This window comes from Chiroxiphia lanceolata, chromosome 2 (assembly GCF_009829145.1).
Source record: "Chiroxiphia lanceolata isolate bChiLan1 chromosome 2, bChiLan1.pri, whole genome shotgun sequence".
Classification (NCBI taxonomy): Eukaryota; Metazoa; Chordata; class Aves; order Passeriformes; family Pipridae; genus Chiroxiphia; species Chiroxiphia lanceolata.
Window position 1 is genome coordinate 97,991,497 of NC_045638.1, and position 264,132 is coordinate 98,255,628.

Genomic DNA, 264,132 nt, shown 5'->3' on the forward strand with positions numbered 1-264,132 from the left:
TTACAGGTGCTGCATGCAGCAAAGATGTGGGTGAAATTTTGGTTGTACTGAATCTGAAAGTTATGCACAAGGAATGGGTTGTGATGCAAAGGGGATAACCTCACAGAAGTGTAAAATAATAAACATCACAGGCTCTATGGTCAAACTTCAGATACCTAGTCCTCAATTTACATGAAATGCTTTTAAAATACCAAAAAATACTTGCTCATGATAAAAAACAAGTGTAGAAGAGAAAAAACAACAAAGCAGTAAATTCCAAGCAGTATGTGGGAAGTTCAGTCCTGTATTTAGTCTTCTAAAAGTCTAATCGAAGTCTAAGCTATAAATAATGGAGGGTGGAAATACTGTTTAAACAAACAGAGTAATTTCAACTTTGTCCTTCTGGGGCTGCATTTTTACATATGGGAAAATGGAGCTTGTTTAACCAGCTTGTTTATCAAACATCCTGAGCCACTGCTGGAGAACTAGACTGCCCTGAATTTGTCTGTGTGGTGAAGTCTGTAGGGACGGATACAATTTACTGTCTTATGCTAAAAACTTACTGATTTCATGTTTCAGAAAGAAACACACCTATCTGCTTTTCTATTGGAAAATAACTTTCTCTGCTACTAACTTCTTAGCAGTGTTTGAAGTCTACTATTTGAAAAAAAAAACCAACCCAAACCTGGATGTGGAAAATTCAGCCATATGAAAGAAGAAAAATTTATTAGTCCAGAATATTGTACCTATTGTTGGAAGTAGGTATGTATACCACTTGATAAGAGGCTCTCTTTTTGGTTTTGATAATCCAGTTTCATTTGCATTAAGGTTTTATGATAAAAAGATGCAAATCTTCCTAGTTGCAAACTGTTGCACTGATACCCTTACTGTTATTATTCTCTACAGAAAGAAATCCAAGTTGAATATGCTGCTAGACTGACTTAGCATGAGGGCAGCTGCTCCCGTGTTGCATATCAGTTGTAAGCCTGGGCAAATACAGAAATCTCTTAGTAAAGAAGACAAACTGGAACAGAGAGAACACAAACATTGAGTAGGAGCAAAATTCTTTCTCGAGCCAAACTGGAAATTTTCTGATGAAAATTAAACACACAGAGGGGAAAAAAAAATATTTTATTTGGGTCAGTCCAAAATTTTGAACAACACATCATTAATGCTGTTTTTGAAGACAGGAAGCTAGTGTATCCTCTTCTCTTTTTGTCCATTAAAAGGATTTTTTTTTTTCAGACCATGAGTCAATGGTCTTAACAAATTTGTTAAAGCACTGAAATTACATTTTATAATACCTAGAAAATAAACATATTTCTTTTTCTCTGAAACTGCGTTGAATTCAGCATTTCTATGCAAATAGTTTTGAGTCCTGCTAAATAATTGGTTTTGGCAAACATTGACTGGAGAAACACTCAGTACTAACAAAGGACATGTACTTTTCTCCTAGGGAAAAATACAGGTTTAAAACTTGTGAATGTATTTAGGTTTAATTCAACATGATTATCTGTTTTCTCGAACCCTTTAGTGCCAGGGAAATATGAAACACCCTTCTGAGTTCTTACTACCTTGTAGTGTGTTTATGAACACGGAAGTCACACAGCCTGCCTTCCCTTAACAGAATGTGTTCTTGTGAGGGCTGTCACCAAAACACATACACATCTTCCTTTTGTATAAGTTGCTATCTGAAAGAAAACCGAAGTTTCTCTGCCATCTTTTCTTTTTGCCTGCTCATGTAGTTTTTGGCGTGGCACACCTACTTTAAACTTCTAAAATGAGCTGTTTCACAGATTAACCTTTCTTGGCTTTAGGGCCTACTTGCAGAAGTGAAGATGGTTTCTGTTCCCAGTTCTGCCTGGAAGATTTGGTAAGTGCCCCCTCTGTCTTTTACCTACTTCAGAAGCACGTGTTCACTGCTGATCAATAATTAACTCCTTGTTTGCCCATGAAATCCGTCCACTCTGCACTAAACAAAGTGTGCTCGCTGGACCACTGTGCATTGACTCGTGTGTTTGGATGAGAGAGAGAGATAGATCTCTGCTGGGGCATTATTAGCAACCAATTCCAGAATTGTTTTACAACCTTTTCTTCCCTCTATATGATCTCTGTCTCCCTCTTCATCACTGTAATACAATTGTGAAAACTGATGGCAGCCATCAGGATATGAGTGTCCGCTGGCACTTAGGACAGTGTTTGTGATGAAGTAGATCCAAGTTTGTTGTGGGTCATAATGTATAATTTGCAGAAAGTTGCATATCGCTACTCTTCCACTCTTTGGAAAGATCTATTCTTAATTGCTCAGGCTCAACCTAGGCTGTTCTGGGTGAAAAACTGGCAATGCCTGTTAATTTTACAGGTCAGCTGTAGAGCAGGACTGGGAGCATCCTCTTCTAGTATGTTTTCACATGTAGCATAACAAGAATCAAGATTATAATTACTAGGTGTCAGAACAGACAGTAATCTCACCCAGTTAGAAGATGCAGACCCACTTTTAGTGTTAAAAGGTATTGCTTATGCTTCTCTTTCCATGCTTTGTTTTCATTTGGCATCCCAAAGGTACTGCTTTGTTTTGGGAACAGCATTGCTCATTGTGCTGCAGAGATTGTCTTGCCAACCTGGACTAGACCCACACTCCTCTGTGCATGGCTTTTGATGACATGATCTTTTGATGTTGCTGGTGAAATGTAATTTACATTTGAACATGTGGGTAGGCAGTGAGGGTAAAATATGAAGTTTGCAACATGTGCAATGTCGTGAAGTAGAAAAAAAGATAACAACTAAATATATGAGTAGCCAATAAAATTGCATTATCTTGGAAAACTTCAGCCTGACTAACATCTTCTGTAGTCACTTGTCTTGTGACTAATAGTATTAGCTTGCAGGTGTCCAATGCTAACTAAAAAAATTATATGTATGTGTTAGACTTTCACCACATCAGACAAGAGGATATAATTGCAGATATTAGAAATTAATGGTCAGGTGGAAGGGAACAAAGTCTTTGGATTATTAATAATGATTTTCAGAACACTGTGAAACTTCCTAAAGCCTAGAGACAATGTGATGTAGTAGCTTAAATAAAAGAAAAAAAAACAAACAAGACTGAACCAGATGATTTCAGTCAGCTCAATTTCATATTGATACTAGGAGCATGGGAAGAGGAGAAAATAAGGAAGTAGCCGTTGTTGGACTTCTTGTTCTTAAAGCGTTAAAAAAGGGTAATACATGGTAATCAATGTAGCTTAATGGAAAGTATATCTAATCTAATTTTATACTGTTCTTTAAAATTGTCAATATTATCAGCCACCCATAAAAAAGTAATTCCTTTTACCTTTAGATTGGTACTGCATTATTCATGGACTAAGAAATTTAAAAATACAACTCCCAAATTCACAAAAATTGATAAAAGAGAAATAACATTGATGTCAGCTTTAATGATGCTCATCTCACAGACACAAAGCAAGAGGGATTAAACAGGTATTCTGGGTATTAATTTCTAACCTGCAATATTTTAGCTTTTTATTACAGGGAAGAATTATTAGAAATCTACTTATAGTGGAAATTTCAAATGCAAACACTTAGTTCATTAAACAGAATCACAGGAAGACTTGCTTAAAGTGAAAAATATACCACCATGTCTGTAGTCTTTTGCTGTCTAAGTGATCATAATTGCTTTCAGGTTTAAGTATGAAATGACCCTGAAGTTTGGTAGGGAGCATTTAGCTATTTCTCTTCATAATCTTTTTTTCCCCAACCATCTTCCCCATTTAGCTATTTCTCTTCATAATTTTTTTTTCCCCAACCATCTTCCCTATTTCTTCTAAGGCCATATGGTATCATACAGTTTGGATAGAGTTAACCAAGCTGCTAACTAGGCCATTCTGCTTTTAAACAATATATCAAGAATTGGTCGGGTTTTCTTTAGAAGTACTCTGAGAAAATGTTGTCCTTTTTGTCTAGTTCTGGAGTAGAATTATTTTGATTTGAGGGTTTAGGTAATTTTTTCATTAAAATATTAGCAAAACATTATTGAAAAAGTTGTTTTCATCTTCTCTCCATTAAAAAAATAGATACAGATTTTTATTTTTTTGAGTAATTGAGTAGGCAGGAAACACGATCAACAATTTTCTTGTTCTGACAAACTTCTTAGCACTGGCAAAAGCAGGGAAACATTTTTTGTGACATCAGTGATGAGCTTATCGAAAGGTATTTTCCTAATGATTTCTCATTAGATAAATGTCAACAGACCGTAGTCAAGACTAGATGAAAAGTCTCCAGGCTGACCTGTTAGCTGCCACTGAGAAGCCCATTCGTTACCCATTACCTGAGGTATTTGGGAGTGTAGTGGGAACTAGACTGAAGCTGACAACATGTTTGGAAAGGTTATTGGCTTGCTGCTATGAGTATGCAGTACATGGTGATCTGAACTAGATTTAGCTCTGCACCCACTTCTAGTTCCCACACCTAATGCCCCTCAGCATTTTGCTTTTAAACTGGGAATTATTTCTTAGGAAGCGTAGCATCTACCTGGGAAATTTCCATCAGTGCCAGCCATGTGCTGGGTTTCTGTTTTCTGGGAAGACAGAAAATATGCCCCCCCTTCTTCCTAACCGTGCAAGTCAAACATCCTGTAATTGAAGTAATCCAAATAATTGTCTTCTGCCTCTGATATCCTGCTGCTTCAGTACACAGTGACCCAACCACAGTCTGTAGTGGGGCTTTGGCTGCTCCTCCTTGGTGCTTGTCCCTTGCTGAAGGTGATGTGGAGGAGGGGAAGGAAGGTAGTTTAAACAGTTTTTTATCTCTGTTGGATCCCTGTCAGTAAGGGGAGGAGGAGGTGAAGAGCAATGACCTGAGCGTAGCAAATGCTGTTACCCTCTTGCATCATAATTATTTCATTTCTGAGGGGAAGTTAGAAGCAGCAACAGCAATAAAAGCAGCAGTTTCTGCCTTGTCCTCCAGAGCAGCATCAACAGGCATCTGTACCATGACACTGCACTGCATGGGTCTGTTTCTCTTGCTTGTGCTGGGTTCGTGGTGGCCAGACTCAGAGAAACGTATGGCGGGAGCTGTGAAGGTCAGGGAGCACTATATAGCTGCTCAGATCACTAGCTGGACCTACAAACTGGAATCTGAGGAAAAGTCCAGGTAACAAAGTACAGAATAAGAAGGATAAAACTAGTCCTCCCTTGTGACTGAAAAGTGGTTTGTGTCTCCCGTCTCCTGCGGAATTCTAGAGCCCAGGAGGACTTTAGAGCCTGTTGAATTCAGAGGAGCTTGATTTACTTTAAACAGCATGATCTGAACTAGAACCAGTGAAGTATTAAAAGCTCCTTTTTATTTGCTTCATTAGTGGATAGAATTATTTTTATATTTTCAGAGTGCTTTTGTTAAATATGTTCCAGGTCTTGCTTTTGTCATCTTCTGTGTAGGTCAATGCTTGTTGTTCATGGTTTTCTAAGGTATTTATTTTAGGTATATGGATTTTGAGCAATGTTAAGTTGAGCCATGGTTTGTAAGATTTCAAAAATGTTCATGTTTTAGAATTTGCTGAAGGAATAAATATGTTCCAGTTTCGATACTGTCACTTTCACTTAAAACCTGATGAACTTTGGAACTAGCTATGTTATTTCTGAGTTGTTCAGTAGTTTTGTGAAATGTATGTCCTGAGTTCTGCCGAGTAAAGGATCAAGCATTGCTAGACTTTGTTAAGTGAAACTACTAATTTCATTTTTTTCAGAGGGCATTGCAGAATGGCCAGCCTACTTGCATACACCAATCAAGCATATAAAATATGTTATTTGTTTTACCACTATTATCCTTAGGATTGTAAACACTGCAAGTACAGTGCTACAGAGTACAGAATGTGGATGTAATTTAGAATTCTGCTTAAATTAGGCAAAAAAATTACTAAAAATTAAATATTAAAATTAATTAAAAATTACTTGTTCTCCTACATTGAAAGTATATTTGGATGCTGCTGCTTTTTTATATATATTGGTGAATTACTTGTTTTCCCTATTTTTTGCATTTGTCATTTTTTTTCTTCTAAACATATATTGCGTTTTGGGATAATATGGAAAAGATATTTCCAGTTCAGACTGTGACTTTATAACTGTTCTTTTTCTCAAGACTGAATTAAAACAAAGTTTCTGTGATTTCTAAAACCCCACTTGGAAATTAAATACAGCTGGTATAAGCATAATGTCAAACTGGCAAGACAGAAGAAAATGGGATTTAAATGTAGGAACATGAAGCCAGATGTCATTTAATTATTGACCTGGGCATGTGAACTTACTAGTTAGAACTTCATTCCCTTCTGCACTGGGTGCATCAATATAAGCATCAACTGCTGTTTCGTTAAATGTCACGTTGTGGATAGACTGTTTTATGCAGTACAGACTCACAAGACTGTCTCAAACCTCAGTTGAAGTACTCTGGGATAACTCAGGAATATTTCATACACAAAACCTATTGAGTTATCTGTCATAAATATTTAGAGCAAGTCCCATCCCAAATGACCAATGAATTTTGTAGAGCTTATAGAAATTTAACCTAAAAACAAAGCAAACAAACAAACAAAAAAGCCCCCAGCAACGTCCCCCCAAAAAACCCAATACCAAGACACTCACTGAGAAAAAGCTAATGGCTTGGATTCCAAAGGCATTGTGATTGTAACTTGTGCTAGTTTCAGTACAAACTGAATGTCTAAATACAGTGTAAGAATCTGATACTTTGCTGCTTTTAGTTCTAAATAACTGAAGAGAGGCCGAAAAGAAAATGGATTCTTCCTGAACTATTTTCTTAATTTTCTGATCGTACAGACTATAAAAGGATACCTAACTTCTCTGAGTGTTGGTCTTACCTTCGTAGAGGTTTGTTACTATGTACAAGTGATATTTATAAGGCACTTCAGAGCAAAGTGAAAATGTATTATTCTGTGCATGCAGTGTTGCTGCCGCAGTTCCTGAAAGTTATGTAACTATGCCTGCAGTCTGAGATTTCTGAAGTGTTAGTGAGCTATGTATTTTGTTCCTTCTAACTGTACAATTAGCACTGATAAATTTCCTCTTTCACTCCTTGGTCTTACATGCATAACCTATTGAACATTGCCACATTAGGGCAGCACTTGTCAATGTAGGTTATGGATCAGGTCCTTCTCTTTAAACAGTTAAACAAAATTTTATCAGTCACTAACAAGTGGGGAATGGATTGAAACACGACCTGCTTCTGCCTGATTCTGCTGTTGCGAGTGAGTGTCACAGAGGAATTTACAGAAGATCTCTCAAAAGGAGATCTCCCCCTTATGGACCCTGGATGTCACTGAAGTGAACTCCCTGTGATATCTCTGCTTGAGCAGACCATCAGCTCCCTACTGTCAAATGTGACTGAAAGGGCATTGCAAAGAAAGCAAGTGGAATTACTGTTGGATTCAGTCATCATACATACTAAAATAAATCAACCAATAAATGTGAAAGGCTATTATCCCTCCAACCCTCTTCTCATCATTATTTCCATTACAAAAGTTTGGTGTGCTGGTTTCCTTCTGTTTGCCTAGATATTTTCTAAGAAAACATTGCATGGTCTACTGGGTGCCAAATTATTTATGTAAGAAGACTAAAGGCACTTGCAGTGTTTCTCATTTTCTAACTTGCTGTGAGATCCTTACTTGTTCTCAGAGGAGAATTTTGTGCTTGCCTCCAAGGTCATTGCTGTGACAGGAGCTTGTAGAATCCTTCTGGTGTGTCTTGAAGTTCAAGCATGGGGCTGAGTAAAAAGAAAGTCAGGTTTCTTTCACCGTGTTTTGTCAGATGCTTTCTAGTTTAAGCATGGTCGAGACATCTTCATCTGTGTCTTGGACAAAACAAAGACATCTTCATCCCAGAATCAAGAAGACCTACAGAAACCACCAGCAAAATCAGGGGTGAATTGTGCTAGGTACTGTAATTGAATGTCCCATATGATCTAGCTCAGGAACATCATTGTTTCAATAGAGTAAGAAGGAAGAAGACACTACAAAGAGTTGGACTGTGTGATTTGCCTTCAGCAAAATGTGCAAGTGATTAACTGTAATTCCAGGCTTCATTTTCTGAGAATATCCATTAAGCAGCAATGGCATCTCTTAGAATCTTTGTCCTTTCAAAGTTTTTTTTTGTAACTCTTTTGGTTTCAGATTGGAACACCCACATCCTGTGTTTAAGAAAATTTCTTACAGAGAATATGAAGGGGATTTTAAAAAAGAAAAACCAGCAAATACATTTGCAGGTAAACAGGAAGGAAATATTGTGAGTATTTTTGTTTGTTGCTTGTTTTAAATCCAGTGACAAGCTAAGCAAGGTTGTATTTCTGTGTCCATTGTTTGCACGTAAACCAAATAAGCACAGAGGATGAAGTCTCCACAGTGCACGAGGCTTTCAAAGGCCACAGAGAGGCTGGACTCTCAGAGGCTGTGACTGTCTGCAAATTAATTGCAGTGTACAAAGTTGCTCCCTTTGTTTTCAGCATCTGATGAGACTTCCCATATGCATTTAGATTTGTATGGCACTGTCACAATGGTGTCACTATAAATGCACATGGAAAGAGCCCAAGGCCTGAGGCTAAGTATGTTTCTGATAGATCAGTGAAAAGGAAAAACTGTAAGGATGAGTGTGAAAGATGTCCCCTTGCCTTTGTGTCTGTTACTGCTTGCGGATGCTTTAAGTGGACGGAAGCAAGTTCTCATGCTCATGCCGTACATAAGTATGGTACTTGTGTTCTGGTACTTAGGCAGAATGCTTATGTAATCTGTCTAGGTTTCATGTTAATAGGTAAAATAATTTCAGATGTTGTATGTTCAGATTTAGATTTAAAAGTAAATGTGTATGAGGTTGCTGATATGAAATTATGACAAGTTGCCCTGAAAGACCCAGCCTGTGATCTGATTCCTTTCAGTTTTGTTTGTTCTCTTGTGTTTTCCAAATCTGCTTCTTTCTAATTTACAAAATAGTTTACAAGAAAAGAGCCTAATAAGCCAAAAGTTGTCATAGCAGTTTCATCCATTGCTTATTTTTGCCACATGGGGAGTAAGGATAAAAGATCCTCTTGAAACCTTTTGTAGGAAATGCCTCAAGAAATTTGCAACATGGATCTGATTATTTATTTGGATAACATTTTGGGATGGAAAGATCTTTTTGTTCTGTGACTTCTGGCATTGAGAGTGCTACTCAGAGAATGTACTTGAATGCCTTTCTCTAAAGTCTTAAACTGTAAAATGTCTGTCTTCCTAAAATTTAATTAAATTGTATATGAAGAAGAGCTATAAATTTCTAATGAACCTCAACATTAATCTTTTTGATCTTTTTTGTATCTGGAAATAACTTCCCTCCCCCCCCCCGGTCTATTATTTCCTGTGATTTTTAACTGCAAGTTACAAGATATACAATTTATAACATTCCCGGCTAAGAACTGCAGGATTTAAATCCCCATATGCCTTCTTATGGGACATCTTCATTGCAGTGATATTACATTCTTTGTATCAATTTTGCAACTTGTACTTTGAGAGCTGATATTTCTTAATGGGGGAGAGAATTCTTTGTTACACCAACCATACTGCTTTGCTCATATTTTCCTCTATCTTAAATAACTACAGGACTTCTGGGACCAACTCTGCGTGCTGAAGTGGGAGATACTCTAGTAGTTCACCTTAAAAATATGGCTGACAAGCCAGTCAGTATTCATCCCCAAGGCCTAGTTTACAGCAAACATGAAGAAGGTAAATTTTGTAAAAACTCTGTGTTTTGTTCATTTACATGTAAAGTACTGCATGAAATATTGAGAGAGGTCCAGACGGATGTTTGAGGATACATGTAGCACAAATATGTGTTGATCCTGGATTGAAACGTCACATCCATTGTTAGCTCCTTTCTTGTTCATCAGTGTATTATTAGAATCTAATAATACACTGTCCAGGAATATTAGTGTCACCTGACATGTGCAGTCTCCTGACCAGCTGCCTGTGTGTGACACTGTTCCACAGAATCGCAGAATGGTTAAGGTTGGAAGGTACTTCTGGAGGTCATCTGGTGCACCCCCATGTAATTGCAAAATATCTTATTTCGGGACATGTAAACTCTTAAATACAGGTGTTAAAACCTTTTCAAATCCCTTTCAATAGCATACATCAAGGCATTATTGGTAAAGGCATTTAACAATGCTGATCATGCTGCTGTGATACTCAGCATTTAGTGCTCAGCTTTGTGGTGTTTTGCTCCTGGAACCCTCGTGAGACGAGCAAAAAGAGATCATAAACTATGACTAAATTAACAGTAAAATGTCTGCACCAGCACAAAGCGAGTTTGATTGCTCATGCTTCTTGGATTGCCCTGCCCTGGGTACTGAGGCAGAGCTCTGACCTGCAGTTTACAAATTTATTCAAGGGTTTGTTTGCTGTGTGGGTACAAAAAGAGTTTTGCAACCCCATCTCATAGAGTTGAACAAAACATCTCATGGGAAGTGATAGGTGGTTCAGTTTGACTTATTAATGTGCCTTTTGCACCTAGGATTTTGATTCTCTGGCTCCCCTTTGTCATATTGCAAATCTCTTGGATATGGCAGGAACAGATATGAGCCATTACCGCTCATTATCTGGAAATGCAGTGTACAAAAGGCCTAAGGCAGCAAGGCAATGCCAGCCCAAACAGTGGCTTTGTGACAGTTAGGAAGGTGACAAAGTGAGCAGCATTCCTCTGCAGAGCATCAGTGGGCAGAGGCTGAAGTTTCATGCCATCCTAAACCTAGTCAGACTAATGAAGAACCCAACCTTTTGACAGTGGTGATGGTTCTAGGACATCTTTTATCTGTCAGGATGGTGGGGTAGCTACTCTCCCCATGCTACTCTCCCCAGTGTGAGTGGAATCATGAGTTATCTGTTTGAAGCTGAAGTATCATATAGGCAAGACACAAAGCTTTTGGAACTGATTGTAGGAGGATATTCCAGCTGTTTTAGTTGCTCTTTGTCTTCATGCCACCCTACTGACTCTTTTCTTGGCAGGCTCCCTGTATGATGACAGAACATCATCTGCAGAAAAACGAGATGATGCTGTACTTCCAGGCCAGGTCTATACATATGTGTGGGATATATCAGAAGAAGTTGGTCCAAGAGAAGCTGACCTTCCTTGTCTTACTTATGCTTATTATTCTCATGTGAACATGACAATGGATTTTAACTCTGGTTTGATTGGAGCACTGCTTATCTGTAAAAAAGGTAATGAAATGCTTTAAGACTACCATGAGGTAATACAGTTTCATTTCTTAACAAAGTCGAGGCTGTATGATATTGAGGGAAGATACATTATTTTCTTTTTCACATCTTTACATTCAGTGTAAAATAAATGGGTTTTAACATCATTCTTTTAGATATTAAAATTTTTAAATGCCAGCTTTCATGCATCCTATAATTATAGGATGTGCAGAGAGCATTATTAAATAGATACATTTGCCTGTATTGATTGCATTTTCAGTTGCTTAACTGCTAAATATATGACCTCAAATTGCTTGTCTTAGAATATATACTTTTTAAAACTTCATTCGAAATGATTCAGCCACTTCAGAGAATAAGGCAAGAAATAATAGTTTTACTCATGTCTTTTAAAGGCTATCTGATCAAGAGCCTGGAGCATTCTCTCTTCTGTAAGAGCTTAAAATTGCAGAGCAATGTGTCTTTTGCTAGTCATTTGAAAATATGGACAAATTTGAACAGATTATAAGTCTTAAAATTGTTTTTGCATGCAGTCAGAGACTTTAGATTTTAGCAGTCTCAACCATTGAATTCCATCTCCACTAATCTGGTATCTTGTAGGATTTGTAAATAGCTGCTAGATACATACCACTGGTTTGAGGGACATTTGAAACAGTATACCATCCTGTAAGCTACTTAAACTTCTTGCTGGTCCCTTAAATTATAAGTTTTTCCAAGTTGTATATCCTTGTTATAGTGAAAGCACTGTGAGTTATTTGGCTCAATCCTCTTCTTGCAGTTTGAGTCAAAAATTTTGTATAGACTGTAGACGGCATGGACTTGGACCTCAGAGCTTTCCTGAAAGTAAACATAAAGTTAGTTTGGTGTGGGGTTACACAAGAACACTCTCTTGACTGACAGATACCCATTATATCACCTTAAAGGAGTGGCATTACTATTAATTATCTTCCTTCTGGTTTGGTTTTTTTTTTTGAGAATTGGTGCTTTTAGTATTATCTAGGACTTGTTATTTTCCTAATTTCTTAGGGTTTCATTTCTTTCTCTGTGTTTCTGTGATTATATGCATTTCATGGTATACTGGTGGAGCTAATATGGACAACTACTTTGAAATTAATTCCTTTTCAGGCTTCTCGAATTCATGCATATATTGTGGGCTTCTGCTGGATATGAATTTGAATATGTTTGGGTGACCAGTACCTTAAAGCAAATTTGACCATATGTTTCTAGCTAGAGCAAAGACAAACAGCTCACTATGCACATTTTTGAGATTTCTGAACACAGTTGCTTTAACTGGGCCCTCTATATGGCAGGTGTGCAATATATCTGTGTGTTTGTTCTGCCTGGTATGGAGGTAATTTTCTTCACAGCAGCTCATATGGTGCTGTGTTTTGGATTTGTGGCTAAATAGCATTGATAATATACCCACCCATGCTAGAGCTATTGCTGAGCAGAGCTTGCACAGTGTCAAGGCTTTCTCTTTTTCCTGCTCAGACCTCCCCAGTTAGTTGGCTGGGAGTGGACAAGAGGTTGAGAGGGGACTCGTCTGGACAAGTGAACCAAATAGGCCAAAGGGATATTTTCTACCATACAACATCATTATCCAATAAAAAATGGAGATGGAGGAAGAAGCAGCAATGTGGGGACAGTGGGGGCGTGTTGACTTGTTGACTTCCAGGGTGGCTGTTCCTGAGTGACTGGCTGGGCGTCGGTCAGCTTGTGGGAGATAATGAGTGATTTCTTCTGTGTTGCTTGTTTTTTATCCATCTTTCCTTCACCTTTGAACTATCTTTATTGACCCATGAGCTTACTAATTTTTGTTCTTCCTGTTTTTTCTCCTGTCCTATTGAGGATGGGAAGGCATTGAAGTGGCTGTGTGTGTGTTTGGCTGCTCGTTGCGGTCAACTCATCACATCCGGACACATTAAGAGCAGCATAGGTGGTGAAGGTTGTAAGAACTGGACTTTTGAGTTAAAGCACTGCCTGAATGCTCTTTGCATGACAAGTAAATAAATTTCTCTGTTGATTTGAGACTTCTTTTGTGAAAGAAAACAGGACTTTGTAGCCTCTCATAAATAAAAGGGATCGTATTAAAGATAATTGCTTCCACAGCCTCTTTTCATAAGTAGAATTATCAACAAGTTCCCAAATTTTTAGTCCCTGCAGTCCAGAGGGACCAGATTATGTACTGAAAGTAGCAAATGGAAGTTTTTGATGTGAGCAATCCACAGAAAGATCAATAAAATAACACCAGTTCTGTGTGACATGTCCAGAATGAATTCTGCTTCTTGATAGAATTTGCACCTTTATCACAAAATCATCTGGACAATTTATTGTACCTGATCCATTTCAGCAGTATCTGTTGAAGTCTTTTGTATGTAAATGTTGTTTGCTGAGTTTTAAGTTTTTTAAAGGTGCCGATTACCTCAGTGTAGTTCTTGAAAAGGTACTGTTCACACTGGTGGTGGCTCTGCCATCGTTCTTCTCTGTGCCTCACAGTCTCAAAAGGGAGGGTGGCACCTGATTGTGAACAGAAGGTGTTTGGCACTCCCACTCATTAAGGCAATCCCTACAACACATTGCCAGAATTGTCTGACACAATTCATTGCATGGTGTTTATCTCTTCTGGGATATTACAGACTTTTGATTTTGTGGTTACACAACCCAAAAGTACTTTCAGAAATAAAATCATGTAATGAGTGTTCTCAAGGTCTTATTTTGGTCAGGCTCTGCCATTACATGGTAACAAGGGAACAAGCTGTTAAATATACGTGAATGCAACTGCATGGATGTGAAAACTGCTTTACTTCTGCTTCAAACTGAAACCTGTTGTTTCTCCTTCATAGGAAGCCTAAATGAGGATGGGTCACAGAAACTTTTTGACAGGGAGTATGTACTGATGTTTGGTGTGTTTGATGAAAACAAGAGTTGGCAAAGATCAGCATCAGTCAAGTACACAATTAATGGCTATACTGATGGAACATTACCAGGTACTGTTCAGACTTGTGTGAAATGAAATTAGCATTGATGAACATTGAATATTACCTTTATTTGCTTTTCATGCATGTAAATAGGAATGTGGAGAAATGGTAGAAAAAGGCTGTAACCTTTTTTTAGAATGTATCTGTGAGCATCTAAATTCTAGAATAAAAGCTGTATTGCTGGAAGGAAGTCATGACAAATTGCTGATAGGAACAATAAGATTACTTCTTAGAAGTATTCTGCTTGAAGAACAGGATTAGTAGCTCTAAAAAGAAATTAAATTCCCTCAATTTTTTACTCAGCTGATGGGGGGAGAGTAATGTGATTAAGTGAACTGTTTGTTTTACAGCATATAGAACATACTAGGTGAAGAACTTCCTGGAAGTAGAAAGTCAATTACCAGTAAGTGAGAAGACTAGGAAGGTGGTAATGGGGCTGTTTTATTACTAGTGTTTTTCCCTTGTTCTCCTAAGGAACTACTTTCTTATCTCTCTCCCGTCCATTGAGCAAATACAAAAGGGTGTCTTAAGTGGTTTTTTTTTAAGCAAACATTGGTTAGGGTAGTTACTGTCACTAGATTCCATGTCATTCTTTAGCTTGGATCCTTGCTTTGTTCGTCTCTTTCCCTGCCCCGGTCCTCCTCTCACCCCCCAAGCAAGGACAGATCAGCTTTCCAAAAGAGGGCACTCCTTTTGTGTCACCTCGCTGTAAATCAGGTTGTCACTTCCAGATAAGATGTAAACACCTATCTTTCACTAACATACATCATTTTGGTATCTGTTCCATTTACAACCTTCTGAAACGTCATCTTGTTGCAAACAGTGATCCCAGGAGTCAGATTCCTTTTTTTTTTTTCAGTGTTTTGAGTGAAGATTCACTTCAAACTTAGTGTGCATAGGGAACTTGAATGATTTTCCTGTATTCTGAACCCTGTTCTTGTGTCTCTTTCAGATTTAGAGGCTTGTGCTTATGACAACATTAGCTGGCACTTGATAGGAATGAGTTCCAAGCCAGAAATTTTCTCCATTCATGTCAATGGCCAGTCCATGGAGCAAAGACATCACCGAGTTTCTACCATTAACCTGGTGGGAGGAGCATCAACCACAGTAAACATGACAGTGACTGAGGAAGGAAGGTGGCTCATATCTTCTCTTGTCCAAAAGCACCTGCAAGGCAAGGAAACATCTATTTATTAGGCACCTGTAGAGTTGTCCTTCTCTTGTTCATGTCCCAAATAGCTTCTACTGTTTTGCAACAGTACAGGGGTTTTTGTAGTTTCACTAAGAAAGCACTGGAGAACAGGGCATTTTGTTGAAATTAAAAATGCATGATGAACTAAAAGACTTACCTGCTGTGTGCAGGTCACAGAGCAACAGTGAATCAATACTCCAGCATCTAAGTCTCTGTGAGCTGTTCAGATAAGCACCATTATCAAATGAGTAAGGAACCACCTGTTTCCTGAGAAGCTGAGTGATTTCAGCTAAGGGTAGCTCAATCTGATGAAAATATTTGCTGTTATCATCTGAAAGTGGTATCTTTCAGCAATAGTGTTTTAAAATATGAGAGAAATGTCTGTCTTCTAAGAGCTGAAGATATGTTTGGGGTAGGGGGGGAAACAGGAAAATGTAGCTTTCAGGCCCAAAAAGATGGCAGTCAGATGAACAAAGGCTTACTGGCAGCCTTAGCTAAAGGAATGAGAAACACAGTTGGAGTGGTAAGAGCTCATCAAATGGGAAATCACTGTGGTACTGTTTCTTCTCAATTAGCTGGAATGCATGGTTACCTCACTGTAAGAGACTGTGGGGACAAAGAGGTGAAGAGGAGTCAACTCTCCTATAAAGAACGTCTTATGGTGAAAAACTGGGAATATTTCATTGCTGCAGAAGAAGTTACTTGGGATTATGCCCCAACTATTCCAGACAGCCTTGATAGGTAAAGTAATACTTTGTGAACATAATATGGAATATTAACATGAAATCACAGGATAATTGAGGTTGGAGAGGGCCTCTGAGGATCCAACGGCAAAGTTGGATCCAGTTGCACAGGACCTTATCCAGTTGCATTTTCATTGTCTCCAAAGACAGGGACCCCTCAGCTTTTCTTGGCACCTTTGCAACCTCACAGTGAAAGAGTTTTTCCTTATATCTAATCAGCCTTTCTCATGTTGCACCTTGTGTCCATTGTGTCTCATCTCTTAGCTATGCAATTCTGAGAAGAGTCTGGTCCTGCTTTCTCTATAATACTCAATTTGATAGTTGAAGATAAAAATAAGATGCTCCCTTAACTATGTCTTCACACAACTGAATAAATCTGGATTTTGCTTGTATATCAAGTGCTCTCTCTCTCTGATCACCATGGTGGCCCTCCACTAGACTGTCACCAGTGTCAATGACTTTCTTATCTGAGGAGCCCAAAAGTGGACACCTCCTTTTGTCTCTCAAAGGGAACCCAAAATAGGAATATGACTCTAGGAATTGCCCAAAGTAGCATATAAACCTATTTTCTAAAATACTTTTTAACATGAATTCTGCTGAAATAAATAATCCTTAAGAGGAAGGGAAAGGGAGGGAGGGAGGGAGGGAATATTTCTGGAGTTTAAAAGTTTTTAGAAGTTCAGTGCAATAAAGTGTTTAGGGACCGGGAAAAAGAGGTATCTCTCTATAAATGACCTTTGCATGGCATCAATGTAGATGTAGTAGAAGTCATAATAATAACCCAATATATTGGGCTATTTTGTTCAGCTTCAGATAAATAGAAGGAATTCTGTAACATACATGATGTTTTAGTATACAGTGCTACCAGTGCACTGTAAGGTTAAATTTGCAGTCTGTCAATTCCCCAGTGCCATTCGTGTCTTTACAAGCCTTTACAAGCTGATATTCATAAGAACCTTTAAGGATCAAGCAGAACAAGACAAATCCCTTATTCTGTAAGGGTTATAGTCTCATATACCTCCTTAGAAATATAGAGTTCACATAATTCCTCCTCCTTTGGCATGATTTTCTTCCCTTATTTGCTCTTGGACTGTATGGAACAAAGTTTTATATCTTTCTTGGTAGTCACACAGTTACTTAACCACCTCAGTGCTCTGATTTTCCCCCCTTTGTTCAAAACTACAGAATTTATCCCTGTTTAGTAACCTTTTTTGGAGTGCAAGTGATGATGAACATGTCACTCTGTGTAACTTCCCAGTATTTATCCTAGTTTTGCTCTCAACATTAAAAATTTTAATGTTTTAAACCTCAGTGTAACACTATTTACTGTATAGTGCTTGAGTGGCATTAAGATTATCTGTTCCTATTTCACCTGGAGACTTTGTTACCGTAAGCAAATTGTTTATTTTTTTCTATGCTCAACTATACTTTTGTAAAAGGAGAACAGTAATTTCTGTTGTCTTACCTTGAAAATGTATCCACTGCTTCAGTTTGTTTCTTTCTTGCATGTGTACCCTGTTAAATTAAATGTAAACTCTGATACTAATTGGTCATATGTGATACTGAAACACAAGTAATGGTCCAAGATTCTTCTTACCTAATTTAGGTTAGAATTTGGGGTGAAGAGCGTTAGGTCAGTTTGGGGTTTGGATTTTTTTTCAAGCAGTGAAGCTTCTACCAGTTGCTTGAGTACTAATTTTGTATTCTAAAAGATGTTACTAATCAAGTTTTGTTAATCATTTGTCTTTTCCTTTATTTTTAAGACACTATAAAACACAACACTTGGACAACTTCTCAAATCTCATAGGTAAAAGGTATAAAAAAGCTATTTTTAGGCAATACACTGATGCCACCTTCACAAAACGTCTGGAAAATCCCCGCCCAAAGGAAACTGGGATCTTGGGCCCTGTTATCAGAGCTCAACTTAATGATAAAGTCAAAGTAAGTAACATAAATGCAGAGATTATTTATACTATAGCATAATTTTCATTGGGGCAGAGATACAAAAGAACCAGTTAGATTTGTATTGTTTGTCAAAACCAGCTAATGTTATAAATATTTGCCCTATTAAAAGGTATGACAGTGAAAGTGTTTAGCTTGCATTTTTTGGCATTCCCTCTATATTTTCCATGTTTGTGCTTTATTTTACAACATAAACATGCTTCATTCACGCTCTTTGCAAAATATATGTTGACATTGGTCCAAAATGGGAAAAAAGCTAAACTTGGATAGACTTCTGGGGGGGATTTGTATGTAAGACCAAACTTCATGAGTCCCTCCTGTATTATGTTGATTTTTTTTTTTTCCTGGCTGCTTTAGACAATGGTACTCAATTTCCATATATTCTTTCATGAAGTTATGCTATGAAACTACAAAGCATTTGCTTGACAGGCTTGTGCTGCTGTCACATCTGCTTGTCTTTCTGTTGTCACTTAATGATGCATCACAAATTTCTGTGACCTTTAATTTCCATAATTTCCACCATGACTATGTGACTCTGAATTTGAGTTTATCATGTTTTGTGTTTGGGATTTTCCTTCTTTCTTTTTTTCCCCCCTCCTGTTTTCATCAAGAATAGACAGGACATTTTACCTTTTCCTTGCATATCCACATTGGATCTTGGAACTGGGGACAAGATTTGGTTTTAAATTTGTTTTCTCCCATATTGAAGGTTACAAAGAAGTGTAGTCAATAACTTCATATTTCCAGAGATAGTGTATGCCTAGTAAGTGGAAGAACAGGTGTTCATTTTAGACTTTCCAGAGACCAGGTGTAAGGAGCTGAACTTCACTCAGTGGGCTCTACAAAGTCTAGAAGCAGGGTACTAGCATCATTTAGACTGTGGGTTTATATTATCAGACAATATTTATTACATCCCTTTGCCTTTCTGGCACTTCCTGGGCTGAAACCAGGCAAATTCTACCATAGTGGAAACTTTGTTATGTATTCAGACAAGGATTTATTGAATACTAATTTTTTTATTATTATTTTTGCCTATCAATATAGGTTGTATTCAAAAATAAGGCCAGTCGACCCTACAGCATTTACTTCCATGGAGTGACACTTTCAAAGAATGCAGAAGGAGCTGATTATCCTCTGGACCACACAAGTAAAACATTTGTGAAATATATTTTGCCTATCACTGACTGTTGTGGATGGTTTTGTTGCTTTGAAGGAGGTGCTGTGTCTAGGAATGTGCATGACTGGGAGACCTCAGTTCTGTTCTCTGCCTCTGCTCACCTGTTGTGTTGCCTTATAGAGACACCAAGGTATTTTCTGCAAAGCAGAGACAAATACCCTTTTATGGTGTCTTAGTTTTCTGTTCTTGTTCACGATCTTAGAGAGAGAAAAAATTCATTCAGTTATCTCAAAGCAGCTTGAAATGACCTAACTGCACCTAGAAAGGTGCAGCTTGATATTAAGACCTGGCTCTCAGTTTGTGTTATTATTGTTCTTCTTCTTTGTTTCTCCTTAGGCAATGGCACCCAGAGTAGAGGAGTTGAACCAGGGAAGACATACACTTACGAGTGGAAAATCTCTAAAACAGACCAACCCACTCGACAGGATGCTCAATGTATTACAAGGCTATATCATAGTGCTGTAAATATTGAGAGAGATATAGCCTCTGGGCTGATTGGCCCACTGCTGATTTGCAAAAGTGAAGCACTGACACAGAAGGGTGTGCAGGTAACATGTTTGGAAACTTCTGAGAGACAGATTTGGCTCAAATAATGGTATTTGATCTGCAGTGAATTTGGTTTTGCTTCCCTCAGAGAATTGTTCTGTAGAGAACAATTAAACCAATAGGTTCCTGAAGAATTCACTCAAAGAAACAGTCCTCTGACTGTCCGCAGCAGTAGAGGAATTATATTTTTCTTAGCAAGAGCAGCATATCAGCAAAAGGTCAACCTGACTTGAAAGTCTATCTCTAGACCTGATAATAAATTTTCCTGCTGCTATTATATCTTCATACTCTAAAGACATTCAGATCAGACCTGGTCCCTTTCTGTAACAGATATAACTCAACAGCATCTGACAGTCTCAGACATCAATTAATCCAGAACAACTGAAACAGCATGGGAGAGTTCTAGGAGAGTGGTTCTCATTGCCATTCATCAAAATGTTACTTGGCAAAGGCATCAGCATCACTTGGGAGAAAAAAATGTCAAAAGCATATGCTCGGGTCAGGTCAGAAGTCTGGTACTTTTATAGAGAGCCCAGTCTTAAACTATCTGTGTACAACCAGTGCAAGTGGCTTGCTCAGTGCTCCACCACAAATTAAAACTTGGACCCCCTGCTCCCTTTCCCTCAGCCCTTGGATCATGCTTACCACGACTCTGGTGAAGCTTATGTTTCTCCCATAGTAAGTAAGGAAGATTGTAGGACTGAGTCTGCTCATAAAATCTGACTGCTGTATTGATTGTCTTTCAGAAAAAGGCAGATGGAGAGCAGCAGGCAATGTTTGCTGTGTTCGATGAAAACAAGAGCTGGTACCTAGAGGATAACATCAAGGAGTACTGCAGCAACCCAGCCAGTGTTAAAAGGGATGATCCCAAGTTCTATAACTCAAACGTAATGCACAGTGAGTGGGATATCAAGATGAATAATATGAAAGATTATATTAATCTGAGCATTCAGTGATTGCTTGTATTTAGAAGTATGTGTAATCAGGGAATTCTCTAGAGGGTCGGGGAACTTCTAACCATACCAGGTGACACTGTACAGAAATATGCAATATTGTAGAATTATTAAGGTTGGAAAAGATCTCCCAGATCAGGTCAAGTCCAACCTTTGACCTAATACCACCTTTGACCTAATACCGCCATGCCCACTAAACCATACTACAAAGTGCAATGTCCACTTGTTTTTTGAACGCTTCTAGGGATGACAATTCCACCACTTCCCTGGGGAGCCTGTTCCAATGCTTAACCACTCTTTCAGCGAAGAAATTTTTCTGAATATCCAATCTGAACCTCTCCTGGTCTAACTTGAGACCATTTCCCCTTGTCCTATCACTAGCTGTCTGTGAGAAGAGGCCAACTCCCACCTTGCCACTAGGGACTAGGCTTGCTCTGGACCCTGAAGCAAAGGCAGGGGTTAATTAAACTTCAATGCAACACCCTGTTGCCTTAGAGTTACTATTTCCAGAGATGGAATCTCCATCAAGGCTACTGCAATTTCATCCCTGTGCCAGCCTCTTTCCAGTGAGTCCAGTTCAGTGGACTCACATCAAAGAACAGGAGGTTTTAAAAGTCTTACTCTGAAAATATTGAGATCACCTTTACTTTGTTTTCCTTTTAGCAATAAATGGCTATGTGTCTGACAGCAGTGAAATTCTTGGATTTTGCCGAGATACTGTGGTTCAGTGGCACTTTTCCAGTGTTGGCACTCATGATGAGATTGTCTCTGTTCGCCTTTCTGGACACTCTTTTCTGTATCGAGGGAAATATGAAGATACATTGAACCTTTTCCCGATGAGTGGAGAATCAGTCACAGTGGAAATGGACAATGGTGGTAAGTGGTAGAACTATAGTGTTTGACAGCTCTTCTAAGATATTATTTAATCTCCAATCTATAATGACTTACCTAAATAGGAAAGAAAACTTTTCAGATGAACACAGTGCTGGAAACCGTTGAATCATTGCCCCAGTACAATTGATGTATAGGGAGTTTTGTTGGCTACACAGACTTAGCACTCAGCATAATTGTATGCTATACTGAGGCTCTTTTTGTTGGTCGTCTTGTAGTTTGGGTTTTTTTCCACTGCACAATTAGAATTGGGCTTAGTAATGATCATTTTAAGGCAATTCTAAGATTCTTCTTCAAAGTGATCCAGTATCAACTGCACTGTATGATTTCCAATTTTGCCACATACTTTTCCATCCTTAGCAGGCTAAAATGGGCCAAAACTGTCAAATTATGCTAGTCATTACCGGACAAAATAGCTACACCTTACCTTAGGCTTGTGGTCATTTAACAGCAGTAAAGTCTGCCTGGTTGCACAAGGTCACTGGTCTGTTGGATACATCTCAACATCTAACTAGGATTAACACCATATCTTGAAAAATGGTTGCTAGAACACACTTTAGGAATTACCTCCAAAAGGACAGAGATTCTTCATCATTGAAGTTTATGAGATTTTAGTGATCATCTAAAATCCCACAAGGTTTAGGTATCCTTATCCCATTTAAAATACCATTTTTTGGGGGTATATTTTATTTATTTAAATAATAAATTCTCCATGTTCTCAAAGCTTGTTTTCGGTGATCACACAGCATCAAGACCTTATAACCTAAAAATGTATGGTATGCTAAGTGCTTTTTATTGTTCAAGACTCGAGAATCATAAAAACTCCATTAGACTTCATGGAAACCTCCCCAGTAGTAAGTTGTACTTTGCTTGATTTTGTTATGTGATCTATTCTTTCCATCTAGGACATGTTTTCTTTGATAAATTTGCTGTTGTTAGAAATCAGGAAAATTATGCAGGCCACTTTAAACTCCGATAAATAGAGGAAAAATTTTATGTGATCTCTTGAATAAAAAAGACTCTTTTACTCAGGGTCTCTTATTTCTGTTTATTCTGTCAATTCCAAAAGCAAATAGTATCAAGCAAAGAACTCTATTTGATGTTGTTTAGGGAAAGAGATTGTATTTTCTTCTCTGCAGATCCTAGGTTCAAATAGAGAACTTAACTTCTGACTAGGTTTTGGAAGAATTATAAAACCTTTAAGTTAATCTAAGATGCCTCAGCTTGGTAGCTTAATGTTTTGTGTCAGATTGGAAATTCAAATTACTTTTTCTTTTTATGCTTATTAAAGATTATCCTTTATGCATTCAAAAGCTTTTAAGACGCTATATCAGATCCTTGTCAGCATTGCCTCAGAATATATTTTTTTTACCTAGAATGTTCTATCTGTGTGGCAGTGCATACAACACTAAGGACAGGATAAAACTGAAACTTTATCTCAAGAGGTCCCAATCTCAGATGCTGATCTAAACATAGGATCCCTTATTTTATTTCTTTCTTTCCTTTCCATATCCATCTCTTTCACGGGTTATGTTTGGACTCAAGTCCTATATACAGCTTAATCTGTGGAGAACAGTTCCATCTCTTAGGCGTATGTATTTATTTATATGCGCTCTTATTTATTTACATTTATTAATTATTTTTCATTGCAATGAGAGGTCATGAAAATCCCAGACGAAAATTAGCATTCTGCTATAACAGGTGCTGTAGAAACAAACACAACCACTTGCCTTGGCCACTTACATGATAGACAATGTCCACTCTCATAACACTTTTATTTCCATTGCAGGTACTTGGCTTTTAGCGTCCTGGGGTACCTCAGAGATGAGTTACGGCATGCGGCTGAGGTTCAGAGATGCCAGATGTGAATATGAGGAAGATTACACGTTTGATGTTGTGGATTTCACTCACATCAAGACTGAAAAAAAGGCTGTTTCCGCCTCAGTTGAGGAAGATGTGGAAGAAGAAGAGGAAGATCCAGAGGACTTAGATTATCAGGCCTACCTGGCTTCTCTTTACTCCATCCGAAGCTCAAGGAAGACAGCAGATGATGAAGAAAAAGAAAACCTTACAGCACTAGCGTGGGATCAGTATGAAGGCACTGATGCCACGAGTTCTGAGGTGGCAGCCAGCTCTGGTCTGACAGCTATAAATGGTAGTGAATCAGCAAACAACTCTAAATTCTTAGAAACCCATATCACTCCTCTTCCCCTAATCGAGGCCGAAACATTCCAGTCAAATCACACATCAATTGCAGCAGAAGAGGCTTTATTTTTAGCTACCACAAGTGATGAAACGGCTGACTTGGTATTTGAGAATAGAAGCCAAAGCAATTATGACATAGCTCATGGTAACATGTCTGCAGGTGAACACTTGCTGAGCAATGGGGAAGGCCCAATGAATGTTCCAGAAGAGCTTCCAGCTGGTGGAAAGGACAGTAAATTTTTTTCAGAAGAACATCAAGTGGAAACCCCAGAAGGAGGAAATTATAACATTAACAGGAAAAGACGAAGCTCATTGGCTATGAAGTTTTACTCTGTCCAAAAAATGAATGCCCTTCTAAATCACGTACGAAATAAAAATGTCTCATTTTCTGACAAGACTAGTGCACCTCCTTCTGTGAATCACACAGAGAACACCTCCAATATAGCCATGGTGGGATCTGCCCAGTTTCTGAATGATTATGGTGATGAACTGGTAGAGGAGGAAATTAAGATGGAAAATGCTGTGCGTGCAGTTAACGTGACACTTGCTTTGGACCTCATAGCAGGAGATGAGTCTAATGCATCCAGCCTTTATGAACCCAGGATATCTAAAGATCAACTAGCAGATGCTTTATCTTTAGATCATATTTTAGGTGATACAAGCCCTAATTCCAGCCCTGCAGTAGTGAAGAACTTAGAAGCATCACTGCCCAGAGTAGGGAAATATTCATCTAAAATGACTAGTGAGGAATGGAATTTGGTGTCTGCAAAGAGTAATCTGGGAGAAGAGGCAAATTTAGATAAATCTGTTGGCAGTAAGTTAAATCATCATGGCAGAAATGGTACAGCATTCATAAATAAGGAGGATATGAAGAAGTATCAAGGGTTCTCACATCTAGTGGGGGAAAACCAGAAAGGGAGCCACATGCACCCAACTCAGAAAGGAAAGGAAGAAAACAAGAATGATACTTTAAGTACATCTGGAACCTCCATCAAGATCCGAAGGAAAAAGAAGGAAGATCCAAAAATGATCCAGTCGCTGGACCCAAGGAGTAAAAACTCCCAAACGGTCACCAATTCTTTGGCAGGGATGTTTCCGGGTGAGACCAACCACACAGCACTGCCATGCTGCACTAACACCACAGGGGCACCCAGTGAGGCCAACCATGCAATGGATCTGAGCAGAGCCAGGCACAGAGAGCTGCAAAATTACGCACTCACCCCGCGGCAGCTGAGGCCATCGATCACAATTGGGCTTCCCAAAGAAAATGGAGACTACGAGATTCTCACAGGAGAATCTGACAGGGAGGAAACATCAGGTGTTGAATACGAGTACCATTATGTGAACGTGGATGACCCATACATGACAGACCCCAAGCTGAATATCAACGAGCAGCGTAACCCAGAGAACATTGCTGAACATTACCTGCGCAGCAGAGGGAACGAGAGGAGATACTATATTGCAGCTGAAGAGGTCTGCTGGAACTATGCAGGATATAAAAAAAGGTTTGGCTAAATCGCTTGTTTTCATTTTGCACACCATCCTGACACACATGGGCAGAATGTTGATTCACATGCTGATAAACTTAAAAGCATCTGTAATGTGCCATGTGATTTCCAGTGTTTCAGTGGCAGTATCATAAGAATTTTCCATGGGAGGCTTGGGCCCCCTAGAAATGTGATAGATACTATTATAATCAAGAGCATAGCTAAGAACATAGCTAAGAACTCTTCTTCTATTGTTTATTTGTTTATTTTGGGGTTTTGTTTTTTGTTTTCTTAACCCCCTTTTATAGACTCATTAGAATCACTCTTTAATACAGAAGTTAAAAAATTCACTGTAAGAGGGAAACTTGCAGTTAGTTTTGTTATACTTGAATGACCTGTTTTAGTTGCAGCTCAAATTCTTGGTACCTGTGCTAGAGACAGGACAGAGACCTCCTTGAGCAAAGTCTTTCCAGGAATTCAACAGACTAACTGATGTGATATATACAGGATGAACTTATAGGCAGGATGAATCACAGTTTCTTGCACTAGCAGGAAATGGTTGTAGTGTCTCAGTTCTCTGTTGTAAAATGGATAAAGCACTTTCCAGCTTCACAAGACTGCAATATTGAAAAGTATATGAAATCTGCAAAGTGATTAACCACCCGGCTGTAAAATAAAAACAAAGCTGCATGAATTATTGCATTGTTTAGAGAAATCAGAAGGTGACTGAATCACAAAACCTATTGTTGAGGGGTCTTCTTATATTTTGACAGGGAAGACTGACCACTATGCCACAGTGAAGAATATACGTGACTTGAGAAAAACACTGTACTAAAAATTTACTGTCTTAATTCATACAAGTTAGGATCAGTGCTCACCCTACAAGGCATAGAATTCCTTGTCACTTTTCAACAAAATCCTAAATCTTGTGGCCCTTGAAATAAACAAGACCAAAACTGCCACAACTTTGGATTTTTATCAAAAGTGGATAAAACAGGAGCAAGAAAATTTTCATTATACAAAATTAATCTCCAAACATATATTATTTCTCAAATTGAATTTCCATTTTATTTGATGGATATTTTCCCTCCACTTTCCTGCCTCACCTCAGTCTGTATAAATGGCACTTGCGAAAGTACTACAGACAGTTTCTTTGGGCATTTGCAAAATAAGGAAAATGTTATGCTTAGAGCTCTGTATAGATCTCTCCAGTAAGGTTCATCTTCAGCTGGTGTGAATTTAGTAGTTCCAGTAGTTCCTGGTAGTTCCAGTGAATTTAACAGAGCCCATGGCATATATTTTCTCAGTATGTTGAAGAGAAGGTGCATCTGTGAGACAGTAGGATATAGGTGGTGTGCTCACTACACTGAGCTAAGCTCTCATTCACATTAAGGCTCTTGGTATAAAAGGAAAATAGAGCTCAGGTGGATTTTCAGAGACTAGTTGGAGTCTTTCAGTGGTAGCTGACCAAATTTTTGAAGGATCTCATACAACTGTAGAGCTAGAATTGCTTAAACATTGCAAGTTATGATTTGCAGAATCATCTGACACTTATTTCATGGAATCATAGAGTCATTTACGTTGGAAAGAAACCTCTAAGATCATAATAGAGTCCAACCTTTAACCCAGCATTGCCAAGGCCACCACTGAACTATGTCCAATAAGTGTCACATCTGCACGTGTTTTAAATACCTCCAGGGCTAGTGACTCAACCACTTTCCTGGGCAGGAAAGTGTTCCAGGGCTCGACAATTTTACCTTTTGGTAAAGAAATTTTTCCTAATATCCAATCTAAACCTCCCTTGGCACAACGTGAGGCCATTTGAGTGTTTATTCTTTATATTCTAAAATGTTCCTACATATTGGTTCTCGGGTTTCATCAAAGCTATTATTTCTATTTCACTGTGTGGGTTTTTAACTGAGGATTTCCTTTCAGTCCAATGATGAGTGACAAAACCTGTAAAGATGGCACCAGATATAAGGTGATTTTCCAGAGCTATACAGACAGTACCTTTACGACTCTTCAGGATGAAGATGAATACGCAGAACACCTTGGCATCCTGGGGCCAGTTATCCGAGCTGAAGTGGACGACGTTATCCTAGTAAGTCGATGTTTTGAATGTGTGTGCAGGATAAGATTCTTATGGTAGTCTTAGAATGTGACATGGAATAGACCTAAAAAAACAACAGATTTTTAAAAGATAATGATAGGGAAACAGTTTTCAAAGCTAGAAATTGCACTGTGGACTTGCAAGCACTCTGACGTGTTTCTTTAAATACATCCTTTTTCTCTTCTATCCACAGTAAATTAAATTCTGTTTTTCTTTCTTATGTTTCCCAACATTAAATACTGGCTTATCAGTCAAATGTAAAATGAGATTTAGGTTTAATGTTAATGAAAAATGAGTTTTCTAAACTCAGATTGCACTGGAAATGCTACTTTTTATATGTAAAGAGAGCTTCTTAATTTTTTTAAAGAACTTAGTAATTTTGTGTTCAAGATTAATATAAAGTTTTTTGAAAAATATATAATTTCCTGTAAAACCTTTGCTGTAAATGGGTTGGATAGTTCTAGTACAATCAACAAGGATGCGAGATACTGTATCCCTGGTGATACAGTGCATTAGGAAGCACATTGCTATAAAAAGTCCCTTCTCTGCTTCTTCATCCAGTCTTCCAACACATAGGGATGGACTTAGATAGGGAGAGTAGATCTCACTGCTTTCTGCTTATTTCAGTAGGAGTAGTGTGCAACAGGAGCACACTGAGCTACATTTAAAACATGAGTAAGAACAGAAAAAGGCTTTTATAGCTTGGGAGTGTCATTCTCTAGGGAGAGGTAAATATATAATCTGCCTACCCTGATGCTTCTATGGGACAAGTGTGAAGCACTGATTTCAGTGAGAATGATACATACAGAGCCTAGAGTTACCAATTTGTGCCTTTCTTTAGCACAACTGCAGCAAAGCATAAGAGGTAGGAACTCCCTGCCTCCCTACTTGCAGTAACTAAACCGTTCCAGGTATGAGGGGCAGCAGTAAAAGTCCTAGGAGCCTAGACTCAGTGGAAGACAGGGAGCTAGACTTGTGCTTTCTGATTTTTCATTATCTACCTACATCAAGATGGTGATTCAGCATGGAAATGTCAGAAGCTATCTCTGCCAGCTTTTCCATGTACAACATAGCCTGTAATCATTATACAAATCTTGACCTTGGTTTGAGGATATGGGAATGTATTTTGTGGGGACTTTGGTTTAGGCCTGAATTTGCTGAATAGTATCTATTTTATTTTTTTTTAGGTTCATTTTAAGAATCTGGCATCCAGACCATATTCCCTCCATGCTCATGGACTTCTCTATGAAAAGTCCTCTGAGGGAAGCATTTATGATGACGAATCTACTGCTTGGTTTAAGGAAGATGATGAAGTCCAGCCAAATAACAGCTACATATATGTATGGTATGCAAACAGGAGATCGGGACCTGTGCGGTCAGGAGCAGCTTGTCGGTCATGGATCTACTACTCGGATTTAAATATGGTAAGGAAATCAAAATAGAAGTGGTAGTGTTGCTGGGGTTGATCACAGAATAACAGAAGCATTTATGTTGGAAGAGATCACTAGAGATCATCTAGTCCACTCCCACAATTCAAGCAGAGTCAGTTACACTAGGTTGTCCGTGATTTTGTCCAGTTGGGTTTTGAATATCTCCAGATGATGTTACTTTATGGCTGTAGAAATGCAAGATGCAGAACAAGTCTTTGGATAGCTGTCCTTTCTTTTGGGCTTGATGTTCCCATCTGACATTTAATCTCTTACACTCAGCTAAAGCAGGACATAAGCTGTTGAGGAATTCAAATTGGGGAACTCTGGTAGACTGAGCAGGGGACAGTAAAAATACAAGGCAACAGCAATTCTGGAGTCTGCTTTAGATTTTTAGGGTCTGATGCAATCCTGCAGAATGCTATGGGATTTTTTACATCTTTTGGGAAATCCAATTCTACATCTAATGTGGATGTATTACCTTTTAGGAGAAAGATATTCACTCTGGTTTGATTGGACCGATACTGATCTGTCAAAAAGGAACCTTCAGCAAATCAAACAGCAGCGGGACATCTACCCGAGACTTTTTCTTGCTTTTTATGGTCTTCGATGAAGAGAAAAGCTGGTACTTCGACAAACATTCTAGAAGGCCTTGTAGTGAGAAGACACAAGGAATGCAGCAGTGCCACAAATTTTATGGTACTTATTTCATTTTTCCAGTTATTCAGTTTATTGGGGTAGAGAGAAAGATGCTGGGGGAGATGTCTCAGCTCTCAATCGTCTTCAATGTGCCTAAATCCTACACATTAATTATGTGAATGGTTTTTTGTCATTATCCATTGTACCCGTAATCGTCAGGCTTAGCAATGTAAAGGTTAGCAATGACTGGAAATTTTCTATTAAAATGAAGAAAGGACATATTAGACTGAAACTTTCAATACGAAGCTTCTCTCTTCCACTTACATACATCTACCCCTCATGTTAAAATTAAAAAAAAAAAAAGAAAAAAAGAAACAAAAAAGCCTCCTCTTTTCAGAAGCTAATACCCTGACAACATTTTGCAAGAAATTTAAAAATATTGTAATAATTTGACAAATTGGCTAGTTCTATTGAGGAATTCGAAGCAGCTGTAGAACAGCCCTTAATATACCTCTCTGTGGCTATAGAGATTTTAGTGCTGTAGAGTTAAGTGAGTGGCTGAATGTTCAAAGGTAACACTTTTTCCTCTGTGAAATAATGGTCAGTAGTGAAACTCTATGTTTACGTCTTTGGAAAGCTGATGCCTGTGTGCTGTGAGTGACCACGTTTGAAAAGGACATGTTGAGAAATGGAATCTGCCTTTTGAAAATGTGGTCCGTAAAATCAATTATTAACCAAAGATGTCAGTTGTATCTGTATGCCTGTATGCAAGCTGGAGAACGTGTTTTGGAAAGTTGTCCTTTCTTTTGGACCTGGTATTCCCATTTGACATTTAATTCTCTTTGTTCTCCTGGCTGCCATGTGTTGCTAGCAAACTTAGCTCAAATCCTCTGATGAGGTCACTGGATTTTCTGAATTTATATACGTAGACTGTAAAGTGTGTTGCACTTTGAATGGGAGAAAAGGTGCCGTTTTTCCCAAATGCATTACTTCATTAAATATTTCACTAATTTTAATAATTCCATTCTAGCACTTTGAGACCTGTTTTGTGAGCAGTTTTTCTTACTAACAATATTTTTTTTCAGCCATTAATGGGATTACCCACAATTTGCAAGGCTTGAGGATGTATGAAGGTGAACGGGTCCGATGGCATTTGCTGAACATGGGTGGTCCAAAAGACATTCATGTTGTTCATTTTCATGGTCAGACCTTCATAGAACACGGAGAGCCAGAGCATCAGCTTGGTACATACACACTCCTTCCAGGTAAGTGTCAGAGCAGAGCAAGTTCTGTGGAGTGACCAGGGCAGTCTGTGTCCTCATCACACCAATGTCAAGGTCTCCTTATGGTGAGAGCTTTTTTTGGAATGTCAAGGTGTGTGATACAGAACAGAAAGAACAAATGTGAGCCGTAGGAGAATTCTTATGTCCAGGGAGAAAAGAAATAGGCTAAAAGTATTCATTAGGCTACAGGATATATTCCTTTGCCCCATCGCTGTCAGCAGTGCAAGTCTGCAATAACAGCACTTATGAAGCCTGTATTGCCAGCTACAAGAAATTTAAAAGAAAAAAGAAGACAACAAGGAAATTAAAAAAAAACAAGATTGGAATAATAGGACTTTGGCTTAGTGAACATTTGGTAGTTTATTCACTATTTTATTTAATTATTTTTTAAGGTGGTGCTTTTCACTATGAAATCTACATATTTTTGTTTAAATGGGAACCAGAACTGTCATGTCTGCAGTAACTAGGAATATAGGAAAAACAATGAAGGCATGTACTGTGCTTTCTAAAGAGTGCAGCAAGCAGCCAAAACAGTATCTGCTTCCTGCTCAATCCTTGGCACTCCTGGGTCATGCAGAAAGTGAGGGGAAGGCCTATAGATCTGGTTCTCCCCCATCTACTTTTGGCTTCTTTTCATCTATCCTTTATGTCACTTGAACAACCCACTGGGGCAGCAGGAATGAGAACTATAACCAACACCACAGAATTAACATCTCTGCATTATGTAATAAACTTGATAGCATTGTTCATTACACAGCTCAGCACTTTAGTGTCAGATATATACAGATATATCTGACAGGCATCCAAGGTTTTGTACTTTGCACCAGCAGCAAAGGTTGGGTTTTGATCTGATCATTCAATTCTAATCTCATTCTCCAGCTAGAACTTCCTCACTAAGAAAAGAAATCACTGAGATGGTGGTAGTTTTTGCTCTCTCTGCGATGTGTGTTTAAATTTCTGAATTAAGTCATAGGATGGTCTTTGGTTTAACATTCAGCCTCAATTACATCAACCTTGTAATATAATGTTTCTGATACATTTCTCTTCCTTTTTTTTAAGGTTCATTTAGAACAATTGAAATGAAGCCACAGAGGCCTGGCTGGTGGCTTTTAGACACTGAAGTGGGGGAATATCAGCAAGCAGGAATGCAGACATCCTATTTGGTTATAGAGAAAGGTACTGAACTAAGGTGGTTTTTGGCTGGAGGAGTCAAGCTATGAAGTCTTCTCTACCCTTTCAGGATCACTGAAAATAAATTTGGTAGATTGTTCTGCAAAAAACCTAGGAGACTATCTGTGCATTCAGAGAGAGGGTGGAGTGGTTACTGTAAATTTCTTCTCAAAGAAAAAATTTTTAGCTTCTAGCAATACTAGCTTTGAATTATTTAGCATGCTAGCTTTACTCCTTTAGCGTACTGGCTTTGAATTCGAGATTTCCCCACGGTGACCAGTGGATTAATCTGTTGAGAGAAATTGCAGACCTTACCTTGGACTTCTATGGGAAGGGAGTGGTGTCATAGTATTACTAAGAATTGTTCTGAGTGATGTTGTCTTTGATTTCACCAGAATATATACTGGTATATCACTCATTTTCTTTAACAACAAACTTACTGTGCTCTCTTTAGAGTGCAGGATTCCAATGGGTCTGGCAAGTGGAGTTATACTCGATTCACAGATTGAAGCTTCAGATCACATAGGTGAGTTAATACTTGAAAAGGTCCTTCCACACTCCTAAATATCTCCAGAAAAGTGTAGTTCCATATTTTTTCAGCATCTCATGATATTTCTTACAAGAACTGTTCAGCAGTGAATCAGCTGTCAGGTTAAAAATCTCTCCAGTGCTAGAAGCAGAGACTGTGAGGTGTATTGGGTAGCCATCGTTGTTGTGTTTTAACAATGTCACAAGTCTGCCATCAGTACCACAAACTTGAGAGTCCTGTGGGTTCCCTGCTTGAAAATGAACACCAAGCATACAAAAAGCTTTTGAGATTTGTATGTGAGATGAGATGTGAAGAGACAAGTACATCTGTTATGAAAGATTTGGGAACCCTGGCATCCAGAGCAATCACAGAGTCTTTAATTTATCAAGTTCACCCATGGTATAAAAGTGGGATCATTTGCTGGAGAAGTTGTTATAATTTTACACAGACAGTGTCAAATCAGGATGTACAGGTTACACATACATGCAGGAACACACATCCTTTCCCTTGAAATAACAAATAAACTATTTACTTTGTAAAACTTAATTTTCTGTGGGTTTGGTTTTCTTTCTTTGTTTCCTGACAAAGTCTTATGAAGGCTTGAAAGCTGTTTTGTTCTATGTATTCTATACCAGTTGTTAACATGGAAACCTTGTTATGCAGAGGGGAACTGTCTTCCATGAATGTAGAGCACATTTTGTGTCTGATCCTGCTGGCAGCCAAAACTTGTTTAGGAAACTCTAGACCCTGATTCCAAATCAGCAGACAGTATATTGCATAAAAAGCTGCTATTTTAAAAGTCATTCTGCCAACTATAAAACTTTGCATGGTAACAGCTGATTTTCAGTGGCTGACCGTGTCCAAATTATCCTAGATTACCATTTGAATCTCTCGATGCTGGGTTGGTGGGTTTTTTTCCCCAAGACAGATTGGGGGTTAAAAATGAAGCACTCAAGATCAGTAGCTAGTTACAGCCTTCTTTTTTTTTTCAGTGCCTCTCTTAAATTTCTTGCTTTGTTCATATTTTCTGTCTAGACTATTGGGAACCTAAGTTAGCCCGATTAGACAATTCTGGGACATACAATGCTTGGAGTACTATAATGAAAGAAGAAAAACTCTCTTGGATCCAGGTATGGTTGGTACAACATGTGCTTGACCATCATTGAGCTTTGATTTTCCAAGAGTTTATTTTAGAAGGTCATGCTGCTCTTGTTGTCACTGAGAAAACTGCTGGGGAAAACTGAGAAGGTGTTACAAGTGGTGCTGTGGTGATGTCATAACTGTCCATCTCTCTGCAGTAACACAGTCTCTACTGCTGTAGAGGCCCATTGACTGGACAGTTACCCTCACAATTCATATTGTAACCATTTTGTAGGCAGTCATTCTTTCTAGTCCTTTTTTTTTCCCCTCTGTCTATCTAGCGGTACATATTTATATGTATGTGTTTGTTGAGTGATCATTTAAAGTGTAATATTCTCAAGCATTGCTTCAAATAATTTTTTTGGTTGGTTTGTGTGCTTCTATGTCCTTGGCTTCACAGGGAAATAAGTTTATAATTATGACTTCAAGCAATATATCATTCAATCACCTCACTTCTATGTTTTTCTTCCAACCCAGTGACTTTTGCACCAGATAGCCAATTTGCACCCAAATTTAGGGAGAATAGTTGATTTCTTACGAGTCTCATTAAAATTGACAGTTGGGAGAAAAGGAAAACTCAAGCTAGTGTTTCAGTGTAAGTTCAGCAGATGGCTGTTGTGTTTGTCTTGCTACTAAATTATGTGAGTTAAGTAGGGGGAGAAGGTTGGGAGGTCTGATGTAGAACTGGAAATAACATTGGGAGGAGAAAGAATTAGATAGCGGGCCATGGTAATTAGCAGCTGAGGTTACTGCAGACATGTGGAGACTTATCCCAAAGAATGAGTTTCATTGCTGATAGGAACATCTTGCTGATTTGTTTTTATGTGCTAAGTGCTTGGATATGATATGAGCTGGAATGGTGGCTTTTCAGCACTTCAGAACGTCATGTGCCTTTTCATAGCCTACATATCCAAAAAGTAGAAGTGGCTTATGAAAGTGTGAACCTTTAATTCTTTTTGCCTATCTGTAAAACCGGGTTAGTGGAATTCTGCCTACCCAGACACGCAGATAATTTTGAGATGCCTTTGCAGTGCTGTGCTGAACCCTGTAAAATGGCCTCTGAAATTAAATGCACACATGAATAAATACACAAATGAAATGAGAGTGAGACAGCATTAACTTGGACTCTGGCATCTGGTTGTTGCTCCTTTTGAGAATGTTAGTGTTGTGGGTGTTAAAAGGCAGGGGTCAAAGCTATTGTGTAAATGTCGAAGAATGATATGGATTTTGCTGTGCATTATTGACTTTATAACTGCTGTTTGCTGTTCCTAGGTGGACTTCCAAAGACAAGTTTTGTTAACTGGGATACAGACACAGGGAGCCAAGCAGTTTTTAAGGTCCTTGTACATCCAGAAGTTTTTTCTTGTTTACAGCAAAGACAAACGGACGTGGAACACCTTCAAAGGAGACAGCTCACCAGTACAAAAGGTCTGTCTGTGCCACAGGGGTTGCAACAACCTTGCAGCATCACTGGATGATGCAGTGAGATGACAGTTTTGTTTTATGTTAAGAGAGAGTGGAAAAAATTATGGCCTTCAGAGACTTACTACTACAGCTTGGGGCCCCAAAGGGCATTTACCAAACTAATAAAATTCAGACCAGAAGACAAACTGTAACCTGAGGAACCACCTAGACTGGGGTTTGGATTGGCCCTGAGACCTGGACTGTATAGAGTGTGGCTTTCTCACAAGCATCTCTCCCTCCTTTTTTTTCCTAAGCCTGAACTAAAAATCAGGCCCTACCTCATTTGGGATTAGATCCTCCTTCTTGTCCCTCCCTTTCTGCTGTCCCAACAGTTGAATGCTGAGCTATCTGAATTGCCTGCAGAAGGCCAAGCATGGTTGTACCCTGAAAGAGGTTCGTCTTATGCCCAGCTGCTCCTGCCCTACCTATCACCAGCTCCCTTCAGTTTACCCTGAGGTTTCTATGGTATAACTCCCAAACTGAAAACCTCTTGTCTTTTACCTCTCCTTTTGTCTCTTCGCTCATGTCTTCTTACAGACTTATATAAAAATGGGTTGTTTATTTAAACTGAGGCCTTCAGATGCTTGCAAATATGCTAAGATGGGACCATGAGATATTTCAAGTTGCCCTGCAGCACAGTGTGGTCCATTGCTGTGGGGGGGGCTAATGGCATAAAAGAGACTATATTTGTAACAGAGCAAGCTTTCAGCATCCAAGCTTCTGTCTGCATTAAATTAACTATATGTGGATTGGGTTTTTTTTACAGATTTTTGAAGGTAATTCCAATGCCTATGAGGTAAAAGAGAACACCATTGATCCCCCTATTATTGCCAGGTACATCAGACTCTACCCCACTCAGGTCTACAACAGGCCTACTCTTCGCATGGAGCTTCTGGGCTGTGAAGTAGATGGTAAGAAGGAGTCATGTGCTGGTGCTTTCATTCTGACAAATTTTTTACCTAATAGTTTAAAGGAAACTAAAACTGTGGATGTTCTCAATTCCAACATTGTTGCTTAGGTTGTGGTTACTTGGATGTACTGGGGATAACATGGTGCTTCTCTCAACAGGTTGCTCTTTGCCACTTGGAATGGAAAATGGAGAGATCAAGAATACCCAGATAACAGCCTCATCTGCTAAGACATCCTGGTTTAACACATGGGACCCTTCACTTGCTCGTCTCAATCAGAAAGGAAAGATGAATGCCTGGCGAGCCAAGGTAACAAGTGAAAAGCAGGGATGGCAACAGAACAGATAGTTAATAAATTTGTTCTGCTGTGTGACCATTGCACCTACTGCTCACTGTGTCCAGTGCCAAGCATGACAGGGTTACTTCACAGCCATCCTTTGGGAAGAAGCCCATTCACCTCTTCCAGTAGAAAACTTGTTGAACTTCTGGCAGCAACATTGAAATCATATTTTGAGAGATGGATGGTGTGCTCTGGGCCACAGGCTTCAGCATTTCCTAGTGGGAATAGCCTGTTTAATATCAGGAGATGAGTGCAACTTGAATATTCATTTCAAAGGGGTTAAAAAAACCTTTCCTGGGGTTGGCTTATAAGCAGTGCAGCTCAGTGGATCTGGGGGTGGATGACCTTCGGCAAGGCATGTGAGCTTCTGTGTCTTTGAAATGGAGCCGCATTTCTTCACGAAACACCTTGAAATTTGCTGGAAGTTGCTGTTCTGTATAAGCATTTGGTATTAGTGTTATGTGTAACATTTTAATACTGGAGGTAAATCTGTGTTGGTTTTGTTATGTATTCGAAATTAATGTGGAAATCTTAAGACTGCAAGTATACCTCCTGCAGAGATGAAGTAAATTGTATGGTTCACCAAGAATGCTTGTGACTTGCCTCAGCTTTAGTCTTCTGCACTTCTTTGGTACAGTTTTGATGCACTTTGATGCAGTTTCAACTATTTTTAAACAAGATTTTTCACTTAAGCAAATACAGACAGAGACATGTTTGCTAATATACAAACTTCTTTATCAACTATAGTTGAACAACAACCAACAGTGGCTGCAAATTGATCTCCTCACAGTTAAGAAGATAACTGCTATTGCCACCCAGGGGGTCACGTCCATGTCTACTGAAAACTTTGTGAAAACCTATGTTATCCTATACAGCAATGAAGGCTCAGAGTGGAAATCCTACACAGAAGGTTCAAGCTCAGTCGCAAAGGTATCATTCTCAGCTCAGGCCATTGTATCATTGCTTGGGTTTAGATGCTGAACAATGTCAAGGCTCAAAGCCAGAATGCTCAGACAAACTGATATTCTCACAGGACTTTATCTGTAGTAACCCCAGCTCCCCAGCATTTTAATGTCACAATATCCATCTGATTTTAGTCATTGTAATTAACAATAATAGAAGGAAAGAATGCCATATCTGTAGAGAAGGCAGTCAATATGATAAAAGGAGCTGACACTGTTTGTAAAGGAGGACATTTAATTTGAATGCACAAGGGCATTTAATTTGAATGAATAATGCAGGGCCTCTTTTCTATTTCTGCTTGATTTTATAAGGTCAAGTAATGTTAGTGAGCAGTATTCCTGTAACAGAGCTGGGGAACTTCAGGTACCCACAGGGCAGACACAGTACTTTATATTTTTGCCTATGTCACCTCACACCAACCTAACCCACAAGGGCTATTGGCAGAGGTAAAATAAGGGAAGTTTGGGTTTTTAGGTCCATTAGAAATTAGAATGGCAAATTTTGTGGTGTAGATGGAAATGAGGCTATTTTTGTTCATTCAGACTCAAATCTTGCTGACCTGAACTACTTTTGACCCAGCATGTTAGGAAGGGACTGGATGTGTCTTCTGTAAAATCAGAAATGAGCCAGTCCATCTGTCCTCAATGGGTAATACAACAGCTTGGAAACATTTGAAAAAACAAACCACAGAGTTTTTTCAAGCACTGCCTTTCAACTAATTGTGTGTTTATGTATTTGCAGGTTTTCTTGGGTAATGAAAACAGCAACGGGCACGTCAAGCATTTCTTTAACCCACCCATCCTGTCCAGGTTTATCCGCATTGTTCCAAGAACATGGTATCGTGGCATTGCCCTTCGGGTAGAACTCTATGGCTGTGATTTTGGTGGGGGTCTGGCTGTGAAAAGGACTGGCGAGTCTGGGAGCTCTTAACCTTTCAGCAGTTGTCACGCAGAACATGTTTTTTGAAAAACCCTTAAAACAGTCATGCACAGTAGTTTGAATGTTACATCATCAAAGAACCTTGATGTTTTGCCAGTGGGAATTGGAAGAGATTTCTCTGGTAGACGTTTCATTCCTACAAATACACACTTTAGAAAACAGCTTCTTTTCTCTGGGAAGAAATAAAGGTCCCTTCTGATTTGTATTATCACTTCTTCATTCTGACCAGTACTCTATCTTACTTTTTACTTAATATTAAGTTCTAGATCTAGGAATGGAGACTTTGACCTTAATCTTGAGCCCTGATTATGTCCATTTGATAATGTTTTTGCAGCACAGAGGAGGAATAGAAAGCTATATCAGGTGGATGTTCTCCATACATAGGGCTGAGAGGGAAAACCTGTACTCATCTGGAGCTGTAGTGCTGCATTCCAGCAATGCCTTGGTAAGAAATGATTGTAGGGGTGTTCTCACCTCCACATGTCTGTAATCTACACTGTGACAACAGTAGAGCGCATCTCAGCATTTGAGTCATGTCTAAACCCCTTCTCAGAGAATGTGGATTCACGTTATTGATTTGGTTCTTGCATACCCAGCACACCTGAAATGCTGTGGATTTCACATAATTCATCTTCAGTGCCCTGGCAAGGGAAGGGAGAATCAGCAATATCTTTCCATCCCAGAAATGAAAACAGAAGTGATTTAACCTTGCGGGTCATGGAACAGCAATGATAGAACCAAAGTGAGAATCCAGAGCTCCTGACACTCAGTCCCAGACACACAGATCATGGGGAGGAGGAGCTCCCTTGATTAGGAAAGCTTTGAGAACTGTAGCTGTTCAGTGACAGTACAACCTGGGGATGGCAGAGGAGGATCGGATGAAACTGGGTAATAGAAACATCTGCACCTTCTCTTACACTTTAACAGTGTTTTCACTCTTGTGCATAGAGCTTACATGGATTTTTCCCAGGATGGCTAAATGTGATGAAAGTAGATACACAGTCCATGAACTCATTATTCCAGAGTTCTAGCTCAGCTTTCAGTCATGTTTTGGGATTCTGTCCTGTAAATTGTTTAATTGCAGCATTTCACTTATCACACACTAGGTAGCATTCGGCAGGGTGGATTTTTCAAAGTAGTTTGTCTTGGTGTTATCCAAGTTATTTCAGTAGTTTTTCAATTCTTTGTCTCATAGACCAGGCATTTCAAAGAGAAGATTTAGAATGTGAGTGAAAAGAGTGTAAAAACTAAACAAATATTATCTTTTTTTTTTTATACTATGTTACAAACTGTTGTCATTTTCCACTGGAAAATAAAGATAATATTGTAGCATGAAAAGCATCAACATTTTATTTTGTATAGTAGCCTTGACAGTAGTATCTCTTTGGCAATATTTAGTGAAATATTGCATCATGGAAGTAAAATTTTCAGCTTGATGGGAATTTTCAGTGCTAATTAGAATTAATTTCAAACAGAAAAAAATGTATGAATAATTACTTCTTCTTAAAAGATCAGTTTCTAAATATTTTGTAATAGTGCTTAATTTATATTTGTTGCCATGAAATTGCAATACCAAGACATGGCCACTAAAAAAAAAAAAATGTAAACTTTGGGATGAGAATTTACCCTAGAAAACAGTTAATAAATGCTTTCTAACCTCAGCAGAACCAAGTTTTTATGTGAAAACTGTGAAACCACTTATGTTTAAGAAGGCCATGATCATAAATATTCTAAATAATTAATTAGTTCTTATATATATATGTATGAGTCTATGTAAAGTCACACAAATGCAAAACTGATTGCAGGAGCATGACTCAATATATCTGCATCAATTTTACAAGTTGAAGATTCTGCTTCTGCTTACTAATGGATAGGACTTTGGTTAGCTGGGGTCAGCTGTCCTGGTTGCATCTCCTCCCCATGCTCTTGTCCACCCCCACCCTCCACACTGGCAGGGCAAAGAGGGGAAAAAGCAAAGGCCTTGACTCTGTGCAAACACTGTTCGGTACCAGCTAAAACACCCCTGTGTTGTTAATACTGTTCTAGTCACAAATCTAAACCACAACACCCTGTGAGTTGCTATGCTGAGAATCAACCCCATAGCACTGATATTCCAGCCTGTCCAGTGCAGCAGCACAGGTACAGCAGTGATGCCTGGGCCCTGTGCCAAACCAGGCACGTGGCCATCGCTGATAGCAAAATGTTCTCCGGCACAGCAGAGTAAGATTTTAAGTGCTACAATAAACATCAAAAGTCCAAACCAGTTACTAACAAGCACCAGACTCTAATATACAGTAAGGCAAACAAGCACAGAACCCTGCCAAATAACAACTTAACAGCTATAAATTCTACCTCTACACTCTGGTCAGGGGTCTTATCTCAAAGTCCTCTTGTTCCACGTTGGACACCAAAAAGGACTGCAGTGAGTTGACCCCAGCTGCCAACTAAGCCCCCACTCAGTCACTTGATATCTTTCCTCTGACGGGATGGTGGAGGATTGGAAGGGCAAAAGAAAGAAAACTTGTGGTTTGGCAGTTTAGTAGGTGAATCAAAGCTGCAAAGCAAAATAACAAATTCATTTGCCACTTTCCATCAGCAGAGAGGTGTTCAGCTACTTTCTGGCAAGCATGGCCTTGGCACACTAGCACTTGCTTGGGAAGACAAACACCTTAACTCTGAACATCCTCCCTTCCCCCTCCTCCCTTCCCCCAGCATTTTTTGCTGAGCACAATGTCACGCCATCTGGGATATTATATCCCAGCAGTGTCCTCTCCCAGCCTCTTGTGCAGCCCCAGCCTACCCACTTGGTGGGGTAGGGTGGGAAAAAGAAAAGGCCTTGCTGCTGTGCAAACTGTTCAGCAATTGCTAAAACATGGTATGTTATCAATGCTTGTTTAGTCACAAATGCAAAGCAAGGCACTATGCAGGCTGCTGTGAAGAAAATTAACTCTATCCTGGCCAGATCATGTACAGAAACTATTTCCAAATGCAAATGTTGGAGCAAATTCTTGGTCCGTGTTTACAGCAAGGAAGATGTGAAAATATATCTGCAGTGGATCTGCCAAACCACAGTGATGTTTAGTGAGCCCATAGATGACTGGAAAACAAAGAACTTCTACTGATTTTATGAAGCAAACAGCTTAGATTGAATCTGTCAAGGCATTTGGAAATTCGTAGTTAAAACAGTCAGTCTTACACAACCTTTTACACGTTGTGGCATGAAATCCTTTGTAGGTTGGGATTATTTGCAAGATATGTGAGGAGAGTAAGAATTCCTGCAGTTTTCTCAAAGATATGTATGGCGGCGTGAAGGTTAGCAAACACAAGCTTTTTCGGACTGAGGGAGAAATGTGGTGACAAAGTTCAGAGTAATACAGCCAATAATTTCTTCACTCACAAATCTGGATGGATGCCTTCACAATGGCCCTTTGATCAAAGGGTCAAAGTCAACAGCTTTTGGCCTCCAACAGCATTACAATGGAGTTGCTGCCCTCTAATGCTTGTTCCAACTTCCAGGAGGACGCAGGATGCCCAAAGCTGACCAACTGTAGGTGATGAAAGCACAGAGATCGCTGTGATTGAAGTCTTGTGCTTTACTCATGAGGTGCCACCAAGTGTGTCCTTTTGCTTTCCAGAGGTGATGACTGTACTCCTTCACACAGATGTTGTGAAACTGGTTGTGTCTGCACTTGGATTGGAAAGGAGTTGGAAGTATGTGTAAAGACAGTTGAGCAGCTCTAAAGTAGTTACTGACAGCAGCACCACCGTAGTTTCTTCAGATCCTGATGCGTTAGTCCAGTATCCAGACAGGTTTTTACAGACTGCCCTGTAAACACTAAAGCTGATACAGGCAGCCTCATGTGAATTGTAAGCACAACTTCTCCTTATAGAATAGATGTCACTTCCATTTTTGCAGTTTTTCTGTGAATGGTTCTGACCATGACACCTGCACTGCAGGAATAGCTGGACTGAAGCTGAGCCCAGCTCACCTTCACCAAGGTTCCCAGGAGTCTGCAAACTGGATGGTTCCCTCCACACCGCTGGCATAGTAGAACATAACAGAGACATAAAGCCGCATATTACCCATGGATTAAAGCCAATGCAGATCATGTTTCTGTGTTCACTCTCTCAGAAACCTCTTGAGCTGTGCATCAACGCAGGTGCAAATGTGAATCTGGGCATTTGGGCACTTCCCATATTAGAAACGTCAGCAAACATGCACGGAAAAAGAATGCCTATGTGAAGTGTCAGGAGAACTCTGCAAAAAAAGCATCAAGGAGGAATCTGGTTGGGACTCCAGACAAATAACCAACCATTTGAGCATCCTCCAGCACCCCTGAAATGGCCATGAGTGCCGGTGGGTGATCAGAATTTTAGGATACTGCTAAGGGGAAAAAAGAGGGCTTGCAACTTCACAAGCACTGATGCTCATGAGGTGTCTTCCATGATGGGAAAAGAATTTTTTGATACATACCTAAGGAAGGAAGGCAGAGGCTATGCCCATACCCACATATGTGCTAGGGAAGACTGTTTATCAATATGTTACTCTTAAATACCATAGAAATGAGATGCAACACTGTTCTATGGTGACCAATTGCCGGTTTGTATGAGTCAGTTACTCCACTTAATCAGCATAAAATAATCCTCTTCTTGCTATGTTTATTCATGCTAGCTGTGCATCATAACCAGTTTATCCACCTACACTTTCCTATCATTACTGTGCCCCATTCTCCATTTGTTTGCTACACCCAGTGCTTGCATCATGCATTAATTACAATAATCTTCTCCAGGTAGCGACTCCATCTTCTTGAATGTTTGTACAGCACTCTCCAAAACAGGCCATGGGATCATTCTCAGGGTTCCTCGGCACATCTGTAACACCATTCCTACTGGGAGCAACAGTCTGTTAAGCCCACTTGTGACCTAGATACACTAAGCACCAAGTCATTCAGACCAACCTATGTGCTTCTACATTTAATAAAAGTAAAGGGTATGTTTCTTCTAGGTGTTTGTTTTTCTTTGTAACACCACTATTGTAATCTCTTTTAAGCACTTCCCACAAAAATTTGTCCACTGTTTTTAGCAGACTTAAGTGGCTTTTCCATTTTATTTCCCCATGTAGCTGACTGCAAAATATTTTAAAATGTCATGTCTATAATGGAAGTGTATAGTGCTGTACATGATCCATATTAGCTCAGGAGTTATTCTGATGTCCTGTGGCAAGCAATTCCACAAACTCAGCCATAAATGCCTTTCTTCTAACAGCTTTTTGCTTCAGTCTGCATTGTGTTCAATGCAGAGCCTGTTATGGAGTGTGGGGCAGAAGGGAAGTTCTCTGCCAGAGACTTTTGATAGCAAACTGCCTCCTAATGAGTCCTATACTGATGGCTGCTGTTTGTCCTAATGCTTCTGCAGGTCTTGGTAAGCTTGAATTTTATGCTATCTTCTCTATCAGCTGTGTTCCAGTAAACTGCAGTGCTGCTTTCCCCCCAGCCCTCCACACCTTTACGCAGTTTAAGGACATACTTGGCCTACCAGTCTTGTTAAATGCAAGATCTTGCGTGTATGGAACTATAGGTGATGAAGGCAGAGCTGGAGGAGTTACAGGGTGGAATGCGTGGACATCAAGGCATGAACTACTGAAGTCTGAGAAAAATTAAAAGCATGGATTTGTGTTGAACTACAGTACAAAAATATCTTGGACTTCCAGATAGTGTATAGTAAAATAGAAGCAGAAAATATGTTCTGCCCATACTACAGAGATCTGTTGCATTCTCTTAGCAAGGGACATTTTCTTACAGGGCGTGGATAATTGATCTAGTTATAGCAATATATTTATGACAATGACTGCTGACCCTCCCTTCACTTCTCTACAATACAAAATTAGAACAGAGATTTTTCTTGCTCTCAAAAAGATGGAATGGCTCCAGGATTGCTCCAAAACAGCTGTGGCATTCAAAGAATATCCTAGTAGGATTTATACATCTTTATTTTTTGAAGAGGGGAAGGAATTTTAAAAGAATTAAGATGAAGGGATCAAGAAGCTGAGTCAATTCTGTTGCCTTTTTTAAAAACAGTAATTTACTAGCTAAGGTCCTGTGAAATAGCCTTGTTCCACTGGTACTGATATCAGAGAAATACATGTTCTGTGCTGGTAGCCTTGAATGTGGGCTCATGTTTACTCAACATGTGACATCTTAGGAGTTCTGGAACTAACAGACCTTTGCAGAATAGGAAGTAACAGAAATGAAGTCATGCTATCAGAATAAAGTAATGAATGCCAAAGCTTTTAAGCTGACCTTTCATGGCTGCATAATATTTGTAAGTCTCCTGTTCAAAGCCTCCGTATTATCAAAGGATCAACTGGCAGGGAGAAGTAGAAGGCACAGGCCTCCAAGGTTATAGCCAATCTACTGTTCTTACAGATAACTGTAATCTATAGGCTTTTTCTAAACTAATCATGCTGCATTTCATAAATAATTGGGCCTTTTTTTGTTCTTGCTAATTCTGTTTCATTCCAATATGAATACTAGTTAAGTATCCTTCCTCAGATTAATTACAACAGCCAAAATAATAAAAACAAAGAAAGCAGTTGCTGCTGTTTGTCGCATTTATGGGCCTTTGTTCTTTCCATGCTCAGCAAAAGACAAATCTGTTTTACTCCCTCCTTCTGGATAGTTCCTGAAATATTTGTACCATCTTAGTGCTCTCACCAACTGAGAAAGCATTCTGAACAACAGGTTCACAAGAGTGCAGGTTTTAACTTACAGAAGCATTTCTCCAAACAACTTGATAAAACTTCAGGAGAACTTTTCATGCACATATATTTTGTAAATTCCTCCACAGTACACTGCGGGCCAGAAGCTGAGAGATGAAGGAAATAGGTAAGATTAAGGAAAGAAAGTATAAGAAACCCTACTTTTCACAACTTATGTCTTCCATCTTAGAAAAAAATTATTGGAAGTGTTGAGGTTGTTACTATCAAACTTCTTTAACCTTTCCTTATTTTTTCTAGTAGACTGGGGAGATGAAAAGAGAAAATGTGGAGGAAGGCTAGGGAAGATAGAAGTAAAAATTCAGGGAATCAAATTTTATATTGTTTCCAAAGGCTGAAAGTATTCCATGAAAACAAAATAAGGTGAGTTCTTTTGAGAACAAAAGAAACCCTGAGAAAACCTGGAGTACTTAAACGAAAATTTTTGCAGTTTCTTTTTCTCATGCAGTTTTCGGAGGAGAAATCTAGGTTGCCTGGCAGACCGACTGTGTATCTCCTCAAGGAAAGGGGCTGAGCAAATGTAACAACTCCTGCCAATCCCCTGGAAACAGCAGTTGAGCTCCAGTGGCACAACACTAGGGATTATTGTTTTGGAAGGGACCAAGGTCACCCATTAGATCCTGTGAGGAGCCTGGAAATTGTGGGAACTGCTGTCTCTAGGCGAGGCACACCATGGGAATTCCAAGGTTTTATTCTTTCCTCCTGCATCTGCTCAGCATGAAATGATGACCCAGATCGGTAGCAATGCTCTACACCTCCTGCTAACAGCCCATATACCCTTTATCACCTGCTACTGAGTCACATGCCAGCAGAACAGAGGTGCTGCTAAGAGCTAAGTGAGAGGGAACTGTGGGTTTCTGTTCATTTCCCCACGGCAACATGTTTATCAGTCATCGTTTTGGCTCATTTCACTCTAACCATGCCACATTAAAAGACCAGTAGTTCCTTGCACATGGCTGAGATGGATTCAATATTAACAGGAGCTGATTCTTTCTATGTAGATTTTTGCTTCAAGCTAAAGTGTAGTGAAATGGCCATTGACTTTTTTTTTCTTCCTCTTTATTTTTTTTTTCTAATAAGCCTTGCAGGTTTATTACAAAAGAGAACATACAGAACAATGGAAACTTTGCTAGACCCAGAAGATAGCCAGAAAGCAGCAAACTACCGATGCCAAATGATACAGGACTAAAATGTTTATCTGTGTTTTACAGACAGCTGAGTAATCTTATGGCCCCAAACCTTTTCCTAGCTATGTTTATTACTCTATGATGATGGAGATAGTAATAATATTCTGCAATTCAAGAAATTCTGTCCTGGGACTGATAGGAACCTATTCTTGCCCACCCAGCCAGGTGCCCTCTGAAAAGATTTCATTTTGCTTCCTTGATTACTGACTCCAGGTAGGAGGCAAGATATGCAATTGCACAGATGGGAGGCCTGACCCCTGGTGCGAATTTTCCACGGCATCAGCCAATTTGTAGAACAAACTGTAGGTATAGAGTGGGAAGCCCTAGCAGTGGTAGCAATGTGGTGGAGATCAAGGGAGTGGAGCACAGGGAAAGGCAAAACAAGTAGATAAAAAGAAAATGTGGGATAGACTGAGGAGCAAAACAGCAAATTGTTTAAAAGATTGACAAAACTTTAAGAATAGTAGTCCTGGGCAAAACTTTAGATAATGACTTTGAATGTAATAGTTTTATTTTCCCCTCTTGTCTAATATTCCTCCTGGATGAATAGGGTGCTGCTTCATTAAACCACAGAAGCCGTTCCAGCTCTTATAATGCTAAAGGACAGAATGCGGCAGGGGTCAGCAGGTGAACGTGCTTGGGCCAGGAAAGGAAGAATGAGCACAACACAGCAGGAAAAGCACCTCTTTGTTGAGGTGGTTTTCAGGAAAGGGTTGTACCCGTCCCTCGGGGGAACGGGGAGATCAGGAATTCTGGGGGGAGAGTGACCTATAGGGGTACCTAGCCCTGCCCTTCGGAATGGGGAGATGAGGAATTTTGGGGGATGAGTGACCCACGGCTGTCCCGAGCCCTGCCCCTCGGGGGAACGGGGCGATGAGGAATTTTGGGGGTACAGTGACCCACGCGGACCCCCAGCCGTGCCCCGCCGCCCCCCCCGCGCACGTGTGCTGCCGGCCCCGCCCACAGGGGTGGCCGTGCCCAATCAGAGGGCGGTGCGCCGCCCCGCCCCGCGCGCGCCGGCCAATGGGGTTGGGGCGCCGCTCCACCGGACGGCGGCGGGAGGCGCCTCTCGGGAGGTGACCCGGGACGGGCCCGCGGCCACCACCGGGAGCGCGTCCGGCCCCGGCAGCGCCTCCACCCCGGCCCCGGCCTCGGCCCCGGCCCCGGCCCCGGCCCCCGCCCCCGGCCCCCGCCCCCGGCCCGCCCCTGCCCCTGTCCGGCATGGCGGGACCCCGCGGGGGGCGGCCGGCGCGGCGCTCCGCCCGGGCTGCCGGCGGCGGCGGCGTGTGCTGCTGGGCGCTGCCCACGGGGCTGCTCTGCGCCTACGGCTTCTTCTGCAGCGTGCGGCCGTCCGAGCCTTTCCTCACCCGCTACCTGCTGGGGCCGTACAAGAATCTCTCTGAGACCCAGGTGCGGCGTCCCCGGGCGCCTCGCACCCCCGCGGGGTGTGTCTGTGTGTCTGTCGGTGTGTCTGTGTTTAGTTTGTGGGTGCTGGGGGTCACCGCCGCCTTCTCCTTCCCGCAGGTGTTCAACGAGATTTACCCGGTGTGGACTTACTCCTACCTGGCGCTGCTGTTCCCGGTGTTCCTGGCCACAGACTACCTGCGGTACAAGCCCGTGGTGCTGCTGCAGGGCCTGAGCCTCATCGTCACCTGGTTCATGCTGCTGTACGCCCAGGGGCTGCGGGCCGTCCAGTTCCTCGAGTTCTTCTATGGGATGGGGACGGCCACCGACATCGCCTATTACTCCTACATCTACAGCGTCGTCGATGTCAACCTGTACCAGAAGGTCACCAGCTACTGCCGGAGCGCCACCCTGGTGGGCTACACGGTGGGCTCGGTGTCCGGGCAGGTCCTTGTGTCGGTGGCAGGATGGTCCCTCTTCAGCTTGAACGTTATCTCCTTAACCAGCATATCCATTGCCTTTGGCACAGCATGGTTTCTGCCGATGCCACAAAAAAGCCTTTTCTTTCACCACGTCTCAAGTCAACAACTCAGCTGTGAAATGAAGGTGATGGACTGTAAAAATGGAGCGGCTGTCCAAGATCATCCTGATGTGCAGAGCGCACCTGGCTGGGAGGATGAGACAAAAGTTCCCTTAAATGGGCAGGGTCATTCAGCAGAGAAACAGGTGAGTGGTGCCCTGGGTTTTCATGAGGAGAAGATGCCATACTGATGTGGTTGTCACACATGCATATGTGCATATATGTACGTAGCAGTAGAGATGTAATATCTGACATCAAAAAACTATCTGTTTGCTTAGCCCACTTCCTTATTTATGGCACAGGGAAAATTATTACTGGCATTCTTTTGCTGTTTGAGCATGGTAGGCTGCTCCTTAGTTTTCTGAAATTGCTCTCCGTGTCTTCCGATGCTATAATTAAAATGCTCTGGGCATCAAATTGCCACTCAATGGTACAAAGCAAGGGATGTCTCTGGGGCACTAAAAATTCAGTATATATACAAATTCTGTGTGTGCTTCTGGATGCATCAGTGACTTGCAGAAAAGAGACAATTCTTCCTGCACTCTCATTTTGACATTTGTTTCTTCGACTGTTGTGCAAGTTGTGCAGTAATAAGCTGTGTATTAATTGGGTTTTATCATATGATCCTGGAAGGAAACTGGTCTAGGAAGGGAACTGCAGTAGTTCTTGAGAGCACTTGGAGACAGACATTGATGTTTTATAGATGGTCAGAATACAGATAAATTACAGGAAACACCTTTGCATAATAGCAGCTTAATGCAGCCCATGAGAGCTCTGAGGTAGTGCCCTGACTTGTGGCTTTTGTAGGCTGCCTAACCTCTAGCAAAGTCACTTGTATGGAAACAAGTGTGCAGACACCCTTGTTGGGTGGTGGGATGTGTGGAGTCCCACAAGGTGATAAGTGAGCAGCCTCCGGTTTGGAGGCCCAATGTGTGTGTGTAGTTGCCTGCTGGGCAGGTCACTGCCCCACTGCTCCAGGGAAACACCTGTAGGGGGATTCTCAACAGGGGGATTTGAGGGCCTGGGGAAAGGTCAGCCTTGCTCCTTGGACTCCTTTGCAGTTCTGAGAACAAGCCAGAAGGTAAGCACAGCTGTTGGATTAGTCAGCAGTGGGTATTTCACTTAGCAAGTAAGCCACAGTTAGCTGGTTTGGGGGAGGCAGCATCCAGGGCTGCTTTCAGCTTCTCCAGCTACAGCTGAGAATTAAAAGTATTAACATTCCAGGGACTTAATCCTGCCCCATCCAGCACGATCTTGTGTGAGCAAAAGTGTTTTAAACTGTGTTATGCTTGTGTGCTGAAGGACATTTGTGAAGACAAGCTCTGTGCCAGTAATGACTAACATATAACTTATCCATCCCTTTTGTTTATCCTACTCCCACCCTGTAAGAGTACATGTGGTTCCAAAGTAATGGTGAATAGTTTAAAGAAGGAGCAAGTACACCTGCATAACTCCCCAGAGTTCAGTTATACTTGGTGCTAAAAGTTGAGAAGCACTGGCGTGTGACGATAGTCTTCCTTCCTGAGGTAACAACAACCATATCTCACAAACATGAATGGCTGTAGGAATAATTATACTGAAGAAGCACTGCCAGGTGGTAGGAGGGCAGATGGGCCTTTCTGCTTTATCAGGCACATGCTTGGGCTGAACATGCCAAATCAGTTTTTGCAGTGTATCTGACAGTTTCCTTCCCTTGTTTTCCTGTGCCTAAACTTAAGCTTCGTGTGAAATCTTCTCTGTGGGCATTATGTGCTAAGGTCACATTGTCACAAGCTGACCTCTTCCCAAGTTGTTCTCTTGGGCTTTGGAGGAATGGTCTCTGTATGCAGAACAAGAGTTCTGCATTGGGCAAAGCACCAATGGAACTTCATGTGTTTAATGAAGATGCTTAGAAATTAGTGACACTTTAAGGGGTGGAAGAAAGCAAGTTCAGGACAGGGTTCAGGCTGTGGTCTTTGGGAGTGTTAGTAGAAACACTGTAAAATGAGTTTTATTGCTCATGGAAAATAGTCTTTCCCAGGCATGCTGCACAATTCCCCCAGGCAAAGGGCATACCGCCAAGAGCCCAAAGTTGCTGCTGCTGTCTGGAAACCATGCTGAAACTGGACCTGTGACAGCACAATGCGCAATAGCTCAGTCCTGTGACACTGCTGTGTGTTTCCCTGCAGGGAATCCAGGTTCACAGGGGCCAGAGATGCTGGGTGGGCCTTGGGGCTCTGCCCAGTCTCACATAAGTAGTCTAACTGCTCCTCTGACTCACCCAAGAAGGGTCTTGCTCGTTTGCACACACTCTGTACATGTGTGCATGCAGCAAATGTTATCAGGAACTCTTGTCTACAAAGTAAAGACATGCTCTTTTCCTCTGCTGCTGTTGACATAAATTGGTAAAGAACAGGGCTGTAACAGTGTGCATGTAAAAAGCGATTTTGATTGTTGTCATCCCCTGTTGCTAGAATTGATCTATTTTCAATTATATTTCTTAAGGGTCTGCCCCCTAGTGTGCTCTTTCTGGAGTGGAAAGATTCATTTTTTACCTCATGCCATTTGTCAGGGCACTTAATTTCATGCCATTTGTCAGGACACTTGTATGTACAGGAGCTGCCATTTGTGACAGCAGTGTCTGATGGAAGTAGCTTCTGTTTCTCTTCAGATCCCCAGATGATATCTCTCACCTTCTTGAAGCCTTGGTGAGCTTTAACAGGGGTAGAGTGTGTTGTAATGAGATTGCTTCTTTGAATATTAATAAACTCGAAATGTTAGTACTAATGAAAAACTACTTTTTTTGTGGAGAGATATACTCCTCTTTCATGTTCTTTGTGCTACAAAATTTGGATCACGACTTAAAAGTGGCAGTGATGGTTTTTGCCTTTATGATTTAAATGGCTGACTTCTGATCCTGTCTTGTCCAAGTGGATATCTTGTCTTGTTCATCTCTGTCTCTTCTCTGGTACCTTTCTGTTGCTCGTATAACATCAGCAGTTCTTGCTCCCCGACTGGGAGAGCCAGAGATGGTGGGATGCTTGGGACTGAACCCTTCCTCTGCACTTAAGGGGATGGCCCTGCTTAGTGCAGAGACCAGTTCCTGAGACTGTGGGATGGGGAAGCTTTTTATTCATTACTCTGTGGAGGTTTGTGTCCAAGAGTGGTATTGTCACTCATCAGTGATCAGACCACCTGAAACGGGCAGTTTTGTGGGCCAGCGTGAAGTATTTATAAACAAAAACTTTACATTTCTGTCCCCTTCCTTCTCCAATCTATGCAGGAGCAGAAAGTAGACATCGTAAAGGTGCTCAAGGATCTCTGGCGGGACTTCCTGCAGTGCTACTCCTCCCGGACCATGCTCTGCTGGTCCGTGTGGTGGGCACTGTCCACCTGTGGATACTTCCAGGTCATCAACTACGCTCAGGGGCTGTGGGAGATGGTGCTGCCTTCTCATAGCACAGAGATCTACAACGGTGCCGTGGAGGCAGCCTCGACGCTCCTAGGTAAGCTTCCCTGACAGACACAGGTAGGGTGCTCAGTGTTGAGTTAGTCACTGCACACAGCTCTGATTCCTGTAATCCAGGACGTAGGTGTTTAAAGGAGCCTCCCAAGTCAGTCTTCATTCTGAAGTATTTGGCAGAAGGCTTCAGGCCTGTGGCTGGCTGTGTGTTCTTGGCTGTCACTATGGCAGTGGAGTTATGCTTGGTTTAACCACTCAGAGTCAGACTAAAGGTCCTGTGCTTTTGGTTTTCCTTCGGCAGTGTAGGGAACATATGAAGGTTTCCTGTACACATACAGCATGCAGTGAGCCATGTTTAGTCATTTCAGCACTGTTAAGAGGAGAAGCTATTAAGATGAAAGAAGTTGGTTGACTTGAAAGGGACAGGTAGGTCAGTCAACACAAACATTTGTTTATTAAGTTGTTCAATACTGTTTCATTACCAGAACTAGGACAATAATTTTTTCATATAGCTATCCTACCCTTAGAGAGGCTTTCTAGATATTGCTGCAGTATGTTCCTTTTCTTTGATGGACTCATTGTTCCATCATCTGCTGTGGACATCCCATACTTGGGGGCAAAAGAAACCAAGGTATACAAATAAATTATTAATACTTTCTTGAGCATACTCACCCGCCTCTTGAAGTTTGGTAGGATGTTGTAGCTGGTTTATAGTTCTAAAAGCTGGTCTACAACCTATTGTTAGTTGGCTTTGAAACTGTTAGCAAGTTGATTTTGAAGACTTTGGCTATTCAGTAATCCTTAGTGTGCTAAATCTGCACTTAAATAGCACACAGTCATACACTGTTCCTCCACCCTAGCATGATGCTGTGGCTCTGCTTTCTTGTTTGAATTGGCTTCCTCTACCACCCTGCCTTGTTCCCAGGAAGGAAAAGAATCAGTATCAAGGGAAGGAAGACCCATAATGTGGTCAAATGCCAGCAGATTTACAAAAATAGAAAAAAAAAAAAAACCAAAAAAGAAAGGAGGGGTATTTTTCAAACCTTACCACAAACATCTTTACTATAAAGGTCCTTTTTTAAAAGGCCTATGAGCAATGGACCTGTTAGAAAAAAAGGTGGATGGCACTAAACTCTTGTAAAACTGGAGTTTTTAGTTTCCCATTTTGATTTTTTTTTCTCTACTATCTTTTTTATAAATGGTTGAATCATTTTGGGTGACATTTTTCTAAAAGCAAATTAGCCTCTGGCCCTGAACTGCTCTAAAGACAGAACCAGAAGATCCTTTCAGTTGACACAGATTAATTGCTTGAAAGAAGTAAAGTTTAGTGAAGTAATAGTCACAACTAAAAGCTTGAAGTGTATATCAGGACTGGAAGGGACCTGTTAAGGATGAGCATGCAGTGACCTGACTCCCCCAGGCACTAGAGCAAGTGCTCTAGCTTCTGATTCCCAGTTAAAATTTATTAATGAGCAGTTTATTTATCTCTGATGTCATGCCATGGTTGTATTTTAGCGCAAAATCTTTGCTCTGAGCCAAAGAAATCAAGTTTTTCTAGTGTTCTTGGGTAAGGTTAAGCTTTTTGTTCTCTTCATCATCTTATTAGGTCCTCTTTGCACCAAACCTTGAGTTTGAGCTGCATTGTCTTTGAAGGTGGGTGACCGGAGCTGCAGTCGGCTTTATTCAGTGAAGCCTCAGACTTACAGAAGAACATACTGTTTACTCCTCTCCCTTTAGTAGATGTACCTCTCCTGGTGCATCTCAGATCTGATTTTTCATCATTTTCATCACTTTCATCGCTCTTAGTCATTCTGTGCTCAGTTATGAGCAGTGTTTGGCAACCTTTGTGTCAGATGGTGTTGCCATCCTTGCCTGTGTGGCCCTGCAGAAGGGTTTAAGTTGAGCATGGTGACTCACGTCCCTGTCGGCTTCCTGTCCTGGGCAAGAGAAATAGTATTCCTTCTAGGGAGGTCAGCTGACTGTTAAGCTGCGTTCGTGCACTTTCTTGGGAATGTGTCAGTCCTTTATCAGGTTGGCTTGTGAAACAACTGGATCAGCTGCAGGTGTCTCATGGCAGGACACAGATTGAATATCTTAATTAGGCGTCAGGCTGATACAACCCTTACACATAGGGAGAGCACAACTTCAGGAGTTGCCATGAGATCCCAGAGAGTCATGTCTGTTCCCAAATTTCAGAATTGCTAAGACAAGTAGGAAGAAGGCCCTAGGACTTTACCTTCTTTTTGCATCTCAGGGTTTTGCTACAGGGGAGCCAGACTTTCAAATGTCAGTCACATAGTGTCACAACAAGCACTGGGAAGAAGAGTTTAGTGGGGGTAGTAAATTCCTTTCCCTTGGCATAGCTCCCTTCTTCTGTAGTCTGCAAGATTGATGTGAGGCCTGACAGGATCACAGGCCTGTGCACACTGATGGAGCACAAGGAGTCTTGGTGTGCTTGAAGGTTTTCAAAGATAATAGGGCATCTAAGGGCTACAAAGAGCTTAGATGCTGCACTGTAGCACTTCTGTACTTATAATGCTGAATACAATCCTGTTTTTCACGGATCCCCAGTAAACCTCCCTTTGTCAGTAGGCTGTTTGTCTAGTTTGCTCTGTACAGCGGTGCTGTTATGCTGTTGGTTGCTATTTGGCTTGTTTGCAGAACAAGGCCTACCCCAGATGGGAATTTTCTATTAATGTAATATGTATTTAGGCTTCTCAGTAGCTACAGAAGTGGTTCTGCATGAACACCTTGTCTGCTCATTGATTTGCATGAAATATCACATATTTTCCATCTTGTGATCTGTCTTCTCTCCCCATCTCCCCTTCATAAAATCCAGTCAGAGTTACAAACCTGTTCTGATTTCAAAGGATTGCTCTTGCACAATCAGTAGCGCATGATTGTACCTTGTGATTAGGCTGCATCCCAGGAGATGTGGATTTGGACTCCTCTTCTTACTTACTCTTACAGCCCAACGTGCTGATGACAGTAAATGTAGGTTTTTGTGCCTCCTGTGAGAGAGCTCTAACAACTGTGCATCAAAGTAGGTAATGTCTTCCTACCCTCCTAAAGCAGCACAAAATAATTAGCTGAGTGCTTTTGAGAACCAGGGTTTGCATTTCTCAACAGAAATTACCCAATTGGAGCACTACCACAATCAAGTGCAGAGAACTAAGCAGCAGTGGCCTGAGTCCTGGGGCTGTGGAGAGGAGACTTCAGAGGCCATCAGCATTGACCTATGTATTTTTTTTGTTTTTCTGTGAAAGCGAGTGGGAGTTTACAGGGTTCCAGGCAAGGGAGGGGTCAGGAAGGAGAGCCTCTAAGGTGGTCACATTCATGTCCTCCACTTCAATCATGTTTGGCTGTCAGGGGCTGTACAGCTCCTAATACACGGTCTCCAAATTGCCCCAACTGCAATTACTAATGGTTATGCTTTCCTTCCTCTCACAGGAGCTGTTGCAGTCGTTGTTGTGGGTCACATAAAAACATCCTGGGCAATGTGGGGTGAAGTGGCACTTGCCCTGTTCTCCTTTCTCATTGCTGCTGCTGTATATGTCATGGACACTGTTCATAACATTTGGGTGTGCTATGGGTCCTATGTTGTCTTCAGAATTATCTACATGATGCTAATCACGATAGCAACGTGAGTATCTTTTTAATGTAAACTGCTCTCAGTGTTACAGCTGTTGTTAAAGCGGGGTATTTTCTGTGTAACAAGAGTCTGTTGCAAGGGTTTGTGTTGTGATTCTGGTTGGAAACTGAGGCCTGGAGATATATTTAGCTGGCAGCATGCCCAAGCTTAAAACTCTTATGACACTAAACTGACTACTTTTAAATATTATATAGTACTGTTTGCCAGGGGGATGTTTTTTACAGACATGGCTGGAGTGAAGTGGTAACAGATGAGGAGAGGATGATGCTTTGTCTGTGTTAAAGCATCAACTCTCCCTAACCTGTAAGGAGGAAAACTTCTTCAGTGTTATTTGTCACTTTGGGGAGGAAAACTGTTGTTGAACCACACATGCATAATCACTACGAGACAGCTCAGTATGAAGAGTGATGCTGAAACTGGAAACTGCAAAGGGAATTCTGGTTAGGAGTATCACTGCCAGAGGTTATGGACCACACTGCAATGGATTGACACTTGGAGACTGCCAACATCTCTCTGAGATCAGAGTGTGTTGTGTCTTCTCTGCATGATGAGACCCTTTACATCAAACTGGAGGGCTACTTCAGTAACAGAAACCCAGAGAGCTCCCGAAGTGCTGTTTTAAGGTTTTTTTGGTTTTGTTTTTTTTAATAAATTTGCATGTATCTAAGGTTCTCTTTTAGTTTCTAGTCCATCATGAACCTGTTTAGAAAAGTACACTATCAGTGCAAGGTAATTGAGCTGTGAAAAATAATGGACCGGTCGATGTAACTCCTAAGGCTGCATAGTCGTCTTGTCCAGAAACATTCCTCCCATTTGTGCAGTCCTGTGTTTTTTCCCTGTCCTTATGTTTCTCGTCATCCCTTTCTTTCCAGGTTCCAGATCGCTACAAATCTCAGCGTGGAGCGGTATGCCCTGGTGTTTGGGGTCAATACTTTCATTGCCTTAGCACTTCAGACTGTGCTCACTTTGATTGTTGTGGATGCCAGTGGGCTTGGGTTGGACATCTTCACTCAGGTATGATAGATGCTCTTACCTCAATTGATGGGAGGCAGGGAGGGAGGGAGGGAGCAAGGTAAACCAAGCTGTAAAGCTTCTCAGCTGCCTGTTTCTGGATCAAGGGTATATAGAGAAATAATCACTGATTTCTGATATTTTAGAGGAGGAAGGGAGCTTATTTATTAACCTTCTTATAAATTTGGTAACCACTTGATTTAACCACTTCTTTTTATTTTCTTTTCCTCTTCTCTGCAGTTCATGATTTACGCCTCTTACTTTGCGGTCATCTCACTGGTGTTCTTGGTCAGTGGCATATGCAGTATTGTGAGAGCTTACAGAAGACAAGAGCAGATGCAAAGCAGATCTCCTGAAAGCCAGTAGCGCACCAAGCGAAGACTCTTGGTGACTACATATGAAGATATAGATCTATTTTTAATCTCTGCCTTTTCTTCCCAAAGCAGTCACCTTAACGGTATTTGATCTGTATTTATACTATATTAGTAGCACATTTTAGAAGGCAAATGTATTAGCTCTTACATAAGTAAGAACAAATATCTTCTTTCTAAAATGCCTTTCGTTCTTCTGTTGCATATATGGATGTGCAGCAAAGAACAGTAAAGCTTTCTCAAAGAATGAGAACCCTGGGAGGTTTTAGTCTAAGGCTGTCCGTCTGCAGGCAGCTTTGTGATTGTCTAGTCACAACTGCTGCTCTCTCTGTCACTGAGGTGCTGCTGCAGGGCAGAAGTGAGGGCACACTAATAGACCTCTCTGTGGAGAGCCCCAGGCCTGGGACAGGAGGTGGCCTTAGGGCTGTGCTCTGCAGTGTGGCTCTCACTGGGGCTACCCTGTGATGCTGGATGCTCCGTTTTGAGGACTGGTACACTAATGTTTCTGCATACGCACATGCTTCCTTGAGGAGCTTGTACTGTTTGTTTCTCCTGCTCCCGTCTTCTGTCACCACTGCTGCCAGCCCATGGCTGATCATGGTGCTTCCCCAAAAACATAACTGTGTCCTGGGGCAATTTGTAATGCTGCTGGACTGGTTATCAGCAAAACTACTTGTGCCAGTACCCAAAGGATTGTAAAGCTGGAGGGGAAGTTAAGAGGGAGTTTAAATAGAGAAGATGCTAATCCAAGGGACCCTTAGAAAACTTTGCATTTGTCCTTTAGGGCTGCAGGTTTCTGTGATTACAGGAGTCACTGCTTCACAACCCTGGGGGCTGAACTTTTTCAGTGGGGTGGTGGATGTTAGCACTAAGAAGTAAGGTGACTTGCAGGATTTTAAGCTATCCTTTGTGGCCTTAGAGAACTGTGACTCTGGTGACTAAACAGACACCTTCAGTTATGGTAGTTAGCACACTGACTGTCTGAGGCTTTGAAAAATGATGACTTATGGTCTATCAGTTTTTTCCCCCTTATTATAAAATGCCTTTATGCTTCTGATGGGTCTCTGTCCACTAATGCTACCTCTTCTTTCCACGTGAGCAGAACAATGAATGTTTGGAGTGGGCAGTCCTTTTGTTTTGTCCAGTTTAAGCAATTTGGGACTTGCATCATGTCTCTTTTTAAAAAATAATTTATTTTTTCTAAATTGCTTCAGCACTGGGAAGGAGTTGCACAGAGTTGTCCTGGGCTTGGGCACCTGGATATTCAGGTGCCATGATCAGCACAGCAACAGATATCTGCAGTATACTGTGGAAATGGCATGTGGACTGTCCCTGTTGCTGTGAAGGTTTTGGTGATTTTAAGTGTACAGGAGAGCTGGCAAGGGAGAAGGTGCAACATGTTGTGCTTCCCTCCATGCCTTCTCTTTGTGTGTTGGTTAGAGGTTCTTCCTTCTTTCAGCTGAAGAAGCAGCTTTGGTTCATCACTTGCTTTTAGTGCCATGGAAACTTCACAGCATTGGGGTTGGGAAGGTGTTTTCCCTCTGACTGGGACATTTCTCTTTTTTTTCTGTGAGCCTAAGCCTTTATCACTCAAGGTGAATAATTAATGTGTTTGGGATCTGGGGCCTGGGGACCCTTTCCAGGCTGGCTGCTTAGGGGAACCCACTCCCCAAAGCTTCTCTGTGTTTGCAGGCTGCCTCCTAAAACAGTCCCCTAAAGAGGGCTCAGCTGCACTGGCATTTACAGACGTAAACTTCAGCCTTATCCTGAAATGGAAACTTGAACCCACCCATGTATATATTCCTTTCTCTGCTGTTTTTTGTTTTAAAAAAAAAAATCTGAAGCCATGAAATGCTAGCTGATGAGCTGTCCTGGTGCAGGGGTAGTCTGTCCTTTGAGTTCCTTGGTCTGATGGCAGTTGCAGCAAGGCCAGAGGAGTGGGTGTATGGCACTCTTGTCAAGTGACCCAAAGGAGCAGCTCAATTTTAATCATGTTTTTCATACAGAGAACAAATCTTTGATGGGGAACAGCCCAGTTATTTTAAAAGCAAGTCAAAAATTAACTAACAAATTACAGCAATAGCAATGATTTGTCTGCCAAAGTAATGAAACTGTGGCAACTGCAATAGAGAGGTATACTACACTGTGTACATCTTCAGGTCTGCTAATGTGTGGGAGCCATACCTGGATGTTGTTCAGGTTCCCAGCTATGCTGTTGCTGTGGTGATGAGGTGACTATGGAGCCTGACTGGAGCTGTATGCAGAGTTAATGATGCCTATGAAATTCTGTAACCATGTTGACATTGTTGGTTTCTAATTGAATAGATATTTTTGTTAAATAAAACTACTCGGAGATATCCTGTGTGACCAGTGTTTGTTTTCTATCTTGATACCTTGCTAATCCACAGCACTGCTGCTTCAGGTTTTTCTGAGCATCTTTGTAACAAAGAGGAAAACTATGTAGGACAAAACACGCAAAAAGAAGCTAGTCTTCAAGAAGCTGGTGATAGCTGGCTAGCTTCTGTAGGTTTGCAGAACTCTGTGCAAGTGTCTTATATTAAAGATTCTTAATTGCTGAACTCTAGTTCCAGTGCAGACTGGTCCAGTGAGGGAAGTCCTCACTCGCTGATGTAGGGTAACCCTGGTCAGGATGCATCAGTCTCACTGAGGGTGACAGCAGGGGAGAGCAGGTGTAGGTTTGCCATGCAGGAGGACCTTTCTATTTACATTGACCTAATTACAAAATTGAGGCCTTAAGGAAGAAATGCTGTCCATACCTGCACTTGTCTGCCTTGGAGAGCTGTCCCTGCACTGTGCTTCTAGATGTCTTGCACCTCATAGTACAGGGTGGGCTGTAGGGCAAAGTGATCTCTGAGTACCTGCTGCCAGTTTGATGTAGGTTGGTGTGGGTAGTAGTCCAGCAAGCCCTCTGCACAACCCGAAAGGCAAGAGAAGAGGGGTGTTCTGGGGAGGAAAGGGGGAGGGGAGGCTTTTTTACAATTCTTTCCTTCAGAGCTTTATTGCGAGGCAGGAAGGATAGGACTGTCAGCATGTCAAGTTTGCTCTGACTTTCATTCATCTGCCATCTCTGGGTGAATGCAGGAGTAAGCTGTGCAGGGATGAGTTTGACAGTGTGAGGGATTAAAATCTCTGCTTGTATATGTCAGGAAGGCAGCTAGTAGCTCATACAGGCATATAGCATTACCCTCTCAGGTGGATTCAAATGTTTCACATGCGGTGCTGGTGCAAGGTGCTGTGACAAGAACCCTGAGGCTGCTCCTGACTTCAAGAGAAGCAAGTCCACATCAACTGTGGCAATCCTCCTTGCTCCTCCCATCGCATTCTGCCACATCGTGTACAGCTGAGAGAGCTGGAAAGGGACACACAGCTGCTGTGAAGGAGCTGAATTTCTGCATTGGAGATACAGCATGCAGTGCAGTTTGATGGAGATGAGATAAATACTACACACGGCTCTGCCTGGGAAGCTGTGGCTGTTTCTTTGTTCCAGTTGATTCTCTGGGCTGCTGGAGGTGAGTGTTACTACTGAATCTGTGTGTCCTGCATCAGATTTTACCTGCTGGTGAGATCAAGACAGTATAGTTCCTAGACTAAAGCTAAAGAGGGGGTTTAGTTCCTGGGATGACTGTTACATTGAGACGTGCTGGGCTTGTTCTGTTTAAAAAAGCAAGGAATAGTAAGAGCTGCCAAAGGCTGCTGTTTCGGGAGCAGCACCCACTGCTGTCCCTCTGGGCTAGCACTGGCTGTGAGAGCCCACAAGGGCATGGCAGGGCTACACTCAACCCTTTCGTCACTGTGTGCTTGTGTGACACAGCTGGCTGCTCTGGTGGTACTCTCAGGGAAAGGGAAGGGCTCCGTGTGGAAGGGGTTGCGTTTTCCTCTCTGTCGGTGTGATCGCAGCCAAGTACTGGGAAAGAAAGAGGGACTTTGGCTATGGAACTGGGAGCTCTGGACCCTGTTCCCAGTGGCTTCTAATAGTGTCAACTGTTTCCTACATAACATACAAAGGTGGTAAAGTGCTTGTTCACCATTACTCTGGAGGTGTTATGCAGCCTTTCTCTGTGAAATGTACTCTCTCTGCATGAAACAATGTTCCCTGAACAGTGTCTGATGCATTAGTGACATGGAAAAGAGCAGTCAGCATGTCAGGGCTGGTCCTTGGAGCCCTGCACTGCTTAGCTGCTGTTTTCATAGCATTTTTCGTAACCATTCTCTGTAGCTTCCTCACAGATGGGAACATCTGAAAACCTACATTTAATGACATGTGGGTTAATGAATGCACGCATGAATTTAGGTTGACCTCATATCATTAAGTTATCATTACCAAGCATCACAGCTTGATATTCAGACAATGGGGTCTAATCCTTGTCTTAATCATGCTGATTTGTTATTAGTCAAATAAAGCATCTCTTGTGAATGAAATTGTTAGCACTGGCTTTTAAGCTGAAGGATAGTCTTATGAAAAAAGCAGAGTGGAAAGCTTTGGTATTGTGCCAAGTTCTCTGAATTTTATTGTGCTATAAATTTGTCAATGACACCTATCTATAAAATGTAGAAAATCAGAAACTCAGTGCATTGTCTGCAAGGGTGGGATAACTGCATGCCCTAGGTGAGGTCAGTGGTTGAAGTTATTCCAGGTACAGCAAGAACTACTGCCAAGCAAGAACCATACCCGAGTGTTATCTCCAGTAAATATTAGGGAGTCCTTCCAGCCCACTGGAAACAAAACCTGTTTCTCTTTCTCACTATATGGTGTAGGATAAGCAGAAATCCTGAGGTAGTGGAGTCCAGCCTCCTCCCGTGGCATGTGGCCTGTGATGACAGATGCCTTCAGAGATCTCCTGAACCCCACCTTGAAGGGGTTTAGCTTTTCTATCCCCTGTGACTGAGTGAAAGGGTAACTCTACTCAAGTTACTCTGAGAGTTATCAAAGCCCTGGTTTCGTGGCTGTTTTCTGCATGTATTTTCTTCCATTAACATTAACCCTTTAGTACAGCAGGGATGCTGCCTTCTGAGGTCGGTGGCCTTGTAGGCTGTCATCCTTCACTTTGCTGTGCCAGTGTACTCATTTCCAACCGGGGGCCACGGCTGTGTGAAGGACAGTGTGGTAGGCACCATGTCAGTACTGCCAATGAGGACAACTCCCTCCCTCCACTCCCCAGGGGGTCATGCTGCCACGTTCTGGCAGGAGGGTTGAGGAGAGTCATCCCCCAAAATATGGTGCTGGGAAGCATCTTGTGATGCTGCATGAACCTTGGTCACCCTGGAGAGCTGCCAGCAGCTGCTTCCCCTTGCAGGGAGCCCTATGTGTGCTCCATGGTGAGTCTGATGGTCACACAGCTTGTTGGGGACCTGCTGACCACAGGGATGTGGCATCCGCTACCCGTGAGGGCTGTTCAGTCCCCCATAGAGGAGGCTGTGATGTGCCACCTCCCCCTCAGCTCTACTGAGGAGCCTGACACCTCTGCCAGCTCCCTGGCCCTGAAGGTAAATCGGGGTGGGGTTTTTTGGTATTTTTTTTCCAGATGGGAATTAATTCAGGGTGTTTTCCTGATTTTCTTTGTTTCTTTTTTTCTTCCCGTTTCCAAGTTCTAGGAGCAAAGTGTGGTTAACACAGAGAGGTGTTTCTCTGGAGATTCACTGCTTGTCTGTCATTAGTGGTGAGGCACTGGAACAGCTTGCCCAGGAAATTGTGGATGTCCCATCCATAGAATCACTCAAGGCCAGGATGGGGCTCTGAGAAAAACTGGTCTAGTTGAAGGTGTCCTGCCCACGGCAGAGGGGTTGGAACTAGATGATCTTTAAGGTCCCCTTCCAACCCAAACCATTCTGTGATTCTATGATTCCGTGATTAACAAAAGCCCGAATTCTGACACTGCTGGCTCTTGCGGTGATCGGATTGCTCATCATGAATAATACAACACAGAAACTGAGGCTCTTCCCTGGCAAGTGCATAATTTAACAGCATCCAAGGGCTTTCATCCGGACAGGGAGAGCCGCCGGCCGCTGTCCTGGGGAGGGAGGGATGTCCCCCGGCGCCCTTCAGTGTTCTGCTTCCCGTTAATTCCCAGGCGTTAAATGGAATTGTGTCACACGGAAGCGGGGGACAAGGAGGGGGGTCGCGGCGCGGAGCCCCGTCTCCATGGCAACGGGGCGGTGGCGCCTCTCCAGCGCCGTGCCCGGCGGCGGCGGCGGGAGCGGAGCGGGAGGAGGCGTTTGTCCCTCGGGAGCCGCCGTGCGGTGACCGGCGCCGCAGGGAGGTGAGGGGGGGGCGGCCCCGCTGCTGCCACGGCAACGCTGCGGGCGGGCGGCGGCGCCTCCTGTGCCCCGGGCCGGGCAGCGGCGGGACCCGGCGGGACCCGGGCAGCGGGCGGGGCGGCGCGTCCGAGCGGAGCAGGTGGTGCTGGTGAGGACCTTCCACACCGCAACAGCGCTGGGCTCGGGTTTGCGGGTCTGTGTGCCTGTATGTGTGTGTGTGTGTGTGTGTGTGTGTGTATGGTTTAGCGCGAAGGGACAAAGCAACAGAAATCCATCGCTATATCCCGCCTTTTGTTGTGGCGGTGCCTGAGTGTAAGCACGTAGAGGTGTCACTAAGGTGTGCGGAACAGTCCCCCCACAGACACACCCCGGTTAGAACAGAAGCAGGTGGAAATGAAGGTCTGAGATTTTCTGAATACTTTTGGTCCCTCTTAAAGCTGAATCACTTTAGTTCATGAGACCCTAAATAGAATAGCAGCTGAATCCGGATTTTCTGGTGCCATCAGCATAAGACAGACATGTTGGAGCAAGTCCAGAGGTGTCCGGAAAGTTGTTCAGGAGACTGGAGCACCTCCCCTACAAAGACAGACTGAGAAAGTTGGGCGTGTTCAGCCTGGAGAAGAGAAGGTTGTGTGGAGACCTCATAGCACCTTCCAGTATCTGAAGGGGGACTACAGGGATGCTGGAGAGGGACTCTCCATCAGGAACTGTAGTGACAGGACAAGGAGCAATGGGTACAAATTGAAAGAGGAGAAATTTAGGATAGAGGAAATTCTTTACTGTGAGAGTAGTGAGGCACTGGAACAGGTTGCCCAGGGAGGTTGTGGATGTCCCATCCCTGGAAGTGTTCAAGGCCAGGTTGGGTGTGGCTTTGAGCAACCTGGTCTAGTGGGAGATGTCCCAGCCCATGGCACAGGGGGTTGGAACAAAGTGATCTTTATGGTCCCTTCCAATCCTTAACTTCTGTGATTCTATGAAACAAGGACATAGAACTGGAAATTCGCTCTTCAGCCATGACTACTTTATCTTACAATAGGAGAAGTTGATTTTTATGCTGCTCCCCATCATTATACTCTAACTAAATGAATTGAACAGTTTTCAGTGTTTGTGTTGAGTGCCACAGGCTAATGTGAATATGTTGTGTTAAAGGCACAGTTCAGCTGTGCAGTTTTTTTGTCCTCTTACCATAATGATGAAGTCATAGAGAAATAGTTCTTTTGTGCTCAATATGTACGAGAGCAAAGTAACCTCTATTAAGAACCCAGGTACACGTCACCACCCAAACCAACGATATTTGTGAAGGAAAGAGCATTTTCCAGCAAAAATCATTACATGTCATATGAGGTGGTGCAGGAAAATAATCGAAATAGACATGGTGTGGAAAGCCAAGGCAACAGTCTGAAAGAGCTGTAAAAATTTAAATTCTGAGAAATCTAGCGTGAACGAGTGACTCTGGTGGCAAGTGATAGCTTAAAAGAAGTGAAAAAGAAAAAATGCCAGATTTTCTTGAACAACACATGGATCAAAGAAAAGAAAGACCTTTTAAAAGTTTCTGTACAAGTTTGCAGCAAAAAATGCCCAGCTCTATTACCACTTTTTCTCTTAGACAAATCTTGACTAAATTTTGAAGTCTAAAAGAGCAGCACTCTTCCTTGGATGAAAGGGTTTTCACAAAATGCATTGCAAAATGCATAGACAGATTGGAAACTCCAGGTGCAGCTCTTTTTGATTCTGTGGTTCTGTGATTCTGTGATTCTTGTCTGGAAGGGCAGGATGGTCATATGGCAAGAGCTGTCTTGCTGTTCCAGGGCCATCCAGAGCCAGAGCTAACTCTTACCCCCATATTGCGCTGCCATAAGCTAATGCTCATATCATAGAATGTTAAGGTTTGGAAGGAGCTTTAAAGATCATCAAGTTCCAAACCCTCTGCCATGGGCAGGGACACCTCCCACTAGACCAGGTTGCTTAAGTTCCCATCCACCCTGGCCTTGAACACTGCCGGTGTTGGGGCATCCACAACCTCCCTGGGCAACCTGTTCCAGTGCCTCACCACCCTCACAGTGAAGAATTTTTTCCTAATATCTGTCCTAAATTTCTCCTCTTTCAATTTGTACCCTTACTCCTTGTCCTGTCAAAACAATCATGATCTTTAGTATGTTGTAAATGGCATGGATTTGTCCTACTAGAGAGACACTCAGAAGTGGCATCTTCCAGCCATAGCAGAGGGTACAAAGAGGACATGAACTTTCAAATAATCAAGAAGTTTTTTTCCATGTTGCTTTTGTAAACAGTAATAAACAAATTAGGGAGGGAATTATGAGTGGCTAAAGCTGTCCAAGGAGCAGGATCAGCTCTCTAGGCTGGTGAGTGTCTCCACATGTTTTGTGTCTTTAGATGGAGACAGATGCCTCCCACTGAGTGAGCTGAGCCGAGGGGCAGCAGGCAGTCAGCCTGGAGCACCAAGCACCGGCTTTTAAGCAGTCCTTCAGGAGCTGATGGCATCTGTGTGCTATGCAGTCCCAAGATTGTTTAAAAGACTCGGTCCTTATAGTAGCTCACCTTCACTTTTGTCATGAGTATGACTATATCCAGCCTGACTAACAGCTTAATGAGTATTTCCCTTTGTTACCCTACTCAGAAATTCAAACCAAAACTGAATATTTTTCTCAACAGTCTCAGGTGGTGTCTGTGTAACTTTATTTGCCCCCATTACTAGTGGAGGGGATGTGGTTTGAAAGCTGCTGTAAATGCTCAGGCACTCTAGCAGGAGGTTTCTGTCAGGAGTCCAGTCAATGAATGTCTTATTTTAATATGTCGTTATGAGAAGCTTTTTGGTAATTTGATCTAAGGTAAGCTGTGGCTCACATGGTTCTTCTAGGACTTGTAAGTCACCTTGATTTGCTTTAACTCAAATCTTCTCCTAGTAGCAGGAGCTGGAAAGGCCAAAATCATTCACATTTATAAACCATCAGTGATCCTTAGTCCTGAGGTGCTGTGGCACTGTCTGACGTGCTTGTATTGATACTGCTCACAAATTTGATGTGGGTGCCAGAGGAGATACCAATGTTCTATATTTGTGTGCCACTGGAGTTTTAAAACATTTTATTCTCTCTCCTTTTTTGTAGTACTACTCTAACACATCACCAAAATGAGTGAAACGGAAGATCAAGGAGATCCAGCAGATATCAGCGATTTAACAGAAAATGTAGAATATGAGGATGATTTTGAAAAAGACCTGGAATGGCTAACCAATGACGAAGAAAAAGAAAACCTTGTTGAAAGAGAGGTATTTGTTACATTAAATGCTACTTGTCTTATATAGAAGACAAAATTGAGTAGTATTTGGAATCATAAGCAAAAAATTCAGTATCATTTGAAATGTGTAGGTACATTCACTGAACTTTGACAAGGAAGGTTATTTGGGATTGTAGTGAAAAACATTCCAGTGAACTAACTGGTTTGGTTATAATTGCCTTAAAACAGAAAATTCAGTGTTCATTGAAAATAATGTTTGTTTCAAAAGTGCTTTTGGGTTCCTTTGTGCAACACTTGTTCAGGTTTTATGCTGATTTTACCCTTGTTTTTATGCACAAGCCATGGTTAGATGGAGAAAATATGAGAGAGTTGTTAGTGCCAAAAAAAACTGTTAGTATATACACTGTTTGACAGCCTTGTTTAGAATTAGAATAGTTAGTACTGCTGTTCTCTGTTGCTGTTTCTTTTCTCTTTCTTTGATACTGTTCTTTGTTGAGAGAAGAGACTAGTTTATTTTATTTTTTTTAGACTCCTGAAGAAAGTGAAGAGGATATCAAAGCACAAATTCTTAAAGCTGCAGACAGCTTTGAGGAAGTCATTGAGGAAATTGAAGAAAATCTAGATCAGCTTTCAGAGGCAGATGTAAGTGAGAAAGTGAGATACTCCACCAGTGAAGAAAGTTTGGAATCCAGGTCAGATACTGGACAGGAGGACTATGGGTCTGATACCAGTGGAGAAAGCTCTACTCAGGAATCCAAGCTGGAAAGCCAGGATGAACTGAGTGAGATAGCGGATGAAGAAATAAAGCGTTACATCTTAGAAAAGATCGAAGAAGCCAACAAAGAGCTGGAGAATCAGGCTCCTGTGGATCAAAACAGAGAACGGAGGTTAAAATTCAAGGATGAGTTGGTGGATCTTGAAGTTCCTCCTCTAGAAGATTCTGGAGTTTATAAAACTGACTTTGCAGGAGGAGATGATGTTTCAAGTGTGCTATCTCAGTTGCATATTTCTAATGACATGGGACAGGAAAGCACATCCCTTTCACCACGTGCTGGCATAGATGAGGACATGACAGATGGTAAAATCCTAGTGGAAAAAGATGGGAAGTTTGAACTCTTAAGTTTATGTGATATTGAAAGCCAGGGCTTTTTGCCCCCAATAAGTGTTTCTTTTACTGATATTGAAACTCACCATGTGTCTCCAAAATCACACTACAGTTCTTTTCGTGGTCTCTCTCAAATAAAGGAAATACCTCCAGTAAGACCAGGAGCACGTTCTTTTTCTCCTAGCGAAGAAGAGTGTGTGTATTTCCCTAAGCCTCCATCTAACCCTAAGTATCGTCCAAATTCTGCTGTCAGTGCTGCAAGAGGTCTGGGAAAACAGAAGAATCCACAGAGGACTCAGTCTGCAGATGTGTCCGTGAAAAGCTCCACTTACAGTCTGTCTCCCAGACAAAAAGAATTACGGAAGCAGTTAGAAAAAAGGAAAGAAAGACTGAGGAAAGAGGTAAAGATATAGAGACACAGTGACCATCCTGTTCCTCTGCATCACAGAGATCATGTGCCCAGGGCATTACTCCATTTTTCTAAGATAAAAGAGTTAGCAATAGCAATAATAATAATAATTCTCTGGGATTTGTATAGAATCTTTCAAAGCTCCTTTCCCACAGAGTGGCATGGGATCATGCCTTGCTCAGAGGAGAAATTAAGTCTTTATTTAATATGTCCTTCATAGGTAGGCTGCTTTCTGCTATACTGTGCTTACTGCTTTTGCTTATTGCCTCTACCTAGGTTCTGTTACAGTCCCACTATTCCTGGAATTTAGCACTTGGTGTCACATCTCCACAGATTACACTGCAATGCAGGAAATTTATGTTAACCACAAGTTAATGGCAGGTTCACAGCTGGGTGCTCATGAAGTATGAATTAGGCAAATATATGGGAGATTGTTCAGTCATAATATAAAATTTACACAGGAGAATGACTGTGAGAACCCTTTTAATTCTTTCTCAGCTCCTTACTCAGAAAAAATTTAATAGAGAGTCAGCCTCTGACAGCTGTAACAAGGACTTCAGAAATCTTTACCAAGGATTTTAAAAACTTCAATGTTTTTCTTCTCTTTGCATTTTGATGATACAATTACAAAAACATAACTTGCTTTGTATGCTCTATAAAAAGAGCCTGAAGCATCTGCCATTTTTCTGTGGCATGATGTACTAAGTAAGCTGGCTAAAGTAGCTTCCAAGGTTGCTTTCTATCCGTGGAAATAGGTCTAGCCTGCTTTATTTAAAAAGGTTGCTGAGGCTTAGCTCAGTAATGAGGGGTATGAAGTGTGATGAGCGATTGATGTGTTTTCTTTGCACACACAAGACTGGATCTCGACACCATGCTGTGTGTATTTAAAGTAAAAGGTGGTGTGGTGGAGGCAAGGAAGGTTATTTTCATAACAGCATGTGCTAAATTTCTTCCTTTGTTGGCTGACTCACAGAAAGGTAAGAATGTGTTACCTTATTTCTTCATTCTTGAATGGAATTCTTCCATTCTGTGATGGATCTCACAGGCATGAAACATTTCTTGACATTACTGGAATCCATCTGCTTCATTTTGGTGGGGTTTCTTTCATTCCAATAAATTACAAATTGTAAGTTTAGAGCATAATCTGGAAGTTGTGTGTAGGTAGGAGGAATGGCATCTATTTGCAAGAAAAATAGATTTCTACAAGTGTTGAAATGAGTACGGATTGTAACTTTTGTGTCAAAGAGAGTAAATCCTAGTAAAAAATGTCCTAATCAGCTTCCTGAAGCATTTATGGAAAACTTTTCTCCTCCTTGCAGATACTTCTTTTCAGCTAAAATGTGATTAATAATTAAAAGAAACTTTTTTTCAATTTTGAAAAAATCAATTCATTTTGTAAAAAATGTTTCATTTTGAGAAAAAGTGCAAAGCTATTAATACTCCTTAAGTAAACATATTACAACTTCACATCCAGAAAAAAGTCCTTATTTATAAGGTAGTGCCTGCAATCCATTGGTAGTTAAATATCCTCTAGGGTTTAGTCACCCATCAAGCCTGAGAGCTGCATTCATTTTTAAATTGCATCAATTTGAAGTGATTTTAAGCCAATCTGAGCTATTGGGCAGACTTAATTTTAAAAGTTTTCACCTGATGCTATTTAAATGTCTGTGAGTCAAGATATATCATGGAAATTGAGGTAATCACAAAAAGGATTAGACTGAAAGCATCTGACTGTGTCATGAACCGCAGAAGTGCTCCAAGTAATTTCTTCCTAAAAGTAGTATCAGCTATGATGCAGTCTTTCAGTATTCCCGTTTCATTGGTATTTTAGTGTGTCTCTCATATAATTCCAGGGGCTTATTTATTGCCTGTGAAGGTCTTTGCAGATTAAGATGATTCTTTTAAAAGCTAAGTTTATTCACCTTTCATTCCACTTAAGGAAGAAGAAAGACAAAGGGAACTAGAAGAACAGAAGAGAAGAGAGAATGAGATAGTTTTTAAAGCTTGGTTACAGAAGAAGAAAGAACAACTGCAGGAAGAAAAGCGAATTCGCCGCGCAAAGCAGCTGGAGGAGTTGAGCATCAAAGTAAGATCTTCACAGTGTAAAGCTGGGATCTACAGTGCTCTTGTTAAATAGGAAAACCAAATTCTAAGCCTGCGTTCTTAGCAAAGTGTATGAAAATTTACAGCGACAGGGAATGTTCTTGTTACGTTGTTTTCAGTGAAGAGCCAGATAGACTTGCATGTTTAGGGTTGTTCTGCTTGGCAGGGTGGCTTGAGCCGTGGAAGCGGAATACATGAACTTAAATATAAAATCACAGGGGATACAGTGATACTCCTGTTTATCAGGGGAATGACTTGGGTGAACCCTGCAGTGAACAAGCACCCAGAAAACTCTGGGAAGCATGTTCCTAGCCATCAGAACTTGTTGGCAAGCGGTTAATGCACATGACCTGATCAAAAGCTGGAGATTCAGATCCTGTTCTTAAGTTCCTCTGCATTGCAGTGATGGGTTTGAAAAGCTAATTTCAGCATCTTTTAAACATAGCACTTTGAATGCTGGCTCATGTATATATTCCATGCCATATTAGCATATGCTCTAGTTTGCTTATAAAGTATGTTTTGTGGAGGGGAGATGCCAGCAGAGTTCAAAAAAATTATTATAATGTGATTAATATAAAGATCCTTTAATGATAAGCTATATGTATACATGTCTTTTTTATTAATTAGGAGAGGAACAGGGATCCAGAAGCAGCCTACAACTTATGGCTTAAAAAAAAGCACCGAGAACACATGAAAGAAAGACAGATACAACTTTTGAGACGCCAAGCTGAGGAACTTGCCTTTTTTCCAAGGACAGAGGAATGCGACAGAGCTTTTAAAGAGTGAGTAGGGTCATTCCTAAGGAGCCATATCTGAAACTTTTGTAGTCTATCAGCTTGATACTGTAGTTATGGTACATTTTTACTTCTGAAGTCCTTACTGCTTTGGGGGGGCTTTTTGCATGAATATGCCCTTTTAAACTTACTTACAGTCTAGCAAAAATACATCAGTTCCTTAATGTTGTTAGTTCACTGTTGTGAAATTACTAGTCAGAACCTGAGCTGAAATAGTGAATTGCTTTTGCTAAAAAAGGGATCTTCTCCCTAAACCCTTTTTGCCTGCTTTAGAGCAGGCTTGGGCTGATTCAGTCCATTAAATGAGTATAATGTTAATCTGCCTCAACAAAGTGGGGGAGGTAAAGATAGGTGCAGAAGCAGGAGAATTGGGGTGGAAAGGTAGTGCCTCCTGTGTTTGGGTGTGGCAGCTTTTAGACTGTCTCAGCTAGGATACCTAACATTACTTTGCAGGACACCGTGACTCCAGTTTTGGGGGGGGGGGCGGGGGGGGCAAGTCTCCTTTGAATGGATGATGTAAAACTTTAAATTGCAACTGCCAGTACTTCTGGTCCTCTTTCTCTCTCCACAGATGGCTCAGAAGGAAGAGAGAAGAAAAACGAGCAGCAGAACTAGCTGCTAAAGAGAGAGTAAGGCAGCTAAGATTAGAAGCTAGAAGAGCAAAGCAGATGCGGAACATCCACTGTATTTAGTTTAGAGCCAAAATCCTTTCACTTCACAGACCATTACAGTTGAAAATTTGATGTAACCACAGAGTTCTTGGTGACAGTCTTCTTAATTTTTATGGCTTGAGTTTTTGCTCTTTACAGTAACTGACTTTTTGTGGTGTATTTAAAGCTTTCAATCGAGTTTAACAATTTCCTTCAGTGACAATGATTTTCCTATTTATTTATTTGTAATTTTGTTGAAAAGCCTGCTTTTATACATAACTCAGGGATCTTCTTGGTTTAACCAAATCTAAATGAGTGCATATATGAGGGTGGCAAATACACATTCCCATCTTTTAAAGGCACTTTATACTTAACTCCACCATGAATTCCTGGATGCAGGCTGTTATGTAAGATGTAGGACTTTTGCTGGATTAATATTGCTATGTGCTGCTGCTTGTGATGAAGGCTGTACCAGGTGTTATGTTGTTGGAAAATCATGTTTCTTGTACACTTCCTATTAATCTGCTGACCAGCTCTAGACCAGAGGACTATTTTCTTTTTAAGGTTTAAGGAAAGTGGTCATTGAAGGCTAACGTGTAGGTAAGCATTCAACAGTTTTTAAAACTTATTGCTGTGAGTCATATTCAGCAGTTTTGTATTCCATGGAATTAAAAGGTTGTGCAATTTATGATCTTTCCTAATGTTAAGGAAGCTAGGTTCCCTGTATAAATGTCAATGTTTGCTAAATTTATTATAATAAACTACATCACCTTACCCACCTAAATTGTGAACTCTTGACAGAGATCATGCCAAGGTCACTCATGAAATCATAGTCAGTGAAAGAGGAGGAACTTTCTGTCCAGCTATACATCCAACAGATTTCATGGTCCTGGCATTGCTCTTCTATTTTTCCTCATTCGAAGTGTTTTCTGGAAGTACTGCAACAGACAGAAGTGTAGTAGATGCAAAGCAGATTTGCTGTTAGCATTTTTCTCTTTTTTTTTTTTTTTTTTTTTGGAGCTAGTTACAGGCATATTGAGAGAGTACTGGTGTTGGACTGGAGAGCGCTGTCTTGCAGCTTTTGACAACATAAATATGAAATTTTACATGCTAATGAGAAACATGAGTAGTAGGTACCCTCCTCCTTTCTGTACCTTCCCTGACACCAAAGGGAAGAAATGCTTCTTGTGTCTACCAAGCAAATCCAGGGGGAAAATTCACAAAGGTGCACACACACACATGCAGACAATATCCTCTCCCTAACTGTAGTAAGCTACAACAGAAATGCTTCTTGGTTCATTACCTCAGACCAGCAGGGTGGAGGGTTTCACAGGTCAATGTCATATAGTTCCTTTTATGGTGCATTGAACAGGGTCAGAAATATCACTATATTAAATCCAAAACTGTAACTTGAAAGCAAGCAAAGAAAGTTTATTGTAGTTTTCATCATGCAAACCAAAGCATGATCAGCAACAGCAAGAACTTCTAACTTACTTATCTGATCATAGTATGAGATTCAAAGGAAAACTGGATAAAAGCAACCATTTCAGAAACTCCTCTCCTAAACTAGACAGCTACATATGGTAAATCTGGGGGTCAAACTGAGAAACTTAAATAGGCTTCTTTGGATTTAGCAGATTAGCTGCTAAAAGTTCTCTTCAAACATATGTCAAGAACTTCAAACCTACATCAAGATTAAAAAACCATACAAGTAAAAAAATACTTTTTTTTTTTTATAACAGTACTTGTGCAAACTTGGTGCCTATCTTCATCTTCCTGTAATACCTAGGAAGACCTTAGGCAAGGACTGAGTACTAAGATTAGGTCAGGTTTCAACACCATGTACTAAAGGAAGTACATCAGTCTGCCTTTTCTGAGGTTTAGCTATGCAACAGCTTCACTCTAGAAGCTGAAACAGATGGAAAAGCCATTATTTCAGCTTTATGAAAACACAAGAATAATTTCCACACACCCCTCAAGTTTTCTAGAATCCATTTGAAACCAGTTACTATTTATATATTTAGCTAGAGTTCATTCAAGCTCCTCTTTCTTGCCAGGAGGGCTGACACTGCATATGCTCTTCCCTTCAGAGCCTACAGCTATGAAGAATCATTGCACATATTCCTTTTTATTACTAAATTTAAAAGGCTGCACATAGACTTGGGGATGGTTCATCCCCTTGGCTAAGATTTAAAAAAAAAAAAAAAAAAGCAAGCATGGAGCTGACCATTTTCCATTACTTTAATTTAGACATAACCTATCAGCATGTCATTTACTTTGGTATACTTATACTTCTGTCTCCCTCTAAAGGGAAATTTATTAAGATTTGCTAATAAGACTATAAACCTTAAATAGTTGTGCCTTTGTAGAAGAAAATAAGTAGCTTTCCAGACTGAGAAGTAGAAGAAGTATCCCAGAGGCTACAGAAATCCTGCCAGTCCCTAACTTCAAGAGGTAGAGAAGCAGAAACTGCATGATTTCCAATGTTAAACCCACCCATTATGAAAAGAAGGACAAAGGGAAGCATGCTGAACATCAACTAGTGTAATTCTTCAGGAGTGCATGTGCAATTGTCTTGGCTGAATTTTTAAAGGGCTATCAGCTCTCCTTGACAGTGATTGCAACAATTGAAGGTTACATCTTCGTATCTTGTATATGGGTGAAACCTTCCAATACTCTTCTTTGAGGAAAGGAAGGAAGATGGTGAAGCCTCAGAAAAAGAAACTTCTGTTGATGTTTCTGGACGTGCAGCTGGATCCAGTACACGTAACATCTAAGGATGAAAAAATTGAGACTGAAAATATTTCTATATTGTTTAATGGGTTTTTTCCTTCCCTAACAGCTAGGAAGGATTTCTGCTCAAAAGCAACTTTTCATTTTTTTTCCAAGTTGAAATATCTATCTATCTGTCCAGAACCTCAATATAAAGACTGACACGTATCAAGAGTTCTTACCATTTCGGCCATTTTCTCAGCAGGGGTATTGCAAAACTCCACACTTGTTGAAGTCTTTTTTGGACTGTTAGGGCCAACATTTCCCAGAAGATGTGAGCTCACAGCTTTGGCTAGCTTACAGTTCACAGCTGCTAGCTCTGTTGTAGTGTAAGGCTGGGCACTAGGGTAATATGTCTGTTGTCTCCCCCACTGAAGAGAGACCATGAGCTCCTCCAGCAGCCTGTGCAGGAAGGAAAGAAGCAGGATTAGTGGGCTTTGTACTCTATACTGTATAATCAGCACACAGCACACTTAAGAGGAATTGTCTCTTCCCAAGACTTACTGCACAAGCTAAATCTTCACCAAAAAAAGTGTTTAAAAACAAGGAGACAAACAGGCTATTCTCTAAGACCTCACCAAAACACTACTTTAATAATGTTACAACTCATTTGACATCTGGCAGAATAAGCACTAAAAAGTCCGTGTAGGTAGAAGAATCTCTATGTTTTGGAAGGAGACAGAGGAGACTTGAAGTCAAGACAGTAAGTGATTAAATCAAGAAAGCCTAAGGATATGAGTGATGTCAGTTCCACAGTTTATTACCCCTAAGACTTCACACCTCAACGGAATAGAGAAAGAATTACGTTACTTTTGCTCTTTCAGGTCTAAGACTGAAAAGTAATGATACTATACATCAGCATAATTAACTTTTGTTGAATATCACTGAAACAGGTGAAAGTTATTTGATTCTTCTCTGGCCTAGAATAAACTGGCAAAAATGAAGTTGGCACAGAGGTAGTCTGGATTAGAAAAAAATCATACTTCTGTGTATCAATCATCTCCTGACGGAACTGATCACGTTCATTTAGCAAGTCCTGGATTGCACTTTGGGCATCCCTGGTTTGACGCTGAAGAATTGCTCTGGTATTAGTTAATTCATCAGCCATAACCCTGCAAAAGAAATCTACAGTCAGTGGTGTAAGTGAACAGTTTGGAAGTCACCTTTATTCTACTACAGATCATCATCTGTCAGTTCAAATTGAGGATTAAGCTTCTGTTCTCTCTCCCCTCCCCCATACGGGGCCTGTATCAACCTAATTACAAAGGACAGCTATTAAGAATAATTTCTCTTCAACTCCAGTCAACACAAGTGCAAAATTCTGTTTTGACTCACTGAGTTTAAACAATTTTAGGTCACTTAATACAGATCTAATGACAGACATTTCAAAATACCTTTGGTAAATGAACGTGGTTGACAAGAATACTGTGAAAGAAAAAGCTGAATACATTTTTGTTTTACTAACATTTCTCACAAGTATGCTGTAATGACATCTGTTCACACTCATCTCTAAACATAACAGCTATGGCTACAAGCTGCATTCATTTACCTCTTTGCCTTTCTCAGGGGCAATAAGTAGATACCAGATAAAAGTGTTTAAGAGCTACAAACGAGACAGATGTTGTCACATTTTGCTGTTGCCATGAGGCTTAGCACTGACCCCTCCAGCAGGCATTTCAAATGCCTGTGATATTCCAAATGCAAAAACCAGAATGACATTTAAACAACCACCAGTTAGAAATCTGAGATAAAAATGAACCAGATTGTTGCAATATTGAAGAGTGTTACTCTAAGCACATTGCTGGGACTCACATCCCTGACCTCAGAACTCCTATTAATGCTAAAAAAACAAGTTCGGATAGTAACTCTTGCTTAGCTAGGACTTGAAAGTACTTACCATTCACCCAATATGCTGAAACTTCTTAAGACCAGCAAATTAAAGGGAGGAAATTGTACTCTATTACCACTTCCTTCAAGCAGCAAGGTCTTTTGTAATATGTGCTAAGCATCATAATTATAATTCAGTCAGTTATATCCGAGTACAGTAGAAAAATCCTACAACACTATTTACAGTTAAAAGTCCAAATCATTGTCAAAGGATATTCTGACTTTCAGAGCAGGTTTTATGGTTACAGAAGTCAAATAACAATGGGATTCTGTGCAGTAACACAGTGTTTGATTAAGAGATTCCCCCTACTCTTTTTTCCATACTAGACCCCTGAACCACTCTAAGTGGAGCTTTTAACCACATTAATTTCTTCACAAATTGATGATTGTATCCATACTGGGGGTTGGGGATGAAAATCAAGCGAATTACCTTTAAGAAAAGCCAGGACAGGTGCCCTAGAAGACATTTTCAAACCCTAAACTGCACACAGTTTATCAGAATTAAGAACTTCTCTTGCTATGTTAGCAAGAACTGTAGTTGAGATTTTAGGAGGTTTGGGACTCACTGTATAACCTTTGAAAAGTAGGACTATTCAGATTTACAAGGAGTTTACTTTCTTTATACCTTTGTTGTATACTCATGTGTCATAGTAGATGTCAGTATAGCTGTTGTGGCTATCCTTTGCATATATAAGCACGCTGCAATGAGTGCATGTGATGAAAGACTGAAGGAGAATGCTGTTATGACAGCTCTGTGAGAGGCAATACCTGCTTGCTAGGAATTTGCTTCGCCACACGTCACATTGGATAGACATGCGCTCTAATTGTTCAGACAACTGAGACATATTCCGGCCCAGGACTTCATTTTCTAGGATGAGCTGATTTTTCTCACGAGCCATCCGTTCAAAGTGATATTGCAGATCGTCCCCCATAGAAGCAACAAGTAATTTCTTCAGCTCCCGATTGACCTAAAATTAGACCAGACTCTCCTGTGGCTATCAGCAGAGAATAAAACAATTCCTACTTCCAGAATACAGTGCAAAGTATTGTAAATTGCTAGCAATAAATTGCCTTTCTCTTTATAGAATGGGACACATCCAAGCAAGCATAAACATTTGAGCCTAATGCATGTTTAACATATCCTTCTTTAAACTCTAACAGAGCCAAAGAGGAAGAATGAAAACCTGCTACAAGTAACACAGCTTCAGTAGTATCCAACTCCTGAATCAGTAAGATAACAAAGGATTAGACAAGACATCCACAGATACATTATATAGAAAATTATAGTCACACCTTCTATAGTGTAACATTTCTCATTAGTGGTTGAGAAACAAAATCTTTTCTCATGAAAGAATTCATTTCCCTGCAGCCCTCTAATGTGTTTCTCCCAGCTTCAAACCTTTGATTCTTTCATCTGTTGTCAGAGAAGCAGGACTCGATTACTTTGATGTACTTCTACTCTGTATCTTAGCTGGTAAGTTCAAAAAGGAAACTATGTGTTTCAAGGCTAGAGTGTCATAGCAGTTCTCTTCGGTCACATTCACAAACTGCTTATATAAACCAAAACAGTTCAGCTGTGTGAGAGAAAATACCTTTAATTTCTTACCTCTGTCTGAATACGCAGCTGATTAGAGAGACCTTCCTTATCCTGTAACAACCGCTTTTCTGAATTTTTCAGCTTTTCAATTGCATTTTTTAGCTCTAAATGTTCTTTCTTGGGATCTGTGGCTCCATCCGACTGATGGAACGTGTCTCCTTTATGTCCCACAGATTTAGCTACCTTAGCATTTTTAGTTGGAACAACATGGGTGATGGCTGCTTTGGGGACTAATATACGAATAGCTTCAATTTCCACTGATTTGTCAGCATGTACTTTCCCCAGCTGCAGAACTCCAGGACTCAGGGAAGAGGCTGTCTTTTTATGTGGGCTGTGGTGGATGTGATGGTTTGTAGTGTTGGCTCCAGTAATTACTTCCACCGATCCAGCTGTCTGCTCCATTTCCATGCCATCGCCAGGTCCTCGAATGGGCGATGAGGCCTCATCAACTATAATTTAGAAATTGTGGAGGGAAAGTTTACCACCTTTTAATTTGGTTATAGTCTCACTGTAACTATTCCTTAATTTCTGTACTTCAAAGTTACAGATTTTAATTGTACACTGCACGTGTAAAATAGTCTTTTGCAGCAGCAATTATCAAGCACAAGTCAGAAAAGTCATAGAATGCTTTGGGTTGGAAGGGATCTCAAAGCTCATCCATTCCCCTGCCACGGGCAGGGACACCCTCCATTAGACCAGATTGCTCAGTGCCCCATCCAACCTGGCCCTAAACACTTTCAGGGATGGGGCATCCACAACTTCTCTGGGCAACCTGTTCCAGTGCCTCACTACCCTCGCAGTAAGTCCTTACTCAAATGTGCGTTCCTCATTAAAACTAACAGTACAAGACACAAACATTGATCTGAATTGCATTAATTTATATTTCATGCTGCCACACAAGATTAAATGCAGACAAAAAAGAACTTGCATGGAAAAAATTCTTGACAACATTACTCATAGGCTGAAAGCAAAATCAGGTTTTGGGAGCTGACAGAATCAGAGCAGTTTTATTTTAAAAGCAAGAAGTAAATGAAAAACAGCTATTAGCTAGACAGCTGCTGACATCTTAAGAAGTTTAGCAGACTTTTAAGTACTATCTAACATGTGTCTTTAGCTGTCCAAATGAAGGTTTAAGAAAAGCCAACAAGCCAGTTCTGCTCCACTTCTAATCAACAGACACCAGTATTCCCAGTAATGCTGCATTCTGCTCTATAGTCCCCAATATGCATATTTACTGAAATTAATTTTATTTACATTCACTAAGTTTCCAGCTGAATGAATTACTATTGTAGTAAAGTTTCCTCACAGTAGATGAGAGATAGAAAGTTTCTGAGAACATGGCTACACATACTGCCTTTTTCCTCATACTGCAGGCAGTAACGAGAGCCTGTGTCCTCTATCCAAATAATGGATTTCAAAAATGCTGTGGTAACACCATTATATTGCCCTACTTTCCAGTTAGCTGAATCAGTACCAAAAGGTTCTGTGTACCAGAGGAGCACTGGCAGATAAGTGTACAGATGGCAGTACCAGTGACAAGCTTATTTTTCAATACAAAGCTGGATTAGAAAAAGTAACATTTAATTACTGTTCCATCCAGGCAGCTCTGGTTTTCACTGCAATATTGAAGTCACAGAATTACTTCCTCATAGCTACAGAAAATGAATAAGTTTAAATGAAGGGAGCCTCGCATACAGCATAACTTGTATTTAGAATTCCAGTTAAAAGCACTTTTAGCCCAGCCTGCTTAGATGACATATGAACAACCTACCTTTTTCTAGAGACGTCATTTTCTCTTTACCAGTCAGCTCTTCCTAACTAGGTAAGTCTGAGGAAGAAATGAGGAGAGGGGTGGAAAAAGTCTTTAGCAATGTAACAGTGGCAGTTAATCTTGGATTATCCTATTTTCTAGTACAACCTCTAAACTCCAGTTCAGTAGCAAAGTGAAAAACCCATCCCAAAACAAAGGGAAACACTCCAAAATTATAAAAACTACATCAAGACCTAAAGAGTTAAAAGGAAAAGGCTGTGACACTTCCAGCACTTGTTTCTTTTTTCATTAAGAGCTGCACTTCAACTTCTTTCTCTTGCTCCTCATCCAGCTCCTGTTTCCATGCCCCAAATTTCTCTTTCTCATCTCCCTCCTTTTTTCAGTGAGCCCTCATCTGACCCCTTAAAATCCCATAACACTTTCAGAGTTCAGCTGCATAACCATGCAAAGGTAACCTAACCACAGAACCACAAGGGAAATCCTACACTGAGCTTCAAGCAGACCAAGAGGTGAGGAGGAAACAATGGTAACTGCACAGTTGCACAATTGCTTTAGTCCTGCTTGCTAAACACAGCTTTTTTGATAGTGCCAATTCTCAGCCAAAGAAGTCAGTGCCCTGAGTGGCTGCACATGCTTACCCTAACAGAAGAAGTTTACCACCAGCTTCTCCCAAACTACCATCCTGGCCATTGTCTCCCTTATCCACCAGTGGTATTGACCACTGCCACCTTCATACACAGGTCCACCCACTCTCAATTCTATTGGTCGCTCATCCCCCTTTTCTTGGGTCTGTCACTAACTACATTAGTTTGAGATCAGTATAACCCTCTTTGGTTTTGGTTGTCTGTTGTGATGAACAGAAGGCAAAAGAAACACCTTCTCCTCCTTGAGCTTTCTCAAACTATAGACAAGGGAACATCTCGCCATCTGTTGCTGCTACAACTGTAATTGTGTGTTACTCATTTAATAGCATTACGCATTAATCACCACTGCTGTTCATTCCTTTTTGATTGAGGATCTCCACTCACTTGAGGAGAACGAGGAGGACAAAAGAAAGAGACAAGAATACTCAATAAGGACTCGTTATGAGCATTTGGGCTTATCCGCTCCATCTGAGACCACCTGCTGACGACTCTGCTCCTTTAATGTTCCCGTTGCAATACCGCCCTGTTACGTGCAGAGGCCGTGTAAGCCTCTCCACGTAGCCCCCTCTTACTACATCTCCGCAGGCAGAGCTCCTTCCCTGGTTACATCATTAACACCACGGCCCCTCCCCGCTGACGTGCCCCGCAGAACCCCGGGCCTCGCACAGCCGCCCCCCCAACCCGCCCACTCACCCACCCACCCGGCCCCCCGGCCCCGGCCCCGGCCCCAAAAGCGCCCTTCCCGGGACCCCCGGCCCCACAGACCGTCCCGCGGCCCCGGCGATGTCACGACAGCCCCGACAGTTGTAGCACCCGTGGCTTCCGCGTCCGGGGCGGGCGGGGCGCCCCGCGCGTCGTGTCCGCTCCCGCCCCGCCGCGGGGCCGAGCGCGGGGGCGGCGCTTCGGTTGCCGGGGCGGGCCGGGCGTCGCCATCACCGCCATCACCGCCGTCGTCATCGTCACCATCACCATCGCCATGGTGAGCGGGGCAGGGGGGCCGGGGGGCAGCGGCAGCTCCGCGAAGCTGCGCCCTGGGGCGGGCGGTGGTGGTGCCGCTGCCGGGGTGTGCCCGGCTCCGTCCGGCTCCGTGCTCAGGGGCACCGTGGGGTGCAGTCGGGGCGAATTTTAAGCTGCCGTTCGGGCTCGTGGATGCCCAGTTGTTGGGAGGCTGTTGGGAAGCTCTAGGCCGCCCTGCGTTAGGAACAGGCTGGTTCAGGAAGTCGGGAGGGAAGGCAGCTGGTGCGTTTGAAGGAGGGAATACGTTTCACGTGCGACGGTGTTTATTCTTCACCGGATGCACTGTATAGTAATGCAGGGCAGACGACAGGATGCCACTGCAGGGACGCTAATAAAGAACCAGTTTGCACTTTGATGTCAGGAAAAGGTTTTTTCACCTCGAGAGTGGTCGTGCACTGGAACAGGCTCCCCAGGGAAGCGGTCACAGCACCAAGCCTGACAAGAGTTCAAGAAGCGTTTGGACAATGCTCTCAGGCACATGATGTGACTCTTGGGATTGTCCCGTACAGGGCCAGGGGTTGAACTCGATGATCCCGATGGGTCCCTTCCAACTCAGCGTGTTCTGTGATTATAACACAGCTCAGCTGAGTCCCCTTTGCCCAAGATGGCATGGTAAACCCAGTGTCGTAAAGCTGTTTAAAACTGAATTTTATATTCAAGCATATGTGCAAGACACAAGTAATAGCCTGGCTGATGCACCTGCTCACCGTGTAACACCCGCTTCAAGCAGGTTAGGTTTGCCCCAGCCTGTGCAGCAGCTTTGTTTGCACCTCACTTTCAGAACACGAGATCAGCATTTACCACTTAAATAAGAATGCCACTGTTTGTTTTCAAATACAGGCATTGTAAGTCTTTTAATCCAGGCAAAAGTGTAATTTTTGATTCCCATGTTGAATTTATTCACACTGGCAGGAGTCCTGCTTTGTGAGTTCCTGCAGATGTCGCTTAGGTAAAGCGGTCGCTTTGTTGTAGCTGACTGTCACTGAGAGTGATGTGTTTCTAACCTCCCTTTTATAAACTCAGTTCTCTGAGTGTTTTTCTTGTTATATTCCATGCTGCAAATGATGCCAGGGATCACTTTGTCTGCAGTTTTCTCTAAAGGTGGTGTTTAACCTGTAGGTTGCTTGCCAGCTGCAGTGTGTTTCACTGCTGCTGAGCAGTGTGTTTGTTTCTTGTGTCTTAGATGTTCATATTGCCAAATTCTATCCTTTTTTTCCTGAACTGTTTTACACTCTCACTAACTGCAACCCACTGTAATTATCAGATTTTTTTCCCTGTGATTTTGTTTTCTAGATAGTTTTTCCCCTTGTATTTGATTTTTTTTTTCCTGATTGTTGCTGTAGTACTTTGCATCTGTCTCTATAGAATTTTCAGTCTATCATTTTGAGTTCTGCTTCTAAACTGGTTGCAATCTTTCCCACCTTAGTTGTTAGCCTAGATTCTGGAAGTATGCTTTTGTAGTTTCATTTTCAGTGTAATAAGGAAAATAGGAAATAAAGCAGATGCATGGCAGATCATTGTGGAACACCATTTGACTCCCAGTTTGTAGTGGAAGTATTCCTAATTGCATCTTCATATAGTAGTCATAACAGCTCTTCAGTTTAGGCTCTAATGCCTTATTCAGCTTGTGAGACTCTCAGGTGACTTAGATTAAAAACTCTGTCAATGCCCTGTCACACCTGTGGCTTCTCCCTTCCTCACTGTGTCAGAAAAAGATTTGTTCTTGGCAAATTCACATTATCTGCTTTTTATTATTGTCTTCTTAGATACTCAGTGACTGACTGCTTAATAACTCATTGCATTATCTTCCTAAAGACTGTCTCTCTTGGGACTCTCTCTCTTGCCCTTCTCCAGTCCCCTGGGACCCTTCTCTTTTGTTTTTCTGTGGCCTTTCAAGTGTTAGAGTCCTGTTTGTTTCTTTTATACTTAAAAAGCCATCAGTTTTCCCACTTACATACCCTTCATCGTGATGTTTTCTCAAAATGCATTAAGAATAATTTGTCTGCTGGAAGCTGATGGGAAAACATGTTTTGGGAATGTGTGCTGCCCAGTTAGGTATGGACACAGCATCCTGGGAAAGGATAAGTTATGTGACTGTTGGATGCCATGAATTTACACACCTGATGCGTCTCAGACTTTTTCAAAACATCTTTTCTTGGAGCAACAAATAAAAAAAATCGTATCATGCTTACACAAAGATAAAGGTTATAACTTTCAGGGGAATTGGTTTGTAATGTATTTGTGTCAGACCTTACACTTCAGTCATTTGCAGGCAATGCCCTGGAAGTAGTTGTGTGCATTGTAAAACTGGGCACATCGCTGTGGTGGAAGCCAAGGTAAAGGGAGAGGTGTTCTGAAATATCCTGCACTTATTTGTCTAACAGCACCTTGGCTTTACAGGTCTGCTGATCATTGGGAAACAGCTTTCATTGTCATCAGGTGGCAGTATTTCAAGTCAGTTCTGATGCACTCTGGCATCTTGATTGTGATTGTGTGACTCACGGCTGCTGTGGACAATAAGCAGTAAATTCCCAAAGGGAAACCTGCTTATCCCCATCTGATGTGCTCTCCTGAAATGCATTATTCTTTAATGGTACCTTTCATGTAACCATGTGCAGAGATGAATTTGTCCATCATCTTAATAACGTTAGTTTCTTTTTATTCATGAGTTTGGTGCACTCTGACACTTGAAAGTGTTCCAGATAAAGAAATGCAGCATTTGCCAGAGAGCAATGGCTGACTTGCCTAACTGATGCCATCTGGCATTGATTTTGTGGATGTAGAAACAAATGGTTAGTGGAATAAAAGTGTACAACTACCTTAATTCTTTTTGCAAAGTGGGGGAAAGTATATGTGAAGTAGACTCTCCCAGTTGCCCAAACTTGCACTCTTGTAATTTTGACCAAAATCTTGAATATATCAGGGAACGAGCAGTTCAGCTCACTTCATGAGAAAATTTTACAACTTGTGTGTTATGTTTGTTACTGTTATCATCATCATCAGTTCATTGGTAAAACCCGCAACTTAGAGAATATCAACATGGAAAGCCTCAGTTTAGACAAGACAGGGAAGAAAAATGAGTAATTTTTTAAAAATGCTTTCATTCATCAGTGGAAAAGACTGTTTTGGAAAATGGGTCTTAGAAAATAGGAAGTGAATGAGGAATTTCTAGAACTTGACAATGGAGAGTCCTGGGGTTCTTATGGTGTAATGTGATTTTCAGCTGAAGACTTTATAAAGGCACTAGAGCTCATGGGGCAGCTGTGGAATATACCTTTGTTTACAGGAGTTTCATTTGGGACCCAGTAGTCTAATTGTACTGGATGAGCTGGTAAAATGGAATAACTTTGAAGATCTGTCATTCAGAGCTATCATATAAACAGACGAAACTGTTTCCTGCTAATAGACTTTCCTGAACAAGTGCACATTTATAAAATGACTTTTCTTTTAATAATTTTCAAATTATGTACTTTTTGTTGCAAAATAGCTGCCATTCTGTCTGACATTTGCAGCATTTCATCACAGGGAAAAATAAAATGTTATATGCAACGTGAGGAAAAAATAAGCAAAATGGTATCAGATAGCCTTTAAGTACTTATTGCATGCTGAGTCTTCCTATGACCATCAAAAATATGTCATGGTTTCTTCTTGAACTAGTGTTTCCAAGTAATGTTAATTTACTTCTTCAGCAGATAGGCTGTATGTGTTGCAGAAGATTTAGCTGGTAAAATAACAGATTCTTTGGCACTCTGTCAGGCAAATGAAAACTGTTAAAAAACCCCATAGCTTTCCTTTGTTCCAGGAGCTCATTTTGATTTCAATGCTGACATCTTTATGACATTATGTGCTATATAAAATGCCACCCTACAAATATAAAGTTGACAGGTTTAGAATCCATGGGATAAATTACCTCCTACTGTAGCCAAGTCTTGGCTTGCAGAAATTGCCATCTCTCTAAAAGTAATTTTAGATGCATTGGTGGCTCTTCTGATGGAATGGCTCGAATAGGTGACATTATAATAGTCAAAGTTCTCTAGCATTACCTAATGATAAATTCAATACTAATCTCCATTTGTCACCCAGAGTTGGCTGGCCAGATCCTTTGGGTTGTGGGTGCAGATCTTAATAACTTTGACATGTCTGTCCTAATTGTATGCTGGGGTTCTTTTTTTTTTTTTTCTAATATGTACCTTGTCAGAAGCTCAAGAAATTCAGGAATTACCCAGTGAACCATTGCCAGAAATAAAGAAAAGTTACGAACTTTCAGTTGGTAATAAAAAAATAGTAGGATTTGATGACAGAGACAGTGGTTATTCAGGGAATTGTTCCAGGCAGATTCGACATGGATAAAATTTATACTTAACAGCGTTGTGTCAGAGTTCTTAATTTTTGAAAGTACATGTAGATTGTTGTTAATAAAGGAACCCAATAGGTCTATGGAGGATCTGGAGCAGCTTGGAAGGAGGGACATTATCTTTGGGCAAAGAGATGCCAAGCTATAATAAAAATCACCGAATCATCATTTAGGTTGGAAAGGACCTCCAACCTGCTCAAAACAGGTCTAACCAGACCAGGCTGTTCCAGCCTCTCTCCAGGCAGGTCCTGAACATCTGCAAAGATGGAGATTGCACAACCCCTCTGGGCAAACCTGTACCAGTGTTTGACCACCCTCTTGGTAATTTCTTTTTTTCCTGGTATGTGACTGGAATGTCCCATGTTTTCACTTGTGTCCTTTGCATTTTTTGCTGTCACTGTACACCTTCAAAGATAGTCTAGATCCATCTTTTTTTGGATGTCTTTCAGTGCTTTGTGTGTTGTGTTCTCCAGACCCTGACTGCCTTGGTGGCCAGTGGCTACTGAACCTTTTATCTTTTTCTGTTTGATAGTGTCTCTTTCCTATAAGCCAAGGGAATAGCGACTCTCCAAAAAGTGAGTTTGGCTGTTCAGTTAACCATTTTAGCTTCATTTTCTAGAATAATATGGTGATCTAGTATAGCCAGATGAGATACTCTGTTAATCATTTACTGACTGGTGAGAAACAGTGGTAGTAAGGAGTACCTGTTGGTGTGTTTGAAGAGGGCTTTTTCCTTGAACCTTGATTTTTAACTATAATTGTGGCTGCCAAGAATAATCACTGAAAGTACTATTTCCTGGAAGTAAGTACTGTGCTTGGCCTAATCCTCCCAAACTATTGTTTGTTCACAGATGGAAACCAGAGGACTTGGTGCCTAAGCAACACACCACAGTCACTCAGTAGTGTTTTGTGGTTGGAACCCGGTAGTTTTCTCCCAGCCAACAAAATGGAAAGAAAAAATAGCATAAGGTTTGACAAAGGGAGTAAATTTTGTGTGGTTGGGCTTTGAAAGATACTGTCACAGTTTAACACTAAGAATGAAAGCTTATCAAGTATTTGCATGTATAAAGAGCATATCCCTGATCAGATGAGCGCATAAGAGGTAGAAAATTTTTTTTCCTCATACTATATGCCTAATAGAAATGTTTCCAATATGAGATAAATTCTGTGAGATAGCCCTTGCAAGTTGTCCTGGAGTGGACAGCTCTGATACTTGTCTAACACCTGTGGCATAAACATTTTTGGAGGCTGGATGTTTCCAGCCAGCATGGGTTTAGGAAAGGCAGGTCCTGCCTGACCAGCCTGATCTCCTTTTATGACCAGGTATCTTGCCTAGTGGATGGAGGAAAGGCTGTGGATGTAATTTACCTGGACTTCAGCAAAGCCTTTGAAACTGTGTCCCATGTCTTTCTCCTGGAAATGCTGGTAGCCCATGACTTGGACAGGTGCAGTCTTCCCTGGGTTAAGAACTGGCTGGAGGGCCGGGCCCAGGGAGTGGTGGTGAACGGTGCTGCATCCAGTTGGTAGCTGGTCACTAGTGGGGTTCCCCAAGGCTCTCTATTGGGGCCAGGCCTGTTTATTATTTTTATTGATTGTCTGGATGATCTTAGTAAGTTTATGGATGACTCTAAGTTGGGCAGAAGTGTTGGTCTCCTGGAGAGCTGGAAGGCTCTGCAGAGGAATCTAGACAGGCTAGATAGATGGGCCGAGGCCAGTTGTCTGAGGTTCAATAAGGCCAAGTGCTGGGTCCTGCGCTTGGGTCACAACAACCCCAGTCAGTGCTACAGGCTGGGGAAAGAATGGCTGGAAAGTGGCTTGATGGAAAAGGACCTGGGGGTGCTGGTTGACAGCGACTGAGCATGAGCCAGTAGTGTGCCCAGGTGGCCAAGAAGACCAATGGCATCTTGTCCAGAACATTGAGGTGTTGGAGTGAGTCCAGAGAAGGGCAGTGGAGATGGTGAAGCATTTAGAGGGTAAGTTGTATGAAGAACGGCTGAAGGAGCTGAGATTCTTTAGCCTGGAGAAAAGGAGGCTGAGGGGGGACCTTAACGCTCTCTACAACTACCTGAAAAGAGGTTTTATGCAGGTGGGGGTTAGACTCTTCTCCCAGGCAGCCAGTGACAGGACGAGAGGGTATAGCCTCAAGCTGCACCAGGGAAGGTTCAAATTGGACATCATGAAGAATTTCTTCACTGAAGGGTTTTTAAATGTTGGAATGGGTTGCCCAGGGAGGTAGTGGAGTCACCGTCCCCCAGGGTATTCAAGAAACGGCTGGATGTGACACTTAGTGCTATGGTGTAGTTGGTAAAGTGATAATCAGTTAAAGGTTGAACTCGATGATCTTGGAAGTCTTTTCCAACACAGATGATTCTGTGATTCTGTGAAGAAAGCCATATGCCCATGTGTCAGCAGTTTTCCTGTGTGAAAGGTCCTTATCACCCAGGCTGTTGTGATCTGTTGCTTTATCATTTAGTCATTTCTACCTCCACTTAAAAGGTTACTCATTTTGAGGCATAGTACACTAGAAAACGATGGCAAACAGAGATGACTTCTTACTGATCATTTCAGAAGCTAATTCTTGAGTTTTAAATAAGTTGCTCAACCTCTCCCTGGGCACCAGAGGGTGCTCCTGTATTTGCAAAGAATGGGCTCTTCCGAGATGTGTTCCTGAGAGCCTGTTGCATATTCTTTGTTTGCATGTATTCTTCAATAACTGTAACTACCTTAAGTATCTTTTTAAGAAATCACACTTTTTCTACAGAATATTCTAACACACTTGCAAAGAGAGCCACATGTGAGAGGTCTACACGTGGGAAATGGGGGAAGGTGGGTAAGCACACTGGAGGCTGTGTACCTGTTCTTCCACATTAACACTGCACATTTAAGTATGATCCTTTGCTAAGCTTAGTATCCCTCCTATTTTTATCCTTTCCACGTATTCTTTCTCATACTGTAGGGACTGTATTATGCTGTTTGTTTTCTGGTTACACCAATGCTGTCCTTGCCCAATAACTGAACCATGGTCTCCAAGTCTGAACATCCCCAAATCACTGGTGAGGAGGAGGAGAATTGTGGTCTGGATGCAGCTACTGACATTCTGGGCTAGCAGTGTTTCCTGGTGGCAGCTGCAGGGGCAGTGGGCCTGGCAGCATTTTCTGACTTCTGCAGGTGCCTGGTTCCTGTGCTGCAGTGAAGGTTTTGTGGAGCAGGAAATGAGGAGGAACTGACTGAGCTGCCTCTGTCACGTTTTTATCAAAATCCAGGAGGATTTATAATGCTTAAATAGTACAGATATTTTAGCTATTAAATCTTGCTGTCCTTCTGTGAAAGGAATGATGGTGATGATTATTCCCATTTTACAGAAGGATAAAGTGGGAAATATAGCCTCCTTTTTAAAAAAGTGCAGAACATCAAATGCTCTAGTGCAGGGGGCAGGTGGGAAGGTTGAAACTAAGCAACTTGATCAAAGCTGTGTATGGAATAGGAATCTCTTAGTGTCTTCATCCAGCAGAGACCTTTGCATCTCCAGGGAATAGCAGTCAGTGAAAAACTGTCATGACAAAAGTCTGTGCTCTGGAAGAGAAATAAATCTTTGAACTGTAGAACAGATCTTCATAAGATGAACCTGTAATAGCCTGTAACGATTGGCAGAGTTTAATTATGTGTTTGTACTTAACCACTTTACCTTTCCTACCCCACAAAAGTTTTTAATTTTTTACTTTACTAATGGGAAATTGCCAAACAGCTTTTGTCATGAGAACTTCTGTTAACTTGTAACTTGTCATTAGTCTGACTTCAGAATAAAGTATGACCACAATATCTCTACTAGCTGAAACCTGGATTTAGTTCAGCTACCTTAGAATCAAGACTTAACACAATCTGAGGGGAAAAAAAGTAGGTTTTTAACATCAGTATTTGGTTAAGCAGTAGTGCAGACAAGATGCCTGCAATAGTGAATAAGAAACGTCAGCAGAGTTGCTTGTCTGCTTCATAGGATCATAAATGATTACTAGACTGTTATAAGCTCTAACTGTTCAAGGTAGACACAGCATGTGTGGTCTTTAGAGCATTCACACAAAATCCTGGGTGCTAATTGCTTGTAATATCGGCTGCTGAGGGATCCTCCTCCTTTAGCTGTGATTCCAAGGCAACCAACTAGTTCTTGTTAAAAACGCTTCTCAGAAGATTATTATGAGCTGAGATAATCTGAAAATGCAGTAGACATTATACTACTTCGAAGTGCTGTTGGCAGCTTTGGTTTAGGTTTTGTAGGTGTTTCCTTTGAAACCTCTACTTCCAGCTGCTTGTAACTTTTTCAAATTTTAACCATTCTATGTGAAAATTTCCAGACAGATTCTATTGGAGGTTGAAAATTTAATGGACTACCTGAATAAGAATGTGTTGGGAGAAAATGCTTTAGAGTCCTAATTAAAAATAAATAAATAAAATTTTAAAAAACAGTGTTCACTTGAAATGCTTCAGTTTTAAAAATACTGGAACTTGAAAGCTGAGAGTTTGACAGACAAATGATATCTATGTCAACTTTTATGTTAGGCCAGGTTTTAAGCCTTTCAAAAATGTTTTTCCTGTAAGTACAGTATCTGTTGGAACTTGTAATGGGATGTGCACAGGTGGCTCAGTGTATGCATAGCCCTGTTTCCCTTTCTGGGATCTCATGTAGACACCGATCTCCTGGTTGGAGAGTGAAGACGGAGTTCAGCAGCTGACCATGGCAGCGGTAGTTCTTCCACTAATGGTTGATTAGGGGCAAAGCACCTAAATTCTACTCTCAGGTGTAATTAGTGAGATGACCTGCATTACAAATGCTGTTCTGAGTTGGGGAACAGCTTTGCTGTTGCTTAAATCACTGTGAGACTCTGCTTGAGTTAGTGGAGACAGATGGACACACAGACAAGTGCTGAGCACTGCTGACTACTCTTAGGGGAATTAACTGTGATCATGCGATTAAAAGTGCAATAATACGTGCTATGATCTGCAGCTTTAAAAACATGCATTAAATGGTGACATATTGTCCTAAAGACAAGGTTTACCTGGTCTTCTAAAACTAAACCTGTCTTCACAGAGCAGTGAAGAATAGTATGGCATCCTTCATGTTTTTTAGGCATGTAATTGCAGAGGATTGAAGTTAGTGGTTGAGAATTTGAATTCTTGATTCTCTTAGAGACTGGGAGGAAAACAAATTAGGTTACGCTAATCATACCTACATGCATAGGAAGCTTACATAATTTGCATAATCTAGTAGTAAAAGAAGATTTTTTAGTAAATTGACAGAATAGCAAAATAGTTTTCCTGATGTGAAACGGAATAGCAGATTCCTAAATCTGAGAAGAAAATGTGAGACCTTCAAGCTTCTAGAGTTGTGTTTATCACAACCCCTGAGTATATCGGCATGGTTTGCTGAACTGAGATCCCAACTGAAGAGGAAGATTCACTTCGTTAGTGCTACTGGAACAGAAGTATCCCCATGTTACTTGGCAACAGATGCTTCAGGCAGCAGTAGCCATATGAACATATTTAGTCCAAAAGGTATCTGAGAAGCCTAAGTACCAGTAATATTGGGAGTCAAATAACTGTGCATCTAAAGGATGTAGCACAAGTTGCAGGAGGGTAAATGTAAATGAGTGTTTGGCTCACTTAATAGATTTCCAGATATCATTAAGAATGTTACTAATCTAGCCAATTCTTAATTAGTTTGAAATAGTCTAGAATTTGTGTAAAATTTTCAACAGGTGGGATTTGCTTTCTGCAAGGAGAGGATTAAAAAGGATATTGCTTACAAAATTCACCAGTGAGCTTCTGAATGTGAGGCTTGGATTGAGAATTGTCTGGAGTCAAGACATTGTCACGGAAATTGCAGTTGCCAGATGTTTCTCTGTTTGAAAGCTGGTCTTTTGATTTTACTTTTTTGCTAAAGAAAAGCCTGTTGAAAAAGTAGTGGGAGGACCAACAGCAGTGAGGGGGCGGCAAAATTGGAGTTCTAAAAATTATTCCAGCTCATGTGTCAGAAACATGAATAGAAGAGGAGGAGGAAAATGAACTTTAAGAGACAGAGCTAATTGAGCGCGCTATCTACACAGCGTTGTGGATTTAAGTTTTACCTGGAAAATATCCTGTATTACACAAACTGAAGGTAGAAGATGGCTTGAATAACAAAACTTGGTAAATGTGTACTATTGGGAATTCATTTTGGGATTTAAGGTGTGCTGCAATGCTGAAAATTAGAACACTTTCTGCCACTCAGAATGTTATTTGTTAAATAGCATGTCTGAGGAGTCATGTTTCGGTTTTGTAAAATTGTTGCTAACGTTCAATGTCTTAGCTACTTCTGTGCTTTTTTTGACTTTCCCTTTTCTTTCACAAATGGAGATTTTTCCTGTAAAGAATTAATGATGATGGAAAATTACTTGTAGTATGCAAGTAGAATTTTTTTATGCAGCTTCTTTCAATCTGTCTCAGAAAACCTAAATTTGTCTGATGGCAGTTTGTTGCGTGTATCTGACCCCTTAGTTTTCCTGCTGGGAAGTTTAAAATTTACTGTCAGATTTCAGTCGGATTTGGTAGAGGGATAGTGATGTTCCTCCAGGTTTCACAAGAATGAAGGGCGTGAAGAAACTCTCTAATGTGTCTTTTAAAAAAATCTCTACTGAACACAACCATAGTTAGACATCAGAGAGTCCAAGTGGGTACGAGCCTTTATTAAATGCCTGAGCTGAAGAGAGGCTGTGGTCACAACAGGGATGGGAAATATGAATATAGAGAACTAGGCCTCATTATTTCTCATGCTTGCAGAAGTACTCGACTTTTTATGTAACATTTTATTACAGATGCCAATTGTTTTTAAGTGGTTTTGAATTGTCTTTTTCATCTTTATGTCTGCAGAGGACCATTGCATTGAAGATGTCCTTACATGAAAGAGTAGCACTCCTAACCCATTGGTTGAGACCATCTTTAAAGCTAATTGAAGTTATATTTTTTTGGTCTGGTGGTCTGAATTTATGAGCACTCAGTGCTGCTTGGAAAGCTTGGTGTAAGTGTAGGACCTGCACCTAAAAGCATTCAGCTGAAAATAAAGTAAGGCTAGCCAGATGTTTAAATGGAAGAAACAGGAAAGCTAACAAGTCAACCATTTAAAACAATCAAAGTGATTCTAGGGCTCTTAAGAAAGCAGGTGATGCTGTGACAGTGCTTCTGTCATTGGCCTGCTGGGGGAGTATAACACTGTGAGTAGCTACCTTTGAGGAAGGCAGGGGTAGATCTGGTTGAAATTCCTGGCTCTTGCTCCTCAGACAAGGAGTTTGTCAGTGACTTCCTTTTCATTTGTGCTGAGGTCCTCTTCAGGACTAGGAGGTAGAGTTAAAACTGAAGTGGTGATTGCCTGGAAGATGACTGAGTGATTTGCTATTTATAAGCTTTGAGGAACTGCTTCAAATAATTCATAACAGGGCTTAGATATCTGCTGTAAGAATTTGATCTCATTTATATACACTTGATCATACATAACAATAATTTCAGGACCTAATTCTGAGAATAAATGTTCTCAATGAAGGCAGCTGGTCAGGTCCCTCACTTCACCCCACTGTCTGAAGAGCAGGAGGCCGACATCTGTCAAAGGAATGCACCAGCAAATATGGCAATAGTTGGGGTTTTTTGGTAGAACATATAAAGAGGAAAGACAAAGGTAAAGATACGTGTTGACTGGCCATTTCAATAAATACATTTTTTTTTTTTTGCTGGAGGGTTGTTGGCAAACTCTCAGACATTTGTGATTTTTTTTTTTTTTTCCCCCTGGAAACGTAAGATAAGTGTAAGTACTAATGCATAAGCAAACCATCTGATGTTGGAGTCAGTCAGCCTTTGTTATATCTTCATCTGAAATGTTTTAAAATAATTTGTATCCTTATGCTTTGAAACCCATCTCATCTTTTATAAAAATATTCTTGCTCTTCCAAAGTATTTTTGAGAGTTCCACCAGCCTGGTTTGAGGAGGGAACAGGTTGTGAGAGAAATGTGCCCTTAAAATTGTTACCAGAATTTTAGGAAGTTTCAGAGCAATCTTTCCAGGAAACTTTTTTGGTGTATTAGGAGAAATACCCTTTTAGAGTGAGAATAGTTCTGTCTGCTGGTCCATCCTGTTCCCAGTGATTTTCATAGAAACAGCTTGATCCGTGCTTGACTGCAGGTTTTCCCCATGACAGCACAGTTTTACAAAATATAGAACAGAGATATAAGGATGGATTGGATTCAGCTTTTGCTGAGGTTTGTGCAGGCTTTTTATTACTTCATTAGGAGATGAGTCAAATCCTTTGATTCTTTTTCTCTCTGGTCTGATTTCAGAGTCACTGAGTCACTGAGAAAACTGAAGGAGCAGCAGACACGAAGCTGCACACATAAAATGTAGCAATCCTTTTCATGACTCCTAAATCAGTAAATATGTGGCTGTGAGCCTGTGTCAGATACACCATCCGTGCTGAAGTTCCTGGTGGCGTATGTAAGCCTCGTAGAGACCAGATTGCTAAGAGCACGTTGAGGTGCACTTTCTAGATACCTCGGGGCTTTCTAATTTTAAGAAATATTTTGTTGCTGTTTCACGTGAAGTTCTTTCGAGTTGAAAAAAAAATTCAATAGCTCCTGATTCCCTGTATTGCCAATTGTAAGAGAAACTCCAGCAAGAAATTTCTAGTCGAAACTAGAGGAGAACAGAAGTACGTTCCCCAGAAGATTGCAATAGTGTGGCAGTCGCGAGGCATCTTGAAGCTGGAAAAGCAAATCCAGATAGATGTTCTGCATAGTTCAGACCAGAGGGATAAAATTGTTTCTCCACCTTCCCGTGAGAGTTCCTTAGTCCCTGAACTGCTGTTCTACCACTGTTGCTTCTGTTGAAAACATTTGGAAGATCTCCTTTTGTTTTACTGTCAACAGAAGCCTTTTGGAAGTTTAAAAGGTTTACAGGACAAGACATCGTATCCTGTCCAGCTCCCTAATCATTCTGCTTTCTGGTTATGAGCATCCTTGGCAGTTTGGTTCCAGACATATTATTTCCCTCTGCAGCAGAGTTCTCTGTGAGCACAGCTCTTTGCTGAATGCTTGGATTTCGTTTCTAGAACTTAGTCCCATGCTAGCTAAGAATGACTGCTTCCCCCATCACTTTCAGAGCTAAGTACAAAATTTACTTTTTTTAATTCAGCTGTACTCGAATAAATGTTTCTCATGTGCATAGAGCCATCCTACTGCAAATTCACACATGCCGATATAAACAAAAAAGCGTAAGCTAGCAAAACCCACATGCATTTAAATGTTTTTCTCTGCAGCTTATAAGAGGAAGAAAAAAGATATTCTTTCCATCTTCACAGTATGTGAACTTCGGACATCACTGATCTCAGTGGCCCTAGATTTTACCGTGGAAAGGAGATGTAAAACTTGAGCTCAAGACAGTTATTTTAAAACTATCAGTATATAAATATAAAGTGCATAGTCACTTCTGGGCTTTTTAATGTTGGTAATTTTTCCACTGATGTGAACAGTTATGAAAAAATATTTCTCCTCCATTAGGTATTGCTTTGTTAATTACATAGTCATGAGAGCAGAGGCTATGTGTGATTTTAATGAGGGTATGGTACAGAAATGAATGGAAAGTAATTCTTTAAAGCAAGAATTTTCTGAGTTTTAAGGTATTTATTTATTCACTTGATTCGTTATTACTTGAGCTGTTCCCAGGAATGTGATTTCAGTAGTGACTAACATGTTTCAGATATTTCCTGTGGGAATGAGGTATTGGGGATCTCTGGTCAAGGGCTGTGATATCTCCCTCTTTTAGGACTCAGCGTTGGTCTGGAGCAGTGTGGTGCATTGAACATGATACCACCTGACAGGTCATTGCTGTTCTCTAATCACTCTTCCCTGGACAATTATTTTCTTTGAGTTTCCTTTGTTAGGAGGATGGACAGAAGCTAAGGATGAAACTAAACATGTCTCCCTTAGTACTTTCTCATCTTTACAACTCCTTCCCATTTTGCAGTCAGGGCACACTAGTAAAGGGTATGTTAGAAAGTTGTTTTCCATACCTGTTTTGTTATTCAGTAGTAAACTGATGGCAAGTAAATGTCCAGAAAAGATAATTTTAGAGCTGTGAAGGCTTAAAATTTTATTGTAATTCTTCCAGTGATGGGAAAATGGATAGGTTTTTGTGTTTGGGTTTTGCCTCCTAAATCCTACTCCTCCTTTAAAAAAGTAAATCAAAACTTCTCATTTAAAGTCATATATTATGAGCTTAATATGTACTCATTTTTAAGAACTTGTGTTTTTAAATTAGTTGGTGTTTTTAATGACCTGGAGTAGCATTTTTACAGAAATGCCTAGCATGATCTTCCCAGAATATGTTCATCACATTGCGATTACATTCAGTATTGTCTTCTGTCTGGTTTAAGACTATTTGCATGAATCTGCAATAGTAAGATTGCAGTTCTACTGTGTTTTACATTATACTTATTTGGTAGGGTCTTCAGTTTGCTTTTAGGGTTGAATTTCTTCGCTTTGGGGTGTGTGCCTTCAAAACAATTTACATGTTTGCAAATGTATTCTGTTTCCAGTTATCTTTACAGTGTTTGCAGTAAGCTTTTAACTTCTCTACTGGTACTGTTCTCTACATCTAGAAATATTTATTGTAATAATTTTATGCTGGTACAACAGAGGAAATTCTAGTTATAGTCCAGGAGAAACTTTAGAGGTTTTGTTTTGATTATTTTAGAAAACTGTTAGGTCTCCATATTTTCTAGATACAAACCAGAAGTGGATTCAAACTGTGCTGCTTACTGATAACATTTACTGAGTGTTTGGGTATTAGCTCTGTAGTTTTTTTCAAGCCTAAGTAGCATTTATTACCTTGCCTTTGCTTGTGATGCCAAAAGAAGATAATACAAAATGGTGATTTCTGATATTCAGCTGAATAAGAAGTCATGGCCAGCAGAGATTGCTGAATAAAAAATATTAATAGCTCAGACATTGAGTAAGATTGAACTGTTCAAGGTTGGATGGGGCTTTGAGCAACTTGGAAGATGTCCCTGCCCATGGCAGGGGGGTTGGAACTACATGATCTTTAAGGTCCCTTCTGACCCAGACTGTTCTGTGATTCTGTGAAATAGGACTGGTTTTCTTTTTAGTCAGTCTCTTTGGTAGAGAACTGCTTCTCTATAACATCCATCCTTGACAAGGTGATGGTCAAATTAATTGATCGAATGTCTTGTCTTCCAGTGGTATGAGTATATTTAAGATCAAGGTTGAAATCAGTAATTTATTATTGTCTGTCAAACCTTATTTATTGCTTATTGCCAACAACATACCTATGTAGAAAAATCAAGGTATGAGTTTTGACATAAGAGTTTGTTTTGACTTATATATCTCCAGAACAATGATGATAGCAATGAAGACCCAAGCATGACTTGCTTAAGTAAGAGCCAGAAACTGGCTAAGTCCCTGTTTTACTGGTGGATGCTGCACCCAAAATAGGAGTTTAACTATTGTCAAAGGCTGCAGTGTGTACTGTACAGATAATACAGAGGTTATAGCAGCTCATGTAAAGAAGGTTTTCAGAGCTGTACGGACTTCTACAGATAGAAAAGGAAGCTTTGCATCCCTACTGCATAAGTCTTTCTGTGGTACAATCGTATCTTTGTTTTGCAGTGTCGGGGTACCATAAGGGCTGGCAGGAGGGTGGGGCATTTGCTAAGATGCTTTTAACTGAAGAGGTACAAGTATTCATCACATTGTAAAATTCTAAATTTGTTCTTCATTATCTCATTCTTTCCTGCTGCTGCTTGTGTTAGGGCTTTAACCTGCAAAAGCACTTATTCCTAAGTCAGTGGTAAGCTGAAGATGCTGAAAAAAAAAATTCCCTGCAAGAGAAGCAAGATCATGGTGGTTGTTTTGTTGTCTTTTCAAATGTCTGTAGGCTTCCACTCACTAGGAAAATTATTATTCTTTTCCTGCTGGTTTTCCTGAATAGTTAATGGAAGCCCACAGGAACTCTTTCTGTCCTGTTGCATTATGAACTGTCACTGTAACAACTGAAATGCTGCCATCTTCTAAAATCTGAAGTACTAGAAAGGCCTACCTGGCTCCAGCTTAAGCTACCAGTGGTTCCTCAACGTTTATAATGTTTAAGAGTGCAGATACATGTAAAGAGTGGAAGCCCATGGCAAGATCATGCTTGTCCTTAGGAGTAGCAATCAGATTGAGAGGAAGTGTGGAAAATAGAAATTAGAGCTCCATCTAACAGCCATAAAATAACTGATATTGCATCAATAGCTGGCAAACATATAGCACCAAGAGGTATTAAAACTGCACGTCCTCGTGCCTTGCGTCGTCTTTCTGCTTACTTTGCTGGGGGGGGTTTATCCTCTGGAGGATGAGGAGTGGAGAGAAACTGTGCATGTGGTTACGCTTTTAGAATTACTGCAATCTGTCTCTCTTGTCACACTCCTTGAGGGCAGAAAATGAGTTGTAAATGAGGTCGGGCTATTTATGCTTTATGTAAATTTAAGGAAGTTAAGTAGCGAACCAAACTAATGTTGTCCTTAACTTGAATATGTTTATCTCCTCATTAAGAAGAGTTTAGTTATGACTGTTAAGGAAGTGGAAAGTGTTTTCTTGTAGGATGTGTAGAAAACGTGTGAAGAGTCTGTAATTTAGTTGTAGGCAAACACTTTTTTTTTTTTAATGAATGAAGGTAAATCAAATACTTTGACGAAGTTAAAAAGTCTAACAACAACTTCTACAATATTCCATACTTCATGACTGATGAAATCAGAGTAAGTTATGAGATTGCCTGGAAAACTGCCATGATCCAAGTTCCATTATACTTAAAAGGTGATAGCTAACAACTGAAAAGATGTCACCAGCTGTGGTAGGCAGAAGATAATACGCAGAGTGTGCAAGTCCGTTTACTAGTGATTTTTTTTTTTTTTTACTTTTCTGATAACAAATGAAGTTTTTTTATTTGTGTGTTTTTACATATAAAATATGTATGCTTTTGGTAATAACCATTTTTGCCCCTTTCCCAGAGTCAAGATGAGAGATATGCTTTCATTGCTGAATGGTATGACCCAAATGCTTCACTCTTTCGACGTTATGAACTTCTGTACTATCCAAAAGATGGATCAATTGAAATGGTAAGAATGAAAGAAAAAAGAATCTTTTTTCATAACTGTAATATCCAATTAAACATTTCATAAAACAGCAAACCACTGCCTATGCCTATTAATTTTCCATGTAAGAAAATATTATTTAAAATGTATCTTGCTCTGTTTCTAAAACTAAAAGGAAAGTAAAAATATGAGTTCACAGCAAAGCATGTGGAATAGCACTCGTTTATGATTTTTTTTCTTTCTTAAAACTTGCTTTTGTGTGGAGAGATTCATTTGCACAAATCTGTTTTCATTCAATCTCTACTTGGGTTTCAGAATTGAAGCTCAGCAACACTGACCTACTACTTGAGAAGAATTAACTGAAACTAATTCCAAACAGGGGAATAAGCTTCATCAGGAATTCCAGAAATCTCTGAAGAGTAAAATGTAAAAGAGTCTAATCAAAGTGGAGGAAATGGCAGATTGCTCTTAATTTGGTTTTAATGAAAAGTAGGACGTTTCAGGCAGTGGGATCTAAATTTTTCCATCAGTGGTGGTGTTGCACAGACCTTTCTGACTTGTGATTCATACAACTAATCCCCATTTTTTATTGATAGCAGGTGAAAACAAGCATTTTGCATTAGCAGGCATGTATATAAAAATATAATGTATACTGTAAAGATAATCCTCATAAACCAACCAATGCTTTCTGCTTCCCTTTAGGAATGAGTGAATGGTTTGGACTAGTCTTTTCCCATTTTTAATGAAGACCTAAGAGTATAAGAATAGCCTAGATTTGGATATTCACACTTAATAATTTCATTATCAAATTTTAACTTTCCTGCTATAAGTATCAAATGGAAAAATAAGAAGCTAGTGGAACTTGCATTTTCTTACCTAAACTACTGCTTGCAGAAACCATGATACCCATCTGTATGAGGAGATGCACTTTACATTGTTTACTGATAGTTTCTTTAAACAAACTCTATCATAATGTTGTCTCATTTAAGTTAGTTCTTTGTATGATGTCTGTATGTGCACAGTTGTCAAAATGTGAGGATTTTTGTTTTTTTCTTTCCCAGAGATGGTTTAATCAGTCAGGAGTTGTAATAATCTTCCTACACAACCACATGTGGGCTGCTGAAATTGTTGTTCATTTCATCTAGACATCTCAAAAACAAGAGCTTTCAAGGTGTTCTTGAAGTACTTAATGCCTTGTCTATGGCTTGGTAAACTTCTGTGTTTTGCCAGTGTACTCTTAGGGGAAGATAGTATGGTATGTACACAGTCACAGACTGCACGTGTCCAGGACAGAAGTTAAAAAATCAAAAATAGATGTGAACACCCTTAGAATATCTCAAAATCACTTTTGGGGTGAGTTTCTGGATAGATTTTGAATTCTCTTCTGGAGTTTTTTTTAAATTTCTGCAGAATTCGGGGATTCTTTGTTTCTTTAGTACTGCTTAATTCTTCTGCATCTTTTGATATCTTCCTGAGGAGATGACAACCTGCTCTTACCTTTAGCGTGTCTGAGAAGAAGGAAAGTAATAGATATGAGCCACCTTTTCCCCATTTATGAAAAGGATGTTTTTTCCCCTTTCCCACCTCCCTGACAATAGCTCTCCTTTATCACACACGTCAGCTGAAGGTGGAGCAGAGCTGTTGAAGGCATTTGTTACATGAAATCCTGAGCTTACAGTCAAACTGGGATCTCTTGACAGAGGTGCCCCATTCTCTGAGTTTCCATAGTTTATAACTCTCATGGTGAATTCTGAAAACCTGAATAACTTTTCTTGCTACAAAAGATTTCCTAAAAAGAGAGAAGAAATCTTTAAAAAAGGACAGATTCTTAGCAGAGAACTATTTTGTTTTGAGTAATTTACTTCTACATGTACATGGGCAGCAGGGGAACAGTGCAAACAGTCTTGTATTTCTTCTGCTGTGGCTTATCATTCACTTTATAAAAAGATCTTTTAAAGAGATCCAGAATTCCACTCTAAAGAAGAATTCTTTAACGCAGGTAGATCCTCTCCTTTACTTCTTGAGAAGAGAGAGACAGTACAAGGTGCTTTTCTAGGAACCACTACTGAAATAACCAAGAAAGTGTTCAGATTTTTAGTCAAGATACTGAAGAATTTGCATGTGGCCAAGACAGTTAATACTGTTCCTGCCAAAGTCCAGGAGAAAACAAGTAGCTGAATTCAAGTGATATTTTTCTTTAAGCATGTTGTCATTTCATTCCCTGCTGCACTTGAATAGTGAACACTTAGTAGGAGCATGTATGAGGAGCTAAAGACATTTCAGTAGGGAAGGATTCTTCCTGATAATCATGCCCTCAGCAGGAGTAAGTATCAAAATAATTTATATTCTCTGATCTGCAAAGTTTTGACTATTCTGAAAAAACTTTTTTTTTTCTACCCTTCTAACAGAAGAGAACTATATTTACACACTTCAGAACATGGAGTATGTAACTTTGCTCTTAAATTTTTTCTTTCCCTCTAAAATTTTTGGGAATGATATGCTTGCTTTTAATGCAATCCTAGTTGATGTATCGTTGCAGTGGAGTACAGTACATGTAACTCGAGACAGAAGGGGAAGTTTAGCCTGAGGAGGACAAAACTCTTCTTTTCATTGGATTCCACTTCCCCTGGAAACTGAAGGCATCTGTAATATCTACCTGCGGTGAAGAAACAGTTCAGCAGGTTGCCTTTTGTACTTTGCCAGCCCACCCAGAAAACTACATGTTAACGTCTGGCTTCTTGCTTGGAATGATGATATATAAAGCTGAGTGGTCTTGACAGGCTTTTGAGCTTGCAGCTCTAGGCAGTGAGAACATCTCAGCCAAGTGTTGCAATCATCTACGCGTCCCTAATTCTGAGTCCTACGCAGTCAAATAGAGCATGGTATCACTGGAGCGATGCCCTGAAGAGGAGACCTGCCAGGGTGTATCTTGATCATTGTGGTACAAGCCATCGGTCTGTGAAACAGCGTGGATCTGCTGAGGGAACTCCCAGTGAGACTGGGCAGAGGCATCCACGAGGCATCTGGACCTTTTATTGCAACTTGAATTAGAACAGAAGCAAATTCGAAGATAGCTGTGAACCTGAGACTATTTAAATGGAATACATTTGTAATTGTGGTTTCATCTTCTAAGTTTTCTTGGTATACCTGTAAGTTCAAAGGGTTAGGAATTAAATCAAGTCAGTGATCAGATTCAGTCCTGCAGTACTGTGGAAATTTCTGAAGGTAACAGTTGAGTTTCCTAAATATGTTGCTGTGGTAGATTTTAATATTCTTTTTCCTGCAGTACGATATGAAGAACCGTCGCACCTTTCTGAAGCGCACCCAGTATGAGAGCTTACACCTCGAGGATTTATACGTGGGAAGCAAAATTACTGTTTTTTCCCGTCATCTCTCCATAGTGGACTATGGGAATCCATATACATCTCGCAAGCTTGGGAGCCGCAAAGAGAGGTAAGAAGGGAAGATTTTGAAATCTCCGTTTGTGGTTGGGGTTTCAAAGTAGTTGTTTGCTAGAAATGAGGTAAGTTTTCTGTGCTAAGAGTGGGGAGAAAATGTAGCTACAAGTTTGCATGCGGTTCAGAGTGATCTGACATACTGAGAACTGGAGAGAAGCAAAGTGGTCCCTGCTTGTGGGCAAACCTATGACTCCCACAGTTACCTGAGTGTTATCTTCAGGGCCAGCTTCTCCATGTTGTCAACTGCTGGCTCCTCTAGGTCTCTTGGGAGAGAAGAGGGGGTCAAGGAGGAAAAGAGTGGTCCTGTTCAGCTTTGTTACTCCCCCAGGGCAGGCAGCAGTAGAATTCTTGTGATTTGTGGATTCTCTTGGGGCAGAATTAATGTGGTAATTCTGATGTGTGCTGGAATTCAAAGGCCTGAACCTTGTGAAGCTGCCACCTCTCTCTCTGGGATCTGTGTAGAAGCACAGAACCTTACCAGTCTGATCTGTGTGAGCAGTAGCAAATGAAAACACTGGAGACCACTCACATTCTCTGTTTTTCCCCACTATGGAGGACTTTTTCTGATATTTTTTTTCAACATCTCTCAAACTCTGTGTGCATGAGGACAGAAAGTTTAGAGTGAGAATGTTGTTAAAAACTGTAGGCTTCTTTGTTAAGACAAAGTTTGTTTATAGTGGGTGAAGATAAGACTCATCACATATTTTTGGTTTAAAGATTTGCTTTGGAAAAGATGTTAAGAGCCCATCCAAAACCAAAAATATCAGGAGGGACTTAATAAAATGACACTAAGATTAATTTACAAGAAATTTAAATCTGGTTTATTGACAGTGCAGGTAATATCTGAATCTGGAAATTAAAAAAATTTGATAATTTACCCCAGCTTTTTTTTCAAAAGAACACAGAACGTTTTCTTAGGTATGATATTCCAGTGAGCCCTATTCACCTACTTGTTCCCTCCCGCTAACTGGGCTTATTTTGAACTCTTTTTGGGGAGTTGTACATAACCAGACATAGAGGAAGAGTTTCAAGTTTTAACACACATCTTTGTCTTAACTGCACAAAAATACTGCTGTGAGAATTCCTGCCTAATCTCTTTCCAGAAAGAGTTCTAGTACTTTTTCTCCAAGCTGAGGTTGGGCAGAGTGAGAGTAGCAAAGGAGGTAGAGAACACCAGGGGATGGATTTTGTATATATGACTACTTTTGTTGTTCCTCAGTGGAGCCTTGGGTAGATCATATCTTTATATTAATGTGTATTTTCTGCTCTGTCTAAGCTAACATAAGCCCTGCTGCTGATGCAGAGCTCATGCAGTTATACCAAGAAAAGGCAGCTTATGATAAAATGGCATTTATTCTTGTAGGAGACGTTGCTGACTACAGGGCAGCACTGTAGTTGTGTCAAATGAAGTGGTCTTGGGAGGGGGCGAATTTTTGTACTGCTCTACAAAAGGAAGAAAGAGCATTTATGACATGTCAGCTGTTTGGAAAACATTTTAGGAATGTCGACTGAAAGATAACATAGATATGCAAGTGCAGTTGCATATTCAGAATAGCCCAGAGGAACATAGTGAAAGGTGCCTTACACAGGCAAGGGATTGTCAAAATCCAATTTCTTCCCAGAAGCTTTCACTGAACAAACAGGGTCATATTAAAAGAGTTTCCTTAGGCAAAACAGTTGCATATGAGTTATTTGTCTTTTTGGCCTGTTCCTAGCAGGTTTTACAGCAGTTATTAGTTAATAGAGATAATAAGATTTCTGCAGGGCTTGATAATGCCTAAAATAATCTGTAGTTGGAGTTCTATTAATAATTTTAAGGTTGTTGTATGAGGCAGAATATTTCCTTGTATTTTTCTTGCCTTTGTGCTGTACAGGACTTTGGCAGTTTAGTTCAACTTTGGAAACACGTTCTTTGGTCACTGAATATGTATGCAGATAGAGGCCTTTGAGGGAGACTGAGGAATGTATATTTAAAAAAAAAGACTGTTTTGAATTAGGGACCTTTATTTTTGTCAGTAAAGCAAATGGGTGTGACCCTAGGTACATGAGGTACAAAAGAGATATGTAGAAAAAGGCTAGATTTGCACAGACCTTTCCTAGAATTAGGCAAGAATTATTAAGACAGTTTTATGGAGTTTCAGTTTCTATAGCTTCTTTTCTTGCCAGTATATCATAAGGAAACCATCACAAACAATGACTAAAATGGTTGAATGAGCATGGACTTGCTTACAGTGTGCCACAGAAGGAATCACTAGCATGGGACAGCGATTTCTGTTTCTGTAGCATTTCACTTGTGATCCTGGGTGGTTGTAACCTGAGGTGAACGTTTGTCTGCCTAGTGTGTCCTGTCTAAGTAGACTATACTTAGAGTCGGTATCACTGGTTTTGAAAATGGTGTTGGAAACCTTGTGTGTCAACCAGAAATACTTGTATTCTGTTTTGATTGGGATAGGTTATTCTTAGGCTTCTAGTCATTGACATAATCAGTGTTTCTTCCTCTACAAGACATAAGCCACTGTACGTGCAGCAGTCCTATTATTAGAAATAAGTAGATCTCAAAAGCATAGTCACAGCGTGCTCTGTGCATTGTTCCTTTGATCAGTTCTCATCTTCTGTTGTTTCAGTACTCATTGCAGTACTGTCTTGCAGTCGCTCTGAAAATGTAAGCAAAATAACTTAATTTTCATTTTCTCCTTTGTTCCTAAACACAAAACTGTTTCAAAATCCACTTTGCGGACTGCATCCTGTCAAACCACCATAAACATATTCCTAATTAAAACTAAAAATAGGGCACATGAATCAAAATCCAATCTCAGAAACAGTCTTCAGCATTCTGAGCTATACTGTTTGTACCCTGCATACGTCTGAGAAGCTCACACTGACATGTTAACGTTTATATATTAGTGTTAGAGAAAAGATATTATAAGAGTTGCTCATTGCAGTTTGTATTAATGTGTTCTAGGTAAATTGCTTCATAATGCAGTATATCTTTATGTATTTGTAGGAATTACAGTATTACTATGAAGGTTGAAAGTAGAAAAGTAAAGGGCAATTTATTTCTAGCATTAGCAGTCTATCTCAAATAGCCTGTGTAATAACACAGACTCAAAAAAGTGTTCCTCAAGGAAATGCAAACGGCACTGGAGATCTCATTCCAGTGGTTAGATCCTTATTGTTTGTGGGAAATGACAGTGTAGAGAACAACTTATACCAGGATGCAGGTTTGTGTCATCGGTCAAGCAGGCAGCTGCTGCTCCTCATGGTCCTCAATCACTTGGCACACCTTGTCATATGATAAATAATATCACAAAATGAGGTGGAACTTCTTTGGGGAAGAGGGGGACAGGCTGTAGGCTGCATGGATTGTACTGGCAAACTGTTGAATGTTGGTGAGAGGCCAGACTTTGCTGATCTGAAGATAAGACTAAACCAGCTTTAGTTTGCACTGCAGTGTACTGAGGCATAGTCTTGGTTGTCTACTTTCATGCAGTTCCTGGCCACATCCTTAGTCTGTCTTTTCGTGTCATACTTCCCAATGGACCTGAGCCTAAGGTGATCTGTGTATATGAACTTCATGATGCTTAAGGAAATCTGTTTGTTTCTGAGCTCTGAAGGTCATCTAGGTTTCTCCCTTAGTTTCAGATGAAATGTCGAATACATTCAAATCTTCCGCGTTACGTTTCCTAATCCTAACACCTCCCTTGCTTTGCATTTGTTGTGAAATAGTCTGTCTCTTGCCAAAGCATCTGTCAATCTGGGGTCACTTAAGGTTCAGAGTAAATGTAGTGGAAGTTCATCCCCACTTCCTATATCCTCAGCAAAGGCTGCTTTCCATGCTATGCTGGTATATAAAATAGGAAAAAAATAATTTTCAATAACTTGTCTTCCATTTAAGGAAGCACTGCAATAAAAAATTGCCTCTTGGGTAGCCTTCTTTATTCAAAACAGTGTAAAAGATGGAAAGTGCTCTTTAGGATTGTCAGAGATGTGGAGTTTCTGTGATACAGGGTTGAATAAATATGTTGGTTTGTAAGCTGAGCACATTTGAAGCTGACTCACCACAAGATGAATGCAAATAGAAAATGCAATTTTACAGACCTTCTCTTTGTGCTTGTTATTTTTGATTAATAATACGTTTAGTGCTGATGGTGTACTAGGTGCTATGCAAAGCGCACTAATAAAACAGTCCTGGCCTTGGGGATGTACAGTATAAAAAGATAATTACCCATAAGACAGGATGTACTCTAAAACAAAGATGTGGGGGAGAGTGTAGAGATTTTTAAATTGATGTCCCTTAGAATATAGCTGTCAGTTAGTATAAGAGATGTGATACCTCCTCTGCCATCCTTTTATTGTGCCTATTAACAGTGTCAGCTATTTGGCATGCACTTTGTATGCCATGGAGTTTTTGTACTGTACCAAGTACAATCTTCTTCTCGCTGAGCACTACACGTATTTAAAAAATAATAATAAAAAGAAAATAATTTAACTTTGAGTTTTATGGAAGAGGCCCATCATGAAGTAATATTTTTAAACAGGGAATTTTAACAGCTTGAATTTAATGTGTATAATGATTAATGTTAGATAGAAAGGAAGCTGAGCAGGGAGGGATTAACAGATCCGTTGTGTTCTAACCCAGAGCTGTGAGTGAGGAGCTGTAGAGATATCCATTAGCTAAGGAAGAAGTGGTCAAAGTGATTGCTTTGACAGCGAAGGGAGAAGTCAGTAAATAATGACTGCTGGTGGAACACTGTGAGCTGGCTTGGACCAGAAAGCCAAGGAAATTATAATGCACAAAGCTCATTCTTATCAGAATAATGCGTTACACAGGCATTCAAGAACAGCATGGAAATTGATGAGACACTGGGACTAGGATATGTGACTGTGACAGAATTTTTTGCTTTGATGTGATGGTTTTTTTGTCTGAATATAAACCCAACATGCACACCAAATGCTCTAAGGAAAGTAGTGTTGGCTGTATCTCTCTACTTTTCTTTTTTTTCCACCAGAACACTGGCTTTGATTAAACCTGATGCAATGCACAAGATTGGAGAATTAATTGATATCATTATTAATTCAGGATTGACAATAACTAAAGCCAAAATGATGCTGCTTTCAAGGTAAGGATTTTTTAAGGTTAGCTCTATTGTATCTAAGTATTTTTGCAGTTAAGAATGTTCTCTAAAGCTATTCTGTGTTGTTCCACACATCAAATTTATTCCAGTGAGTAACAGAGGTAAGACTCATCAGTTTCATAATCCTGTAGATTTCTGAGAATATGTAGAGATTTAAGCTAAGTATCAAAAAGTGCTGTGCAAGTGAAGTATGTAATGTCTCTATATGAATCCAAGGTGGCTACCATATCTTTAGCAATTTGGCGGCGTTTACTACTGGCATGTCTGTATGTCTTCACCTCATGGCTTCCTCATACAGACTGTGTTGCTGATTACAGCAGTGTTGTCCTTAAAGTATGTGGTTTGCTTGCTCTCAGTAAATCTGTTGTCTTAATTTGTGCTCTCAGATTCATGCTTGTTTATGACTGGAAGTCCTAGGCAAAGCAAGTGATCTTCTGATGATGTTGCAGAGTTGGACAGATTTTACTTGTGCATCTTCGTAATCCTCCTAGCCTTCGCTGTTCTCCACTTGCCTCATTGAGCCAAAAGATTTAAAAGAAGGCATGCTGCAGAGGAAAGAGAACATGATCATTTTACCTTAGGAGACTTTCCCAAAGTTACTGCACTATTTCTCCATTATTGCTTTGCATATACAATATGTTTTTGAAAAGAAAAGCTATCTGTCTTACATAATACCATATTATGTGTTCTTATGGTTTAGCTGTGAGGTCAGGAACAAATTTCCTATACCTCAAAACCTTTTTGGCATTATGAAATACTGATAAAACAACTATATGACTTCTTCCTCATCTCTGCATTCACCTGCTGCAATGTTTGATGATACCGGTCCCAGATCTTCCATGAAATAATTCCAATTCACGAGTTCAACCAAGTTTCTAGTGTTGATTTACAATTCACAGTGTCTCTCAAACCAGCTTTTTTTTATCTTCCTCTCCTGCAATCTGAAAGATTTGATCTGATGAGTTGTTTTGTATGGTGCTTTATTTCAGTGCCTGTCTGGGAAGTTGAACTGTTGCGCCAAGTCACATGCATTAGAATTGACTCATACTGAAGGGAAGAAACTGAGACATGAACTTTTATTGCCTATTTCTATATAAACATTTCTGGTTGTCTTGTATAATTGAAAATAATTATTAATAAGCACAAGATTGTGCTGTGATACTGAATGTATTTAAATAATGCCTTGAGTATTTTGTGGTTTCTTTGCATACTCTCTTTCTTGGGACTGTGCCATTTTAAAATGATAGAACTATGGCTTTGCCAAAGCGTCCTACCCTTAGATTTCTGCAGGCATTATTGTTTAAATCAGCATTATCAACTACTGCTTTCTTTAAAGGCATTATTAACAACATTTGTCTGTCAATCACTGTTAAGTAGATTCGTACCTTCTGTAAAAGTTGTAGCCAAGATATGAAAGTGTGGGCAGGCACTTGTTTCTCTAGTCTCTTCGTTTAATCATATGTCAGTTCAGTCTATTATAACCATGTGAACACTGTTTTCCATTCCTTAAAAACATAGAACTAATAATGAAATTGAAAAGGATCTAAGTTACACAGCACAACTGCACTTTAATATTTATTTCAGTTGAATTTAACCGAGTAGTAGAGCTCAATTTGCTTCAGAAATATATCCCTCAAATACTTCTTTGCATTCAGAAATTATAACATTTAATCTCTTTGCATACGCTTTTCATATTTGCTTTCCAAAATTATTGGGTGAATTAGTTTCAGAAGAGGACTTTCTGGTGAAATAGTGAATTGTAGGCAAAACTTTAGCAGAGTGTAGGTTTGAAGCTTGAGATTGCAAGAGTTCCTGTGTCTAGCCTAATTTTTACATCCTGTTTCTGCCTTAGTTAGGAAATGGAAGGAAAGCATATCCACTATATGTTTAATTAAAATCTTCTGGATTTTTAGTGGCTCATACTTACACTGAACTGAAAGCAACAAACCAGGAATTAGTCAGATCATTTTAATAAAAAAAGCTGGAGAAAGATGCAACTGTTCAAGCATTGATAAATGTTAGGAAAATTAAATTCTTCTTAGGTCCCTCTTGATGTTGTTTGTTTGCTCTGACAATATTTGGTGCAAGTCTGGACTGTAAAGGGGAGAGAGATGTCAAAAGTTCCATTTCAGATGACAGAACCATGCCTTTGTTCATACTTGGAATCTGTTATTTGAAAAATATGCAGGCAGTTTCATTCAGTAAAGGGAGGTGCTCAGAGTGACCAGAAAAAATTAGAAGACTGTTTCTGTAGGTAAAAACAATTTTACAGTTTGGAATCTTTTAGTCCCCTACAGCACTGCTTTGCTTATGAACTTTGTACGCAGAGTAGAGGCCAGCAATATTGCTTCCTGTCACTTGTCAGTCCTCCTGAAGAGCTTGTCCTTCTCCACAAGTTCCAGCTTCAGAAAGTGGCACACACCAGGATTTGGAGCAAACCATGACTGAGCCTGTGTTCTGAACTGGAATTTTGAAGTTTCAAAATAGCAGGTTTAGAGCTGAAAACCTCCGCGGATTTTTCTAGCTGTTGCCATGCAGAAAAAGCGATTTAGTAAGCAAGAGTTAAACATGAGAAGCAACTGGGGAAAAAGACAGAGAAAAGAGTAGGTTGGCTGGTTGCAGGGGGTGGTGGGGTGAAAAGCCACAAAGCAGTATGCCCATCAGAGGATGGATGGTGGTAAGTACTGTGGTGGTCCCCAAAACGTGTATAGTTGGGTAGTGTGGCTTTGGCAATGCAGAGCTTGGAAAGGGCCACCACCCTGTCTGAAAGGGGTAATTGTTTTGCTTCCTATGCCTTTATTTGCCTGGCAATGTGAGGAGACCTCTCACTGCAGAAACCCCATTGCTTTGGAAGAAAGCAGCGTGTAGTCACTGAGGGGATGTGCAAGACCAAATTGAGTTTTTAAGTGTGAAAATGTGGGAGAAATCAAGTTTTGATCTGGAGGGCATTGAGCTGCCTATGGGACTTTTAAGGTTTGAGGATACTGTATAGAAACCAGGTTATGCAATATTTTGTTGTGCACCAATGTAATAAAAACTTAGCCTTGATAAGGAAATGTTCCAGTGAAGCAGATAAATTGTTTGGTTTTGCTTTAAAGTCAAACTTCATTAACCAATATTCCTTCTACAGATGAAAGATATAAAAAACAGCAAATGGCTTGGCAAGAAGGTGACTCTGCTGCATTGTTTCTCAGCCTGAGAATGTGGAGACTATCAGTGACCCTGGAATGGGCTTCAGTAATTACTTCCTTCCCAGAGCAGGAGCACAGGGAGTCACCAGCTATACCTGTAGCCACACAAAATATGACAGAAAATCAAATGTAGTTTCTGTTATTGGGCATGAACACCCAACAAGCTGTCCAGCTTAGGAATACATCACCTGTAGAAACATTCTGATGAATGATAGTTTGTGGTTTTCAGGGGGTATTTTATGTATATATATGTGTGTGTATATAGCTACATCTATGTCTTTTTACTTTTCCAGAAAAGAAGCAGCTGATTTCTACGTAGACCATCGAGCAAAACCTTTTTATCAGTAGGTATATCGATTTCAGCTTGACATGTATTAAGCTTATTTATTGAATGCACAGGATTCATGTACTATATTTGTTACCACAGGACCCTGGGAAAATCAGAGCTTGTCTTAGTTGAGTGGAGCCCTTTGCAAAGTATGCATCCTTTTCATCTTCCTCCAGGGACAGATCCTTATTTCGGCTATTCAGGGTTTTAACCCACACTCTTTGCAGCCTGATGATACCAGGGGAATGTCTTTTGTCTCTCAGAAGTGAAAATGCTCCTAGCAAGGCAAAACTTCAAAGCCAAGGGAAGGAGCATCTTCAGGATCAGGGTGGGGCTTGCAGATAATGAGAATTAGGGGGAACATTTAAGCTGTAAGAATCAACTTAGTAGCAAGTACCCCAAGTCATAAGTGACTGGAAGGATAGTGCATGGGGCAGTTCTAATTGTACTGCTACCTCTGGGCAAAATGTCATAATTCCATGATGCTGGACTGCTCCACCTAGCATGAAAGACTTTAGTCTTTCCATAACTGACCAGATTAATGCTTATGACCCAGAGCTTTTGACATTTTTCTTTCCCTAAAAGTGCCAGCTTTCTTTTCCTCCCTCTGGATTTGGCAGTCTGCCTCTTCTAGGAAGAGGGTACTTTGTGTTTTTCAGCCATGTTGATGCCTGGGTTTGCACTGACTTGGTCAAAAGACCTGGTTTCAGTACTGTCATGAAATGCTTGAGAATTAGGGTCAGCAGCAGCTCTCCTGCAACAGCAGCTGATTTATTGTGGGTCCAAACTCAAGCCCTTCACAGAGACATGGCCTCAGGCTATGTCTGACCATGTTGGAGGTCAGAGGACAGATGATTTAGAATTGCCTTTTCTTTGCTGAGTAAGCCTGCTTGAATATGTTGATAAATAAGCAGGAATTTTGCCTGCAGTGTTATTTCCCAGATGTCTATCTGCATTAATGGCAATCGTCTGAGGAACTGAAGCCTTTGTTCACTGTGATGTGCCTGTCTCCCGTTGTACAGTCCTATTGGCTGCATCTTCTGTATAGGATTTCTCTCTAAATTAGAAATAAATTGTTCCAAACCATTACAAATCAAATAGAAACAAGAATCTTCAAGGCAGTGAAATGTGAAATCTACAACTCATTTATCTTTAATTTTGTTTTACTTGCCTTTAAATTCAGATTTAGTTTGCAAGTTCACTACTCAATGTAAGTCTAGTGAATAATAGGGAAAAATAATAATTCTACTTGTTTGGAAAATTATGGTTTTCATATTAAAGAATTTAATTTTAAAAATACATTTAATATACAAGGATTAGTCTGCACAGTAAGCAATGTTGTCGAAATTGCTTTTTTCTTGTGTGTATGTAAGTGTAAGCTATTTAACTGTGTCCTAAACAAGCAGTCTCTGACCAACAGAACCTGAGTTCCAATAGCTTTCTGCTGTGTAGTTTCTGTATGTAACTTTTCATAGTTTTAATATCATTTCTTTGGCAAAGAACTTGTAGTATTTCTCTTCTCTTTTTGCCCAGTGATCACTACATAAATGATCATTAGGCAGAAGATGGTTGGAAAAGCATACTCATCCACAATTATAATTGTGTAAAGCTCTATTTTTTTAACAAAGTAGTGCAAAAAGCATTGACTCAATGTTCTCCTTTGTTGATTCTCTCCAGACTACACAGTGAAAAGATAGGCTTGTTGGTATTCATGTTTTTTAAAGACATAGAATTACAGTTGTGACACTTTGTTTAGTTTTTAAATAGAATGTTTGGTTTAGCAGTTTTGAGTGGTTGTTTTCTATGTGAGTGAGGTGGTCAGGAGAGGAGGCAGGCTGCTTCTGACAATTTCTTCTCCTTGGATTCATCCCATTAAAATCAGTTGATTTCTGCTTATGCCAGGATGTAAAAACTCACTTTGTGATTAAGTCCTCTCTTCCACACAAACTTTACAAGTCTTTCCCTTTTCTCCTGCTGTGGACTTTGACTGGGCAAAATCCATGGGAGAGGTCCATAGGACAGTGGAGAAATCTGTCTCAAAAGCAGTGTTGACGTTTTATCAGTGGGGTACCTACACAGGTCACGTGCGAGAGCCTTGAAATCCTGCTGTGCAGAGGAGACACGCTTAGGAATCATTCCTGTCAGACAAGTGGTTAGCAGGGTCTCTCTTTCACTGTTGCTAGGACACCAGCACTGATCCTTTACAAATTCTTTTGAAATCTAACATTCTACAAAGTAGCTTGAGTGGGTTTATGTTATCTGGTTCTTTTTCTATAACCATAATAAGGGAATGTCTGCACATGACCTAGTCTAACCTCCTCCTCGAAGAAGAGTCAACTTCAAAGTTAGATCAGGTTGGTCAAGGCCTTGCAAAGTTGTGATCCAAGCATCTCCACTGGATCATGTTTTTGTTGGTTTTGATTTGTAGCATGGATCACCATGTGCTGTTTCCATTTTGCAGTGAGCTTCTCCAGTTCATAACGAGTGGTCCCGTTCTTGCTATGGAGATCTTAGGAGATGATGCAGTTAGTAAGTGGAAAGCAATAGTGGGGCCAGCAAACCCTGCAGCGACTGAAAGTGATACACTGGACAGCATCAGAGAGAACTTTGGACATGGTGGCCTAAGAAATGCAGCTCATGGCCCAGATTCAGTTGCTTCAGCTGCTAAAGTAAGTTTTTGACTTTCTTGACTGAAGTTTATTTTTTAACTTTGTCTTTTAACAATTGGGTCAGGAATCTCATTTTTTTTCCACACTTTAGTTCGGAACTAGTTTCCATATTCTTCCTTGCTAGCATGGAAAAATAAACTGTCTGAAAAGAGAAATCTTATTTATCTCTGTCACAAAGGGGAACCTTGGGCACTTTGATCAGGAGGGCATGCCTGGTCATTTTTAATGTCTTCTGTACATCACAAACAATGAGTTAATTGCACAGTCTGCGTAGTCTACCTAGAGCCTACCACTGTTGGTCATAAAAAGGAAGGGATTAAACAATTAAATCCTTTTGTGCCCTCCTGTGTTTCGCTTATCTGTTCTCCTCCACAGTCCTCACTAGTCCTCTGTCTGCAACCTACTTTGCTGTTACTGTTCAGAATGAAAAAATATGAAAACAGGCCACTTTGTAGGGCTTTGTGCTTTGAGAGGTAATATATTGAACATGACTTTGAGGAGTTTGGTTCTGTTTTGCTTTGTTTGCAGTGTCTTTCCTTAGTGCTAAGAAAAAGCCCTGGAACTGGGTGATAGGTATTGCCAGCGTTTCTGTAGAATTAAGGAGATTATTTGTGTGCATTGCTGTGGGACAGACATGCTGATAAGTGATGGCAAGAATAAAGTTTGTCTCATGGTTGATTGGTATGTTGCTGTGGTGTTTTAGCTGTCAACCAATGGGGAAAAGATAGCAGTTTTTGCTTCCTTCATCCTAGTCTTTCCTCTGTTTAACTTGGAACAGCTGCAGTAGTGTAGCTGGAGAGAGATCTGCCTCAGAATACCTAAAAAAAGCTGCCACGCAGTGTATACAAGAAAATGTACACAGAGATCATATCCCGGTGGTGAGGGCAGGGTTGGTCAGACTCCTCTTGTGACTGACATTAGGCTGTGTGGTGTAGCAGGCTGACTGCAAAGCATGGGCAGTTTTCTGCTGGTCAGGGACTCATCTTGCTGATCTGCACTGTGCCTGAGCTGCTGGATCTTCTTGCAGTGCCTCTGGTTTTGGCAAGAAATCATATGCTGGACCTGAGGTACTTTCTCTTGTGGCAGACTTGATGAAGATGTTACACAGTCAAAAAGAGTTCAGATAAAATTGATCTTTTCTGATGAAGGAGAATTATAGTCAGAAAAGTCTTTGAAGTTCTGATTAAATAGTTAGATGTGTTCAAATATAAGGGTGATAGTTTCTCTTTGTTCTTGTGTACTGCCATGACAACTGTGCCAGCTTCTGAACCGAGAGTGTAGGAAAGAGCATCTATTAGCATAAAATCTTGGTTAGGAGCATAAGTATGTTCTTTGGTTTAAGTTTGTTGTTCTTTTCACATTTCATTATTTTTGAAATGCTGTCTGGAAGGCCCTGTTCATCTGCAGCATTTTTATGGCACTGGAATTATTTTACTGAACCTCTGTAGGTATGTGCATCTTTGTGGTGTTGCTGATACCGATCTTCAATAAATCAACCAAAATTGTGAATTTAATGCCCTTGTACCTATTTTAATTTAGTAGGCCCAGCATTATATGGCTGTATAGCAGTTGCTATGGAAACTAGTTGACTGTGCCTTGCAGAAGCTTTTCTGAAAAGAAAGGAATATAAGATAAAGGGACCTAAATGAACTCTTCTGACAGAAAACTGAAGTCCCAAAGACATTTAATGAATGTATTATAAGCTGAACAGTTAAACTGGAAGGCTGCATTGTTCTTTTGGGGGCTAAGTGACAAGTGAAAGTATGTCTCTGATACACTCTAAGCTGCTGTCTCTCTGCAGGCCAAATTTTGTAAGTTCTTTAAATCAGGAATAAAGGGAAAGGAAAAGAATTTTATTTTTTAAGGCTCTACATTGTTATAGTTTGACTTTTCATTATGCCAGTCCTTCAGCATTATTAAGTTAATTTTCTTTTATGTATTTTTATGGATAAAACTAAGTGTTGAATAGTATACATATTTTGCTGCCTTTTCCTGGCTGCTACTTTTAGAGTAAACAGAAGTTAACGGAGTGGGACAAGGTCTTTGAAACATGCAGCATTTTATCAGTATAAGAATGTAGGCAATGAACCCTTTTGTCTCAGATGTGCCTACTCAAAATGTGGATTATTTGCTAGCAGAAAAACAAAAGCCATTTTTCCTTCTATGGAAAGATCCATTAGTTTGAATTGTATAATTGTTTGAGTAAGGATTACAGAAATTGTCGAAGTGCTGTGAGCTAAAGACTAGGAGATAGGTAAGTCTATTCCATTTGAATTGAGCTAATAAATTAAATGAGACTTTTCCAGGAAATGGCCTTTAGCATTGCTACTGTTATAAAGGAAAAAATCACATAGATTTGGTAGTAGTTTTTCCTGGATGTAATTTTTTTCCCTTAAATAGAAATTTATCAATTCTCGTACTGAATTTGACCGATAGGTCTGAAATGGAATCTGTGTTTTGCAGATTTGTTAATTTGCAGATTGTGTAACATATGGGAATAAATGGTATGGAAAAAGTGTGAAGCTGACAGTGAACAGTGAAAAAATATCACTGAGGAAAGAAACCTGACTGTCAAGCTCCCCCTAGTATGGTCTAAGGCCCAAAGCTGTATGATAATCAAATAGTGATGGTGGGAAGAAAAGAAGTGATCAGAGGCAAAAGGTTCTTTTGTTTTATCCCAGAAATCAAAGCAATTGAGTTCATCAGCTTCAATTCAGTAAGATTCAAAAAAAAAAAAATATAAGGTCAATAAGGCATGAGGAATGAGTCGGCAATTTTAGACAAAGTTTAATTGTTTAAGAGGAAAGGGGGAAAATGTAAATAAATGGGAAGGAGGTCAGTTTTGTATATGAAAAGAAAATGTACTGAGAAATGGATAATAGTTGTATTTTTGCTTATATAGTGGAAAAGATGGTTTGAAAACAAGAGAAGACAAAATATGTGTGTATGGGACTGTACTTGGGAAGATAGTGAGGAAAGAGAGAAAATCTGGAAATCTGGGAACACCTCCACCAAATGATTGTGGCAGCAGCATTTTGAATGCTCTGAGTGTAAACAGATTTCATTGCAGAAGTGCAAGAGAAGACATTGCAAAAAATATTCCGGTCACGTTTTTATGATTGTGGCAATGGTGCCAAAGATGAAAAGATACATTTGAGTAATAGTATAGGGAAGAAGTATTTGTAGCAAAAAAAAAATAATACCTGTACTTAAGATTTATCTTCTGTACTTATGGATACTTCACCTCTTGTTACTTGTGATGAAAGCTGATACATGCAGCTAGATCAATCTAAAATGTATTCAATTACACTTGTTTTCAGGAGCTGGAGTTGTTCTTTCCCTCCAGTGGGGGTCGTGGACCAGTGAGCAGTGCAACATTCAAAAACTGTACTTGTTGCATTATTAAGCCTCATGCTCTTAATGAAGGTAAGCAATGCAGATAGCAGAGGGGAAAGCAGTGTGTGCTTCATTGTATCCATGATCACTCCTACGCCCATTTTTTGGGAGAATGAGACTGCCAGAGCACAGAGTATATTTCATAGTACTTACAAAACCATGCAGATACATTGTCCTTCGTACACATTTAGTGTTTCTGTGGTTCAGTTCCATGAAGAGTGAGTGTGTTATGTGCTTTCCATGTGGATACTTGTTAATTTCAGAATAAGAAGGGAGAGGTGAAAAAAGAAGGCTAAAAGCATACATGAGATTTGATGACTCTTATTGTGACAACTTACCTTGTCCTTGCTCCTGTCTGCCCACCACAGTCACCTGCTGGAGGTTAGCATCCTTACAACAGAATGAAAGCAGGACACTGGCTATATTGCAGGGCCTTCCACTCATGCAGTAACACATTAGATTAAAACTACTCACAAAGGGAGATTTGTGCTCTTATGAATCTTGTTCTGCTGAATGCAGCGGGGATGGAAAGTAGAAAAGGCTTGTTAGTGAAAATTAACCAAAGACCTAAAGCGTTTGGTGGACTCTGTGATGCTTTCTGTGCCAGAGAATGTCCTTTGAGTTTGCCATATGAGTATTGGAAATGTTTAATGCCCTACAGTTACCATGGAAAAATAATCTCACTTGTGTGTCCTGGACTTAGATGTAGGAGCAGTGAGTGCAGTAAAATGTTTTGGCTCTGGCACTGAAACAGTATTTTTGAATGCAGAATAAATATTGCCATGTGAGAGCGCTGAGTTTTTTCTTAGTAAGATGCGCAGCACACTGCAGCATTTCAATCACTTTTCTGTGGATAGCTGAAATGGAAACAGCAGAAGTGGCTGGAGCAGTTTCCAGGCCTTTCACACCTCATGTGGGATGTCTGGAGAGCTTGCTGAAAAAAATGAAAAGGCTTTCACAAGAAAGAGTCTCGCAGTTGCTGCTGATAATATCCCTGTTATCTTTTCCAGGCCTTGCATGGTATCTGCTGCTGATAAGTCTGCCATGCAGCAAAGACAGAGTGATGTTCCTTTTACAGAAATATGGGCAGCAGTTGGGACTATGACTTTACCTAGCTACCTGTTTGCAGAGGACAAATTTTTATGTGGCAGGATGAATATACAGATGGCTTGGACTGCTCTTTTCTCTACTTGATATAATTTCTATTACATATAGAGGCTCAGACTCTATCTTAGTGAGCTCAGGTTGTCTCTTCCTGTTTTTAATCTTCTTTGTTTCTGCAGATTTCATAGTGCCCTGTCTATTACTCTCTTTCCTTTTTCTTAAATTTCCCTGAATTTTTCTGAGTCACCAAAAGACAAATTCTGACCCTGTTTGTACTCGCCTCTGGGAGATGAGTGTCTGTAGGAGCTGAGAGAGAGAGAATGGATAAACAAAAAATCTGTGTGCACACCCAGCTTTGTAGTGTGAGCTCTAGAAAGACTGGCCTAAGGTTCAGCTTAGGCCCTTATATATCCACTATATACTTCATTTTCTCACAGCACAGAGGGCTGGAAAGGCAGATGACAGCTGCCAAACAGAACTGAAATTTGAAAGAGAAAGTGTGTGTTATCTGAGCGTTCTCCCTCCATGCAGCTTTGACAACTACCTTGAAGAGAATTAAGAAATCAAAACTGAATTTTCTAAGTCAGCAAAGCTTTTTATGAATCTGTTGTGGTTTAGCCCCAGCTGGCAACTAAGCCCCACACAGCCACTCGCTCACTTTCCCCAGTGGAATGGGGGAGAGAATCAGAAGAGTAAGGGTGAGAACACCTGTGGCTCGAGATAAAGACAATTTAATAAGAAAAGCAAAAGCCATGCACACAAACAAAGCAAAACGAAGAATTAATTCACCACTTCTCATGTGCAAGTGTTCAGCCATCCTGAGGAGAGCTGGAATCCATCACATGTAATGGTGACTTGGGAAGACAAATGCCATTACTCTGAACGTTTCCCACTTCCTTCTTCTTTCCACCGGTTTTATTGCTGAGCATGACATCATATGGTCTGGAACATCTGTGTGGTCAGTTGTCTCATCTGTGTCCTTTCCCAGCCTCTTTTCACCCCCAACCCACTCGCTGGTGGGGTGGTGTGAGAGATAGAAAAGACCTTGTAAGAGCTACTCAGCAATAACATAAGTATCCCTGAATTATCAGCACTGTCTTCAGCACAAATCCAAAACACAGCTCCATACCAGCTACTGTGAACAAAATTACCTCTATCCCACCCTAAACCAGTACATTCTCCACGACTCATTCCATACCATTTACCTCATGCTCAGACCCCACACTATCCAATACATCCTCACTAACCATCTCCCCCTTCCCATCCTTTAATCCTATATGCAGATATGCTTCCCTTAATTTGTGGACCACCCTTGTGAAATGTTTGCAAAAGGTCCACAAAAGGCCTATTGAGTTCATTTAGTCCATGACTTTGGGCTCCATCTGTTACGGTGGTCACTCAGGACAGGATAGGATGTTTTGTGTGGAGTTACTGAGCACTAAAGCCAGCTCAGGTCAGATCCCTGCTACACTTGCACTGCTTCATCTAAGACTTGTCCTTCATTGATTTAGGTGGTTCCTGCTACAGTAATTCCTATAACATGCAACTCACATCACAACTTACAATTTAAAGGTTTATCCATTACAATCTTCACTACTGTTCCATTTGGATCAGACTGAAGAGTTTAACACTGCAGTTAGTTCCTCCCCTTAACCCTGCTTGGACTTATCCACAGACTGCAGCCCCTAGGGTTGTACCTGTTCCAAGTGGAGCCTTATCTATGTGCTGCAGTGTCTCCAGGGGACTGCCCGCTGCTTATCCACAGGCTTATCCACAGTCATGGTTGCTTTGAGGTGCACCTGTTCCAGCGTGGCATTAGCTGCAGGCCACAATGTTTTCAGAGATGTACCTGCTCCAGCATGGCCTTACCCACAGGCACAGTCCCTTCAGAACTAAACCTGCTCCAACATGGCCTTACCTGTGGCTGCAGTCCCTCCAGGGGTGTACTGCTATGTCGTGGGCTTATCCATGGCCACATGCTTTTGAGGTGCTCTAGAATGACTCATGCTTCAAGGTGTACCTTCTCCAGCGTGGATTTATCCTTGAGCTACAATCCCTTCAGAGTATACTTACTGCTGCAGCACAGACAGAACCATGGCCATGGAGGCATGTAGATGTACCTACTCTGGCATAGGCTTATCCATGACCACAGATGCTTTGAGGTGTCCTGCTCCCATGTGGGCTCATCCACAGGTCACAATCCCTTTGACTCAAGTTCATACTGGAGTTCCAGCCTGTCCAGCACAGCAGCACAGAAACAGCAGCGATGTCCTGGCCACCTGCCAGCCCAGGTGCATCACCAATGCCATTTATCCAAATGCTCCCAGGATCAGCAGAGTAAGGTGATCGGCAGCACAGCTCTACAGCCAGCAGGGAAAGCAAAAAGCCACCACTCATCAGCACTAGACTCAGGCAGACAAGCCCCATGGAAGCACAGGAGCCTCACGATTAATAGCTGAACAGCAATAACAGCTATAAACTCAATCCAGGACATTTCAATCAAACGTGGCACTATCACAAACCCTGTGAGCCCCACCTTGGGTGCCAAAAAGAACTGTTGTGGTTTAAACCCATCTGGCAACTAAGCCCCACACAACCGCTCACTCATTCTCTCCCAGTGGGATGGGGGAGAGACTTGGAAGCGTAAAAGTGGGAAAAATTGTAGGTTGAGATAAAGACAGTTTAATAAGCAAAGCAAACCAAGGAATTCGTTCATTGCTTCCATTGGTAGGCAAGTGTTCAGCCACCTCCAGGTTACTTGGAAAGATGCCACAATTCCGAATGTCCCCCCCACACTGTTCCATCTTATTCCTCTGGCTTTATATGCTGAGCGTGACTCCATAATGTATGGAATATCCCTGTGGTTGGTTGGGGTCAGCTGTCCCACCTGTGTCCCATCACAACTTGTTTTGCACCCCCAGCCCAGTCACTGGTGGGATGGTGTGAGAGGAAGAAAAGGCCTCCACTGTGTGTAAGAGCTGCTCAGCAATAACATAAAACATTCCTGTGTTATCAGTGCTGTCTCCAGCGTGAATCCAAAATACAGCCCCATAGTAGCTGTGAAGAAAATTAACTCTACTCCAGCCAAAACCAACACGTAATTTTAAGTTAACATCAAAAGTGATGGAATTCAAGGACTGGCCATGTTTTAACTGTACTAAGACCACTTGTCCCAGCTTGTTTTCTCCAATATTACTTTGTATGTTTCAAAACCCACAGGCACTGCACCTCTTAAAGAGATTATGAGACTGAGGAGGTCTTGTAAAATTTTGCAGAAGTCTCACTTCTGATGAAGAGTTGGTCTTAGGAAGGGGTAGAGACACTGGCTGAGCAATGGCTTCTGTCTTTGGCTGAGAGCACTGGTGTGGATTCATATTGCAGTTGGACCAATTCCAGTGTGCAGTTTTAAGTGAGATGGATCATTCTTCACAAGGGCTGCAGGAACTTTCCAGCATCAGCCCAATGGGCCAGGAGTGTTGCAGGGGAGAGAATTTAGCTTTCTTAGCCTGTCCTCTTCTGTCTTTCTTAGTGTTTCTCATATTATTCTTCAGTTTATTTTTGTGAATAACAACAGAAATATCACTGAGTGGCATCTCTTGGTGCACATGTTCATCTTACAAAGCATTTTTTATTGTCACAGTTGGAAGAATCCCAACAGAGTAGAGAGCTGTGTGCTACCTTTAAGACAGTTTTTGGGAGTCCTCCTCATCTCCCTTTTAATATCTGTTAGCAACTGTGTTCAGTGATACTCAAGACGTTCTGGTTGTAGCAGCAACATCTCCTGTGTCTTCCTGTATCTCAGTTGAAGTAGGTGCTATAGCAACTAATGAACTGCCCTTTTGGCAAAATTGCATGCAGGAGACTGCCTGGTCTTAAAAATGAACTACTTGCTTACCCCATCTAGCTGTGGCTGTCCACCCTGCTGTTTTGGTAGGAAGGAGGTACATGGAAACACAGTAGGTGGAGAGGAAAGGAAATCCTGTGTGGCCAGTGTGAAAAGGTGGTTTGGCAGAGCCAGAGGCATAGAGAAGAATTTATGTGGATCAAAGCAGCAGAGCTTCTTATGCATTGGAATTTTGATTTGTGCTCTACAAATTTTCAGTATTGAGTTTCTAAAAATAAACCTTTTTACCATTTCCTATGCACTGCTGAGTCTTTGAACTTCACTATCTAATTACCATGAATATAAGCTGCTCATTACATATTTACAATTACTTGAAGTTTCACTTACGCACTGGAGTTTATGCAGAGCTTTAGTCTTTATTTCTGCAGAAACATATGACGGAATTAATTATTTGAGTTTTGCTTTCTGGTTCTTTTTCCCAGGGTTTGTTTTTTCTCCAGGGTCTATTGCATAACTAATTCTTAGAAGGAGAAATCTTCTGTTTTTCTATCCCAGAAGATGGTTTGCTTGAAAAAGAGCTGTAAACTAGGATGCTTTTCGGTGAGCTTACCTTGCTGTCAAAAGGCTGGATGTAATTCCTAGTTTATGCTGGTTAATTCTTGGACAGAGTCCTTAGGAATTGACCTTGATTGCCATAGGGGGTTTATAGGGTTCCTATCCAGTGACAAAGTAGTGGAAAATCAGTATTGGTTTTATCTCTGGCCTTGCTGACCCTCTCCTGACAGGCATACGGGAACAACCGTTCCCAGGCAGCCACAGCAGTGCAGCCCCACCACCCGCAGGACCTGGTGCAGCAACCACCCACTAGAGAAGTCCTGTAAGCAAGAGTGTCCAAATAGTCTGCCAGGCTGCAGGGAACCCTGAGGCCTGATAAAGGGTGTCAGGGGAGTTATGTGAAGTTTTACTTCAGCTGTCAAGGGTGCTGGTAATGCTGGAGGAATGGTATCACAGAATCACAGAATCACAGAATACGCTGAGTTGGAAGGGACCCACAAGGATCATTGAGTCCAACTCAGCCCTGCATGGGACCATCCCCAAGAGTTACACCATCTGCCTGAGAGTATCATCCAAACACTTTGTTAACTCTGTCAGGCTTGGTGCTGTGACCACTTCCCTGGGGAGCCTGTTGCAGTGCACAACCACCCTCTGGGTGAAGAACCGTTTTCTAATATCCAGCCTAAACCGCCCCTGACACAACTTCAGGCCATTCCCATGGGTCCTGTCACAGGTCATCACAGAGAAGAGATCAGTATCTGACCCTCCTCTTCTGCTCATGAGGAACTTGTAGACTACGACGAGGTGTCCCCTCAGTCTCCTCCAGGCTGAACAGACCAAGTGACCTCAGCCGCTCCTTATATGGCATCACTGGCCCTCTAGGAATGTACATCATACATATCTCTTAAAGAAGTAAGGCAGTAGCTATTTTGTCAATCTGGTGTCAGCATAATGTCTTCTGTGGAGGATCAGAGATGGGAAAATGGCTGGGAAGGCCATGGAAGGCAGTGTATCCCAGAGCTCTGACCTAAACAGCTTTAGCTCATTCTCTGGCGGCTCCTCCCAGTGGAGATGAAGTGCTTCCCTGGCTGGCAGCAGTGAGACGGTTGTATTTTAACTCTAAAGAGGATTTGCAAGAGCAGTCTAGTTCCTCTTTATTGGGAGCTGGAATGCAAAAGCAACCTGATGCTACTCTGTGCACACTTGTTCTAACAAGGGAGATATGTCATGGTTTGACGCGTTTGGCATCTGTCACACTTTTCTTTTAGTCTTCTCTTCTCTGGAGACCAATTTTCAGTCAAGTAAGTGAAGCTCTAGGGTTGTGTGGCTAAGTTATTTAATATTTTGAAATTTTTAGTGTGGATCTGTGTTCTGTAATCCTCTTGCTTCTTGTGCTTCTGATACTTCAGATACAAAATCATAGTTGCAATCACTTAGATATTCTCTTTTTGTAATTCCCCTCATGTTACTGGATCTAGAGGTATTAACAGTAGTGCTCAGAGGCCAAAACTGTAAATTCACCAAAATGATTAAATATCAGTTTAATGCCCTGAGGACAGTTATGACTTGACTCTTTTGTGAGCAGAAATAGCATCTTATAGATCACTGGGTGGGATTAGCTTTAATGTAACAGTTTAGTCATGTTTGCTGTAGGAATTAGAATTTGGTATTTCATGACTGGTTTAAAGTTTCTTTGATGTGGCCTTTAGTTACTTCTTTTGAAAAATGAACAGTGGAAAAATTTGAAAATAGTGATGATCAGGCTAAAGAAGCGTGTTATAGTTCACATTTTGAACGTAGGCTGCAGCACAGAGCTTGAGAGGTGAAATCCTGCTGTGCTATTCTGCACTCTCAGGCTGCAACATGGGTTCTCCTAACATTAGAGTTTTGCCTAAAACAAATTTGGGGCTAGAACTGTGCCATGAACTTGAAAAGCAAAACTGCTAGTCAAGACTTCATTGAGCCTGATGCAAACTGAAGGGTCTGCCTAGAGGCAAGGGAGCTTCTATGGTCTTGAGAGCTCTTAGGCATGAGACTGATTACCCAGACAGGCTTGTTCTCCTAGTAGGTGTTAAGTTTGAGATTTTGTTCTAACTTTTTTTTTAAAGTTAAATCCTTGTTCCTCTTATGTAATTAAAAAAAAATACAGTGACATCTTCCACAGTATTCTTCAACTAAAATTTAAGTCTTATAGAAAGCAAAATGAACAGGAATTATTTCTTTCCAAGTGGAAAAGATATTCTGTAGAAACATGGTTTTAGACCTATACTGAGTGGATGATAAATCTTACAGACGTCTTCTATCTTAGTAGTGAGTAGACAGCTTTAGAAGCTTGTAGAACTTTACATTGATTAACAAAATGCTGCATGACAGGTAACCATAAGAATCATATTTCTTATTTATGTAAAGCCAGAAAAATTCCAATTGAGAGAGTAGTTTGTTGCTCCAAAGACAAACCTAACTTTGGCAAAAAGAATATCAAGGACTAGTTCAGTCTCAAGCACATAGAGAAACAAGGTTTATTTATGTAGGATCTCAAGAGAGTGAGTGAGAAGTATTTGTAGAGAGTGGGAATCCAGCATTGTAGTGGATTATGTGTCTGACTGCAAACAACTGAGAACTGTTCCTGACACGTGACATACTTGTTGCTCTTTGAAAGAGAGAAAGCATCACTATGATATAATGTCCAATTCACCTCACTATTATGCTAAGTATAGTTACATGTATGTGCTAAGGAAATTAAATAAGCTGGAAAAGAAAAAGAGGATGGGATAGTGGAGGTGCAAATCTGTTGTCATTCTCAGGACTATGTATCTATTTCATGTTTTTTTATCAAGACAGTTTGTATTCATTAGATAAGATTTTTAAAAATTATAAACAAACTCTGGAAATTGTTTCTTTTTTTTACCTTTTTAGGCATAAGTTTGACTAATTCATTATTTTTATTTTCAACAAACCTAGAATTAGAACAAGGTTTTCAGAAAGCTGTCTTCTCATGCTTGAGAAAAAACGAGGAATGCAATTTTCTCATAAGTAATCTGAAAGCATATGTTCTCTTTGTGACAAGTATTTGTAATAAAAAGGTGAAGTGCAGATACTGTGGAGTTCACCTCGATGTAGGTGGAACTTTGGATCTTTTCTACAAGGTTGAGTACCAAGAGGTATCAGCAATAGCCTTGATGCACCTAACAATTAGAAGTCTGTAAGGAACTATTTGAAGACAGAATCTCAAAGTGGAAAAAAAGTTGTAGGATGAATACAAGTCTTTGCAGATACTTCAAAGTACAGTGGATTGTTTGAGATGTGACCTCTGGGTCATGCACAACATGGCAATCTTAGTGCTGCAGTCACGTGAAAACTATCTAGTAAAGCCCTGTGCTTTCAGATGCTGGCATTCTTTTGCAGACAGATTTGTCCAGGCAGAAGATGTATTTATGCAAAATTACATGCAGTTTGTTTCTTGTGTTTTCCTTGAATAAATTATATATAGGGTGGTGAAGCATTTGGTGGTGTCTAGTGGTGCTGGGGTTTTTTAGGTTGGCTGGGTTTTCTTCTCTTTTGAGAAGCTAGGAAAAAAGTGATTAACATTAAAGCAACCTACTTTACCACTCTATCACCATTTTTTAGAAAAAAATTCTAACTTCCATGAGAACAGTAGTCCCTCCGCTTCCATCTGTGTTTTGAATTCTTCACTGTAGTTGCAATGATGGATATTCCTTGCCTGGGGTGTTTGTTTTTGAAGCTAAGCCGATGTTGTTTCTTGGTTATTTCCTGCATAAAGTTTTAGCAGCTTGGCATTGGATTCCCAACTTAGACTAACTTTGGATTTCAGTAGCTGGTGGAAAAGTGACATTTATTTTTTTGAAGTATGAAAAATGTATTTGAACTGGTTAAGGTAGAGGGGGAGATGAACTGAGTCTGGAAATCCTTTCTGACAGTTTGAGACAGGAAGGAAGAGGAGGAGATATACTGAGATATACTTCAGAGAAACAAACAGATCAAATGGCACAACCAGTCCTTGCTGAAGCTTATAAATATCCTCCAACTGGAGAGTGTTTCCCATTTGTGTTTAGCAGACTTGTATTAATGGTGTTTATGTTGATGAAACTTATCTCTCTGCGGGGATGATGGTATTAAAAAACACATTAGAAATTAGTGTTTATTACTGCATTTTGGGATTTTCACTCTTAAAGGGTTAGAGAAAAGTCAATTCTAACAGTGGACCAGAGAATTTCGGGCTAATGAAACTTCTTTCATATCAAGGAAACTGATGAATCAGAACTCTATAATTTCATTTAAATCACTCAGTGATGATATGATGGATATCGACCAACATGTCTTTTTTGAAGGAAAATAAGCTTTACTGATCTCTGCATTCTCTAAGTATGTTTTCTGTAAAGGAAGGTAAGACAGAGCCAGATAGCCTAATTCACTTGAATATCAGTGCCTTTGTCAAAGTTCTTTGCTGCTAGGAAACCAGAATTTTCCTTTAGTGAAGTAATTTGGATATTTAAATCTGTGCAGCATAGCCATAAATGTTGGCCTGAATGTTGGACTGGACATGAGCATTAAAAAATTAAAATTAAAAGGGCTTTACAAATGAAGTCTTGTCACCCATCTAGGGGCCAGTTCTTGTCAATATTGTCACTAATGGCTTGGATGGGGAAGGACAGAGGAAGCTTGCAGTGTTCACAGATGGTGCCAAGTACCTACTGCAATTTTGAAGGATGTGATTAGAATTCAGAACATTCCTGATGAACTGCAGAAGTGAAGCGATGTGAAGATGATGAAACTGAACATAAACTGCATAGTACTACCATGGAGAAGGGAAAATAAATGCACAGATATAAAATAGAGAAGAACTGGCAGGGTATCAGTGAAAAGACTGTAGAGAAATGGTTGGAATAGTGATGTAACATAAGCAAAATCAGCATTCACAATGTTAGACCCACTAGTCCTGCTCAGTACTTGTGAGAGTCCAACTTGTGTGTCATGTCCAGTTTCTGGGCTCTCTGTTTCAAAAATGACATAATCAACTGAGAGCAAAAACAATAAGAGATTTAACCAGTGAAAACTTGATGAAAACTTGAAGGGTTTAATTTATTTAACCTGGAATGGATAAGACAGGGATATACAACTTTCTAGAATTAAATTTACAAAATATGTGCATATTTACTAATTTAGATGAAAAAAGATTTAATCGAAGTATGAAGGAAAACTTCATAGTTTATCACTGGCCTGATGTCTGGTGATTTAACAGAACCAGAATTTACCAGAAATTTTTGAAAATCTTTTAGAAAAATGAAAAAAATGCAGCCATGCACAGTCTAACTCACTGTACCTTGCAGAAAAAAATAAATATGTTGAAATCTCTTCTGTTACTGCCCTTTTCAAATCAGAGTGTAAGGAAAAGGGCAAGGTACTGGATCTGAAAACAGACAAGACACAGAATGTAGGAATATGTGATAGTCTTTTGCCAAGTTAAAAATAAATTATAGAGCTTGCAGAACATTTACTGTTGATCTAGGACAGTGAGTTGGCGAACCTTCCACAGGAAGTGGAATATAAAATTAGTAAAGGCTGGAACAGATTATAGGGCATCTCATGAGGGTTTTAACCTCCAGAGTTAAGTAGTAGATTAAAGTTATTGTTTATAATTATGGGCTAGTGGACACTCCAAGGCGTAATTTTAACCACTTCTTCTCTGTAACTCTAACCGTTGTCCTATGCTTGGTGTTCAGTAGGGATAACCAGATAAAAAAAAGAAAGAAATGTTATTATGTACGTGAGTGGTTTGAATTACAATACTGAATGCCATCATATAATCCAGTGGTATAGCCTCAGCTAAAATATCATGTTTAGTTTTTTTCACACTCGAGAAATAAGCAAAAGCAAATGAAAGTTGTTATAGGCATAGAAACATTCTTCTGGCCGGAGTGATTGACCGTAATCTTCTTAAGTGAAAAAAATTAAATCAGAGTGGATATGCTAAAGGAGTACAAAGTAATGAACATCTTGAAAGAAAGAGCAAAACAAGCTGGATATTTCTTTTTAAACTTTCTCTGAACACAAGAACAAAGAAAGACAAACCTAAGTCTTTCTGGTTTTCTGTAGATATCCAGCCATCAGTTTGAGTTCAGCATAACTATTGCGGAGATGTTGATCTTTCCTTCTTAATCTTTCTTCTTCAGATTCCCATCTCAAATGGCACACGCTGGTGCGTGGATACTAATGGTATCCAGCCAAATTGCTCGATACTTTCTGTAGCCTGGCCATGACCTTTGACTTGAATTTCAGTATGCACCTTTGTATCCGAATGTTGTGTGACTCTTCCCATCTGTTCCCATGCAAGAATTCCCAGAATACCTTTTTTCCCCCTACAAATTTTCATCACTCTGCGTCTTAATGCCCTGTCCAGCATCCGCAAGTGTGGTCTTGCCTTGTTCATAGCAGTTCAGAAAGTTGCAGCTGGGATTAAGCCTTTGAACTTTTCACCCCCTTTGAATCTTTCTATCAGTTCACGTTCTCAGTTGCATCATATGCTCTGTCGTTTTGGCTTCAAGGTCTCCTAAGATTTACTATCTACATAATTTTTGTTGTGCTAGCAAAATGCTGACTTCTGTTCTTCAGTAAAACAGTGGTGATATCTTTGCCTTCACCCTGTTACCTTTTAGCATTTTCAAGTGAATTTTATTTGTAAAGATTTTCACCAGTGCTGCAGTGTTATAGGGTTGTCCATGAGTACCTGTAAAGCTGCCCTTCAGACTTCTTGAGGTTCTCCTTTAATATCAAAACCTAGACAGAAATGAGGAGCGATGGAAATTCTTGGATTCTGTCACTATAAATTATATTCTCTTACCATTTCCTCACATGCTCCTCTTCATCTTCTGTCTGTATCTACTTGTCTTTTTTTTTTTAGATCCTTATGGTTAGCCTGAGTAGCTTTTGAGCTCCTCTTCTGCTTTGTTGGCCCAGTGTCTGTCACTCAGAAGACCCTCCATGACTCACATGGTGCTCCAGAGCACAGATACAAAAATGACTGCATGTCGTTTTTCACAGTGGAGCTGGGAGATCAATAGTTGTAGGTTATCACTCTGATCAAACTTTTGGGGAGTCTAGAAATGGTGTATTTATGTTGCATAGTAAGAATGCCTAGAGCCGAGTTATTCCTAAATAGAAAGAGCAAAAGATAAACCTTGTTTTTCAGGGAATAAGTTGACCAACTGATAGGAAGAAGTTTTATGAGAAGGACTTTATGAGAAGGACATCTGTCGTTTTCTTACTGCACAGTGTTTTTCAATGTTGTCTGAAACAAAGATTAGTGAGAACTTCAACTGAAATACATTGCAGGAGGGCCCAACTCTAAATCCCAATTTTCCATCTTCTGGAATTCAAAAAGGACTTTGCTTAGAGTTAAGCCTGATCATGATTCTCTGGACTTTTGGGACAGGATCTTAACAATTGGCCATAAAGAATCAGATAATTTCATTATACTGTGAAGCAAAATTGCATTTTAAAATGTCAAAAATAGACATGAAATGAAATTGCTGCTTATAGTGCTACATTAAGCACCTGGTACTGGTTACTTGTAGAAATGTGTTCCTGGATTAGGTGGATCATCGATCTGATCAGTCATGGAAGTTTGTGTATTCCTGTAAAAAAAAAAACTGTTGTTGTTCCAGAGGAATTATTTTTAAGTATTGGAAGGGTTTAAAAAAATGACATATGGAGGTTGAGATAAGGAAGCTAGTTCTTGTCTTGCTTTGAAGGCAGTCTGCTGTCTTGCCTAATAAGCTTTTAATACTGGAATGGTTAAATTGGGAAACTGGCCAAGAACAAATGGAAGAGAATGTAACATTCCTGTTTGTAGGGCTGGTGGTTCGTTGTGCACTGGGACTGAAGAGTCCCAATAGCCCAGCTGTTACCTCTCATTGATTAAAGTGATATTAGGTTAAAAGTGACCTTTATTAACTGTTTTATTTTATCCCAAGCCATAATTCTGCAAACAGTTGTAACATTTTTCAGTCGGATGTCTTCCCTGCTACTTTCTGTTTCTTAGTGAAGGACAATGTTCAAATACTATGTATTGTAAAGCAACAAACTGTAGAAGATAAATGTAACTGAGGAGGTCTTGGTACCTTAGCATTTTAACTGATTAAAATATGTCGGAAGATTATCTGTCCTGTGTTAGGTGTGTAGTAACATAATGCTGCCCAGAAGTCATAAAGTGTGTGCCTGCTCTCCTTTTCTCCCTCTCACTTTCTTGTTTTTTTTGGATTAGTATTAAATTCCCCCAGTTGTATTTAGTAATGCTTTCGATTCTTTTGTGCTTTGGGACTGAAAAGTCATCATAACTGGTGCCTAATCTGCAGCTTTGATTTGGGTTCTTAGTGTAATCACATTTTAAACATACACTGACCCTGTTTGGAGGGTCCTTAGAAAGTTGTTTTTTCACTACAGACTTGGATTTTAAAGTCAAAAAGAATTATTGGAAGCTGCTGAAATGGCACTCTAATTAGTTTGTCTTTTCCTTAGCCTTATCTACCCACAAAGGAAAGGATACATCCCATTTCAGTCATGGAACTGGCTTAAAGCCTGAAACAGATCCCAGGCTGAGCGTTGAGCTTCCACTCTTCTGTTGCTTGGGGATTGCCTTTATGCTTTTTGTTTCTATTTTGGTTCAGGTAAAATTTGAAAGGAAACTGTCCCTAGGAGAAGTGATATGTGTATTGCCTACACTGGGACAAGGGAGGCCAAGTCACTGGATTTGTAGATTAGTGCTGCCACTGACAACTTGCTTATCCTCTGCCTCAATTCCTGCATCTGGGAAGTGGAGCTAACATCCTGCTTTGCAAACATAAATGAAAGATGCCTGTTCCTCAAGGCACTTTGAATTTTTTTGGTGAGGCATCTGTCTGTCTACAATGGTGACAATAAGCCCTTTGGTTAAGCCTTTTGGGTATTGCAGGCATGGCCAGTCTGTCTGGAGCAACAGTGTTCTGTTGCTCTGGTGAGTGAAAGTGAACTCAGACATACAATGTAGAGGAAAATCTTGGTAGGTTTATCACAGTTAGTTATTAAAGAAACCTTGCATTAAAGGCCTTTTATCCAAAATACGTTCCTACTTTTTTCTGTCATTAAAGGAACCTATCTCCTCTCTACAGAAAATACATGTCTTAGTGACTTCAGTAGAGAAACAACCCTGAAAGCTGAATATTTGAGTCCCCCTTTCTTTCTCTAAAACATGGATTTTGCTTACAGCTCATAAAACTGCTGAAGACAAAATTTTGTAAGAAGCAGATCTCCACAGTACCCCAGAACCTTTTAATTAATTTTAATTAGATACTCGTGGGCTTTGAGTGCCTTTGTGAGTGGCCCATTCTTGACTGAGAAAGTGCAAAATGGACACCTGTCAGGCAAAGCAGCTTTCTCATACATTCCTCATAGCTTTTTCTCTGGCTTTCTCATACATTCCTCATGGCTTTTTCCCTGCAAGTGACAGTGACCATTTATCTGCCAGTGCCCTTTCTTTGCATTTGTTGTTTTCTGGTGAAGCAGATGACTCATGTATTGTCTCTGAATTTTGAGAATGAGAAAATGTTTATGCTCTGTCACATAATATTTATTAATTTCCTGAATGATTCCCAGTTAGTCACTTAATCTCTTTGTAAACTGGCCATTCATCTCTGAAATCAAGACAGTAGGCTCAGTGCCTCAGTGCAACCTGTGTGAAAGCATTTGAGCTGCTCAGCCTTTCCAGCAGGGTGGACAAAAAGAAACTACAGCTCTGGTTTCTCTCTCTGACCTGGTCTTGCATCTCCTGGGCAAACCAGCCCAAGTCCCTTTGCTACTGTAATTTTTTTATTTTTTTTTTTACCATGAAAAAATGGTGATTTTTTTTTTCCCTGAGTTCACAGGAGTGTTATAAGGAAACTTTCACCAGTGCTCAGGAACCATGGTGTAACAGTATAGTGGGACAGGAACTGCACCTACCTCCACTTGTTTCTATGTTCTGTGAACCCAAAGAGCTGCATGGACTGAATGTGTACCAAAATCTCTGGTGTTCCCTTGAGTAGTTTGAAGATTTTTGGAAGAAATATGCACTGGTTTGTGTAGGGAAGGATTTTCTATATAAACCTTAATGTAAAAATATAGTAACAGATACTTCAGGGATGGTTTTTTTCATTTTCATTTGTAAATACAATTTTTGAAAGCCCTCCAACTATCCATCACATTTATTGAGAACTCCCACTGACCTTTTAATGTAGTAGAAAACTCCCCAATCCTGTGCCACAGGTATTAGCAGACTGTGTCTTGAGCATGCTATAACCTTGGTACTAGCTTTGTTTTGTTCTCATCTCCTAAATTTATGTAGTGCTAAATATCCTGCGATTTAAAGGCTCGTTAATAAAAGGATTTAATGACCAGGAGTCAAATCCTGCTGTTGTCATTTGTTACAGGGTATTCTTCTCTGGTTAATTCTGTTCTGAATAAATGCCCAGAAATTTCTAGCTTCTCACAAATTGTACTAGAGAACAGGCGTTTGCATTCTATAAAAACAGTGACTCTATGAATTTGACTCACACAGAGTACTGTGCTTGGCTGACATAATCTTCACAATGGCCTGATCTTGTAAGCACAGGCAAATCTAAAATACACATTCAGTGGAAAATCAGTGGTTCTTGTTCTGCGAAGTTTGGTATTTTGTTTTACAACATCGTTCAGTCTTTGAGCACGCATTCTAGAGAGAATAAAGCAAGCAGTATGATCAGCAATAGCACATTTGTGAGCTATAAACTTAGAAGGAGTAGGTTATTTTGCACCAATGTGTTTTTCCCGTAGAAGACATGAACTCTTGTGCTGGTTTATTGGCAATATTTGTTATCATCCTGCATTGTTTCTGGCTTAAAGTAGGACCTGCAGTCCGGTGAACACTGTGTAAAAAAAAGACAGCCTATGCTCTGACTTGATTAATGATTAAGCATTGGTATTACCAATGAATCTTCATTAAAAATAAGAATTTTGATCTTGCAGCAACTGGGTATTTTGCAGTTGATCTGAGACAAGCAAAGGCTTCAATAATTTCCTTGTTTCGGTAAAAATTCTTTTCAACAGCTGCATGGAATTTGGTTGTTTGAAACGATGAGCGTGTCACTTCATATAGAACATAGGGTATGTGAATTCAGCTCTGCTCTCTGCTTCCTTTCACAGCACTACACCAACACTGGTTTTTCAGTTTGAAAATAAGCAGTATATTACCTTTTAGTTGTAAATTCTGCTTTTAAAATTGAATACTGTATTTTCCATCTTTCTTCAGGACTTACTGGAAAGATTATAAAAGCCATCCTCAAGGGAGGATTTCAGATCTCAGCTTTGCAGATGGTAGGTTTCCTTTTGTGTTTGTTTTTATGATAAACAGAAGTTGGAGAAGTGCTCTATGCACTGCACAGGTGTCTTCCTGCAGTATAAAACCCTTGTGCAGACTAGCAATGTTTTGGGATCAGCATTGTCCTTGTGATACTTGTGTTTTATTATTTGGTTGATCAGCTAGTCTGTTGGTATTTGCTTGGTGACCTTGAGCCAAGACACTTTACCTCTCTCCATCTGAGTCCCTATAGTTAGATGGGGGGATAAGGATATCTGTCTCTTCTGGAGCAATTTTAGATACCTTTGCAAAGTATACTAGCTAAAATTAATGAAACTATTGTTAATATCCTTCCTTAATTTTTTAAAATATATTTTTAGTATGGATTATGGGGAATGCTTTTAAAGATACTGTAAGGATTTTGACACCCTGAACATCCTCAGCAGTTAAAGGAATTTGGCACAGAGATTGTTCCCAAGAGTAGTCCAGTGAGTCCTGCCTTTCAATTTTTGCAAAAGTTTCAGGATCTGTAATTCTCCTATCACTCAAATTCCCATCACAAATGAAGAATAACCCCTTTCCTTTACTATCCAACAAAAAGATATTGTTGCATGTCTTAGTGGGGTAAGCCTACACTAAGCTGTCTACTTACATTTCAGATGGAAGAAGATATTGTGTGCTATGTTGCCTGTGGCATTGTTGGCTAAGTTTTTGACAAACTCCATATTGCAGCAGTAAAGCCATTCCTTTTACCTAGTAAAAATTAAAAGAGAATTCTGAATATTTGCTGGTTAATAAGGGGTGTCTGTCCCTTTTTGTTGTTGTTGTTGTTGTTTAATACAGTCTGGCTAACATTTTGGTTTTTTTAGTTCAACATGGAACGTCCAAATGCAGAAGAATTTTATGAGATTTACAAAGGTGTCGTCCCTGAATACCTGGTAAGTGTAAGAAGAATCTGTTTGAAAACAGAGTGTGCTTAAATGAGGAAATGAACACATTTTTTGTTGCTTGGGATTGTGATTTGACTTATTTTATGAACAATGTATTTATTAGTTCTAGTTTATTCTCAAATAAATTAATGAATCTTGAAAACTGTGCTATGTATGTCATCACAAAGGAGAGCCTTTCATGAAAATTGTTCAGCCAAGGAATTTGTAAAATGTGTCACATCTGCATCTTTCTTTGATTTGATATTACAGTCGTGACTTGGACCAGAATATATATTTATTATTTTATTTACAGTGAGGCTGCTGTATTTGAGACTTTCCTAATGACACTTTGACCTATTCTTTGATTTATTGTTCTGACTTTTGTAGATCTTCAGAAAACTTAAGAAGTTTAAGATATGCTGTAATCCCAGTGGACATCTAAGACTCTCTATAGTGTTATGCCTTGTTACATGGTCACATCAAATTTTCTGACTGCAAATAGAACAATGGGAATACAGGGAGAGGAGCTTGTATTTCTGTATCACTTTCTGTCAGAGGATTTTGGTTCATTTTACTCATAGGAATTTTTACTTTACTACTACCATGCTATGTACTATGCAAATTATCTTCAATTTTTAAATGGTTAAATTATTAAAGATTTTCTACATATTTACTAATGTTACTCCAGGCAATTACTGATATTACTGTGATAATGAAATTTTTGGGGTTTTCCCCCTCCTTTATGATTGTTCAGTCTAACTTACTTTAACAGAGTTTGTAGATTTGTCTTCAAGTGGGTTAGGAGTACTGTTAGTTCACTCTCAGATTGGGTCTCTTTTAAGGTCTTCTCTTAGAACATTATTTTTGACAAGGACCAGAGGGAGATTGCACAGGCATACTTGTAGATATGTGGCAGAATTAAAATATGGAAATGTCTGAAATTATTTCAGGGCCTGAAGAGTCCCATGCTACTGCAAAAGCCTCTGCTTTGAAACAAGTTGGAAATTCTCTACCGTTTTCTGCAGCTCTTTTATACAATCTCTGACCCTCTAACGTTGCAAATGTTAGTTATATAATTTAATTGGAGAGTTACTCAGAAGGGAAAGTGACATTTAGACAGGGTAGGTCAATAAATAAGATATGTTTTAAGGGATATCAAGAAAAGTGAGAAGCTAGGGCTCCATCCTGCAAGCTGTATGTGCTGAATTGACTCAGCTGAAGAGAACTTCCAGAGAAGGCACACATGGGAACAGCAACGGATATTGCCAGTGCAGGCCAAATAGGAAGAAGTATGTTGCAAAATAGGATATTGAAGAAAGAATATGACCTTATATATGTGACTCAGAACCATCTGTTTTGATCTAAATTTTATTTATCATTCCAAAATAACTCAGCACGGAAGATACTGGCGTCCAGAAATCCTTTTAAAAAACTCTACTCCCATTTCCTCCTGTTACCTCTTGCCAGTCAGATAATGGCTTGACATTGTATTTAAAGTATTTCTTTGTGAAAAGAGAAAGCTGTACAATTGCCCAAAATGTTTGCTTTGTTGGTCTCCCCTGCATGGGATTTTGCATACTATTGATTACCTATTGTGCTGTTTTGCTCTGTATTTCCTGCTGTAACCAGAATAAAAAATGGGGTAAAAAGAAGTGAGATTATTTTAGGTCAGCTCAGAATCCACTTTGTTAATCACAAATGCTTGAGCCTGATTCATCTCCAGGAATGGTTTTGCCTGACCACGGACCATGCTGTATGACAAATAAACTATTTGCTAAAGAAAATTTGATTTAGCTGTAACTGGGAGCCTTACCAGAGAAGCAGTGTCTGCTATTTAAATTCAACTCTGAACTTCATGAGGCTATGTAAGCTAGACCAAGTCTGTCTGACATAGTACAACCTGCCTTTGTGCTGGTAACTTTGGTCACGTTCGCTGTTGCTGGTGGGATGTCAGTGCTGATACAGAAACAACAGAAAAAGGAGAAAGAAGAATAACCACAGTTTGCAGAGAGGAGTTGCAGAATTGATTCAACTAAAGTTAAAAGCCTGTTTTTTCTCCATTGTCCTGTTAACAGTTATTTAAATGATGGAATTCAGTGAAATTGTGCTCAGTAGTGACTTTGTGACAATTTACTGTTTCTTAACAGAATGAAATATGTTGCTCTTTGACTTGTTCTTAACAGAGGATCTATTGGTGATAACAGGTTTTCGAATTAAAATATTTATTCATGTTGTAGAGCATGAAATTAGTCTGCACTCTTTTCATGTCCTCGCTGGAATATTTCTACCTAGATTTCCTAGGCTCAGGCTGATGATAGAGGCACTTGACTAAAATTCAGAGTGGGAAGATTAGACACATGTTCTCAGCATGGAATCTGTTATAGGGATAGAAACTTTTTGGAACAGCGTTGCTTGACTCAGAATGTTTGTGTATTTAGTTTCTGTCACAAAAAAAGGCAGAGAAGGACTTAGTCTTTCTTTTCCTACTGCTCTTCTGTCCACTCTGTATGCTATTATTCTTTGCCATGGCTTATCCTTGACGTGCCTGTGGCTGGTGGACATGATTGCAATACCTTGCTTGTCTTTACCCATCCTTCCTTATTTTCTTTTGTGTTTTCTCCTTTCCTCTTTCCTCATTGGTTTTGATTCCTTTAGTTGTCCTCATTTGTTTAAAACTTGTCTGCCCAGATTTCTAGACAAGTATGCAATTATAAGGGCATGATTTAAAAAAGGAAGTCAGACTAGAACATCAAAATAGATTCTTTCTGCTTGTGAAACCTATGCCTCTAATTAACAAACTCCAAATTGGCACTAATGCCCAGAGTTAATTTAAGCTTATGAAAAGTAAGACCCATCTTCATCACCCACGCGGAACTCATGATGTCTCTTTACTCTCCACAAGGCTCCAGGGAAACAGATTATTTCAGTGTAGCCAAGACTGTGGTAATAGTACACCCCAAGAATGTTACCAGATCAAGGACCATTTCCCTAGCAAGTTGTGCCACAGGCACAGGTTCTGTTGGCTTGTGTGTTTTGGCTTCTATAGTAATAGGTGAGAAAAAGACAGTGAGAACCAAAAGCCCAGGAGACATTTTAGTGGCTTAAAGCCATCAGACGGGTGTATATTTGGAAACAACTATAGGCTATGTACTGTGCTTCCTGTAGGGAGCACTGCAAAGTACATTGCTGCCTGTGGAACTGGCTAAATATAGTGTGATTTTTCAGGCTTAAAACCCAGCAAAGTGCATTCCATTGATTCAGTCTAGTTTGACAAGTTATGGGGCACTGCCATGAAATCCAGGTCCAGATCAAAGTATTGTGAATACTGTTATATCCTGTTGAAGCTGAATATCTGTTTTTTCTCAATTTCCACCTTCTAAACCAAATAGCAAAATGTAAAATATTTCTTTTGTTGTGAATACTAATGGATCTTTGTTTTGTGTCTTTGCTTTCCTAAATGCACCAATTTTTTTTTAAGTGTTCCTATCCTGTAAATTTAGACTTTGTTTTAGGTAGGAATCCAACCCTTGCTAATGCCCAAAGAAGCTCAGCTTTGTTTCTGTCTTTCTTCTCTTCCAGGAGATGGTTTCAGAGTTGTGTTCAGGGCCTTGCATAGCAATGGAGATTACACCATCCGAGCCTCCAAAAGTGTTCAGAGACTTCTGTGGTCCTTCTGATCCTGTAAGTACTTTCTTGAGTGATAAAGAAAGCTTAAAAATGTTATGCTATGTGAATTAAAATGTCAAAGTATGGTATGGCTGCCACATACTTGCTGCATTCATTAGAAACATGTCAGTATTATCTTATTATGGAGGTCAAACACTACTCTTAGTGGACCAATTTGCAAATCTTTTAGCAACACTTCTGATCTTACCTAAACCAGATGATAAAATGCTGTGATGATATTTAGGTGAAAGGAAAGCTATCTAAGCAAAAATCTCTGTTAAATATTCACAAACACTCTAACACAAGGCTTCAGAGCCCTGGAACAAACAATTATTGCTTGTGGATGCCAGTGTAATCAAATGTTAGTCCACTGCAGTCTGTGGCATTCTCCTGGGATGAAACTCTGAAAGGAGAATTGGTTCCTTTCATTTTCTGAAGGAAGCAAACAAAAAAAGGGTGTCAAAGTTCTTATACCTGTTTGCTTCTAGCTTTTATTTTTCATTTCTTGAGGTGAGTAGTTGGATATGTGTGATACTGTGTGCAGTTTGGAGACAAGCATAAGTGCTGTCTCAAAAAGTTTGCAGATTTTTGTTAAACAGGCTACTATATCACACAAGAACCATGAGGTGAAACATCAAGATGAAGCCAATGAAGTCAAGTTTTGTATGTTTTTCTGGTTACGATGTTTTAGTTGTAGACTGAGGGGATTTACCAGTTTTCATGGAAAAAAAGTCACACAGATGAGTGTTTGAAGGGAGAACTAGTTATTCAGCATATATTTTTCTTCAGATCCAGAGTTTCCATTACAGAAAGCACAAGTTAAAGGCATTATCCAGCCCTTTTTTTCCTCTTCCATTTGGTAACATTCAAATGTTTCTCTGCTGGTTTAGCGTCTTGTAAGCAGAGCATAAGCCATTTATCTTTTAACTGCAGGATGATAGTAGTAATGTACACAATATGGTAGTTTCAGTTTTGTTTCAAATTTCATGTTTAGGGTTTCTGGTCTTTAAAACTTTCAAAGATGCAGTCATTTTATTTGGGCCTATTATATCCTTTTCATGTGTCTGCTTGTTTAATGCCTGATACGTTAAAATCAAAATATGCTTGCATATTTTGGTTATGAAAGACCAGTGTACCTATACAAGGGGAATTACACTATTTCTCCTTACTACTCACATGGAAAGCTGTCATAGCCATACAGCATGTGTGTATGGAACTGTTGATGAGGTGAGGAATCTGAGGGATGTATAACCTGATGGCTCCTCTGGGTAGCAGAGGAAAACAGCAAAGGAGGGACCTAATTTCCTGTCTCCCAGATCTCTTTTTAGTGACCTACTGATGCTGTTTGTGTTTCCCTTTTAATGGCTAACTGTGTGACTTGGGAAGTGAAAATGAGTTTTGGACACTGGCTTCATAGCAGTTACATTAGTTGCATGTTGGAAGACAGGCAGCTATGTTATATATTTCTGTCTACTATTTTATGTAAGAACTGCAAATTAGTTGATTCTCCAAGCACATAAACCATATGTACAGTAAGTACAGCTGCTTTCAAGGCTGATCGTTGCCTGAAATTTATCTGTCTCTTCAGATAGTGAAGTTGAAGCTTGTCCTTGAGGAAGAAGGGGCTGGGGTGTCTCAGTGGCTTTTGTCATTCCCAACTGGAATTGTCACAGAAGCTCACAACTGCACTTTGTGGTTACAATATTTGTCTCAAATACCAGTAGCAGAAGCCATATCAGCAGTTTCATTATCCAGCAAGGTTATATACAGACCACGAAGATAAAGTAGACTTGACATTCTAGTGGTTAAACTACATCTAAGTGTCATGTAGTGCATTATCACTGAGAGAACTCAATCTCTCTGTAACTTGTTTGATTATTTATATATGCTGGTTCCTGTGTGCGTGCAGTCTGTTTATAAACACGGGTGTAGTTCACTACAAAAATGTACCTGTTTGAGTCACTTGGCTTCTGTTAAAGAGTACCCTATTTGGCAAGTAGTGCCGTTGACATCACTGTCAATGACATTACTCTCAAGGCAAGGTGATGTTTGAAGTGAGCAAAGGTGTTGGAACTTGACTTATATAATTAATCTCTACAAATCACATGTGCTGTTAATTATATCGTAGATACATAACAAATGTAATAATTACTTTATGGCAAGTCAGATATGTAAACTGGGTATGAATGTTAGCAGCCCTTTCAGATGATTTTGCAGGGTGTATAGGGCTTTAGAAAGAGTTAGAATTCTTCTATTTTGAGGATTATGTTTTAATAAGATAGCAATTTATGCCAATGCTAAAAATGAAATGGAACTTTGGGCTATTTTCTATAACAAGGTAATATTTTTTTAGCACTACAGGTCAGTAAAGCTCTCTACCAAAAATATCCTTCATTATAAACCAGCTTATAAATGCTATATTAAAACCTCCTCTGTGGTAGTAGGGAGGACGAATAACCAAAAATCTGGTTTGAGCCTCTTTGTAGTAGTGTAGAAATGGCCTATCAAATCAGGAAAGCAGACAGTGGGATAAAGATACATCTCTGTAAGGAGCTGTGCTGGGTGTGCTCACTCTCCAAATTACTGTGACCTGATTGAAGGGCTCAGTGTCACAGATTGCAGGCTTGTGGAACATTTGTCCCTGGTAGGTAGTATATGCACTAGGATATGTGCTTTTCTGCAGATCTTGCTTCTGTTTGTGTTCTGCTACACTGGCGCTTTCCTGCTGAGGGTTTGGCTGTCTCACTGTGCTCTTGTTGAACTGTCAGCATCTTTAGTTGTACTTGTCTTAGGCTCCTGGAGTGCAACTCCTTCTTTTGTGTCGTTGGTGGTCTCTTCTAAGGCCTTCCTGTAGTCTTTCACATTGGTTGTGATGCTTGTTCTTGTCTTTGAGTGCAGCCTCTGGCTTAGCTGTTCTCACAACCAGGTCCCAGACTGCCTGTGTGACTTGCTCTTGGTGTCTCTCTGTGCCTTGTTCTCTTTGTCCTGAACTTCTGTGGCTAATATGTGGGCCTTAGGCATGGAAGGCTCTCTCTCACATCTACTGTAATAAACCAGTATTTACTCTTTAGTTATTGTTGCAGCACCCCTATAAAAGGTCAGCAATCATATTGATGCCCATCTTGAAAAGGTTTCTTTGCAAGGTTAATAAGTGCTGTTTAAAAAAAAAGATCTCTGAATTTCACACAAGGCTGTAGCTTTTCAAGGAGGGGAGGCACCCATAGGCTCTGTTGTGCATCTGAAGCTATGAGGTTTGATATTGACATCCTGTGAGCAGCTGAGGACTTTTATTTACATATTTAAATTTAAAATAGGAATGGGATTGCTGAAATGAGTGTGAGTTCCACTGCTTTTCATGGTGTGTCTGAATCATTTAAGCCCTTTTTAAAAATACACTACTGAATCTTGTTATGCATGATGTTAAATTACGGGTCTTGTGCTGGGTGTATTTCACTCTCTTTCTACTGGTGCAGTTCTGACATCAAGAGAAAAAAATTGCACCCGTGGTAAAGAAGTAATTGCTCTAGAAAGCTGAGAAGGGGACTTAAAAAGTTAATTAAATAGGATTACTACAGAACACAAATTGTTTGAATTTTCAGTATGCAGTATCACTTAGAAATGAGAGTGAGTAACTGCAATAAAAATTCAGCAGAAATGAAGCTGCGTTTCTTCTTCATTGTAAAAAAATGAAGTGCTTGGAGGGGTGGGGGTAAATGTAGCACAATGTGCATTATCAAGAAAGTGGTTTTGTTTAAGTGCAGTAAAAAAAAACAACAATGTGCATTTGATTTGATCTGCATTGATTTGACTTTCTTTAATATGGACCAGGATGCAAAGTCTGTAATGCAAAACCTTGGGACAGGATGATGGTGGCCAGGAAATCATGTCACTGCTTGAGCTTGCTGGCATTGATATTTCATTTCATAATGTTTGTATATTTTTGGCTTCTGGAGCGCTGGGAGGCTTTTTGTTAACACTTTGGTCTGAAGCTACAACTTCAGTTTTCACATCATCTTCATGCAGTTTCTGCCTTGAAATAGCTGCTGGTAAAATTTTTGTTGAGATGGAATCATTGAGATGGTTACTTAGTATTTGTAAGACCATTGTAAAATGCTGTAGAAATTAGGTATATTGCATTTATTTTTTCTTTTGAACTTTCTTCATACACAAATTAAAAAGTTGGTTAGAACACGTGATTTCAGGAGTCTTCATCAGCTACATATTCCTGACTGATTGCATAACTTTTAGTATTCTTAAGAGCTTTTAGCTGGAATTGGCAGTACATTAAACGTGACTCAAGTACCTTCTGTTGTGAGATATTATTAAAGTGTGAGATATTATTAAAGTAATGGGATGTGCTGCAATATTTCTGCATCCAGTGGGCTGAAAAGGGATTTTCATACACTTGCTTTAAATCCTGACTTGCATTCTTTTTACATTGGGGATTTGCATTTTATGGATAAGTGTATTACCAGTCTTTTTTACTTTTGAATCAAAGAGCTGAAAGGGAGATTAGATGATTTAAAATGAAGCAGTGAACTGAAAGAGCTGGAGTCTGCTTTAGCTCCATTCCTGACCTCGCTGTGTGACCTTGGACAAAAAGTTCAATATGTTTCTGCCTCAGTTAATCACATCAGTTAAACAGGGATAACGGTATGAGAACGCTGTTGCTGTAAGATTTTTGTTTGTATAGACCTCCTGTGAATCTCTTAACACTGAAAAACTTCTATATGCGAGGCCAAAAATGTTCATGTTCATTCCTAGAACTACTTAGCAGCATGACATTTTAACATTACATCATGTAGAGAATAGTTCAGTGGAAGATATAAAGGAATATAAAGATTATTTTTTGAGCTTCCAAGTACTCATCTTCTGGTAATACCTTCACAGTTGTTTCAGTGTGGATTCTCCCTATAGCCTAGTGAGCCTTGCTAAGAGTGTTGACAATGAAGTACATAATGTGTTTCAAGAGAAATAAGATTTTTTTCTATGTAATTCTTTAATGTATAAGATTTTAATATAATTGATTATCTGCTCAGATAGTCTGAGTCATGTAATAAAAATAAAAACTTTCATTCAGATCCAGGCCATTATCAGCTAGGGTAGCAAACGGACCGATCAATACCAGTTATAATATCCTGCTGTCTGAGCCAGCAATGGGAAAGGCATGACTGAATTGCTTAGATGTTATTTAGGGTCAATCATCTGACTCTGTCCTTTCAGTTTTTAATTTCCACATCAGCCTCTACAAGTCAAGTGAAAAAGTGTTCTAGACAGTGCCAAGGCCTCTTAGTTGGGAGAAATAGTAATTTTTGCCTGAAGAGGTGTCTGTGGAGGTAGATTCTTCCTTCTAGTGCAGCCCGTTTTTTTTGAGCTGATGCTACTGATTCATAAAGCCCAAAGTCTCTATGGGTTCAGGACTTCTGTCTTGTTCCACGTCAGCCCTCTGGGCACAGGCAGGGGATCTAGAAGATAGAAAGTATTAAGATAACTGTGCTCTAATGACCCACAGCTGTAGTGTGACTGCAACTATGAGTTGTCACCACTGCTTTAGACTGTAAATATGTTGGTGTACGATTTGTAATTTACCTCCAAAAGCATTATAGCTTCTTGCCTGCCTCTGTGTGGATGCCAAACACCATACCTGTGTCAGTGAGTTGCTTTCCCTGGTTTAAAATGCATGGAGTCTGTGCTACCTGCACCAGAAATGTGACTGATACAGAAACATCGTATTTGTTCTTCCTCTCAAAGCTGTGTGTAGCCCTGGGAGCAGCTGAGAGTCAAGAATCCAAGAATTAATTTTTACAGGCATGAATTCAGTGTTCATAGTAGGTTCTCCTGATGTTTCTTTTGTTTCTGAGTAGGTGCTGCAGAGGTCTGCCAGCCCTTGACACCTTGCCGATGCTCCCCTGTTTACTTTAACCATGTGTGTGTATGTGCTTTGTAGGGGCACATTTACATGGTCTGGTTCCTATTTTGATGTGACCTTCTTAGAACTCTTTCTTCAAACCACCCTTTGCAGGTTATGGGCAGTCCTTTGATAGGAAGAGGGACTTCAGCCTCATGGAAATGTGTCTTTGTGCAGAGATTAGAACAAAAATCAGAGCAGCAGTGGAGGAACCTTTTACTGGCAAGTGGCTTGCTTTAAATGTGACTTGCTATTACCAGAAGGTTGCTGTCATATGATGGCTGTTCAGTGTCATGTGGAGCTGGAGCTTGTAGGCTCGCTTTGATTCTTGATGGGTAGGTGCATGTGTGTTGAAAATTGCTGTTATTAGTGGTGATTGACAGTCTCCATCAGGAGACTAAATACTGACAGAGCCCTCGAGACCAAACTCTGCTTTAAATCTGATGTGATTGAGGCGTGTTGGCAAGGTTACAGTTTGGAAAAAAAACCTTTTATCTGCCACTCCTTGTCTGAGGCTCCAGAGCTACTGAACTTGAACGTGTCAACAGTGCAACTTTTGCTGCCTAAATAAATCCTGGATGTGAGGTCACTGGACTTGGATTCAGTGGTCCCAAATTACAGTAATTTGGTAAAGCAGATAGTAAAAGATACTGCATTGTTTGTTACCAGGCCCACAGAGGCATAATACTGGAGGAGTCTGCTGCTTTCATCCTCTGGAGAGAAGGTGCTGGTGACCTCTGGGAGAGGACTGAGAGTACATTTGCATCTGATTTCCAGTTGCTAAAATGCTTTTTGTTTTTTTCTTAGCTACCAAAGCTCCTCCAGCCTATGTAGGGGTTTTTTTTGTAGTTTCCTCTGCTACGTGACACTCTGGTATTTTAGTATCACCTGACAACAAGACACTTTCTTAACTGCAATTTCTGGACATTTTCAGGAAGTTAACAAGATTTTGTCAAAGATTCTGTATGCCCTCCTGGAAAGTAGCATCAACTTCAGAAGCCTCAGGGCTCCCATCTGCATTCCCATCTTTACCTTATGTCAGTCTGCCTCTGGCTTTGAACTGATTCTTCCTGGGTACCTCTTGCCTGATTCCAGGCTGGAATAGTTTATCCTATTTTAGCAAGAGGAGTGAAGTTTAACATGAGCCTAGAGACTGAAGGAGAGCAGGAATGTACCACAAGCATTTACAGCACTGGTTACTGATCTTCCTTGACTCGCTGTGCTACCAGAGAGACCTGCTAGCTGCTCTCCAGAATGGCTAATGTGCCAGGGTATCCTGGAGCTAGTGTTTTGGGCCTTTCCCTGCAAAGCATTACAAGGCTAGCCGTTTTTGTAAGAGTTTAAGTCACGATTAGAATATTTACTTTTTAAGAAAACTCAGGTTTTTGGTCAAGGCCTTTGTAGTGTTGAGCTCTGCAGACACATGAAGATGTGTAACTTAATCTGAAGTCACAGCGACTAGTTGTATCTATAGGTAGGTGGGAAAAAAGACTGAAAGACTGGCTTAGAGATCATAAAGACTCCCTTTGCACTCAGACTGGGTGCATCCCAAAGTAGTAGGTGGATGTCATTAAGAAGTGATATTTTAAGCATCTGTGATGAACACAAGATTCTTATACATGCTCTGAGTTACATAAATTTGTCTATTCAGCCTTGAGGAAGTGAGGTTTTTCTGATTGCACAGGGCTTTGGTTATAACTGTCCCATCTGCAGGTCTGGTTTTGCAAAATGAATGCTTCCACATCCTGTTTGGATTGCATCTTCCTGGTTTTGTTCTCTCCAAGCTTTGAATACATGCTGTGCGTTAGAGTGGTGTCACAGATTTAGTATCTCATATCGATGGATTGTATTTTATTTGAAAAGTGATCACACAAAGCTTTAGAAGTGCTTACCTAGTTTCTTTTGGCATTTGCTTGGTTTGTTTTTTAAATAATACTGGCTAATACATTTTAAAATACCATTTCTTTATTGTATCTCTGCCAACATATCTTAGATGGATTGAGAAGAAGAGTTTTGTTTCTCACTACTGTAGAAAAATAGGTAGGCTTCTGACATATCAGGTGATCGTGTGATAGCAGCCTGATATAGACAAATACACAATGTAGTTTTACACTGCTTGGCTGATCAAAGGTAATCCACAGGGTTCTCTCTAGGGCATCTTTCTCACAGCTACACGGGGTTAAAATGTGATTTACCTTGCCTATGGGAGGGTTTTAATACTTTTAAAATATAAGAGTACACCCTCTCTTGTGAAAATAGTCTTTGTCAGCAATACAAAGAGCTGGTCATCAGAATTGTTAGGTTGTAGTCTCCTCCTGCAGTCAGAAGATGTCTACTTTCCTTAGTGATTCCCTGTCTTTTTGTTTTACTAGGGGTTTTTTTTTCTCCTTCCTACTTCCTTTGGACTGCTCTATTTAAGCTTTTGCAGTAGCTGCTGAGGTTTCTGAGAACAGATTCATTAGTATATTCAGTCCATAAGGGCACTAGGTAAGAGCCTTTTTGAGACCATGATGGTTCTGGGTTAATTTCAGTGTACATGGTTGTTTTCTTTGCTTACCTTGTGTTCTGCTTGGTTACAGCAGACAGCAGATCACTCTGTTACATTGGACAGCAATATTTTTGAATATGTAAAATCCTAGAAAAGAAGCATTTGGGAAAAAAGATTGCTTTATAGGCTCAGTTCTTCCTTGGGAAAAGGGAGCAGTGTTTCCAGACAATATGGGAAGTTCTGAGGTCACTCTGGGAAAGAAAATTATACTGTTGCTGTACTAAACAATATTTTCTCCTTCTTTAGTTTCTTAGCATTCTGGTCGCAGTGACCTTGTGTGTTTGTAGAATCTTTGATTTGAATAGATTAAGAGCATTTGCTTACATGCCTGACTCAGGTTTTTGTTGACTGTAGATATCCTTGTCCTTCACTCAAATTTGTCCTGACTTCTGGTTGGAACATACTGGTTATGTAGTGCTGTTACATATACTTCAAGTTATGAAGTAATATGAATAATATTTCAGTTTAAAAATATTAGTAAAGTAATAAAGGTAGAACTTTAAAGGTGAACAGGCTTTTTCTAGAGCTCTGTAGATAGCAATTAGCAAGAGTCACTGCACAAAGGTGCTGGATGAAAATGTGCAATAGAGAAAGTTATAAAGGTGTAGAAAAAGGGCAGTAGGACATTCTTCCATATAACCATGATGATGTCGTGATCTTGAGTATCCTGAAGTTGACTGTAACTGTCCCAAAAGGTTTCATGTTTCTCAGCCAGTAGGTTATGAATAGTCAATTCTTGGAAGTGCATGACTTTTTTTCTTTTATTCTTATCCCAGAGGACTGCTTATTCAGGCTCTGGTTAATAACACGGTGGTAGAGCTAATAATAACCAAACAGAAAAGGAGCTGCAGAGCACAGTGTATCTTATACACTCTTGATGATAAATTGATATACAAGAGAGATTGATTGAGGGGAATTGATCATTGCTGGAAGGAGATCTATCAGTTTCTCAAACTGGTTTGCCCTAAGAGGGATCAGTTGGCTTTCTAGGTAGCATAGGTGGTATCCTTGTACTGTACATTGCAACAGGGTGTGTATGGACTGAAATTCCCTAGGTGCTTTGCATGCCATTGTAGTAATGCAAGAAATACATGCTGTGGCCAGAGTGTATCTGCAGTTATTTTCTGCAGATATTAGTTAAAGCTTCAAAGTGGATGAAAACAAATACTGTGGCCTCAGCCTTCCCTTCTGTAACAAAAAGAAGTAGACTGGTTTTACATTTATGACGATGATGGGTATTATTATTATTGTTGTTGTTCTTGTTGTTATTGTTATTTTTATAAATCCTTCTCTCTGCAATTGCTGACAGCTATGAGAACAACTACAGCGGTAGTTTTCATTCTGTATCACTAGTGTCATTGCCTGGGGATAGAACTGTTAGCTAAACAAAAAGCTGGATATAAAATGATTAATTCAAATTCTGAGAAGCAGCTAAATAACTTGGGGTGCGGCTTGCTGTTCTGTTTGATTCAGGCTGACATTCTCTGTTCCACTGCAGGGCCACCTGAGCTGAATTTTTATCAGCTTCTTTCACTTACAGTATGATAGACTGCATCCAATGGGATGCACGTGGGACTTCCCTCAGATACTCCTAGTAAGAAGTTTTCCCTTTCTGTGCATCCATTGACTTCCCACATTAAGGGACTAGAATGTGGTCGGGGTGGAGGGTGGACAAGCAGCAGTTCTTCATATTCCCCTAGCAGCTCTCAAGTTCCCACAGGTGACATGGCATGGCCTGAATTCTGCAGACTGTGGTTTGTCATCAGGCTGCTACACAAGGATTAAAGCAGCATTAAATCAGGGAGAGGGAATATTTGGGGAACTGGTCTGGAATTCAAAAGATCTGAGCTAAAAGTTAGACAGTGAACTTGTGATCCTTGTGAAGTGTGTATTTCTTTGTGCCCCTGGGAAATGAGTCTCACTGTCTTGGTTTCATGCTCCAAAAAATGGGGTCCACTCTACTATTTTCTGCTCTTTGTGTCTCTTCATAGAAGTTTTCCAGGCCAGCAACCATCTGTATGTATAGGCACACTGGCTAATACAGCTAATCCTAAACAGAGCAGGGGCTTTTAAAAAGTAGTTATAACACAAAAAATGAGGGATTCCTTCCATCAGAACAGGGCTGCTCACAACTGTGCAGGAGGAGATGGCAGCATTGCTGACTCCAGGATTGTATTGGATAGGCTTTAGGGCACAGAATGGAAGGGAACTGTCTGTTCCATGCTAAGCATCAGATGAAATGGATCTCTTGGGTTTGCAGCACACTTGTGAATTTTTTCTTTCAATCCACCTTTGTCTTCTGTTGAAGTGGATGGTCTGAAGTTGGTTCAGCTAGGGAAGTCTCAGTAGAATTCCAAAGGATTTTTTTCTACTTTGCAAAGTGTAAAGCTCAGATACCTGGCCTGCTTTTGCAAGTGAAGAATTACATCTCAAAAATTTCAGAGGAAAAGTTAATTTATAATTGTTCTTGTTCTTATTGGGGAAAACTCAGCCAAGATATCTGCAGACTAAAAATAATGTCTTGCAACTTCATAATGACATTCACTGGAGGCTCTCCAGATATTTTGCTAACATGAATTAATAAAATCCCAAAATATCCTTTGCTACCTAGTATTTTTTTATCCTTGTTTTACAGATGAATTAATAAATGGATGATATTCTGATGCCTTGAAAGCACCGAAAAAGCATCAGTAGGACCATCTCACCTTTAAAATTTAAAGTAAAGCAACTAATAATGAAATTTACAGCTGCACTGTGTGCTCAGATGTCTTGCTTTTAAGTTGTAAATGCTTCCTTTTTCCAGCTTGTCAAGTAATGTAAATATCCCTAATGTCACCCAGATAATGTGACCAGATAGATAGCTAGATATTTTATCCTTATTCCTATTTAGCAAGCAGCTTATATTTGATATGTCAGTTATCTTCAAGGCTTCACCATCCAGTCTAGTTTATACTTAACTCAGGAGTGTGGCTGCCTAAATTCAGAGCATTGGCAATGGCAGATAGGCATGCAAGTGCGACGGTGAATAAGTTTCTGGGCAGGGCAGTTATCATTAGAATCACTTAAACATCAACCAGAAGTACCAAGACCAGTGAAAATACTATCTCAGGCTGGCAAATGTGCCACGCTTGCTGCCCACAGAAGAGAACCTGTGGAGAGCTGGTGCAGCACCTTTGGGCTGCCAGAGAGGAGGAGTGGCAGGGAATTCGTGGGAGTGAAACAGAGAAAATCAAAGTGCCTGAGGGGATGGAGGGTGAGAAGGAGACAGTGTAACAACTTGTACAGACTTGTGAGGTTCCGAAAAACTGCCAACACTGGAGTATGGAAGATAATTTTAGGTCCGTTAACAAAACTTCCAAAGATACAGGACTTCAGACAGATACAGTTCAGAGGTTGACTGACTTTAAAATAAACAGAAAAGCGGATGGATTTTTTTTTTTTTCACGCAGACCAGAGTAGGCTTTCTTAATAAAATAGACTATGATTTGAGTACTTACTGCTACTGTTGCAAGAGTGTTTGATTTTGGAAGGAGTTGCGCCTCAGATGCACTTCTTACAGGCTTGCAATTGAAAATTTGACTGACATTTGGATCAGATCATTTCATTTGCTGAACAAACCTTTGCAGCCACGCTTTTTCAAGTACAGAACTCTATGGCTCAGCTAAAGATGAGAAACTTGTCAGGATGGCCAGTAAGTGATCTATTTTGCCATCAACCAGAAGACAACCTGAAAATCCAAGTGAAATGCACAGTGCTAAGGGGAGAGGAGCTTAGGCTAAATATTATAAAGACTTTTAATGCAACCTTTCCAGGCTTTTGAATTTGTGATAAAACTTAAAAGATGAGGGGAGTTTAGTGTGTGTGCTTGAAGGAGGTTGTTTTGGCTTGATAATTTTAATGTGGAAATATGTGGAATATGTGGAAAGTACAAAAGTACTTTCAGGTAATGCTGACTCCCTTGAAGTCTGCATAAGGCCTTTGATACTGACTCTCAGTTTGTACATGACATTGCTGCAGCTCATGTGGAACAGAAAGAAAGAGAAAACATGTCACTGTCAACAAGCAACTTCTGTTCTGGATTGGTTTTTGAAACTTAAGCTGGAGGAAACCTCTTGCATGCTGTTTGACATTGACCTGGTTTTGTATTTAGAACCTTTATGAAGTAACTTTCCACAGGCAGACCCCAGGTTTCAAGGCAAAACTCTTCCCTAGTTAAAGTTTTTACGGTGGCAATAGCACCATCTTATGTAGATTTTTCTCCAGTAATTTAGACAGAAGGCTTAGCACTGCATTTAGGGGTGATGAAATGGACCTTGAATTGCTACAGGAGTAGAAAATTGTTGATGTTGTTTTCAAAGTGGCTTACTGCATGGAACTGAGGAGCATAAACCAGGACAGAGCTGGGGTAACCAATGGGAAAGCACACACATCACAAGTGATTGGCTCGAGTTTGTTGGCTGCAAAGAAAACATGTGAAGCAGGCTGAGGCAAGCTAGCCTTCTTGGTATCCTGCATGAGGTCACCTGTGACCACAGATTTCATTTTGACAGTTAAGCATTTGCCTTTGGATAGGAACTTCTGTGAAGGAGGTATCAGACTGATCAACTGAGGTGGTTCTCAGTAACAGTAGTAAGGTGTTTCTTAACTTCAATGAACAAGAGATGCTTGTTTAGTATTGTACTCTGCATGACAAAGACTGTGCTGCTTTTATCCTGTTGCTTCTTGCTGATGGCTTGTGTAGGAATGAGTATTTTGTCCAACTCCCTGCTGCAGCCAGCAGTATGTGATATGACTTGTGCTAAAATGCCCTGAAAATAAAAGTCAGCTAAAGAGCTATAATGATGAGAAAAGAGAGGCATTTATCCTACCTGGCTTGCATAACTACTGTACTGCAAAAGTTGGTTTGGTTGTTTTTCCTGAAAGGGCTTATCACCTTCAGCTCCCTACAGAGGAGGCTCAGGTGCCTTGCTTGGACAAGGCAGTAGGCTTTCCAATGCCTCAAGTTCAGCCAGACAAATTCCACAGTGAGTGGAATTTACATTATTTTGTTTGTTCACAGTTAATGTGTGTTCTGTTCTCTTGACAAGGGCAAAGCTGGTCCTTAAAAGGAGAAAGGCACTTCCTTGTCTGCCCAAGGCTGGCTACTGCCTTCTGGATCAGTTGGCACCCTCAAAGGGAAAGAGGGACCATCTCTTTCATGATGGCAGTGGAGAACTGCAGAAGGAAAAAGCTTCATGAATGCAGAGTGGAGAAAGCAGAGGTGGTGAGACCATCAACATAAAGCCTTCAGAAAGTGTGATGAATAAGAAATGCCAAGAAGAGCAAGGAGCAGGCACACAGTCAGGGCCCAGCTAGAATAAGAAAACTATTTTACTGAGGGCTTAGAGGGGACTTTGCAGATCTGTTGCAGGCCAAGAGATTCTCTGAATGCTGCTGGTCTGAAAGCAAACCTAAAAGAATGAACCTGCCCTATGAGCACACTGTGGGTAGAGAGGGTTTGATCACAAACTCTCTTATTTTTATTTTGCTTCATTCGAGAGGACCAGTAACAAATTGTCAAGGTTCACTTGTTCTAGTTTATGTTCCAGTAGAACAAAATTTTAGGTTTTAAAAGTTCCTTGGTGTTGTTTTGATCCATTCAGAGTTTGTACTGTTTAAAGGCAGTGGTCTTTTAGCCTTTCTAGATACCAAATTAAGTATTCAGGACAGATGCTTTAAGAAACCTGGACAAATTTTCTTGAAATTTGCAGTTTAGGCTAAATTTTCTTGAAATCTGAGGTTTTGGCTGGAATACATGTTGCTGTTCTATATGACTTGCCATCCAGCCAATGAAAAAAACAGCCATTTGGAGGAAAAGCAGTTAATGAACTTTGCTTATGAATATGGTTATGATGATTTTTCTGTCTGATTTTGACATATTACTGGCATTGGTGACATTTTTGTTTCTTTTCACTTGTACAGAAATAGATTTTAGAAATGTGCTAAGTGCTTTATACAGGCAGTGTTGCACTGGACACAGTTACATGCCAAAGAGAAACGAGATATATGCATCCGTATCTTGTATAGGATAAGGATCTTCAAAGGGCTCTGGGTAGAACAAAGCCCAGCCTGTAAGGTGTGATCAAATAACCTGCTGAATAAGACCAAAGAGGAGGAAACCTTTTGGTACAGCAGCCCTGGTTTGTTTTGCCACAGACAGTGTATTCTTCTTGTGAGGTGCCAGTTTTGTGTCATCCCCATTTACACATGCACATGAAGTTCCAGCACACGCATAGTAGTCTCCTGTCGTGCATATGGTAGAGCTGTAGCTGCTCTTAACTCCTCCATCATCCTACTCTCAACTCCTTTCAAAAAGTTTTTGAAAACCAGTGCACAAAACACATACTCGAGAAACCAAACTCAGCAGAAAGCTTAGGAAATAGAGGCTTAAAAGAGGATGATGGGGTGTGGTGGAACCAACTCAAACCCCACTATTTGTATCTCCCTGTTGTTGCAGATGAGGTTCTGTAAATAAAATGATTGGTAACCTTCCTGTCATGAACCAGAAGACTGTATATTAGTATATTAGTATATTAGTATATTAGTATATTAGTACTTGCTATGAGGAATAAGTTCTATAAGGAACTCTCTTCCTCCTTCTCTGAAACATTCACAAGATTTCCAGCCATACATACACAAGGACACCTATATATGAGCTGTACAGCTCTTTGTATCTCCATCATTTACAGAGGCCTTGTTCCTTCATGGTTCCTCAGTGGTGTAGCAAGAAAGCATTGGAATAGTAAAACTTTGGAAATGACAATTATTTTACTTTTTTGGGTTATGTAAATATAAGTAAAGACTGCATCATCCTCTTTGTTAACGGAGAGTAAGAAAGGCTTATTTAAGTTCTTATTAATCAGGTGCTAACAATGTACAGTGCTGGAGGACCTACCTTTGTGTACTTCTGATCCAATGCAATCCCAGGCAGAACAGAATCAGTCCCTTTTTGTGCAAGATGGCTGATGGGTTTCAGGGGGGCAGGAGAATGTGTAGCAACCTACACTGAAGAATTGAAGAAAGAACAGGAGACTGTGCAGTGCAACAGTAGGAGCTTTTGCCTGTGTTAGTGAGAGAGTGAGTCCGCAGGTAGAAATGTGAGGTCTTTTGTTATGAAGTTGTGAAATAGAAATGAGAGCTTAGGACAAATGATAAGTCAGGACACCATAGCTGCTTTTAAAGAACAAAGAGAAAAAAAAAAAGTGTATTTGATGAGAAAGATGGGTCAAGGGAAATCTTACAAAATTTTCGTAAGAAGTGGCACATCTGGACCTGTTGGAGGATGGAACAAAAGATGGAAATCTTTTGTTTGAGCAAAAGAGTTTGACAGACAGCAAATAAACAGAATATGAAATACCAAGCTTTAGCTGAGCTGTTTCTTGCTAAATGGTTTGCAAAGGTTTCATAGCCACAATAATCTTTTTTCTAATGTTCCCAAACTTTCATTCAAATGATTGAAAAGCTCCATTGCTATTGCTGGCTTCCAGACAGCTAGTTGATACTGCAATCAACAATTGTTTGAAGGAAGGCTTGATTAAAGTGTCACATAGCTACAGTTAACTGGCATGTGACTTTTGTTTCTCCAGCGGACTTCCTTATCTCAAGTCTTTAATGAGGACCACGTAGAGGAGATTTTTTTTTTTCTCCTTGGGGCTTTTTTTTTTTCAAAGTGAAACTCTTGAACTTTCCTCTGAAGCAAAATTCGTTTGATGTTGAGTGTTTCTTATTCAAATGTCCTTGACATATAAAAAGGTCTTGTATAACCTGTGATGTACACACATTAACAATGAGGAACTGAAACTTCTCCTCATATCATGTTTTGGGTTATACACACTCCAACCTTAATTGTCTTCCGGATTAGTAACAGATCATAATAACTATTAATTGTTAGGACAGAAAAATATCTAGGACTTGCTGGGCTAAGAGAAGATCTTGCCCTTAAAATCTAGTTGTCTTAGTTTAGTAATGAGACGTGACAAATGGGTGAAGCTGGAAAGTGGATAAAGGGTGTTGTCATATAGTGCTCTTGTGAGGTCTTTTGGGACTAGCTTAAAACATTCACTGCCATCCCAGAACAGAGCATGCACCATGAGAGTGGTTCTCGTCTGTACCTGTGCAAAGTTTTCCAGGTCAACCAAGAGCTCCTGGTGAAGTCACTTTGAACCCATTTGACACTGAAAGTTAAGAAATGCTTGGACAATCCAGTTTGATGACTCGGCTGGGCTGTGGGAACAGTAACCTCCAGCTGTGACACTGAAACAAACACCTGGGAGTGGCACAGTGAAACTGCACTGGCCACTTCCAAAGTGATTACATCCTAATGTACCCAGTGCCTTTTCAGAAAGGAGCTGATGTAGGCTCTGTTAGCAAGGAAAGAATTGTTTTCTTTGTTCTGTAGCTATAGTGTGAGCTTGTCATCCACCTCTCCCCTCACAGGTACTCATAGGAGAACATCCAGAGGGTTTTAAGGAGGGAAAATTGGGTTAACGCCATCACCACTGAATTTCACTGTGCATGAGGCAGGCTTGGAGATGAGCCTCAGGGTTTTGGGAAGAGAGGCCAACAAGTGTAGCACAGGTGGCATAGGAAAGGGGTTAAAAGACAACACTGCAAGGTGATAGTGCAGAGAAGTACATCAGGACAGAATTATGGCTTGAAAGAAAGAGTATGGTGGAGGGGAGAGCCAATAAAGGCAGTCCTCTGTGGCACAAGATGGGAGAAATACCACAGTAAAGAGGTAGGGGAGGAATGTTATCTCAGGACCTGAGTAAAAAGGCCTCTGAGAGGCCTAGGAGGTATCTGGCAAGTAGATGAGGAAGAGTATTGAAATGTTAATTTCAAAGAACAGAGAAAGATGTAGAGAGAGTCTGGACTGATCCTTAAAGGGGACCAGATTCTGGCAGTAGTCAGGGTGTCAGAGGAGAAGACTGAGGCTGTTCAGGAGCTGGACTTCACAAATGTCATGTTCTGAGGCAGGTAGTTCAGTGTTAGGGGAGGCAATCTGCAAGGTGTCTACTGACTAAGGACAGCAGGCCTGTTCTTGAGAGCTGCAAAGGTGTTAACATGAGCTAATTGTGTTATACAAGTGCCAGTGAGGTGTATCTGCAATACGAAGGGTCCTGTGTTTCCCCAAGGTGGCTTGACTGGCCCAATTTCAAGCAGGTAGTTTTCATAGTTTTGGTCATGTTTTTTCAGCAGTTGTCTTATGTGTGTAGTACAGGCTGGGATTTCTCTCTTTGTAGAATCATGGAATGGTTTGAGTTGGAAGGAACTTTCAAGATCATCTAGTTCCAACCCCCTTGCCATGGGCAGGGATACCTTCCACTAGACTAGCTTCCTCAAAGCCCCATCCAGCCTGGCCTTGAACACTTTCAGGGATGGGACATCCACAACTTCTCTGGGCAGCCTGCTCCAATGTCTCACTAACCTCGCAGTAAAGAGTTTCTTCCTAATATCTAGTCTAAACCTAAAGAATTTTTTCCTCGTATTTAATCTAAACCTACCTTCTTTCAGTTTAAAACCATTCCCCCTTGTCCCATCACTACATGCCCTAGTAAGTCTAGCTTTCTTGTAGCCCCCTTTAGGTACTGGGAAGCTGAAGGTCTCCCTGGAGCCTTGTCTTCTCCAGGATGAACAACTTCAGCTTTCTCAACCTGTCTTTATAGAGGAGGTGTTCAGTCCCTCTGGTCATTTTCGTGGCTCTCCTCTGGGCTTGCTCCAGCAGGTCCACATCCTTCTTATGTTGGGAGCCTCAGAGCTGGATGCAGTACTCCAGGTGGGGTACTCCCCACTAGAGTGGAGCAGAGTGGGAGAATCACTTACTCTGACCTGCTGGCCACGCTGCTTTTGATGCAACCCAGGATATGTTTGGCTTTCTGGGCTGTGAGTGCACATTGATGGGTCATGTCAACTTCTTGTCCACCAGCACCCCCAAGTCCTTCTCTTTAGGGCTGCTCTCAATCTTTGTTTTCTCTTAGAGTGTACTACACATACTTTAATAGCACAAAAATGTTTTACTTTATAAGATTATATGTGTCCACGATATAAAGGAACAGTGTGGTTCACAAAGGTCTTCTGGTTTGCTTGTGTTCAATAGGAATTAGCCCGTCACCTCCGACCTGGAACTCTGCGTGCTATCTTTGGGAAGGACAAGATTCAGAATGCTGTTCACTGCACAGACCTTCCTGAAGATGGGCTTTTGGAGGTAAGACCTGCTAGATGAATGTGTGCTCAACAACAAGAAGTTAAGTGAAAAGCTATTCTTGACAGTCTTTGAAGCTGGTGAGTAGCTGTGTTGAAGACCAGACTAGACACAAAAGCAGAAGTTTTTTAAGGGCATTTAACTCAAGTAATTCTGATATTATAAAAAAATCATCCATGCATTTTTCTTGAATGAATATAGTACAATGAAGTATTTAATTAAATGAAAGTCAAGGGTCCTCTCTTTGTCTGAACATCCTGTGTCCTTGGCACTGAAAATCAGCCCTAACGGTGCTTCTGCTTCTTAGCCCTTGGATGACCACCATGATTCCTGATCTAGATTGTTTCTACAGTGAGCTCGTGTGGAGCTTGGAATGTTACAGGCACTAGGGATTCAAATCCTCCAAATAGGGTCCAGGTTTATTTTTAGACAGTCATACTTACGCACATCATTTTGTATTTCCTGTGTTTTACTTTAACTTACTAATTATTATCTGATTTTGGCTTTGTATGCTTTCATTAAGGTCCAGTAAAATGTGAAAATGTTAAATTAGGGGAGTTTATAAAGACAGAAGTACTCACTATGAAAACCAGAACAAGCTCATTCACTTAATTCCGTGCCTCAAAACTGAGGTCTGTACAAGGGGTTGAAGTGGTGTGTAAGCATTTCTTCAATGGATCTCTGTGTCAGTGAAGATGTTTTTCCAGTGCATCCATAGCTTGTGTTTTACTGGTTACATGTATTTGTGAGTGTATTGCTGTCAAGTTACAGCAGAACTATGGAGCAGCAAGAATTGTCCTGGCTTGGATAATTTTACATTGCCAAAATAGTGGTTTCTCTGGGGAGTGAGGAAGAACTGACTGCATCACCATCTCCCTTCATGAAATAACGTGTGAGATAAAGTGCTGTTTGCTAGGAAATTGCATCTAGTTTAAGGCATAGACTAGTGAAATTCAATACTTAGAAAGGCAGTCAGTATCAACAAAGTTGCAGCTTTTTAAAGCATTTCCAAGGTGTCATTAAAAATGGACAACTCCCAGTTCCTTCCCAAAGGGACTGGATTTAAACAAGCAAGCAGGTATTTGTCACCACATACCTGAAGTCCCTCAGTCATGGCTTTTCAGTGCAGCAGACAAAAAGGCATAGCCTACAAGGGAAAAAGTAAAGTCTCACCAACGCTCAGAACAATTTAGTACTCCATCAGAATTTTCTGTCTCTTTCTCTCTTGGGTCCACAGTCTGTTTCATTTACTGTTTTCCTTTCCTGGTGCAAAGCAGATATAACCCCATTTTCCTGGTTGTTTAAGTTGAGTTTATAGCTACTGTGAGACAGGAATTGCTTCTCCAAAGCAGAAACTGGGGGTGGAGTTCTTTCTCAAGGTCTCCATTACATGTGTTTGTCCTTTGAATCCCACAGCTGAATCGTGAGCTAAGTTCTTGACCTAGTATTAGTCTGACTACACACCTTGCGGTTCCAATTGCAGTCTGATCATTTTAACTATTGTTTATTGATTATATTTTTTTGGGAGAAGAATCTAAAATCTTTTTACCATAGGCATAATTTTACACAGAATATGACTCTTCATCAGTCTGTAGTTCCTTCTGTAACAGTCCAGGTTAAACCAGCCGTTGTAAAGGCTGAATGTTCTTTAGTGAGAAATAAAGCGGTGACTGTTTCATTCTGATTTTTTGGCAAATAAGAATTATAATGTAAACTACAGAAGCCTTTTTACTGCTAACACTTTAATTCTTGGAGTATCTTTAGATCTGTCTTCTGTAAGAAACATAGTTGACTGAAAACATAGGTAAGCAAAGTAAACAGTAACCTCTGGATTTGCTTAAGTGCAAGAGCTTGTCACAACTGATGAAATACTGCATGCACAGAGATCATCCTTGGGAAGGACTTTTTCCTCAGTGAGCTTTTCTGTGAGAGAAGCTTAAATCCAGTCAGAGAGGCTTCATTTGCTAGCAAGTGGAAACGAGACCTTTCTTCCCCAGCCTTGGTAACTGTAACCGTGCTGTAAATGTCAAGCTAGAGCAGAGTGACTGTGTGGCCTGCTAGAAGGAAACCAAGCCAGACAAACCTTTTTAAGAAATATACTGTTCAGTAAATGAAGGTTTTGATTCTTTAGTGGATATTTTAATATAATGAGTTTAACAGAGCAGTTATTCTCGACCTCGGAGGAGGTGAATTCAGAGATAGGTAAGGCACTTGTCATTGACCTTGGCCATGCTGGTGCCATGAAACTTGCTTCTTTCAATATGGAGTTAGTGTTTGTTCATTATGTCCGTGTTCTGGTAGGAGATGTTGCTGTTGCTGAGATGTTAATGCTGCTGTTCCTATTAAAGCTTTACAGTATCATTGTAGGCCAGCTGATTAGTAGAGGAGGAGTCTGGAGTAAGTTTCGGACAGAAATCTGACCTGCTAGATTTATACTAAAAAGATGAAGAATCCTTTCTAAAACCTCAGATAAGTTCATCCCCAGCAGTCTCTTTTCCTTTCTTCTAGTGTCATTGTTTTTTGTACCGTGTTAATGCTCTGCTGCAGTTTTTACCCAGTATAGCTCCAAAACCCAGACTTTATGCATATTGCACTCCTGTTTGGCTGATGAAAGGTAAGTTTGGCAACCTGATCAGGCACAAGAGCTAGGAACTCCAGAGTTTCATTTCTAAATGTGGAGCTGATTTTATCTGAGCTTGGCTAAGCCACTTTTCTAATTTATATTTCTCTTCTCCAAAATAAAGTACTAAATGCGACAAATTTTGTAAAACAAACTGCAGCATCATTATTACAATAAGGACACAAAATTTCTAACGTCTTTTCCTCCCCAGTTCCCACTAGATATATGTTGGTGTGGTGTTTTTTTGGGGGGTGGAGGGCTGGTTGATTTGTTTGTTTTGGTGTTTGGAGAGGATGTTTAATTTGGGTTTTGTTTGTTTTTTGGTTGTTTTGGCTGTTTTTGCTGGGGGTGGTCTGGGGTTTTTTGCCTTTTTTTCCCCCAGAACAAGAAGTAGCATAATTACTCTGCCAGAACCCAGAAAGCTTCTTGGAGAGAGGATGCTGTGATGTAAGCTATCTGAAACTCTTGTGAACCAGAGAGGTGGGCCTCAGGGAACTGTTCCAGCCCCAAAGCAGGCAGAGCCAGTCTGATACACCAAGAATAAAGATATTTACTGCCTTTATGTCAGAGCTTTTGTACAACTTTGGCCATGCTTGATGTTTGAGTCACTCCTTTCCAGAGGTTCTCATTTCTGGTGCAGCCCCTCCCTACAGGTCTAAGGGCTGCAGAGTGGAAGTTCCAGTATCTCTGAGCTTAAATTGAGCCCAGTGGGTTTGTACAAAGAAAGCCTTGGCTGTATCTGTTGGCTGGTGTGTGCAGTGCTTGCACTGTTAATGCTAAAGCAGCTTATTAGGGGTCCATGCCACAGTCCTAACTGTTTCTTGGCCACATGTTCTGTGTGCACATCTGCAGGGTCAGCAGTGCCCAGAAGACCTTGGAGGCAAGATGGAGGGACTGCTGCTGTTGCCACTTTGTGGTTAGAAAGCTGAATAGGTTGGTCTGTGTGTTAATTGGTTTTGTGACTTTTGGACTTCCAGAACCAAATGGAGATGGAAAGGGGAGATACCTGGTTGATCTACTGTCCTATCATGAGCCTTAAATACATTGTATTTATGGAAGCACAATAAAGGCATGTTCCTGTGTAGGAGGGAACACTCCAGGGCTTTCCTGAGAACTCAGTTAGCCTTAGTGTCAGATACTGCTTATTTTAAGATTTCTCCACCCTTCTTGGCAGCTTTCATCACCCACAGTTTCAGATATAACTGAAATTTGAAAATGTTTTGCTATGGCAGCTGCTGTCTGTCCACAAAAGGAGACTTCTAAGGGGAGATGAGATATGTAATTGAGGGTTAGATCAAATGCCTCGTGGAGTTAATAGCAAACTCTAGGTGACTTTGGTGGTTTGCACTAAATTGACTGTCACTAGGAAGTGCAAGGTTGTGACCTTTCTCCCAAGAATCATGACCATGGAGTATTTGGGGAAAGGAGAGAGAACAACTGTCTTGGGAACAGCAAGGACTAATTAACTAAATAAGGGATAGCTTGTGCACTTTGTTTAGAACACTATATACAAATAATATAGCACAGCAGTTTTTCATTGTTTTCTTCTTAGACCTATTTTCCATGGACCTGGAAAAAAGGAAAGTTCACTTTTAATCTTAAAACCCCCTCAAACAAACAAACCAACCCCAAAAGCAAATATGAGCACTTGGTCCCACTAGTTTGACCCTTAACTCCTATTTTTGTTCTACAAACTACTTGATGTTTTAGGCAGTGACTAACGAATATCAGAATTAATGAATAACTCACTTTGGCTCAAGAGAAGAGGGATTATGCAGTTGAGCCGAAAACACAACTGGTTGCAATGGAAAAATCAGTGTATTTTCAGTTGTAGAGCTGTAACTGCTCTTTTTATTACTAGTTTAGTGATAAAAGAGGAGGGTGTATATTACCCTGAAGCCTCTTAGATGAGTTGTTTGACTTACGGGGTCAGGCACTTACTTTTTCACTTCATAGACTTGTGTGTCCTCATATCAGTACAAAATGTATTTTCACAAGTGACAATGGATAGACACAAATAGCTCAGAACAGTCCGTTTTCTCAGGCTTGTCATCAGTTTCCCATTTTAATGAGGAGAGGAAAGAAAGGAGGAAGTAGAGAAGGGAGTCTGATAGCAATGGAGTATTTGTGAGATGATGGGGTTTTATGAGTGATTCACGAGTGCAGGCTTACCCAGGAGTTTCTTAATTTTTCGTATCAACTGATGTTGTGTAGGACATACTTTCAGAGCAGAGGGTTGCATATGTTTCCCACATCCAAAGCAGATACTGCTCTGCCTCTTGTCAGTTTGGTTTTTTCTATTTTTTATAAGGGAGCAAGCAATCACAGTACTCACCTACATTCATGTTCTTTCTGAGTCAGGTAGAGCAAGGACTGGAACTTGCATATTTCATATGCCAAGGAACTGCTTTATTTAGCAGACTAGAGATGTCATGTACATGTGTTGAAAGATGATTCTGTTTCTCAACTCACCTGAGGAACATTTCTGATAAATATCTTGTTGAAATAGAAGGTTACTAAGCATTGGATCTGATGAATCATCATTCTCTAGACAAATTTCCTTGAAATTGGTCATTCCTGGAATAGTTTTTAATCAAAGTCCTTCGGACAAGGTGTTGTGGCTAAAAGACTTCACAGTTTACGGGCCTCCTTAAAGAAGTGAAGGCAAATTAAAAATCAGTCAGTGAAGATCATATTCACGTCACTGGAAGTACAGTGAGTAAAATTTCCCACAGGAGGTGGTGCTGTACACACACCTCAGTCCACTGGGTCTCAAGTGGCTGAGTACTTTTCAGATTATGCAGGAATCTACATTATTAAAAAAAACCAGTAGCCTAGAACTGCAGTTATAACAAAACCAGTATTTCTGGGCCTTGGCATGCTCTGCATGTACATTGTTGCTCATACTGTGCAATTCAAAGTTTTTGGGTTTGGAGTTTTTTGGTGTGTGTGAGCAATTCTGAAAGGGCATTTTTTAATGCTGCAAAACGCTCCAGGGATGATAGACTGCATGCATCTGAGGTAACCTGAAAGGTCTCTCCAGGGCAGTGCAGCCTGCTGAACCACTCACGCTGGCTTTATGTTCTTATGCCGTGGTGTTGGGGCGATCAAGTCGGTCTCACGGGGTCTCTTGGCATGATTACAAAATCTTTAGTAGTTGACATGTATTTGTGTGTGTGTACTTATATATACTCTAGTGTCCTCACAGGTGCTCTTTGCACTGGCACCTCGGGGTGCTGTGTCCGTGCCACCACATGGCTGCTGGGTGCCGTCAGGCTCTGCCTTGGGCAGCAGGACTGTGGGGGGAGATGTGTCAGCTTTCAGTGTCACGTGCGTCTTTCCAGCCCCGCAGTAGCGAGGTCCTCCTCGAGTATCATTTGCTGGCCTTCTCTCTGGCCTCAGAGCTATTTGTGGCACCTACAGACATGAAAATAACCTATCAAAGGGGGATGACTTTGCTGTTATCAGAGTGGGTTTCGTCTGTCTTCTGAGGGAACTGTCATGATGGTTGGATTTTTTCCCTGTCACGTCTTTGAATTTCAGCTGTGCAGTGGTCAAGAGTAAGGCTGGGGACTGGCAGACTGTGCAATGTACCACTGGAAGCTCTTCATTCCCATGCTCAGCCTTGCACCAGTGAGACTGGCTTACTGCTTCTAAGCCTTTAAAACAAACTGGCAATATCATCTGGCTATACAGATCAGCTATGGCGGTCTGGTAGATGGGGGCTCTCCGAGTTCTGGCACTGGAAGTTCAGCTGCCTGGATCCAGCCTTGGGGAGATGGGAGGTGATGCTGTACGATAAACGGTGACGGGACGGGCCAGTTCAGCAGATGTGTTTTGTCCAGGCAAGTGCTGTGGACGATGAAAACCATGATCATTTTCCTCATTAAGACTTGGTATTAACCAAATGCTCTGCCTAGAGTTAAGAGCTGCACTGTGCCTGAGCTTTTGGAGCAGCATGTCTTCCACCTGCTGCAGGCCAGCTGTCCTTGGTCTGGCATTCCAGATAGTGCCAGGAGAGGCATGCCTTATGCCTTCTTTCCCTTTGTGTTTATTCATGGAGGCTGAGGGCAATGGCACGGGAGGGATGTTTTAGGAAGCTATTCAGAGTGGACAGGGTAACACTCTCCTTGAAGTGGGGAGACATGCTTTCCATAACCACTTCTATAAGAAAAGAGTTGTGTTACAGAAGTGCTCTGCTGGCTGTCAACTTGCATTTTCCTATTTGCTTCTTCCTCACCTGCCTGCTGCCATTGTCTGGACCTGCGGGCATGCTGCACGGTGCTTGTGGTCATCCACCCTGGAAATGCTTTCGTATCAGTTGTGAGCTGATCTGTGGGTTGAGGTTATAGTGCAACAGTTTAGGATGGAAGGTATCAGAAGGATGCAACTCTGCTCACTTAGTCTTTTTTGGTGCATCAAGGTGTAGTCCATGCAATTTATTAAAGCATGTCAATGAGTAACTCTCAGAAGCGTCAATGTGCTTAGTGTGGAATTTGAGTATGTCACACTCGGAACAAAGGTCTCCTGCATTGCTTGTTACCGATTAACTTGTCTGGTATTATGCAAACTGCCTCTACCAGCTGAGAACTAACTCTCCCCATTCACAGAGCAGCCAAGCTTGTAAAACATTACACAGCAGAAGTGCATAGCATGGCAATGAACCTTTCACTGAGGGCATTCCAGCCGTGCTGCATTTCCCTCAGGAGTCTTTAAAATATTTTAATAAAGAAGCCATTGTTTCACTCAGTAATACAGCAATTTTGCAATGAAGTCTTTTATTAGTGGCCCATACTGAGCTGCATAATCCAGGGTAAAATGCTTTTCAGCATCTCCAGTGAAAAGAAATAAAAATTGGATGAATTTGGGTGAGGTTGGTTTTGGCTCTTTTTTTTGCAAGTTTTCATCAAAGCAGTAGCTATTTTTGTCAGTTGGAAATATCAATCTCTCCTGGTACAAAACGATTTCTAGAGAGGTCTGTCAGATAATGGTTATTATGGTTCAAATGCTTCTCCGTTTTAACTTTCTGAGACTTTTATCCAACAGGTCAGAAAGAATCTGGAGTATAGGAAAACGTGATCTTACTCAGTGGTGTTTTTGCGTATCGGAAGATGTTAGCCAGCACTGCAGTGCTGTCTCACAGTGTTTCCTGATGCTGTATATGTACTTGTACAGAGAATTAAGTAATCTCTTTGCCTAGGCCTATCTGAAGAGAAATTAAGAATTAAAAATATTAATAGTAGATGAATGGATTTTGAACACATGTTGCTAGTTTCTCTTTTAAAAAAATAAATTATGGTATTCTGAAGTCACTTGCACCTAATTTTGAGCATAGGTTGTATAATTATTATACTTGTGGGCCAGACAGGCAAACCAAACTAGGAACTTGTTTAAACATAGTTGTGAAATGGTTCACCTCTTGTGCTTCCACTTCTGGGTAAAATCCGAGGTCCAATTACTCCTTGTTCTGCCAAGTCTGGGGTTTCTAAGTGCCAGAGAGAAGTTAATGAGTGTGAACCAAGCAGCTCCCAAACCTCTTTAAGTTTCACCTGATCCTGAAGGTAACCTGTGTGATAAACAGGGCTTGGCTTTTGGCACGTGTTTGTGTTGCGCTGAGCAAGGTAATTTTGTGGAGGGGAGGTCAAGGCGGAGGGAAGGCGTGACAATTCTTGATAACTCATTTGAGGCCCAGTTTGTGTCTTTGAGGCTGCTGCCTTCTTTCTTTCTCTCAGCATGTTTTCATTTTAGACCAAAAAGCCCAGATCTTCTTTCCATTACCCCTCTTCCTCCAGCTGAAGCATAAGCAACAGTTGGGCTGCAACTAATCTGCATGATGGGCAGATTACAAGAAAGAAGAGAAAAAAGCCCAGGGGAATAACTAATACAGCAAAAGCAGTAAGGGGGTGCTGTAGTTACACAGGTACGTAGAGGCTCAGAATATAATTAGTTTCTAAAGCAAGGGGCCCTGCACTTTATTTGGGGCATAAGAGAAGTACCGTTGTCCTGTAGCAGACACTGTTGTGAGATGCATATACATTTTTATGTGGATTCCTATTATTGACCTCAGCCAGTTGCACCTCCCACCTCTCTCAGAGATCAAATAGGCAAATATTAGTACTTCCTGTACCCCTTCTCTTGTTAGTACAGCTTCCTTGACTGACTGCTGTAAACCAACAGTAATTAAGAGGAGAGTTTGTCAGCTGTCTGCATTCGTGTGTTCAAATGTATGTGGAACATGGGAGGACAAACCCAAAGCCAAACATGTTAATACGAAAGAAGACTGTGAACAAAATTTCCTGTATCTCATGTATGTAACACCATGGGATATCTTAAGTTTAGAATTTTGTCAAGCTCTAGAAACCACTTCTTCTTTCATGAGTAATAATAACTCATGATTCAAAGTGTAGTGTCATTCCAGTATTGGTTTTGTGCTGTCATAGAGCTGAGGGCTTAGACACTGGCAGTGTTGGTCCTGTGCTAGCAGCTGTGCAAACACAGAACAGGATGGCAGTGGTCACCTGACAGGGATGTTGGCTGTAGTCTAGAGCTCCTCAAAGTCGCCTAGCATCTTCTGGTTTCAAGTAAGAGCTGCGTTCTTTCTCTTCTTCTTTAACCCTAAGTTCACTGGCATATAGGCGGGAATGATGTAGCTACAAGTATATCTGAGATATACTGATGTATGTAGGGAAGTCTCTGAGCAAGAGGCAATTCTCTTAAGTGGCCAGAGTTGCTAAGTGGGCAATTTTCCTTCCACGTTGATGCCAGTTACTGCTGTTCTGGGGAGAGGCAGTGCGCCAAGACTATCCAACCTCAAACCAGGAACTACAGGCTTCCTCTGGTAACTGTCTTACTCAGTCCAGCTATTGAATAGCAACTTGATCACTGAGGTGTCAAGACTCTAGTTCTGTCATGATGGTAAGTGGTTTAGCGCTCAACAGGAGTATTGAAATCACAGAAAGCTGCTGAGACTTGAAACAAACTCTTGGCCTTTTAATACAGAGCCATTCCACAGGGGAATGGAGCTTCCTAGATTCAGTGACATGTCTCAGAAGGTACTTAGAGCACTAATGCTAGGGGAATTTATGCCATTAGTTTGATGGAATGTTTCCTATCAACACAGCGAGCCACAGTCAACACAGGGGTTTCTGATGGTGCACGGAAGACCACCATTGATGGTGCTTTTGGGAGTTTCTCTCAGGATATTTTGTTACTCTCTTATCTGTCATAACTTTTACACTGTTGCCAGATGTAGCCTTTTGGGTCCTGGCCAAATGATACCCTGCCGGACATCGTGGCTGCTCAGGAAGAGCTTTAAATGCTGGCTACCTTTTGCTTCATTTATTTGTTGACTTCTTCCATCTTTGCTTGAATCTGTGATGTGAGTGGAAACACATTGTTATCTCTCTGTGACCACTTCCTCCTTTATCAGCCGTAATCTAGTAGCTCATGAGGACCATGACTGTCAGTGCTCTCTGAGCAGGCTGGAGAGCCTTTGCTGAGCATTGGCGATGTCTGTGGCTTGTATGAGCACATCCAAACCCAACTTTACTTAGATACTTCATGTGCTAGCAGCAGGGGCCCTTTCCAGTGTTTTTGTCCAATGCTCAGGATGTGTTTGCAGCTTGCACTGACGCTGTTGGTACCTTGTGTCTTGCATGTGGTCTGCACCTAAGCTCACTAATTCGAGGGCATCCTACAAGACTTTTAGAGGAGCTTCTGATTTTGAGGCAGGCACACAAGATAAGTGTGAAGTGCAGAGGCAGTAATCCTCTGTGATTGATTCAGTGAGCTGCTTGGGATTCTTAGGAAAGCAGTACTTGCTGTCACACTGTAGTTTTTCATGTGTGATGGGAGTGGGGATCTTACACTTTATTTCATTCCAGTGGCTCTACCAGGCCAGTGATGTGTTCTGATGGTTACCAAAGATGTTGCTAAAGAAGGAGTAGAACTGGTGGGAGAGTCCTGGGCTGCAATGTTTAGTTCCTGCTACTGAGCAGTTAGTTTATGTCATGAAGTGGGGAGATTCAGTGAACCTGTACCTTCTTGTTAAATCTACAAATATCTATGCTTCAAAAATCAGTGGTCTGGGTCAGCACAGTAGTTATGTATGATGTAAAAACAACACCTTGTTATTTTAGATAAGTTTTGGTGTTCACTTATTTTTCTTAGAATATATCAGAGTAAACAGCATAAAACTCGCTTTCTTGGTGTTTTGATTGCAGTGTCTACTGTCTTGTCCTCTCATTTCCATCCTGTTTGGAATTCAGATTTTTCTTATCTTTTATTTTATGGTACAATTTCCTAATAACTTTCCTTGCCTTTCTCTTCTGCTGTGTTTTCAGAGTTGAACATAACCATATGCAGCATTTGAGGTGACTGTGTTAAGAGAACACAGCATAAAAGCACAAAGTGCTCTGTGTTACCCTGTAGTGTTTCTTTAATAAAATCTTCCATTGTGAAGTTGGGGATTTTGGTGCATAGGGGATTTTGTCCCAGCTTTACTTAAGAAATTAGCTTTGATAGTTGAAGTGCGTGTGTACAAATTGTTCTGCCTTGGGCAGCCTGATCAGCTTTATTTTTTACGTTGCATGACACTTGAGAGAGAGGCAGGATGATGAACTTTCCCTTTTTTTTTGAACAAACTTCCTGGGACTAAACCAGGTTTATGTGGGAAAATGATTCTTTATTTTCCAAACACATACTACAGTGAGTAAGAAGGCTCTCTTTTTCGACAACCATTTTTATTTCTGGACTGCTTGTGGCTCAAAGGATGGTATGAATCCATGGGACTTTTGGTCTTTAATCTAATGATTTAGTCATGTGAATCAGCTGAGTGAACTGTAACTGGAGTGCACTGTGGGTGTTAGCAAGTGTGCTTGCTAATGGCGTTGGCAAGTTCATGCTGATGTACAAATCAAGATTAATGGGCAAAAAAGAGATTTTTTTTTTCTACTTGTGACCTCAAACTGAGATAACATGTAAAAAATTATCAGACCTAAGTGTTTATGGAGAATGTACTGATGCTGAAATTTCAAGTCAGCAAAGACTCTCTGGATCATGTACCTAGATGCAGTCAAGGAGATACAGTTTTGTGGTGGTTTTGGGGACAGGATACTGGTGAGTACCCTGTTCCATGCATCTGTCCAGCTGCATGGAAAGCACCGAGATTACTGACATGCTCTACATGCAAACAGGGATGAAAAAGACTTTCCCAGCTGCCAGTTTTGGTCTGACAGAGATGAGGAAGGACTGAAACTGCCGTCATCTTTCTGGTGATGGATGAGAAGTGAATTTGTGAACTCAGCATTTTTCTTGCTAGTATGTCTCCCTGTCAGCCCCCTTTCTTTTGCCATGAATGATGCTAACAGGGCCTCTTACCAAAAACAGCCAGGACACGGGAACAAGGGGAATGGACTGTGAATGTTGAGGTATCCTTTCAGTGCTGGGGTTTTCTTTGAGGAAAGCTGTAATGCTGCCTGTATGAAGTACTGGTACAGTTCAAGGTGTGCCTTAGTTTGTTCTTCTGTATAGGAAAGCACCTGACTCCAAAGCTGCTTAGGGCACCTCTCGTCAGCACTGCTGTTTGCTTTGTTTTCTGGGCAGAAGGAGAATTAAATTGTAGGTGCCTATAATTCTTATACTTGAAATCTTCAGGACACTTTGTGCCTGTGCTGCGTCCTGCGTTAATACCAAGATGTTTTTCTCTCCCTTGGAAAACTGTCTCACTTGATTTGCTTCCCTCTTCTTTTTAATTTTGCCCAACCTTTCCGTGCTTTTATTCAGATGATAGTTGTTTGTGCTCAGCCAGGGCATTAGACTGGATTTTGTTACTGCCTGCTGTATTAACTCCTGAAACTTTGGGGTACTGAGTGGAAGTGCTCAGAGAGAGCAGCCAACTTTGTTTATGTGAGTTTTGCATAGAGTGTGTGTGACAAGCATGCTTCACAGAACTGAAGCAGCTCTCAGCCGCTCCTCGGTGAAGCAGTTTATAGGGTCAGAGCCAGAAGGTCATGGTTATTCACCCGTTGATACTTCCTGAGCATTATTGCTATTTGTCCCTAAACAGGAGCTAGAGAGGGCATAGCTGCAATGCTGTAAAGCAGGTAGGTGGTTCCTGGGATCTGTAAGGGGAGTACTGATGTTAAATTTAATCCTGTCTCATCCCTGGGAAGGAGTGAGCACACCTGAATGTGAAGGGCATTTGGGTGGCATCTGTGAAATGCATCAGATTGTTTTCAAAACCCACTGGTGTGGGTTTGCCATCCTTGGGTCCTGTAAAGAGACCAGAGGTGTGCTAGGCTCAGAGAGGCTGACCTTGCCCTTGGGCAAATGGGAGGCTTGTTTTGTACAGACACAGCTCCCTTTTTTATGGTTTGTACTATGCTCAGACCCTGGCAAAGAGAGTAATTATTTCCTAAAATACAGAATACTTTGGAATGCCTAACCCCCATCTGGATGCTTGATGCAAGTATCTTCAAGTTCTAGATCCCCTTGGAAAAGGACCTGGTGCTTTTAGAATGGAGGTTCTTCAAGCTGTCTCCAGCTGGGGCCTCATAAGTTGGGACACCCCAAATCTCTTGATAATGCTGAAATCCTTGGTATTGGTTCTTCTGCATAACACCATACCTGTTGCCATGTGAGTGGGGTAAGTTCTGGTGGTTTTTGTCCAGCGCTGCCATGCTCCCGAGGGTGAGGTTCTTAGAGAGAAGGATCCTTCCTGTGTACCACAGGTATGCCAGCTCTTAACTGGTTTTACTGGGAGCTGGGTGGCAGCTGACCCACATAAAGATAATTATATATAAAGAGAACATACCAGCACTAATTTAAACAGTATACGATACATAGTGTGCTTGTTCTGATGTCCGAGCCTTGCCAGTACAGCTAATTGAGGAGGAAGAGGGTTTGCACAGGTTGTAAGTAAGCTGAGTTGTTTAGCCTGGCCTGGGAAAATTGGTCGCACAAAATCCAGGGCCTTTAGGAACTAAAATAGCACAACAGCTTTTTGTTGCTAATGGCAGGTGAGCAAACGTCGGGCAAGGACAGCATTCATGTGTGTCAGTGTGTGATGCAGGCGTGGATCAGGACTGACCCCAGGGGAGGCTATGCAGCTCTGGCCAAGGCAGCCCAGGCAGGGGTGGGGGTTTGGCTCAGCTTTATTAAACCTGCCTCATCGCAGGGAAATGGGCTGTGGTGGCAGCAGTTGTATCAGCACCCCAGGCTGAGGCTGGACACGGAGTTATTATCCACAAAGGAGCAAATTCCACTGCACTTGGCCTTTTTCTTTCCTGTTGGCACAGTTCCCCACACACGCTGAGGGTCGTGCCCAGCCTGTGCTGGCCAGGTGCCCTGGACCAAGCTGGGAACAGAAGCCCAGAAGTGCCAGTGCTCAGAGCTGTAAAACTGGTAGCTGGTGTGTGTTAGCGCAAGTGTTTGTGCGGACGCATCCTTAAAGGCTTTTGTTGTTAAATATATATGTGTATGTGTGTGTGTGTGTGTCTCTCTGCTTTTTATCTTACTAGTGGTTTTGTGTGTCTCTCTTAACTATGAAATGCAGGCGTCCCATATAACAAGAAGGGAGATGAAATTCACTTTAATGGCTGCAATTATTCTTTACTATGTTGAGTCAATCTGGCAGAAAGAACAACATGTTCAAACTGGCAGTTTATAACATAATGTGCTATTAGGCAGTAAGGAAAGCGATGCCTTTCTGAGGAGACTGGAGTTTTACAGACAATACAGCACATATTTAGAGAAAAGTCTTGATGGCAAAGCATATGTCACATCTTGACCCCCTCCCCTGCCTGCAGTCCCCCTGCTCCCAGGGCTGTTGATCACTCACTTAGCCCAGCAAGACTGTGACAGTGCCAGTTTGTGAAAGGCCATTTTAGTATCAAGACTGTAGGGACAGTTGATCCTACCAAATGTTGAGCCATGCAGCAACACCCCCACTCCCCACCCAAAATGGTGGCAGGAGGAGCCCACCAAGATGGCTCAGCTTTCCTGAAGCTCTTGTTGCAGATGGAGCTTCCATCAGGAAATATTGTAGAGCTTTCATCACAGCTTCTTTGTTAAGTCCTTGCCTTGCTATAAACATAGAACAGCAAATGAAACAGCTGAAGGTGCAATTTCTGCCGGCACCTGCTCCTTGGGAACAACATGAAACAGCTTAAGGAGTGCAGAAACCAGCATGGCCTGTACTGAAACCAGGCTTTTCCTTCTAGCAAATGGCAAAAAGCTTAGCATCTTGCTTTTCTAGTATTGTGTGTTTAGATTAGGAAGTCTTTCTCAAGCCGCTTGCTCTAGGGTAGTCACGTTTTGCCACATTACACAGAGAAATTCTTCCCATAATCTGCGTCATGCAGCATAAAGTGAGCCTGACTCCTGCAGGAAGCCAGCTGCCATGTTTTGTCACATCTGAGCAGCCCCATCAGGCACAGCCTGTCCTCAGTGCTGGCCACTAGCCCAACAGCAACACAGGGCAAGTTGCTGCCGTGAAACTCTCTTGTGACCTCAGTGTGCGCCCTGCCTTCTGGCTACACAGCATCTACTGCCTCAGGAAGCTTTAACTTGCACTGAGGATCAACCATTTTACTTGTGGTTATGGCTAGAACACATGGCCTGTGCCTCCAGCTGTGGAGAGCTTGCAGTAATGGGGAATAGACTTCTTGGGTTCCTGACAGGGACAGCCACAGCAGCCTCTAATCCATGCCCAGGAGAGGGGATAACAAGTAACCAACAGACACCAACGCTAATGTGTTTCAAATATTTCAACTCCCTTCCCCTGAGACCATCTGGGACTGATAAAAGTGTATTTTCTGTTTGAAATAGGTGCAGTACTTCTTCAAGATTCTGGACAACTAACAGCCTCCATCCTCACCCCTTGCAAAAGACGCACACAGAACAGTGTGTTCATTCATTTATTTGTCCAATGTTTCAACCTGACTGAAATACAAGATCAACAAGAGCACTGTACTCCTGGCTATTATTACATGTTAGAACATAGAGTTTTGCACTTTAGACAACATTTAACACCATTCTATGGGGTACTGCATTGCTTTTATAAAGTTTAAAATAAAGTTTTATTTTCAAACATGTGACTTTGGTTTATTTCATACATTACACTTTCTTGCAGAAAAAATAAAATTGTACAACTGCATAAATATAAAATTCTTCCACCATGAAAATGGCTAAAACATTCAATAAAGACATTAGCACCACAGTGTGCGATGCCTTCAGCAGGAAAAAAAAAAAAAGAAAAAGAGAAAGAAAAGAAAATATACAAAGCAAAGAGTTATGCCTATCACTGAGTAAAGTGATAGCCTGACCCAGTCTCTCACACAGCATACAGGAGGATGAGGGAAGAGGTGGAGAGACAGCATTCGCTACAAAGCACAGTACACAATCATCTATTCTCTTTATCTTCACTTAAGTTAGTTTCCCCTGCCACCCCTCCAAATAAAATACCCTAACACCACAGAAAAGCCAGAAGCCTTATGGAGTGCTGTTAAATATCATCTCACAGGTGGGCCTTTCTTTGAAAAGGAACAAAATAATGAGAAGTATCATGCCAGTTCTAGTCCCATTGAGTATTTACACCTTGGACAGCAAAAATCTTTGCTCACAAGAAGTAGAAAACAGATACAATACATGGCTTGAAAAATGATCAGAGTATGCACCTATAGTACTGTACACTAAATAAAATACACAAGGCAGCAATACTTAGGGGCCAGAAACACTGCTTACTACAAGTCAGTTATGGAATCATAATTTACAGTAAAAATGGGCATGTCCCAAGGCTCAATTTTGTTTTCTTTTGTCATTTACAGTAGAATAAATATTTGTCGCTATTGCTACACTTTGTTTACATTCTAACCTAGTAAATGCAGAAAGCTAGTGTAAAGCATATAGATTACGTGTAGGTCCCATACGTATGACAGTTTGTTCAAGACTAGTAGGTTTTCTTTTTTGTTCTTTTTTTTTTTTTTAACCTTTTTAAATGGCTAGGAGGAGGAGGAGGAGGAGGGGGGAGGAAGAGAGTTGTGCTTACAATCAGCTGCTTTTTATGTCAAATTTAATATCAAAGCGTCCCTGGAAGCGGTCCTTGTCGCTGTAGACGATGTTCTGCCCGTAGGCCCTGCACTCCACGCGCACCTCCGTGTCGTAGGTCAGGTTGGTGAACTGCACGGCCACGAGCGGCTGCAGGTACCGCGGCTGCAGCAGTTTGCCGTAGTAGGGGTAGTACTGCAGGCCAAAGCCGGGGTAGCCGCCCATCCCGTAGTACTCCACCGTGCCTATTTTGTCTGCATCTTCATCTCGCTAGAGGTGGGAAAAGGAAGCACAACCAATGACAATCACCCACGCTCCTCCTTTGGCAGCCCTTTTCCCTAGTGGCGTTTGTTTTGTGACCTCTGCTTTGGTCATCACTGACCCCCACCTTGGCAGCACGAGGATGTCCCAGTGGTAGAGAGGACAAGTCAGTGATATCTAATCAGTGCACACAGAATAAGCACCTTCCTGCACACCTCAGACAGGAAAAGGGCCTTGCTTTATTTAAAACCACAGCCACTATATGCAACTGGAAACTGCCACAGCTTCCTGTCGCATCAACGCACAACCTTTGGCTAAAGTTTGCTCTTTCTCAGCTGCTTTACAAATGCCAAGTATGAAATCTCTTCCCTGGAATCCCTTTTTCAGGTCCAGTACAGCACCTGAAAGCAAAGTGGCTACTTTTCAGGATACCTTTAGCTATCTGACCCTACTTTTACCCCCCACTGTGAGGGCAGCACAAACTCATCCATCAGTGGGACTTCGAGTAGCTTCTGTTCTGGAGGGGGAGATACCCCAAGCAAGAACCACCCCATTTGTCTGTGGAAAGGCAGAGAGGGGTAACTACACTTGGACAAAGACTTTGTCATCCCCTGCAGCTTCATGACTGCTCTATTATATTTCAACTTACCTTGGCAGTGCAGTGAACAGGGATGAGATATTGGTTGTATTTTGCCATAACCTCAACAGGGAGGCTGTCGTTTTCTGGAGCCTAAAAGAAATCCAGAACAAGGGGACATTACAGAGTGGACCCTCCTCTGCAGAGCAGAGTACCTTTGTGGCAGCAAAGGTCAGCAGAACTGAACACGTTAACTGGAATCCTTTCTAGAGCAGTTCCAGAGGCAACAGTTCCTGGCAGTTCTTGGGACAGACAAGTAGCGTAACACAACTAAAACCAGGAGAACTTAACCCAAGCAGAACTGTTGTCTGTTCTTACAGCTTTACCTGCTGTGGACACAAGCAAGCTGGTCAGGTTATTTTTAATTCCCTGGTGCCACTGGGGTAAGCGCTTCACAGCAGACTGCCTATAGCTAGCAGGGCTTGTTTGTGCAAAGCTCAGGCAGTGGCAGGAGGAGATGCACTGTGGAGGATTTGCCACCTGCCTGCCAGGTGTGTGCAGTCAGGACTGGAAATGCAGAAGAAAGAACAAAGAGTGGCAGTCACACCCTGCGTTGCTGAACTTTGACACCACCTACAAGGAAGGACAAAAGCTCTGGGTGTCAGGGCAAGGTGTGAGTACCAACTCTAATAGCCCAACCATTAACCCAGTTGGTCTTTGGTCTCTTTAAGTGCAGTAGTTTTGCTTGACAACCTTGCAGTTTCAGATCTGCTTTACACACACCTTGCCCAGTGCAAGAGTTACAGTGTCTCTGCTGAGCATGTAATGAGGAATACAAATACTGCCTTGGATACACATGTCATTTCTAAATGAAACATGAAAAGTCATTCCTTGACTAGAGCCTCCTGTCTAATGCAGTCTGGAGCTCTCCAGAGCTCCATGGCAAAGAAAAGAGGAACACACCAAGCCCTTCGCTTCCCCAGCCAAACATGCACACCTCATGTCATCCCACAGCCACTACATACCAAGCACAGCACATTCCTTCTAAAATGCACTCACTGTTTTCACCACAAATCAGATAAACCAGAATTAAACTCATTTATTTTAGCATGGGACAGGCTCCACTAGAAGAAGAATGTCCCTCAGGACTTGTTAGCTAGACTGCACCATTCCCTGTCCTTGACTGCCCTGACAGATGGTGGTGAAGACAGCGTAGCACACCATTTGCACTGTTCTCCATTCCAGAAGATGGAGTGGCAGGTTTTGCACGCCACCTTATTCAACAGCACATGCTTTGACACTGAATTCTTGAAGAAATTTTTAGCATCTAAATGTGTTGGGGAAAAAACCCAGAAATAAAAGCCACGCATGTCCAGATTAACATCCTTCAGCATTACTGCAAATTTGCGTCAGGTGCACAGAGCACAGAGAAACGAGGTGACAGAGACATCCTATAGCCTCTGGGAAATCACATTAAATAACCTATAGATCTCCTCACCGTTCTTGCAGCTGTGCCTGACTTTCAAATGTGGTTTACTCTTTATAGCCTGTGTTTCAGTCTGGTTGTTAATATTAGCACTCCATCATTTAATTAAGCAGTTTTAGCAAGGCAGACAAGTCTACACTGCCTGAGGAAAGAATGGAGTGGATCAGGGCATGACACAAAGTACTAATGTTACTACAGATAGAGTTGGTCTGGGATGGTCCTGTGGAATCATACAGTAATTTAAAATGGGGTTTATGGTTTGAACAAAACAGCCTGTTACAGGAACTCCATTAGCAGGCTCAGAAGTCACCAGATCAATAACCAGGAAGTTGTACTATGAGGTTCACTGCTACTTGTTACCATCTTGACGTGCACCAGTTTTCACTGCTTTGTAATAAAAAGTGTTTTTAAACTCAATTACTTAAATGGTCTCAAAATTTATCCTCTGCAGAAAGGGCTTAATACTGATCTCTTTCCAGAGACTCAAAAGCAGGCACAGCAAACCTGCAGCCAACTCCTCCTCCTGATCAGTAGCTTCTGCTAGAAAGGGAAGAGATACTTGCCTGAGGTTTGAAGCCAATAATTCTGTTGAGCTTGACAAGGATGCATGGTTTGCCATCCCTGTACCCAAAGGTGGGATCGCTTAATCCAGAGCAGTTTTCCAGCCATTCACGTTTGAATTTGCAGACCTTCTTCTGACCCTGGACATCATTATATGGTCCTCTCTCTTTGTAGTCAGAAGGTGTGTCTGTCACAGCAGGGGAATGAAAAGGAAACCATATGCAATGTGATCTTTTGCTTGTCAGGAACAGCAATGTTTATACTTCCCAGTGTAGTTTGGATTTCCCCCTTGCCCAGGCAGTTAAGTGACACCACAGACCTACACACAGCTGCCTGCCACGTGGGGGCTGGTCCCAGACCAGCAACTTTTCACGGGGATTTGTTTTATAACTTCCAGAACACAAGAGAAGATTTGAAATCACCTGGCTCAGAGATTCTTTTTTTTTTTTTGGTCACTTTTTACAAGCAGGTTCCCCTCAGATTTGATATGCACATATTATGAGGTGATAGTCTCATTTACATGATTCGATATAACCTATTAAAGGTTAACACTTCCCAGATGTTTGGCTGCATCTCCTCAAGAGGACCAACACTGGGTTTAGCAAAGTTGTGAGTAAAACCCCCATGGCTTTCAGAGAGGATAAGGTCAGCACCATGTGCTTCAGAGAGTCAGCTGCAACTTTCTCCAAGTGAAATGTGGGAGCCAGCCATATAACCTCTACAATAAGCTGTGGCCTTGTCCAAACAAAATTAATGAGCAGCCATATGACTGAAACCAGAACCTGCCAGTTTACCAACATGCCTCTGGCTGCAATAAAGGGAACAGCTGAAGACCAAGCCCACCACTGCTCACTCTCAGCTTCTGGTGAACCTGACACAGAAGCATCAGTCAGAATCCTATAGGAAACAATCGAGACTTACCCCCACAGTCCTGAAATACTATGTTTTCAGTTTGTTGATCAGCACTGTAGTCCTTTAAGAAATTCTCAAGGTTCCTTACATACGGATCGTAACTTCTGGCATCAGAGAAAGTAAAGGAAATTTCTGTCTTTTGAACCTGAGGGACTTGAGTCAGTCCTAAGAAAAGCAAAATCAGGAAGAAAACATTAATAAGTACACCTCAGGGTTACACAGCCTCCAGGCAATACAATGCACACCAAGAACATAACTCTTAATAATAATCTCTGTTTTTCAGACTTACAAACTTTGAAAAAACAGCTCGAGGAGAAGTTCATATCTCCTCTTTCTAACAACAGTCTTGCATATTTATCACAATGTTTGCATTAAGTAAGCAGACAAAACCCACAAAATACAGAAGGGAGGCTACAAGTCAAGGCTCTCCTGAAGAAAAACAGTCAACCACAGGTCCACTGTGCATTTCCACCTCCTCCTCAAGGACAGAAGTAAAGCTGTCTGCATGCAAGACCAACCACACAGAATGTACATATCCCTAACAGGTTGACTTAAAAGCCTGCAAAACACACTGTGTTTAGGATACATCTGAGCTGTCCACTCATAAACCCTTGCAATAAATACAAGAGAGGTTCCCCAAGTCAGGTCACTCTCTGCTAGCTGTAATGCACATTGCCTTTGTGTAGTCTTGTAGGATGCAGGGCAGGAGACATTTTCTCCCTCAGTAAACTCATCAGCCTGATAGCTGCCTCCGCTCTTCTCACTGCCTAAGTGGGTATTTCTGGCTGCACAACTCATCTTCTGAGCTCTCTCATCAGAAGCTCATCATCAAGCAGGTGAGTAGGAAATGCCACTACACAGAAGACTTTGTTTAAAAGACTCGCCAGATTCTGATCTGTATTAACTGGCTCTGCTTTAAACTTTAGGAGGATGAATAGAAAAATAATGCATGGAAAAGAGAAGGGACTATAGACAAGAAATGCCTCCAGATGATGAAAAGCACCAACTTCTTTTCCCTTCATTGTGGAACTTGGAAGTGGTTGCTCCTGTGCAATGTTTAGGTCACATTTTAATTGAATATATTGACACATGGCTAACACTTTAAAACTTAAGTAATGGGAACCGAGTTCATGCTGCTTTTATGGCAGCCACAGTAAATACTGAGGTCTTGACTTCATTTCATTTTGTCATCTTCATTTTAGTAAGATCAAGAAAAGGAGCAGGGGAGCAGCATTTGCTTCGACAGCTTTCAGAACAGGCCTGTTGCCAACAAGTTTCTCTGGTGCAAAACTCCAGCAGCTTAGCTGGTTGGCCCCAACCCACAAGAGCTTGTGACTCCAGCAATTTTTCCAAAGCTAGTTAAGTGCTTCTGCTTAGTCCCTCCTCAAACCAACTCACAACACCCCCCCCCCCCCGCCCACACCCCCCCCCCACTAACTTGGAATTTGTAACCTAGGACAAAGATTAGCTTTGTTCCCCTAAATGCAGTTCCCAGCCACTAAAGATTGTGAGACATCCAGCAAGGAGCTCAAGTGTTTCCCATTTTATTCCATGAAGCAGCTTTAACTGCCCAAGACTCCCTCTGATACAAATGGACCAGGCTGAGTGTTAAAAGTTTAGAAGCAACTTACTATACTAGCAAAATTACATCCTTCCTTCCTAAGTCATTGGCTTTCAACCCCCTTTCAAGCAATTACTTGTTTTCTTGTTTCACAAACAATTATAAATATATATAGAATAAATACACCAGATTCAACTTTAGTAAGGGACTTAAATCCTAATCTGCCAAGCCTTTCTCATGTTAGCATTCAGCTGGGAAGCAACAGGCTCAGAGTCACCTGAAATGGCTGTCTAGAATTGCAGGAGAGGCAAGCCAGACCTTGGGTACTCTCCCAGGTCTGCCTTTTCCAGAGTTCAAGTTACAGGTGTGTCATTCAAGTGTATATATGCACAAAAAAAAAAAAAAAAATTCAAGAAAGCATGGCTAGGCTTGTTAAGCTTGGTCAGGCAAGTTAAGCTGTTAGTTTTGCTCAGCACCTCCCCACCTCTCTTTCCTGTCTTGGCCAAGGTAACACATAAGGGCACCCACACAGGCCTGGCAAAGGTGAAGTGAAGGTCAGCAACATACACCCTGTGGTCTGTAAAAGCCACCCAGAACATCTCTGTTCTCTCTTCGGGAGAGCCTGGCCACTGATAGGTACAGTCCAAAGGCAGCCCTCTGCCCATGGACAAGTGACTTGGCTGGGAGAACAGACTCCAATCCCAAAGCGTTCCTGTCTTGCAAGTCCACACAGAACTGCACTGAAGCCCAGGCAGTACCACCACAAAGCTCTTCCAGTGGCCAGCACAAGGGAACCACCATTCCTGCCAAGTAGCCTGTGGCCATTACTGGGCTACTTTTTGCCTAACTGGGGGCATTTGCAGGTACTCTGATGAACTAGACTAGACCAGGTTTTGGTACAGCAGTGCTTTCTTTGTTTAGGACAAGAGCAAAGTGGAGATCAATCTTCTCGCTTATGAAGCAAGGAAGTAAATCTTCATGAAGATGAAAGACTTGTCATGAAAAATACATTTGTGAAATTAGGATAAAGTTATTACTTACTGGCTTCCACCACAACCTCCCTTCTGACATGCCTGCAACTGACTGAATGCAGAGCCCTAAGCACTGATCTATTACTTCCTTCTTTGTTTTCCATCTGTACACCCCGTAGCCAAAATAAAAGCTTCAGTGCTGTTATCAGAGCAGAACAATCATTGAATTCTTCTTAAGCAATCTTGTGTAAAAAAACAAGTGTGTTGTATGATGACAGAAGGTAACCTCTGGAGAACTCTAACCTTTCTGCAACAATCACCCCCACTGGGTAACTGAAGCAAGTAGAGACAAGAAAAAAAAATTACTAAGCTGAGCCATTACAGTGCTACCTCCCATGGGCTACTAGACATCCAAGTAAGTGTGTGGCTCCACTGAGTTACTGGCATGAATGAAGCTCTGAGGGGCTTCATGCACATGAGGAAGTCCTATGGAAGAAAAGAAACAAAGCCTCAAGTGCTTTCACAGCCAGGAGTCTAAACCTCTCCCCACCTTCAGACTACAATGTATGCACACAGTTCCATATCTCATGTTATTACCACAGAGATGCACAATGGTGTCACATGTGGTGATGGTCTTCCTCCCACAGGAAGGAATCAGCTTATTGCTAAAATACTGACAAACTAGAAAGTCGCTGCAATTGGCTCTTCAGAGTTTCTTGCTGGGAAATGATTCATTCCCATCTTCACTTGACTGACACTGTCCACATAAATGATGAGCGATGCCTTGATTTGGGAATGGACACCGCTTTCTGTTGGCTTTCTGTGAGTATACAAGGGTATGAAACACCAAAAAAACCCCATGTAAAGTCATTTGGCTTTTTTTTTTCAGCTACAGCTCCACTTCCAAAATACTGTTGCAGATTAAAATCACATTTATTCAAGTTCATTTAAAAAACAACTCTCCACAGAGATTTTATCATTTTAAGCTGTAAGAGTAAGACTTTAGGTGAATGTGTCCTCAGGGTGAAGAAACTAATAGTGGGAAGTCGGGCTTGTTATTAAGAATGGTTGTATAAGTCTGTAGTAACCTCTCTTGCTTCATGATACAATGGTCATTTCTAAGCACCATGTAATCTTGGTTCAGAATGAGTCTGAACACTCCTGGGATGACACAGATGACAAATTGAGTGATCGCTACATCCTACCTTCCCCCACCAGCTCACTAAATGAGGATAGATTTTAAAAGCAATGTCCTTCCAAGCTTCCAGTCACCCTCTACTTCATCCCCAAAGTGCAAAAAGCAGGTGCAAGTGTTCTACAAATGCAGCAAAACCTGGTTGATAGTAACATGCCTGGAATTGAGATTCAGAGATGTTTCCAAGCATAGGTGCTGAGACAACAAGAGATAGAAGCAAAGAAGTGCAACTTCACAGGAGGGAGCACGTGCTCCTTTGAGGCCTTCCTGCCACCTCCCTGTTGCTCTCCAGGCTAAATAAACCAAGTGGGGGACACGTACCAGAGCAGCCTTTTCCATGACGCACTCACTGCCCAGGCAGCACTTGAAGCAGGGACACCTGAAATCCCCTGGCAGGAGCAGGAATTCTTCCTTCCAGATACCACTTACAAAGTGCCTCAGGCAGCAGTGAGCTCTGTCCCCTGTGCCAGCCCCAGTGATGGGATAACCAGATGCTGTTCCACGGGATTCGCACCACAAGATGGCAGGATACACAGCCCAATTGATATTGGGATGGGGAAGGGGAGGAGGAGAATGGAGGATTATTTTTTAAACGCTCAGTACACTGTTTAAGAGGCAATATCCTCATCCTTCCCTATTAGCAGGGTAAGTCCTCTGTGCTTAAAGCAGAGTCCGAGCCTGCAGCACACGTGGAACTGGGAGGTGGGGCTGTCGCAATGGCAGGGCTGGACAAGGTGAACTGCACCATCCCTTCCCCCACCACAAGACAAAAGAAGGAAAAAAATAGTATAATGGAAAGGTACAATACTCAGCTTGCCCTGAAGCCCTGCATAACATTCCTGTTGTGTTCAATGCAGAAACCAATTACCATATTAATGACACTTGGCTACAAAAATAGCACTTTATGGCTTTCAATGTTATACCCATGTCAATAACTCAATAAAACACCCTGTAGGTTCTGTTGCTGTTATGAAATCTGTTGTATTTCGGAACAAGAATGATATTCTAGCAGCCTCTACAGCATTTTTTCCTGCAAACCCTGAAGGGAAGTCTAGTTTCCCCTTTCTCAGATATTCTGGGCTGACACAACAGGGACTTGCCCAAGAAGGACAGAGCACTCTTAACAAGAATAGAACCCGGTTTTCTGGCTTCCTAGAAAATCCAGGGCTTTACCAAGCTGCCAATATCCTTACTCGGCTCGCAAATTTTCCCACAAGAACTAGGAATTAGAATTGCACAACATCCTATTTTATACAGTTAATCATCTACAGATGTCTTAGATCACAAAAAAAAAAAAAAATCTAAGTTTGGTGCTCACCAAGTGCAGCAGTGAACCCAGTCCCATGTGTGTTCATTGTAAGAGCAGCAGTCGTGCTTGCAGCACAGGGGAGAATCCTGCACAGCAGGGGAATATAGGCATTGCTGACCTCCCAAAGACAGCAGTGCAGCAACTCGCTACCATGTCCATATCTCTGAAAGCTTACACAAAGGGCTATTTTTGACTTGTGGTCTAATGGCTGCTGTGCTACAGGACAAGGAACGTACTGGACATAAAGAGCCAGCCTGCACCATGCCTTACACCCAGCTTGTCCACACCTGTAGAAGAAGCTGTCGCATAATGCCCTGCAAAAGGGCCCAGTGCTATTAATGTAATAATTATTTCCTTGAAGTTGTACACATGTGACATTGCAGCTTGGTTCAAAGCCCTTGTTTACTGGCTGCCCACTGTCATATATTCAGGGAGCTGGATTTCGTTCGCCTTGATTTCAGTACATGTCCTAAAAGCCCATTACGAAAGATTCCCAATAACCTTTTCATTGTTCCTCCATTTTGATTCCTGCAGTACACACTACAAGAGCATCTTGAAATTCAATTCCTTTTCTTTGTTTAGAAAAAAAAGAGCCCCAGAAAAACTGGTGCAGTATGCAATTAAGAGATGAATAAAAATCCTCTGCAGGCTGAAATCTTTCACAGAAATTTTACCAGAGTTGCTTTGAAATTGGATTGTAAACTGCTATTTCACAGAAAGCAAACAGTTTATCTAGAATGAGTAATTATGTGACATCTGGCTAAACAGCAGGTCTATCTGGATGAGACCCAAGATCCATGGGCTTCATCGCTAATTATTTCATGTCTGGTGAGACCACTGCACTTCAGCCGGGGAAAAATACATTATTAAGTAACAACTACCCCACCATTAGCCATGTTGGCTTTTCAGATGCAGCTGGGCAGTATCAGTGACAGTCTTTCCTGCAAATGTCAGGGCCCGCTAGAGATGAGAAGACCACTTTCAGTGCTGTGGTGGTACATGAAGAAGTGCCACACACTAACACAGCAGTTCCAGTCTCTGTTCTGTCTTTAAAAAGCGCTGGTGGAAAAGCACTTATTTGCAAAAGATGATCCTTCGCCCAGATATAACACCATTTGGTGATGGCAACATTCACTCCCTGTGTTTAGGGCAGAGATTCACAGCACTGCAGACGGCAGGGCTGTAAGACACAGTGCAGCACCAGAGCCAACTTCTGTAGCTACAAGCCATCAGCCTCACAATTGTCACTTAAATACCACTGTTATTAAAAGCTTCTGAACTGTTTTACAGAGCAACTGGAGACGGATCGTTAGGATCCCCAGTGCCAAGCAGCCTCAAGGTCATTTGTGATGTGGGAAAGCAGCAGTTGCGCAGCTCCCCCCCGCGCTCTGAGCCGCCGCTGGCTGCGGCGGGGATCGGATAGCGCAGCGCAGCCTGGACAGGCGGAGCAGGGAACCTGCGGCAAGGGCTACTCACTCCATTTGCCCCCACCCAAGGCAGGCGGGCCACAGACCATCATTTTAATTTTGAGCAGAGATTTCTTTTGTCTGTGTAAAGACGGGTCACATAATAGCAGCTAAAAGACCCACCTTTAACCTCCCACGACACAGTCAACTGAAATACCCACTAGTGGAGGCTACCCCCACCTCTAGATCACACACTGTAGTTCAATGTTGGATAATACAAGTCAGTAAGCAGACCCAGAACTGGGATTCCTCCTTGCGCATGCCAGTTTCACCAAAAAAACCCAACATTTTGCCTCTGTCCCTTTCACTTACCCATGTGAACAGAGTAGCTATGAAGAAAGAAAAACTGAACTTAGCTTCCTCATACAGCCAGTTCCCAAAAGTGAAGCCTCTTAGCCTCACTCCATCACTTTGGCACAGGGGAAGGGAAAAGCAAACCAAGTTTAAGCTCCTCTCAGAGAGGAGACATCTTTCATGTGATGCAACCTTTAAATCTAGCAGGATTGCCTTTGAGCCCCAGTACTGCTAACACAGAAGGCTGAGAACATACCCACCCCCTACAAATATGTGTTGCAGCAACATGCTTATTTCATCCTCCTTCCTGAGGTGAGTAACCAACCCCGCCTCCCCAGAACAGCTTGCACCAAGTCAAACACAGGCCTCCTATTTAGTTACCTGGAGGTGCCACTCGATCCTGGTATTTGGGCTCAAATTCACTGACAGTGAGCAACATCACTTGGATGGTCCCAATGAATATACCTGCCAGGCAACCGTAGAAGATGACATAGAAGAGGAGGATCTTAACTGCAAGAGAAAACAAACAAAAAGAGAAATCAAATCAAGCCCTCACAGCAGTCACATTTCAGGACAGAATTTCCCACCTTTGCCACTTACAAGGAAGAGCCAGCACATTGAATTCAGATGTTCAAAAGACACATAGGTAACAGTGAGATTATGCCCTGATGCAGACAAAAAATGAAAATCACTCCAGTTGTTTGGGGGGCAGAAAGCATGAGTCCCTGAAAATCTAGAAATCCACAAATCAGGATTTGGGATCATAAAGACTAAACCACATTCCCTTGTATTTTAAAGGATCCCTTGGCTGACCCAGAACTACCATAGCGGGCTCTTGCAGCTGACAGACTGTGATCCAAGTGCCCAAGAGCAAAAGGCCATACTATGGATGTGCTTGGGGTTCAGAGCTGTTTCTGGGAGCAGTAGTAGTAAATGTTTCATTTAGGTTTACGAGCAATTGTAAAGCCTGATGTCTCCTAGTAATTCAAGCTATCACTTCCAATAAAGACAACAGGAACAGAATTCAGGCCCAAATTAGCTCCAGTACTCCATCTTACATGTAGGAAAGTACTCATAACATGTCACAGTACTGCAAATTCACCAGCCTTGTATACCTACAAAGGCACTCTGGCACTGGTCACACCAATTAAAGAGCGAATAATAAAGAAAGATTGGATGTAGTTTTGGTCTAAAGGGAATATCTCGAACAATCTTGGGGCAGGGGGCAGAAGGTAGGAAGAACAGAGAAGAGACTGGAGATGCAGAATGGCTCAGACTCTGGGTATCAGTTACCAGTTTACAAGGATTATCTCAACTGCTTAACTGCACAGTAACATGCCATGCTATGCATCACCAGGCTGCCTACAAGGATAAACCAGCCCATGCCAAGCAACTATATGCTAATCAGGCTGCAGGAAAAAGCAGAGGCCAAAGAGTACTTGAGAGTGAGCCTGCTTGATCTCAGGCTGTCCTTATCTAGTTACAAACAAAACAGACGTGGTTTATTTGAAGGACCTGAAGTGATGAGCGACAAGGAAAGGGGAGGAAGAAGTAGGTGGAAGTATTTCTCCTCACTCCCCAGCCCCATCATAAAAAAAAAAAGCTACCTCACTGGAGAAGCCTCACAATGAAAGCTGGCTGTTCTGGTCGTTTAAAGTCTATGAAAGACAGGCAAGCAGGAGGGACAGCCAGTGACACAGAGGCTGAGGAACACTGTCAGAAAGGCACTCCATCCTCTTGTCTTCCTCTTGTGCACCAGAGGCAGAGGAGGCAGCCAGGGCTGGAGGGCAGAGCTGGGTGAAGTAACGTGGTGCTCCAGGAGTTAAAGCACTCTTTGGTATCCAGGCAGCGTAAAGCAAATGGCAGTGACGTCAGGGACGTGTGGAAATTTTTTCCAGAGCACGGTCATAGGAGGTGCTGTTGTAACAAACCAAACACTAATGCTGTTGTCTGCAGCGTAATGCCTTTGAGTTTTGTAACATCAAAAGGCAAACGCTGGGAGGTAGCTTATTTAATAAGGTTTCCAGCCAGGATGCTCTAAACGCCAAAGACACCTTAAAGGTCAAAACCACTCCAAGGTCTCAGAAAAAATGCAGCGGGTCTAGGAATCGAGCACCATAGGGTTGAAATAGAAAGCCTCCTGCAACAGGTAGGCTTATAACAGAAGAATCTGATCATCAGCCTGCAGATCAACTCAGCAAACGCAAATCAGTCCTAGGCAGATAGGCATGGGCACTCTGGGAGAAGGACCTGGTTCAGCCTCCGCGTTTGAAGCACTGCGCAGTTGCCTGGTGCCTCAGGAGCAGAAAATACCTATCCATGCGCACCCACAACCCAATTCTGCTCACGTAAAGATACGGCAGATGCCTGCTCTAGTCCGCACGCCAGAGCTGGCGGCTCTGGATGTGGCATCTCCGGCTGATCCATTACAACAGGAGCTGAATTCAACATCGAAAGGGTGGCAGCAGCAGCTGTGGTTGGCAGCAACTGGAAGACTGTCTATTTGCATAAAGAAATTGTTAAAAGCCTCTGTAGTCTAAATGCTATTTGTACAGCACCCAGGGATACATCATGAGCATGTAATCAGGAATGCACATAGAGCCATTTCCTTCTTGCGGAGACATTAGAAGTCAATTGCTACCTCTCGGCGGAGTAAAACTCGCTTGGTTTCATTTATCCAGAGAAAATACAAAAAAAAAAAAAGAGAAAAAGCCACTGTGCAGCCTACAGCACATGAGCTCCCGGGCCGGGCCAGCCGCCGGGAAAGGAAGGAGACCCAAGGACGAGGCGCCCTCAGACAAGGTCGGCCCGACCCTGCCTCACCCCCGGCCCCACCTGGAGCCGCACTCGGGGGGCAGCGCCCGCCGGCCCCCACGTGGTCCCACGGGGCACCGAGGGGAGCGGGCAGGGGGACCCCGTCCCTCCCTCCCTCGCCCCGCGGGGACACCCTGTCCCCAGCCCCCCCCCCCGCCCCGGCCGCAGCCCCGCCGCAGCCGGCGGAGGCGGAGCGCCGGGGCCGTGCTGCAGCGCCCGCCGCATCGCCGCCCCCCGGCCCTGCACTCACACCAGCTGCCCCCGGTGCGGCCCAGCAGCTCCTTCTTCTCCGAGTTCCAGATGAATTTCTTCCAGTTGCCGTCACCGTCCTTGGCCTTCCCGCGGGCCATGGCGAGCGGCGGGGCGGGCGAGCGGCGTGGAGAGTTCTACAGCCCTCGGGGGGCGGAGCGGGCAGGGCCCGGCCGGGCTCCGCGGCACCAGGAAGGTGCGGGTGGGTGCGCCCGCCCCGGCGACGCCGGCCCGGCGGAGCTGAGCGGGGGAGCGGCCGGGGGGACGCGGGAGCGGCGGGGGGAGCGCGGCGGAGCGCACGGGGCACGGAGCAGCCGCGCTCCCCGCGCCGCGCCCCTTCATATACACCGCGGGCTCCGCCCCGCCCGCCGCCCCGCCAATGCGCGCCCGCCGATGGTCCGGAGGAGGGCTCTGCCGCGGGTGGGGCGGGCCCCGGGGCCGGGCGGGGCGCTCTGGGGGCGCGGCGGCGACGGCGGGAGCGGCGGCGGGGGGCTCTGCGGCACCGGCAGCGTGAGTCGGTGCCGTCGCCCCGCCGTGCACTCGAGCTCTGATCCGCCGGGCCGGGTTGCGGCGGGGCGGGCGTCTGTGTGTGTGCCCGCCCGTCTGTGTGCCCGTCTGTGCGGGTGCCCGGGGGTGCGCGCCCCTCGCCCGGCCGTAGCTGCACGCGCGTGAGCGCGCGGGCCCGCGCACGTGCCCGCCCGTTCCCGGCGTTCCCGCCCCTCCCGCTCCCGGCGGGTCCCGGCTCCGCGCGACAGAGCTGATCGGCCGGGCGCTGCCGAGCATCGCCTCACTCCCTCCCCTCCTCCTGCTCCTGCTCCTGGCGGCCCCGCACGAGCCGCCGGCCCCGCCACGCTCCGCCGGGCTCACGTGTAGCGCGGCTGCGGGATATCGAACGCAAACAGCGCTCCCCTCCCGGCCCCGCTCCGCCGCCCGTGCGCTGGGAGCACATGCCGGGAGGGGCGGCCGGGCAGGGGCTCCCCGGGGGCGGGGACACACACGACTCGCACACGCGACAGCCGCAGCCGCCCTTGCGGGGTGACCTTCAGGGCGCTGCACAAACGCCATGCCGCACCCTCGGCCCAGCCCGCAGGGGCTTGGGATTTCTCTGCAGGGACACCTCTGCGATCACAATTAACTACTGTGCCTTGATCCCATGGTACCATTACAGGACAGCTAAATTACATCTGGAAGTCCAAGTATATTGGGTTTACCTCTGAATTTCCTATTGGATTGCAACATTGTATTCCACATTTTCTTGCCCTTAAGCTACTGATACTTTAACTCCATCCTCCTTTTCTTTGAGATCTGGGAATTGCGCTGAATGCATATAAGATGGGCCGTTCCTTGGTACCACCTCTCAGGTGCATGTTCTGGAGGTTACCTGCAAGAATGACCTAGCTCGAAATTGACCACCACCCTACCACCCAGCCAACCCGAGCATGTTCTTCTCAGCTCTCAAGAAGTGGCCACCGTTGTCTCCTACCCTCCCTAAGCCATTAAAACTAGCAGTCAGGGGACAAGTCATAATGCGGTACCCTTCTCCAAGTGATCCATGGCTACAGACCAGAACCAGCCCCTGAAGCAACTGAGACCTACTTGTTTAGGCTGTCAGCCTTAACTTACTGCACCCACACTGGGTCCGGATAGGCCAGATACCCTCAAGGTCACACCACCATTCATGGCAGTGGCTAAGCACGGCCTCCTTAGCTTCAGGCATACAACCAGATTTCTCAAAGCCGTGAAGGCTTGTAGGTTAGAGGCACAGAGAGGTCATGTGCCTAGAAGGCTGTATTTAATTGGGAGTGTCTGCTTTGCTGAATGCTGCATGATAAATTATACATGATCAAAGGGAACCAGGTGTGCCACATGGATTTGCATCCTGCATTAGGAGAATCAGCTCTCAGTGGTGTTTGTGTGATGGGAAAGAACTGGTCGGCCACAGGGAAGAGGATAACTGGAATCCCTCTTTTCTCCTTGGTGTCTGGTCAGAGCTGGTCTTTCAAAGAGACCTGCTGATGGTGGGTGATAACAAAAGCAAACATAGACAGCAGTATCTGATACCCAAGTGATCATCATCTATGCTGCAGGGAGGACAGTATTAGTTACAGGTTAAGGCAGCTGTGATTACAATCAAGCCAATAAATAGATGAGCACTGCTGAAGGAAAAAACACCCATTTTTAACTTCCCAGACCTCAGCACAGTTGCTGCTCTCACCAACTAGTCTGTTTTTCTCAGCTGCTGGGACGCCCAATCTGCCCTGGCCACTGGGGAACTGAAACATTAATGCCCTGGGTACAATTTACAGCCCAGTTATACTACTCTACACAGGGCAGCAGTTTGGGAATTATTTATAGGTGTGTGGTGGTGTCACCCAAGCATCAAACCTACTCACCAGACAGCCTGCCCTTGAATGCTGTGTCTTGTGTTATCCATGGGCCAGGACCCAGTTCATCTGGTCTGCAGAGGAAAACACCACATGAGTTAGTTCAAGGCACATGCAACAGCAACAGCTGGTGCAGCCCTCTCCTAATTACCTTCTGCCTGAGAAAGGGGGATCGTCCAAAATAAAACAGGGATGGGATATTCAGGGAGGCTCATGGTGATACTAATATCAGGGAAGATTTGAACAAGAATACACTCTTCCACAGCATTATTTCCTATGACTGCAGAGAATGAGTTTGGAGAAAGCAAGTAGAGAGTATCTAAATAAGTGTACCACAGTTACACTGTAAACGGCCACCCAGAAACATGATCTTCCTCTGAGCACACTCACACCTTCACTACAAGCTCTAGTGGTGCTGGTGAAGGCCGAGCTGCAGGAGCTTCATCAGTGTTTGTTCAGGGATCACTGGGAAACTCTCTCCTCTTCCTGCAAGCATCTGTATTTCTGTATAAATACACAGAGAAGTCCTGTTGGGTTGGCAGTGTCCAGCGATATCAAATCCTCATGACTGCACAGGTGGTGTGTGCAGGATCTGGAATGGGCAAAAGGCCCTCCATGAGGGTTGCACACCACCCCTATAAGCTCTTTTACACAGCCAAAGACTCTGTCCCATGTATGCTCAGTACACACACTTTACTTGATGTCTGTGAATTATCCTCTCAGAATCAGCAGATCTAATAGGCAACAAGGTGCCAAATTTTATTCAAATTTACTGTTTGTTTGGCTGTGTAGATATCAATCAGGCTGTCTCTAAGGCCACTACTATATGATCTGATCTTTTAAGGTGATAAGGGCCTGAGGCAACATTGGAAACTGCCAAGAACAAAATGTACAAAGCAATGTATGTCCAAGAGATTAGCTGCAGGATGAAGGATGGGGCTGGGGAAAGCTGTGCACCAGCACCTAGGAAGGAACAACCTACAAGATAGAAGTTGCTAAGGGTTTTTCTCACTGCCTTAAGCAGTTAACATGTGAAGAGCACCCTGATTTTCTCCGGTGGGTTTGGGCGTAGCCATCAATGAGATTCCTGCTTCCTTTGGGTCTCCTGCCTTGTGCTACTGGGAGAAAGGACTTAGGATGAACAATTACTTCTAATGTAGCAGCAAAAAGTAGTGCTCAAGCGCAGAGCAAAACAAAGTAATGATTTATCTGGCTTGGTTGCTACTTGTAGGGCAAATGAGACTGTGCTGCTGGCAGTCACACACAGGAACTCTGGGTAATGTGTGATCTAGAAACATCTCTGATAGTGGCTGTGGATGATCTGCATCAGAAGAAGTTAGGCATGCCAGGGTGGGGGGAGCCTCTCACAGACTGCAGGACTAAATGCTAACCATAAGGTGACAGAGATTGTGAAATGGCCTCAGAAAGTTACTATTCATGGGCTGCCACTGCAAACACTGCCACTGGGGCTCCTCGGGCTGGCATGCCCAGGAGCTGGAAAGGGCAGTTGGCCAGGAGCTTGGCACCAAGCCTGCATCACACACAACAGGTGAGGGAGGGTGAGGAAAAAACAGGCAACAAGAGCTGCTGCAGCCCTGCAGACCATGATCAAGATGCCTGGTGGCAAACAGGCATTATATACTCTTCCAGGAGCTACAAGAGACCTTGAAGGGGAGAGGTGTGACCCTCGAGAGCTGCCCTCAGTGCCCCAGCAAGGCATGTGCTGGTGTTTCATCCCCACATCAGTTTCTTGGTCTTACCGGACACTGCCTTAGGATTGTCCTCCAACTCTCTGCCTGGGAGGTTCATGAGAAAGAAAGCCCACTCAGTGGCTGCTACACAATTTAACACCAGCTCAAGCAGAATATGTAGTTTCCCAGAACACATTATGACAAAAGTAGCTTTCAAGTCTTCCTTCTTTCTCTCCTTGTCCCCCTTACAGATGTGGGGTCACTAGGGATTAGACTTATAGACATATGCAGTGGTCCTCTGAGCACAATGATTACACTTGAACACATTAATTGTATGTAGCTATGCAAGCTGAGGTAACTAAGTTCAAAAATTCGTGAACTGGTAGGCACTGAGAAAGTAAATTTATGTAGAAAGAACTTCCCCCCAAATCCAGATATGGGGCCACTATTCTTTAATATCAGTTCAGTAGGTGTGTGGGAGTGCCTGCACAGCTCACACTTGGATAAAAACGTTGTGGAAGACAACAGCTGATAAGATAGATAAGTGACTGTAAACAGCACGTACGGATGGAAAACCCAAAAGTGTCTGAGAGGGCATTTACCCCAAACCGATCTTATTGAAGAGGGAAAAAATCACCAGGCCTTAACTTATCACGCTAAAGAGGATGGCAACTGTCAGCTAGATTAAACAGTAACCAGGGAATAACAAAGACAATTTTGAGACAAAGAATGAGTTGATCTGAAAGGCTATATAAAAGAAACATAGAAAATAGTAATGGAGCAAGGAGAGGCCTCGGACTGTCAAAAGCCAGTCTGGCACATCACAAACACTGTTGAGCTCAGATGCAGCAGCTCCCCATTCATGAGATGCTGTCATAAGCTGGCACCCAGCATGTGGCCTGACCCTGTGGGGTACAGCATGTAGGGACTCACACTTTGGGAGGGTGTGCGTGACCTGCTGGCATGCCTTCTCACAGCAGGTGCATTAGCTGATTGTAGGGAGTAGCATGGGCACCCCTAGAGCTGGAGTGGCCACAACCCCAGTGGGAGCGGGGTGTAAGCGGCAGGACCTGTGCTCCCAGAAGTGACCCCCATGCCACTGACAGAGGAGTTGGTGCCTGCGTGTCTGGAGATTAGTTACAAAAGTGTGTTTAGGAACTTGCAGGAATTTATCAGTGTTTTATAAGTGTCTAACCTTGTGGTTGAACTGCTGTATTGCTGACATAGATCCTGAATGTTTAGTTCACAGACTATCCTTAATAAATCAATAAATCATTTCAATCCTGATTTGGTTTAACCTATGTGAGCTGAACCATTTTTTCCCTGCCTCAATGACCAGTTGGTGAAGGCTTTTGAGTAGTCCTGGAAGGAGAAGGCCTATATGCTCAGTGATAGAAAAAAGATTCACCTCGTGTTGAACTGGTGACTATGAGCAGAAAAAGGGAAGGTTTCTGTGGTGGACTGGCTGGCAGGTGGAGACAGAAAAGGGAGATGCAACAGAGACAATGTGCTGTGTGCCTGATGTTTGATAACTGGGATGGATACTTCTGGTGGACGATACAGAATTCTGTTGGATGCTACAGTGAAACCTGCCAGCTGTCAACACTGGAGGCGACACATGGAGGCAAAAGCAACTTGTGAAGGCAGCAGAAGTCAAATCATATCACCAGAATTTCTCTTTTAGACTGATGCAGGAAAAATTACTCTGATCTCAGAGAAAATAATATGAAAATACTTTCTTGCATGAAATCCACCCTGTTTTCGTTGGCACATCTGGAAGTGATCACCACACAGGAAGCAGCATTATGCAGGAAGTAGCTATGAAACTAGCAAGAACAGCACATGTTTTGTGACAGTGGACACCTGGAGCCCTTACTGCAGCAGCAACCAGTTTTCTGGTATGCAGCCACCAAACTTAGGCAGCTATGTCAACTCAGCCACAATTCTGGGGGACTGATACGGCTTCACCCCTGCTGGTCCAAACAAAATGGTCACCATTTGGCTCCTACTGGAGATAGCAGCACAGTGCACCAGTAAAACAGGCTGCCTTTAGTTTTCTGTCTTGGCAATAAGATCGTGAAGCTTCACTCTTCACTCAGTCCTAACCATAAACTCTGATGGCAGGTTCTATTTGGGCACCAGCCTGCTTGTCTGCTCCACTTAGAGCTCTGCTGTCTACAGCACCAGCCAGCCTGGGACATCCAGCATGAAACCAAGTCAAAGAATGAGAAATAAATAAACTCCAAAACTATTTTGAGGCCTGCTCTAATGGAGCTTAAAAACAAAATCAGAGTGGAAAAACATTTCTATCTTTAGCCATCAGGAGCAAGACTCATCTAAGCAACACCACACAGGAGCTGGCAATGGGAATAGTAAGTTAAGGTTCGACTTGTTCCTAAATATCAGTGGGATGCTACATGATTTACAATGCCAGCCAGAGGCCTTTCTCCTTCTCCTCATGGGAGGTCTTTTCCCTAAAACAACTCACAGATGTATGTGATAATTTTAAAGATTACTCCAGCATTGTTTGCACTAAAATTTCTTATCAACTGAAGGTAGATGTCTCTGCAAACAGAAAAGCCTGCTGCCCACTGTGGGCTTCTTGGTGGACTTTGCTTTGCTTTGGATTGTCTGGTTCCACTGTGACATTCTGGGATGACGAACACTGCACCATCACTTGCAACACAGTGACACATTACAGGTAAAAACTGAACACATTTTCACTGGAGAATCTCTCTACAGTCCGTGCAGTTATCATGAGAAAAAACATCGTGCAGCTGTGATGGAAACTGCCTGTCTTCATTCTGCTGATATAAAAGTGGTGGCTTGGTAACCACGCTGGAGTCTGAAATTCCCTTTTCTCTTTTAATCAGTCCTGTGAACTGGAGCAGATCACATAGCTGAGAGGCATTCACAGACAGGGCAAAGGAGGCAGACACACATCTAACAAGTGTTTAAAAAGCACTTTTCTCATTATAATTCTCATATAATTTCTCATTGTAATCAGTAGGAGCTAAGAACCTGACCTGTGTGAATGACTTGGATATTTTGTGGTTTTAGATGCTTGTGTAACTTGGAAACCCTGCTTTGCTTTTGTGCTCAGATAACCAGGATACATTTGACATGGTCATTTGTAGCAGACTTGTGTCAAAATGAATCCATTCTGCTACAGCATGATGGGAGCTGGGCACTTGTGTCGTTGGTGCCCACAGATTGATCAGGCATTTCTCAGAAGACATCAGTTTTGGCTGAATAGGACACAAGTGCTGGGCACAGGGAAGTGAACACCATCAGCAAACCATCATGTCTGCACTAACAATGTGGCAGGTAGCATGGAGTGATGCTGCTGTTATTTACATGAGGCAGTACTGTTGTTTTTCTGTTATTTAAACCCTATTTATCATCTGAATGACACAAACCCTTGGAGGATATAATCGTGACAAGACACTCAAGTCATCTAGAGTTTTGAGTTGCACTTTTTTTCTCATGGGAAACATCCCCAAAATACCAACATGCAAATCTGTTCTTCTGCGCATTAAAAGAATTCACCAGGCAACCAGGACCAGGAACTGAACAGAAATTCCTTTTTCTCCCCACCCATATTTTCTTTTGAAAAAGCAGTCATTACTGGTAATCAAAGATTAGCTACTATTGCCTGATATTCAAAGCACTTCACAAACGAACACTCAATATCAAAATGGTCTTAGGTAACCTGTTTTATTATAAGCTAGTTTTGGTGACCGTAAGAACATAAGACTGGCAACACCAGGAACACACCAAAGGTCCATTTAATCCAGTGCATCTTCTCCAGCTGTGGTCAGTACCAAGTATTTAGAAAAAGAGCCTAAGAAGAGGGCAAGTACACAGTGACCAGTGTGACCTCCCAGGTGCCAGTAGTCCCCCGCCTAGGGATTTCCCAAGCCGGGCAGTACACTGACAGCTAAGTAAACTGGGCGTAGTCCCCACCTAATCTATGTCTCACTTTGGAGAAGCAGTTTGTATCCAGCATGTTGCACCACCCTCCAGCTTGGTGGTGTGACTGCAGACTCTGCAAGTTCACCTGAGTGAGCCTTACAGGCCAACAACCGCGCAGAGGTGACGGCGGTGCACAGCTGGAGCCTGCCCTGGCCTGTCCGCTGCTGTGTCTTATCGTGGTTTAACAAGATGGTTGAAAGCTGTCCCTAGTCTTGCATTGTAAGTCACCACAAGCCTCAGGGGGCCCACAGGTCAGCCGCCCCATGGGGTGTGCGGTTACAAGTGAACCATAAACTTCAGTGGACATGTGGTAGTTTGCCTGATGAGTGGGGTACCTATCTTACTGTCATGATGGTATTTGAGCAGTCACCCACATGTCAATACCACCAGACAACATACTAGCCTATAAGAGTACATAAAGAGCTCTGAATCTTTGACCCTAAGCTCCTTCTTCAGATGCAGCCTCCTAGCTCGTGGGAATTGCCTCTCATGTTTCAACCAACTGAGGTGGCCTCTATGTCACCTGTGGTGACTCACAGTCTATCCTTGCTGCACGAGGCTTGCCACATGGAAAGACACATTCTGCTGGGCACATACTTAATTTATAAGCACTGATTATTGCATAATGGATTGGAGAGCAAAGGTCCTGGTCTCTATTGTATTCAAAATGCCATCTGGAAAGAGGCTGGCATGGTCTGTAAGATGGCTGCTTTCTTAAACCTGATAGCTTTGTAAGAGAATCTTTCCCAGCATTATTGATGAGGCAGAATTTAATGATAAAGATGTGTATTTTATTCTCAAGGAGAATGTTTTTGGTCACTGGGATGGTGATCAGTGGCTTAATTCCCACGACAAGCAGTGGGATGATTATCCTGTTATAAATGTAAAGCAAATAGTTTACTCAAAGAGCTTTAGATGTCATTAGTCTCAGAAAATGCATGTCAGTAGGTCTCATGTGACTTGGAAAGCAGTGTGGCTGTTTCATGTAACTTTTGCCTCCACTTAGGTCCACTGGGTGCCTATGACTGAGAGCAGCTGTCCTTATACTGACAGCCCTGTTCAGGTCATGGAGGCTTTGACCTGCCTCTGAACTGACAGTCTGAAGCACTGGACAGATACTGCTGTTTCAGTTCTTCAACGTTTATCTCAGGGATCAGGTTTCCAGAAATCTGCTGCAGTTGAGTTCCCATAATGAAATGGCATAGCAAAGTAACCCACATCAGGCACTCAAAACAAGCCTGCAAATCCCCCTCACTCCTCTTGACTTCAAAACACAGTGAAGAGTAAATGTATATATATTGTTATGGCCCCATTTCTTGCTGGTAGGTATGTGTGGGACATGGGAAGCTGGTGGCAGAGGAAAGAGCAGAACCAGTGTTTTGGTACCTTGGATATGGCTCCATGCAGGTGACAGCCCCGTCCTTGCTAGCTGGTATATGTCTGGGAGAAGGCTGCAGCTGGGAGCCTCACACAGAGCCACGTGCAGCTGCCCAAAGCCTGTGTGTGCTGCACTCACAGGAGAGAACTACACACGTTTGGCCTCCTACCTCCGACAGAACAAAGTGCTTTCTAGGTATCAGTGAACTGAGCCTGGCAGCATTGCTTTTCTAAGGGGGTGAAGTTCCCGTTTCATCAGAGGGAAAAACTATGGGTTTACCTACATGGAGATACTCCAGAATCCTAATTTGAATGAACTTTGCAAGCTAATGAAACTTTTAAAAACTTAATTAAATCACATTAAAGCCTCATGTGGGCATTTTAACTTAAGAAGAACATTTAATTTAGCCCACCATTATTCTTACTAAAGGTGTCCACTTTAATGCAGATGACTCACCTATTTGAAATGCGTGCTTCTAGTTCACCTAGATGACTTTTCCCTCCATTTTCCATTGTAAAGAAGCCATTCAAGAGAGCGAAGGAACTTGTTTGGGATCATCCAAAAGAAGTGCCAGGAGCAGAACTGAGGGAGGCCAGACATACATGAGTATTCAGGTAAGAAGCTTTTTCTCTCCACTGTCATTCTAGAACTGCTGGAAATGCTTTTTGCAGATCTAGCCCCACTGCGCTCTTTTTCTGCCCCTTACAGATCAGGCTTTGCAACAGACTCAAACAGCAGAGGCAAGATGGGAAGAGTGAACTAGCTGGTGTCTTGCTCCAAGCAACACTGTGTAGAAAATTCATGAAAATGCCACAGTCCTTTGAGACTGCAGCCTACGGATCATTTATTCTGCCCTTCCAGCATAACACAGACAGTATAATTTCATTCCATTACTTCTTCAGTCAGCCTGATAGTTTATCTTCGACTGAAACATAAAGTCAGAAATTTGCTGCAGTCAAATTTTCCAGGCATTTCGTTGGATACATGTTTTCCATTAAAATCAATTTTCCTTTTAGAAAACTACTTTATTATAATCTTTTTTTCCCTCTGACAGACATGCCTTTCTGCGCAAAACCATAGTCACTGCTTTCTTGCGGATGCAGCTTTGGCCTATAGCATTTTTTTTTTTTTAAAGAGGGGAAAACTCCATATCTTTCCAGGAGCCTGAAATTATTACACCAGCATGAATGCAAATTTCTCCTAACCTCGAATACCTCTCTCTTATTGTCACTGCTATGCTTAGGTTCTTGAGGACATAGAGTGGGTCCGTTTGTCTACCTCAATATGCCAGCAAAGCAGTCGTAACAGAAATACCAAAGCCTGCAAGTTTTACAGGATGATCCCAGTCTCAGGCACTCCATAGGAGCCAACAGGAGAATCTGGTGGGCAGCTTAAAGGCTTCTTCATATATAAGCCACATATTTAGACTTTTCCCCCAACCAAATGGCAGAATGAGGTTGGGCAGTGTAGAGAGATTCAAATACACATTGGAATAAAACATAAAAATGAGCAAGACAGAAAAATGGTGAATAGCATCTATAGGCTAGGTAATTTGCTCTCAAATGTTATAGTCTCAATTTGAGATTTATTTATTCTCAAATATCAGACTAGACTTACTGTGCTGGACCACTTCCGCATTCTGGGATCATCAGTAATGTTCAGAACATATATATATGCAGTTTTCCAGTGCTGGATCTTCACACAATACTTAGGACAAGAGCACTACTTCTTACATTTTCCTAAGGCAGAAAGTGAGAAATGGGAAAAAGTGACTTGGCCTTGGCCACACTAGACAGATGTTTACTAGAGAACTGGAGGCAACACTCACAAATCAAACTATAGTTACACTTTGTTTGGCACCATAACACCATCTATCCGAAGCTCACAAGGTCCGCAGCAGAGCTGGGCACAGTCCTCAGGTGGAGGTCTGTAGATAGACAGTTCTCTTGCAACACTCATAGATACCCACCCATCCTACCTTCTCTATTGCCAGGATCCCTTGGATCTAGATCTTTCCTCAGGCTGCCAGTCCTCCATCTGGAAAACTACAGTGCTCTGAAAAGCCCTGTAGAAACAATGTTGGAGTTATTGACCTCTCAGGGACCTATGCCTAGACCCTTATTACAGCACCCTTACATGAAGTTGAATGAAACAGCACATTCAACTGAGTCTATGACAAATGCATTAGTTTGCCTAATTTTCTCATCTGCCAAAGGACAGAGTTGGAATTATTCTTTCTGAGCAAATGAGTTTTAGCTTTTCTCATTAGGTTTTCATAATCTACAGTGCACAGACTGGGAGGAAAGAGCTTTCAGCAATTTTGGCTAAAAATAAAATGACTAAAGGTTAAAACCCTGAGCAGGAGGGAAGGTGTAACTAGTCCAGAGAAGTTTCCAGCCTCCTTCTAGCAGTCTTGACTGCACGAGGAGTTTAACAATGCCAAAAAATGACAGAGCCAGACAAATCCTTACCCAGGTAGTGGAACGGGCTGTTAGGTCAGATACTGTGGCTGACACAGACTGATCTAATATAAATAACCGACTTAAAAGATGAAGGGCTTATCTGTACTGAAGTGTCACTTTTACCTTGGTTGTGTCACTTTAGATCACTCTGGTGAGCTAGCTTTATGGTGACACTAGAGCTGTGAAATCTCACATGGTCTGAGGCAGACACAGGGATCTATTACATAGCATGGGGCATCCTGCATACATGTTTGCATCTGTCTTCTGACCTAAAGGACCATCCATTCTCCTCCAAACCACAGCACTGTGCTCTGCGTGCTGGAATTGAAGTAAGCTGAGTTGAACGCACTCTTGATCACATGGATGCACTATCTGAAATTAGAGGCAGGTTAAAAGCCTCTCATGTGTCCTCCTCAAGCCTAACTTTGCAATAGATGCCTACTTCTCCTAGGAGTTGCACCAAGGACACCAGATTACTACCTAGATTGAGTAGGTGCCAGCACCATACAGCTGGAGTCACAGCCAAGCTGGACTGTGTACCCTACCATGCCTGCACTACATGATATATTCAAGGTAGGGCTTGCTGGTACAGCAGTGAAAGCCACAGCTGAGAGCACCAAAGGAATACATCCCTTAAAATGAAATGAGGTATTGAGACAAATATTTTTTATTTTTGGCTGACATAACTGTGTCAAAACCAAGGCTTTAACAAGCTCTTTTTTTCACACTCCTATCCAGCTCAGCTTCACAAGCAAAGTGATGAAATGTAGGCCAAATGCTCTGCAGAGCCAGCTAATCCTTTTTATTCGTATGAGAGCAATCAAATATACACAATTGACCGTAGGTAGTGTATGTTGCAGCCCATGGACAACGAAAGCAGAGCATGCTTCACTGTCTGCTTGTTCTCGGGAAAGTGGGACACCTATTTGCTTGTGCACAGTCCAGAGCATGGACAGGGCTTTGGGAACTCAAAGAGAAGGTCGCTCTTACACATCTCCACACAGCATCACCTGCCTTGCCCTGGACTGCAGCTTTGGGACACCAGCCCAGAGATTGCTGGTTGTGACCAAAGCGCACACACAAGGGGAATGAGGGAACAGTGGGAGAAGGAGAGGGCCTGTTGCAGGTGCAGAGAAGCCCTTCCTCACAAAGGCATACGCAGCACGCAGGTCCCCAGACTGCTGTTTGTCACACCACACGTGACAGAGAAAACGAGACTTAAGGAAGATGATGCCACTCGTAGTATATATCCTATGGCAGATGAGCTGTAATTCTTTGTCTGTACAATGTTAGAAAGCGGGGGTGGTGTTTTTAAAGATATTTTCTATACTGCAGCTAAGAATGGCAGGTTTCACAATGAAGCTGTTGTTCAATTAAACGTGAATCAGTGTGTTTGCAGACCTGACTGAGATAGGGAAGTAATAAAACAAAGACACTAGAACTTATCAGTAATCTTACCATTCCTTAATGATGTTTCTAATCTATGCCTTTGACCCTTCAGTAATTCTGCTTGGTTCTCTGCTGCTGTAACATTTACAAAGTAACTGAAAATTTTATGCCAGTTGTTAGCTTATCATGTTCTCTTTTCAACAGCCCAAGACAAAGGCCAGTATATCATAAAATAAAAGTCCAACTCCATATTTAGACTTCTGAGTAAATTACTTGAATTTGAAATGAGCAGAGCTCACAATCTCTCTCACTGCTTTTAACAGAAACTCAAGGATTCCTGAAAAATCAAGTCTTTTATCAGACTTTCAGATGTGGTCTTGGGGACATGGCTTTTTATGCATAGGCACAGGCCTTCAGTGAACTTTGTGCCATTAGTACAGGTACTGGGCAGAGACACTCCTTGGACCTCATGAGGATGTTTGTGCTTTTTCTTTCAAATCACCTGAGGGGCAGCTTTGCATTCCATCAGGTTGGTTTAGCCCTAGAGGCTGGATTACCAGAGACTTCTGTTGGCCTATGTATGGGTCTGGACAGCAAAGGTGGGTGAGCTGTCTTGCTGGTATCAGTCTTACAGCAAAGCCTGTGAGTTACAGACTGGTATGGAGCACAGCCTTGACACACACCATCTCCACAGCAGAAACACCTCCCTAGTAAAACTCACTAGTGCTGGAAAAGTGTTTGTACAAAGCTGTGGCTGAAAGACGAGCTCTTTTGACTACACGTGCTCTCTGAGCAAGCATGGTCACACTCATATGTCAGTATACGTTGGTAAAGCTTTCACTTCCAAGAAGAGAGAAGAGTTAAAACATTGGCAGACCTATTCATGCTATTGTAATGCTATTAAAATTGAGAGTTGCATTGGTATGGACTTGGTTAAGTGAAAAACAACCTCCTCTTGACACATATGCATAACCACAACATTTGCACAGGCATGCAGCTGTAGATGAAACACTAGCTTGAAAAGTCTTGGTGACTTCTGGGCAGTTTGCTCACATGGCAGGATTATGCAGAAGGAACTGCATAAAATAAAGTTATGAAGTGGTAGATTCAAAGCTAACAAAAGGAAGCGCTTCATCAAATGCATAATTAAATTCTGGAGCTTGCTGCCAACAGTGCTATGGATGCCTAAAACAGATTTCAAAAAATGATTTTACAAAGCTGTGGACAGAGCTATTAAGTGCTATTAAACAGCAAGATTCTAGGAAGCTTTCAAGAACCCACAGCCTGGCAACTACACCAGAGAATTACCACTACATGCTTGCCTTTCTCATATAGTTTTCTCTAAATATCTGCTATCAGCCACTGAAGAAGAGAGGATACTAGAGTAGACATATAGAGTGATCTAATGTGCCCATTTTTCATTTAAAACTTCCTACTTTGGCACTGATTTACCTTAATGATGAGGGTTGTGAACCGCAGGGATTCACCAACTGTTTATAAGTAGCTGAGCCATCCATGGAGCCCAGGCAACCTCTTCAAGAGACCAGCTCTAAATTAATCAGGAGATAGTCCTGTCATGTTCTCCACAGGTTAATTTATCCAGCTGTTTGCCCTCAGGAAGGTAGAACTTCTCAGGAACTTAATTCACCTGTTGCAGGAGTACCCTAAGAGGTTCACCCAACTCAGATGCAAAGGATTGCAGCAGGTGAAGATATTGATTCCAGGTCTCCAAGTGCTCTGCTGGCATCCAAACACCTGATCTGTTGTGCTTCTCAATTCAGGAGATAAGTGCAGGAGAAGGAGATGGAGGTAAAATAGGTAAGAAATAATAATTGTGCAATTGGCTAAAAGGATATCGCAAACTTTTATAGGGTGGCATATCATCACCCCCCCACCCCATCCCTGAGGTTTACAGTGCACACCTCACTTTGATGACCTTCTTTGTTAATGTGAGCAGTCCTCTCTGCACAGAAAACTGAACATGCCTTGGAACTGTGCTGCAATAGTGGTCATTACTGCTGGTATACATGAGGTCAAACTCTGTTCTAGCAAGGAATTTGTCCTCTGAGCTGTAACACAGGTTGGACTCGGGTACACAGGTGAGACAAAAACATGCAGTAACATGGTTAGCAGAGAACTGGGCTGTAACATGACCCCTTGGCATAGAGATCTGCCTGCGTAAATGCCACTCCAGGCATGACAGATGGAGGGAAAGGAGTTTCCAATGCTGCTACATTTTTCTATTGCTCACAAATGTAACAGATCCCAGTCTGCTGTGATTCCTCAGAGTTTTCCCTGAACTACTGTAACATCTTATTATGTGCTACTTGGCCCCATGTGCAGGAAACCCCTGAGGTAACTCCCCAGGGAACACCACTGGGAAATGCAGGTTTTATTTCTGGTTCTGCCCTAGGATTTCTCATCATTGTTTAGGAAACTGAAGAGGTGACATCTCTGTGCCTCCACTTCTCTCTTGTAAAGCAGGCCTTGAGGCAGTTTTTAGCCCCTCAGGAAAGCGAGGAGAATGCAAAGATTTGAGGGAAGCTGTGAGGTACTCAGATTTGGTGGTACCAGAGACCACCACAGCACATGAGACAGGCAAGCCCTGTGTATGGCACCTGATGAGCAGAATCAGGATGAGCATTTTCACCAGGGCAGGTGGCTGCAACTGAGGCTCACCCTGCCTATGGCAGGCTTCCTGCATGAGCTGAGGTAAATCCAGACTTTTGTCTCTTCCACTATGCTCAAGCTTTGCCCTAGGATGGCAGCAGGACAGATTGCTGACCTGTGTAACACTGGGTCAATAGCTCAGTATCCCAGCTAGGAGAGGACTCTGCACCAGCATCACGAGCACCTTGTCCTGGCACAGCTGCAGAGCCCAACGTCAAAATCTCCCACCTCCAGGTCACTGCTGGGAAGAATTACAGTTTCTTAAGATTTCCCCAAATAACCACAAAAGTACATGTTCCAGAACAACTTGTTCTACCTCAAGCCATGTGGTTATTTCATCTAGTGGTGGGCATTGGAGGAGCTGCTTTATCATCAGCTGCAGCAGGGCTGAACTCTTTCCTGATGTTGATTAAGGAAATAAAAGTCACCAAACACAATTCTTCCTGAAGTCCTTGTGTGAAGCTCTTCCTCTCTGCATGCTCCCCACTGATTGCACTGCTTTGCCAAGCCTTTTTAAAGCTTCTCCATTGTTCTTCGGGTGCTGTCAATCAATCACGGTTGCCTGTGCACACTGGCAAGCTTTGCAAAGGCAAATATGCAATTGAGATCCTTAATTAACACCATGTAAGGTTCAGATGTATTCACTGGGGAAGGGACATGTGAAAGAAATCAAGGAAGAAACAGAGCAGAATGGGGGGAAGGGATGGACCCTTTCCAATGATTTTATCTGCAGAAAGATATAATTAAGCTAGAATAATATGCAAGCCTGTTTAAAAAGAAAATGAACATCAAGAAAAGCTGAAGCTAACAACCAGCTGTGTCCTCTTTGAGAGTTAAATGAATTAGCTCCAAAGGCAGAAACGAAGACGAAAAATAGGGTTTGTGTATCTTAAAGAAAGTGAAATCTACACCCACTGGTATGACACTGCAAATCTTCCACTTAATTTGCATCACAGGGGCAGGTCTTGTCACTAATAGAGGGAAATGTCTCTCTATTTGCCCGTTAAAAACATATGCTTTGCTTCCTGTTGTCGACAGAACTAGTCCTACCCTTCCACTTTCTCTCCAGATCAACTCAGGTTTCCTCTGCCAGCTTTGCTACCTGGGGTATGTCTGAAAGGCAGTGCTGAAGGTGGGGTGACCAACAGGTAGGCTGAATTTGAGACTGAAGGAAGATTATACCATAATGTTCATCAAGATCTCACTGGAGTGAGGGGGAACATGGTAAAATGTGTTAAACTGTCAGTTTGAAAGAGAACCTTTAGGTAGTGATTTTGAATGTGTTTAAGAGAGTTAGCTACCTATGTGATCTTCTCAGCAAGCTGGACACTCAGTTCGTCTAGGGTGTGTCTACACTAAAAGGAGTTTTACAGCATATGTATATATTGCTAGAGCCATGACAAAAATATTTCAGTAATGGAGATGCCATTCATACCAGAGAGAAGTTATTTTCTCGGCTACCTGAATAGACCAAACTGCCTTTTTTTTTTTTAAGCATAATTGAAATTATTTTAGAGCCAGCACTGTGATGAGTTTGACGCATATTCTCCTGTATACCCCAGCTAGTATACCCCAACCAGACAGCAAAAATTTTCAGTACTGAGTAATCCATATGCATATTATCAATACCACCATTACCCTTTAGAAAGGGAAAAACAAACCCGGGGACAAGTATTCACTCCAGTGTGAGAAGTCACACAGCTTTGCTGAGGAGACAACAGCAGCAACTCCAATTTTCCCACCTCTTATCTAATTTTTCCCTTCGGTGGTCTGTTTTCAGCCCTCAGGACCTTGAGGATGCCAATGGTTCATTTATGATTGAGAAGTTTCTACCTCCGTCTAAGTACTACCAGAAAATAAGTTTATACCCATGAACTAAACCCATCAAGAAATCACAGTCCAATCTGCAAACTCTGCAGGACAATGAAGAAGTTGAACAGCCTTCAGAGCACAAACAACACAAAGTGCCTGAACTCCTCCAAGTCACAAGCAGTGACTTGTCGGTTTTCCCTCACTGCTGTAGTTGTCTATTAAACAGACATGTGAAATATTACACTACTATGGATGGATTTGCACAAATGTTTGTTTTCCCTTCTTTCTCAGCTGAAGGGTGGGAAGAAAAGCACGCATTTCTATAGTCCTGGATACAAAACTGGTTTTGCCTAAATGTAGAGCAAACCGAAGGATCTATTTTTTCAGCAGACTGACTGTTTTTCGAAAGGGAGTGACCAAGTAAGCATATATTGCTATGATAAGACTGAGAAGACCAAAACAGGTGAAAGGCTATCATTCCTTGCCCACTTGAACCCTCTCAGGTCTGGCTGAGATTTAACCACTCCTTTGACAACAGTCCAGCCCATTCATGTGAACAATACACGAGAACTCAGAGCAAAGCAGGGAGTAAGAATTCCTAAATACCTGTGTTGAGAGGGTTGAGAGACCTTTTCTAATTGAAGACATGATCTATCAATCACAGTTTACTTTAGTGGAGGGCAGTGAGAGTGGACTGGTCAATATATGTCAGAACATAGACAAAAATGAGATTAAAAATTTAGAGATGTGGAGATCTTAATTATTTTGGGAACAGGACAGGGCAGTAACTAATGTCAAGCAGTTTTTGAATACAATGATGAGCACTTGAAGTGCTGGAAGACTTTTAAATAGGAAATTAATAAGGGACAAGCAGAATAATGATATATTGTTGTATACTTTATATGCAGATATATAAGGCCTGTGTTATTCTTTAAAAAAGGACAAATAGCACATAAAGAAAATAAGCAGCTACAAAGCAAGATCTGGATTCATAACTTATGCACCAATACAATTACCTCCCCCCCTTAGTTTTATTTGGGAGAAATTATTTAAAATTCCTTGAGTTTTTAATTGCGGTTTCTCAGGCATTTCTAATGGGTCATATTTCAGCTGCAGCATAGTGTTTCTGGCCTTCTATTTAAGTAATACTTTGCTTTGGCAAAGAGAACAAACATGGTCTGGGAACAGTCTACAATCTCCTCCAGTCAAATTCACAAACATAATTCTAGGCTTTTATCTCCTACTGGAGTCTGCTGCTTAAAAAATTACATTATTATATATGTGATTGTTAAGGTAATCATAAAATATGACATATTGACTTTTCTAAAATAAACACACACCCTCACCTGCCCCCCAGCTAACAAAACTGTCTTAGTCTACATCATATTTTGGTCAGCTCTCTGACTGGCAAAATACTTCTTTGTCATCAGTGGCACACTAGGTACTTTATCCTGGGTTTTATCCATGTACTCTGGAATGTTTGACATGACTATAAATAATTCAGTGCTGACACATAGATTTTCAAAAAGATTTAGTCTCAATTATAATGCAAGATAAAGCCAAGTGCCTGGTAGGAAGAAGGCAGCATGAGAACCAGGCTCTAACCATTTTCTTCACCCGAGTGACTAAGCAGTGAAGATGGCCCTTCTGAGGCCCCATCTTTGTGGGAAAATGCACCCAGTTGAAAAGCTGGAATAGGCAGAGCTGGTGGAAAATCCCTGGCACAGCTCACAGCCCCCGATGGGGGAGTCAGCAGCAAACATTTAACATTCCCAGCCTGAATAGACTGATTTCCTTTCCACAAGTCCTGGCTTGTGGAAGGCAGAATGATCTGAGACAACGCACTTACAGGACACATTTCTCACTGGAATGCATTGTGGAAAACAAGAGGTTAAAAAGAGCATATAATCTGTAGTAAGAGGGGTGGGAAGTTTTCCTGCTCCTAGAATACAAGCAGCATGTGAAAATTCCCAAAGAAGAGAGGCCTAAGAGGAAGTTTCTTAATTTTGTCCACACCATCAGGGCCTCTAGACAAAAGGAATTTAAAAAAAGAAAAGGAAATAATCCAATCTGGCTTCATCCTTCTAACCTGATAATAGGTTAGAAGACCAAGTCTGGGCTCAAAATCTAGGATTTGGTATTTCTGCTTGTTCCAGGGAGGTTTCTTTGGCTTAATGACCTCCAGAGTAGGAATTCCCAGCTGAGACTGATTGGTAGAAGACAGGGGCTAGCTGTTCTTGCCTGTTGCCTTTTTCATCATTTAATGCCAGTCCTCAGAGTAGAAGGGGCACAAAAAGCTGTTAAGGCTAGGACCACGTATATCTGGCCTCCTACATGACATTTAGGCAAAGTTCCTGTCAGCCACATAGAACTGCCTCAGTGGCAAAGCGTGTTGCTGCATTTACAGCAGCATCAACTTTCCTTCTGGAGTTCAAGGAGAAAATGCTGCAGAACAGGACTCCCACCCTTGGCTTTTTCCAGTACCTTTAAGGGCAGCTTGGGACAGCAAAAGAGAGTGACCGTGAGAGTCATTTTTCTGCAAAGACACTGCTCCCCTGCACACCAGCCCGTGGCACCCGCTGTTGCCCAGGGCGGTGCCGGGCACTGACCCTGTGCACACGTGGCTGGAGCTGACGTAAAGCACCTCTGTCCTTCCACTTGGCCTTGCAGAGACACCTCATGTGCGATAACTCTGCCCCTGCTCCGTCGGTCACCTGGGCTGACCTGCAGCTGGACGTGGCACCCGTACATACTCTTTCCTGCTCGCTCTGGTGCCCCACTGGCTTCCCACTGCCCACGTGCCAGGATGGGGCCCTTCATCAGTGGAAACCTGCTCCCTTGCCTATGTGGCCCAGCCCAGCTCCGCAAAAATCCCAAGGAGGAGCAGGGTGCTGCTACCCTGCTGCTGCCGTGCCCTGAGGAGATGCTGGAGGACAGCCCTGGGGCTGGAGCAGTCTGGCACCGGCTCTGGTCTGGTATGCTGACCAAACCAGTTACACCAGCACTGCTGTCCTCCCAGCCCCCACGCTGAGCTGGCCAGGACACTGGGAGGCCTTCAGGCAGACAGGGGTGGGGATGGGACCTGTGGAGCTGCTGCAGCTCCTTGTTGGGTGTTATCCAAGAAGGAAAGCCACGTGGTACCTTGACCCACGTGGTTTGAGGCCAGCCATTACACCCACTTGCTAACATTGCAGGGTTAAGTTGTAGCATAAACGGGGCTGTGCTATAAGTACTGGTACACAGCTTAACTAAGCAAAGACCATCTAAAGAAACAAATGTGAAGCTCTCCACAGGGCCGTAGTTATCCTTATGCCTCCCATTTTCCAAGATGAATACTGTTTTGTCTCCCTGTTCATAACAGCCTTTTAACATCTTGGCCTTGGAGACCTTTCTAGTAAAATTTCCCACCTCTCCCAGCTAGTTCCCTTAGGGCCAGGACTCTTTCCAGAAGTCCTGTTCGTTCCTTTCCTTCAGATATCCCTACTGTAGCCTGGGATCACACACTGATCTCATTTTTCTTGTCCATTTCTTTTGATACCTCCTTAACCCATCTTCTCCTCCCATTTCCCTCTTCTAGCACTCTGCTTGTTCCCAGTTTCAGAGAAGGTAAAGCAGAGATTCTGCTGTGGATTCTGAGGGAATGTGACAAATGTTCTTCTGCTGGGAAGAGAAACTGAGAGAGAGAGAGGAGATGTGAAGCCTGACTTATCAGGCTGACGACCAGGCATTTTTTCCATGGCAAGCTTTTCTGAGGACTGACACAGTAGGTGGGTAGAAAGCAAATGGCTTTCGGAGATAAACAATTAGTGTTTCACCAAAGGTGACAAGGAGCACGCATGACCAGGTCAGATGTGTGGCTTCAAGTCGTCTTGTCCATCCCAACCCCCTCCACTCTGCCGTGAGCCATACATCAGCTCTCAGTGTGGAAGACATCTGGTTCATAGTAGAGAGTGGACTTTTCTTATCAGTTTCTGTGGTTTTCACTGCTTTTCCTCCTCATCCTTGTGAAAGAAAGTATATTATCCTCTACTTGCACTTACAGGTGATCAGAGGTTGCCCTTCATGAGAGATGATTGCTTGGGTCAGAACTCCTGGGTAGATGTAGACCAAATGTCAGATATGAAGGAAAAATTTCCAAAACACAGTAATTTCACACCACCAGGTCAAAGCCCTTCTCTTAAAGTAAAGGTCCCTACTCTTTTCTAGGTGTTAATCCATTGATGAGTTTTCTACAAGCATGACAACAACATAAGCATTACTGAATGAACTGACTTTATGCCAGGCACACATTCCCACACATAACTGCTGTACTGAAGTCACAGCCATACTTCTCCCCTTCTCCCCTCCATTTTGATGGCATTTGGAAAGAGAACATGGTTCCCTGGGTACGAATGACACAAAATGCCAATGTCCTTCACTCATCCTTGCAACACACATGGCAGCACTGCTTTGACAATGCATCTGCCTTGGCCTCCAGCTCACCTGCTATTGGCTGTTGTGCAAGTGCTTCCTGGAAACCCTGCAGTGTTTTTCCTCTGAAGCCGGCAGGGGCTGAAATTGGGTCAGGTTCTGAATGCAGATCACTGTAAGGTGAGGGTAGCTGGCTGAGCCCGTGCAGCTCTAATGCTTGCCTTTTCTTCCCCATGCATCACTGATCTGTACTGGAGCGGTGTCCCAAGCTCTCTGGGCAGCCAGGTGAGGAGTAGGTAGGGAGGTCTCAGTTTCAGGGAGTTTATGCTTGATGCCATTTGGGTTACAGGGATGGGAGCTAAAGCCCCACTGGCTACCTGGAAGTCTCATCCAGCCATTGCCACCTGCATTGCCCACGTACCTGGGACAGCCCTGGCTGCTCACAGGACAGACCATGAAAACATTGTAGACAAAATGTGCTCCAAGCCATAACTTATTGCAACACTTTTGGGGTTCTAACTTAGATGTGCATTGTGAAAAACAGGCAGCAGAAGGGGTGAGAAATCAAATCCCCTATGAGTGCCCAAGTGGCTCCTGTATACTCTAATAGCCTCTTCACCTTACTGCACTACTCCCAGTGACCTTGACTTCAGCAAGAAGGCTGACAGCTTAAGTGAAGCACAGACTAGCAGTGATTAAGTGTCAAGTTCCAGTCAGTGACTGCCTGCAGGATGAGCAAAACGACTTTTAATCCTCAGTGGTTCACATCTCACTTGCAATGGGCCCAAATTAGCTGTTTGGTTATGGGGCTGAGATCTAAACGGGCAACTAAAACTGCTCTAACCCAAGAGAAAGGGCAAGAATTTGGGAGGCTCTGGCATAACTGCTTGACCTGCACAAACCCGTCACATAACCATGCCCAAGTCACCGAGTTTTAGCCCTTCACATTGCTTCCCTGAAATCGGGGCAAGCATAGCAGGCTACTGGGGGTTGGTACTCTGAGGTCTGTAAGAAGTTTGGCCATTGTAGGTGACACGTGCCCCAGAAAGGTCCACAAGAAAGAACTGGCTAGAATTAACACCTGCCCCTTTCCTTCAGCACTTCACATGTATGGGTGCAAAGTCCCAGTTCACCCAGAATGAATGCAGGACAGGGACATTTACTCCAGCCCTACCTGTTTCCCATATCCTGTGGATAAGACAAAACTTCAGGCACCGGGGCTGGGTACAAGTTACCCTCATCAATGCTGAATTCACTTTAAAATCAGCATCATCAGTTTTTCTCTCACCTCCTCCCTCCCCACAAGTGCATGAAGTGCCTTTCAGGTAACAGGTCATACCCAAGGATTCCTTGAGATGTTAGCACAGGAAATCTTTGGTTAGAGAAAGCTGCTGTTGTTAGGACAATATGTATCATAAGCCCTGTCATTGCTGCATACTCCATGCCTGGTCTCAACCACTCTCCTTATGCTTCACGGCCTCTCTGCCACTTGACAGGCTGCAAATGAGGTCAAATGCTCTGGAAATGGTTTGTGGCGCTCCTTTCTCTATATAATAAAGAGCCCAAATGAAAGCATTTCTCAAGTCAGCACTATATGAGCAAAGATGCCTAAACTGAAGTTTTGAATTAAAGGTGGTGTTGATCAAACTGCTACAGTTGACTGACTTTGCACGAACAAACCAGTCCATGAGTCAGTGAGTCATTCATCTCTGCAAGGACTGAGATGCCCTCCTCTCACCCATCTGAACAGCAGATCTGGTTAATGACAATACATGACTTACATTTGCATCATGCATCCATTCCACAGCAGCTTTTTAGCTGCAAATAGCAAGGCCACATGTCTGGCCCTGTGCTGCTGCCTGGTGAAGGAGAAGGCTGTATATAACCTATCAGATATGCAACTAGAGGGCACAGTAAAATTGAGGGAAGGGAAACTAAGTCATAACATCTGAGACATGGCAAAGGTGTACTGCTAACAAACTGCAAAGAAAAATTAAATCCATGTGATTAGAACCAGCACGCAATGTGTCCAGATCTCATGATTACATATCTCACTGAAGACATGGCCAGCAGCAGGTTTTTCTAGCAGTGGGGGCCTTTCCTGCTTCAGATATAAGATTGCCACCTACTGACCAATTGTCCTTACTTGGGGCAATACCCTAGAACCTGACCCTCCATTCTCCCCTTATCAGAAAGACTCCACTACATCTAGTTTGTGCTATCTGATCAGATTGCAACCAGAGGTCATATAACTGTACAGACCATTAAGCACCAATTCACTTGGGCAGAAGTAAACGGCTCCATTTTACTGAAGTATCACTACTCACACAGTTCACCTTAAGCACAGGGACATTATCTCAGCAAGGCAATGAAGGCAATAAAAATGCAATCTGCCCAAGACATAGTTCTTTCTGGGGAGATCTGGATATGGAAAGTTTTTCCAGGTCTTTCCAGATCTGTGCTGCTTAGTGTGTAATGGGAACACCTTGCAAGCAGCTAGATTTATGTATCTGGGACTGGAATATTTGGACACACGTTGGTTTGTTGTACCCTGCCCCTATCTGCCAAATGCAGAGAGTAGGCTTTTAGATGACTTCTCATCCAAATGCATGTGAAAAAGTATCCCTGCTGGAAACCTCTCACTGTAGCAGAGTTCTGTTTGTGCTGGAAAACCCATCTATCACCACCCAACAAAGCAGCAGAGTGCTCTTGGAGGGGTTCTTCTTAGCAAATGTCCAAAAATAGCAGATATTGCAGAAGGGTAGAAGGTCACGTAACACCCATGCTACAACAATCTTCTGAGTGCTGTTCATTACCTACGACAAGCCAACCACTCCTTTTCTTATTGCTTGCTAGGCAGTTTCTAATTCACATAGTCTTTCTTTAGCTGCTGTTTTGCTGAGTATCTCACACATTTTTTGAGGCCCAGTTTTCCTTCACAGAGCTGGGATAGCCACATTGGACTAAAATCTGCGCATTTCCGAGTTTTCTCTCTCATTTCAGTTACAGCCTCTGCCTCTGACTCAGACTGGTGTTTCTGATAGGATCTCAGAGAGGGAGGAAACAAGAATAAATAGCATCACGCCCTCCTCACGTGGGTTGTGGTGCAGAGCTGAAACAGAAGATGAGGAAGAGCCTGGGCTGGAGAGGGAGGGGGCTCAGCTGAAACTAACCCACATTTTGAGGATTCCTCCACTCTAATGGGGCACTGAAGCAAGGGTATTACCAGCCTCTCCTTCCCTCATACCAGTACCCAAACCGGCTATTACTAGTTCTTAACTATCAGAAGCATGAGTTGTCTGTTCTAAACTCCCAGACCTGGCAACAAAGCTGCCTTAAGAGGCAATTAATGCTGCCGGGCAAGATGAGGGTAGGTTAGCATGGTAAAGGTCACGGACACTCGGGAGCCCTGGCCAAGGGTGACGCTGTGTGTGCTTCTCTCCAGGAAGCAGCATTAAGGAGAAGTCAAGCACAGGCCACTTTGAAAGTGTAACACTTTGAAACAGTGGTGGAAAGCTAAATAACTTTACTGGCATGGAGGGATACAGAGTTTAAGGATTTTGACAGTAAACAACCGATCCTCTGACCTGATTTAAAGCCTGGTCTGGTGAGATTCAATGGTGACTCAGCCTCAGAGGACTGATTAGTACCCTACATGCCAGGATATACTGGCCTCAATTTGGTTCTTTGGAGATACCTGCACGATGAAGAGTTCTTTATAACTGGCACATACTGAGAGTTTTAGGAGGCCACTAGGCTGAAACTGAGACAGCCACTTACTAATACAGTCAGTACCTTTCAGCCAGAAAGGCCTGATGGTGTCCAAACCCAGGATTTCTTGGTATCCCAACAGGGTCAAACTGGAACGAGAAGACACACACACAGAGTTTTGTGAAGCTCCCCTTAGAAAGGCCCTGTATGCATGTGGATGTCCTCAAAACATTATCAAATGCTTTTATTAGGTACCTACAACTTAGTTCCTTCACTCCTCAGGATGCTGCAACTTTTAATAAAATCTTAACTCACTGGTTGCACAGTTTCAAATCTCATTCTTTGCCTCCACCAAACAAGGTACAGCTACCGGGGCAGTGGTGTAGCTAGCAAACCTCAGTACTGCATTTGCAGTTCATTTTCTCAGACATAATAATAAACCACACCAGTAAAAGGCTCCTGCTGCTGCTTTTGCCTCTTATCACTGCATTTACAGTAAAGCTTGTGCTGATTGCAGTAGACCGGTGGAAGGCAAGGGAGAGAAAAGGTATTTTCCGCATTCTTAATAGCTCTATAATTTCCTAGTACAAGATAAGCCTAGATCGTGTCATTGATCCCTGTAACACAGGACATCCCAGGGCAGATAAGAGGTACATAGAGGCAGGCAGCCCATTCTGGGTGAGGGACAGAGCCTCACAGAAGAAAGGAGAGCAAAAGCTCACACAGAACTGAATCCACACCAGGAGATTGCTTTTCTCTTTTCAGCAGGGCTATTATGGTGGAGATGAGCTCTAGTATGAGGCAGAAACAGCTGTTTTTAACAGTGTGTGTTCATTAATATCTCTTTGATTGAAAGGACAAAATAAGCAGTTGGAAGGAAATAAAGTCCAAGCAACTTTCTCTAAGAACTCAAAGACTTCATGATCAATAACCCAAGTCCACCACAAAAGACATCCAAGAAACAGACTCAGTGTTTGTGAAAGTTCTAAAAATAGAAAATTATTTTCAAAAACCTAAACATTTTCTATAAATATTCCTATATACCCTAATACAACAAAACAAGAGGAAATTTCTTCTTGTTTCCGGATGAAAATTCTTTCTCAAAAGGGGAATGAAACAAGGAGAGGAAAATGAAATACTGTATACTGGGAAACACTGAATGTTAATATTTACCTGTCTTGTTACATCTTTTTTCTACTGATACTTGTTGACATGTTGGCCTCTTTCTGGTTAGCTGTTTTCTGCCTGAGTTCATGCATAGGAGAACTTGACTCTTGATTTGGAAGGTACAACTGTAGTATATTCTGATTTTCCCAAGGCCCACCTGGGGGAAAAGAAAAGGAACAATGTGTCACTTCACACCTTCACCTCATTCTTCTTGGGCTTTTGCTATCTCAGCCTGTTGCACGTCACAGTTTGAATAACACTGCCCGTCACAGTTTGAATAACACTGCCCGGCAGCCCAGAGCAGCTATGGGCCAGGCACATGTTCCCAAAGGGATTTTCCCTCTGCTCTTACGTGAGCATCTGGGTGCCTCTTGGTTTACATAACTCTGAAAAACATCTGGGGTTACAAATTCCTAATACCTCAATTTGTTATGGAAGTAAAACATGCTTGTAGGATAAAGATGCTGTTTGCAGGTTACACCACTTGTTGAGTCAGAGGGAGGAGGAAGAGAGGAGAGGTCGGGTTAATGTATGCTATTCTCTGTCCCAATTCTTTTGATAATGGTTCCAGGTAGCTGATTGTGCCCTTCCTGAAGTACACAGAAAGTGCCAGAAGACTGCTTTCTGCCAGCCGAGCTGAGGGTCAGGCTCTCTGCACAACTGAGTGCAAAGGAGGGCACGTTTCAGAGAAGTATTTTTAGTGCAGGGGAGATGATGGACCTGGAAAGGGAAGGCACTTCTCCAAGCCTGAGTTGGGCAAATGCAGGGTGTCTGCCAACCCTGTCCCTCTGCCAAAGCACTGCCAACCTGGAAAAAAGAAGCTTCTTACAGAGGTGAGCAAGCTGTTTGCCTGACTTCCCAGGCTCCCCCTTCCCTAACATCTCTCCTCACTGCTGCAAATTGCCCTGCCAGTTTTTCAGCCACAATCTCCTTCCTGGTAGGAATCCAACCCAGCCCAGCTAAGCAGGAGGTACCTCCGCACCCCCGAGCCGTGGGCAGCACCCCTTGCTGTCCCCAGCCAGCCCATGCAAGGCTTCACCCAGAAACCCAGCTGAGAATTACAGACTAGCATCAAACCTTCCCAGGAAAAGAGGTTGTTTGTTTTCTTTTTAATACAGTTTCTATTGTTCAGGAGATTAAGGATGTAGTGGAGGCTTGTGGCATTTTTCCTCTGGGATCTAATTACAGAGGAAGAAAAATGAATTTGTATATTTATTAACTCTTCCAAATCCAAAATAAGACATAGGAAAGCCCCCAGCAGAGGCATATTTAGCCATTGCCCATCTTCTGACAGTGTCTCCTACCACATGCCCAGGAATGTGGTAAGACATAGAAAAATACACTGATAGTTGTTGGAAGCACCCAGTGAACCTCCAGCACTCCCCTGTGCCAATGGCAGTTTGCCAGTAACTGGATGATAGATGTTACCTAAAAATCTGCGTACTTTTATACAGGAAAGCTGTGCAATATTTTCCTTAAAGCTGCAATTCCGGGTATCAAGGGGTTGCGTAGATACTTTGGTCAAGTGGAAATGGGATTTGAGCTGTTGTGACTGCGTAGAAAATCCTGAAAACAGAAAGTCTCTGTACACCAAAGTCACCCATATTAAGAGGACATAAAAAGAGGATTTTTTCCCTATTTATTTATTTATTTAATAATTTGATTTCTAAATTCTGAAGGCCTCTTCCTTGATGACTAAACAGCTGCGATTAGTAGCAGTGCACTCAAATATTTTTTCTTTTCACAAATATAAGCATATTTCTTCAATTTAAGGCACCTTGGCTCTCTTCTTTTCAGAGACAGCAAACACACAGCACTCCTATGATCTCCACTAAGCCCTCTGCCTACCCCAGCAAGAGTCTGAAAACACTCATATTTAAAAGCAGGTCCAATAAAAGAAAAAAAAGAAAAACATCCTGGAGGCCACCTGCAGATGTATATAAACTCAACCAGAAGAAATGTTGCTGACAGACTGTGCATTAAATTTCTCTTTCATGGCAACTGGTACACCTTAGCTAGCCAACTCACTACTTATAAAACAAGATTAGATATAAAATGCAAAATCTGTACAGAGAAGACTGCAATAAACCTGATTTCTCATGCACCTTGAACCATCGTATCTGCACTCTCTACCACCTCCAGGAAGGGCCGCTAACATCGTAAATATTTTGATTAACACAAATGAATGCTTAGAAAGAAGCAGTTGGCCACAGAAGTTTCCTTTGTGTTCCTCTTGCAAATCACACCGACACATAGTGTTTGATCTCCTTCAACTAGCTGGTTTAGGGTACTTATTCCTGTGAGAATACAAAAGCAGCTTCTGTTCTGAGGACTATGCTTTTGAGATCACAGACTACAAAACTATGAGTCACAGAATGAGACACTGTACAGGAAATTGGTACTAGTATTTACTTTTCTTCTCCTATAGCCTTAGATTCACCTGAGGGATTTTTTTTAAAAAAAGATAATAAATCACAACAATGTGTTTAGGAGTTCTCTAAAGCAATCTGTGATAGAGAACACATGCTAATGTACCAGCTAGAGATTCACTGATACTCAGTTGAGATGAGCTATGTAAATTATTTCCCATTTTGCCATTTCTGAGTGATGCAGGTACTTCCTGGCCCACTCTTAGATACCAGGACATACTAGTTTTTAGATACCTGAATATAATCACACATTTTTTTCAGGGTGGTTTCCTTTATTTTAAAATGCATCTGGTTGGACAAGCACTGGTTGAAATGGCTTAGTTCTTTCTGCAGATTTTGAGGTGGGTGCCTTTCTCTGCAACTGGGCTATTAGAAACCAAATAATCCCTGGAACTCAGTGATACAGATAGGGATCATGAGCAGAACAAATAATTTTCCCAATCTTAAAATTATTACATTCAGAATTCATTAATGCCTGAGGTTTATATTGCCCTGTATTTAAATCTTAACCATGACCTGTTCCAAAACATGGTCAAAGTCAATGAGGTTACCCCCCTCTGCCGAAAAGATGTGACATAAAATTTGAATGTTCCTTAGCTTAATTAATCTGAAGAGCAAGCTTTTCCCTTTCTAATTACATTACCCAACTCTAGTTTTGCAAATTGCTGTTTAGATAAACTAATTTGTGTGCATATGTGTGCAGTGTCAAGAACTATAGAAAGAACTAAAATTCTTCTTCCATTAAATTCCAGAAATTAGCTTTTGCTATTTTATTCTAGAAAATCCTGTATAACAACAATCTTGTAGTGAAGAAAAGGAAAGAACATGTATTCAAATAAATGCAGTCTTAATAAATTATTTGTGAGCATAAATACTTAAAAAATCTACAAGTATTTTCTGTATAAATGTGATACACAGGCAAATGAAAGAACACCAATTTGTCATTATCTGACACAACCTTATGCAACAGTACCCTCGGCTAATCATATAGGAAGAGATCAGAAAGGAGGAGGTTAAACTTTTAATTGGTTATTTACTGTTTCAATTCCAGGCAGCATTTATGTGTCTGCATAACACTGGAATGGCTTAGGAATAATAGTGGGTGTGTTGACTGTAAATAAGCTGCAAGCTACAAGCCTATGAACAAGCCATGATCTGATGTAATAAATCACAAGTCAGACGCTCTTGTGGTTTGTGACATCACGAGCACTCAAAGTGCTATTTATAAGCTCTATCATGCACTGTCCAAGATTATTGCCAGTTCAGAAATTAAAATGTTTAGGATTCTTTTCGTATGGTCTTTCTTAGATAGGGTGACCTATTTGCAGCAAATTTAAGCCAACACAAAGACAGGATTGCTTGGGGCCACAGGTCAGGTGAGGCCAGGCACTTGCATTCGAGGGAACCTAGTGGTGTTGAGTACACAGGAATTGTGCTGCTGAGCTGACTATCACCGTGGCTCTTTCAAAAGCAGTTTTTCTTCCAGCTTCACTAAGGTGACCTGAAACTCCAATAGGGAAATATTTGAAGAGTGCACAGAGAAAAACACTCAACGTCAATGAGGATAAGATTATGAGAAAGCAACAGAAAATGATCTGAAGGGATACAAGGCTGCTACTGCCCTGTGATCTGGGAGCACAGTTTGCAAACGTCACCACCCATGACACTGGTGTGGTGACTCTTCAGGAGGAAGATGGCAAGAATCCAGTTCTTTGACATAGTACAGAGTTAAATGGTTTTGCCCACATCTGCTTTGGTTGTAGAACCTTATGTTTCTTTAACACAACTACAAAAGCAGGTGAAGCACTACTGTAATTCAGGGAAACGCTGAGCTTTCTTTCCTACGTATTAGACACCACTGTATGAGTAACAAAGAATTGTCTGCTTCTACTGATGGCCTTATTCAGATCGGGATCAAATTATTTCCAGGATCGGTCCCTTCCACAGAGATCAGGGAAGCAGTGGGGCAGCAGTGGAGCAGTGCAAGTAGCTGCTGGCACAAAGGCCTTCCAAGATGGCTGCAGAAAATTGCTCCATGTGTGCAAGGTGTCAGAGAGCAAGAAACCACAAACATTTCTAATCTGTCCAAAGAGAGACACTGCAAAACCCTCAGGCACAATCACTGATTCATAAAACTGACGACAGGAAAAGAGAGTTAAGCTAGAAGGAAAGAGAGAGTAAAAGCAAGCCCAGAGGCTTATAACTATTTAATTCAATCAGGAGAAGGTAACAAACGTTTAGTTAAAAGCAGCGTCCCTGTTTAATTACTGCAATTATGCTGAAATATATTATTTTGTCACCAAATTGACTGCAACTTTCCTCAGTGCTTAATGCATTTATACTGCTAAGCAGCACACAGCCTCAACACATCACCAGGTGCTCCTCCCCATCTGCTGTCCCAGCCCACCTCCGAGGTCTCACCTCCTCTGGAGGGACTCTCACAATGGCCAACACGATGCTCTGGCTAGACCTGGTTAAAAAGTGCTATTTGAAAATGCTTTAGGGGAAGTAGGTGGCCTTCCTGATACCATGTTGCATGATGGTTTACCACATAGTTTATTGCCGCCACTGCTCTAACAGGGGTGATCTACTGTTATCAGCAAGGTAATCTTTGGGCACCTCCCTCCCTCTCCCCCTACAGTTGGGGGAATGTGGACGTCCCCAGGTGCAAATATGTCCTGTGCTACCTTACTGCACTGGAAGACCAATGTGCGCATATTTTGTTTATGTCCAATTTTTGCAAGAACTGAGCCTGTCAGCAGACACTATTGTTGTTACTCTTCAGAAGAGGAAGCCCATTTCTCTGGTACAAAGGCATCAGTGTTACTGCCAGCTGAAATTACAGGCAAAAGAACTAACAGCAGATGCCGAAGAGCTAAAAACCAGAATACTTAAGTAAATCCTGTATGAAATATGCATGATACGATTTCCTTCTGTTTTCAGGATCAAGTGACTAATTGTAATTAGCTGAGTTGTTGAGGTAAAACCATCTCCTAGAGGAACTGGTAAAGGATTTCCTGAAACAGCCCTCTGAAATTTCCAGGTCTCTTTTATGTTCTACCAAACAAAACTATAGAGTAGCCAAATAGTTATGAATTGAAATTGTCTCCTCCCTTTCCCTGCTTCAGAAAGGTAGAGATGGTGCTCTCTTGATATGATTGATGGCAGCAGCTTACCCTTGAAATGACTCCTATATTTCACTGGTATAGAGCAGGAAGGAAGTATAGAGCATAGGAGGAAGCAGGAGTGACTTGTCACTGCTGTGACAAAGGATCAGTGCTGTGGGAAAGTTTTATCAAAGAGGTCTGCCCTCCTCTTGGGCTTAAACTCAGTCCGTCCTAGTTTCTGGCAAATGTTTCCAGTCAAGCTAAAAATTCCCAGCAGTAGTTAGTTCAGATTTGGCATTTCCTGAACACATTCATCCCAGTAGAACAGGCTGCTATCTCAAGGGCTTGCAAGGGAAAGTAAACGCCTGGGACCTGCAAGGCTGGCATATCAGGAGCCTGGTTAACAGGCTCCAATCGAGCACTGATGGCTGGAGATAGCAACCAGAAGCGGTTCCCAGCTGGCAGGGGTTCAGCTTCCTGTGTGACATGAGTCAATGGCACTGGGCCAGGGACCAGCAAACAAAGTACCTCAGTACAGCAAACAGAGACACTAGGGACTGGGCGGCCTAGCAAAAGCTTGGCTTTTCTCTGGGTTTTTAGACACAGCCTCCTGCTGCTGGGGCAGCAGCACTGTTCAGGGTTTTTCGGCTGTTGGGAGTGCGAGCAGAGGACTGTGTGAGTATAAGGCTATTTAGAAACTTTCATTAGGGCCAAGGTGGGCATATAGAGAAGCAAAACTCTACTGCTGGCTTGCTGACACTACTAATCTTATCCTCCACACAATGTCACCAGAGATTCAGAATCACAAACAAGTGTCAAGCCACTAGAGGCATCTACCCCTCACACAGCCCTATAAAGTTTGTGTTTTGGCACCAGAACTGAGTGCAGTCCTACAGAAAGAAACAGAGCCACCTCTCTGGTCAAGTCTTTTGCACCCTTCCTCTCTGTTACAGATGCACACAGAGTGCCAGGACTGAACATGAGACTGAAGATACCCTTGACTTTAAGAAGCTTTCTCATTCTTCTGAGGTCTAAAATGCCACACCTAGAAATTTCTGAGACAGGAAGAGTTAGCATTTCAAATAAGCAACCTGATATTCAAAGCAGTTGTCTCTGACAGATTCCAAGTCTTTACAACAGGGTTGTGCAGGGACATAAGTGAAGAGAAAACACTTGGATTAATGAAAGAAGTGAGTAACAATAGATTTAATTAATCAATAACCACACAGACACTCTCTGGAGCCACTGCCAGCCAGCTGGAAAGTTTCTCTCTTGCGTAACAAAGTCAAACTCTAAGTGCTTTATTGCTCAATGGAGATTTTTTTTTTTTTAAGCCTTAGGTTTGCATTTCATCTGGAATTACTGACCTTTCAAAAACATTGACCCCTTCGTGTGCACTTGCCGGGGTTTTTTTCCTTCTGGTGAAAGGATGAGAGAAAAGGTCCAATGACATTGAACTGATAAACAAGGTGTAGGTGTCTCAGAAGTATGTATGGATGACTTCTCCAGAATGAACAACGTGTGCTAGAACACATTCTGAAAGGTGGACTCTGAGCTGATAGCTCCTGAGGACATACCTACTGCCTGTGTCCATGAACACATGCTGGGAAATGTCCAAAAATATTTTATTTTTCTCATGATAAGAGGCTTTTCCAGAGACTATACAGGCGGAGAGCTCAAGACAGAAAAACTGTCAAACTGAAGAGACAAGATGGCCATAAAAAGCAGAGCAAACAGTACTGAAGAGACCCATCAAGGTAACACTGAGCGGCACCTATAACCTAGTACAGGAGTGGCTTATCTTAAACCAGAAAAGGGTAGTCCTTTTCTGGAATAACTACAACTGCAGGTAGAGCCAGATATGTCAAGGAAAGGCACCACCAAAATGAAACACAGAAAACACTAAGTTTAGCCTAGTGAGAAAATCAGCTCTTTCAAGACTATCATTCCTGTGGCATGTGGATTTAATACAGCCTGCCAAACCAAACAAATCAAATACATACAGAAGGACAACCTTCCCTCCTCATGTGACCTAGCTTACTACCCTCAGTGGGATAGCCCAGCTCACCCCCACATAAGCAGATGAATCAGTTGTACAGAAATGGATTCACTTGAAGTGCAGTTTCCTTATGCCTCTTCCTGGGACCCCTCTTCATCTCATATAGGTAAAGGAAAGGTAGACACTGATTCCTGATCTTTCACTAGTGACCTGGTGTTTGGGAACCCAGGCACTGGAATTTGAACTCCTTTTCCACAGTTCCCAGCAAGTTCAATAATAATAGGTCTCACAAACCTTGGGCTAGATTTGGTTCACCAGTGCAATGAAAGGACACATCATACCTCCTTACCGATAATTTTGAGATCATATGTTTCTTCTGGAAGCTCTTTTCCAGTTGTCAGTAACCTAAGAAATAAAGCTTTACCCTACAGTACAAATTTGCTGCCCTTAAGTCATTTGACTAGGCTTTTAAGATCCAAACTTTCCCTCCCATTGCTTTTCCATACACACTCATTCTCCAAGTTGCCATAAATGTTCTGAATCAGATAGATATTTAAAAAGTACAAAGAAAATCCCACTGGAAAATGCTACACACTTATAGAAGTTTTAAAGCTATGATCACTACTTAGATTCTAATCACTACATCTAATAAAAATAAATCCAACAGACTAAATTCCACAGTGACATCAACACTGTAAGTTATGTAATGCAATTGTGATTTTACACAGTGAGAGACTATGAAAGGAGCAGAGAACAGCAAGGAGAGTAAAGAACAGAGAATTGTAGGTGTATGGAAAACAGCCATTTCCCTTCTTATTTTGCAGTTTGTAACAACCTTGTGTTAGTTGTTTTCTTTTTTTTTTCCCTTTTCTGGTCAACATCAGTAAGTACTACTGAATGACAATCTGTATGTGGCCCTATAGCTCTGCACCAAGTCGGGTCCTTTTGGATTGGTTAACTGCAAAGAGCTGACCCCCAGTGAGGCGAGCTAACCAGCTTTTGGATCCAGGCTATGAGCTTGCATGGGAGAGGCAGGATACAGAAAGTGTCCATTTCTCTAAGCCAGGAGTTCTGGACTTGATGTTGTTCTGCATTTCCATTAATCTTTTTCAGTGGTCCAAGCTCTCTCTAAAGCAAGAAAGGGATGAAAAATAGTCCTAGATGCAGGACCTAGATGCTGCAGTATCACAGTAAACAGCTGTTCATCCAAGAAACTTGAGAGCAAGCAGAGGTCACATGATTCAAATAGTCTTTTGCATTATTCATTTCTGGACCACACTGAACAAAGCCTCTGATAGACAGAGAAGTGTTGACAAACATCTAGACCCTAGGATGGATCTGAACTCTGAAACTGTTTGTTCTGTGGGTTTCCCATCAGGTTTTGGACTTCTCTGCCCTGTGCAGTGGAGCATGGGACAGAGCTGCTTGTGGCAGAGCTGAGCCAAGGCTCCTTTGCAGATCCCTGTAGCATGCTTCTGTGCTGATATACTCAGTTTAAATGTGGATACAATACAGCTACTTTCATGTACTTCTGGCCCACAACATACCGCTTTCAGATCCGAGTTGGTTAGGGAAGGAAGGGACCGAAAAAACGGGAGAGAGACCAGCTATCAGGGACCAAAAATAACAGATGGTGTCATCTAAAGATAAATAGCAACATACCTTATCCTTAACATACCTTATACCTGTGAAGGCAGCTGGGAAGTACTTTCCGCCTGATGCCTTCTCAGATAAGTTACATCAACCTGCTTTATCTCAGGGGACTCCTAGAAAAATGTAATCTATCTAATCACATAACAACATGGGAGGCAGGGAAACAACAGTGAAAGTTGTAATCCTTAGCAGGTGAGCAGCCTTAGCATTTTTAGTCTTGCAGCTTGAGAACATTTCCAGAATGAGTCCCTCATTTAGCAAGGATGTTCATATGGAGCAGCTGTGAGATCAACCATAGTCTGTTGTGAGCTGGACTAAGACTTATCAATTCACGCCAACCGGGCTAAGCAGTCCATCCTTCCACGCCATTAACCATGGCAGTATGACAGAGCCTGCTCTTTTCACCACTGGGCACTTTAAACAGGACTTTTAGGTACTCTAAGCTTAATCTTCTGGACAATGTAAGTTAATTAGGTTCTGTTAACACAAAGTCAAATAATTTTTACAGAATGTGGGCAATTGTTTTCTGGCATAAATCAGTGATATGTACCTATTACCTCAATTAAATGATGTTATTCCAAGTGAAAGAGGTCATGTTAAAAGCTGGAGTCTAAAGTGAGAAATGCTCTTACAGATCCAGATCCAGTTTCACTTACCCTTGCATACATCAGAGGAACTGCACTGAAGATAAGGGGGTGCAATTCATTGCTATGATCATCAGATCTGCACTGCTACACTTTGTCTCAACTGGTCCTGATTTAACTGCTCTCCTTCCTGATGCTTAGATTGGAGCATACAAATAATTCAGCTGAATCAGACTATTCCCGGGACAAATACAGTTTGCTGGACTGGAGCCACAGTTCTTATCATTTTTCAGAGTTAAGCTCACAGTGTTTCAAGTCCTATGCATATGCTTGAGAGCTTGAGGTAGGATCATAGGTGATGATCTATGACTGTTTATGAATCTCTATATTTGACATGGAAAACCCTTTTTAAACAGGAAAATGTAAAAGACAAAACCAAAAATGAAACATAACCACAGAAAATGAACAATCAGTAAGTTACTCAGGATGAAGAAAGAAACCTGATGAAGAAAGAAACCTAATGAAGCTATCTCAAACCAAACATACTAGATTTTCATGTATACAGTAGCAAATCATATGGAGTTTTATTAACTAAGAGAACTTACTCTTGAGTAAATCCGATGTTTCAACTCAAGTCCAGTGGATACTGTTTAAAAATGCTCAACAATCTTAAATGTAATGCTTATACCATAGGTTACTGATAATGTAATTTAAAGTCCATGCATTTTACCTGTGTGATGTTCAGATTTTCCCCCTGACTTTGGACAAGGAGTATAGACATCTTAGTTTCACAAATTTCTCTCTTATTCCAACTTTGAAATAGTGAACCACTTTAGTTACATCAGAGTATTTTCATAATAAAATTTGTTACGTGAGGTTTGTTATTTGTACATTTGTGAGTGTAGTTACTGAGATGCAGGCTGGATCCCACTGCCAGCCCTGAAGCTACCTGTTTAAACACAGGATAAGCCCATCTTCTCCAGTTTGTCCTGTCACAAAACTAAGGACAAGGAGTAGGGTTTTTTTCCCTCTTTAATGTACTCAATCCAGGCCACTCTTCACAGATGCTCCTAAATAAAACTACAGGGTCAAATTACATCTATAATCTTTAAATGTTCTTGGCGCATTTGTTTTCCCCCAAATGTTTCCCTTTCTAGATTTGGTGATTTTGAACACAATGGAGATTTCCATTTATTTATGTGAGATTATAGCTTGCAGTTTAGCTGTTCTAGAACTGCAGACTTAGTATAAATCATAGAAATATTGGGCTGGAAGGACCTCAGCAATCCCTTCCTTACCACAAAGTAAACATGACAAGACCGTCATTGACTAACAAATCTTTGTTCTAAAAGGACTCCATAAAAAGAGACTTCATCACTCCTCTCTTCCTATTTTCAGAATAAATCTCCTCCTGATACTTCACCAAAATCTTTGTTTACGTAAACAAAGCTGGCCACTATTTTTTGCACACCCCTCCTGTCACGGAAGCTGAGAACAAATTAATCCCTGTCCTTTTTATAACTACATTAGAAGACAATTTTCCATGTTCCTTCTCAAATTTCTTTTTCCTAAACCCAGAAAATGCAATTTCTTCAATAATTTTTCTTTGAACAGGTTTTCTGGACCTGTGACAGTTTTCATTGCTCATTTATAAACGCACCTTAGTCTCTATCTGACACAGAGACATGCTCTAGATAGGCTGATGATTTCTTTCTCTGATGTTAGCAGAGAGCTTCTTAAATACATAAGATATGTCAGATGATAGCACCAACTGGATCAGGTTTTCTCCAGCAAAGGTGTATATGCCTTTGTCTTTTGATCTTTGTGTGACTGCATTTGTAGAACATGTTGATACAGGGCTTTGCAAAAGTGGGTAAAGCCTTCAAGCCTGCGCAAGGCTGTCACCGTCCAAGCTTGCTTGGCCCTGGCAGGTGAACTTTAGGATTAAAGGGTGGGTTCAGTTCAGCACATACTGTGTCTCTCTAGCACAGAGAGCAAGTACATATAGGCAAATATAGAAACTTTCTTTTTAGAATTTTTTTGGTATTATCATAAGAGTGTCCCAATACTTTGGTATGTCCAGCACACCATAATTGAAATCATTAAAATGCCACAACTGTACACATCACGTTACTTTTGTTACCCTAATTCTTGATCTCACTCCCTTGGTCTACCTGTTTCCTTCACTGGTTGTGTCTCATCTTTGACATCTCATGAGCATTTGGTGGGAATGCCTGTCCTTTACTAGATCTGCATGCTGTTGCTTAATACATTGGGAATTCAGCCTGGTAAGAGTGTGGGCACTAAAACATGTTTTTTTAAGTAACAATGATGTATCAGATGGCAAAGCACCTAAGAGTGTAGATGTCAAGGAGAGTTAATGTGGTATCATTGAAACTAACAGGAGGAATTCAGACTGAAAAAGAGCAGAGCAGAGCACTCAGTACAGCAGGTCCTTTGCCCTGTACTGAGAAGCCCAGTGAACAGAAGCAGCTCAGGGAGTTGCCTGCATTCTGGCACAAAGAGCTCCATGAAATCACTTGTTAAGCCGGAAGGGAAAGAGGGGAGGTTATGTTCAGTACACGGATGCAGCTCCTTAGCAGAAGTGGCTTTGGTCTTGGATTGTCATTGAACCTCTTTGTTCTCCTCTGATTTATCGAACAATGTGATTCTGTTTCTCCCCATGAATGTAACTCCTTATGGGTTATTGCAGTTTTGTTTATTCTTTACATAAAACTTAGAAACTGGGGTTTTGCGGGTTTTTGTTTGTTTGTTGTTTTGTTTTTTCATTTGTTTTGTTTTGTTTTGTTTGCTTTGGTTTTGCTTTTTGGTTTTTGGTGGTTTTTTTTTTGTTTGTTTTGTTTTTTTTCTATCTTAATAGCAGATGATCTTGTCTGGTCTTTTATAATTGTCTTGTGGCTCTCCAGAAAAGCAGAGATAGCAAGGTTGTGTCCAGTCATTACCATAAAACATAGTCAGGAGGAAAGCTAGGGTAAGTCAGGCTATTGTATATCGTGCCATACAATGTAGGACAGCTATTTAGGTAATGACTTCTCCCCTCACAGGGGTTCAAATTGTCATCAGTCTGTTCTCTAGCTTGCCAGCACAAAATCGCTAGGTGCTACAGAAATTGCAGGCAAGCCTGAGTTTAACAAGTTTTGTGCTTACAAACAGCATCCCAGTGAGATTCAGGGACACAAATGATCTGTTTAACAACAGAGGTGACAAGTCACTCCACAGTTACTAGGTTGGCACACTTTTTCACAGCAAGCCAACTTTATAGGCATCCTGTTCATCAGTGTCAGAGAGGCTGGGAGAGGGGTAAAAAATGCATAATGGAACCGTGATGGTCTAGGGAGATGATTAGGCCATTTAGTCCAATGTGCTTATCCCTTAAATATTTTGTTTCCACTCAGCCCTTTTTTCTCACTGTTTCCTGAGATCCTGTGATTCTCCCCCTTCTGCCTGCAGACACACAGCTCTTGCTTGATCTCATTTCTGTGACATTTCAGGCACTCTTCCTGCTGACTTGTTCCATCTGGTTATTACCCTTTGAGTGAGAAGTAGCTCTTGCCTGCATCTCTGCTGAGTCTCCTAGTCTGTGTGTGGAGTGTTTCGGCTCCTCCTTTCTGAAAAAGCAAGCTTGAGCAGGGTTATAAATAGGAGCTTTCAAGCTAATGAGATGGGGTGCGGGGGTGAGGAAAAGAGAAACTGCACTGAAGTCACTAATGCTCCTCAGAATGACAGCTTTGCAAGCACAGCCACAGAGGGACACTGGGAGAGGAGACGGTTAAACACTGAAAGAGGGAAGGGGTTTAAGTCTTGGCTCTGCCACAGGTTTGAATATTACTTGGGAAAAGCCATACCTCCTCTCAGTTCTCCACGGGCTGTATCCTCTTCCTGATTCCCTCCCATCATCCTGCAAATGTACTGTAATGGTTGTGGGGCAAGAATGGTCTATTCCTATGCATTTACTTGCAGATCAGTAAAATAAGATTTGTATCTTGCTGGGATTTCTCAGTATTGTCAGGACAACACAGCCTTCTGTTTAGAGGCAGTGCCCTTGCTCCTATACATAACATACTCTCGCTGGGGCACAGTATGCAGGTTGCACTTTATGACTTCTTTCCCCCCTGTTCATTTTTATTATCCTCACTTAGGGTTGGTAAATAAAGCAACACAAGTCCTGCTGGGACTAAAATCCTTGTACTGATTTTCAGCCCACTTTCCAGAAGGATAAGTGATTTCCCTTATCTGTACTATGAAGACAAAACAGAGCCAGGGTGACCTAATTTGTACAAATGGCATGTGGGTCAGCAGCTTCATGTCTGGACAACACTCTGCATGGGCTGCATGGTTTGTAAATGCCAAGTGTCACTTTATTTGAACTCCAAACCAAAAAGCAGGGACCTACACCAAACCAGCAGAGGAGTGTCTGTGAGGCAGCTCTCTAATGCCATATGAGTATGTGTGATAAAAGAAAGGTGGTGACCAGACACACTAAAGGCAGTAACAAACAGAACATCCCACTCCTGAGAAGCCTTTCAGTAGTTACAAGATTATTAGACAAGTACTGTACACTCACAAGTCCTAGAAGTCAATGTGACATCAGCAGTGCTTAGTAGATATATGGAGGTGACATGAGGTCAGATGTAGAATAAAAACTGCATACAAGTACAATGGGTCACGGATAATTGTCTAGGGTTGTCCCTGAATGCCTCCAAACACGAAGATTCAGCTGTAAATCACAGGGTGTTCTGTCTCTGTCTGCAGTGGAAAGAATCCAGATTCATTCTGATGCAGGACAGCCAGAGTACAGATATTATGCTTGAAATACTCCGTGTACCTAGAAAAGAAGCGATGCCCCTTTGTCTCTTATTTCTGTACCTCACACAGACTAAATCTAAAGCACGCCGTTCTCTTCAGCCACCAAATTAGGGCTGATTCCTTGAAGATGTGACAGAAGAAAGGCCTCTGCTCCTTGTATTTTCTCCTTCAGAAACTCCTTTCTGAAGAGGTTCAGAAGCTTTCATTTCCAGTCATGGAAATATTTTAAGATCCTCGTATACTGTCTCCCTTTCTGAGATAAATCCTTTTTTAGTGCACAGTTAAAACCGATCACTAAAAACAAACTGCTTTCCAAACACCCAGCTGCAAGAACTGGCTGTTGAGGAAAGCAGCAAGAACCACCTAAAACATTCTGGCACTGTGAGATATGAAGAATTAGCGGCAGGTTTTCAGGAACCTGTTCAGCATTTTGGTGCATATCCAATCAGCAAGAGAGCAGCCCTCATTTATCTATCCCAACTTAGAAAAGCAATATCCAGATTGTTCTGATATTTCTATCCATAGGGCTAAAAGGCATGTTTAGTGGGAAGATGAGACTTTCTCCTACACCCAATATTCACTTCTCCACATAACTCTTGTGAAAACCTTCATGACCTCTTACAGAGCTTCATCAGCCCAGTAGCTCACTGAGGAGGTGTAAGATACAGCGACGATGTCCCACCCGCTGGTTGCATTCACACAGCAATTTGGAAGGAGAATGAAAAATTTAGTCCTTGTATTTTATTAGGTGAATGTGATGCTCCTCTGAAGTCTGTTGGCAAAGTTAAAAGATTGATGGTGTCTTTAACACATGGGATGACCCACAGCCAGCTCATGCAGTTTGACTGGAGACATACAGAACTTCTCGATGGAGTACTATGCTACTATTGCTTCCTGTAGTACAGGAGAAATAGGTCTTCTACACACAGAAAAGGAAATTTGCTCTGGTGGCACTAGGAAATGGAAACACAAAATCTTCAACACTATTACTGCTGTCATCAGTCTAGGAAATCTGCTTTTGTCAGCATCCCAGGAAAATGTTTCTCTGTAGTAACACAGTATCTCAGGAAAGGTCTTTTTCAGAACTTCTAGCCAAAGAACATGTTTCATTACCTGCCTTTTCAGAAACCAGTTTTCTATCCAGTATTGCTTTTATGGCTCAAAAATATTGGGCTATGTACTTGTCTCACCTCTCCACAAGTATCAACCATGTTTTCTGCTTTGCAAAGCAGAAACATATTTCAGCATGCTTTATACAGTTGCAAGTATAGGTCCTGCTTGCTACCCCATTTCCTGACTGCCAGACCAGTGCTTTATCCACAGGAACACATTGCCTAACAACAAGCAAATGGAACAGGACTGATTTTGCATCCTACTTCTGCACTACTTGCAGCCAGGAATAAATCTGTTCATTTCACCAGCGGATCTGATTACTGATCTAGTACTGTGGTTTTCAACCCATAGTATTTGAGATCCCAGGGGCCTGTGAATTATATATTAGGAACCCAGGGATAAAGACCACGAAAAGAAAACCTACTCTCTCCACAGGATCCTACACTCTGCTGGAATTTTTAGTGGCTGGCAAATTGGAAGAATGTTGAAAACCATTTGTCTGGTGTAATAAGATAGGATATGTTCCCTCAGTCAGAGAACTTCGGGGAACTGCTGAGGAACTCTGCCAAGTTGTAACAGTTGCAGTGCCTAGTTAGCACCTGTCTGTGAAAGCAGCATTTGTAACATAGCTATGGGTGCACTGAGTATGCAGCAGCTGTTTCTTATTCCGTTACTGGATGAGACATCCCATATGAATGGCAAGCTTTCCTTGGGGTCATTTTAAGCCACTGTCAGAATCATAGAATCATAGAACCACAGAATACTGGATTGGAAGGGACCACAGGGATCATCTAATCTAACCTTTCTTGGCAAAAACATGGTCTAGACAAGACACGCCAGCACCCTGTCTAGGTGAATCTTAAAAGTGTCCAATGTTGAGGAGTTCACCACTTCCCTCAGGAGACTATTACCACGGCTGATTGATTTCATTGTGAAAATTTTTCCCCTTGTGTCTAACTAGAATCTTCCCAGAAGTAACTTGTACCCACTACCCCTTGTCTTTCCACGGGACTCAGAGCAAACAGGGAGTCTCCATCTTCTTCGTAGCCACCCTTCTAATGCTGGATAAACACAATGATAAGGTTTCCCCTAAGTCTTCTTTTCTCAAGGCTGAGAAAATCCAGTCACTTCCTCAGCCTTTTCTCATAAGGCAGGCTTCCCAGACCTTTGATCATCTTTGTGGCCCTTCTCTGGAGCCTCTTCAGCCTGTCCACATCTTTTTTGTATCGCAGGGACCAAAACTGAACACAGTATTCCAGGTGTGGCCTGACAAGCATTGAGTAAAAGGAGACAGTGACTTCTTTATGTCTGCTGGTGATGCCCCTGTTGATGCAACCCAGCATCCTGTTGGGTTGCTTTAAGTGAAGAGAGTGCTGCTGTGGCACATTGAGCTGCTGCCCATCAGGACCTCCAGGTCCTTTTCCACCGAGCTGATCCCCAGCTGGGTAGATTGCAGCCTGTGCTGCACTCCCAGATTATGTTTTCACAAACCTTACATTTGTCTTCATTGAGCTTCATGAGATTCTTGTTACCTCACTCTTCCAGCCTATCCAGGTTTTCCTCCAGGGTATGTCTCCCTTCCAAAGTGTTCACTTTCCCACTCCGTTTGGCATCATTGGAAAACTTCATCAAGGTATGCTTGATCCCATCATCCAGATGGCTGATAAAGATGGTAAACAACCTTGGGTCCAATACTGATCCCTGAAGGACCCCACTTGTGACAGATTACTAGTTTGAAAAGGACTACCACACTCTGAGTGCTGCCTGCCAGTCAGTTCACTACCTACCACCCAGCCCCCTTGTCTAGACCATACACATCAGTTTCTCTAGGAGGAGGCAGTAAACTGAAGGAGAGATTGCTCTAGGAGAATGCAGCATATTAAATCACATGAAATCTCCCATGTACAAAAAACCTGCTTGTTACACAGAGAACTATTGCAGGCTCCTCTGACCCCTCCAGCTCCCCATAATGCAACCAAGTCTTCCACAAGGTGTGCACAAACCACTCATAGTGAAGTCCCAAACATATTTCAGCAAAATATTTTCCTTTGGAAAATACAAGGTAAAGTTGCACTGTCTCTGCAAGAGCACACGCCGATGGCAATTACGTTGTGTCAAACAGAATGGAAAAGAGAATTTTCCATTTTCAAACTTTCTAAGAAGCAAAAGATCAACAATAAGAAGGAGGAAAAGCACTCTCAGCCACTCCAAGTGCTCTAGCTGAACCTAAATGACACATTTGAAAAATTATACTTTAGAGAAAATATTATGGTTCAGTAAAAAACCACACACAAAAATAAAAATGTTGTAGAATAAAATTTCTTTTTTTTCTCCTCCAGGTTACTACCCCAAAAGTCTTTGTGGGACCAGTTCCCTAACTTGGCTTTTTTTCCTTGCCTTCACAAGTATTCTGCTCTTTGCTATAGTGCTGGATGCTCACTTCACCTTTTACATGTGAATCTTCCTTACCACACCTCAAAGCTTTCCCCAGTGCATGTATAACCTCTGTCCCTTTTCATCATGGCTCTTTGCTCTGTCAGAGCAGATAACTGAATGTGAAGGAGGACTTAGGAAACCAGGAAGCTCTGCAGAGGAAGAACTTTCCTCTTATTAGGATAATGTTGCTATTAACACAGTTGTTTGAATCACAGAGTTAAAAATTAGTTGATTATAGATACCCATGCTTTGTATAGACCTTCTGAATGGTTCTGATGGGCTGTCTAGGCTATTCACTGTCAGTATCTTTCTGTCAGTGGCAATTTTTACCATTAAAAGTGTGTAGGGAGAAGCACTGATGAGGAAAGCACTCTTCCTTCCAGCTCCTGCTTGTCTCTAGCTTTGCCCACACTCTAGGAGAGATGCTTTCTTCTGTGGCAATGCACTCTCAGTAGTCTTTTGCATCTGATGAAAAATGCACACACTAAAATACCATTGGATTATAAAAAACGCACGAGAATACTACTGAGAGGAATAGCTAGTGTCCAACCTTAACCCTGCATTGTGGCATGTTAAAGAAACGCTAGATAGGATCCACTCAGAGCAACTGATACATAAAGGCACAGCAGTGAAAGAACCAAACCCAGCTGCAAGCTGGTTTATACAATATCTAACTAAAGACTTAGTGGGACTAAGGTATCTGTCCTCCCCGCTGTGCCTGGTAGCAACCTAAAGTCTTATTAAGTGCCTGTGTCTTTACATCACTATATGACTTTAAAAAAATTCTTTCTTGACTGTAAAGCCAGAGCTATTTCAAAATTGATACACATCAGGACAAAAAGTGTCTTAATAGGGACCATGTGTCCTTACTTTCCCATCAGTTATCTGTCATAGTTTCTGAAGACTAATAAAAGAACTAAACTTTACTAAATACTACAGTTGAGGATACCACACAGCTCCTGCTATGTGTTCTCAGTAGTCTGCAAATATCTGTCTGGAGAAGATTGCTTCAGTTTTTAGGATGCATTTCCAAGGTCACGAGAATTTTCACACCTTTTACTGCTGGGTGCTCAATGGCAGGTAAAGGATGTTGCAGCTAATGGAAACACAGATTGAAGCTAATTATAGACTGATTAACTTACCATGGACTTAATTGCTTATTAGAAGTCACACCTATGTCTGAAATGGAGGCTACAAATCTCATGATATGTAAAGAAATATCCACAACTTGAAGAATAAACATGAAAAGCTCATTTGGGTACAAGGAATAGGTATTTGCACACAACTTCTTTCACTGTGTTACACATTAAAGTTTGGACTGAATGATCTTAAAGTTTTTTTCCAATCTAAATGATTCTATGATTTCAGCACCAATGCCTGGAAGCCAAATCTAAATGTTCAGGTGTGGATGTCAGCAAGTGAATTTATACACGATCAATTCTCAGGCCCTAGTTTTGCCAAAGAGCAATACCAAATCACAGTGCCAGGCAAGTATTTGTATAGGGGGAGCACAGATAGGAAGCTTTATTTTCATGGAACTCTATTTGTATCAAGCAACTCTGCAAGTTCTACTTTCACTACAGAGCACCAGCTCAAACTACCCTCTCTTCCTATCTTGCAGAATATGTTGTTTTCTGAGTGCTCCCCAGCCAGAGACTGCACACTGGCATCAGCAGAAGTGCCTATGGAGGACCACATGGAATCTGGGTCCTAGCTTATAAAGTTTTTGTGCTATGGCTCTGCCTAATTTCAGGACTTTTCCTTCAGTTTCCTTCCCCACTCTTGCCCACAGGCAACAGTTGTCTCCATTACCTTTTTCACTAACATCTCCAGAGCTCTAGTAGGCCAAACTCAGGGCAAGTCTAGTGTACTACAGTGAGCACCAATGGGGCTTTTATTACCCACCTGGCTGTCCAGGCTCAAGAGGGTACCATTTTTTTAATGTAGTGTGGTAGAGTTGACAAAACATCCTTAATTTTCCCCTTCCAAGCATCCCTGCTCATCTTTTTCACTCTAACAGTAGTAAGCTCAAGGTAATTGTAGAATCATTTAAGTTGGAAAAAACCCTTAAGATCATCAAGTCCAATTAAATGAATTTGTCTGTAAACTGCAGCAGCTCAGAAGCAGAACTGTGGCACCTCACACAAAGGTGTAGACCCTGCTCTCTGGCCCCACCCATTTGTTAGATGCCTTGTGCCAAATCGTAGCTGCTTTCTATGAGGTGATCTGTGGCTTTGGACAGTTGCCCTGCTTGCTCACTCTACCCTTCAACAGGCTTCAACTTGTTCCTTTGTCATAATTTCTCTCCTCCTCAGTTCATACCTGGTCATAAACAGTAGCAGATAAAGTCGTGCCAAAGGGAACACTGTTTGTACATTGCGCTGTACAAACATGAAGCTGTGGATAACATGGTTTTCCCTTTAAAAAAACACTCCTTTGTCTCTGAAAGGGAGCTCTTTTCATTATGACGTGGTAGCATAATGAATTCCCTGCACTGAGACATTGCTCACAGCCTTGAGACAAGGCACAAAGAGAGTGCAAATAAATGAACAATACGGTGGAAGAAACAAAGAGCAAAATGAAAGAGAGTAAGCAATAAAGGAGGGGAAAAGGAGAAGCAGCCTGCGGCGGTGTTTAAAGCTGTGCCATACAAAACAACCACCATACAAAATGATGCAGAATTTCTACAGAACAGGGCTGGCATTTCTACAGAAATGGAAAGTCCAATCAGAAGAGCATGTTGACTCCATGAACAAGGACAGAGCTGGTAATTAAAGGACAAGTGCTGCATAATTTTCACACTGTCCTAGTGCATTCCATCCCGTGAGATCCCACAGGGTGCTACAAGGACTTTTCCTGCTCCCAAAACACAGCCACATTTGGGGTAACGGGTTAGCAGTGTACAGCAACAGCATATAAGAAAAAAAGATATTTTTACTTTTGCTTGGGTCCTCCCTTCTTTTGCTCCCTCACTTCCAAAAACTCTTCTAAAAACAAATATTCCTCACACCAGTAACTCTATAAGATTGATTGACTCCCTTTAGAGAGCCATGGAGAGTCTTCTGCCCCAGAGCCATACAGGTTCGTGTGGAAAAAAGAAGAAAAGGGAAAGATAAAACATGTATTGCAAAGAGCAGGGTGCACGGGTTGTTGTACTGAAGGCTGGCAGGAACAGACATAGAATCATACCAGCATGCTCAAAGCTCTACTCACAACATCATCCATATTCTCTCAATGCCATTTTAAATCAGGTATTTTTTTCTCACATAGCAGTTTGCTCCTACATCCTCCTTTCTGATCCCCTCAGACCACTCCCCCTCCACAATTCATTCTCACTTCTCTTCCCTCTTATTTCTTTAATCTTCCCCCACTCCTTCTAGTCATCAAAGCAACTCCCTTCTTACTGAGCTCCCATATCAAATCCCCCAAAAATCTGTACCAACGTAACTGCAGAGGAATTGTTACCTGATGAATGGTCCTATGCAGATGATAGCCTTTCCCACCACATCAGAGATGTCTTTGGAGGCTTTAGAGGCTTTTTAAACAGACATTCTGTCTCAGTCTCATGCACAAAACATTTACTGCAACAATACCCCAATCTCAGTGTTTCTGTAAAATGGAGCTCTTGCTTGGTTGGAACAATGTGCTGTATAATGTATAGTGTGCTGCATGGCCAACTGCGTTCACCAAATTCTACTTTCTTGCTCCCATGCTAGGTATCCTATGGGATGGAGAAATGTGGGTCTCTGATCTGTCTCCTGGCTGTTTCACAGTTGGTTCATATTCCTCAGCCCCTGGGCTGCTGCATGATTCAAGCCCTTCTCTTGTGTTAGACCTAGATAAGAAGGTTTGCAGCCAGATCAAAGCTGGGTTACCAGCCTTAGAGCCTATTCCAGCTTTCTAGGTTACCCGAAGTGGCAGCTGAGCTGTGCAGTGGTTGGTGCAGGGATCTGATGGTGAATCTCCAGTACCTCAGTGTGATGAGTGTTATGAGGGCAGTGAACCTGCAGACAAATCAGAGAACCCACTGAAAGAGGTTTTCCTTTGCATGTTCCTCTATAAACAGATTTCTGCAAAAGAAAATGTTTTTATAAGATCTTTCTGCTCAACTTGTTTATGGTTTCCCTTCTTCCTTTTCTCTCCTGGCTGTAATTAGCTGTCAAGTCTTGGTGCATGTTTTCTGTTCATTTGCCTTTTAAAAAGGCAAAAGCCAAAACATCCAGAAGATAGGCAAGAGCTCATTTCCCTTTTTCACTCTGGTTGGACTGAGATGCCACAGCTACTTAACTTGGCTTAAAAAGCCTTGGTGCTCTTCACCTTTAATCACTCATTCATCCTCCTGGCACCTCACTCTTGCTTGAGCTGAGTCCGGTGTTTGTTCACCTGGCTGCTCATTTATCTCAGGATGAAAAATAACTTTCCCCTCAAAATGGCTGTCTGACATACCACATAAATGCTTTTACCAGAACCACAGATGGGACAACTGAGTTCAGGGAGAGGAATGACAACAGACAACTTGGTGAAATGCGAGAATCGTAAGATTTCAGCTGGTTATTGCAAATCATGGCCTCACTGCTCTGAACAGTTGCAGCCTGGTAGACAAAAATTGCTCAACTAACTGCATACTGAACAGGGTCAAAAGCTTGACCCATAGCCGTGAGTCTTCCCTCCACCTTCCCGCAATTAGACAACAGAAATGTATCAGCCAACTAACAACCCCTCCTCTCTCCTTTTTCTCAAAACATGATTCTTACACAATACAGGCGTCTTCCTCACAAGAGGAAGTTCATGCTCTAAAACTAGCCATGACCTGCAATGATTCTTGTTTGTTACTTTCTGCTGGAAAATGTAGAGTAACAATAGTGATATCTGTTCTTCAAGGACATTTCTTTGCAAGGTAACTGTAAGGATCTCCAAACCTTTTGTAAACAATCTTTAGCAATGACTCATAGCAGCTTCTCTCATTGCTGTTTAATGCTGAAATGGAGTTTGACAGTATAAAGAAAGTGATGGCAGCAAAGTCTTCAGCAACTGCTGCTTCTACCTCATTCTCACTCCTTCCTTGTGCCATTGCCACCTCCCAGCAGGCTGACCCTCAACCGTGTGCTACTTTATAAACCAGAGGGTGTAACTTCCAACTGAAAAACAAACAAACCTAACACAGGGGGTTTTGTTAGTGTTGTATTGCTTTGTAGTCTCAGTAGTTACCAGGGTGACAATAGTGCTTGGAAAATGCCGATTAATGATGAACATAGTGGTAGCATGCAATATCAGAGGAGCAGGAATGAGCTATGGAGGAAGGAGAAAGCAAAGGAGAGGATGATGATGGTGGGAAGTGAAGAAGCAATACCTGAAGCATGCATTACCAAAGAAGACTTTGTCATCAAGCCACCATCCCAGGCACAGAGAAACCAAATTACTCTTCCACAGGAAAAGAGCAAGTTATTGGCAGAGAGCATAATTTTAAGAGGTGGTGACACCTGCTTATGCCCTCTCTCAACTCCAGGCATGCTTCTGCCCTGCTGTCCTGTTTGAAATCACAATGAAAAAGTAACTAGTACAAATCCAACTGGAGGCTGTCCCACCCAGGTATATTATCAATAGCTGGCAGCTCATAAAAGTTTCTATACTGGCTTCTAAAGAGAAAAGAAACCATGACATTCAAATGCTTGAGTCAGGCCTTGTTTTTAAAGGCAGCCTGCACATACAAACACAGATGATCCATGTCTGCCCTCTTCCCTTCCTTTTTTCTCTTTGCCTCTGCTACCACAAGAAAATTGCACTAGTTAGGTTTGAAAGGGATCTTAAAAAAAATTTTTAAAGTAATTTCTAAAGATTAGTTTTAAAACAGTGCAAAGGGCTGAGTAACTAAGTCTTAATTTTCAGTTGAGGAAACCTCAGCAGTGCACAGTCTCAGATGTGTCACTAAGCTGGTACAGTGGAAATGGTGAAAATGTCTGCATGGATGCTTAGCTTTCTGTGACAAAAGCCTATATGTATGATGGAGGAAATAATTTGCAGAACCCAAGCTATTCCACACCTGCTTCCTGTGTGCAAGCACACGGTACCCTCTGTGTGGGAGGCTGTTTGGACACTAAGGCGCATGGGAGCAGCAGGGGCATTGCTCCAATCCAATCCACAACTCGCTGGGGAAAATTTCTCCCTGTTCTTTTTCCAGAGGAACAGAAACACCCCTCCAGCCTTTTATGAGATCCAAACAAGCCTGCCATACATACTTTGTGTATCAGAAAATAGGATGGAAGGATGCATTTTAAAGCTTTGCAACTCACATTCAACAACAAGGCCTAGCAATTTAATAAGCAATTCTATGCAAGCCTATGATAGAGTTAAACCATTTCTTGGATTTTACTCTGTGAGCTAGCTTGGCTTCCCTACTTCATTGCTGGGCTCGGTAAGCTTAATGTTCTTTCTAACCTTTGTATCACAGAAGGCACTGCAATCTCCAAACCAATGCCCTTATTAGGCTAGCACTGTTCCCAGGGCAAGTACTGCTGAACACCAACCACTTTCCCAATAGACACCCTCTCTGTTTCCATCTGCCAATTCCTTTCTGTTCATCATCTCCCTCCGGCTGATGCCCACATTCCCTCACTCCTGTGGAAGCACTGCCTTGGCTCCCAGCTGGGTACAGCTGGCAGGTCCCCAGGGTCCCGACAAAACTGTGGCTGCCTCCATCACATTCTCTGGATTAGAGTTGGTCTCTTTTGGGACAAAAGAGAAGCTGCTCACTTTTCTTGGTCTTTTCTGTTGCTGTTGAATCACAGTTATAGCTTCCAGGCCAGAGGTATCTGGGGCACTGGCCTTCTGGTCACACTTCTATCTTTTCCTACTCTGCCACCCGCCTCTCAACACTTCCAGCATGAAACTTGTGTACCGGGCTTTTGTTGTCCTGGAAGAGAGTGGGTTTGGCTGCAACACAGAGAAAAATGCTCCCCTTGCTCTCCTGGGTGTAGGCACATGGGTAATTTCCCAGTCAGCATGGCCTCAGCAGTTTGCAGACAAGAAGTAAAGATGCTGTTGCATAAACTGAAAGTATGTGCTGGCATGCCAGAGAGAGAAGTCCCCACTAATTAAGCTAATATTTACCCTAACTGACAAACTGGGGGAATGCTTGTTGTCTTTTCATATCCTTGAGGTGTGCTTGCTGTGAGACAGTCCATCATAATACTGCTAGATCTGACACATGTGCAACAGCCCACCCTGCAGAGGTAGGCAGCTGGAGATGGAAACAAAGATGCTCAATATGATCTCACATACTGCTACCATTTGAATTAAAAGGGCATCCTTCTTACAAAGGAGTGCTGGTTATGTCTTTCCCTCTCAGTGGACCTGAAAAAGAATGGGCAGGGGTGTAGCTGGGAGAAGGAAAAAGTAGTGCAATGGAAGCATAAGGAGAAATAATTGAGGTCATGTGTACACAGGTGCAGGGCTGGACCTAGGAATGAAAAAAGCAGGTAATTTCCCAGAGCAGGAAAACAAAGCATGTGAGCCAGCTATGATCCAGCTGTCTAATTTGCCTATTCCAGAGTGATGGAGAGTCCCACTGTCTTCTGCTGCCACCACCTCTGGTTGGGTACAGAATATATGGACAGCTGTTATTTCCAGTATCAGGGCTAGCAGTATGATCTGTCCTTGCTCCTCTGATCTCAGTGTCACCACCACTTCTCTTCCCATCCATAACCCCTCCCTTCCTTTCATTTTCTGTCATAGGAGTAGATCTTAGGATCATAGATCAAAGGAGGAGTGTTGGTTGATGAGAGGCTGGATATGACCCATCAATGTGTGCTCACAGTTCAGAAAGCCAAACGTATCCTGGGCTGCATTGAAAACAGCATCGAGGGAGGTGATTCTGCTCCTCTGCTCTGATCTCATGAGACCCCATGGTAGGTACTGCATCCAAATCTGGGGCCCCCAACATAAGAAGGACATTGATCTGTTAGAGATAGTCCAGAGGAGGGCCACAAAGATGATCAGAGGGCTGGAGCACCTCTCCTATGAGAGAGTTAGGGTTGTTCAACCTGGAGAAGAAAAGGCTCCAGAGGAGACCTTGTTGCAGCCTCCCAGTACTTAAAGGGGGCTGACAAGAAAGTTGGAGAGAGACTTTTTACAAGGTCGTGGAGTGATAGGACAAGGAAGAATGACTTTTCAACTGAAAGAGGATAGGTTTAAATTAGACGTGAGGAAGAAATTCTCTACAGGGAGGATGGTGAGGCACTGGAACAGGTTGTTCAGAGAAGTTGTGGATGCCTTGTCCCTGTAAGGGTTCAAGGCCAGGATGGATGTGGCAACAGGGTCTAGTGGAAGGTGTCTCTGTCCACGGCAGGGGGCTTGGAAATAAATGATCTTAAAGGTCCCTTCTAACCCAAACTATTCTATAATTATATCTCAGTATCTGTTCCTCTTATGTCAGCTAAATTAATTTTTGTTATGTCGCTGAAAACCTGACACTGCTCTGGAGAGGTGATGCATTTATTTAAAAGTGTGCTCAATTTGCAGTGTGAAGGCTTTTGATCTTACCAAGGACAGGCTCCCATTTAAAAATCAGGTTAGCTGCTTTAGCTTCTAATGGGAGGACAGCTACCAGCAGTCTCTGGTTAGAGGTATGATGAGTAGCCTCACAGCAAGGAAGGCTGCTCATCCTTTTCTTTTCTGGCAGAGGCACAAAAACAGCCTCCCTTCCAAGAGCTCTGTAAAAAGCCAGCTCAGTATTTGTCCCAGGTTGGCCTCAACACCTGGTATCTGGCACAGTATGCAGCTGAATTGCATTCTGGTGAAAGTCACCCTCAAGTTCACATGCAAAGCTGACTCCTAACACAGCTGTGTTATTAATTTGTTGAATGACAGAGAATCGCTAGGGATGCAGGTAATAAAGGAAGCAGTATGTTTTAAAACTTAACGAAAAATACTGATATGAAATTTCAATAACTTCCAGTAGGAACCCATCACAAAAGAAGCTCTGTTTACAGCAGCTCCTCCATGCCAAAACATTTAGTCTCATTATTGTAGATGCTTAAGCAATCATGTCTTAGACTGCTTTGTTTCATAGCAGAATTGATCACGAAAGATTACAAACTGAGCAGTAGGAAAAGTTCTGCAAAGAAAGATACAAAAGCACACTGTTGAAGAGTTATAGAGAAATTATCCAAGTATTGGATAGAAAACGCTCACAGGTGTAGACTTATGATCATATGACACACTAAAAGAGCATCACCAAGGGGCAAAATCATCCAGTCATGGATAGGAAATGTCAGGATTAGAATCTTTGTTCCCTGTTGGAGGTAAGGTACTGTGATGTAATCTACAACTGCAGGATCACAAACTGTTTTGTCTGAGGAACCCATATGACAGTCTGCACAGGGAAGGGATGAACTTTAACACTGACTCTATAACCATGCTGCACACTACTGAGTCACCATGCAGTAGATTCCATTTGGATCAGATGCAAGCATAAAATCACATTTTAATTATCTTTTCAGCCAAAGCTCACAAGATTTAATGCCGTTAGAAAGTGTTAAATGCATATAGAGGACTTACACCAGCTGTGGAAGGACAGACCATACTTGACTCATCGTGAAGTCAGTGAAGCGCAGACAGACTGTGCATGATATACAGTCTGCCAGAACAGAGTGTCCCTTTACTTCTTTAAAAAGCATTTAACACAGCAGAGTAAGCATGTACCATTTCAGCACTGTGCATCATGCAGCCCTGGTACATTCGCCCCGGTCCTAGAATTGGACTCACCATCTCATACAGTCATAAATCGAATAAACAAACATGCTGATCCTTACTGCCCCCATTCCACATGAATCTCTGCACCTTGCATCCTGTCCACCAAGCTGGGCCCTGCATTGAATGCACAACTAGTATTTTCCCTCTAGGTATTTCTCCTTGGTACTCTCGGCACAGTATCACAGCGCAGGTCTCCGCAGCACAGTGAAGTGCTAGGTCAACTTACTGGGACCAGCTCTTAGAAAACTTCTGTCTGGCAGGTCTAAGATATAAAGGGAATTATTTTTTTTCAGCGTTCTTCGTCATTCAATAAAAGTGCAATTTGTAATCTTCCATAAAGTGGAATTCCTAAAGAAAAAAACATAGTCCACTATAGCTTCACTTAACTATTTATCTGGCACAAAACTTCTATCAGCAATGCTTGCCCCTCTGAGGCAATTCTTTTTTTCAGACTAGGATAGTGGTGGGATCAGTACCACATAGTTGTGTCAATCTGTGCTACCAAGAGCAGATGATACCATTTGACAGCACATGGATGATTGGATTTTATTCCTCAGTTGTCTTCTGCTTTATTTCCCTTTCCCAGCTGAGAGCATTAAACTGAGGGGGAGGTAAACATTAGTTTTTGCTTCTTTTGATGTGATTTGTTGCATAGATCTTTCACAGCTCATTATGGGACTAGTGTCTGGTACTCATGTCTGTTAGATAGCACGTTCTTTCCTCTCCCTACATCCACACTAACCTGCTGATATATATCTGCAAATATCAGAGGATAAAGCTGCCTTCAACATTCATCCATAAGGCTCATAGAGAAGTCCTGCCTGAAGTCTGCAGGGACAAAAGTAAAGGAATCCAAGGGACGCTTTAAGAATTATTAAGTATCCTTGCTGGGAAGGAGATTAACTTCATGAAAATCACAGCCGATCTCTATTTTCCAATTTTCACGTCAGACTTAGATTGACTGCAATTTCAATAGCTGCGATGGCAGAATACAGCTCACTCCATTCTGGATAGTGTTTTTTGCTTCAGCTTCAAGAGATGAGGGGTATCATCCAGTCTTTGGAATTGAGAAGCAGAGGTTTGACAAGAAAGATCATCTAGTTTTGGATGCAAGCATGGACAAAAAGTACCCTCCTGACCTATAAGTCTTCTGTATTTATACTTAGCAAGTTATTTCAAGCTCTTTTCATTCTTTGAACATGAATAACCTTAAAAAAATTCTTCAGTCACCTTTTGAATCTGCTTCTGAGGACAAGCTAAGAAAAATCCTGTATTTTATCTCAGCCCATGTTTCAATTAGAAAACCCTTTTAATGCTGAGATTACTTTCTTTGCCTTGGAGAATTATTCCAGGATCCACACTTTCAGCCCAAGGGTGAATACTACATATTCATGTCCACAAAAATTTTTTCTAGCATTGGGATAAACCCTTACATCTCTTCCTGGACTTCCCTGTCCTCTGGATCTAGTTTTGACTTTTGACTTCCTTACATTTTTCATTCCAGCCTCTAAGATTGATTCATTTTCTCCATCTTTTCTCCTGATGACAAGAGAAGCGGTTTGGGAGACCACCACCTCTGCACAAACACCTTTGATTCTCTCACTTTCTCTGGGCTCTTCTATAAAAGAAAGCAGAGTCTTATATGTCAGGCAGGCACTACGCTGAGCTCATCACTACTCCACAGCTTTATAGAGACAGGCTGACAGCACAGACCAAGTGAAGATTCTGGTTCTGACATGTTTTTCTTTGATAGTGGTCTTACTCATTCACCTTCTGATGAAAACTATTTCTTTACTAAATCCCTATTGTCTCAAATAACAGAGCTTTAAAACCTTTACAGCTTTACATTTTCTTATTTCGCGCTAATTGCACAAGTATTTTTCTCTGGATTCTCAGTATGCTTTCCATTTTTGTTCTGCAGTTCCAGATAACGTTTTAGGTGTGCCTTTGTTTGGTTCCTGTGTGACTTCCCATAATTAGGGATCTTGTGGGGACAATTAGGAACCAGCAGAACATGGTAGGTTGTTTAAATTTCTGGTCTCTCTCAAGCATTAGCTCTTTAGAAAAGTTGGAGCCAGGCTACAAATACACAATTTAACTCTTCTCTGTCCTTTATGTAAGCTGTTCTGCAATTTCTTACAAAATTGCTGGATGCAGTAAGATTGATACTGCATTTTGTTCCAGAATGATTGCACCTTTATGACATGTAAATCTGGATATACAATCCAGAGCTCTCGATAATAAAGTGTGGCTATCTAAAGGCAACAATTAAAATTTCAGACTTAAAAAGTTAATGTCTTTTATTTCTAAATTCTGATCTGACACAAAGGGTCCGATTTCTGTGTATGTTTTACTCTGGAGATTTCAAGTAGGTAAGTTGACAAGCTTGTTAGTAGTGTGCAGACACCCTCTGCTAAAGTCCAGTGGCCTTAAAGTCTGGAATTTGTCAGATGCGGTTTCAACTCTCTGACTTGCTGACATTTTCGATGTATCATCAGATAATCCACATAATACTCCTGTCATACAGTTTCCTTTGAGTCACATGGACACAATAACAGTATTTTTCCTCACAAGGAAGTTGGTAAGGTATTTATAATGTAAAGTGGTGAAGTCGGGATGGTGCTGAAGGACTTGGAATGACTGGTGAAAGGGGAGCAGGGGAATGTTCTCAATCTCATCCTAAAAGGACAGAGGTGAAGCAGAGCCCAAACCCCCAATCATCTTTGCCTATGACTAATGTATCTGTTCCCAACATACTCTAAAAACTAAGTTAAAAGCTGCAGGAACACATCTGGCATGGTTTTATTCTTTGCTATTCAGCTGTGTTTCTTATCAAGGGTTTTTGCAGTATTATCTAAAAATTAGGAACACATCAGCATTACCTCTTCAGCACAAATGCAAACAGCCCCTTTCTTTTCACAGACAGAGCTTGTGGCACCAGTAAAAGGGACTTTTTTATTCAAAATTGTCCCTGGCAAAGGATTTTCCTGAAACTGTCCCAGGTTGAATGAACTGCTGTAGTTTTTTCTCTCTTCTATGTTTGTAAAGATCTTTACTAGAGAGATAGTATTAATGCTATTATTAATTAAGTATTCCTAGCAATGTGCCAAGCATGTTCAGCATCTTCCAGACAGAAATACCCACTCAGCAAGGTCCATTCTTACATTTCCAACTAAATCAATGGCAGAGCCATCCCTCCTTGGAGGAGCTCACTGTCAATGAGCAAATAAACCCTCAGGAGAAGTGAGGAGTTATGATAGGACGGTGAGGCCAATCATCTGTCTGTGGACCTCTTCAGCACTAGACAAGAAACACAGGGCTGCAACCGTCCTCTGTAGCTTGAGCTCCAGAAAGCCTTTCAGCACAACTGAATATAATACAATTATATAATATAATATAATTTGTGTAAGCAAAAATTAGGCTATACGGATGATGATTAGCAAAGCCAACATTTTCCAACACACAGCCCCAGGATGTTTGCTCAGTGTCACCAGCTGTCGGGCCCTCTGTATTTCCTTCCCAATCCAGGTCTTGGCTGCCATTTCTCTTCTATGTGCCCTGAGCCTCCTCTGTATGCAATGGATGGTCATCTGCCTTTGCCACTTACAGGAATGCTTCCAGGCAGGCTGTTGCAAACCTCTAAAACTTCTGTCAACTGCTTTTCTTCAAGTTGGAGTGGGCAATGGAAACAGCCACATCAATGAGCAGATGTGAAGCACTAATTAAGAGCTGGGATCTAATTCAATGATCTAGGGAGAAATCCAAAGACAGCAGTGAAAAATCAAAAGCAAGTAGTATGGTAAAAAGCACTGAAAAATCGTTTCAGATTTTCAGATCACCTCTTAGTTCCACAGTTGATATTTAGGAACATCCTTACTCTGAGGAAACTCGTATTTGCTCTGAGCCTTGATGCTGCAAAGCTTCTATGCTCACGTGTGATCGTCCCCTATTTGAAAGAAAAATCAGGGGAAAAAAAGCCTGAAAATTATGGCTTCTTCAACATGTTGAACATTCATCATAGCTGAACTGTATGTCTTGACATGTCCTGACCATACACTGCTTTAATCGGGATCCCTAACCATGCAAACCATGACCAGAACAACTGTAAGTTAAATAGCTTGTAACAGTCTAAGCCTTTAAAGCAGTTTAAGATAACTAAGCCACTTAAAACTCGTTAGTACTAAGAGTTAAATAACATCAAAAGGGTATTGGAGATCCTCTATTACAGACACTTTAGCACTGCAACTTTCTCAAACAAAAACATTTCCAGCTTCATGACCGCATTGCAAATTTTTGTAAGTTGAGTGCAAGTAAAGATCTGCACTGTGATTGTTGATGAACAATCTTAATGTAGTCCAAAACACAAGTAAAATTTTAAGCTGCTGGGTTTATCCATCTTTTAATATTTATCCCAGGAACAAACTTGACCAGAAAATGTTAAATACTGTCTTGCTGGTTTTGTTCCTATACTGAAAAAGAGTTAAATGTATATTATTTCTTGACATCATTTGTCTCTGCATTTTTCATAATTTTTTACATAAGTGTGTTGGGGAGAGAACTGAAGAACATGTATGACAGTTTGAGATGGCTTGAGGTTGATGTAACTACATTACTGATGAGTGGCAAAGCCTCAGTCAGGTATCTAGTTCATTCCTAGAACTCAGTGTTCTGCATTTTAGAGGAAAAACCCTTAAATACTTCTAAATCAGTGATTTTTTTCCAGGAATCTTATTCTGTTATTTCTTCAGCAGTAACCCCATCTTTCCTTACAGAACAAATTATCTGAGCTGCACAGGCAAAGTTACCATTGCTGCTCTGGGAGGAGAGGTAGGTGTCAGGGCAGGAGGGGAGGAAGAAACAGGAGAACAGGGAACAGATCTGCTGAGACTCTGTTCTTATTTACCAGGGCCCACAGCAGCTGCCAGGGAAAGACTCTGACTTCTGCAACAACAACCACTCCAACAGTACTCAAAAGTTTTTGTACTGGCCAAGCAGGCACTGTGGCAATCATCACTTTTCCACCCACAGCAGTCTGCTGCCCCAGGCGGACCTGCTTTCTCTGTGCTTCCAGTAGACCTGCCTCTAGCTTCTCCAGACTTGTGGCAGTATCACAGACCTGCTCCTACAGCTTCTGTCAGAAGATGAAAAATGTTACTAAAACAGCATATGCACATCAAAACTCCCACTTTTGCCTTTTCTTTTTGATACCTCATTACTACGACAAAAGGTCTTATATCTTGCCATAATGCTTGCTTTTAGCCACATATATGCTCTTTATTCACTATGTAGTAATATTTTCATTAACATAAGCCAGAGGGAGAGGAGATGAGAGGAAGAAGTCTGACATAAAGAAAATGGTAATACTTTGAAGCTTCTTAAGGAAGAGTTAGAAGTCCCAGAGGATACAGTTTAATGAGCAGAGTCCAGAGGTGGATGTAGCTCTCCGGTAGGTCACCTTGACATTATAATTTCTGAACTGTTTCTCTATATTCTCCACACCACTGTCATGCCCTAAAGGGGAGCTGAATACAGTTGCAATGGCAGATGTGGCTTTTGAATGGCTACAGTGTTAATGGTGGTGTGTGAATTACATTCGACAATGCTTCCAAAGTATTGAAAGGAAACTAAACAATGGCAACATCAAAATCCTCACAAGGTCTACCTTATGTAGCTGGAACATCAGCTCCTCATCCGCCTTTCCCCACCTGAGATAACAGAGAAACTACTCATGGTAGAAAACTCATATCTGAAGACTTTCACTAAGAAGAAAATAAAGTAAATCATGTGCAGAACATGAATAACAGGCCAAGACTTTAATTCTGAATCTGGAGAGGAAAATCCTGCCTGTGGCTGACCCTCTTCTCTCTGATGCCTGTGCTCTTTGCCTGAGGCCAGGCAGGTGCTGCCACTGCTGTGACACTACAGGCTATGCTGGTTTCCACGTGAAAGGCTGGCATATTTTTACAGAATTTAGTTTCAAAACTCTAGCTCCCTTCTAACCAGGCACAGCCTAGGTGTTTCAGTGCTACTCTTTTCTTCAAATTTCAAGAAGTACTACAGCAATGACAGAGGCACATTTAAAAAGCAGAGCAGCTTTGTATTGACCTCCAAAGAAGGTGAAGGAATGAATGCACCAGTGCTCTTCAATTTACAGTAAGATTTCTAATGTGGGCAGTGTACACATTTTGCATCATCCTGTTCTCAGAAATGGATGATAATGAATTTATTTTGTTTTAAATTAAGCAAAAGAGGTCAAGGAAGACACCCAGCATGGAAGATTTCAGCCTGAATGATCAAGTTTAGCAGAGTTACCAGCAACTTCAGGAGGAAAAAAAAGGGAAAAAAAAAAAAAAGAAAAAGAAAAAAGAAACGACTCTTGTAATAGAAATGATTGCACAACCCTAACTGTGGGTGAAGGTAGCTATTGCTGCCTAGGATGAGTACATTTGAGAGGCTGCCTTCTCAAATCTTCCAGCAGTAATGAGGCGTTGTTTGGCATTGTATTCTTGAATAGCTTTAGCAAACACAGAAGACCAAAGACTAGGAGAAACAAGGTGGATAAAAAGCAAAGCAAAGCAAAACAAAGGGCTTCTGTAAGCTCAGAGTATACTTGTATTTTCCATACAAACTGTATGATAGGACATCATAATTTCTGGAGCAGGTCAGGATTATGTTTCTGGTTTTAGCAGAAAGTTTATAAAAATGCAGTGACCGAGTTTCTAGGTCATAATGCAAGCTGTCATATATTCCTCCTTCTTCCTTTCAAAGTGTGATGGCTCCCCAGTTTCACTGAAGTTTTAGTGAACTCCTCTTAACTTTCCAGGCATGTTGTTCATCTGGGTTAAGTAAGTGCAATACCACTCAGGAGAGGTCAGGATCCTGTACTCTTCACTGATAGTTTATAAAATAAAATCTGGAGTTTAGGTCACTTGAAATGAAAAGTCTATCACTCTCCTTCCAAGTTACCATAACTGGATAACTAAACAGGACAGGAGATTAAAATGTACTTGAATTAAAAGGTTTGGACTCGATGCTAGATTTTGTCATGAAATGACTCATCTACCATTGATCAAGGTCTGCAATTTATTAAAATACTTTTCCCTAAGACAGAAAAAAGATGGATAATTTGTCACCGCAAACATGAGTGGTACATTTAAAATGTTTAAAATTATGTGATTTCTGCTGTGTGTGTGCTGTAGGGTTTGGATTTTTCTTTTTTCTTTTTCCAGTAGCTATACATATGTGATGGTTTACTGTATTTATTTTTTTTTCTCCCTCTCTCAAAAAAGCCTCTTCAAGCTTCTTGTTCAAACAGAAATCTTGACCTGTCACAACGAATTAAGTAACATTGTACCTTCTCACAAAGAATAATAGCATTTATGTGTCAAGAATAATAGTATTTATGTGTCTCCTTAGACCACATCCATTTCTGGAAGTTAGATGCTAATAAAGGCTTGAACTTCTTAATCTTACTTCAGTAAAACTTCTGTTCAACTTGCCTGGTTGCGTTTACAGCCAAATTGTTTCACAGCAGCTGCAAGTGAAGTGCAGGTCTGTGTCAAGGCAAGAGGCAGAACTGCTGACTTTGTTGTGGACTGTGCTCCTGTTAGCTCTCTAACCAATGAGAGGTAGTTGTTAATCCAACCCTGGAAACTGTGTATCAAAGCAATACAGAGTTCAAGTGGATCATGAAAGGTGGGAGTCAGGAAAGAGCATGTCAGGTTGCCACCAAGACCAACCTTCTAGATACCACATGAGGGGTGGAACAGATCCTCTTTGCTCTGTGCCTGCCCAGACAATGTTTTTCTGTACCTGTGTGTTGGTCTGAAAGACTTTCCACACAGAGTAGAGAAGCAACAGCACTGGAAAGAAGGTGCTGTGTGAGGATTTTGCTAGCATGGAGTGAGTGTCCCCAGCAATAAGCTGCAGTGACTCTAAGAAGACAGTGATGCCACCTTGAAGAGGCACAGACTCTGAAGGCCACAGAATTCTTGGGGAAATCTGCATATGAGGTGGATACTGATGAAAGATTGGCTTGTCAACTCCCAAATCAAAGCAATACATGCTGCAGTTCAGTAGACCACCCATGCTTAGATCTGATGCGTTCCTAGATCTCTGGAAGGGAAAACTTTTTCAGTCACATTGTATTTTCTTGCTCCAAGGATTGTAAGGTTTAGTGGCCTCTGAGGACTTCTACAAGGATGCAAACTGGAGGACACAACTCACCCTGGTATTTCATTCCTCCCATGCCACGGTTTTCTTCAGGAAACCTGGGGCAGCTCAGTTGTACAAGACACTCAGAGGCACCAGTGCACCAGATCCAGTTGCCCTGGGATTAATTCCTTGGATGTACCTGTTGCATCACTAGCATCAGCGAGCTGTGAGGTACCACTGCATATGTGCCAGCACTCATTGTCATCCTCTGTCCACCCACCTGGCACAGCCAAAGCACTGTGCATTCACCACAGCCCATCTGTATGTCAAAAAATCTTAGTTTGCTCCCGGCTTTCTAACCATCCTGGCCAGGATTCTCCTTTCTGCACTGCTGCCCAATTTGCCCACAGCTCTTGAAAACAAACCCCTTCTTTATTTTTTGTGAAAATAAACAAGCTTTTGAACTTTGGTATGTTAATCCTGAAAGACAAAAGAAGATACAGGACCAGCCACCTGAAGAAATGTAAGCCACAGCCTGTCACAGAGATCATGAGTGTTTAGGTGCCTGCATTCCTTCTTGGATTTGGCCACTTGCCTGACAGCACTTACCATCAGACTTAGTTTTTCACCAACTGTTTCCTGCAACTCACAGGGAAAGCAAACTCCCACAGACTTCCACAGGGTTCTGCCAGCACAAGGCCATCTTTTTTCAGAGCAATCCTCCTGTAATGGTGAGAAGAGATTTGGTAGAAAGCCTGGGCTGGGGATTTTCTTCCTTGAATAATTAGATAATTTGCAATAGCATTCTTAGTGGAGTTATTAAAATGCCATGACTCAGATATAGCTGTGAAAATGCTAAGGACCTGATTTATTTTACTGTTAGTAGAGTTGATTCATGTGCTTGGAATTTTCTCTTTGCAGGGTCAGAATAATTCAAAGTCTTTATCTTCACCACTGTACCTCTAGTCAAGTTCATTTTTTGCTTTCCACAGCAGTGGAAAAGTTTCAAATTAAGACATAGTACACTGAAATTGAGAAGGACATCATGCCGGATTTTCTTTCTTTTCAGAATCTTAGCTAAACTACAGTGAAGTTTTGACCTTTTATTTAGGATAGTTCTGTAAACAAATGGGTGGACACATGCACGATCTTAGTAAACAGCTGCTTTAAATATATTATGGGCCTCAATGTGGCATTGTGGGGTGCTGCCTAGCTTGGAAAAAATGGGATTACCTGAATCAGCACTCATTTGCAAATTCAGAGCCTGAGACTTGACCCTTAAGGGCTCTCTTTCATTAGTGAGCTTGCAATTTATTTTTTTTAACTGACACAAATTTTCCTATATCAAATAATGCATTTTATCTCAGAAAAAGTGTTAGGTCAATGGTTTGGACTGATGAGAGATTAAAATAGTAACATGTTCTAGCTAAAATAATACAGACCTGAAAAAGCTTGGTATGGAGGAAAAACAACCAATGAAAACCCAACCACACCTAGGAAAAAAGATATACCCTTGCTCCAACAGCTTAACTCCTTTTTTTTTGTTCCCCACCATAGGAAAAATTGTGATGCTTCTCTGTTCCACTGGCAGAGGAAAAAGGTGATTCTGGCTGATTTGCAGTATTCCAGCCAACCACAGGAGAACAACATTGAACTCATCACAATTCAAATGCCAGAAAAGCACGGCAATACCACTAAGCCTTACGAATGAGGTCCCAGTGAGATTTCAAGGAATATGGGATGGGTATTTCCTTTTCTTCCTCTACTAGGTTCATGCCACTTCTCTGTATTCTTAAGATCAAGCTGCCCTGTCCTTTAGTGAGCCTGCTGCCCCTTTTAGCCTTCCACAATCACCTGCTGTGACAAGCCTACAGTCACTTGCTGCACCGCCTTGTGTCTTGACATGGTCAACAGTGGTTAACCCAGCAGTGCCACTTCTGGACCAGCTCCACTTAATACCACCAATACCACTTCCCAGCCTGAACACCAACTGGCGCTCTGTACACTCAGTGCCAGCCATTTCAGGGTAGTCTCTGTAGCTGACACTCACAGACACTTGATAGAAGTGGTGAAGTCCCTGCTGTTGTCTGCACAGCCACCTGTGCAACACCAGACAATAGGGGGAAGTGTTTTTCTTGCAAACACTTGCACTTCTTCACCTCTTTCCCAAAGCCACCCACCTACCACTGAAGGTCTGATTCCCCAGTTCATCCCCCAGTCACTCTTCATAAGCTCAGTGTACTTTCATCTCTGCTAATGGTCTCCTTGTGCTGGGCCAGTGCTTGTGGACCCACTCCACCTCCTACCCCCTACTCCATGAGACCCCCCGGGGTGATCTCCACATCCAAGCAGCGCTCAAGACCTTGCCCCAACCTTGCATTCAGTCTCCTGCTTCTTTGCAAAGACTGAGGTATGTATATATGAAACTATGGCAAGAACTTCAGCTGCAAGACTTTCCCCTGTCATTTCATATATGAATAAGAGCTTCTACTCTCCTTGCCACAAAACTGAAATTAGTTTGGGGCATGCTGTTAGAGAGTAACTACGATTGATTCCTGCAATTGCTCCATATCAGAAGTGGGTAAGTGAATGTTTACCAAATGCTGGTACTTTGGAATTTGCACAATATTGTTAGAGAGATTGGCATAATAAAACATTTGGGAATCCTTTGATCTAAAGGCTGCTCATATATTTCAGATCTGAAATATCCATGGTACTAGAATATTTGTTTATGTGTACAATCCTAGATTACCATGCAAAGCACATGTTGTTCCTGACTTTCCCTTCAGCTCGGCTAAGTCAGGCATTTTACAATTCAGTGTCACTTGGCTTTGCCCTACACATTGCCACGAACTATTAATGAAGAAAAAAGTCTACTAATTTTTTGCTTAAATAAAAGATTAGGATTTAAGAAAAGCAGTATTGCTAGCAACACCATGTACAGTACAGATCTTCAAGGATTTTAAAAATACTTGCTTCAAGGTGATCGCAGTTGTTCTCAGAGAGGAACTTCCGTATAGACTACGACATTACACATCACCAGGTGTATTACCTTTGAACCAGGTTGGACCTGCTGTTACTGGAAATAAGTAATTGTACTAACTGGATGGTTAGTTCTCATAATAGTCATTTTATAACTAGGAAGAGTACTTAGACTGTAGCCTTTCAAATCTCTGAATATATTACAACTTAACTACTTGGCAGGATTCAGGGGACAAAAAAACCCCTGAGTGACACCTTAATGAGTTCTTACTGGCGATACAAATATTTGGGCTTCTGGACAAAAGACGATTATAGGTTAAATGATATTTGGATAGCATCATGTGGCTGATTAAAAATGGAATAAACTGCTAATACAGTAAAGAATGCATCTGTTTACAGGCCTGAATCCACTTCTGAGACAAGAAGAGAAAAATTTCTGAGAAGTTTTCTCATTTTATGTACTACTGTGTACAAGTAACACATACGGTTTCTGTTAGGTATTTTCCCAAAGGAAAATGAAAGGAAAAGAGACAAAAAAGGTGAAATAAATCTTACTTTAAACCTAGGGTTTATTATTAAAGGGTTTGGAGGTTTTTGGAATTGCAGTTCTAGTCTAATAAAGTGTTATGCAAAATTACTACTAAATCAACAGAACTGCTGCCATGGAAATGGTTCTACAGCAACTCTTCTCACTTCACTGAAACGCAGTAGGGCTTATTGCTCTGCCATCCCTTCTGCCCTTGCCTGAATTATGCACCATGAATGCAATATAATGGGCCCATGGTAAAAAGCACTGAGGAGGCAGGATTTGACTTGCAGAGCCTTTAAGAATGTTTATGTGGAAGACTTGATATAGATCAATGAAGGGTTTTAAAGGACTGTAGGACTCTTTTTTTTAAAGATACTTTTCATTTTATATAAACTTCATCAACAGAGGCCAATATGTCTGCTCCCAAAATGATATCCCAGAAATCAATCTGACAGGATGTTTCTTTTGGTGCAAGGTGCAAAGGGGGTGCAGTACTGGATAGTACAAGAAAAAGAGAATATGTGGAGCATCTGTGAGTGTTGCTCAGTTTCTGGTCTGCCATTTCTTTCACAACCCAAATCACATCTTCAACCTCAGCCTGCACAGACACAAACAGGCTAGTTCTAAACTGGCCAACAAAGCCACAGAAAAAGGCATAACTACCCAAGGACTTATTGTCAGTGCCAGAGTAAGCACTGGACTGATGGAATTGTAATACCACGTACCCTGCTGCCTCACCCAAAAGTGGCCTAGGTCCATCTCCACGAGCCAGTGTTTTCTCCTTGGGAATAGCCCCAGCTTTGTGGTTGTAGAGCAAGTGCCCACTTTATCTCTGTGTCTTTCAGTTTCTTATTCATTAATAAGAAATAATTCATACCTTGTCTACTGTTACTGCCATGAAGAAAAATGCTTGAAACAAGCAATGTACCTTGGACAGGAGAAAACCTGGCAGGCACCTAACTGACCTGGAATGTGACCTGGAATTCTGTCCTTTTGTCCTTTACTGCCTTTCAAGTGTTCATTTTATGGTATGGTCTCCCACTGTTTTCCCCAAAAAAGAGAAAGCAGAGTGACATTTCCCACTCTTCCACTCTCCAAGCTGAGAGCAGTTTGCCTCTGTAGTGAATTCTTTTTCCCTTTTAAGTGGACAAATATTTTACACAGACTGTGTGTTCTGGACAAGTGGTGAGTAAGTGCCACAGTAGTCAGGGGAAGCATCTGAAACTCTAGATACCATTCTCAGCTTCAGAGAGCACCCATCTCTCCTTGTAACAAAAATAGGCCAGAAATACAGTAAGAATAGACCTCTCTCATGGGGTTTTGGTACATCAACTCCTATTTGAGGCCAGAGGTGTCTGAAAATTTGTAAGAGAAGGTTAAAAGAAATTTTGGTGCTCATAGGAGAAGAGATTAAAAAAGGAGAAGTAGAAAAGTAAAAAAAAAACCAAAACCAAAACCGAAGAAAGTAAGAAAGGGAAAGGGAAAGAGAAAGGAGACGAAGGAAAGGACCTCAACATTTTAAAGGAGGATTTGTTGGTTTTTTGGTTAGAGGTTTTTTTCGTTGCTTAGGTTGGGTTTCTTTTATTAATTTGTTCATGCCCAGGAACTAGTAAGCCTAATGATCAGGACAAGCACTTCCCAAAGCCTCCTCCTCACTGCCCTGAGTCACATGCAGTCCCCTACAGAAACCAAGAGTACAAAGGTGTTGTGAAAGACTATGGAATCAGAATGGCAGGACTCCTTATGTTCTTTTGCTTCAGCAAAAGGATTATACACAGCACAGGGAAATGAGACATAAATCTCCTCTAACCTTAATACTGGAGATAGATCCCTGTTGAGGGTTTTGATACTGCCATGGGCAAAAAGAGTCAGCACCCAGTGCAACTGGTGGGAGTTTAGGGCATGCAAAATAAAAGAAATGTAGGACAGGCACTGGAACATATTCATGTAGAGCCCTTTGACAACAGTGGGAATCCCTTCCTGGGTTCACCTATTCCAGACCAGACTGGAAATGCCAGCCAGAAAACAAAGCAAAGAGATGGTACTATTGCCTTTCATTTATTTAGACTTGTCATAATGTAAACAGACATGAAACCTGAGCAAGCAAAAGCTCAGAGCACACCTTATGCTTTGGGGATGTTTACAAATTGCCAGTCCCTTATGAATAGAATAAGAAGGAATTAGAAAAAAAAATCCCTTGAAGATATTTCCTGGTTCCTGCTTAAACATGTGAAAAAAGAAGGAACACTTACTCAGTTTTGACCAGTTCCAGATGCACACTGTCACTTCCACGTGGGACTTTGCTTTTGGTAATGCTTGTATCCATGTTTGCCATTCAAACTGACAGAGCCATGAACAGCAGAGGCAAGCCAAAAGAAAAGATTGCAGAGGGTGAGAAATTAGGCTTGGCAGCTAGTGGGCTGTGGACAGTCCTAAGCAGTGCATGAGAGGTGCAAAGGGAGAAGGAGGATTCACCAAGATGGTTTGGTGACATGGACCTTCAACCAGAGCTAATAAGGAGACCTGTTTCTCTGCCTTTCATCAGCTTTTTGATGGAAGAACAGCTCTTACCCAAAATCTATTTGGAGCCAGTCTGCAAACTCAACTGCTCTTTAAAAAAAGCTACCATTCCCTCAACAGCATGATATTTCTGTTTTGATATGATTTCCTCATCCTGGTGGTGCTGTAAATCTGGCTGCACGCGAGGGCAGAAATATCCAAACACATGGTTGCCAGACTTCTCCCTTAAACATACCACAGGATCTGCAAGGCCAGGTCACACTAGCAACCACCAAGTCCATATCTTGTCTGAGGCATCAGACAATTCCTGCTTCTTTAGAGGCAATTTCATGGATGATTCAGTGCTGTCTGTGAGGGAGGGAAATTTATTTCTCCCTAAATAAATCAACTACGTGGCATCCTAAACCTATTGCCATCAACTCCATTTTCACTTTTGGTTTGAGCTTCACGCACACTTCCCCAGTCACACAATAGTTTTCCTTTCCAAATCTTGGGTGAACTCTGTCTCATGAGAGCCCACACTCTTTCTAAAAGGATCTAGCAAATCCCTTGCCCTTGTCATGCCACACGTCACAGGACACAGCCCAAGAGCCCATACCAAACTGCAGCCAGAAGCCAGGCATGTTCAGCTGCCCTGGGGAGAAAGGTGAGTGAATGGATACTCCTAGTGTCTTGCTTACAACTCAAACAGGATTTGAAATGTTGCAGGACCTTCCAAACAAGTGAATGTAGTCCTTTATGAAGCTCATGTGGAGCAGGTCAGTTGGACTTGTGAATTGCACAAAGTTTTGCAGGAGAGAGAAATGCTTTGATGGCTTCTACAGTGATGTAAGGAGCTATGTAAACGTATTCACACTTGATTTTCCAGACAATCCCAAGTACTTAAATGTTTATTGTTATCAATAACAATTGGAATCGTGTAATTCAGCAAAGGTTTTCAGCATTTCATTCCCATCTATGTATTTTCCTTTTGATTTATCCACATTAAAAATTTATGAGGTGGGCCCAGAAAATACCCCATATGTGCAAATTTGGGGTTAAGAATAGCCAAGGAAGAGGGATTGACTTGTGTAAATGCCTTATGGAGAGGGATCCAGGAGCCACCTCACTTCAGTTTCTCATTCGTGAAGAGAAATGGCAGTGCCTGCGCTGCTCACTTCTGGCCCTGGCAAAGAGCTAATACTAAGGGGCTAATACAAGTCCTGAGACTTGGCCCACTCTTCCTGGGGTTGGTGTGACATACCTACCAGCTGGTGCAGCTGACTCTGACTGCCCTCTAGTGCAGGGATCACAAGTGTTGAATAATTTAAAAGATGGGGATAGCTACAAATGGAACAGACACCTGGACCTGAACGGTGAGCCAATTTGTGCTCAAGTATCAGAGGCCTATGGCTGGCAAGAAGACTTCCAAGTTGTATTCCAGGCCCACTGGCCATGAATGGGAGGCCACCAATCTGCTTTAACAGTGCAGAACAACCAGTTATGTCTTCTGCTGTAGACAGAAATTCTCATGCAAACCACAGGTTAATCAGTAAAATATCACCAAAACAGAAGCATCACATCATAATTTTACATTTCGGAAGTGTCAGAAATGGATTTTGGGTGTAATGTATTTAGGAGAATACTTGGCTAGTTCAGCCTGTCTCACATGTCACTGGTTGACTACTGAACCAATTCATGACCCTTCTCACCTTACAGGAGGTTTTAGAACTTCTTTTCCATAAAAGAAGACAGTATAGTTTTGAACTACAGAAATCCATTGAAGCCCAAGAAAAATATCCTTCTGAACAGCACTGGAATCAATAACTCCAGACAATTTTAAATAATCTTGATTTTTCTTATTGCTTCGGGCTTTAGAGACATTGTTAAGACAGAAAACAGAGCAATCTCATCATTAGATTCAGCAACTACCTGCAATTAGATACAGCAAGATAAAATTACATTACTGGAGAGAAAAGATCTACTTACAGTGGTTCCAAATAGACATCTGAACTATTTATCTTCCTCTGTACACCTGGTTTATTCTGGCTATACTTTTTATAATGAGATAAGTAAATCTGAATGAACTGGGACAGAATGACCGCATTCTTGGGATCCACTTGATAGCTTCCTGTTGAAAAGAGGCATTATAATTAATAATGTGAAAGATTCAGAAGAGTGGCAGTGGACTACAGGGCTCTTTATTTTTAAAGTTTTTTTTTGTGGCAGATCAGTTCATGCAAGATTAACCAGTCCATGGTATTTTCTCTATGAGAGGCCAATATGTGGGCAAAATATGAGAAATGGTATGAATTTGTCCTGTAATCCATAATGGACAGAACTTATTTCAAAAGCATGGTGCCAGTGAAGCCCCATGAGACAGTCAGTGGTAGTAATGGCCTTGGCTCTGTGGCTGCATTCAACTCACATGAGATGTATTAATAGTCCCTACGTGCCTCTAGCTCCCCAGTAGTTACTAATACACATTCATGCACAGATTGGCCAGCCTGCTGCCCATCCCTATATCTTTGGCTATATCACTGTGAAGCCTCTCACTCTTTCAAGATTTATCTAACCTAAACAAGCTAATTATCAGAAAACATTACCATCTCGTACTCCTCCCTCTTCCCAGCTCTTCTAGCATAGAAAAATGGGACCTACTATGCTCTCATCCATCAGCCCAAGGTACTGTGGCCAACATCTACTTTAATTTCAACAATTTAATTAGATGACTGTGCAGAGCAAATGAATATCCTCATCTGGTTCCTGGTGGAAAGTTACCTGTATAAAACCACATTTCTACATCCTGCAGGTATGAATTCAAGGACAAATACCATGCAGAGTCCAATTATGATCAGAGTTGGAACACATTGGTAGAAATTGTTACCACTGCTGCACCAGTTCTGTGACTACTTAGAAGATTTTACCCTCAAGGGAACTTTCTAACCCACAATAAAAGCACCTGAGCAGCTCCCTCTGGTCACCCAAAAATATACTTCTTTTGAGCATACTATTCGTACCAGCCTTGCTGGTGTACCTTTTGTGAGGTCTCCATCAACTACATTCAACTGATCAGGCTTCAGCAGCAGAATCAGGAAGAGAATCTCAGGTTTAAAAATATTTCTTTTTTGTGGCACTACACAGCCCTATTTTCAAGTTAACAGCAGCAACATCTGCACACAGATAGTACAACTTCCCATTAATAAAGATGTGCTGACTCCTTGGTGTTAGTTCCCACTGGAAGAGCTGGGAACATAAACACTAACAGCGTGGGGGTGAATGTTTACCACTGGGGCAGCAAACTGAGACTCTGACTGACAGCACACAGATAAGAGGAATTCTTTAAACAGTTGTTTCTTGAAATGAATCTTGTGACAAACTCAGAGGTCTGGTTAAACCTTTGCAGAATCAGACAAAAGGATCGTCAAATAACTCTGCAGTTTTCAAGCTTAACTGGTCTATTCCTCATCTCCCTTGGAAGGAGTGTCAGTGTGCAAAGTGATATGTGCAGGCATACTTGCTCTTCCTCTCTCTTCCAGAGGTGTTCTTAGCAAACACCTGCTGCCACTGCTCCTGCCATTGAGAAACAAGGCTCATTTCAGACCCACTGGGGTTTTTTGTCCCTACAAATGCAGTCATATAACAGCACAACAAATGCAGCAGTTGTGTAACAATTCAGTGTATTTGACAACAGCTGGAGGAGAAAGAGCATCCGAAAGGACAAATCACCAAACATTCCACCTCTGTTAGGAAAAATGAGAGGTCCCACTATAAACGGAGTTGAAACAAACCAACTTGTATGCTGAGAGAACAGTCTTAAGTGTAATACTGATCATGGTTGTACAACTTTCTCTTAAGCCCTCCTTTGATGTTGTATTGCAATACTGTCCTACACAGAGACTGTCTAAGAAGTATGCATAAATCTCATGCCAAAATATGTCTCTATCTGCCTTCAAATCAGAGTCATGGGAAAAACCCACACTGGCTTCAGCAGAGTTTGCTCAAGCCCTTCATGTATCCCGACCTACTGCTGATAGGTGTACCTGTCCCTAAAGGACCCAGATGTACCAGGTGATAGCACATGAACGGTGTATCATACCGATCATAGTATGGAGCAATAACTTCACTGGTATTAAACTATTTGTAGCTAAAAACTAGGCATGTAGAGATAAGAATAGCACATGGTACTTTCATAAGGGTGTAAGGAAGCTTCATGGGCCAGTGGATACTGACCCCACCCCTTTATGCCCTGTGGCATAAACTCCAGCCTGTGGATCCCACTCTGATTTCAGGACCTGCTATTGCTCTTCTGAAGTCAGTGCAGGGCTATTATTGTACCAAGCATGGGAATAGGTTAATATTATCTATTTTTTTCACATGTTCTTATGCATGAGTAAATAAAAGCTTGAAGGAGCTTATGCTTAGTGAAAAGGGAGCCAGCTGACTGAAACATATTGTAAGGTCAGAGTAGGCACACAGGCTGGTACTCCTGGTAGCAAATGGTAGCTCCTTCTCTAGCTACCCTGCAGTAACAGCTGCACGTGTCTGGATACAAGCGAGGAAACAGTCCACTGTCATTACTGTTTCAGAACAATAAAAATAACAAGACACATCTGCTTTTCAATTATAATTACTGTTCTATAGCATTGTACAAGATAGAAGTTTCACTCTCAATTCCCACTTCCTTAATATAATATTTAAGAATAAGATTGAGATTTAGTATATCAGATAATCTTAAATTCAGTTTTCAAAGTAATATTAACCTTGCCTAGCAAGGCTAGTCAGACAGCAGAATGTGCCAGACTATAATTCTGGCAAATAGTTTGACACCCTAGTGTTATTTTGCCTTTTACTTTAGGAATACACACACACTTATGCTAATGGGAAAACAAAAGCAGAATTGAGAGGAGAATTCTCTAATGTAACTGTTTGAAAAAATTGATTTATATCACTGATAAACTGATAAGTATTCTTTACAAGCCCAGTTCCAATACTTTCCATCAAATATTTTTGGTACTTAATACATAATTACTTCCCCATAACAGCAGGTTCTAGCAGTTCTTAACTCCCCTGTGTTTTAATCACTTAGGCATCACCAGGATTTTTAATATAGAACATTGTGAATTTAAAGATGTCTCAGTCACACTGTAGTTACAGTGCAAGCATGCTATGATGTTGAACAGCATAGTCACAAACCTTCCTCACTCCTCTGCTGGGCTGGGAAATATGCTACCCAGATCCGTGCTACTTATTGCCCTGAAACTGTCCTGGAGTTCCACCTCCACCAATATCTTGTAACTAAAAACGGAGCTCTCTCCCTACCCCCAAGAGGTTGCTAATTAAAATAGGTATTTTTAGATGTTAGGTATACTCAGATACACTGCAATTGATACTATGAATATTTTCGGGTTTTATTTTCTTATGCAATCAGTCTCTAGAAAAAGGACAGAAATTTTACCTTCATTGTAATGATAGCCCAACTCATGAAAAGATATACTAGATGTAGAACAGAGGAAAAAATAAATCAGAAGGTGTTCAATTACTTCAGTAGTTAGCCTTTCAACTGCATTAGTGGGTGATGGCAGAAAAAAACAAACAACTGCAAAGCAGCGACTGAGTGGCTGAACTTATTGCATCATCAGCTCCAACTACATTTTACAGATAATTTTATTTACCCACTTTTTGCATTCCCTTTTAATTTTCCCTCCCAACAAATAAAGCATTTGTTTCTATCTCAGCTCAGGCTAGAGAGAGGCTTCAGGGAAGAGAAAATGAGAGTATCTGCAATTTCATCAAGTTGCTAGAACTCAAGTGAGAAACATATCTATAATTCCAGTGCTCTGGGTTTCCTACAGCAGACCAGGCAGACAGAGACTTCAGGGGAAATTTCCTGTCCCCACATGGGTCTGCACAAGACCTTCTCACCGCCTCTTCACCACGTCCTGGTGTTGTGTGTCCTGTGTGCAAGGTACAGAAGTAATACCTGAGTTATGTTCTGGCTTGGAAAGGAACCTTGGAAAGGACTACAGAAGGCTACAAAAAATGCTAAAATGATGAGAACCAATGGAAGAAGAAGATCCCACTACTCCCCCATTTCTAAGACTCATAGTTTAAGATGGTAAATCAAAAAACAGTTTGTTCAATACACTGTTCAACACATTGTTTGCATTACTGCCTTACACAGCTGCATAGTACCCAGACATTCTCTTGATGTTGATGCATTCATTTTCATAAGACTTCTCAAAGAGAAAGGCTACAGCTGTTAAAAGTTTTTTATAGATTGGGAATGGAGAGGCCACTAAGAACTGAATGCAGGTCTTTGAATCCTGAACTAATGCTTAAATTTTTTTATCTTCCTTCCCTTTCCATCTATAATTCTGTTTGTTAAGCATCCACTGTGACACAGAGTAGCCCAAGAAATGCATTAGGACTTTCAACTGTGTACTTCTGCTTCTTTTATTGTCCTAAACTCATCAAACATGAGAATAAACTTGAGTAAAAAGGGTCCAATGGATAGACAATTTTAATGTAAGATCTTTGACTCTGGAAGTCATTTTCTGCAATGGGACTTGTTTTTATGCATTGCACTCAATGAGGTCTTGTGTGCCCTCCAGGAAGGCTGATCTGGTCTCTAAAAAGAGAAGATACAGTAAAGAGAACTAAAGAAGAAATTAAGTTGAAATCCACATTAATTGGTTAGGATGTCCTTGATGGCCATTCTAAGCAATAGTAAGCGTATTTTGTGTCACTGCAGTTTTGCAAAGAAGATAGATGCTTTTATAGGGATGAACACATAAATATTTCAGATGATAAGCTGCATACATTGTGGACGTCAAAATTCCTAGAGCAAGCAAGAAAGCTGCTCTTAACCTTTAGCATTGTTCTGTCATTCAGAAAGATGTAAGCCCTGGACACAAGAAGGTCTGGTCTCATTACAGGGAAGAAACTGAGGCAGAGATGCTACAGTCAAATACAGCAATTTACCGTGGGAGACTTAAGCTGGATTCATTTTCCTGTATGTAGGTTACTGAGCTACACAGATCATTGTTATTTTACATAAAGCTACAATAATGTCCTTTGCACTCAGACTAATACATAACATTGTTATAAGTTACACAGGCCAGCGGAGAGATTTGGATAAATTCAGAAACATCACTGTAAACTGGTTGCAACTTTGCTAAGGTATTAGGTTTAAGGGAGCTGAAATTTAGTGACTATTTAGTGAGTTCACGTAATTGTAGGTTTTATGAAAGGTAAAGAAACATTGTGGAGAAACAATATCGAAACTCTTTGTTCATCTCTTAACCAGACAAGGAAACAGGCAGTCAGGAAGTCAAAGTTTCCCTTTCAGAATACCAGCCACTGTGTCAGCTGATTATTATCTATTTGGAGACCTTTACCCCATCTATTCACCTGATTTTTTCCCCTTCCTCTGCTAGGTCTTTGCGGGAGACTATTTTGGGACATTATTTTTTTTTAGGGCAGCTATCCCTGTGACATCTGTTTGTAGAAATATCCTCCCCTGCACCCATAGATGAGGGTGCAAGGGAGGATATAGGTGCAGGTGCAGATGACTTTCACTTCTGCCTAGAAAAACGTTTTTTGAATTATGTTTGGAATGAGGCAAATGAAGTCAATTCAGGCTAAACTAGGAATATGCTGCTACTCCACTATCAACTTATACTCCACTGAAGTGGAGCCCAAGTCCAGATATGTATGTATAGAAAGGTATATACCTCTATATAGTCAACCTAGCTATCCTAATAAAAATTGAGAAAACTGAGAAAATCCAGAATGATTCATGTCTGTATGAGAAGCCAGGGAACTTGAGGAAAAATGTTAAGTTTATCTGGTTAACTTTTAAGCAGAAATCCACTCTCATG

General features: G+C 41.6%; 6 protein-coding genes and 1 long non-coding RNA gene across 9 annotated transcripts; 4 read left to right on the forward strand and 3 right to left on the reverse strand.

Annotated features, from left to right (window-relative positions):
- The first annotated feature begins 4,870 nt into the window (after positions 1-4,870).
- F5 (coagulation factor V) lies at positions 4,871-39,892 on the forward strand. Its single transcript, XM_032678585.1, has 25 exons — positions 4,871-5,130; positions 8,156-8,247; positions 9,611-9,733; positions 11,012-11,224; positions 14,062-14,205; positions 15,149-15,370; positions 15,964-16,129; positions 17,895-18,072; positions 19,138-19,240; positions 19,607-19,818; positions 20,563-20,713; positions 21,433-21,645; positions 23,450-25,370; positions 27,288-27,453; positions 28,650-28,886; positions 29,378-29,588; positions 30,614-30,793; positions 31,871-31,987; positions 32,436-32,507; positions 33,546-33,640; positions 34,923-35,078; positions 35,881-36,025; positions 36,183-36,331; positions 37,110-37,292; positions 38,067-39,892. The coding sequence occupies exons 1-25, from the start codon at positions 4,970-4,972 to the stop codon at positions 38,253-38,255; spliced, it is 5,799 nt and encodes a 1,932-aa protein (XP_032534476.1). The 5' UTR covers positions 4,871-4,969; the 3' UTR covers positions 38,256-39,892.
- A 7,555-nt stretch (positions 39,893-47,447) lies between these two features.
- SLC19A2 (solute carrier family 19 member 2) lies at positions 47,448-59,043 on the forward strand. The gene is made up of 6 exons (XM_032678586.1): positions 47,448-47,636; positions 47,751-48,356; positions 51,473-51,695; positions 55,103-55,295; positions 56,177-56,318; positions 56,556-59,043. Exons 1-6 carry the CDS (start codon positions 47,448-47,450, stop codon positions 56,679-56,681), a joined length of 1,479 nt encoding a protein of 492 aa, XP_032534477.1. The 3' UTR covers positions 56,682-59,043.
- Positions 59,044-63,079: 4,036 nt separating this feature from the next.
- On the forward strand, positions 63,080-72,056 carry CCDC181 (coiled-coil domain containing 181). Its single transcript, XM_032679696.1, is given in 7 exon segments — positions 63,080-63,167; positions 66,088-66,248; positions 66,746-67,723; positions 69,671-69,817; positions 70,462-70,616; positions 71,200-71,305; positions 71,307-72,056. Coding segments are annotated over 6 exon segments (1,581 nt in total). The 5' UTR covers positions 63,080-63,167; positions 66,088-66,110; the 3' UTR covers positions 71,364-72,056.
- A 1,202-nt stretch (positions 72,057-73,258) lies between these two features.
- Positions 73,259-80,836, reverse strand: BLZF1 (basic leucine zipper nuclear factor 1). The gene is made up of 7 exons (XM_032679697.1): positions 80,715-80,836; positions 79,306-79,362; positions 77,544-77,983; positions 76,706-76,905; positions 75,034-75,162; positions 74,233-74,452; positions 73,259-74,051 (listed from the first exon to the last, which is right to left on the reverse strand). The coding sequence occupies exons 2-7, from the start codon at positions 79,322-79,324 to the stop codon at positions 73,866-73,868; spliced, it is 1,194 nt and encodes a 397-aa protein (XP_032535588.1). The 5' UTR covers positions 79,325-79,362; positions 80,715-80,836; the 3' UTR covers positions 73,259-73,865.
- NME7 (NME/NM23 family member 7) lies at positions 80,703-172,526 on the forward strand. Of its 3 annotated transcripts, XM_032679699.1 has the most exons (13): positions 80,852-80,928; positions 93,676-93,735; positions 98,397-98,504; positions 101,767-101,933; positions 106,948-107,058; positions 110,558-110,608; positions 113,054-113,261; positions 116,582-116,687; positions 133,478-133,542; positions 134,395-134,463; positions 138,034-138,135; positions 156,712-156,819; positions 172,265-172,526. In XM_032679699.1, the coding sequence occupies exons 3-13, from the start codon at positions 98,502-98,504 to the stop codon at positions 172,295-172,297; spliced, it is 1,023 nt and encodes a 340-aa protein (XP_032535590.1). In that variant the 5' UTR covers positions 80,852-80,928; positions 93,676-93,735; positions 98,397-98,501; the 3' UTR covers positions 172,298-172,526. The 3 variants fall into 3 exon arrangements, with proteins under 3 accessions (XP_032535589.1, XP_032535590.1, XP_032535591.1); XM_032679698.1 differs by lacking the exon at positions 93,676-93,735 and having other exon boundaries at positions 80,703-80,928; XM_032679700.1 differs by lacking the exons at positions 80,852-80,928; positions 93,676-93,735 and adding an exon at positions 81,023-81,188.
- ATP1B1 (ATPase Na+/K+ transporting subunit beta 1) lies at positions 172,340-187,454 on the reverse strand. Its single transcript, XM_032679701.1, has 6 exons — positions 187,140-187,454; positions 184,457-184,585; positions 177,289-177,444; positions 176,370-176,554; positions 174,393-174,473; positions 172,340-173,752 (listed from the first exon to the last, which is right to left on the reverse strand). The coding sequence occupies exons 1-6, from the start codon at positions 187,237-187,239 to the stop codon at positions 173,486-173,488; spliced, it is 918 nt and encodes a 305-aa protein (XP_032535592.1). The 5' UTR covers positions 187,240-187,454; the 3' UTR covers positions 172,340-173,485.
- A 2,077-nt stretch (positions 187,455-189,531) lies between these two features.
- On the reverse strand, positions 189,532-214,330 carry LOC116783031. Its single transcript, XR_004355437.1, has 3 exons — positions 214,194-214,330; positions 197,023-197,148; positions 189,532-189,596 (listed from the first exon to the last, which is right to left on the reverse strand). It is a non-coding gene; the product is annotated as an uncharacterized LOC116783031 (long non-coding RNA).
- Between the last annotated feature and the right edge of the window lie 49,802 nt (positions 214,331-264,132).

Excerpts from the sequence above, each read along its gene's own strand:
- ATP1B1 (XM_032679701.1), bottom strand. The coding sequence starts at position 187,239 with ATGGCCCGCGGGAAGGCCAAGGACGGTGACGGCAACTGGAAGAAATTC. Across the intron at positions 176,555-177,288 it reads AGTATTTCAGGACTGTGGGG|ACACACCTTCTGACTACAAA; the intron begins GTAAGTCTCGAT and ends CTGCTGTGACAG. Across the intron at positions 173,753-174,392 it reads CTGTTCACTGCACTGCCAAG|CGAGATGAAGATGCAGACAA; the intron begins GTAAGTTGAAAT and ends TCCCACCTCTAG.
- F5 (XM_032678585.1), top strand. The coding sequence starts at position 4,970 with ATGACACTGCACTGCATGGGTCTGTTTCTCTTGCTTGTGCTGGGTTCG. Across the intron at positions 15,371-15,963 it reads TGTCCAAAAGCACCTGCAAG|CTGGAATGCATGGTTACCTC; the intron begins GCAAGGAAACAT and ends CTTCTCAATTAG. Across the intron at positions 19,241-19,606 it reads TTATCCTCTGGACCACACAA|GCAATGGCACCCAGAGTAGA; the intron begins GTAAAACATTTG and ends GTTTCTCCTTAG.
- NME7 (XM_032679698.1), top strand. Across the intron at positions 113,262-116,581 it reads CAGTTGCTTCAGCTGCTAAA|GAGCTGGAGTTGTTCTTTCC; the intron begins GTAAGTTTTTGA and ends ACTTGTTTTCAG. Across the intron at positions 134,464-138,033 it reads GTGTCGTCCCTGAATACCTG|GAGATGGTTTCAGAGTTGTG; the intron begins GTAAGTGTAAGA and ends CTTCTCTTCCAG.
- BLZF1 (XM_032679697.1), bottom strand. Across the intron at positions 76,906-77,543 it reads AGCTGCGTATTCAGACAGAG|GTCAATCGGGAGCTGAAGAA; the intron begins GTAAGAAATTAA and ends GTCTAATTTTAG. Across the intron at positions 74,453-75,033 it reads GAGATGATTGATACACAGAA|GCTGCTGGAGGAGCTCATGG; the intron begins GTATGATTTTTT and ends CTTCCTGCACAG.
- SLC19A2 (XM_032678586.1), top strand. The coding sequence starts at position 47,448 with ATGGCGGGACCCCGCGGGGGGCGGCCGGCGCGGCGCTCCGCCCGGGCT. Across the intron at positions 47,637-47,750 it reads AGAATCTCTCTGAGACCCAG|GTGTTCAACGAGATTTACCC; the intron begins GTGCGGCGTCCC and ends TCCTTCCCGCAG. Across the intron at positions 48,357-51,472 it reads GTCATTCAGCAGAGAAACAG|GAGCAGAAAGTAGACATCGT; the intron begins GTGAGTGGTGCC and ends CAATCTATGCAG.